General features: G+C 41.2%; 3 protein-coding genes and 1 non-coding gene across 6 annotated transcripts; 1 reads left to right on the top strand and 3 right to left on the bottom strand.

The window, feature by feature from the left end:
- Positions 1–13,150: 13,150 nt before the first annotated feature.
- ELMOD2 (ELMO domain containing 2) lies at positions 13,151–44,725 on the top strand. Of its 2 annotated transcripts, none has more exons than XM_043568330.1 (9): positions 13,151–13,271; positions 14,429–14,576; positions 16,494–16,522; positions 26,317–26,414; positions 26,661–26,790; positions 29,327–29,460; positions 32,689–32,757; positions 34,256–34,389; positions 41,139–44,725. In XM_043568330.1, exons 2-9 carry the CDS (start codon positions 14,435–14,437, stop codon positions 41,282–41,284), a joined length of 882 nt encoding a protein of 293 aa, XP_043424265.1. In that variant the 5' UTR covers positions 13,151–13,271; positions 14,429–14,434; the 3' UTR covers positions 41,285–44,725. The 2 variants fall into 2 exon arrangements, with proteins under 2 accessions (XP_043424265.1, XP_043424274.1); XM_043568339.1 differs by lacking the exon at positions 13,151–13,271 and adding an exon at positions 20,606–20,686 and having other exon boundaries at positions 14,490–14,576.
- Positions 44,726–49,083: 4,358 nt separating this feature from the next.
- Positions 49,084–56,432, bottom strand: UCP1 (uncoupling protein 1). Its single transcript, XM_043568319.1, has 6 exons — positions 55,953–56,432; positions 55,112–55,310; positions 53,420–53,620; positions 53,219–53,320; positions 52,084–52,264; positions 49,084–49,279 (listed from the first exon to the last, which is right to left on the bottom strand). The coding sequence occupies exons 1-6, from the start codon at positions 56,076–56,078 to the stop codon at positions 49,165–49,167; spliced, it is 924 nt and encodes a 307-aa protein (XP_043424254.1). The 5' UTR covers positions 56,079–56,432; the 3' UTR covers positions 49,084–49,164.
- Positions 56,433–88,651: 32,219 nt separating this feature from the next.
- Positions 88,652–203,888, bottom strand: TBC1D9 (TBC1 domain family member 9). Of its 2 annotated transcripts, none has more exons than XM_043568297.1 (21): positions 202,744–203,888; positions 154,314–154,424; positions 141,181–141,299; positions 134,849–135,077; positions 134,156–134,417; positions 132,168–132,375; positions 126,057–126,263; positions 125,029–125,202; positions 124,291–124,441; positions 121,201–121,415; positions 118,714–118,831; positions 116,653–116,938; positions 116,206–116,335; positions 106,779–106,877; positions 106,563–106,631; positions 101,966–102,206; positions 96,865–96,930; positions 96,056–96,142; positions 92,326–92,400; positions 92,129–92,232; positions 88,652–90,776 (listed from the first exon to the last, which is right to left on the bottom strand). In XM_043568297.1, exons 1-21 carry the CDS (start codon positions 202,871–202,873, stop codon positions 90,054–90,056), a joined length of 3,804 nt encoding a protein of 1,267 aa, XP_043424232.1. In that variant the 5' UTR covers positions 202,874–203,888; the 3' UTR covers positions 88,652–90,053. The 2 variants fall into 2 exon arrangements, with proteins under 2 accessions (XP_043424232.1, XP_043424241.1); XM_043568306.1 differs by having other exon boundaries at positions 125,029–125,199; positions 202,744–203,887.
- On the bottom strand, positions 120,337–120,438 carry LOC122479226. The gene has a single exon (XR_006296292.1). It is a non-coding gene; the product is annotated as a U6 spliceosomal RNA (small nuclear RNA).
- Positions 203,889–213,075: the final 9,187 nt, after the last annotated feature.

Genomic DNA, 213,075 nt, shown 5'->3' with positions numbered 1-213,075 from the left:
CATCCCAATTTTTTTAAGGTAATAAAGATAATAGTATCTAATATGCTATTGGTATCTTTTACCTTGAAAGAAAGGAGCCGTTGTGAATTTAAGCTACAGGATACACAGCTGGAAGTAGTTCTGCTACAAACCTTGTACATAGATAAGAAGTTTATAAATAAAAGTTCCTAAATAAAATATGTACCTTTAGCTTTAAATGAAAGCCATCAAATGCCCAAATAACTTAGGGGGCTTAGATTTTTGTGTGGGAAATGGCCAACACCAGACTTTCAGCTTTATCCCTTTATCTTTTATATTTTGGTAACCGCCCCCCCCCCAAAAAAGGATGAAGGAGTCAACTATTGTAAAAAAAAAAAAAAAAGTTATATATACAATGAGCACTGCAAGGGAGGTTTGCTAACCTTTGCCAAGTTCAAGATATCAGTTTCTCAGCCCTTTACAAACCAAGGCTGGGAAACACTAGGAGAAAATCAGTAGGGTGAGACTCTTTGGGCTCCATGAACCGTGGTTTGCTATTGGGTTCTCCACACTGAGCAATCTTCTTATTGTCAGTGTCTGGTTATAAGCGTTTTACTTCAAACCAGCACTATACCACTGGATGGGCTAGTTTCTGGCTCCTTGAAAGAAGAAACGTTTGAACACATATCAGCGTAACGATGCCATTGTAAGCTGTGTTTTCTCATGTGATGATGGCCAGGAGTTGTGACCTTCAGTTGAGCAGTGACCCAGCCAGGTCCCAGGAATGGCAGCTGGAAGAGACACCTCAACTTCATTCTCCTTCATCCCTTTGGTCCCTTGCCAGTTCCTCCCATTAGCTAACCTCTACTGGAAGCCAGAAGGCAAGGAAGTTCTGTGCATTGTATTAGATCTAAAGAACTGCCTCCTGTAGAGTAGACTGACATGTGGGAAGAAGCTATCCAGCGCAAGATATCTCCAAATTCAATAGCTCATAGTCCTCTTACTTGGTCTCCAGTTTCACACCTCTCAGCTTTTTGTTGGAAAGCAAACGATGTCACAATCCACTAGCAGTATCCAGGGAAAGTTTTTAATCCTCTCTGAGCTAGTGTTCCCCGACAGAAAGATGGGATGAATAGTATCTGTCCAAGGTTGCTAAATTAAATAACATTCAAAACCAGTTAGTGGGGCGCCTGGGTGGCGCAGTCGGTTAAGCGTCCGACTTCAGCCAGGTCACGATCTCGCGGTCCGTGAGTTCGAGCCCCGCGTCAGGCTCTGGGCTGATGGCTCAGAGCCTGGAGCCTGTTTCTGATTCTGTGTCTCCCTCTCTCTCTGCCCCTCCCCCGTTCATGCTCTGTCTCTCTCTGTCCCAAAAATGAATAAACGTTGAAAAAAAATTAAAAAAAAAAACCAGTTAGCATATTTCTTGTCATTATGTAATGCTCAATACATTTTGGTTTTCTGTTGTTGCTCATCAGAGCAATATTCATTTTCTCACTAATTCTATTATTTTTTCTGTGGCAGTCTCCCTGCTCAAAAATCCTTCAGCAACTCTGTGTTAAAAATGAAAAGTCCTGCGATCCAGGACCTTACAGAATCTGGTTCCATCTACCTTGCAGCTATTGTATCTATCCCAGCTGTTGATATGCCTCCAGTTTAGTACTCAAAAGTTCTGCTGCACTCAAACTCACCAAATACCATGTTCTCCAGATTCAAAAAAGCATTTTGCTCTCACATCTTAATGCTTTTGAAATCAGCATGTGCCTTCTGATTTTTATATTTTAGCTATTTCTTTTTGTCTTGTTTTCCAAAGAAAGGAAAATCCAAAACCCTGATAATCAGGCAATGGTTTGTCTATGAATCAGAACACGTGATAGTTATTGAACATCTACACTGTGCCAGTCACTGAACTAGGTACTGGAGCTACAAGTAATCAATCGCTGGCTCTTGACTCCACCTTCTTCATGCACAAACACGGACTACACCACACACACACACACATACGCCTACCTTTCAAAAGTATTCAAGACTCAGCTGAAATGTCACTTCATGAAGCTTCATTGATCACCCACGTATAAAGAAGTTTCTATGCTCTTTGAAAGCTTGTAGCCCTTGGGTTCTCTCTCAGGACACTCAGTCTGCATCACTTATCTGTTACGTACGTATTTTACTCCCTTTACCATGTTAGAAGTCCCTGAAAGAAAAAGATGATGCCTTACATATCTCCATATCATATTCCCCACTGTGTGCCCCAGGGTGTTTTACAGATGAAAGGTGTTGATTGAAACACAAGCCTATAGTACAACTGGGCTATGTTCACAACTAACCACTATAGTCACTACCTGCTACCATTCAAGCCAACAATAAGTATCACTCCAGGAAATCCAGTAAAGAATGCACTAGCATTTTCAAAGACCTTCACACCTCCCTTTTGTGATTTGTTTTCTAAAAGTATTGGCACAGGGGCACCTGGATGGCTCAGCCGGTTAAGCGTCGGACTTCAGCTCAGGTCATGATCTCACTCTCATGGGTTCGAGCCCCGCATCAGGCTCTGTGCTGACAGCTCAGAGCCTGGAGCCTGCTTCAGATTCTGTGTCTCCCTCTCTCTCTGCCCCTCCCCTGCTCATGCTCTGTCTCTGTCTCAAAAATAAATAAAAAACATTTAAAAACTTTAAGAATAAATAAATAAAAGTAGTGGCACATTCAGACCACGGGGAAGTAGAGAATTGCCAGGCTAAATAATTGCTAAATACTTATAGGAATAATAACAGGGATGAGAAGAGTATCCTATGGGGGTATTACCAGCATTATAGCCCTCAGGGCTTCTAGAGTTAACTTCAGTCTAAATGGTGGTCTCGCGACTGTTATTAGTACAGCAGAATAAACTTATTAGTGGAGACAGATTTTTCTAGTCTTGTATAAATATAGGATCCTGAAGGTGAAAACAGTCTGAAAGATAATAACTTGATAAAATGCCAGTTGTCTTGGTCCTATTTTCTGTTTCAAGTGATTTAGAAATAAGTCATCTGTGCCCAGGGCGAGTGCCATCTGTTCAGCACAATTCGGGTAAATGACAGTACTGAAAGGAACTTTTATGGATCATCTAGGACAGCCGTTCTTCTTAAACAAGAATCACCTAGACACCTTGTTAGGCAGATTTCTGGGCCCATGCTCAGTTTCTGATTCAGCAGGGTAAGGTTGGGACTCCAAAATTTGCATTTCTCACAAGTCCCAGGTGATACTGATGCCTCTGGTCCAAGGGATGACACTTTGAGAACCACTTCATAATAATAACACTGCATGGAATCAAAGGTTGGACTTAGAAAAAGGTATAGATTGCCTAATTTATTCTCTTTGCTCAAACCATCCCAAAATACCCATTTATTTTTTTAAATTATTTTTTTAATGTTTATTTACTTTTGAGAGAGAGAGAAAGACAGACAGACAATGTGTGAGTGGGCGAGGGACAGACACAAAATCTGAAGCAGGCTCCAGGCTCCAAGCCATCAGCACAGAGCCCAAGATGGGGCTAGAACCCACGAACCACGAGATCATGACCTGAGCTGAAGTCAGATGCTTCACCGACTGAACCACCCAGGCACCCCCAAAATACCCATTTAAAAGACACCACATTCTCTGCCACCAGCGAGGGGGATTCCATTATGTGCCCTGGTAATTATATTCTAGAAGTTAACAGTATTTATAAAAATTTATTTCCTACCCCCGAATGTACCAAGATGGGCCTGGTTAGGTAAACAAAAACAAAAACAAAACAAAGAAATAAAAATAAAAATAAAATAAAACCAAAAAAAAAAAAAGCTTTCAGTTTCTAGGATTGCCTCCTGAATTGAAAGGCTGTAATCCCACCAAAGGGGCCTGTCTAGGTGAGGGCTGAAATCAGCCCTTGTACCACCTGCATTCTGCTGCCGGGTTGGTTCTGTTGAGAGCAAGGAGTGCATCTTGTACTAACGTACACAAAAGCATCAGGTAGGCGGCGGAAGCCTCACCGTCCCTGGAAGGAGTGAACAAGGACAAGACATTGTCTTGTCACTAACACTAGGAAGCTGTGTAGGTACCACATAGGGTACTAGAAAAGCAGTAGAAAAACAAGCATGGCTCATAAATCACAAGCCGAATGATAGTGCCACTCTGTTACTGTTGGGGCAGGGGTTCAGTGGTCCTGTGTCACAGTTTTTCTCCAGATTACCCTGGCAGAGTTTTCAAGCCAGACATCGAAATCGGCTTCAATCTAATTTTCAGGGGAGAACAGCTCTTAGGGCTTCTCCCGTCATCAGCCATGATGTAGCTTTACATCTGAGAGAAACCACTGTAGTAAGTATCATTCTCTTACTCTCAGACATTCTCGAGGACTAAGAATGACAGTCTCTTTTCTCAGCATCGCCAGTTACTTGTTCTCCTTCTTGTAAAATGTCGTCTCTTTTCCATTTTTCACCTGTCAGAATACAAACCTGGTCTCCCCTTTGGTTCAGCCATACTCTCAACCCACAAAAAGAGCAGCTGTCGGAAACTTGCTGGGGCCTCCCCTTTGTCCATTCCCGGGGGAAGTGGGAGGCTTGCCTCAGTCAAGTACGATGTAGCTATCTTCCCACCCTATGGGGTGACTGGGAGTGAGACCTATAGCCAATCCTTGTTTGGCCACAAGATGTGAAGTTGAGTAGGGAATGGGTTAACATTAGGCAGGGAGAGATAAGGGAGTGTCAGGGAGGCAGGCAGGAGCTGTAATCTGGAGGCTGAAGAAGTGGGGATTTCGGGTCGGGGGTGTGGGTGGATAAATGTATTCCAGATCTGCCTAGGCTAGATGTCATGAGTGGAATCTTACAAACTTTCTGATAAAGTGCCAATAAAAATTCAGGGACAGAAATCCTCTGTGGCTACCCAGTCAGGACCCCTCTCACTCTTGAGAGAGCTTTATACTTTCCCCTCAATTAACTCCATTGCTTTGCTCACTCTCTGTGGTCTTCGAGATTCATTCTTCGAATCCTTGAGACAAGGACCAGTGTCTCTCCCACCCTTCTGTGACAAAGTCACTATCCAACACAGGGGATTCCTTAAAAAGATGCACATTTAGGGCGCCTGGGTGGCTCAGTCGGTGAAGTGTCCAATTTGAACTCTGGTCATGATTTTATGCTTCATGGGTTCAAACCCCACATCAGGCTCTCTGCTGTCAGCACTGAGCCTGCTTCAGATCCTCTGTCTCCCTCTCTCTCTGGCCCTCCCCAGCTCACACTCTCTCTCTCCTCTCAAATAAATAAACATTAAAAAAAATATGCACATTTATGTCAAAAGGAATGGAAATTGTGTCTTGGGCAGCAAGTCTTCCTTCCACTGGGTCTTCCAAGGGTAGTGCTGGTCCCTTACCCATGGGATCCACTAAAATAAATTTGTAAAGTGGGAGAGAGAGAGTCAGAGCACCATCCTCCACCTCTTCACTCCCGTTGCAATATTGTGATTTATAATAAGAAATATATATTGTGTCTTTAGCTGGTCGTGGCACAGAGCTCCTAAAACCCGTGGAATTTCCTAAGATGAAGAGTGATAAGAGTGGTTTTTGTTATGTTAATGAAGTCACTTTCAGAAAGCACCTAAGTAAGGTGGGATGTGGGGGGTGTTAGAACATTCAGTTCCCATCTCCCTGACCTCTGAGGATAGGAAAGGGGCAGGAGATTGAGTAAAAATCACCAAGGGGGCCAAAGTAATAAAGGCTCCATAAAAAAACCAAAAGATGGGGGGAGGGGAGCCTAGGTGGCTCAGTTGGTTAAGCTTCCAACTTGCGGTTTCGGCTCAGGTCAAGATCTCACAGTCTGTGAGTTTGAGCCCGGAATGGGGCTCTGCACTGACAGCACAGTGCCTGCGTGGCATTCTCTCTGTCCCTCTCTCTCTGCCCGTCCCCTGCTTGCATACTCTGTTTCTCAAAATAAATAAACTTAAGAAATGAAACAAAACAAAAGGACGGGATTTGGAGAGCTTCTGGATTGGGGAACACATGGAGATTAGGGGGAAGTGGAGCTCTCACAGAGCGTGGAAGCTTCATGCCTCTTTCTCCATATACTGCCCTATGTTCCATATGACTGTTCCTGAGTTATATTACCTTATAATAAACCAGTAAGTAAAATGTTTCTCTGAGTGCTGTGAGCTGCTCAAGCAAATTAACCCAACCTATGGAGGGGGTCTTTGGAACCTCTGATCTATGAGAGTAAGTCAGAAGCACAGGTGACAAGTTTCAAGCGGTATCTGCAGTAGTGGGTGGACGAGAAGTATTGTAGGACTGAGCCCTGTAGGATCTGACACTATCTCCAGGTAGATAGTGTCCGAATTGAACGGAACTATGGGTTACCCAGCTGGTGTCCGAGCATTACTCAGAGGTGTGGGGGGGGAAAAAAAAAAGAAAAACCTATACACTGGAACTGACGGCCAGAATTGTACCCATCTCCAGCACTCAAAAAAGCCATTCCTCCGTTACTACCCCTCTATTTGGACAAAACACATTTCACCTAACTGATCCAGCCAGCCCTCCATATCTTTACATCGTATTTTCAATAATGTTTCAATGACCAGTTCTAGCATCGATTTAACAATTACTTTACAGGTAGCAAAGAATTTGATGTGCCCGTATCATGTTGGGATTTGGGGGGGGCCTACTTCTGCACACCGGAATGTAGAATGCATTCTTTGGTCCAGAGTTTAGAGCAAGGCAAAAGGGCCCACAGCAACCACACAGCTGGATGCAAATAGGCTCATTAAGCGACCCACCTCGAAATAGCCAAAGGCCCTAACTGTCCACTTACAACCAGGCACCCTTCTTATGATTAGCCAAAAAGGGACAATTCCATATGTCCCCATACTCTCTCACTCTGCCCTAGAACTGTGGGCCCTCACCACCACCTGGTCACAAACAGTCTCTCCTTTGCTGTCCTGCCCACTGCTCCCTGGCAGTGTATTCAATAAACTTTTATCTCTTTTATTCGGCCTTAGGTGAATTGTTTCACCACCCGTGCCACCAGCCTTCACCGGATCAGAGCGCCCCACATTTGGTGCTCCCTGCGTCATCCTATTGACACAGCCCACACAGAGAGAGGTATTATAGGGAACCAAATAGCACTTGACAGTGTTTGTTTGGGCTTTAGTCCAAGATAGAATAAATGTCAAACTCATTTGGATCCTGTAGGGACTGCAAATAGTAATCTTATATAGTTCACTGGCTTTTATGCTTGGATCCTTTTGCCCAGGAGATTTTTCTGAATGCCATCTTTAAATAGCTAATTTTGTTGCTGTTGTTATTAGCATTCAATAGTCTCTTACCACATTAGTGGCACAGGTAAAACACAAGTGGAATACATCATTATTCCACGCACTATTGCATGGCTTTGGCTCACTGTACCCACTTAAATTACGTGGCTACTTCTAGAAAATGGCAGGGCATCAGCTTGACATTTCATCCTCCTCCTGAACAACTCCATTCTCTTTTTTTTTCTTTTTATGTTTATTTATTTTTGAGTCAGAGAAAGCACGAGCAGGGGGACAGGTAGCGAGAGAGGGAGACAGAGGATCCAAAGCCAGCTCTGTGCTGAGAGCAGCAAGCCCGATGTGGGGCTTGAACTCACAAACCGAGATCATAATCTGAGCCAAAGTTGGACGCTCAACTGACTGAGCCACCCAGGCACCCTTCACTAACTCCATTCTTATGATCCACTATAATTGAGGCCCCATAGGGTCTTCCACAATTGCATCACCTACAATAGGAGTATTCTTCATGTTCATGCACCAAGATTCTCATTTGGTTACTGGCTTATGACCATTTAAATGTGCACACATTGCCCTGAGGTTAAAAACCTAAGTTCTTCCTGCACTGCCATATATACTGCCCTCAACTTGGCCCCTTGCATGAACTTACCTTGGCATTATTTCACTGGGTTTTTACGCCATAGAGCAAATAGTAGCTGACTTTTATATGGCAGTTTCCATGCCACAGGACTTCTCATGGATAAACCAAGAAACTTATCTTTGTTTTTGTTTGTTTGTTCATTTTTAAGAAACTTGTTTTATTTTATTGAAAGGGAAGTCATGAGATTCAGACGCTTCAGCAAGAGAAGTGAACTGTGAATTAGTCCTAATGCCAGATGCTACTGGGTCATGGGTGTGTTGTAACTTCTCAGAGGTCCCTCTGAGGACACAAAGTCCATTTTATTTGAGAACTTTGTTGTGCAGCCTCGTATTTATCACAACCTCCTTTTTTTCCCTGTTATTACCCATGCAATATCATAGGTAGTTCAGATCTTCATTTGCTCAAGTTGTGGGGTTTGTTTTCATTAGAGCCCAACATTATGCTGGCAAAATGGCTCTCTAGCGCCATCATTAGGAACTTTTTGAGTAAAAATATCCCAGTGGTCGCCACAAGGGGGCAGTATTATCTACATCTTATTCAAAGCTTCCAATATGCTTGTATTCTGGCATCAGAAACTTCTAAAATTACCCGTGAATGTATTAGAATCGTAGGGTCTCAAAGAATACTTAGGCCACTGCCCATTATATATTTTTCATAGCTTGCCAAAAAGTTCATAAAGGTATTGTGCCAGGAGGGCACTCCTGGAGGGAGAGTTATTTATTTACTGTTCATGGAATACCTCTGGTAACCAAAAGTTATGTTGATAAATTTAACTGATTGTGGTAAGTGCTGAATTTTACCTGAGTTAATGAACCATTTGGGTAGTCATATCTGCCTCTACTTATCTCAAATCTTCTGAGTTCCTTCCTCCAAAGGGGGAATGATCATAATATCATCACTGCAATAAATTAACTTCATTTTGATGGTGATCGTGTCTACATCCAATCTCATCAATTGTGGCAGTGAATTGGAGAGGTCAGATGTCTTGGGGAAGGACTCTCAACAGATACTACATTCCTTTTCATGGACAAGCAAACTGTGCTTGATTTCTGAGAGTGGGATCAAGAAGACAGAACCAGCTGAAATGATCACAAAAACTCTCAGTCCCAGTTAGCCTGTTGAACCTCTTACAGTTTTTACAATGTCTGGCACAACAGACGTTTGTTTTTGTTATTTATTTATTTATTTATTTATTTATTTATTTATTTATTTATTTAGAGAGGGAGGGCAGAAAGAGGAGAGATTATACTCTGTGCAGTCAGCATCGAGCTCAACATGGGTCTCAATCCCACAACCATAAATAAGATCCTGACTGGAGCCAAAATCAAGAATCAGATGCTTAACCAACTGAGCCACCCAGGCACCCCCAGACACTTGTTTAAATCATGGAGACTACCTTGTTGAAATCGTAATAGTTAACATGTTGTTTTCCAGAGCCTTCTTTTTTGGTCCTGGGTCGCAGAAGATTAATACAAAGCATTAGTGGAGATTAGCTCTTCTGCTCTCCTTTAGTTACTGAAAGGTGAGATTTTCTGTGTCGTTCAGAATCTGACACTGCCCAATATTTACTACAAAGGAAGGTTTGGGCAATTCTCAGGGCTTTCATTTTGCGTGTCCAATTAAAATTACATGGAGGCAGACTTCTCTGGCTCTTAAAACCTTTTGGCTTTAAGCTGGTAGTGACAAGGACCATCATCACGTCGATTCTAATTATATATTCAGGTAAAGTCAAGAACTAGATAGTTCTTCCTTTCTTATTTCTTCATCTTTGGCTTCATGGTGATTCTGGTGTTACCTACCCCAACATTTTCATATGCTCCACTTGTCTTTCCAATGCCCTGTAGGCAATGTGCTACATATCACACCATCATTCAATAATCCCCCAAAAGTATTCCACTATCCTCTGCCACTCGACATTAACAATATCAAGCAATCTCAGACCTGCTACCAGATGAAGATTTCTTGACCCTCAAGCTAATTGTCATTTTTCTCCCACAACCTTAATAGATGAATTAAAATCACCATCCTGTGTTAAACACACCTCTCTTCCCTATTTCTCTTTAGCATCATTGGCTTTAAACTCTTCCAGGCTGGGATCATTGGAGCTGATCTGATAGGTTAACTTAGGTGAGGTGGATGCAGCGCTGGAGTAGATTTCCCTCATCTCAACTATTACTACCAAACGTGCTAATGAACCCCTTGTACATCGTTTCCTGCTTCTCTATTCCAATTTCCTGCTTCTCTATTCCCTCTCACCCTCTCTTCTTGTTAAAAACAATCATACAAATCATTTGACCTGATTAAATGTTTATTTCCTTTGTTCTGGTTACCATTTTCACTCCAGTGCATTAGCTTACTTGTGAATAGTTTAAACTTTCTTTTCATTGGTAAAGCTCATTACCGGTAGCTAGGGGAAACAATCTGCTTTGGCATTCTGTGTATTTCCTTGTTCTCCCACTAAAAGAATCCGATGGTAAACCATATACATGTGAGGTGTTTCCCCTCATTACAGTGTCTAAAATAGCATTTAAAATAGTTTTAGAAAAAAATAGTTTTAGGGAAGTACAACACAAATCATAAAACCTTAACATTTTTAACACTTCCACAGAGATAATCCATCTCACTGTTAGTGAAAGGAATAAATAATTTTCCTTCTCACTATAAATTTGCTGTATTACAGACCTCACATACTCCAAAAGGGGGTATTTAATTTGATATTAAATACCAAAAGGGGATATTTAATTTGAGTCCTTTATGAATCAAACACTGAACACTGCAACAAGTTGTTGATTAACAGTCATGCCAAACAACATGTCCATTAAGCAATTTGTAAAATTTTTTTATGTTTATTTACTTTTGAGAGAGAGAGAGAGACACCGAGATGGAGCATGAGCTGGGGAGGGGTAAAGAGATGGAGACACAGAATCCGAAGCAGTCTCCAGGCTCTGAGCTGCCAGCACAGAGCCCTACGTGGTGCTGGAACTCATGAGCCGTGAGTTCATGACCTGAGCTGAAGTCAGCCACTCAACTGACTGAGCCACCCAGGTGCCCCACGCAATTTCTAAAATTAATAGTGCTTGATTGTTTAGTCTGAGAATCCAAGAAACCAGGGATTCCTCAGTACTACTCAAAAATATAAGCAAACATCATTACACTGAGGCCTTTGTTTTCCATGTAGGTGATTTAATAGGGCCAGGTAGAGTACACAGGTTAGTTCAGAGACCTAGGTAGGTTCCACCTTCTCCTTAAAGCCAGAATTCTAATCTCAGGACTTAAATACCATTTAGCCAGAAAACCAAAGAGAATGAGAGAGAGAAGGCCAATCTTCCCTGAGAGACAAGAAGGGCTTCATATATCTGCCAGTTATATGCAAATGAATTAGTGGAAAAGAGGAGAGGCAATCATATGCACATGACATTTTAACGTACAAGGACCTTGCTTCCAATAAATGCAGTTCGATCAACTTTTCAGGTTCTAACCAAACAGGTTACCATTACTTTCTCTTAGAGAAAAACATGGACAGAAGTGGGCCATGGGCAGCGTGGAGACAAGGCGAGAGTTCCTCTGTACTCCCGACTCTCAGCATAGCAAATTTAAAAAGTAAAAAGATTATATATAATTGCACCACAGGATTATTTCACTTTAAATCATATAAAGGTCTTGTGTAATAATTGGAAGACCCTTGAAGTAGAAATTTGTTTCTATTTCTTAACTTGCCAAATTGGCTATGTACTTTGCCTTTCTGAATCTTTTTTACCTATAATAAGAAGTGTTCACTGAGATGATCTCTAAGTTCCCTTCCAGACCAAAGATTCTAGGGGCGCCTGGGTGGCTCAGTTGGTTAAGCCACCGACTTCGGCTCAGGTCATGATCTCGAGGTTCGTGAGTTCAAGCCCCGTGTCAGGCTCTGTGCTGATAGCTCAGAGCCTGGAGCCTGTTTCAGATTCTGTGTCTTCCTCTCTCTCTGCCCCTCCCCCTTTCATGCTCTGTCTCTCTCTGTCTCAAAAATAAATAAACGTTAAAAAAAAAAAAACTCGTTTAAAAAAAAGATCAAAGATTCTATGATTTTATTATTATAGTAGATGGTCAAATTTCATTACCAAATTGATTGTTGGTTGCTTTTACAGAGCAGGGATGATGGCTCAACCTTCACGTCTAATTTTCTACAATTTAGTACTTTTTAAAAAATATGTTGATTTAAGTGCGGAAAAGTGTGTATTGCTGCTTCAATTTGTGTTAACAAGGGGATGCAGGGACTATACAAATATCACTTGCGTAAAACATTCCTGGAGGTATAAACAAAAAACTGGCTGCTTTTTTTTTTTAATTTTTTTTTCCAACTTTTTAAAATTTATTTTTGGGACAGAGAGAGACAGAGCATGAACAGAGGGGCAGAGAGAGGGGGAGACATAGAATCGGAAACAGGCTCCAGGCTCCGAGCCATCAGCCCAGAGCCTGACGCGGGGCTCGAACTACCGGACCGCGAGATCGTGACCTGGCTGAAGTCGGACGCTTAACCGACTGCGCCACCCAGGTGCCCCAAAACTGGCTGCTTTTGAGAAAAGGGGTTGAGGGATTAGGAGTTGTGGGTAGGTCGGGGTAAGTCATTTCTTAATGGAAGTTGTCCGTTGAACTTATATTCTACTCTCCCCTTGTCCTTTCTCCTCCGGCCACACTGGCCTTCTTGCTATTCCTCAAATGTATGAAGTATGCTCCTGGCTCAGGGCCTTTGCACTTGCATTTCTAGTGCCTGGAATACTCCTCCTACAGAAACTCAGGTTTAGGACAAAGTTCAAATTCCTTTTCTCAACATACAGAGCTCTCCTTTTTTGCCATGCATTAGCCATGGGCAAGTCATTAAACGTAAATCCTGTTTCCTCTTCTATAAAGTAGGACTATTAATAATCTCTTCTCAAGATTAAGATTACACGTAGGTGAAAGCGCTTTTGTAACCGTGGTGCTCTGAAAGTTACCAAAAGTACGCTGTTTCCTCCGTGCTTGGAGTCTAGGGGTAGTACAGTTTCAATCAACGGAAATAACCTAGGTTTAAGGCGAGAAAAACCTCCAGAGCTGCACTTTGAGACCAACCTTTGGCGCCGGGTTAGCCTCCAGGTAGCCGTTGCCAGGGAAACCGTTGGGAGTCCGTAAAACAAGAGCACGCGCGCCGGCTACTCAGCGCTACCTCCTTTTAGCGTTAGCAATTGGTGGAGCTCGGGCCAATCGTAGTGGCCGGAGGGGCGGGGGCGGGCAGGGTCCCGGGAAAGGCGTTCTCGCGGCCTCGCTCCCCCACTTCCGGGTCGCGGTGCTTGCAGGGAGCGCTCCGCGGGTAGCGTCGTTTCCGTTGCCGGCTGTTTGCAGTTGGGGAAACCGAGGCAGCTCCAGCTTTCCCCCTAGTTCTTCCGCTCCTGTGAGGTGGCTGCTGTTTCTTTTCCTCTCGCCCCGCGCTGCTTCGGTGCGGCTGCGCTGAGGGCGCGCGGGCTAGTTGAGACCCTCGGTGTCCTAACGAAAACCGTGGGGCGTCCAGGCCGGCGGGGCTTTGTGCGAGCCGTACCTTCCCACTCGCGGCCAGCGCGCGACCTGGGCTCGGCCAGGCTCCGGAAGGGGGGGCTCCGCGCAGCCACTCCCCGAGGTCTGGGGAGCTCAGGCGCCTCGAAGCTTGTGTTCCCTGCGCTTGGCAGTTCTTGTTTCTTTTGTCCTATTGAGCGCGGACTAGATAGAGTCATTTTAGAGTAACAGTTCAGCCGATCTCTGATGATGGGCGCTGCTTCTGCACTGGCCTGCGGGGATTTCAAATTTGACAGCCCCCTCAGACCGTAGTCTAGAGATGATGTATCTAGGGAATGTTGAAGACAGGAAGGAGATAAGCGTTTTTATTTTAAAGTAACTCCTCACTTGTGTTCCCCCCACCCCCGCTTCATTTAGAAGCTCAAGATTTTTCTAATGGCATAAAGATTCATTTCTGTTGAGGGTGTAGTTTGTTACTTTTCTTAGTGTTTCTGCCCTTCTCCTGTTGAATGGAAAATCAACAATTATTAGCCAGGGTGCGATCTACTTTGTGTTCAACTTATATACTTCAATTTGTAAGCCATATGTAGTGGGGTTTTTTTTTTGCTGGAATCTCCTTGACTGTGGGACAGATGTAACTGGAATTATACATAGGGGTTAAAAGAACTCTTCCTTTTACAAACGATTCTGATATAAGGCATATTTGATATAATTGTTGCTAAGCTGGGCCCCTTTTGTTCTTGAACTGTTGAGCCCCATTTTCAAAGATGAGAACATAGGGAACTGAGAACTTGAATCTAAGTAAGTAGTTTGATTTTTACAGTTAATTCCTAAAAAGTGATAAATTGGCCATTTGACCATCCGTCATTTAATTGATCTAAATGGTATTTATTACTTCTGTCTTTGTTTTCGTACATGCCTAAATAACTGCTACAAAGTAGACCCAGTGGAAAAGCATGATAGGTATAACTTGGGATTTGATGAGTTGGATAAACTGTAATTTTTTTTCCATTTTAAAATCTAATTCAAGGTCATTAAATCTGTCATATATTTCCTTCTCCAGGAAAAAAAATGTTTATTTCTTTGTGGGAGTTCTTCTATGGGCACTTTTTTCGATTTTGGATGAAATGGCTCTTACGGCAGATGACCGGAAAGTGTGAATTGCAGCGAATTTTTGATACCTATGTAGGTGCACAAAGGACACACAGGATAGGTAATGTTATTTGGAAAAGGGTGATTAACTCTGAGTGAATATTTTTTCTCAGTATTCATAGTGGCAGTTGCACTCATTGTGTATTCTGATCAAGAAACTTAGTTTTTAATCTTTGAAATCTAGCTTTGAATGATTTCTGCTCTAAAACTATATTATGATTTTATAGGAAAAGAAACATTATTATTTAATTCCACATCTGTGCAAAGAATGATCTTGGCTCGTGAAATTCATCAGTTATACCTTAGATTATAGTTGCAACCTATTTTCCAGAGAAAAATTTCTGTATTTCTATGCCCTTTGAAATTTTTACTTAACTGGTGGGGAAGACTGGGTGTCTGAATCTGGATCCACTTTTATATTCATCATCTTTCATCAGTCTTTTAGTGTCGTATGTAATTCATGAAAGAACAGTAACATGTATCTAGTGATCCCTGGTAGAGATTATTGCACTCAAAGTCTGCACTGTCCAGTGTTGTAGCCAGCAGCCACGTGTGGTTATTGAGCACTTAAAATGTGATTAGTCTGAATTAAGATGTGCAGAAATATATAATATACACTGGGTTTCAAAGACTTTACATGAAAAAGGAATGTAGAAAAACCTCATTAATATATGTTGAAATGATAATGTTTTGGATATATTGGGTTAAAATATATAAAATTGTGTGTGTTTTATTCTAATGTGGCTACTAGAAAATTTTTAAAGTACACATGTGGCTCACATTTTGCCTTGCATTATATTTCTGTTGAACAGTGGTGCTCTGTTAGCTTCTAAAATTCACCAGCTTTCAGTGCTTAATTGAAATTATTGCTTTAAATTAGAACACAGAGGAGTGAGAAATTTGGTTGAGGTCATCACTCTTTGACCAGAGTAAGGGAGATCAGGAATTGGTTACAGTTCATGTTCACTGTGTTAAAGGGAAAATCATGACTTAACCAAATCCTCCTTTGTGTTGAACAGTGAGCTTCAAGGAAGAAATTCACCCCTGTGAGATCTGGGGGGTGGGTGTTGGTATCCAAGGCAACTTGGGAAGAATGAGAGATGTAAGGAGGGAGTGAGTAAGCCTCAGGGCAGCTGGATGATTGAAGTTTAATTACTTCCCTAGTTTTTTCACAATTTTGTGGCTGACTTCAATTACTGCCTGCTCTTTTGATTTGCCCTTTTGGCTGCTCTAAGAAGAACAAAGTACTTCTTGATGAGAAATCTTAACAGTAGTGGTTTATGTTCTGTAGTATGGGGGAAGAACATGTTAAGGCATTAATTTGTAGCAAAACTATTTGTCTTGAATTTTTCAAATTGCTGAGAATAAAGAGACTGTTAGTACATGTACCAGAAAAAAAATGTTAAATAGTCTAGTAAAAATGTTCTGGTCATTCTTAAAATGAAAGACAAGAATGGAAAAGCTATTTTTTTATTTGTCTGTTAGAAGATAGTTAGCCAAATAATTTCTTATTTTTGCCCCTTCGTTGTTGTATGGTTCACTTGCTAGTTCCTCAAATCTAAATGCCTACTCCATAAGGCTAACAAATGAAAAAAAAAAAATGTAGTAGAGAGCACTTTCCTTATATAGTATTTAGATGAGTTCCTGGGACCCAAGCTATTGTGAGGCAGCCATGAATGAATTGCAGTGGTTAGTAGACACTTGGCAGTTTGCATGGAAACAGATGACCCTGGGGAAATTAGGACAGTCCCACCTCTTTGGCTCTGGTGTGTTGTGTTGGGTTGAGAGTCTTGGAATCATATCTACTTATCTATAAGGATAATTTTTTAAAATTTTTCCTGTGTTATTCATGTGGAAATTACATCTTCTAAACTATTAACTTATTGCTGGCTTGATATTTATACTATTTTTTATACAGTAATTCACAAACAGCATTTAAGTGGTAACATTCTTTTTTTTTTTTTTTTCTTTATTTCAGAAAATTCCTTGACCTACTCCAAGAATAAGGTAGGATTATCTCAAGCTGGTAATTTTAGAAAACTTTTTCTTTAAAATAATACCTCAGTTTTTGAATTAATTATTTTTTTATGTTCTACAAGTCTTTGCTGTAAAGAGTATTGCATGAAATTTCCCACTTTTTTAAAAGTAATGTCTCACAGTTGTGAGATGGAGCCCCCTGTGGGGCTCCTCGTTGACCTGGACCCTACTTAAGATTCTCTCTCTCCCTCTCCCTCTGCCCCTCCCTTGCTCTCCTACTCTCTCTTTCTTTCAAAAAGAGAGGTAATATTTTATTTTTGAAACATTTTCTTTATGTTAGTGTGCTACTTGTGCACAAAGAAGGTATTTGAATAATTTGTCTTTATCTGAGGTTTTGCTTGTTTATTTTGCCTCAAAACTTGATAGCCTTTGAAAAAGCAAGTTCTCAAGAGAAAAACCTCATAAACTGTGTTTTGGGGATAGATTCTTACGTGAGAGATAAAGCAAACGATTTTGGATAGTTATAAAAAACTGTATCATGTGTCTTTTGATCTAAAATAAGTCATACCTCATACTATTCATTAGTTAGCTTCTGCTGTGTAACAAACTTATAAAATCTCAGGGGCATATATAATAATACATTGTTTATTTCTTGCTCATGGTCTGTGGGCCAACTGGAGAGGCTCTTCAAATTGGTCCCAAGTTCAGATCTGTTACAATTGTGTCATTATGAAACCCAGGTTGAAAATGCAGTAGATACCTGGAGAATGTTCTTCTTGCAGTAGGTCACTATTTGTCCAACCACACAGACATGTCTGTCATGTCTATTAACATCTCATTTGCTAAAGTAAGTTACATAGCCAAACCCAAATCAAGGAGCAGAGAAATACACTATGCTCGGTATAAAGCCATGGTAAGCATGTGAGTATATAATTTAATTATAGGGGAGTGAAAAATTGGGACCAGTAATTCAATCTACTGCATGCTGTTCTCTTCTATAGTAGTTCACAGTTTTTTCTATATATATATATATATATATACATATACGTATATATGTATGTATATGTATTACTCGGTGTGACAAAGGTAGAGTATGGGTCATTTAGATCATTGTTTGAAATCCCGTAGGAGGTCACAGCCAGCATTAACAACAAAAGGAATAGAATAGAATAGAATTAGAAAACATTGGTCATAATAAGGTTAAATACTGTTTTATGAAATTTTAATATTCATTATCTGTGTGTGCGCATCTGTTTATATTTTAGATATCCATGGGTATGTTTGTACTGGGTCATGATGTACAATGTGGATAAAAAAAGAGTCAAAAACTGTCAACTTACTGTTGTCTAGTGATATTGATATGAGTTACTAATTCATGCCAGAGAGTAAATGGACATTGTTGAATATTGCAAGCATATCAGTTATGTTCGGGAAAGTGACCTATAAAATAAGTGTTTTACTGATTAGTTACCATCTTTTTCTATTAATGGTCAAGATAAGAAAAGCTCATGTACATGAATATATATTGGGGAACAAGAGTCTGGAGTCCTACTCTTTTATTCCAAATCCTAGAGAGATTAATATTCTTCATCTTTTTTAATGAGAATGTAAGGATCTAAAAAGTTAATAAGTTGTTGGTTCTAAAAATTTATTTTTACCTTATACACCCATATGGTTCCTTCCATTAGTTGAAACTTAGGATACAATTTCACAAAGTAACTATCAAAAATTGTGGAAGAACCTCAAGAGGAATTCTGAAACTAGCTGCTCAGTGTCACCGTGTGTAACTATTGTTACTATAACTGTAACAACAGTTTTGGTCACAGATTTTACTAATGGGATTTTATGTGTAGTAAAATTATGCCAAATTTATATGGGACCATACATAAGATTTTACTTTTTAAGAACTCTAGTGCCTTGGCCGAATCTTTGACCAAAGATTTGAGCAGTACCATATATTCAACATTCCACCAGGGTCTTTGCAATATACAAAAGAAATAAAAACCAGTGTTGAATATACTTATGAATAGGCAGTTTGTGAAAGTATAGATAAATAGAGGCTGAAGTGTTTGGGAACTTTAAGGTAGGGGTAATGAGTTAAAGAGCAGTACAATGTTTATTATTTTTTTATCTGATATACTGACTCTGAAAAGTCCTTTTGAAAAATAAACATTTGTATTGTTACAGTTTTATTATTAAAAAGTATAGATTGCTAATAGTGTTATGTAGGGCATACTAAAAAAAAGGATGGGTGGTGAACAAATGTAGTCACTGAATTATATATCACAGAAGCTTTGTTTTCTTGAAGTTTGAAATCTAAAATAAACTTGTCAATAAACAAATGGAGGAAGCCTCATCAATTTAAACATACCATTTCTGGTATGTATTGCATCTCACATATTTCCAATTACTTTGTAGAGTAAAATCAAATTGTGATTTTGTGATATTTCTACTAACCTGATCTACTTTTTTATGTACATGAGAAAAGTCTGGGTTCAAATCCTGATTTTATCACTTGCTAGTTGTTTGACTTTTGTGTAAGTTACTTATTTTCTCATTGTAAAAGGAGGTGTGAATGCCCAAGTGATTGTTTTAGGTTAGGAGATATTAATATGAAAGCAGTCTAAGAGAATGCCTAGTACACGATAAGTATCCAACAAATAGTAATTATTGGTAATATTAATGGGATTAAACCAATGTACACTACAAGATTTTGAGAACTTTAAAATATTCATGAAAGCTTCTTAGGTATTTAAATTCTCAACATTACTGATGATTGCTGTGGATAAAAGTGATTTTAATCTAAGGCCAGTTTCCTAAAGCAGTGATAGAATGGTCCTGTTGGGTTGTGAACTATTTCATAGTGGAAATTCTTTTCTTGACTGTTAAAAATTGAGTCTCATTTGCTGGTATTTTAGGCTAAGGACTACTTATTAATTATATATTAAGATTTATTAAACTTTGGGATTTATAAATGAAAATGGAAACTTTATTAGAATTTGAGGAGTCTAATTCACTATTCTGCTAAGAAGCATGGCTGCTGTGGAATGTATGATAATGTTACAAAACTTCACTGTACTAATGCATTTACAAGTATTTGAAATATTTGAAATTTAGGAAAAGAACACTTTGTCAATCTAATAGTGTTTTTAACTGGCTGCGTTTGTTTCAATTGCAGCTGCTGTCTTAGCTTTTAAATAATAATAATAACATTCTAGCTGTGGAATAATAAATTAGTTTTATGGCATCAGGTTAGTCGCCTGTGGGTCATTGTTATAGTGATGTGTATTTGCATATTTTTTGGTCTCTAATTTTGCAAAAGCTAGACTTTAAGTACCCAACCTTTAAGTATATAACTACATAGGCATGGTGTTTCAAAAACGAAATGTTCACACACTGTGTATAGAAACACAAATGTATGTATAATCTCCCCAAATTTGCTTGCATAGTGAAACTTACTGTTGATATTTGCTGCCTATGAATATGTGTTAATCATGTAATTTGTAATCTATCAAGGCAGGTATAATAAAAAAAGACTATATTACTTTAATGTTCATTTAATGTTTTATAATAAAATCATATGTATAAGCATATATATCTTTTCTTACAAAATACATAAGTGATTCATATTTGTTGTTCTTATACTGTCACCTGCTTTTTCTTTAGTAAAAAGTAAATGATATTGGGAAAATAGTCTTTGGGTGCTTACATGGTTTGAGGTTAAAAAAGAAAATTTTAGAATTGCTGACCTCAGAGGGGCGCCTGGGTGGCGCAGTCGGTTAAGCGTCCGACTTCAGCCAGGTCACGATCTCGCAGTCTGCGAGTTCGAGCCCCGCGTCAGGCTCTGGGCTGATGGCTCAGAGCCTGGAGCCTGTTTCCGATTCTGTGTCTCCCTCTCTCTCTGCCCCTCCCCCGTTCATGCTCTGTCTCTCTCTGTCCCAAAAATAAATAAACTTTGAAAAAAAAAAATTTAAAAAAAAAAAAAAAAAAAGAATTGCTGACCTCAGAAATTCTCTGAGTACTATATATTCCAGTATGGAATATACCTTCAAAATAGTGGGGTACATAAGAACTAGAAAACATTGTAATGTTTTATATTTATCCTCCATCCAGGCTGCTATTTTGTTTTTGATGGGGAAGCAGACCTACCAAAAAGGTAGAGAATAAGCCAGGGATTGACAGATGGATAAAAAAGTAAGACCCAATTAACTGAATATTGTTTCAAGAAATATACTCTAAACATAAAGACACAAATAGAAAACAAAAGGATACACCATGCAAACAATAAGCATAAAAAAGCTGTTGTGTCTTTGTTTCAGAAAATATAAACTTGGAATATTACCAGTGACTAAATACTTTTTTATTGATAAAACGGTTAATTTATCAAGAAATACAACATATTAAGTGTATGCACTTATTAAAAAAGCTGCCAAATACTTGAAGAAAAATTGACTCAAAGGGAGAAGTAGATGAATCAACAATTGTGGCTGGAAATACCTCTCAATACTTGATGGTACAAAAAGACAAAAAAAAATCAGAAGGGATATTTACCATTTGAACAATACTTTTAACCATCTTGATCTAAATGACATTTATAGTCAACAAATGCAAATGCAAAATGCACATTCTCAAGTACACATGGAATATTTATATAGACACATCAATATGTGAGTCTTTAAGTCTCAATAAGTTTCAAAGGTTTGAACTTATACAGAGTATGTTTTCTGTCTCCCATAGTACTAACTTAGAAGTAAGAAAAGTATGACATCTAGAAAATTCCCAAGTATCTGGAAGATAACCTATGAATTAGAAAATAACTCACAAGGGAAATTAAAAAAAAAAGAAACAAAACTGAACTCAGTGATAATGAAAACACAACATATCAAAATGTAGAGTGCACCTAAACAGCTTTTAAAGGCCTTAAATCAATGATCTATGCTTATGCCTTAAACCAGAAGAGAGCAAATTAAACCCAAAGTAAGGAAAAGAAAGGATATAATTAAAAGATAAAAAATTAATAAAATGGTAAACAGACAAAAGTAGGAAATAACAAACTCAAAAACTGATTCTTTGAAAAGATTTGATTCTTAGTAATATTAATAATCCTTTAGGAACATTGATCAAGAAAGAGAGGAAACCCAAATTACCAATATCAGGAATGATAGAGGAGACATCAAACTACAGTCATTAAAAGTATAAGGGGATGCTATGAATTTATCCCAATAAATTCTGTAGCTTAGATGAAAGGGACAAAGTCCTTGAAAAACACAATTTATCAAAACTAACACAAAAAGAAATTTAAAAATATAAATAGCCATATACTTAACAAATGGAATTTATAATCTAAAAGTATTGCACTAAAAACTCTCCTTCACTAGTGAACTCTTATTAAACATTTAAGAAGAAATAATACCACTATTACATAAACTCCTAGAAAATCAAGTAGGAAGAAACATATTTTGTGAAGCCAGTATGACCCTGATACTAAAACCAGACAAGGACAGTATACTAAATAAAAATTACAAATCAATATCCTTCATGAATACAGATGTAGAAATTCTTCATTAGCAAATTCATCCTGGTAATGCATAAAAAGGATATTACATCATGATTGAGTTTTCAAAATCCATGAATATAATTCACCACATTAACAAAATAAATGAGAAAAATAAGATCATTTCAATAGATACTAAACTATTTTGACAGAACTCAATACCCATTTTTGATTAGAAAGCTAAACTAACTAGGAATAGGAGATTCTTCATCCTAATAAAGGCCATCTGTGAAAAACATGCAACTAACATGATACATAGTACTGGAATATTGAATGCTCCCACATCAAATGGGGAAAAAGCCCAGGATAGTTACTCTCTGATTTTATTCAGTATTGTGGAGGAGGTCCTAGGTAGTCCAGTAAGGAAAAGAAATCTAAAACATGATTAAAGAGAAAGAAAGAAAACTGTCATTATTAACAGGTGGAAGAGTTTGTGAGTGCAGAGAACCCTAAGAAATCTACAAAAACTAGCTTTATTAATAAATGAATTTAGCAATGTCTCAGGACACTGTGTTTCTATAAGTTAGCAGCAAACTTTTGGAAAACAAAACAATACCACTTACAATAGCAATTAGAAACAAAGTACTCAATGATAAATTTAATGAAAACTATGCAAGACTGCACTAAAACTTGTTTTCCTAAGAAACGTTAAAAGCACAAAGACTACTCTAATCATCAATTGGAAAACTCAATATTGTTAAGATGTTAATTCCCAAATTGACCTGTGGATTCAGTGCAATTCCAGTCAAAATCCCAACAGGCTATTTTTGAAGAAAGTGACAACTCATTCTAAAGTTTATACAGCAATGTAAAGTTCCTAGTACACCCCAAGTAATCTAAAAAAACAAAGTTACAGGACTTAAGCTACCTGAATGGAAAACTTTCTAGGCAAATAGATCAATATAACAGATGAGAAACCAGAAATAGACCACATGTAATTTTTTCTTAGAGGGAAAGAGCATGTGTATGTGCACATGCATAGGAGCAGGGTGAGGACAGAGGGAGAGGGAGAGGCAGAGAGAATCCCAAGCAGGCTCCATGCCCAGTGTGGAACCTGTCACCAGGCTCTGTCTCCCAATGGTGAGATCATGACCTCAGCCCAAATCAAGAGTTGGATGCTTAACCAGCAAACACCCAAGTGCCCCATAGACCACATGTCATTTTTAACAAGGATTCCAGAGCAATTCAGTGAGAACAGGAAAGTGCAACAAATAGTGCTAGAACAATTGGATATCCAAATTGAGGAAAGTCGGGACTCAACTCCTATTTCCCCTACATGTGAAAATTAATTTGATACGTGCTTTACACCTGTGTTTAAAATTTTAAAGCTTCTCAAAATATTGGAGAATATCTACCACCATGGGTTAAGCAAAGATTTCTGTTAGAGAAGATAGAGTGCTACCATTTAAGAAAAAGTTGAAAAATTAGGCTTTATCAAAATAAAAACTGCTTATCAAAGATGTCTTTTAAAAGTGAATTGGCAAAAAAAGAAATGGGTAGGCAAGCAGCATACTGAGAAGATATTTGGTTAGCACATATATTTGGTTAGAGACTTGTATCTAGTAAAGTACTTTGAGATCTCTAATAAAAAGACAACACAGTTTTAAAAAGGGGAAAAGCCTTGAATAGTCACTTCACAAAGGAAAGAGATGCATATGTGTGTATACACACATATACATGTATATAAATATATATATATACACATACGTACATATACGTGACATGGAACATATATTCATATATATGTACGTATAAAAGTATATATAAATAAAAATGGCCAAAAATCACTTCTAAAAGTTCTCTACATTATTAGCAGGGAAATGCAAATTAAAAGCACAATAAGGGGACGCTACATGCACACTAGGATAGGATGATGAAATTTCCTAAATGAAATGGGCTGACAGCACCAAATGTTGGTGAGCACCTATGGGAGTATAAAATGCTACCATTACTATGGAAAATGGTTTTGGCAGTTTCTTCAAAGTTAAACATATCCTGTGTCTTAGCAATTCCACTCTTAGGTGTGTAAGAGAAATGAAAACCTGTATTTACAAAAAGATAATAGGATCTTTATGGCGACTTTATTGATAATCATCTAAAACTGGAAACCATGCAAATACCCATCACAAGAATGAATAAGCAAGTTAAGATCTATTCATAAAATAGAATATTACTTGACAGTTAAAAGAAACAAATTACTGTTAAAAGCAAGAATGTGAATGAATCCTAGGAACATTGAAAGAAGCCAGACACAAAAGAGTACCTACTTTCTGATTTGATTTATGTGTACACTACAAAGTTATGATGATAGAAATCAGGATAGTGGTTGCTTCTTAAAAGAACAGTTGATTGAGAAAGGGGCACGAGGGAACTTTCTGGGGTTATGGAAATGTTCTACATCTTGATAGGGATGTGTAATACTTGGTTATGTGCATTTGTCAAAATCAAATTGAGTAACATCTGTTCCTTTCACTGGATCTGTAATATACCTCAATTTTTTTTTAAAAAGTCAGTCTGCAGGAAAAAGTATTTGCTAAGAGACTAGACATTGTTTCTAATATGAACTCTAAGTTTATGTAGGGCTTTAGCAAGTTCAGTCACTCATTCATTCATAATGTAAGAGTAAATAAGAGAGACAAAGCCCGTTGGCAAATATATAAAATAAAAGTAAACAAATATGGTGTAGTCAGTGCTCTGTCACTGAGGTATGAGCATAAAGGAAGTAGCTAACTCCAGGGCCAAGGAAGGCTTCACAAAAGGTGGTGATATTTGATTAGGTTTGTCATGTTTTAGGAGGCAAAAGGCTTCTATCCATGGTAAAGGTAGCCCTTTCATTAGTCCTGAGTTTTAAGCTTAAGTTTTAAGTTTTAAGATATTTCCTGTTGGCATATTACCTCAGCATTTGACCAACTAGACCTTGTTGACCATATGTGTATCTTTACTGTCAGTCTTTGATCATTTTCCTTCTCATTTTTTAATTTACTTTGGGGAGTCTTTCTTCCCTTTTCTTGCTTTTAAATAATAGTATGCATTGCTGTACTTATCTTTTACTGAAACAGTTGCCTTCCCACAGGTTTTTATCTGTTAAATATCTCCATTTACCAATTACTTGTCACTTATCTTTTACATGCAGGATATGAAAAAATGAACTAGATACAATCTCTGTCCTCAAAGAATTTTCTACTTAATATATAAAAATAACTATAATATAGGAAGTAGAATATATCATAGAAAGGTTATAGATAAATTATTATGGGGATTCAAAGAGAGGAGAGGTTAATTCCACTTGAATAGAATCAGTGAAGGCTTCTTTGACCTGGTATGTGAGCTAACTTAAAAATGGGAAGTATTGATATGTCATTGATTGGGAAAGAGCATTCCAGAAGAAAGGCCCAAGATATGCAGAGGTGTAACTCCAGGTATGATGAGAATATTTTGCCTGGAGTTATAAGGGATACCAGAGAGGATTTTGATGGTAGCTTACAGAGGGATAAGAGTTAAAGAAACTTTTTAAGGGTAAGAAAGACCTGAACTTGTTTGATTGTTGAAAGAAGGATCCAGTAGACATTTATACGACATATTATGTAAGAAATCTGCTTTATATGCATAGAAAAAAGACTAAGGATATCTGTTACCATGGGCTATGTCTGAGGGGTCAGTAATTGCAAGAATATTTGAGTTCTTTCTGCTCTTCTGTATTCAAGTTTTCTAACTTTTTTTTTTAAATATTTATTTATTTTTGAGAGAGAGATAGAGGACGAGTAGGGGAGGAGCAGAGAGAGGGAGACAGAATCCGAAGCAGGCTCCAGACTCTTAGCTGTCAGCACAGAGCCCACTGTGGGGCTCGAACTCACAAGCTGTGAGATCATGACCTGAGCCGAAGTCAGAAGCTTAACCGACTGATCCACCCAGATGCCCCAAGTTTTTTTTAACTTCTGCATTAAAATTTTTGTACACATGTTTTTGTTATGTAATTTAAAAAACTTATATATCTGCTTCATGCACCCACTGTGGTGGTAGCTCATTTGCTAAGAACTTACCAGTTGAGAACCTATTGATTCCAGTTGAAGAACCTTTATCTGATACATCATGCTGCTTCTCTTTTGTATTTGTTTGTATGTGTGTATGTATGATTTTAGCTGTAGTGAAGCAAGTTTGGTTTATTTCGCATTTTAATATATGCATTGTAAAGACTAAATGCCCCCAAAACTTACTGTTGTGTTTCAACTGTAAGGGATTTTCCTCATTCAGCTTTCTTTCACATAAACAGGTTTTGCAGAAAGCAACACTTGTTGTTCAGAGTGAAGTAGACAAATGTGTAGAAGATATAATGAAGGAAAAGAATATTAACCCTGAGAAGGATGCCAGGTATGCTGTCTTTACAGTATTCTCTTTTATTATACACTTGTATGATGAGGTGTGGAGATCACATGCACAGTTATAAAATATTGGAGCTGAAGGATTTGTAGAGATCATCCATTTCAACCATTTCACTTCACTAGATGAGGAATTGAGGAGATGCTTTCTAAATAGACATACGAACCACAAGCTATGGAAGACATTATTGTGATAAGAAGATGTGATTTTTAAAAATAATAATTTTATCGTTTTCAGTTTTAAAATCTGCATGAAGGCATGCTTACTGCAGATATCCGGTTATAAACAGCTCTATTTGGATGTAGAGAGTGTGAGGAAAAGGCCATATGATTCTGATAACCTCCAACATGAAAAGCTGCTTCTCAAGGTAAAATTTTGTTTTCAGTATTTGGAGTTATTGGACACTGGAAAAATAAATTGGGCTTGAGCTAGTAAGGTCTGTGTGCAAATTCTAGAGGCTTACACAGTCATCCAATTTCTTTGCCCCTTTTGTTGGCAAAAGATTTTGAGTTAACTATTTTTATAATATTCTGATAAGCCTCTTTAAAATATATTCACATAAACTTTAATGTTTTTAATTCTGAAATAAAAGATAAACTTATTAAGAGAGATATCTTTTTAACTGATAAGTATGAGTCCATAAGCTTCAGATGTTCCCTCTACTTTTTGTATAAATTGCTCATTTAAGTTAGGCATTTTTTTTTAGCTTACTTTCAAATTGTGAACATGGATGTCCCATTTCATATTATTATGTCAAATATTTTAGGATTTATGGAATGTGAATTGCCAAATAATGCCACCACAGATTTAAAAATTAATAAAGTAATAAAATTTACTTTGAATTTTCCTATTTCTTATTTCTAAAGTATAAATACGTGAGGCTGGTGAGAGGCCAAAATTAGAGATTAGTATACCCGGAATAGGCTTTCCAGATCATCTGGTCTAGCATCTTCATTTTAGGTTTAGGGATGAGGATTCTAAGGCCCAAAGAAGATAAAGTAATTTGCTTTAGGGCCAATTTTATTTTTAATGGTTAAAGTCAAAGAAAATAGCACATTGTACTTGGAGTTAGGAGTTTGTTATACATAAAAATGCTGTAGAAAGAGGCATTAGTAGTATCTAAGTGACAGTAAGAGACAAGTTAAAAAAAAAAACAACCCTGTTTTTCAAAAAGAGTATAAATACATACTTCACTTAATTTTAAAATTAAAAATAAAACTTGATTTTGTCAAATGAGAATGATGAAAATACGTATCTCAAAGGGCTGTTAGTGTAGACTGAATTTGTATATTTAAAGTTATAGAAAAAAAATCAAAAAAACACAAAGTTTTAGAATTGTGCTGGGCACTTACTGTGACTTGCCCTCTGTTTATATCCTCATTGTTAATCATTATTCCCTTAACTTCTGACCCTTTTTACATAATACCTTCCCTTTAGAAGGGGTAAGATGTAAATCCAAGCATTTTAGTCAAGGGAATTTTTATCTTAGTGATTCATCATGAAACCCAGTTTTAAAGGTAAAAAGCCAGTTGCTGGCAGTGAACCACCCAGCCATTGCACAGACTCAGCAGTCTCTGTGGGTAAAGTAGGTATGTGTTTCTGTAAGTGTAGTTTAAGGCCCACCTTCACTAGAGTTAACCAGTGTCTTAATATTTAGAATTGAAGGTTCTACTTTTGCCCTATGAAATCAGAATCACCAGAGATGGAACCCAGCAGTTTGATATTTGTGCATTTTATTTTGCTTTATTTTATTTTTAATTTTTTTAAGTTTATTCATTTTGAGAGGGACAGAGAGAGTAAGTGGGGGAGGGGCAGAGAGAGAGGGAGAGAGAGAATCCTAAGCAGGCTCTGCACTGTCAGCACAGAGCCTGATGTGGGGCTCAAACTCAAGAAATGGGAGACCATGACCTGAGCTGAAACCAAGAGTTGGACACTTAACCCACTGAGCCACCCATCATCAAACCCCTTGCCAAACTCATGGAGAGATGCCAATATGTTAGTAAAAAGAGAAGAGACCAGGTAAAATCTAATGTAATGCCTGGATTCACTTCGGGGCCAGAGTCTTGACCCTGTCTTAAAGTCACAAGTCTTCACATTTTATTTTAGGTGACAGGATACTCCTTTCATTAGGAGTCCTTTACTCAACAATGCCTGAAATGGTAGTGAAATGGAAAAAAATGCAGGTATTTCTGTTCTGCAAATATTCACAAACTTTTTAATAATTTTTATAAGTCTGTTTTCTTTGATGACTTTTGTGGTATTGAATTTAGAAAAGGATTAAATTTTTTCAACTTTATTTTGCTTTGGTTAGTTTGTTGCTAATATTTGATTTCTGTTCTTAAATCCTCAGTCTTAAGGAACATATTTACTTGAAACCAAGCCATATTATGTTTTTCTTTTAAAATTATGAAAATTTATAAAATAATGATCATATGGATTGAAATACTAGCAGTCTTACTTCTTCATGATTCCCTCCCTGTCTCCCTTCTGATTAGGGACTAATCACTCACCATTAGAGTGGAGCCTACTTAAGTGTTTAGTGTTTGAGGCAAGGACCAAGTACCTAACTGTTTTTCTTAAGGAGGCAGTTTACCAATGCTGGCATATATGTATTACTTAGTAAATAAAGATACTTCACTGTTTTAGATATCTGTATACTTGACACTTTTTCAAAGTCTACTGTTCTTTATATCAGTCTTTTAAGTTAGGGTAAGTACGCTGCATTTTTTAGGATAATTGTAATGTTCTCTTAAGTATAGTTTTTGTTGAACCTATAATTTGTCTACAAAAGCTATTTAACATTGAAAACATTTGACTTAACTCATATTAGCTATGAGAAGAAAAATGTCTTGGTAAATTAAGAACATCACTATTATTTGTAACATGGGAGCATGTTTGTACAGCTTTGGAATCTTCTAATGCCCACGAAAAAGTTGAAGGCTAGAATCTCCAAGCAGTGGGCTGACATTGGTTTCCAGGGTGATGATCCCAAAACAGACTTCAGAGGCATGGGCATACTTGGATTAATCAATCTCGTGTAAGTGAAAATAAACTTTTTTTTCTTCTCTAAGTGAAATTACATGGAACCTCCAATATTATTTAACTCTAATAATTGATCTAGTTGTTTCACACTTTCTCTGAATTTGAATAGCTACACTGCTAGAAGTATTTACTGATGTGCTGGCAACAATATGAAAACATGGGAAAGATTTTCTGTGTGTAGGATTTCTTTGCTTACTAATATCTTTCTTCTTCCCTTCTCTCCCTGGCCTCCTTTCTGATACCTCTTAAGTAATTATATACACTCTTTTCTTACTCTTTTTATCTTCTTGCCTCTTCTCTCTTGATTCTCTAATTCCATTTTGGGAAATACAACTCGATAAGATACAAATAAAGTGTCTTCACACTTATTCTTCACCATCTGTAACAAGTGATCCAAAGCCCTGACTTTTCAGAGCCTATATGAACTCTCTCTTTTTGTTTTTTTCTCCTTTAATACTTACACTTGGGCACATACATGAAATTCCAAAATATGTGATTAAAGTCAGAATTGATGGCAAAACTGTTCTAGAAAATAAACTGAAAGATTAATATGGATGTGGATATGCAAATTAAAAGATTCTAGTGTTTGGGTCTCTCCTCGAATTGTGATTTATAGACTATCAAGTGCCTAGAATGGGAAATGTAACCAGTAGCAAAGTTTGGATGGTTGTCACTGTGAAAAAATTATTCCTAAAACTGTGCTCGATTGTTAATATTGAGAAAAAATGACTAGATTTGTATGGATAAATCTATTTTTGGGGAAAACAGACACACGAGGGTTTTGATATCTCCAGTTTTTTTTCCAGTTACAAAAGTATTTAATTTTCTGTAATATCTAAATTTTATAAGTATAAAGATTCCCTGTAAGTACAACTGCCAAAGATGTAACATAATAAAAAAATAATAATTACAAAAAGTGAGATTGCCAGTTTTCTACTTCAATAAACAAACTTCCAGTTGGAATTGAAGTAGAATAAATGCAGTTTGTTTCCACTTGGAAGAATTATAAAATATTTTAAAATTCATTGTTTTTCAGAACACATGGATTCTTTGTTCTTAACCTTTAAAAACCATCTTTTTTCTTGGTACTTGTAAATTACACAGATACTTGAACCTCAGTTAGCTGAACACTATTCTGATGTTTCTTTTCTTTTTATGAGTAACATTGCTTCTTGCTCTTTTCCTAAGAAATCAAGATTTTTCAGCATTTGCCAGGGGGGCACTTAATTTAACTTAACATTGAAATAAGTTGGTAGGATTTGACTCAAGACTGTAGTAAGGGATTCCAATAGACCTTTAAATGATTTACAGACACTTTTATGTGGAGCTAATATTACTAATTTGAAAAATGACCAAGACGCACATATGTTAATAGTTATTTGATTGCCAATGATGTACTAGAGATGGCTGAAAACAGAAAAAATCAGAGCTGATTCCTCTACAGTTATGTTTGTTGTTCTGTGTATGGAGCTATGAGTCTTCGGGGTCAAAGTAGCAATACAGTCAACAAGCAGGCGAGCTGTTCAAATGTCCACATGTAATTTATTTTTTATCTTTCTCTGCCTTCGTTATCTAATTTCTTGAGATATTTTGTTGCTTTGAAATATAGCTGGTAGTTTGATAATAATGACTTAGGTGAATGAATGTTGAGGCAGGTGTAGAAGAATAAAGGATACTGTACAGAAAATGAGTTCAAGAGAGACTGAAGAATTCAAGAAGAAATCTGAATAGAGGAGCAAATAGAAGCAGGTGACTAGAAGAACATACAAATTAAAGCCAAAACTGTATGTAGGAACGGAGAAAAGTTAGGAAGGAAGGAGAAGGATGGAAGGCGGGCAGGCAAGCAGGTGAGAGGGAAGGAGGATAGGAAGGAGGGAGGGAATTCAGTGCAGATTATTGTAAGGAATAGTTTTCCTTATTGCACAGATGTTCCTTTTTCTTAGATGCTGTTAAGATAGGGGTTGACTATAAGTTCATCAAGGAAATTAAATACTGTTCTGTGTTACAGATTGAGTATTTTAAGAGTAACTTGATTATTGAAATAATAATGTAATACTGAATTATATTAGTATCATGTGTGAAAATGAAATATAAATAGTTTAGTAAAGGCATCCTTAGAGCCAACCTAGGGATAAAGAAGAAAAATGAGAGTATGTAAGGAAAGCATTGCACTAAAACCGAACTTTTCCTTTTTGGGGAATTATAGATCCCTTTGAGAATCTGATGAAAGTTTTGTATATTCTCTCCCCAGAAAATGTATACTCAGAAAAATCATGCATAATTTAAGGTGGTTCATGGATACGCCTTCATTCATGAATGATCCTTCATTCACAGACTTCCGAGTTAACAACTCTTGTTTTTTAATGGGTTGAATGTTAGAGCCAGTAAAGAAAAATGGAAATCTATATTATTAATCTATAGAAGGAAAATGGGAAAATTTGGTTAGAAATTTCTGTACTTTATGAAAATCTCAATGATTATGCCCTCTAAAATTTAAATGAGCCATGGAAATCCACGTTTTATTCTACTTCTTATCCTCATATAAGTATATATGTATATGTGTATGAGTACCAGTGAGTCATGAGGTGATCCAGAAGGTTGAACAGAAGACTAGTCCCTAGCTTTAAGAAGTTTCATTACTATAAGCCAACAGGATGTATGAGCCTACAAACAGATAGCTTTATATATTTCTCTGTGGTACCTGCTAATACTTCTGTTTTATGGCCAGCATTTTAGTTATACCACTGACCAAGGAGGATATTTTTAGTGCAGAAGAAAGGCTATTGACCTTCTTCTGTTTGCACGGAAAACACCATTACACAATACTGACCTAAGCTGCAATAGAAGAAATAAGCCAAGGTGAAAGGATGATGTCCCAACAGGCACACATGGACTATTTTATAGAAAATTTAAAGTCACAACAAACAAACAAGAAGAACTCTAGATCTGTTTTAAAGATAGATAGAACGCCTCTTGTTAAATCGTTTGTTTGCTTAAGTACTTTAAAGCCTTGCCAAGGGCCCATGCCCTGTACTAACAGGATAGGCCTGATAGCTCAGAATTAAATTTTGACTCAGAAGCATTTCCGAGTCCCTGAAATGATTTGAGATGGAGATTGGGATGATTGTGGCAGTATTATCGTCTTAACAGTAGTTTTTTAAATTTCTCCTGGATATCTTCAATTGAATGATGTATTTTATTATTTTTCCTAAACTTCTTAAAGGTATTTCAGTGAAAACTATACCAGTGAAGCTCACCAGATTCTTTCCCGTTCAAATCATCCAAAATTAGGGTAAGCTGGATAGATCAAGCAACTATAAATTCTTGAATGTTAAAGTGTTGATGAGATTATCTGGATCTGAAAGTATTTCATGGTATTTTTAAAAATGAGATTATTTTTAATAAGAACTTTATAAAGGATATTGCATGATACATTATTTTAAAAGTTAAGTGGATCATAAATCAGTTTTGTATTCAGTATATTTTTGTCACAAGATATAGTTTGTCTATAAAATGGAGGTAAGGAACTTTAAGAAAGTTTCTTGAGGAATAGATTTGAAAATAGGAATAGGAAATAGCTTTGAAATAGAAATAGGAAAATGAAAAATAGCTTTGAAAATTGTGAAGTGAAATGCAAATGAGGCCCTATTATTAGCTTTGTCATTATTATTTTATTTTTATATTCCAATGAGACCTATCTTTGAAAAAATGTTATTAAAATATTACATTATAAAAATAAATACTCTGATAATGGAGAAAATGTCAGGTTACCCAGTGTGTGTTAGAAGTCAATGAGAGTGTATGTACTACTCTTTTTAATTTTTTTAAGGATTTTGGTTTTTGGTATTTGTGTGACCAAAGCTTCATATTTATTTATTTATTCATTTATAGCTTTACATATATGTGTGTGTATATACATACATGCACACATATGCGTGTATATACACACAAACATATATATTGGATTTTTTTTTTCAGATTTTTATTTAAATTCTAGTTAGTTAACATAGTGTAATATTGGTTTCAGGAGTAGAATTTAGTAACTCATCACTTACATACAGCATCCTGTGCTCATCACAAGTGCCCTTCTTAATACCCATCACTCACCTAGCCCATTCCCTACTCACCTCCCTACATCAGCCCTCAGTTCTCTATAGTTAAGACTCTCTTATGGTTTTCTTCTCTCTCTTTTTCCTTACCCTATGTTCATCTGTTTCGTTTCTTAAATTCCACATGAGTGTAGTCATATGGTATTTTTCTTTTCCTGACTGACTTGTTTTATTTAGCATAATATACTCTAGCTCTGTCCACATTGTTGCAAATGGCAAGATTTCATTCTTTTTGATGGCTAAGTAGTATTCCATAGTGTGTGTGTGTATGTGTGTATGTGTGTGTGCATGCATGTGCGTGTGTGTGTACATACATACACACCACATCTTCTTTATCCATTCATCAGTCAGTGGACACTTGGGCTCTTTCCATAATTTAGCTTTTGTTGATAAAACTGCTATAAACGTCAGGGTGCATGTGCCCCTTTGAGTCAGTATTTTTGTATCCAAAGCTTCATTTTTACTTTCTTAGATTATATCCAGAAAGTCAACAGAACTCTAAAAGAACAGAAATCTTTTATCTATTCTGGTTTATTTTTCTTAATAGGTAGAGATTATTATAGAATCAATACTGTATTAGAAATGGATCAAAGTAACTTTTCACTGATTTCTTGCATAATTTTAAAGTTATTTTATGAGCTGTTTGGCTAGCTGGTATAACTGGTAATGTTTCTGACATAGGTATTCTTATGCAATAGTTGGAATCAACCTTACTGAGATGGCTTATAGCTTGCTAAAGAGTGAAGCTTTGAAGTTTCATCTCTACAACTTTGTTCCTGGTATACCGACAATGGAACACTTTCATCAGTTTTATTGTGAGTATTAAAATGACTTAAAAGTAGATATTTCTAAGAGAATCTTTAAATCATTAGGAAGATATATAATTTAATATCTCTATTAAGTATATAACTTATGCTTTTATTTAGGGTCTTTGAAAAACAGGGAAATAATGGTAGATGGGTCCCCAAGAGTATTTTACCATCAGTTTCTATATTTGCTGAATAAAAAAATTCAGCAAGGCAGTTTTTTCACATATATGCAAATTTAGGATTTATGCAGTTTTTCTGTAGACATCCATTTTTGTAGTCAACTATAAAATGAATTTTCTCTCTTGAATACTGGTTAGTGAATGCTGCTGAGTCAAGGACAGGCCATTCACAGATTATTTTGTTAGTCTTGTAAGAAAATTTAAAGGAACGTTCCCCACCTCCTGTCCCCAACCCACCCCCTTTTCAAGGCCAGGTTTTCTTGTATTAGGTTGGTGGTACTTAATAACTGTTCCTAATGCTGTCATTATTACCACTGTTCCATTAACTTTTATTGTGATGGTATTTGCACACTGAAGGTTTAATCAAATGAACTTATCTCGTGAAGCTATTGCTCAGAGGCAAAGAATTTAAACCTAGCATAGTTTCCCATTCTACTTTTCTTGATCTTTTTGTAACACCTTTTGCATGCTGGCAGGATATAGGAAACTAGTTAGGTAATAAATTGTGGAATCATAACTTCTTCATCATCATTGTTGAAGGTGTCATCCAAGTCTCTCCTTCACATAGCCTCCCCGGCCTTCACTTGATCTCTTACTCCCGGCGTGTCGCTTCCTAAATTTCTCTTGCCTTTATCTACTTTTTCCCATCCCCCTTGTAACTGCATGACATCAGGCTTTTGTTACTAGATTACTGTTTTAGCTTTTTCACTAGTCTTTCTCTGATGACCTTCTTCCAGTTCTTCTACACATTGAAGATAGGACTATTTAAAATGAAAATCTAGGGGCGCCTGGGTGGCTCAGTCAGTTAAGCGTCCGACTTCGGCTCAGGTCATGATCTCATGGTCCGTGAGTTTGAGCCCCGCGTCGGGCTCTGTGCTGACAGCTTGGAGCCTGGAGCCTGCTTCCGATTCTGTGTCTCCCTCTCTCTCTGACCTTCCCCTGTTCATGCTCTGTCTCTCTCTGTCTCAAAAATAAATAAACATTAAAAAAATAAAATGAAATGAAATGAAAATCTAATCGTTTTGCTCCACTGCCTACAATTCTTTAAAAGGTTCCATTAGAAGGCCTTTCATAATCCATACCTTGGTAACTTCTCCAGGTTCATCTTCTGCCAAACACCAACTCCCCACAGTCTGAAATTTAGGCACCCTGGTCTTCTTTTAGTTGAGCAAATGTGTCGTGCTCTCTCTTGACTCTGGACCTTTCACTCTGCCTGGAGCACTGTTCTGGTCGCTCCTTTCTTTCTAGGTGATGCTACTCATCTTTCAAATCTCAGTTTAGACATGACGTTCTCAAGTCTTATCAGAGACTTTGTTCCTTCGGCTACCCATTTCTTTATTATTCTTCTCTTCTCTTTTGGAATATTTTTATCAGAACTAGTGACCTGCTTTGGTATCTCCCATTCATTCATTCATTCACTTGCTGTGTGTCAGATGCTGTTCTGGGCACTGGGGATATGGCAGAAATGAGGCAAAATCTCTGCGTTTATGGAGTCTTCATTTTCCAAACCAAAACGAAACATTCCCTTAGTGCGGCATCTACCTTCAGTTACCACTCCCATTTATCTGCTCCCCTTCGTTGTTGAACTTTTAAAATAAATGCTGTTTTCACTTCCTAACTGCTCATCTTTTTTCTAACTCCAGTTTGGTTTCTCTCCCTACTACACTGCTAAAACGGATTTTTTCAAATACATGAACAACTTTTTTGTTGCCAGATCCACTTGCCACCTTTTTTTTCTTTGTGTTATTTGATACTTTTAGCAGCACCAGGCTTAAATGACCATGCCTTTCTTCTTGCAACCTTATCTAGGCTTTTCTGATGGCACATTCTTTTGTCTTTTCTCTGGCCCCAACTGACTCATCCATAGACTTTTTATGCTGAGCCTTCATCTACTCCCTTACTAAATGTAGGAGCACCTCAGAGCCCAGCCCTAGACCCCCTTCTGTCTTCAGCCCTTCATTCTATCTCCAAGTGGTTTTATCTAGTCCCCTGTTTGACATACCATATATGTACTAGTGATGCCAAAATGTACATCTTAAGGCCAACCTCTCTCTTTAGCCTCCAGCATTTGGATGTCTAGATTTTTTTTTTTAATGGAAAAGGTTAAAGGATCTCATGGGATGGGCACACAAAGTAGGAGTTGATACAATGTGTTTTCAGATGGAGGGTCAGGTTTTTCAGGTCCCTAGGACCCCTGTCGATGATCTGCCTAGGGGCACTGGTTTCCTTTACCATAGCAGAGTTATCATTGTAGTTTTATTTATACACCCTCCTGGCCCTTCCTGACTGTACTGGAGATGTCTCCATGCCTTGGCTGCTCCCAGATACAAATCGTGAAACCGGGTCAGTATAGCCCCAGCATACCTATCCATTAGTACAGACTCTAAGTCTGTGTGTTCATCCTATGAGCTGGGAAGAGACCCTTCCTTGCCTTGGGTCAAGCTCAGCCAGTTTCCTTTTTTAGGGGTTGGGCGTTTTGAACAGATTTTTATCCAAATCTGCATCATCTTTTCCCTGTTCTCCAGGTCTTATCTTTCATCTTGTTGCCAGGGAACTATTTATCCCCATTAATCTTGTTTGATTTACTCCCTTAAACCTCTCATTGACTTTTAGCATAGTGTCTAGACTCCTGGGACTTCACTGATGGCCTCTGATAATTTGTTTTCTCTATGAAATATATGCTTGTTTAAAGATGCCAATTGAACATAAAACAAATATAAAAAGAAACAATCAAAAAATTCTCCCCTCTCCCAAATTAAACATTTTACCATATTCAAGTAAATGCAAAGTGTGGTAGGTAAGAACTCAGTGCAAAATGACTTCTGCCCAGTATTTTTGCCCCTATTTATGGGTAACACGAGCATCTTTGGATATTGTTGATCTCAGTGCCCTCAGCATCAACATCTTGTTTGGCTCCTGTCTAGGAAGAGCATCAAGGTAATATCTGAGATGCAAAAGTCATTATAGGACCTTCTCAGTTGCCTTGTTTTTATCAGTTCTAGATTCATAAGAGCTGTGCATCATCCTAGAAACAATTAAGCTTATGTTTCAAATTTCTTGGAACATTTAAAGCAAACACACACACACACACACACACACACACACACACACCTCTCTTAATCTTATACACTGGAGTTTCCTCCCCCAAATTGATTTTTATACCCTTTACTGTAAAGTTTTATGTCTTTTTTAAAAAAATCTTTGTTTATTTATTATTATTATTAATGTTTATTTATTTTTGAGAGAGAGCACACATTGAGCGGGGGAGAGAGAGGGGGACAGAGGATCCAAAGCGGGTTCTGTGCTGACCACAGAGAGCCTGACGCGGGGCTCAAACTCACGAACTGCAAGATCATGACCTGAGCCGAGGTTGGATGCTCAATCTATTGATCCACCCAGGTGCCCCTAAATGCTTATTTTTTGAGAGAGAATGAGCAGGGGATTGGCAGAGACGGGGGGAACAGAAGATCCAAAGTGGCCTCTGTGCTGACAGCAGAGACCCGATGTGGGGCTCTTACTCAAGCTCTGTGAGATCATGACCTGAGCCGACACAGTTTAACTGAGTCACCCAGGTGCCCCTGAAGTTTTTTGTCTTAATTAAGGTTTTATTCTTATATTCTTTATTTTTAGATATTCTTTTTAGATACTCTTTTAGATATTCTTTTTTAGGTATTTAAATATTCTTTATTTTTAAGAGCATATTCTAACTAGAAAATAATTTCAAACCTTATTTGTTGGGGGACTGGGCCCAGTTCATTTGCACAAATCAATTCCAAGGTCAAAGTTTTTGTGTAGAATAAAGAACTATAAGAAGATTAGCTTTCACATATATTATTTCCCTGTGATATATCTCCATCTCCCATTCCCCTTGTTATCCCTACTGCTTTTTTGTTGTTGTTACTGTTCTCTATAGACAAGGCTGGAAACAAGTGAGTGCCAATTCAGTTTCTTAGCTCCATTGTCACCCTTGTGTTGTATGTCAAAAATGCAAGCAGATATCCAGTGTCACCTGAGTGGTTTGGTGATTCAAAAAAAAATAACTCAAGTTTGTATAACAGAAAAGTTATGGCTCAATAACAACTTTATTGAGGTATAATTTATATACCATAACATTCACCCATCTCAAGTGAAAAATTCAGTGAGTTTTGGTAAATTTGCTGAGTTATACAACTAACACCATAGTCCACTTTTAGAACATTTTTATCATCCCAATAAATCCCTCATGCCAGTTTACAGTTAATCCCTGTTCCTATGGTTACCTTCTTTTAACCCCTTTTGGAAAACCTTAAGTGCCCCTGTGGCTTTGGTCAGGGACAGTAAAAGCATACGGGGAATTTTGAGGTTAGAAATTTTGTATGGTGTTTCTGTTGAGTCTAGTGTTTGAAACCTCCTAGAGGCAAAACAGCAATAGATGTGCTTTGTGGATACAACTCTTTTCCATCCGTTTCTGCAAGGCTTTCAGAGTCTTGCAAGGCCCTGTCAGCCCTCTGTAATTTTGTTCTCATCTCCTGCAGTTTCCTGATGTCTCATTAAATCAATTAAGCCATTATAGTCTCAGGCTGGTCTTTCTCTGAGACCAGTTTACATTATAAACCAACAACTCAGTTCTGAAGCAAGAAATTGCTAGTACCTTATACTGGAGCAGTTTGTTCGAAACCTAAATACTCATTTGCTTAGGCAGTAATGAAAAGCAATTTAGAGGACTTACAAGAATGGTAAATAGATGAGATATAATTGCCAAATATAATTAAAACAAAAATATCAAGTTTGCATAGATGTCTTAGTTTTCATACTACCCAACATACTAATCTCCAAATTTTTTATTGTATATCCCTATCAATATATTGGGAGTAGGCATGGGGGGGAGCACAGGTTCAATTTATATATGAATATATAATTTCTATAGATGTACTATTCTAATGTATGCACAAAGTAAATTTTGAATGAAATGAAAATTAAAAACAATACCACTTAAAAATAAGTACAAGATTACCATTCTCAGTTTGGCTTTTGGGAATGAAAAGCCCTCTGCTCAAAGAGGCCTTATTCTTTGCTGTTCTCATATATCCTAGTTAACAAAAATCTGTTTTATCATATCAAGAGATTACTCTGAAATCTTTCTTAAATTGGCCTTCTTATGAAGTGATATTTCAATGTTGAAATGTCATGGTTCTTAACTGTTAGTATTTGCTTTATGACTAATTTCTAAAATGGAATTCACTTTTTTTCATACTAAGTGATTATGATAATCTAGCCACACTTTTATGTAGTAACTGTCTTTCCCTCCCCTCCTCCATTTATCTGAAATAAGTCACCTCTATGCCTTATTAAAAATCCTCTCAGAAGAGGAAATGAGATTCTGGTGGATACAAAGTCTAATTTATAACATAATGGAGACCACTTGCAGACTATATGATTTGGGCAAGTTACTTAAGCTCTCAGGGCACCTGGCTGTGTCAGTCACTAGAGCATGCGATTCTTGATCTCAGCATCATGAGTTCTAGTCCCATGTTGGGCATAGAGATTACTAAAAAAAAAAAAAAAAAAAAGTAAAAACTCTCTGTGCCCCCCATTTCTTCATCGGTAAAACGGGAATAACAATACCACACCATAGGCTTGCTGGGAGAGTAAATACACACATGAGCAAGTGGTGAGCATGACTATAGTAGCATTTGTTAAATACATATATTTGGTTGAATCCAAATATGGTTTAAGAGTGATTTTAAATTCACATTTTTTGCTTGTAAATGTATCTATTTATGTTTTTATTTTTATTATGTACTGTTAATACTTTGAGGGTTAACTTGGCTACTGTCATGAAGATATTGAAAAACAAAAACATTAAGCCTACTATTTAGAGTTTGTGTATACTTTTTTTTTAGTGTATATGCTGCTGAAGCAAGCACTGCGTATTCTTTTTAAAAAGAGAAGATGTTGATAGTTCATTGAAGAAAGTAGAAATAATTATTAGATTTATAAATCAATAGAAAACGGCTTTTGTGTACTTTATCCTTGTCTAATGTCTTCTTGTTATTTCAGATTTTTTGTTTACTTGAGGGGGGGTGGGGAGAGAGAGAGAAAAAGAGAGGGGGGTGGGTGGGGAATCCCAAGCAGGCTCTGCACTGTCAATGCAGAGCCCAACGAAGGGTTCAAACTCACGATCCTTGAGATCATGACCTGAGCTGAAATCAGGAGTTGGACGCTTAATCAACTGAGCCACCCAGGTGCCACATTTTCTCATTACTTTCATATTTGTGTTTCAGGGGTCTCTGGGAATAACTTTTTTTCCTATTCCCAAGGCATCTTTTGACAGTACTGTATCTCTTACATTTGAGGGATTTTATTGATACTTGAGACAAACAGTAAATATACTAAATATTTTATTGAAATTCCTGCTTATTTTGAACAAAAATATTTCTTACAAGGTTTTTCAGGTTTCTAGTAGTTTAATATGATTCCTGATTATTGTATTTTAATATATAACTTAAAGGATGGTCCTGTACTTTAAAATGAGGTGGTTTGGTTGTGATTTCCCTACTGAGACTATATTTATGTTTTGTTTTTCTTTAACCGCAGGTTACCTTGTCTATGAATTTGACAAGTTTTGGTTTGAAGAAAAGCCAGAAAGCATTATGTATTTCAACATGTATAGAGAGAAGTTTCATGAAAAGATTAAAGGACTCTTACTGGATTGTAATGTATCACTTACTTTAAAAATATGAATCATCCGTAGTATCTTCTATTTCTACCACATTTTGCACACACAACAGAATTTATATGTTGTAATAGAAAGTATCTGATCAATTACACTCCTTATATATAATTTCCTACAAAAAGATTTCAGAAATTCTATTTAAGAAAGCTAGTGGACAATCAGTGTATGTTTACAGTTGTTTATACACTGTTTTCCAAAGGTACCTTATCCTTCCAAAGATCCCTTCTGTAGAGTCCTGTGAACTACAGTTTGGAACTTGGGACTTAGCCCGTGTAGTGTAAAAGTACAAATCAGGTATTTGTATTTAATTGGTTGATTAAAATGTGTGAGAATCAGTTTTCATTTTTATGTGTTGTACTATCAAGTCAGTATCGTAACCTTTCAAAGCTCTTTTAAGATTTTTTTGTGTTTTAGTTTGGAGATGATTGTTCTTTTTCTGTGTCATGTTTTCTTCCTAGGTTAATTAACAGGAAGAGTAGTTCTTCATGGTTTTCTTTGTTTGCATCTCAATCACATGCCCTAATGTTGCTTCATTAGTAGCAAAAAGCATTGATATGTCAGACAGGATAAAGAATCATGGCCTCTTTTTTTTTTGGTTTCCCTGATTATTTAGCATAATGGATAATGAGAGAATGACAGTATTGGTGACTAGCTTTTTTGTTTCTAAATACCACACTTTGAAATATCACAGTGGTATTTTAAAGCTTAAAAGCATTTTCTCATCTTCAGTTATTTGCTTTTCAGTCAGTTGTAGAAAAGAATAATAATGCTTGGTGCGAAGGCCTTTTATGAGGCTTCTCTGCCTGTGAGTGTTTATGAAAAGAGATGTATTGGCTAAGAAAATCTAGACTGTATTCGAAAGACAGTGGCTATTTCAATAAAACTGTCTTTGAACTTATACAAAAGGAAAACTTAAAGCTTTTCAAAAATACTGGTGAAACATCATTGGTTTATTTTATGTACGATTAACTGTTGCTTCTTTTTGCTTTGCCTCCATGGTGTTTCTGGATAATGGTATATGGACTTTATGGGTATTCTTTGAGTTAGTGGTCTGTGGGATTCAAAAGTAGCCTAAGGATGATGACTGTGCATTTCGTATAGCTTTATTCTCCTAAAATCTCAGGAGGGCATCAAGTGCTGTCAAGGATTATATAGTGATGAGCTTCTCATGGGAATGATTTCTTCCTTGTGTGTTTTAGACATTTGTACTCCTAGCAAAACTAAAAGAGTTTAAAGATAGGTTTGTCTGATCACTAAGTTCTTAAATCCTACAGAAACCGGCCTATTAAAGACATATTTTAAATATGATGAGAGTTAGCCCGTCTTTAAATGTGTATATCAGGTGCTTAAGGACTGACTCATGTGGTAGCAAGACCCGAGACTTTCATTGTTCGTTCATGTCTCTTGACAGACCTCTTTCTGCAAACTTGTCAGAGAGGTAAAAAACACCTGAGTGGAAAGTAACAGATGCAGTGTCATATAGCACACACATTGAAAGTGCAGCATCAAAACTATTACTTTCTCAACAGGATAAAACACGTAAAACTTGGGTTCACTTTATTATTGATTGTGGTGGTTTAGTGTCTCCATATCACAGGCATTTAAAGTTGGTTTCTTGTAGGAGACTTCTAAACCCTGGGATTATCTCAATTTTTTCTTTATGTTTTCAGTGCATTAGTTTCTAGCTCTGCAGCTCTAGGAGATGTAGCAAAATCCTGGTAAGGATCAGGTGCTAACCATTAAAGCTCATTTTATAGTGTTTACTATTACATGGAAAGCAATTCTGTTAGTCTTTTAATGTTTATGCTGAAAATTCTTACCTTTATATTTTAATCTTTCAACAGCTGAGGTCTTGAACTGATTTAAACCTTTGTCAGTATGCTTAATAAAGAATGACACAAGTATGTATGGAAGGGAAAACTTTTTAAAGTAATCAAGTTTTTCGCTTTCTATGGAGGAAAAACACTTTGTAATAATGTTTTGAGAATGTCATTTGAAAGTTTGGTCAGTAATATGTTCTTTAAATCCATCACTGTTTGTACAATATAGATATTGTCCTGCTTTTGCTTCAGATACTCAATAACCATTTCAGAAGCTCTGTAGTGAATTGGTCTAAAAGATACCAATAAATTCTAAAGTTTGATAGTCTGGAAGCCAAGCTAAGCGTCCCCACTTGTAAATTAGAATGTAACATAGTGACATACATGAAAAAATATAATTGTGTCTCCTGTCCTATTTTTCCTTGCTTTCAGCATATGTGTGTTAGAATTTTATGTAGTCTTAAAATCCATGTTTAGAATCTTCCCTGTTTCTGTAATAATGAATAAAATACCAAAGTAGTGATAGAATTGAAGTAGCAGGAAAATTATGTTTGTTTTAGCATCAGAAAAGTGAATCGATGTTAAAATCAATTTTTGTATATGCCAGATCAAAGAGAGCGTGCCAGTGACAAGAATGGTGTAAAAATAGAATTATACTGGTCGTAGTTCAAGTATGTTCTGAAAGACAATCTTTAGGGAAATGGGAGAATCAGGGGATATCAGTATGTCAGTGAACCTAGATCAGCCTCTCTTTGTATATAAATATGGTGATATAGTTAGATATAAAAATCAGTGTCTTACTGGCACCAGTTTAGAAAACAGGATCTTTTTCTTAAAAAATGCCCATCCTGATTTTTTTTCTACTTTAACAGCTACTTGGATTTGTATGTATTTTTCTATGTGAAAAATATATGTACTCTTCATTTTTATTCCAGTATTAATAATTGTTTAAATACTGTTTCTCCCCTTTGCATTCAGCGAAATAGAACTTGGTCAAAGATTTGCTCAAAGGAGCAGCATTACATGAGTGGAAAGTGGAATGCTCGTTTCCAGAGCAGAAAAGATTACACACTATCATGGCACAGAAGAGAAGTTTGGCTTGGAGGGCAATAATGTTTAGAATTAATGATCAGGGGCCAGCAGCTATTTTCTCAGGATAAAGGGTCCACCTAACTTCTCTCTGAACAAGTCTGGGGAGGCTTCCTTTCCATTTTCACATCTATGAACCTCTCCACACAAGCAGATTTTTAACAAAGACGAAGGGACTTATTAAACATCTGAGAGAAATCATGAGTGAGCTGGTTCTTTTTTTCTGGCTTCACCTTTTGACAAGAAAAAGTTTAAATGTAGTTCAGGTAAGACCTAACTATTATAGGGCAGTCCTTTTTTTTTTTTCTTTCTTTCTTTTTTTAATTATAGGGCAATTCTGTGGTTCTGTTAATGTATTAAAAAAATAAGCAGTGGCTTTCCCTGGGGGAAAAAGTGCTGGTTGTCAACTTAAAGAAATCGATTTTTGTCTACTTTGGGTAAAACAATTAACTTCATATGTAAAAGCAATAGTTTAAATGTGATGTCATTTTGTTCAGAATGTTGTGAACAAATAAAAAAGTGTGTCAAAATTGTTACAAGCCGCTCTGCTAATCCTTCTGTCTCTTCCTATCCTCCCCATCCCTTACTTAAGCCATTTATGTTCATGAAACAGTGACTTCCTTATTTAACCCTTTAATCATGTTCCTATAGGGTAAATCAGAATACACAGAAAATTTTTTGTTTTTGTGACTAACTCATCCACTAATTACCTATTTAAGATGTTATTGGGTAACAACAATTGGTTATGAGACCAGAAAAGAGCTGGAAAAAAAAGAAAAGAAGCTACCACTCCCACCCCCCCCCCCCATTCTTACAAAGGATAGGAATAATTCATACTGCACTGCAGTGTGCTTTTCTTAACTTTACAGTGTATCTTAGATACATTTTTATATTAATACATGGCTTCCTTATTCTATTTATTTACAGCTGCAGAGCATTCCTCTGTGTGTGTATCATTCTGAACTAAACAAAAATACTACATATGGAACTGGTTGGATTCAGCAAATGAACTTTATTAAAGCTAATACTAATTATAGCTTTAAAATGTATGTATTAGAAAAAAGTGGCTGAAAATTAAAGACAAAGCAGTCATCTCAAGGAGTTTGGCGAAGATCAAAATAAATGTAAAGAAAATAAAGAAGGAGATATTAAAGGTCAGAGCTTAGATGCATGGAATAGAAATGCATACAATAGAATCAACAAAAGTAAAAATCTGTTGCCTGGAAAGACTAGTAATACTGATTAACCTTGGTGAGATAAATAAAGAATAAGGGGGGCGCCTGGCTGGCTCAGGTCAGTTAAGCATCCAACTCATAAATTCAGCTCAGGTTGTGATCCCAGGGTCGTGGGATGGAGCCCGATGTCGGGCTCTGTGCTGAGTATGTAGCCTGCTTGGGATTCTCTCTCTTTCTCTCTCTCCCTGCCACCTGTTCATACTTCCTCTCTCTCTGAAGTAAAAATTTTTAAAAATTTTAAAGAATAAGGAAGAAAATAATGATATCAAGAATTGAGTGTGAAACATCACTACAGATCCTGCAAATACTGGAAAGAAAATGTATTGAGGATAACCTCAAAAATTTGAAAATTGAGATGGGATATAAACATTTCTAGAAAAATATAACTTACCAAAACAAAACTGTACAAAAAGAAATAGGGAATCAAAAAGTCCTAGCACTATTAAATGGATTCAGTAATTAAAAACCTTTCCATTAAAAAACCTACAGTTCCGTGTAGCTTGCACTGGTGAGTTAGCACATTTAACGATAAAATGGTAACAATTTTCATAATCTTTTCTAAATAATGAAGGGTGGACACCGTATAATTCATGAGACTATCATAATCTTGATGACTCAACCCAACCAGGACAGAACAAAAAAGAATAATTATATGCTAATGTCACTTTGGATGCAGTAATCCTAAATAAAATAGAAGCACACTGAAATCCAGAAATATATTGAATTTCATATATTACATAATAAATAATGAACTGCATATAGATCTGCTGTTTTAATGTGTGATCAATTATAGCTCAGTTGGGTTAATTCCCAGAATAAAATTAATGAAATTTACCACGTTAATATTTGAAAATCACATGATGATCTTAAAAGTCGCAGGAAAAGCATTTGATAAAAACTCGACATCCATTCATGTTAAAAACATAGCAAATGAGAAATAGGGGTTACCTTAATTTTACAAAATGTGTCTTTATAAAATAAACCCTAGCAAATATATTTAACGGTAAAATGTCTGGATCAGAAATAAGAAAGGGTGTCACCACTTGTATCAGTCAGCTTTTGCCACAGGAACAATCATACATACAAAAATATACAACCAATCATACAAAAATCTTAGGGGCATACAAAAAAGCATTTCCTCCTCACACATGGGTAGGCCAACCAGGCAGCTTTGCTAATCCCAGCTGGATTCAGCTGGCCTTAAATATAGGTCGTGGGTTTGCTTCTTGTCAGCTCCATGTGACTTGTGCGTCTGGGACCAGTGGGCTACCTGATTTATGCTCTTTATACGGTGCAGCAGAAGCACAGAAACAACAAGCCCAGTGGCTCAAAGGTATTTCAGGCCTTTGCTAACATCATGTCCACCAAGGTTCGCTTGGTCATCTAGCAGGTCACATGGACAAGTCCAACATCAATGAAACAGCGAAATATACTCTATTAGGAAGGGGTAAGGAGTGAACATTTGAGTAATCCAAATCGTCACAGCACATCTGTTCAAAGTTGTGCTAGAAGTCCCACCTGGTGCAGTAAGACAAGTGGATGGAAAGAAAGAAAAGTGACTATTCATAAGTGATATATGTACATAGAAAATCCAAGAGAATTGATCAGATATCAATGGTAGAGGAGGAATCAAGGGTGATCATTTATCAAGGGTGATCATTTATCAAGGGTGAGGGATTCTGGCTAAACCTATTCAGCCTGATTTTTTGCTAAAACTGAGCTCTTGAAGACATGCCTAACAATGACACTTCTTGGGAAAACACGGCTCAGAGGAGCCTGATTACAGTTTGGTCAAAGGGGAGCATCTTGTTACTACTGCCTATTGCCTGAGCAAGATTTCAGCAAAGAAACAAAGTTTTATGTTTTCTTCCTAATCCTTGACAGAAATATGCAGCTGTAAGGTGGTGATCTTTCATCATTTGGATTCCCCCAGAATCAGACCTAGAGATAAAGAAGTGTCATTCATTTGGGAGGTGATCCCAGGAAGTGCTGGTAAGGGAGTGGGGAACCGAGGGAGGGAACTGAAGTCCTCCCATTAAGGGTATTTTGTATTAAGTAAAATAACACTGTGTGTAACTGGATTCTGAGCCCTTGGATGAGGGTGAGGGGTGACTCCATCTGAGGATAAGGGGACTGAAGTATTTATACACCAACTCTCATCAGTTATTGGGCAAGGGCCCTCCCAGGGGTGTGTTATTTTCCCTGCACTTCTAGCATGCCATGCACAGGTGTGCAAAGATGGCTCTGATGGCCAGAAGACCCTGTAGAGGTGCTGACATGACAATAGGAAGTCAGGCCCATGTGTGCTAAAGTGGTGAGAGCAGGGTGACGGATGAGGGATATTGAAGACATTTGCTACAAGACACTTTTGCAGGTAACAACAGGGGAAATAAGCACCAGGGAAAAACCTCATAAAGTCAAGGGGAAAAAGACAACAGTAGATATAACATGGAGCCGATAAAAACAAATAGAATGCTGCCTGACAGCCTGTGGGCTTCCTGGACCTTGTGTCATTCCTTGTTTGGGGTTGAAAACAAGCTTGGACCATGTCTTATACTTTGTAAATCTCTTGTTTATTCTTTCCCTGTCTCTTCGGCACTCAGTTTGTAGGCATGAAAAAATGGTTACTGCAGGTGTTAAAAATGGATTTAGCTTTGCTGGAAAGATGCCATGAAGATTCATTTTTATCCCAGTAGAAATCTAAGACTGTTCCTGTATCTAACCAAAGGTACCTTCTGGCTCAAAAATGCTGTAACTCTGGGATAGATACCACGATTCTAAAATTTTTTTTAATATTTATTTATTTTTGAGAGAGAGAGAGAGAGAGAGAGAAGGGGAGGGTGGAGCAGAAAGAAAGGGAGACACAGAATCTGAAGCAGGCTCCAGGCTCTGAGCTGTCAGCACAGAGCCTGACATGGGGCTTGAACTCACAAACCATGAGGTCATGACTTGAGCCAAAGTCAGACGCTCAACTGACTGAGCCACCCAGGTGCCCCGACACCACGATTCTAATAACAATAGGCCCAAATGATTATACTGACTTAGATTAGAAGTTGTTAAAAGTGCCATAAAATATAGACTCTAAAAATTAAAAAAAAAAACTAATAATTACATTTAAAGTAAGTTTCTGCCTATTGGTTCTAAAGACCTTCACTTGTTATTGGACCACTTTGTAGTCTAGGTGAACTGCAAGTCTTAGATTCAGATATAGGTCCAAAACGGCAAACCTTTAAAGGTATTAACGGTCCTTTATTGAATATATTAACTTACAACTGGGTTAATAAGTTAAAAGGAAACATTAAATATTTATAAACCTAAGACGCACCGCTCCATTTGCCTCTTCTGGCGACCTGAATTATAATTAAAACATATTAAAGTTCTTCATATCCAATCGTAAGACCCCAGCCCTCCCCAAACAGGCAGATTCAGTCATTTATCTGGACACTGCATTTGCCAGGGTGCATACTGAGTGTTTTGTTTTCTCCCTCTTAAAACACTGAGAATAAAAGTCACAAGAAATAAATACAATTTTTTCTTTAAAACACTCCCTCTTAAAACACTGAGAATAAAAGTCACAAGAAATAAATACAATTTTTTCTTTAAAAAGTCCAAAATTCAATTAGTATTCCTCTATCTTTTTAGGGTGAAATAAAATGAGTAGGTTCTGTTTGTTTTGGATTTTAATTATCTGGTCAGTCAGCACAGATTCCCACCATTGTGTTACATCCTTTTCCTGAAGACGATTATGTGGCACAGTCCATGGTCTGCCTTGACTTCATCAGTTCCCGCTTCAGCTGTTCAAAGCACACAAACATAATGACGTTCCAGGATCCGAGTCGCAAGAAGGAAGGTACAAATCTAGGAAAGTGCACATCACCATTCTCTGAGTTTGTTAGAATTCTTAAAGTTATTGCGGCACAGACAGCTTATGCTTCTCACTGTGCCACTCTTCTCAAATAAAGGCACTTAAAGGTAGCTATTTTTCACCCTTCCCTACTGTGCACCTAAAATAATATTGTCTAAAACTTCTTCAAAACAACAAAACCGAGGTGCTCACATCTAGACACATACATACACAGCCTTCACTCCCACCAAAGCATGTCTCATTCCTGAAGGGGCATTTTCCAATAACTCCCTTTTTTGAGGGGTGGGGAAAGTTCTGATTTGTTTTGCTCTGCTTTCTGGATGGGAGATAGAAACTGTTGAAAGAGGAAAAGGAGAAAGCAAAGAAAAAGTGATGAGTAAGTGGACCGACCATTTTCCAGAGTGAAGAAATTTGTGCTGTCCAGATCTTGGCAATTCTTGTCCTTAAACTGTCAAAAGACTAAGTGCATTTTTTGGTTTTGCTTTTTGTGGGTTGTGTGTGTGTGTGTGTATGTGTTATGTTTAAGAATTATGTCAAACTGTGCAGACCAAATGATTGACTTCAAATGCCTGTTTGCAGCAATGAGATATTCCAGAAAAAGATGTCATTAGTTAAATCTGCCTTGGATAGATTTTTTAAAGAGATCCGGCCTATAAAAATCAGACCCCCAAGGTTTTTGTGTGTGGTTTTGTTTTTTGTTTTGTTGTGTTTTGTTTCGGTCTCAATACATTTCTTCTGACTCCTGGATGGATGTGTGTGTGTGTGTGTGTGTGTGTGTGTGCATATTTTAATTACATATTTTAAATGTTCATAAGTCTACCATTTTACCATTTTAAGTGTGTAGTTCAGTAGCATTAAGTACATTGTGAGCAACCACTGCCCATCTCCAGAACCTTTTGGTCATCCCTAACTGAAACTATACATATTAAACAAGAATTCCCTATGCTCCTACCTCCCCCAGCCTCTGCTAACCACATTCCACTTCTGTCTCTATGAATCTGACTACTCTAGATGCCTCATATATGTGAAATTACACAACATTTGTCCTTCTGGGGCTGGCTCAATTTATTTAGCATAATGTTTTCAGGCTTCATCCTTGTTGTCACATGTATCCCCAAAAGGTTTTAAATTTGAAAAAAAAAATTGTTAAATGGTTAATGGTTGATAACTGATATATCCATTCTAAATTAATTTTGTAATGTATTTCATTTGTATTAACATATAAGTGCTGATTATGGTGAATTGGAACCTTGTGGATAATGTGATTGGTGCATCTATGCTTTTGATAAGGTTTGAGGCATTGCCTTACAATTTTAAAGGGTTATAGAATGTTGTTATATTATCACTAGTTTAGTCCTTATGAAGTTATCCATAAATTAGTTCATACTGTATTTTCTTAGGAAGGTAGTTTCCAATATAATATTGCTTAATGGGAAATGGGATCTACACGATACTAGTTTCTAGGTGAGTATAATAATTATCTAAGCCACACCATTTTCTGCATCACTTTTCCAGGTCAGTGGCAATGATTTTTCTCTACTTTTACTTTAATACAATCTAAAAACCTGAGTCCATCAAGTCACAATAGTGAAAATTCCAGCTATCGCACTACTGGATATTTACCCAAATATAAGAAAGCTAATTCAAAGGGATACATGCATCCTTGTGTTTATAGCAGCATTATTTACAATTGCCAAGATATGGAAGCAGCCAAAGTGTTCATGGATAGATGAATGGATAAATATGTGGTACACACACACACACACACACACACACACACACACAATGGAATATTACTCAGCCATGAAAAGAATGAAATCTTGCCATTTGCAATGACATGGATGGAGCTAGAGAGTATAATGCTAAGGGAAACAAGTCAGTCAGAGAAAGATAAATACCATATGGTTTCACTCATAAGTGGAATTTAAGAAACAAAAAAGCAAAGGGAAAAAAATAAGACAAAGACAAACCAAGAAACAGACCCTTAACTATAGAGAACAAACTGATGGTTACCAGAAGGCGTGTGGAGGATGGGTTAAAAATGTGATAGGGGAGAAGGAGGGCACTTGTGATGAGCGTGGGGTGATGTATGGAAGTGTTTAGGGGCGCCTGGGTGGCTCAGTCGGTTAAGCGGCCGACTTCGGCTCAGGTCATGATCTCGCGGTCTGTGAGTTCGAGCCCCGCGTCGGGCTTTGTGCTGACGGCTCGGAGCCTGGAGCCTGTTTCGGATTCTGTGTCTCCCTCTCTCTGACCCTCCCCCATTCATGCTCTGTCTCTCTCTGTCTCAAAAATAAACATTAAAAAAAAATTAAAAAAAAAAAAGTAAAAGGAAGTGTTGAATCACTATATTTACACCTGAGACTAATAGAACACTGTACATTAACTGGAATTAAAATAAAAACTTGAAATTAAAAACTATTTTTAAAAAATTTAAATAGTAAAAATCACATCCTATTTTCTCTTACTCCTCTATTACACTTTCTCTCCACTTTATAGTTCTCTAGCCCCGATCAGGCAAAATCCCATCTACGTTTCCAATAGACTGGGACCAAGTGAGAGGTCACTGATTTTAAGTGAGCTTCTGATCAAGGCTGAGAAAATTTTAATATCACAGTTTTTAATGTTCTGGCCCAGTGTTGGAGGATTGGAGATACTTACGGCATGGAAAAATAGATACTAAGTATACTGCATAGACAAAGGCTGGTCAGCTATATGTCAACTATTTGGACAAGACAGCACCCCAAAACACATAGATACTGTGAACACAGCATTACAGATAGAGAAGACCATATCCTACCCTTTGAAAAAAGCCAGTGGTCCTTCTTTAGTGAGCATTGTAATTGCACAGCTGGGCACACTTGTGTACTGTCCTGGTGGAGAATTAACAAATCTGGTTTTTACCACATCCACTGGAGAGGACAAAACAGTTGTGCAAAATCCGGCGATGAGAGCTGACACAAAGTGGCAGGGTAGGTCATCTAAAACGGACCAATGAGACAAGTCAGCATCAGACTTTTGAAAGAGGCTTCTAGTTTTCAGTTCTCTATCAGATCCTTATAGAACCTGTTACAATATTTTAGGAACCTATCCAATGGTACTACATTTTAGATAAAAACACTGATGAGCTCCTTATTTAACCAGCTCATTTGGATATAGTGTGGGATGGACTCACCTTCTGAATTACGCTATATAAAGAATAAGATGCCAACAAAGTCCCATATATTAGTATTAAATGAGAATAATGCTGATTAAGAATATAGTTGCATTTTGTTTTTGTTGTAGCAAAACATCTAATATTTAGAGTTTGGGTTTTTTTAATTTATTTTATTTTATTTTATATTTGAGAGAGAGAGAGAGACAGAGCATGAGCAGGGGAGGTACAGAGAGAGAGGGAGACACAGAATCTGAAGCAGGCTCCAGGGTCCAAGCTATCAGCACAGATCCGGACACGGGGCTCAAACTCATGAGCAGTGAGATCATGACCTGAGCCGAAGTCGGACGTTCAACCGACTGAGCCACCCAGGTGCTCCCCCCCCCCACTTTTTTCCTTAAAAACTCTATCTAATGGGGGCACCTGGGTGGCTCAGTCGGTGAAGCATCTGACTTCAGCTCAGGTCATGATCTCAAGGTTCCTGAGTTCAAGCCCTGCATTGGGCCCTCTGCTGACAGCTCGGAGCCTGGAGCCTGCTTCAGATTCTATGTCTCCCTCTCTCTCTGCCCCTCCCTGCTCTTACTCTGTCTCTCTTTCTCTCTCTCTCTCTCTCAAAAATAAATAATCATTTAAAAAAAGTTATATCTAATGTTCAAAATTACTTAATTTTTTAAAAGAGAGAACTGTTACGATTAGGGGGTTTAGTACAATGTGGCTGGAGAAGCTCCAGGATGAAATTGTAAATGCGCAGACCTGGTTGTTATCTACAATAGGAAGTTACCTGCTAGTAGTTTGTTTTTCACGAGGGCCTCCTTCATTAGATCATATGTAACTATCTCTGTACAATTGATGATGACATTTCTCGTCAGATTGGGAGTAGTCCCTGAAAAGAAGAAAATGTTTAATAGCTCCAGTATACGATAAAGTGGTAATTGAATACATGTGTTTTAATAATTATAAAATTCACCTTAAAGTCACTTACCTTTCCAAAGACCTGTCAGGCCTTCCGTTGTTGCTATAATTCTGTAAGCGTTGTAAGTCCCGGTGTATCGGGGTTTGAGACCATGCAGATGGCTCTGTGCTTGAAGTCTGACCTTCACGACCTCTGTGGGTTGCCCTATGAATACTGCTACTCCTCCAGTCGTTAGACCAGCTGAGATCTTGCTTCCTAAACCAGCTGTTGCTATTCAGAGAGAAAAAATATTTATCAAGCAAAAATTAAAAAAAAACAAAAACAAAACAAAAAACCAAGACCCAGAATGCAACTCTGTCTTTTTAATTTTAGTAGTTAGTATTATTCTATCTTTATATCTTTTCTATTTCCCCAATGCTCGTGATGATCATGCACTAAGTATGTGCTAAATCACTATAGGCTAGAAACCTCAAAGTTGACTAGAATTTTTTAAAAAATAAAGACTTTGAAGCACCAAGAAACACAATACTTAGTTCTTTCCTATATTTGGGTCTCTTTTTCTGTATATCCCAACTGGGAGGAGGCACCAGTCACCAGGGAGGCGTAACCTTCCTCTCATCAATGGTGATGTTAATTATTGGACTTCGAGGTCTTAGGAAAATCCCAAGTGGGCAAACGGCCCCCGTATGGGATGTCAAGTGGTATCAGGCTATGAAAGGTTACAAAGGGAACAACAACAACAAAAAGAAGTGAAAAAAAGTGATTTTTGATATAAAATTTTGAAATCTTTTAGCCTAAGTTACTCAAGACAGATATTATTTAATCAACTATAAATAGTCTTGGAGCCCTCCTCTCCCACCCCCACCCCCATGCTCATTCCCGTAATTAAAGTATGGATCAAAAACATTTACTCATCAAGGGCTTTCTCAGTCATTCTGTTTCCTAATCTGTAAAATAGAGACAATAACATCTACCTCATAGAGTCACTGTGTCAGTTAAAATAATATCAATTCAGCACTTAACATACTAACCTGCATATAGGAAGTACAGCAATCCTTTTCCTAACTGTATGATTGTACTCTTTTCTCATCATGCTTGTCTAGGAGCTGAACATACAATAGATAACCATCTTTTAAATTGGCAAGCTTAAGTCCACTGTAGTCCTTCCTCACCGCTGCACCTGACTCGGTTCTCTGGTCTTCTCTAACACTGGAGACCTGACAAGGAAACTCTTAAAGGAAACGAGTTTTTTCCTGTCCTCTCAACTCTCCTCATGAGGTCTGATTTTCTTCCCTTCGGACCAAAGGGTTTCAAGCTTGTTGCATGCCAAAATTTCCAAGAAACTTGTGAGAACATAGATTCCCTGGTCCCAACCTGAGCAATTCAGATTCGGAGGACAAGGCAGTCCTCAGCACTTGGGAGTTTTAACAAGCTCCACTGGTGTTCCTGAGAGACTTTACTGTTTGGAGGACTTTGACTTAAATGTTATTTTGCAGCCCATCCATCTTCTCCAGATGGATATCCAAATGAGGCCCCAAATATCTAGGATCCACCGGGTGATTTTTACAAGTATAAATCTGCATCTGAAAACTGGATTTTGCACACTTTTCTTTCCATGAACGGTGAGTACCAAGCTAATATTGGATGCTTCCTTGACAATTTGTTATGAGGACCACTACCCTGCATGTAACATTGCTTGACCAGAGCTGGGCTCAGGGCATGTCTTTCTATCTGTCCTTCCCAGGAATGTTCCCTGCTTACTTTCTTTCCCTGCGCTGAAGAACTCCTGGACGGTGTCATAGAGGCCGATCCTAAGAGAGGCAAAGCTTATTTGTCTCTGGAGGCCAGCAGGCAGCCCACTATAGAGTTTCATCGGCCCTTCTGTTTTTGCCAGAGTGGTGATTGTTCCCAGGACACCTCTGTACTTAATGGTGCTGGAGGTCTGGCATTCGCCTTGGATCTGGAAATGAGAAAGGACAGGTCAGAGCGAAGTTAAAATTGAGTAAGGGGATCCTAACTGGTGAGGAAAGAACGAAGACTGGCCATAGGTGGTCCTCGGTGGAGGAGAAACTTTAAGCCAAGATTTTTCCGGCTGTGTTCCTATTTTCAGTTCCTTTTTCCTTTTCAGCAACGTCTCCCTATATATCTCTGTATCTCTCTAGCTATGTATATATGCAGAGAGATCAGCTATAATGCACATTTTGAACATTCCCACCCTCCCTGTATAAATTCTCCAGGAGGCCTAAGCGGCAGATGCGAATGTGACCCCTCCAAATTAAGGAAGGCAAAGAGCCTGGCTTGTAAACTGGGAGAGGCTGGTATTGTTAGCCGTTAGAACACTTAATACACCCTAACTTTGGGGGCTTTGGCAGCAGACATGGTCAACCTGCCTTCCGTGGCTTCTTGTGGTTCTTCCGTTACTCTCAAAGCATTCCAGTTTCCCACCCTAATGCATCCAGTGCTGTGACAATGCCGCACCATTTGTTAAGGGGCGGACGGCTGTGCCTTGAGAAGGGGTGGTTAAACCAAAGCGCTTGTCAAAGGGACGCACAGAATAGATGTCCTCCCTCTCCTTGAGACACGTCTCCATCTCGCTCGCTACCTGTAGCCGGACTTTGGCCGTGTCCAGCGGGAAGGTGATCACATCCGCCACACAGGCCGCCACGCCAGCAGAGAAGATCTTGACCGCCATGGTCGGGGGCACGTCCGAGGCTGTCAGGCCCACCATCTTCGCTCAAATTGCGGAGCGACGAGCGGGCGCAAGGACGAAGGACTCGGGCCCCCGCAAGGTGGAATTTCTCCCTGCCTCTCCTCCCCTGTCCCGCTGGGACAGCAAACCGGCTTCCTGACTTCAGAGAGGCGGGGGACGCTCGCAGCTTGGGCGGCGCGCGGTCAGTGGCTGCAGGTGGAACCGGGCGCACCTCTCGTCTTCCCGCCCTCGCGCCGGGAAGGACCAAGGCTCGCTGGCTGGAAGCTCCCGTGCGCCCTGCCAGCGCCGGGTGACTTATATAGGCAGCCGCTCGGGGGCTGCGGCTCGCCAGGTCTCCGCAGACCGGGGGTGGACCTGGCTGGGGCGTGCCCTGGGGCGCCAAGTCCCTCCCACCCGCATCCTCGCCGCGCGCCTGGAGAGCCGGCTTCCACCCCGAAAGCAGTCGCCGCGCACCTAGCATTCTGCGCCCTGCGCCCTGCGTCCGGCACTTTCGAGGGAGGGCGCACCGCAGCAGGCACCAGCCCCGGTCCCAGCTGGGGCCGGGAGCAGGTGCGGGCTTCCTAAACAAGCGCGATCTCGGGGACTCTGGTAAAAGGTCCTGCCGAGCTGGGAATTCACCCAAGCAAGAGTGGAGCGCCCCTTGTACCTTCGGGCACCCTGGGAACCTTGCAGGCATCCCCTCGGCGTCCTTTCCTCTCTTTTTAACTTTTCATCCTCCTTTCTTCTTTCCAACCACCAAATCCAGACCCGGGAAAATCCAAGGCAGGAACCAAGAACACCTTGAATTTTAAAAAGAAATAAAGTGTTTCGTTTGAACGCTTTTTGCAGAGGATGTCAAATGAGATCACTGACATTCTAGAAAGCAAATAGTAAATTGCTAATGCACTCTATGAAGCGAGATATAACTTGCTCCTTTTACTTTCCTTTCTTAGGACAGGGCGGTGGAGATGACACCGGCAGATCCCTTGGCTCCACGGGGCAGTTCTTCTGATCTGGCTTGGTCATCTGGACTCCCACTTTTGCTTCCTTCTAGTAAAATATGGTTCCAGAGACATCCCAGGTGGGAAATCTGTTGCTAGCTTACCTACAGTGATAAATTAAATGTTGCAATGTGTCTTTGTTCCTGCTCCTACCCTGTGCAAAGCTGTATTGTGAGCATTCATTTATTCTTTTGGTTCAGGAGTAGGGAAAATAGGATACAGAGCCCCTAGAGAATGATTTCCAAATACTCTGTATGAACAGGTTGTGTGCCCTGTGAAAAGCCTTTCTAGAGGACTTCCAAGAGAGGACATGGCTAAGAGATATTGAGGAAGTCAATGGTAAAGGTAGGGTGGGTTCTGAATAAACAGGAGAAGAAGACAGTGGTTTTCCTCCTCTGCAAACACCTGCTGAAATAAAGAGCAGTTGAGGCAAGTAGGTGGCATATACAAAGGCAAAGACTTGGGGAAAGCAGGGTGAATGTATGGGGATGTGTTCTGTTGACCTGCCTGAGAAAAATGGGTGATGGGAAGAAGGAGAGAGGCAGGGTATGACTTTGGTAAAAGATGAAAATGTGGAAGCCAGACATGGCCAGCTGAGGGCTGATCCTGAGAGTCTATTCCAAATGTGTGTTCATGTTATCACTTCATGCCTGTGTAGTTCTTTACAGATTGTACATGTTGTATTTGATATGGTAGACAATACAGCTTTGTGAATGGTTTGATATAGAGTCAAAGATTTTTCAGAGATGACTCTAAGTTTAAGAATATGGATAGTAGTAGGGCACCTGGGTAGCTCAGTCGGTTAAGCATCCGACTTCAAGTCAGGTCATGATTTCACCCCCGACTTCAAGTCAGGTCATGATTTCATCCCCGCAGACCGGGGGGTGGACCTGGCCGGGGCGTCCCCCCGGGCCGTGCTTGTGGGTTCGAGCCCCACTTCAGGCTCTATGCTGACAACTCAGAACCTGTAGCCTGCTTCAGATTCTGTGTCTCTGTCTCCCTCTGCCTCTCCCCTGTTTGCACTCTGTCTCTTTCTCTCTCAAAAATAATATGATAAACATTAAAAAAATAAAAGAGCACGGGTAGTAGGCTCAGTGATGGTGCCAGCTGATTGTCATGAGACAGTTGGTAAGGAGAGGTGATTTTAGGGACAAGAAGATGAGATTAATTTTTTTTTAATTTTTTTTTCAACGTTTATTCATTTTTGGGACAGAGAGAGACAGAGCATGAATGGGGGAGGGGCAGAGAGAGGGAGACACAGAATCGGAAACAGGCTCCAGGCTCTGAGCCATCAGCCCAGAGCCTGACGCGGGGCTCGAACTCACGGACCGCGAGATCGTGACCTGGCTGAAGTCGGACGCTTAACCGACTGCGCCACCCAGGCGCCCCTGAGATTAATTTTTAAAGTCTTGGAATTATTTGAAGAGAAGAGTGTTTATCATAGGTAAAAAGCTACCATAGGAAACTACATATAACATACTAAAAGAGCAAGAAATCAGAGCTGGGAGGTATTTCGGAGACAGCAATATGGATGCAATGAGAAAGGGTACGCTTTAAATGGGAGTGAGTACAACAGGATTGGGCCAAGTGGTAGGGGTACCCAGAGTTATGGTCTGGGAAGAATGGTCTTGTCAAAGGTAAAATTCGTAGGGTGTCCAGTCATGGAGCCATGATATTAGAGAATATAATTTAAGGAAGGGTGGGGTCTCGACTAGCGTGAAATTTAGAAGATGTGTCAAAAGAGGACAAAAGTGAAGAAAAGCCTATTGAATTTGGCTCTAACACTATCGGTCATCTTAGGGAGTGTGCTGTGGTGGAGTCATTAGGTTGAGGCTGATGGCTAAGCAGAGATCGAGAATGTTCAGTATAGTGTGACTAAGTGTCTAAGAGGGGGACACTTTTCCTTGGTGACTCTAGTGAACATCTGCTATCAACTGGTTAGTCCCCAGCTCACAACTCACCCCTTCTAAGAGGCCCTTGGAAGGAAGTAGGAGAAAGTTTGCCTCAGGTCGGAGAGAACAGTAGGGTAGAGGGTGGCGTCCCCAAGGTCAGACTTCTCTTCTGGCACAAAGAAGAAGAGGTGAAGAATAGGTCAGTGTGACCAAGGGTAACAGCCCTTTTATGACGTGGTTAAGGAATGGCAGCGAGTTCTTAATGTACTAAATTCCTATTTCCTTTGTGAAAATTTAGAGCAACATTTACAACTGTACTTGCTCAAGCTGTGGCCAATCAGGAATCACTGAACAAATGTCTCTATATTACATAAAAAAAGATAATGCTGTGCATTTGAATACTGTTCTACACTTTCCCATAATTCTGTCACTAACCACCAATAGGAAACACTGTGTTGTAGCTCTATAGATAACTGTGCAAATGACAGAAGAGACGATTCATAAAAAAAAGAAATACAAATTTTAAAAATAGAGGTGATATATTTAATGTCATTGATAAAGAAATGTACCTTTTTCACCTAATAAATTAATACCCTGTCTCTACCAAAATTATAATTATTACCACATTGACATGTATATTTTCATATTATAAATTTGATCTTATAAATATACATAAATAATGAGTTAATTACAAACTGTGAATGGTAAAAGCATGATAATTATAATATCAGTACTGTATTAATGACAGCATTATAAATTTGCATAGTTCTTTTAGAAAACAGTTTGGCAGTATGCAATGAGCAAAGACAACATCCATGTCCTTTGATCTAATGATTCTTCTTCTGGATACCTTCCCTAAAATAATTAGCCAAAATGTGAAAAAGCCATATATAGGATGATGCTTACTGCAGTCTAATATTTGTAAGAGCAAAGTAGTGGGGGTACCTACATCAGTTTGTCTCACCTGGGTTTGTCAGAAGAATCATGCATATTAGTGACCCATAGGTGTCCACCTGTGTGCAGCGATACGTAAATGGAAGGAGAGACTGCCCTTGGGAATTGGGAAAGTAGGGAGAGGGCAGGAAGGGGTTCTCTTAGTCCAGCCCAGCCCAAAGAGAGAGACTATCAAACTGTGTGTTAAAGGAGAAAATATTCTGTTTTCATAGCACAGTCATTTAAGAGAAACAAGCCCATGTGCAAATTCTAGCTAAGATACTTCCTGGCTGAGTGAGCGTGGACAAATGACTTCTCTGAACTCATATTCTTCACTTTTACAATGACTGTTCTTATGTCATTAGTTTATTCTCTTTTTTTTTTAATGTTTATTTTTGAGATAGACAGAGCGTGAGCTGGGGAGGGGCAGAGAGAGAGGGAGACACAGAATCCAAAGCAGGCTCCAGGCTCCGAGCTAGCAGCAAAGAGCCCAATGTGGGGCTTGAACTCCCAAACCGTGAAATCATGACCTGAGCCCAATTCGGACACTTAACTGACTGAGCCACCCAGGTGCCCACATTAGGTTATTCTTATTAATGGATCACTCTTTGTGCTTAGCACCGGCTGCACATAACTGTCCTAAGCCTATCAAAAATTTATCCACTTCATGCACATAACAAATATTTACATAGCCTATAACAAGTACTGGACACTGTTCTAAACACTTTTTGAAGTTTAACACACTTACTCCTCATCTCAGCCCTTTGAAAAATGTACTACTGTTGTTCCACGTCATGGATGAGGAAACTCAGAGGCTTAGAGTGGTTTAGAACGTTCTCCTAGGTCATGTAACCACTGAATGGTACACTTAGGGTCTGTCTGAGCCCCAAACCCTCTGTCACTATATGCTACCCAAACTGCCTTCCCAATATATTTATGACATGATATTTTCCTATGCTTTGAAAATGTAGAATGGCGAGGTATACTTATATATTTTCTTAATAAATTATATAAAAAGTTTCAAAGAAGTCATGTGAAATATATATCCTTTACTTGGTTTGTATACATGATGAAAGGATTTACAAAGAATAAACATTGCAACACTTCTACTTTTAAAAATACTTTAATTCAAGGGCGCCTGGATGGCTCAGTTGGTTGAGCACCTGACTTTGGCTCGGGTCATGATCTTGCCATTCCCAAGTTCGAGCCTCATGTAAGGTCTGTGCTGACATCTCAGAGCCTGGAGCCTGTTTCAGACTCTGTGTCTCCCTCTCTCTCCGCCCCTCCCCTGCTAGCACTCTGTCTCGCTCTCTCTCTCTCTCTCTCTCTCAAAAATAAATAAACATTAAAAAAATAAATAAAATAAAACCACTTTATTTCATTTCATCTTCAGGAAGAGCTGGTGGAAGAGGTGGAGAAGGTGATATATGAGATTTAGAAAAATTTGATTTACAGGGATTGAGGCCCAGCGGAGGGACCAGAGAATGAAGAGGAAGAGGTGACTTGGAGAATAGGACATTCCTGTCCTCAGATACTTGGAGGCATATGCGGTGGACAGGTGAGATTTGTTCTGTACACAATTAGGGAAGAGCATTAGTGCCGAGGTAAGGAGAGTACTGATAAGCGTATTTTAGGTAAGCATAAAAAATACTCTACTAGTCAATGTGATGAGAGATAGAATGTGTTGCTATTTTGGGTAAGGAGTTTGCGTCACTACAGATATTTGGTTCTAGGTAGTTCTCCTATGCTTTAAAGATGTAGAATGCCTAGGTATACTCATATATTTTCTTAATAAATCATATAAAAAGTTTCAAAAAAGTCATATGGAATATATACCCTTTACTTGGTTTGTATACATGATGAGGGGATTTATAAAGAAAAGAATAAACATTGCAACACTTCTACTTTTAAAATCACTTTATTTCATTTCATGAAACATTTATTTGTTTAATCTCTTTTTTTTTTCAATTTTTTTTTTCAACGTTTATTTAATTTTGGGACAGAGAAAGACACAGCATGAACGGGGGAGGGGCAGAGAGAGAGGGAGACACAGAATCGTAAACAGGCTCCAGGCTCTGAGCCATCAGCCCAGAGCCCGACGCGGGGCTCGAACTCACGGACCGCGAGATCGTGACCTGGCTGAAGTCGGACGCTTAACCGACTGCGCCACCCAGGCGCCCCTATTTGTTTAATCTCTTTACACCTGTTTTCCTGTGTGTAAAATAGGGATGGCAGTCATAAGTGCAGTTATAGCGGGGCGCCTGGGTGGCTCAGTCGGTTAAGCGTCCAACTTCGGCTCAGGTCATGATCTCGTGGTTTGTGAGTTCGAGCCCCGTGTCTGGTTCTGTGCTGACAGCTCGGGGCCTGGAGCCTACTTCAGATTCTGTGTCTCCCTCTCTCTCTGCCTTTCACCCACTCACACTCTGCCTCTGTCTCTCTCAAAAATAAATAAACATTAAAAAAATTTTTTTAAAAATTGCAGCTATCGTGATATTGTGAGGATGTAATTAAATAATACTAGTAAGATTTTAGCACAATAACTATAGAGGGGCACCTAGAAAAGGCATAATAAATGATCATTACAATTATATTTTATTAATGCAGTTTGGATGACCATTTTTCAGGGTGTTGTAAGGAACCAAAGCATTCAACTAACAGTTTTTTGTTTTTTTTTTTAATTTTTTTTAATGTTTATTTATTTTTGAGGCAGAGAGAGACAGAGCATGAACGGGGGAGGGTCAGAGAGAGAGGGAGACACAGAATCTGAAGCAGGCTCCAGGCTCTGAGCTGTCAACACAGAGCCCAACGTGGGTCTTGAACTCATGGACCGCGAGATCATGACCTGAGCCAAAGTCAGATGCTCAACCGACTGAGCCACCCAGGCACCCCATTCAACTAACAGTTTTACTGAAAGGTGTAAAAGTCCCTTCACACTCAGAACTTGAGTTCCGGATTCTGTGACCCATCCTGGGATGCAGTTATTACGTAGGGGAAGCAGGACTGGGACCCAGATCTCTTGGTGGAGGGCAGCCAGGAGTGGCATGAAGGTGAAATGGGGCCATTCCAGCTGAGAGCCAGCCTTGAGGCTCCCAGGGTGTAGGGGCTGCTGGGCTCTGTTGTGATGAGGACATGGTTGCCAGGTTAGAGGTCATGGCCCAGTTCCAGGATCCTCTCCCTCCCCTAATCTCCCAGACCAATGGAAATGTCAGAGCGATGCATCCTGCCTGGCGGAGAGGACTTGGCTAAAGGTCAAGGATTGCAGCCCTAGTGTGAATGTGAAATGGACACGGGGGGAAGGAGCAAAGACTAACTGAGGTTACCTTGGAAGCCTTCTTGGTGATGTCTGTGGTTGTTGCTTCAGTTTGCCTGTTTCCAACACTGCTCCCAAGTCAGAGATGTCCAGGAGGCCTTCTTGGCCAGACTGTGAAATGTCCCACTGAAGCCCCTGTGTGGCAAGCTGTCTGGGAAAGATGCAGCCTGACACTAAAAATTAAAGGATGGATTTATCTCATCTACAGCATGATGGAGCCAGGCAAAGTAAAGAAATGACTACCTTGAACTATTTTCACATTGTTGTTTGAATGTGCTGGGTAAGATGCCAAAGGGGCAGGCAGTGGAGAATCTCCCCACGGAATGCAGTCTCCCACACCTGACGTGCCCAAGGTGCTGGGTCTGGAGGAAAGAAGATGGGGGAAACATCTGACTATATGCACTCTTTGTCATGTGCAAATGTATTGGTGTGCTTAAAATTCCATACAAGTTCTCTCTTTTACATTTTACTTGTGTAGTCAGAATGACTGTTTGGAAAGACATAAGCGACTGATTTATAAATGTCTAAATTTCTGGGGTGCCTGAGTGGCTCAGTTGGTTAAGTGTCAACTTTAGCTCAGGTCGTGATCTCACAGTTTGTGAGTTATCTCTGCTACCAGCACAGAGCCCGCTTTGGATCCTCTATCCCCTTCTCTCCCTGCCCCTATCCTGCTCTCTCTCTCTCTCTCTCTCTCTCTCAAATAAATAAACATTAAAAAAAATTCTTATGGGACACTTGGGTGGCCAGTTAAGCAGCCGACTTTGACTCAAGTCATGATCTCGCAGTTCATGAGTTCAAGGCCCAAGTCAGGCTCTGTGCTGACAACTCAGAGCCTGGAGCCTGCTTCAGATTCTGTGTCTCCCTCTCTCTCTGCCCCTCTTCTGCTCACGCTCTCCCTTTCCCTCTCTCTCTCTCTTAAAAATAAATACATGCTAAAAATTTTTTTTAATCTTAAAAAAAAATAAAATAAGATGTCCAAATTTCACAGATAAGAAAACAAAGTCTTTTTTGCATTATTTTCCTGTGATCCGTAGAATGACCTTTTGATCACTTTCCTGGAGGGTTTCTTTGCCCAGCTAAATTTCATAATGAAGTCACTCTCTTAGAGTTTAGTCTACTTAGAAGTAGACTCTTAGCATTGTGCTCTATTTCATGTTTCTAGCCCTTTCCCTTTGCAGGTGCTCCCTCTTTGTTTAGACCCTGTGCTAAACTCTTTTTTAGTATTTCTTTTTTTTTTTTTTAATGTTTATTTATTTTTGAGAGACAAAGAGGCAGAGCCTGAACGGGGAAGAGGTAGAGAGAGAGAGGGACTCCAACGCAGGCTCCAGGCTCTGAGCTGTCAGCACAGAGCCCCACTTGGGACTCTAACTCACGAACTGTGAGCCAAAGCTCACGTGTTCCATGACCTGAGCCAAAGCCTGACGCTTAACTGAGCAACCCAGGCGTCCCTCAGTATTTCCTGATAGGGTATGAAGAGGATTGGCATTTGGGGGTATCTATTCATTGGGTGGAGCTCTTCTCCCATTCTAGCTGTTCTATCATTCTACTTGTTTATGCAGCGAATGTGATTCCACATGCATTTATTGTGCACTTGCTGCATGCACTGTGCTGAAGTCTGGGGAGATGGACTCACTAATAATGATCGTGATATAATATGCTAGGTGTAGCGTTAGAGATGTACTCAGGTGATCAGAGAGCAGAAGAGAAGGGTATCTGACGCAGACTGTGGGCATGTGGGGGGCTTCCGGAAGATGATGCAGATGGATCCAAGTCTTAGAGAGTGAGTAGGAATTACCCAGGCAAGAGGTGTGGAGAGCAAGGTCATGCTGGTCACATGGGACCACACAGCCAAGACATGGAACCAAGGAACAGCATAGTAAGTTTGGATAAATAAAAGCTTATTGGTATTTTGGGATCATAAAAGGCAAGGCGGGGGGAGGCAAGAGACCAGACTTGAGCCTAAGGAGGCAGCGCAACTCTGGGAGGCTCTGATCTTATCGTCTTCTAAGTAATGAGGAGGTTTTAAACACGGGAGGGACAAAGTTAGTTTTGTGTTTTAGATACATTTATGTGGCTTTGGGGCAGATGTCTTGAGGACCGCGAGGAAGAATCTGTTCCATGCCTCTTGCCTACCTTCTGCTGGTTTGCTGCCAGTCTCTGGAAGGGGGAAGCATCATCCTGACCTCTGCCTTCACCTTTACATGGTGTTCTCCTTGTGTGTGTATGTCTTTTTATAAGGACACCAGTCCTATGGATTAGGGGGCCCACCCTAATGACCTTATCTTTTTTTTCATCTATAACAATTGTATATATTTAAGGTGTATGACATGATAATCGATAAACAGGCATAATTCAGAGATGTTTTGGGTTGGGTCTCAGACACTACAATGAAGAGAATGTCACGATAAAGCTAGTCAAAGTAATTTCTTGGTTTTCCAGTGCATATAAAAAGTATGTTTATACTGTAGTCTACTGTAGTCTACTATTTTTTATGTCTAAAAAATTAATGTGCATAACTTAATTTTAAAATATTTTATTGCTAAAAGATGTTAAACATCGTCTGAGCTTTTAGCAAGTTGTAATCAGCAATCACAGATCATCATTACACATATAATAATCAAAAGTTTGTAATATTGCAAGAATTACCAAAATGTGACACAGAAACACAAAGTGAGCAAATGTCATTGGAAAAATGGGGACACAGAGTTGCCACAAACCTTCAGTTTGTAAAAAATGCAGTGTCTGTGAAGCATAATAAAGCAAAGTGCAATAAAATGAGGTGTGCATGTACATATACATAGTGAAATGATTACTAAGTTAAGCTAATAACATATGCATCTCCTCACATCGTTACCATTTTTTTCTTTTGTTGTGGAGACAGCACCTGACATCCACTATTAGCAAATTTCCAGTATTCGATACAGTATGATTAACTACATCATGCTGTCCATTAGATGTCTAGACTTATTCCTCCTACAGAACTATAACTTTGTACCCTTTTTTTTTTTTAAAAAAAAAGTTTACTTATTTTGAGAGAGGGAGGGAGAGGCAGTGAGAGAGGGAGAGAGAATCCCAAGCAGGCTCCACACTCTCAGCTCAGAGCCCCATCCAGGACTCCATCTCATGAATCATGAGATCATGACCTGAGCCAAAATCAAGAGTTGGATGTTTAACCAACTGAGCAGCCCAGGTACTCCTCAGTTTTTTTCCTTTCTGTGTCTGACTTATTTCATTTAGCAGAATTGTCTTCTGGCTTCATCCATGTTGCCTAATGCCCTCGTCATTAATTAATTAATTAATTTAACTAATTACATCTGCAGCAACCCTATTCCCAAATAAAGTCACATTCTGAGGTACTTGGGGTTACATCTTTTAACATATGAATTTGGTGGGGAGAGGGACATAATACAACCCATAACAGGTGCCAGTGATAAGCTGCAGAGGACTTTTTTTTTAAGCTTGTTTATTTATTTTGAGAGACAGAGAGAGCGCGTGCGTGCATGCAGGTTGGGGAGGGACAGAGAGAGAGGGAAAGAATCCCAAGCAGGCTCCGAGCTGTCAGCACAGAGCACCTCACAGGGCTCGATTTCACTAACTGTGAGATCATGACCTGCGCCAAAACTGGGTGCTTAAGCCGACTGAGCCTCCCAGCCGCCCCTGCAGAGGGCTCTTTTGGCAAACCTTGAGCTTAGATGTCACTGTTGGGTTAAAAAGGAATAAATAGAAAAACAAAGAGGAAGCATGGTGGCAAAGAGAACTTCCCTCTTCAGGAGCTGGAAGAAAATGTAAGACAAATTTCATGGCCTATTAAAAAGGATGAAGGGGGGGCGCTTGGGTGGCTCCGTCAGTTAAGCGCGGGATCTCACAGTTTGTGAGTTCAAGCCTTGCTTCGGGCTCTGTGCTGACAGCTTGGAGACTGGACCCTGCTTTGGATTCTGTGTCTCCCTCTCTCTCTGCCCCTCCCCCATTTGCACTCTATCTTTCTCTCTCTCTCTCTCTCAAAAAAAAAAACATAAATAAACATAAAAAGTTTTAAAGATGTAAAGAAGATATGAATTTTGAAAAAAGAAGCAGAAAGTCCCATGAGAAATCATGCCAAGGGAAATATTAAAAGAGGATGAGAGGCAGGCGCATCAGGAAGAAAAGGGACCCGCGAGAGCTAAGAAAGGCAGAGAAATCGAAATTTCAATAGCCAAATGGAAATCTGATCTGGTGGAAACAATACACAGAATTTGCATAGGGCTACTTAATGTTTCAAAATATTATTTTATGGTTTTTTTTCCCCTTCCTGTATTTTCCCTTTTAACTTTATCTCATTCAAGTAGGTAGCTGGCTTTACACTTACTGCTTTAGAGGTAGATACAAATTAGTGGAATGGACACATTGCCCTGAAAAGACTTTCTTCCCAGCTTTTGTGTCCGAGAACTCAAGTCCCAGAAAGGAAGAGGGTGTTTGGTTAGAGGCAGGATGGCTTCCAAGAACAATGGGACCCAGTGGACTGCCCCCTCCTCCTGCCCCCCACCAATCCCCAGGAAAGAAAAGCAGCTTCAGAGAGTTTTACCTGCCCCAGGTGTGGGCGTGAAAAGTGTGGAGACAAGCAAGGAAAAAACTCTTCTCCCACTCTTGACACTGTAAGATCCACAGCACGACCCCAGGATGCAGCCCCGAATAACGAAGAATAAATTTTCTGACAGACGTGGAGAAAGGAACAGGAATCAGAAATGTAGTTGCATCAGAAGTGAATTTGCCAACATCCGCAAGGCACTCACTAATAGAATTTAACAGTGATCTGAGAACAAACCAGAAAACTTCCCGAATGCAGAGAACATCGGACAGGAAAATAAAGCTGATTAGAGAGATAATAAACATGACAAGAAGAGACTAGTGATCCAATCATAAGGTATGGAAAGCTCAGAAACATCCAGATACTCAGGTAAAAATTACTTGAACAAGTAGGCCAGCTCATGGAGGGATGGATCAAAATTAAGAGCCCAAGAAAGAAGCTGGAAGAGGCTGCCTGTGGCCTTGGCTTACCTGAACTGCTCGCAGAACAAGGAATGGACCCTGGTCAGAGGAGGGCTTCCTGGCCCCATGCCTAGTCTGGCATCCTGTCCCCCAATGCTGCAGGACCAGGTAGCAGGCGCTCGCTCCCTGCCTCCATCACCTGCGTGCAGGTGGGCGAGCGATCCCCTCTGCCACAGCTCCTGCCCTGCAGACAGACAGACAGCCACGTTGGGAATCCCCAGGCCATCTTTGCTCAGGGAGGAGCCCACAGGTTTGGTGCCTTAACTGTCCACAGCTTTCCAGTGTGGCAACATCAAGCTGTACAGAGACAAGTAAGAGAATAAGTAGTGGAAGAACAGAAATCAAGTCACTATTAACCAAGAAATGCCACTGGGGGTTAGAAATCCCTGCTGGAGAAGTCAGGACATAGAAAATAAAGCATAACAGTACCACATGCATAGGTATTTCAGCAGGACTTCTGAAGTTTAACAAAAGGCGTGTGAGTGTTTCCTGGGCACCAGAATGTTAAGCACCAGTCGTCCAACCATCCCCAGATGATAGCTGCCTGGTGTTTTTGAAATTACATTTGGGAAAATATTATGAAAATCTTCTGATAGGAATGTAAGAAAACACCCGTGTGTTATGGAACATTGTGCATTTCAGTAGCATTCATCAATCTTTCACTTTTGGTGACTTATCCATCATATCCTGTTTCAAGATTTTGTATTTCCATGCACTGAGTTATTAAAGAGCTGTCTGTTTGGATTACTACCTTTACTTGTGGCTTTTTTTTTAATTAGTAAATTGTTTGGTTTATTACTTAGATTTATCTAAAAACCACCAAGCATCCATATATTCATTATACAGACTTCATTTTCTTACAGCAACTTTAATTTGTTTTGCAATTGCCTGTATTTCTTTTGGAAGATCCAGCTACCTGTCTATCAAAGCCTGAATTCACACAACTCTGCTTTTGTCCATATCTTTTCTATTATGTGATGACTTTCATCTATATGACTTTTGTAATCTGCTGGGCAGAAGTTGTTACTCTGGGACAGAGGACTAAGATAGTTTTCAATATGGATGAGCCTGTCCATAGTTTCATTTTGGATGTGATTCTACACTGTAATCCTCCCTCGTTTATTACCTATTTCTTGTAAACTGGGCACTTTATTTATTATTCAAACAATAATATTTTTTTCTAGTAGTATGGACTCCAGCCTGTATTGAGATGAACATCCCTTGTGTGTATATTATCAGTAGTTGTATTATTTTTACAGTTTACTAGTTTAGCTTTCATAAAGTAAATTAAACAGACATTGAAGGTCTGTCTAACTAGCTCTAAATGCAGCTTATCTCATTTAAAGTCCATGATCTTGAACAAATGGAAAACCAGATCATTAATAGATTGCCATGTTAAAACAAATCAAAGAGTTCAGGGGGCCCCGGGGTGGCTCCATCAGTTAAGCATCTGACTCTTGGTTTCAGCTTAGGTCGTGATCTCACATTTGTGAGATCGAGCCCCGTGTTGGGCTCTGTGCTGACAGTGCAGAGCCTCCTTGGGATTCTGTCTCTTCCTCTCTCTCTCTCCCCCTCCCCAGCTCTTGCGTGTGTGCTCTCTCTCTCTCTCAAAATAAATAAACATTAAAACAAAACAAAAAGCCCAAAAGTTTGTTATGTTTAAATAGATGGAGGGCAAGATTAAATGTTTTGCATTCAAAAGACAGGAAAAACTATAGAATATCCAGAAAAGGATAATTCAAACCATATAAAAATGCTTACTTAGATGAATGAATTGGCATTCATGCTATAGTGGTAATTGGGGTTTTCATACTCAAAGTTTATTGAAGTGAAGTTCCTCATGAAGTTTCCATCTATTCAAAAAGTGTCATTCGGGACACTTTGTTCGTTCCAAAAAAGTATTACCTTATCCAAGAAAGTTATCCACAAATTTGTTTTTAAGACAAACACAGAATAAAATTGCATACACTTGACCGTATTAAGGTTTACGTTGATTGAAATTTTATTGAATGTTAATATTTTTTATGTTAATAACTAGATACTTTTTATACTTATTTATGTTAACCTGAGATTTCCTGATGACTTTGATATCATGATATCAAGATTTTGATTTTTTTTTAATTAAAAAAATTTTTTTAATTTATTTTTTGAGAGAGAGAGACAGAGAGAGAGACAGGGCACGAGTGGGGGAGGGGCAGAGAGAGAGGGAGACAGAATCTGAAGCAGGCTCTGGGGGGGTTTCCGAGCTGTCAGCGCAAATGATTTTGATATTTTTGCCAATTAAAAAAAATGGAGAAGTTGGAACATGGAAGGACTGGCAGGGGCGGTACAGCCAGTTAAATGTAGATTTACATGTTGTAAACATGGTTATAAACCTGAACATGAAAATGATTTAAAAAATGTTTTAATGTTTATTTATTTTTTAGAGAGAGAGAGAGAGAGAGCACAAGTGGGGGAGGGGTAGAGAGAGGGGGGGTCACAGAATCTGAAACAGGCTCTGGGCTCTGAGGTGTCAGCACAGAGCCTGATGTGGGGCTCGAACCTGCAAACCATGAGATCATGACCTGAGCCGAAGTTGGCTGCTTAACTGACTGAACCACCCAGGCGCCCCATCACAAAAATGATTTTTACAAGAGTAGACATAAAATGTACAAAGGATAGTATTTAATCAATAAGTTTAGTCTCTAGAGCCATATTAGATTATCAGAGACTACAAACACAGAGGGCCAGGAAAGTCGATTGGTGAATGGACAAACTGTGTTGTACCCGTATAGTGAAACACCACATAGCAGTAAAAACAACATGTATGAATCTTAAATGAATTAGTGTAAGTGAAAGAAACCCATCTCAAAGGCTACACATTGTCCATCCGACTCTCTTGATATAACATTCTAGAAAAGGCAGTACTCTAGAAAAGGAGAAGAGATCAGTGGTTTCCAGGGCTGGGGGGAAGGGTTTGCCTATAAACACGTTAAATGAGAGAGTTTTGGGCGAGTGGTAGAGCTCCACTGAACCATAATTATAGTGATGATGGTTGTACAACTCCATGAATTTGTCACAACTCCTAGAACTGTATACCAGAAAGATGGCAGTTTACGGTATGTAAATAAAAAATACACTCAAAATGATTTTATTTTTTAACATTTATTTATTATTGAGAGACAGAGAGTGAGCAGGGGAGGGGTAGAGAGTGGGAGGCACAGAATCTGAAGTAAGCTCCATGCTCTGAGCTGTCAGCACAGAGCCTGATGCAGGGCTCGAACTCACAAATCACGAGATCATGACCTGAGCCAAAGTCGGTTGCCCAACCAACTGAGCCACCTAGGCACTCCACTCAAAATGATTTTAAAAAACCAACCCTTGAATGGATTACCTTTAATAATTGGCAGTGAGTGAGTATTTTAGAGGTTCTTGACTCTGATCTTCTTCAGATTGGGTTCTCTTGGTTTCTAAGTTGTTTTGGAATCCAGATCTGTTGCTTATAGACTTTGTCACATATGCTCTTAATTTTAATCAACTAAAAGATTTAGTCCTTTAAATTTCAACCACTCCTTGGGGCACCTGGGTGGCTCAGTCGGTTGAGCGTCTGACTTCGGCTCTGGTCATAATCTCACGGTTTATGGGTTCAAACCCATGCCGGGCTCTGTGCTGACAGCTCAGAGCCTGGAGCCTGCTTTGGATTCTGTGTCTCCTTCTCTCTCTGCCCCTTCCCTGCTCACACTCTGTCTCTCTCTCTCAAAAATAAATAAACATTAAAAAAAAAATTCAACCACTCCTTTAAGTACCAACCAAAACTTTTACTAAGGTAAATCATAATTTTTCATAATGTGGGAGCTACTGACCTGGAAATGAGTGATTAGACTTGCTATTATAAGCAATTCATGAACTATAGAGTTTTCTGTTAACATGGCTATAACGAAAAGAAAAAGATAACCATAGACTCAGAAAGGTAGGAAAAATCATTCCTTTTTAGTACATTCAAATGTCTAGGTTCCACGTTTCCTCAGAGGAATCCTCTGCCCTGTAAATTATATGTCTGAATTTTACAAGAGTTATACACTGTGATTTTTGAGAATTTAAGCTTGCCTCCTCTAGTGAAAATTCAACTCATTAAAAAAACAAACAAATCATGCAATGCATTTCCCACCTGTAGCATTGTCACCGGTCGGGAGTATAGTGGTCCAGGGGGAGCTGAAAAAGTGTGGGAAAAGTAACTTGTGATATTTCATCTCTTCTGGGCTTGCAGGGATCTCCACACTCCACCACGCTCCTGGGTGGGGATTTAGGATAACGCCTCCCCCAGCCTGCCCTGCCCTCACCTGGCTGCAACCCTGGTAATGTAGGTCATCCTCTGGGGCTGGACCCAAAAATTACATAAATGAATATGATGCCTTGGGAGTCACTTACTGTTTTCACTCCCTTGTATGATTTAAAAATGTATCTAACCCATTCATCTTTTTAGACATTATGATTAGAGTATAAATCCATTTAGCACAGGATTTTGTCGTATCTGTTTGTTTACTTCGTATTTCCTTCATCTTTTTTTTTCAACGTTTTTTTATTTATTTTTGGGACAGAGGGAGACAGAGCATGAACGGGGGAGGGGCAGAGAGAGAGGGAAACACAGAATCAGAAACAGTCTCCAGGCTCTGAGCCATCAGCCCAGAGCCTGACGCGGGGCGCGAACTCACGGACCGCAAGATCGTGACCTGGCTGAAGTCGGACGCTTAACCGACTGCGCCACCCAGGCGCCCCTCCTTCATCCTTTAAGCATAGTGCTTTGTATGTATACGGGCTCGATATGTATATTTCGCTTAGTTAACAAATACTTTTCAATATGTTTACGATTCAAGAGCTATTCTAAGCCCAGAGGATAAAGCAGTATACTTGCTTCCTTGGAATTATGTTGGGTAGGGGAAAGAATAGAGATAAGAAGCAAATAAAGACATTGATAATATCAGGTGATAATAGGTGCTACGAAGAAAACTAAAGCAGAATAAGAGGACACAGGATGATTGGGGACTGTTGTTTTTGACATAGTACTCAAGAAAGACATTATTAATAAGGTAGGATTTGAACAGAGATCAGAAGGAAAACAAGCCATGCTGATAACTGACAGAAATGTGCTCTAGGTAGAGGGCAAAACAAGTGCAAAGGCCCCGTGGCAAGAATTTGATCACATATTTAAGCAATAGCAAAGAGATCAACGTGTCTGAAGCAGAGGGAACAAGGTGGATGTGTTAGAGCATAAGTATTGGGTTAGAGCAGCTGCCAAGACTGGATCATTTACGCCATGATGAATCCCTGGAATTATTAGCATGGTGGGAGGTTCCTGAACATTTGAGAATAGAAGTGATGTAGCTTACATTTCAAAAAGAATGCCTATGGGAGAACAATGATTATAGTAAAAAGACCAGTTAGGAGACTTTTACAGAATGCAAGTAAGTTTGGTAGTGGTCTAGACTAGGGTAGCAGCAGTGGAAATGGTTAGATCACACCTGATAGGATTCTGTGACATATTTGATATAGCATGTGGCTGAAAGAGAGAAGTCAAGAATAATTCCAAGATAATCTGGCCTGAGCCATTGGAGGAATGGAGCTAATGTGGGAGGAGCAGATTTGAGGGAGTGGGTGAAATACTGAATTCAGCTTTGGACTTGTTGAGTTTAATCTATGAGATATCCAAGTCATTTCAGGGGCACCTGGGTGGCTCAGTCTGTTGAGCGTCCGACTCTTGACGTCATCTCATGGTTTGTGGGATCGAGCCCCACAGCAGGCTCTGTGCTGACAGAGCAGACCCTGCTTAGGATTCTCTCTCCCTCTCTCTCCACCCCTTCCCCCTGCCCCCGCATCTCTCTCTCTCTAAATAAATAAATAAATAAATAAATAAATAAACTTAAAAAAAAGACACCCAAGTCATTTCAATCAAGCAATCGAGTTTATGATTCTGGGGTCAGGGGAGGCTCATCAATATCCAGATGATATTTAAAACACAGGACTTAATGAGACCACTTAGAGTGAGTGCAGATGGAGAAGAGAAGAGGACCCAAATCCAAGTCCTGGGACACATCAACATGTGGACATCAAGATGATGGGGAACCAGCAAAGGAGACTGAGCAGGAGTGACCGGCGATGTAGAAGGTGGAAGGAGCGAGAACAGTGGCTCTGTTGCTGAGTGCGGAAAATATTTCAAGGGGTTTGCTTCCAATGACTGTTCATCAAGTTTTGAGTAGGTACCTGTAATTTGGGAGTGATCACAAGTGTAGACCCGATCCTAAGAAACTGGTTAGGAGAAGGAAATAACAGGTACCCCGTGCCTGTCACTGAGCACCCCAGACCCTCTTCCTTCCCAGTGCTGCAGCTAGCCTGCTTGTGAGGGCCCCTTCTCCTGTGGGGAAGGGTTGCCCGGGCTGAGCTGAGAAGTGTAGAGTGAAGGGTCCTGCACCGGGCGAGCACCGCCTTCACCCCCAGGCCAGGCAAATCCCTAGGATTCTAAGGCGTGAGGCTGGGCTCTCAGCAGTGACCTGAGGATGACAGGAGAGGCATTGTGCTGGAGTTGGAGGGTTGGGGGCTTTGGAGTCAGAAAGGCTCGATTTTGAATCTTGGCTTTACTATTCACTTACTATACAGGACTGAGCAAGTTCCTTAGTTTACCCTTCCGTCAAGTGGGAATAATCAAGACTTGCCTTGAGAGATGAGTATAAGAATTAGAAATAATATACTGCACGTAGGGGCTATGGGCAACACAGCATCGACACAGTAAACGGAAGCTGTTATTATGGCTACAGGCAAAAGCGAAGAGCTATTAACAAATACAAATCCTTCTGCCAAAACGACGGGGGGAAAGAACGGCAAAGCAGCAGATGAGGCCAAGCCAGATATGAATGACCAGTGGACACGTTAGTAGTGGCGCACCAGGGCAAACGAAAGCCCAGGAAGACTCAAGTGCTGAGGGGATTTAGGGAGCTAGTGGCCCCTCACTCTTCCTGGAAACCTGCAGAAGGCCCGGGTTTCCTCACAGGCTTCCCAGCAGTTATGTGAGTGCCTCGTGACCTTGCTGGACCGGGGCACTGCCAAGGGAACCAGGGGGCCTTTATGAGCGCTGGCTGGACGAGTGTGTCCCCCTGAGGCAGATGGCTACCCCCTGGTTCTGAACCTCATTAGGGAGGACGGCAGGTGGGAGGCCATGATACTCAGGCTCCAAATGGTGTGGCAACTCTGGCTGAGTTTTAAAAATCTTTCTGGGATTTCCACTTGAACTCCCTGGCTTTTATCTCCCTGTTCAACCAGGATGCCTGAAATTCTGCTCAGCTTCTTGATACGCTGCTTAGCAATGAGCAGAAGCCTTGAAGGGAGAGGAGTGTTCCATGTAGAGTTTACTTCTCTTTGCTAACATTCTCTCCAGAATTTGGGCCCCCCATGTCCTTGCTGCCTTGTCATTCCTGCATTCCTGTTTTTGTCTCTCCAGCCTCAAGACCCTACTAAAGGCTTTATTCAGCACCTTTCCTCTTTGCCATCACGTTTTGCCCTCCACTGATAAGGAATTGACTGATTCCTTATGGGGGAAAGCTGAGCAGAATGTTGGGATTGGCTCCGTGCATATTTCTTCTTTCTAGGACTTTGGTCCCTGAAGTGCTAGCTGCTTTCAGACAGCTTTGTTTTTATGTCTTTTTTTTTTTTTTTTTTTTTTTTTTTTTGGTTTTTGGTTTTTGGTGTTTAACCCAGCTGTGCTAGTTGTTCAGGCACAGTTGGCCCTGAGGACTACCTAGAAGCAGAAGTCCTCAGTAACATTCTTTAAGAAGAGTAAAGAAGGGTGGGCCTCTGCTTTATCTTTAAGGTATTAGAAAGTCATTATTAAGCTACATTATTATTATTCAAGCATTATTATGCTTGAATGTTTTGTTTGCATATATGAAGCATTTAAAAAAAAATTTTTTTAATGTTTATTTATTTTTGAGAGAGAGATGGAGTGTGAGTGGAGAAGGAGCAGAGAGAGAGGGAGACACAGAATCCGAAGCAGGTTCCATGCTCTGACCTGCCAGCACAGAGCCCGATGTGGGGCTTGAACTCACAAGCTGTGAGATCATGACCTGAGCCGAAGTGGGAAGCTTAACCAACTGAGCCACCCAGGTGCCCTACATATGTGAAACATTCTAAATAAAAATCTATATGTAAACAACTGGACTGGACTGTATTCTGCAGCCATAAACTTACATTTTAATGTCATTTGTACAAATTGAGTAATTTTGACTGCCAGCTAAAAACAAAGGGGATTCTTTTTACTGTAAATAGTAAGAAGCAGCAGAGAGGTTTACATTTCCATTAGAAAATGAATTCTAATGTTTCTTGGGGATAAGGTGGCCTGTAGTCCCGGAGAGAGGATAACTGACACTCACCCCCATCGGTCTAGTGTGTGCTAAGGAAAATCACTCAGGATATAAATATCCCAAGGAGAGGCTGCCTGGGGGATCTCCCATCAGGGAGAAAAGCACTGTGTGGGGTGCCTGCGTGGCTCAGTCGGTTGAGCATCCGTCTTCGGCTCAGGTCATGATCTCACACACGGTTCATGGGTTTGAGCCCCATGTCAGGCTCTGTGTTGACAGTTTAGAGCCTGGAGCCTGCTTCTGATTCTGTGTCTCCCTCTCTCTCTGCCCCTCCCTCACTCACCCTCTGTCTCTCTCTTTCTAAATAAATAAATAAATAAACAAACAAATAAATAAAAATTAGAAAAGCGCTGTGAAATACTGGCAGTTCTCAAAGGGAAAACCTGACTATTAATATTTGTACCTAACGTGTGTTTTGACAAATTGCAAAATGTCTGAAGCTCTTAGAGTTTCTTTAGCTGTCTGGAAATAAAACAAGTTTGAAACTGAAGACTGTCAGATTCACTTTTATTCTTTGACCCTGTTTATGCATCGTGTTATGGTCTAATGGTTCCTTTATAAATTGATTTCATAGTAATGAGTAAGTCATTATGGTTCCATTTTGAAGAAAGATTGTTAACCCAAGCTGGCTCACTGTAAGCATTTTTGGGTGAGGCAAGAATATGCATGAATGCCTTAAGGCCACCCTCTTGTCTTATCACCCGCTCCATATCTCACCCCGAGTGGCCTTATGCACATGGCGTGACATCCCAACTTTTACACTGAGGCTCCATAAACATTCCTCCCAACAGGCTTCTCACCGGCACCCTTCTGCTCTAGGATCCCAGATCTAGGATATATGGATCCGCTCTCAGGGAGGTGGGAGGAAGGCCCGGCAGGCCCCGGCAGGGGCTCAGGACTCTTTGGGGAGGGAATAATGGGGCCTGGTTCTGGAATGTGGTGTACAGGGTGAGGGCAATGAAGCTTCGCTGAGTAGTCTCTGTGGTTCTTCTGAAGTGGTATTTCAGGAGCCATACAGCCTGATTGGGTGGACAAAGCCAGAACCACTAAAGCGTGGGGCTCAAGACAAGGCACCAAATGCCCATGTCTGAGGGCAGTACTCGACCACAGTGGCTCTCTGATTCATGGTATTTCAGACTGTATTACAGTAAATAATATATATTTTTAAATATAGACACAGGAAGGACGAATGCCAGGGGTAGAGTCAGCCCACAGGTTTAGCTTCTCTGAGTGGTTTTACTGAATCTCTTCCTTTCTGCCTCTTAGGAACCAAAGGGGTCACTAAAATCTCCAGGTTAGTTTTTTGCTCGCAAGAGTTTAGTGGGAAGGGAGGGAAAGGAGAGAGAGAAGGGGGTAGATTTGGAAAGGGCAGAGGTGTGTGTGTGGGGAGGATGTTTATTCCCAGAAGAGGTGACTCCACTGATCTGTCCTCTGCTAGCCAACTCCCTGGCCTTTTATTCTCCCCAACCCCCGCCCCCCCCACACCCCTCAAACTCTCAGGTTCTAGACTTTACACTGGGAAATAGTATCCCTTCTTATTTCCAAAGTCTCAATCCGTGCACGGGGACTGGAGCGCGGTAGAAAACATGGGGGAGCGTTAGCATGCGGTTGCCCCACCTGCTGCCTCCTGGCTCTCCACGCTGCCACGTCCCTGCTGCTCACAGCTAGGTAGGGATGCCAATCAGAAATAGAACTGGACATTTCTACGGGGGTTAGCCACCTTGATCCTTGATGGTTTGGAACTTGGCATGGCTATTTTACTCAGTGAGCTCATATATCCTCTCACATATGCACATACGTATGTATGTGTGCATGCTCTCTCTGTCTTCCTGTCTCCTTCTCGCCAAATTTGGGAAAGAACGTTACCCGGCTTGTCTGCTGGTGCTGCTGCTGTCTGTGAGCTCTCATGCTGAAGGCCGACCCTGCATCGATCCCTCTGAAAAGGTTGAGGCTCTATTATTTTTAAAGGAGCACCTTTGAATCCTGAAATGGCTGTCTCATTTAACTGAGACCATCCTGGCCTTTAAGTTTCTTCAGACGTTTCATGCATTTAAAGGAGCTTTTAGAAGAGCACCTGAGGTTGCCTCCTTTGCAGAGAAAATAAAAAGTGTGCAACAGAGCGAAGGGACCTTGGGGGGTGGAAGATCTTCCAAAGGTTGAAGAGTCATCCAAACTAGCTCGTGCTTTGGTACACGACTTTAGTACCGGCTTTTGTACAGAAAACTGGCTTCTGCCCACTGTGTCTGTCAGGGGAGGCCACCAGGGGGTCACCTGGGTCCCAGGGCAGCTCCTGAAGAGAGGTGCCAGAACACACTGGCTGTGGAGGACGAACTCTGTGCCCCTTGAGACAGGCTGGCACTGGCAGGGCTGTAAAGGGAGATTTTGCCAGCTTAAGGCCATGAACCCAAGAGGAAATTACATTTCGAGCAAAAATAAAATGCTGTGGAAATACGCAATGTCAGGTAATGTTCGCATCATGAAGGCATCATCTACCTTCTATTCAATCTTGTCTCCCTTTGATCCTTTGGCTTCCTGTGTTCATAACAGAATACGGTGCATTGTCTGGGGAGTGCTGCCTGAAGCCGATGCTTCTGTCAAACTCTTCTTGATAATATCCTTTCAGTTACACTTGCATTCAAACTCCCTGGTCTTTTTCTGCCCCAATTGTCTTGAGCAGTAAGGGGAAATGTTATCCTTTCAGTTTTGACTGGAAAAGTAAAACTTTTACCAGAATGTATTAAATGTGAGTCTCAACTTTAGTCACAGGAAACATACATCTTTAGCCCAACATTACCCCCTAGTGGGATGTAACAGAACAGATATTAACTAGGGTATGTGAGATGCAACTGAACAGGTGTAACTAGAGGCCTTGCATCAAGTCTGCTCTGTGGCAGATGTAGTGGCTCTTAAGAATACTATTGAAACGTCTCACATTTGGTAAGTCACAAGCTTTCAGAGAAGGTGGATCAATTCACTATACTTAATAACCTGCTCTTTTTCTTTCATTTTACTCTCCTGTTGTTGCCATAGTGAATGGCATGTAAGAACTAGAGAAACAAAAACGGAAGCCATATTTAAAAGCGGACCTGATGTCATGAAAATTACCCACTATTGTAGAACACAAGACACCAAAAGTTAGAAGACAAATGCAAAAGAAATCTAAAGGACCAGTAAACATTTCAAAAAATATTCAACATCCTTATTATGAGAAAAATTCAACTTAAGATGAAATAACACCTTGGGGCACCTGGGTGGTTCAGTCAAGCGTCCGACTTTGGTTCAGGTCATGATCTCGCAGTTGGTGAGTTCAAGCAAGGCCGGCGTCAGTCTCTGTGCTGACAGCTCAGAGCCTGGAACCTGCTTCAGATTCTGTCTCCCTCTCTTTCTGCCCCTCTCTTTTCTCTCTCTTTTTCTCTCAAAAATAAACATAAAAAAAAATCAAATATCCTCTTTCATTGATCGGAATAATACAAATTAAAAGGTTGTTAACTTCACAGTCAGTGAAGGCTGTGAGAGGAGAGCATTGGCTGTTGATGGAAGTGTGAGCAAGTAGATTATTTTGAAAGGTGATTTGGCAGTATTTGTTACAATTTTAAATGGACATTTTACTCCGTCAATTCTATCCCAAAGAAATATTCTTATATATGCCCCAAATGTCTTTATAATGATTTTTGCTACTATAATGTTTATAAGAAGACTCTACCATAGTAAAAGCCCATCACCTGGGAGTGGGAAGGTGGGTATGGCATGGGATATTCCGTTTCTATGGAATATTGTGCTGCCATTAAAATAAATGAAGTAGGGGTGCTGGGTGGCTCAGTCAGTTAAGCATCCAACTCTTGGTTTCAGCTCAGGTTGTGATCTCACAGCTCTGCACTGGCAGCAAAGAGCCTACTTGGGATTCTCTTTCTCTCTTTCTCTCTCTCTCTCCCTTTCTCTCTGCCCCTCCCCCACTCTCTCTCTGTCTCAAAAATAAATAAACCTCAAAAAATTTAAAAATATAAAATAAATGAGGTAGTATCTGTATATTCCAACATGAAAATATCTCCCAGACACTTAGGTGATAAAAAATGGAATCACAGAATGACTTTAATCTGATCTCATTTTTTTTTTTTAATTTTTTTTTTTAACGTTTATTTATTTTTGAGACAGAGAGAGACAGAGCATGAACGGGGGAGGGGCAGAGAGAGAGGGAGACGCAGAATCAGAAGCAGGCTCCAGGCCCTGAGCCATCAGCCCAGAGCCCGACGCGGGGCTCGAACTCACGGACCGCGAGATCGTGACCCGAGCCAAAGTCGGACGCTTAACCAACTGAGCCACCCAGGCGCCCCTCATTTTTGTTTTTTAAAAAAACGCCTGTACACAGATGTGTATATAAATTTATAGAACCAATGAGCTTCAATCTACCAAGAATGCTTACCTCCATGTAGGAAGTAAGAGTTGAGGGGCTAATAAAGGAAGACTTCCTTTCCACATAATTTCTATTGTTCAGTATGTGTATTCATTTTTGATTGTTACATCTGTATATTCCTTGTTTGTAAAAATCAAACAAAATATTTAAGTATTATTATGTGATGTCCATGCAGATGCACTAATGTTTATTGGAGACTTTTTTACTGTAGCATGTAGAGAGTTTAAATTTAACAAAGTTGAAGGCTAAGCGCAGTGGAAGTCTTTCTGCCAAGTGTCATTTTTCAAGAAATCTCAGCACACTGTAAACATTTTGCTGGAGAAATGTGTGAATCTGTTATCTTCCAGATAGTCTGAATCTTTTCCCGGCCTTGTCACTGTCGAGGTCAGCATTGCTTACTCAGGATTCCAGACTGAGCCATGGTGGACGAGGTGGTGATGGTGTTGCAGCCTGGGGACTTCCAGTCATTATTTTCTTAACAGCAACACCCCCCTGCCCCTGCCCCCCCCCCCCCCCCCCCCCCCCCCCCCCGGAACCTGGTTAAGCCACTGGAGACAACTTGCTCTACGAAAATCCTCCCTTTGGCTCCTCCCTATTCAGAAAGGAGGAGGATTTTCAAAGGAGATTCTGAAATCTCCATGCCAACCTAGGTATATTATTAAAGCTATTTTATATAATACTTCACTTTCAAAGGAGTTTAAATTTTATATGTTGCTTCAGTCTTTTAGAAAGTCAACTTACATACTCCTGCTAACTCCTCCGCAGCGGGCATTTGCAAATTCCCTTATTGCGTGTTGCATCTTCTTTATGAGACCAGTTGCTGAGGAAATCACCCCCCACCCCGTGCCCCATCCTGAGACATTTTATACTTTTATTTTTTTCACGAATTCTTTCAAGTATCTTCTCAGCTTCACTGAGGATTTCTTTGGCTTATTTCAAGAAGGACCCAGTGAATTCAGGTATTATTTCTCAATTTCCCCCCTCGTTATGATGTATAGTGCTTCACTTCTCATGGTGAGAAGAGATAACCATGGTCTATCACACTGGGGATACCTGGATTTTCAATACAAATTATACAAGACTGATGTCCAAATATCTGATGCTAAGACTCCATTTTTGGCTTCTGATGAAATGTTATATTAACCACATACTATTTTATACCAAGATCCCTTTCACTTCCAACACTTCAAAAGTCAACACTCTCCTTTACCTCTCACTCTAGACCTAAAGATGTGGCAGCAGTTGAGGGAGGGTTTGAAATAGCACAAGTTGTTCACAGATTTTGACAAAGGATGCTGTAAATAATGTACCAAAACCAGCCGGTGGGGAAAATGAACAAACCGTAATAACTGCTGTATTTTAGGTCCCTCACCTCTCAGAATACCAATGAATGCTGACAACTTGGTCTACAGGTGTACAGGCAGTGACAGATCATGAACATTCCTATATGCTTGTTTATTTTCCTGTAGGAAGTTGGGATGAGAGGGGAATATGATCACACTGAAGTTTTAGAAAGATCATGTAACAGCAGCGTAAAAGAGTAACTGGAGGTATGAAGGGAGACTAGAGGCAGAAAAATAAAGTGGCCACAATCCAGCCAACTTTGTTCTTTCAGACGCTTGTCACAAACATCATGAATTTACAGACTTGATCACTTTTTTCTTGCTTGCCAAGGATTGGAAGAGTAATTATGTCATACTCAGTCTGACCAATAGCCAAAGGGCTGTTTTGAATAACTGCCTTCCAGTTATTAAGAAAAAACAGACCCAATTAAGGAAAGCTGCATTGGTGTTGCCATGGTCAGGGACGATACATCCATACTTATCCTTTCATCAGAGCATCAGTGACCTCTGAGTTCCCTTTTTGGGTCACACTTTTTGGCATAAAGCTTGACCATTAGATATTGTGCAAAGGCGCCAAGAAAAGACAAGGTGCCAAGAGCCTGCTCGATCCACCAAAGACTGGGCATGCTCTGTTCTTTTAACTACAAAGCAATAGAGTTTCCCGTGTCATGTGACAGGTAGTTGGTTTGCTACTTTTGTTTACACACAACCTATTTTTTAAAAAAGTATCGTTCAGAGGGATGAGGGTACATCAAATATTAATATGAGCCTTATAAAACCCTCTTAAACCTATCAACAAATACAAGGCTAGACTGATTGTATAACTGGGAACAGACAGAGGAACACAGATTAAGAGATGTTTAGAAAAAAATGGATAGGTCTCTGGTAACTGGATGTGGGTCATATGCTATCAGAAGGAATCGAAGACGACTCCCATTTTTGGCTTCAGGTACTGGACAGGTATTAATGTCATTAAGCTAAGGGATAGCAAAGGAGAATATGTATAGAAAGAAAATAGCAAGTCTACTTTCAAGGTGCTTCTGGTACATTCAGGAAATGAGAGAATGGACAAAACTTGGAATACCCAAGCCATTGAATACATACTTGTTGAACGAAAGTTCAGGAGAGAAGCTTGAGCTGAACTAACCTTCGGGAGTCAGCAGCAGACAGACAGGAGTCTAAACAACTGAGGTCGGGGAGCTCCTTCAGGGCACACAGTGGAGACAACCTTAGCCAGATCCTTGTGGTACCCATGATGGGACAGCAAAGGAAGGCAGGCTTGGATACTTGATGGAGACTTTGTGTGAGAGGGAAAAGGGAATCTGGAAAACACTGGTTTCACAGTGCAAGGGAGGAGGGAATTTTAATGTGGGAATGTCACCAGATCAAAATGTCATAGAAAGAGGCAGTAAGTACCAGAAATCATCTATTGGATTCAGGAGTCTAGGCAATCACTGGTGCCCTCGGCAGAAGCAGCTTCAGTGGTGAGTCACCACGTCCTACTAAAGTGAAGGGAAGTTAGGTTGGGAATGAAGATATGGAGGTGGAAGATCACACTGCTCTTTCGTGATGTTTGACGGTAACGCAGTTGATAAGTCAGTAATCAGAGTAGGTAACAGAGATGAGGAATGGAGTAAACATTCTCACAACCTAAGGCCAAGAAATCCATTGTGAAGATGTTGACAAAAGAGATGAAAAGATGCCAAATAGTCTCCAAGATGGAGGACAGAGCAAAGTAGATCATGGGTACACATTCATTTGTACTTGAGGGGCTAAAAGTGGAGAGTTGCAGCTGATAGCACTGGTTGTCTCTGTGAATCAAATTTTTTACCTAAGAGGGGGTAGGAGTGGGGTTAGGGGACTTTAAGAAAGGAGTCAAGAATTCAATTAGCTTATGTTGGGATAAGGAGGATTGGATCAGGGATGTGGAAAGGGATTGTTGACTTGTCATTCCAGACTCACCTGAAGACAAACATAAAATTGTAGCAGCACAAATCTATGTATCGTGCCCCCCCTGCCCTGGAAGCCCCTGCTACTCAGCCGCCAAGATGCGACTGAAGAAGGCAGATGCTTGTAATGATTCAAGATTTGTGGATTACAGAGAGGCCACCACAAGTGGGAGCCACAGAAGGTGAGGACAAGCGGAAGTGAGAGAGCTGGGAAGACAGCGGTTGAAGAGACGACCAGGGGATGGGATCTGATGAGGAAACTCAGAGAGAGACATGGCAAATTGAGGGTTAGAAGACTGAGAGTGCCATGGGCAGGTGCGGTGGGTGCAACACAGCTGGAGAGTTGGGAGGTTCATTCATATCTCTGAGGCGTAACGGGGGATGAAAAGCCACAGAAATCGAGGTTGGAGTGTTTGCTGGGTTCTCTCTATAGATGCTGAGGTTCCCCGAGTGGTGGTAAAAATGGGGGCAGACAGGAAATCTGTCATGTGGATGCTGTTTGGTAAAGCTGGAGAAGACTCAGGAAAACCCAGGCTGGTAGATGTGACAGAGCAAAAGGGGGCACAGTTCTTTGACACGCCTCTCACCCACAGATAGGGTCTGGCTTCCCTCCATTTGAGTCTGACTTGGCCTGGGACTTCTTGGACCACAAGAGCGTAGTGGATGTGCCCCTATTCTAGTTCGGGCCTAGAGTGAGGATGGAGCGAGGGTGGAGGAAACAGTCCTGACCAACTCTTACCCCAGTTAGGACCCTGATCTCTTAACTGGTCTGCCCCTTTCTGTTGCTGTGTTTCTACCACTATTCTCAACAGCAGGCTCAGAATTATTCCTTTTCTTTTGTTTGTTTATTTATTTATTGGGGGGGGGGCAGAGAGAGAGGGAGAGGAGAGATTCCCAAGCATTCTAATTCGCACTGTCCGTGTGGAGCCCAACGTGGGGCTCAAGACTCATAAACCTTGAGATCATGACTTGAGCCCAAATCAAGAGTCGGATACTTAACTGACTGAGCCACCCAGGTGCCCCCAGAATTACTCTTAAAATCTAAGAACGTGCCTCCCTAGCTCCTCTTTAGGCCACTCCATCTCACTCGGCATTAAGAGCCGAAGCCTTTTCGTTGACCTCCTAGATCCTGTGAGATCTGCTTCCCCATTATCTCTGCCTCATTGTTAGCGTCTTCCCTCTGTTCATCCACAGCTGCCCGGCTCTGCTTCAAACTTGCCAGGCAGCCTCTCACTTTAGGGGCTTTTGTACTTGGGGTTCCTTTAGTGTGAAAAGCTCTCCCCTCAGATAACTGCACGGCTCGCTCCTTCCGCTTTTACTCACAAGTCACCTCCGTGAGGTCTTCCCTGAGCACCCCAGCCTTTCAAGCCCTGCTCCTTTGCTTCATTTTGATTGCCTGCGTCACTAACATATAGCATCGATGGCATTTATCTTGCTTATTGTCGGTCTCCCTTATCAGAGCATAAGTTTCTCTTAGGGACAGGAATTTTTGATCCGTGTCATTTGCTGCTGTACCCCAAGAGCCTGAAACAGTATCTGGCAGCCAGTAGGTAGGCCATATCCATGAAATAAGTGAATTTGCTAGACCTATTCTAGGGCTCAAGATTGCCTCCAGCCCAGTCCTAGGATGTGGCATCAGTCTAGCTGATACTTGCCCTTGAAGTATTCTATGAAGAGTTACAGGATTTGGGTTTGCAGAGTTCTAGGCCTCTCTGTGAAGGGTGAGGAGAGGAAGCAGTTGTGAATCCAGGAAGCCCTCACAATCTATAGTTTGGCCTTGAGTCATCTGCTTCTGGTGGCTGAGCTGACCCGCCTCCTGGCAGCCTGGCATTTTAACAGAGCCCACAGGCAGAGAACCCTGATCCAAGTCTGTACTCACACTGTGCCTAGCTCTCAATTCCTTTTGACCTTTCCTTTTAAAGAATTAGACTGTCAAGAAAATGCTCAACAGAAGGCATGGGGCCCTAAACATTATGTAAAGAGTCATCTTCAAGCAGAAAATAGTGTGAAATACTTTGCACTCACCACATCAACTGCTACTCTGTTCAGGTTAGAAGTCAATGCCATAACAAAAGAGCCTTCTTATGGGATAGTGAAGAATTCACATTCAGAGCAGCCAGAGGGATTGGAAATGTGGCAGCTGTCAATGCACTCCCCAGGAGTTTCACTCTGTTAGATTCAAGAGCTAAAGTAGCTCTGTTTATTATTTTTAATTTTTTTAATGTTTTATTTATTTTTGAGAGAGCACAAGCAGGAGCAGGGGAGGGATGGAGACACAGGGGGACAGAAGATCCGAAGCAGGCTCTGTGCTGTCAGCACAGAGCCTGACGAGGGGCTCCAACCCACAGACTGTGAGATCATGACCTGAGCCGAAGTCAGACGCTCAACTGACTGGGCAACCCAGGCGCCCCAGGTAGCTCTAAGCTTAGACCCCCTAGACAAAGCTTCAGTCAGAGACCAGCCCAAGACTGGGGGGCTGCTATCCAAACTCTGGGGACAGGAAAGTGAGGAGATGTCTAGCTACCTTTCCTACTTGCTGTGACAAGGACTTACAGACCGCGGCCCTCTGCCTGGCAGCCATGGTTCCCAGATTGCATGCCTCAGTGGGAGACGAGGACACTGTTGACACAGGAGCCTTCCCATTGCCTGTGGCTCCCTCTGTGGCACTTCCACAGAGTTTGTCCCCCCTCCATTCCAGAATCAGACTTGAAGTAATGCTGGATGGAACGACACCAGGGCTGGATCTGTGGTTTCTCTGGCACACCCACTTCCCTAGCATCCAGGCTCCAAAAGGTTTCTTCCTTTCCCCTGGCAGTAGCTTTTTCTTTTGAGCTTTCATATGTAAAAACACCAATGGTGGCCAAGACCCGGAGCTCTGTAGCTAAAAGCTCACAGGGATGCCAGTTCGAGTCTATTAGGATATACACGAGAGCCACCATCTGGATGGTGTAACGATTATTAGCCTGGGAAGCTAATCATCACAGAGCTAGATCAAAAGGGACCATACAGAGATAGTAAATTACAATAAATTGAAATCAAGAGAATCCATGGAGATACTAAAAAGACATAACACACCCATTAAAAAGAAGACAGGAACTTTAATCTTTTCTCAGAAAATGCTCTTTGAAATGCACTGACCGCCTTCTGGAGGCTAAGAGGATGAGGTGACAGGCCCATTTGTCTCACAGACTAAGCTGGAAATAATCAACTCACAGGCTCAGGACTCCTCCGAGTGCAGCCTATGGAAGCAGACTTAAGAATGGCCTTTACGTAGTAAGTATAGTTCCGCTGTGATGAGAGCACTATGATGTGTTTGAACAGAGGGGGGCAAGATGACAACACAGCCTCAGAGACATGCTTTCAGGGTAATACGCTGCTGAGTCACAGTCCCTTTCTCAGTAACAATGGAACATTCTGACTCCTCCTGTTTACCTGGGGCTATGCATTTAAACGCATGCCTGTTCCCCTCCCAGATCCATCATTGATATTGGCAAGGTAGAGGTGGTTAAGAGAATAGGATTTTACAGTTAAACCCATGATGGAATAATGCGGAACAACCTTAAAGTCAAATCAAATTGGGGAGCCTGGGTGGCTCGGTCCGGTCCGTTAAGCTTCGGACTTCAGCTCAGGTCATGACCTCATGGTCCGTGAGTGTGAGCTCCGCGTTGGGCTCTGTGCTGACAGCTCAGAGCCTGGAGCTTGCTTAGGATTCCGCTCTCTCTGTCTCCTGCTCTCTCTATCCCTCCCCCACTCGCACTCTCTCTCTCTTTCAAAAATAAAATAAAAATATTAAAAAAAAAAGTCAAATCAAATCAATGACTAGCTACCCAACTAGATACATACCAAATGGTATTACAGTGTACTAATGATTTTCACTTTTTTATCACTTCCGCAGCATAAGTTAAATAATTAGGTAACTGATACACATTCACTTCCTTATTTTATTTTATTTTATTTTTTTTTTCAACGTTTATTTATTTTTGGGACAGAGAGAGACAGAGCATGAACGGGGGAGGGGCAGAGAGAGAGGGAGACACAGAATCGGAAACAGGCTCCAGGCTCTGAGCCATCAGCCCAGAGCCCGACGCCGGGCTCGAACTCACGAACCGCGAGATCGTGACCTGGCTGAAGTCGGACGCTTAACCGACTGCGCCACCCAGGCGCCCCTCACTTCCTTATTTTAAATACACCCATTCACATGCACACCACGACACACGGTCTTTTTTATCTGAAAATATTTGCCTCTAAGTGTTGGTTTACTTAGTCAAAATGGTTGCCTAAATAGAGTTTCCCCTGCAAAGTTGTCAAAAGAATAACGTTATTGCCTTGGGCAGGAACTCAAGCACTGAAATAAAAGCCGGATCTGAATATCTGATGTATTTTATTTGTTCACATTTGTCCTACTTGAGGTTAACACTACTTCATTTGACAGTTTAAAAATCATTCTGTAAACAAAGTAAGAAACAGCAGCAACAGCTCAAAAAAAACCACAATGCATAATAAAGGAATGTGTCGAAAGGGACACTGAATCAGCAAAGAAAATGTGACCGCGATGATGAAGTCAACAATAAGGAGAAAAAACCTTCAACATCTGTAAAAGGCAAAACTGTGAGAGTAATAAAAAAAAAAAAAAAAAAAAAGCAAGAATCCAAAGTGCAGGTGTGCTAGTTTTCATTTCCACATCCATTCAGGAAATAGATAGAGCATACTATTCTTTTAATAAAGTGACAAGTTCTGCTTTAAAACATTCAGGTACGTTATCTTGCAGATTTTGTTTTTTACTTTACATGATCTCTACTTGACATCGATTTAACGGGAAAGATGGTCATAGAAGATACGTAGTTTAATTTCTTGAACCTATGCACAGTATAGCAATGGTAAAGTTTATCGGTTTTAGTTTTTGCTTTATTTGCAATGAGTAACAAGAAGCTGAAGATCCAGTATCAGAAGCATCAGTACTTTTACTCTTTAAAAAAAAAAATCCTGAGCCCTCGGTTATCTTTGTTGTCATTTTCAGATTCTCTGTAACAAAAGACTGTTCATTTTCCCTGAATTCTGGCCCGCTGACTTAAATAATCACAACAGTTTTTTTTAATGCAAAGTTGGTCCAGTATTGGTCCAAATTGATCAACTAGAAGTGTTATTCTGGCATCATGTGAAAATTCATAATTGTTTAGAGCCTCAAATATTTTCCCCTTGAAAGGAAACATCTGTTGAATATGATTTCTGAATAGAGGACTTTTATGAAATATATTTCAAATCTTAAAAAATATTTCTAATGCACCCTCCACCTAAAATGGTATAGGATTTACCCTCGCCAACAATGCCTTTTCCTTTGAGGAACATTTTTGTGTTTGTGGCATTTCATTTTCCTGACGGCTCTAGTTTTATCTAAAAAGCCCAAAGACACAAACGGCTGCTGCCTTATTTAGCGTTAAACAGCACTATTTTTTAACCATGTACACAGCTCAACAGCAAGATTAAGAAGTTAAAATACACACATATCACGGACAGATTAATCTTTTTTGGAATTCACTGAATTAACTGTATTCTGTTCAATCCCCTCCCCCAAGACAGTGTACTGTACCTACGTCGAGGTGTTTAAATAGTTCTCCAACAGTTTTCATTGTATTATATTATGAAAACACTAGGCTTCAAGCCGGGTACTAATAAATATTTAATTTAAAAGGAAGAAAGAAAGCCCAACATGGAACATTAAAAAAAAAACCCTCCCTCCCCTCCCGGTCCCCAGAGAAGGCGCAGGGGTCAGCCTGACATGGCGGAGATCTCATAGTCACTGGCCGAAGTGAGGGGCTTGCCCATCATCCGGATGTTTTTTGCACTGGTGATCCTGGCCATCATGCACACGGGCTTGTCAAAGTACTTCACCAGGGCCGGCTCAGTCAGGAGGGAGGCCAGGAACTGCTCGAAGGTGATGGCCCAGTCCCGGTCCAGGCTGGTGCTCCGGGGCAGGGCCGCCGTGCCCTGGCCGCTGCGCACCAGGACGGTGTCCTCCCCGATGTCCTCACAGTGCAACTTGTCCTCCTCGTGGGAGCCGGCACTCAGCACCGAGTACGAGGACATGGAGCTGTCGTCCTTGGTGTCGTCATCGGAAATCAGCATGGAGGAGCAGGCCCCGTGGTCCCGGGGAGAGGAGTCCTCCAGCTTGATGTCCTCCAACTGCCCTCCCAAGGAGTGTTCCTCACCCTCCACCGCCAAGCCGGCCGGGAGGGGCTCAACGGCCTCCACCACGTAAGGCTGGCCGGGCCCTTTCTTGGGGAAGAGCGCGCCCGGGATGGCCGCGTTGCAGGCGGGCCCGTTGCCCCCGCTCCCACCCTCCTTGGCAGGCTGGGTGACAAAGAGCTTGCCGACTTCCCCGATCTCCAGGAGGAGGCTGGTCACCGCAGCTGTGGCGTGGTACAGCTCCTGCTCGTTGGGGTCTTCGCTGAACATGTTATACATGGTCTTGCACAGCTCAATAAACTGCCCCTGAAAAGTGATCAGGAAAAACACAGAGGATGGGACCATCTCGTTGGAAGCACAGAGGCAGGACTGAAGCGGACTGTGAAGCCATTTAATAACAGGGCTCCTGAAAGACTCTGAAAAGTCCTCTATGTAGAACCAACTGGCTACTGTTTAAAGTCTCTTCACTTGGGGTGCCTGGGTGGCTTAGTCGGTTAAGTGCCAACTCTTGATTTTGGCTCAGGTCATCAACTCACTGTTCCTGAGTTCGAGCCCCGCATCGGGCTCTGCACTGACTGTGTGGAGCCTGCTTGGGATTCTCTCTTCTCTCTCTGCCCATCCCCCCCATCTCAAACTAAATAAATGAACCTGAAAAAATAAAGTCTCTTCACTCATGTTTCCATTCTTTTTAATTTGAAGAATTTCCAACATCCGTGAAAGTAGAAAGGATGAAATAATGAACCTTCACGTAGCTGGCACCCAGAGTCTAGCATGACTGTCCTACGGTTAGCTGCTTCACCAACTCTTTTATCCTCTGTTCAAGTATTGTTAGGTAAATCCCAGACCTCATCCCATTTCATGTCTACACTCTCCAGCGTGCAGCCCCAGGTTAGCTCAAATCCCCTCTCTCACATTTGCTGGTGTCGTGGGCAGGAGTGATGCCTTCTACTCCCCACCCACGTGATTCATCTGCTCTCCTGTTAGGAGACAACATTTTCATCCTGGGTTGTATTATTTATATTGTTTCCTCTGCCTCACTACAATTCAGCTTTTTAAGGAAAAAATGTGTCAGACATCTTTATAGCTGAGCACGGTGATTTGAAAACAGCACGAGCTTGTCTTCTGAGTATCTGAGAGTATTTTTAATAACTGAAATGAGAATGTGTATACTCTAAGAACTGAGTATTTTGTGATTTGCATTTTCTCGGGGGGGGGTCACCTCCTCACGACTGAACATATTTTTGATGCATGAAAACATGCACAGACTAGATCCAAACAGATCTTAATTGAATACCCCAAGTTACCATTATCTTTTAATTAATTAATTAATTTTATTTTTTAGTTAGAGAGAGAGAGGGCATGCACAAGTGGGGGAGAGGGGCAGAGGGAGAGAGAGAGAGAAACAGAATCCCAAGTAGGCTCCACATTCGGCATGGAGCCTGACGTGGGGCTCGATCCCATGATCTCGGGATCATGACCTGAGCCGTGAGGCTCAACTGACTGAGCCACCCAGGCAAGGCATCCCCTTTTATTAATTCATTTTTTATTTTTTTATTGAGTTACCATTATCTTTCAGGGGTACGTAGTCTACATTTTTCTATGACTTGGAAAACATCTTCAAGGTTCAAAATGAAGAAACTGAAATGTTAGACACTTACCTGATTCAATTTGGGTAAATCCTTTGCATTCTTTGATTTGGATTTATTTTCCGGAGTCCAGAGTCTTAGATAATTGCGATTTTCTTGAGAATTTGCCCTCTTCCCTAAAACCCAAATGTCAGGAAGTAAGTGTTCAAAGGGCCAGAAACAAGTGTTCACCCAGCATGAGGCAAACATGCGGAAGAGGAGATGTATACCTCTGTCTGGCTGCAGACTCACTGTCACAAAGCCATCCTCCGCACCGTGTTTCCTCCTGCTATCCAGCCCCACCACTGCCAAGAAATGTGCGGAAGAAAGAAAAGTACAAGGTTACATAATACACCCACAGACTCAGCATTTGCAGTAGAAAACAGGAAAACCTTTAGGTATGGCTGCCCGATTTAGCAAAACAAAGAAAACCAAAGCCAAAACCCAGTAAACTGAGTTAAATCTGAATTTGAGATAGGTAAATAATATTTTGGTGTAAGTGAGTCCTAAATATCACATGGAACATACTTGTGCTAAACAAATGATGTTTCGCTAGTCTCGAATTCAGATTTTTTTTTTTTAATTTTTTTTTCAACATTTATTTATTTTTTTTGGGACAGAGAGAGACAGAGCATGAACGGGGGAGGGGCAGAGAGAGAGGGAGACACAGAATCGGAAACAGGCTCCAGGCTCTGAGCCATCAGCCCAGAGCCCGACGCGGGGCTCGAACTCACGGACCGCGAGATCGTGACCTGGCTGAAGTCGGACGCTTAACCGACTGCGCCACCCAGGCGCCCCTCGAATTCAGATTTTACTGGTGTTCCTTATCTTATCTGACAACACTATTTCTCAGTAGTGGATTCCCCCAGAATTATTTTTCACAAACAGGGTTCAGTGTAGAACTAGGAATTTAAGAAACGATGTCGTGTAGTCTTCCCTTCTTAAAAAATGGTGGTGTTGGTCCAATGAATGATTTCCCTACCCTCTCTGTTATATCGTCATCTTAACTTTGCATTCATGAGACTGGTTTTCTGCCAGGCTCTGCAAAAGATAAAGAACTCACTTTTTAAAAAAGAAAACCAAAAAATGTGATATGCTACAAAATTCCTTTACATTCATAATATGGTATTTTCAAAACTATGACTTGTTGAGGCTCCTGGGTGGCTCAGTCAGTTAAGCTTCCGACTCTTGATTTCGGCTCAGATCATGATCTCATGGTTCGTGGGGGTCGAGCCCTGCAATGTATTCTGCACTGACAGAGCAGAGCCTGTTTCAGATTCTCTCTCTCTCCCTCTCTCTTGCCTCTCCCCCACTCATTCTCCCTCTCTCTCTTCTTCAAAGTTAATAAATTTAAAAAAATATATGACTTTCAAGGAAACCACTTTTAACTGTGTTCCTTTTTCTTCTAAAAACAGGACATTACAGGGCACATAAAGACTTCAAAAGGGAGAGGTATAAAACTCCCCCTCCCACTCCCCATTCAGTTTGTCAGCTGTCCAAATGCATTCCAGCACATCTTCAATCATCCAAAAGGTGGCTGGCTTGCCAGATATGTGACCTTCACTGAATTCAGCGTCAGGTTAATCTCAGCAGCTTTTAAGACAGAGTGAGAACAATGTACTATATGTCATTGAGAAATTCTTCTCCTCTTAATGTTGAAAATGACTTAGGAGACAAGTAGATATTCAAAAATATTTTAAAGTACGGTTAAGTTCATGCAACAGATATTGTACAGCCATTTAAAAACCAGGCTTTCAGGGGGGCGCCCGGTTTCAGGGGGGCCCCTTCTACTGCAAGCAGAGCCTGGCGCCTGCTTCGGATTCTGTGTCCCCCTCTCTCTGCCCCCCACCCCCCTGAAAAATAAACATTAAAAAAAATTAAAAACAAATAAATAAAAACCAGGTTTTCACAGGATGTTTAATGACATGGTAGCATGCTCACGGGATTTTAAACAAAAAAAGTAGGATACAAAATTGTATAGGCAATTTGATCCCCGTTTTATATATATGCATATATTATCATAATTACATACGTTATACGAATGAAAATGACAAAAGTATCCCAGGATACTGTTATCTTTGTATTACAAAATTTTAAGCTTTATCTTTAGCATATTTTATATATATATATTATAACTATATTTTTAAAATTTCAACACAAAGCAATAGTGATTTGGGAGTTAGAAAAACATTTTTTTTTAAAGCAACTTTTAATGATTATTAAATCCTATTAGCATGTGACCATTCCTGAAGCATTCTGAAATAAGTGAATCCTTTTCTGAAATGGGTGTTTACTAACAAAGATATGGCTAACATTTTGCATCCAAAAAACTATTGCAAACAAAGTTAGGAATATTGTAAGATACGCTAAGGCACTATGCTAAAAAAGCCTGACTATGTCAGCGCATTAAATCCATACTATACCCAATATGCCAGCTATCATCTCCATTTTCCACAAAAGGAAACTGAGGCTCAGAGATGCCAGAACCTACCTGAGCTCACCTAGGTAACAATATACAGAGTGGCATTCCGTCCAAAGACCCTACCCTCAACTTGTATTGCCAATAGTAATAAGACTGGGTCTGGCTCCCCCCTTTCTACTCAATCACACTAATGTTATTTGGTGACATATGGTGACCACACATATCGTGATGAGCCCTGAGTAATGTATAGAATTGTTGAGTCATGTCGCACAGCTGAAACTAATACAACACTGTAAGTTAAAAATTCCAATTAAAAAAAAAAAAAGCTGGTCTAAACTGTGCTTATTTTGGAATGATAAGATTTAAGAGGCAAAAGGACCCAGAAGCAGCCCATGTTTACTTTTGAACTTGGGTGAAGTCATGAAGCTGCAGTAATGATGAATGAGAAGGTAGAGAAGTCACTGCGATAGCTACTGAGAGATGTTGCCTAGATTCACACAAGACAGACACCGTCTGTGTATCTCATTGTATACAGTGAGTTGAACCATGTCTATGTAGACCTAATACCCACACCTACATAAAGCAGAAGTCAGCACGTTTTTTTTTTTCATAAAAGACTGGACAGTAAATATTTCACAGGTTTTGCAGCCCACACTGCCTCTGTCTCAACTACTCAGTTCTACCACCCATAGCACGAAAGTTGCCAGAGGCAATACATAAATGAATAGCTTGGCAGTGTTCCAATAAAACTATCTATAGGCACTCAAGTTTAAATTTCATATAATTTTCCTAGATCATGAAATATCATTCTACTTTTGATTTCTTAAAATCCATTTAAAAATGTAAAACCCTTTTTTTTTTAAACTTTTTTTATTTAGTTTTGAGACAGAGAGAGACAGAGCATGAATGGGGGAGGGGCAGAGAGAGAGGGAGACACAGAATTGGAAGCAGGCTCCAGGCTCTGAGCCATCAGCCCAGAGCCCGACGTGGGGTTCGAACTCACGGACCGCGAGATCGTGACCTGAGTTGAAGTGGGACGCTTAACCGACTGAGCCACCCAGGCGCCCCTGTAAACCCTTTCTTAGTTCGCAGGCTGTACAAACAGACCCCGGGCCACATTTGGCCCCTGGGCTGAAGTTTACTGCCACTTATTACAGAGCCTGTGTATCTCTTACATACAGATATAAGAGAACTCTTTCTGACATAAATGTCCTGATTCTGGATAGCAGAATAATAACAGGATGATGTTCTTAATGGGCCTGACTACAGTAGGGAAAGGGGAACAAAATATATCGCTCTAGGGGTCATGTTTTCTCTAAGCCAGTGGGACACAGTGTGCATGCTCCCTTCAGTGGGCAAAGTACCCACTCCCTAGTTGTTGGCTGCTTGACTTCACAAATCTGAAAAGAAACTAATGTATTAGGCAACTGAATTCATATACTTCTTTGACTGACTAGCTCTGAGGCAACTTTTTCTAGTAACAACAGAGGGCTCTGTAGAAAAGAAATACTGTACCTATGGGGAGGAAAGTCACTTACCATGTGTGCATTCTGGGGTGATGTCTTCAAAGAAGTATTGAGTTGCTTCAAAAGCAGAATCTGGCTCATCTTGATCAGAGGATGGCTCTAGAGAGGGGAGGAGAGGTCATTCTCGTATTGGCGGGGCGGTGACTCAAGGAAAGTGTGCTTTAATTGTTAAAGAAGTGACATGGGGGAGGACGAGGAGCTGGAGGTACCAAGGTGGAGAGGGGGCACATCACTGGGGGCCCTGAATGCCGACGGCCTCTATAGCCTCATGGGGGGAGTGGGGGGCTCACTCCATTTTTTCACTCCACCTTCCTTTTTAACAACCTCACACTGAAGTGGAAACTGTATACAATTAAAGACAATTCTCAAATCTACAATTTTACCCTATCTCTATCCTTAATGTCAATCCTTTTTTTTTTTTTAGTGTTTGCTAGATATATCCAAGCTATAGGCCAACCTTTTAAAACCTGAACTCAAAACCTCTCCATCTTGCCCACTTGTTTCTGTCAGTGTTAAAATGACTCCTTCTAAACTCAGAATCTCAGGTCCTACGTTCTCCTCTTTTGCGACCTTTGTATCTCGTGAGTTACCAAATGCTATTTGTTCTTTCTCTTGCAGATGTCTGCTCTTTTCTATTACAACTCATACCTCAGACAGGTAAATGACCATGGAATCAAGCACACACTGATGCAGGAACCTATGCAGTAATTACTATTCAGTTCATGCTTAGTGACCAGTGAGTGATTTTGTATATCAAAAAAAGAACTTTCAAACCAGGTCATGGTCACAAATACATGGGCTCCTCTGTGTGGCTCACTTACCAGGCAAGACATGCATTTTGTACAGGAGTTTGAGTTTCTCTGTGAGGTCCCCATGGCATGCAGCACCTAGAATCATATAAATACAATATGAAATGTATCATGTGTGGTAGTGATGCCTCTCAGCTTAGCATTCCCTTAAAAAGTCTACTTTTTGCAAACTGAAATCAAGACATTAGGTGACAAAAGGTCTGGTCAGGACATATTTGGGTTAAGAGCTCTGGAACCCAGATGCCTGGGTTCAATTCCTTTGTACTTACTATTTGCCCTTGGGAGAGTTAATCTCTCTGTACCTCAGTTTCCCCTGTATAAGGTCAGATAATAAACACAAGATTCTACCAGTGGTCTTGACATCAGGATCAAAGGAATGTGAGAATTAAATGTATTAACATGTATAAAACACTTAGAATAGTGCCTGGAATATAATAAATGTGTTATTCATAAGAAAACCCATTTAACTGGGTTTCAACACTCGAACAGAATTCAGAAATAATCTCGAAACATGTCTGAGATCGCTTCCAATTATTCATTGTAGAAATCCCTGTTAGTTGTTTTGGGGTTCTCCTAAATATTTCTTCAGTTTGATTCATCCTCATCTGTCTGCCATCATATCACCATCCCTTCAATCAAAAGAACCCTGTTACTTTTCTTTTAAAGTCTATACGTATTGGAATCAGAAAATCCTTCACAAATATCTAGTCTTAGAGCAGCCAGTTGAAGATTAGTCAGCTTTGGAGAAAGAGGAATCGCAGAATCTGGGCTGCCAGAAACAGCAGGGGTGTCCACTAAATGCAGGCATCTCCCTTCACGCACTGACGAAAGACAGGGATCTAGCACCTGCTTGAACACTTTCAGAGACGGAGAGGTCATCACCACCAGATGCATTCCATTCTGCAGATGTATTCTCTAACTACTGAAAGTCCTTCTGCAATTTTTGTTTTAGTCTCAGGATCCTTAACCTGCAATCTCAACTTCAGAAAGTCCACAAAGCCCATGAAATAGAAAATTTGTCTCTATGTGCACATGTCATTCTGAGGGGAAGAAAATGTCCAAAGTCCCTATTAGATCTCAAAGAGTCCATGACTCAAAAAAAGGTTTGGAACTGCTCTTCTTTCCCTTATTCTGCTCGTTAAAGCCAAACAGAATAGGTCTGTTGCCTCAATACAACAACCTTCAGATTTTGAGGACAACTCACCTGTCTCCTTCCAGCTTATCTTTTCAAGGCAAGTTTATCGTGCCCTCTCCAAATTTTTCCACTTTCTCATAACATGATTTGTATAGCCTTCCCCATTTTTACTCACATCCACTTTATGTGTCGACTCATCAATCAATATCTCTCTGGAGAGAGAGTCCCAGAAGACTCTTATCTACTTCAGAGAATAGTGGAGCTGTTTTTGACTTTTCCACTAATATGGCCTGAGTTTACATTCAATTTTTTATACTCTTTCACTCTGGAGTTTCATACTGACCGCGTGGTTAACTAAACTCCAAGCTGTCTGCACACCAACTAATACTAATCATGAAAGTAATGACAGACAATTCTATCTCGTAAAATTATTGTGAGAAGAAAAGTGACACACACGTGGAAAGCAGTCAGCACGAGATTTAACACAAAGCAAATAATTAATACATGTCTGACATTAAACCCTTTTTAAGTCAGGCACTGTTCCAAGAATTCTATTCAAAGTCATTTTATCCTGACAGTTACTCATTTGCAAACAAAGGAAAAACCAGAGATCAAATATCAAACCCAAAGTACCAGAGAATCCTCAGTTGAAACTGACTCATAACCATCATATTTTGGGTGCAGTGTTCAGCCAGTTACCTAATCACCAACTTCTATATACTCCTTCCTAACTTTTCCATTTATAACAAGTTATCTGGCAAATGACCAGCTGCATCAGGACACGTATGACATATTTAGAGCCTGCCTTTCAGCAACACGATTGGAAAAGGAGATACAGTTCATTGTGGCTTCTGATAGTAATCCCTTATTTCTAATTCCACATAGACCATCTGTTCATGAACTTCTAGAGGGAACTTCCTGGGGATTGATATCATCTTTTCCAGAATCCGTTTTTTAGTTTTTAAAAATTTTTTTCTTTAACGTTTATTTATTTTTGAGACAGAGACAGAGCATGAACGGGGGAGGGTCAGAGAGAGAGAGGGAGACACAGAATCGGAAACAGGCTCCAGGCTCCGAGCTGTCAGCACAGAGCCCGACGCGGGGCTCGAACTCAAGGACCGCGAGCGAGATCATGACCTGAGCCGAAGTCGGACGCCCAACCGACTGAGCCACCCAGGCGCCCCTGTTTTTTAGTTTTTAAAACCTGAACAGAATTTCTCTTTTCTGGTCTGCTTGTCTAGCTCCATAATAATTGTCCCACAGAGTGACAACAGCTCTGAGCATTCTCCCAGTATCTGGAGCAAGGCATACTTTGCTCAAGAACTCAACTGCCTTTTGAAAACCCTAAATACTCTTTTTCAGTGTTTTCACTATCCTGGACTACAAACTTCTCTTTCCTTTCTTGAAGATTTTGAAGAATATTTTCCTTACTGGAGTCACTTGAACTTAAGTCAATTAAATACTTCTATTAAATTCTATCACTTTTCTTTTTTTTTTTTTTTTTTTTTTTCAACGTTTATTTATTTTTGGGACAGAGAGAGACAGAGCATGAATGGGGGAGGGGCAGAGAGAGAGGGAGACACAGAATCGGAAACAGGCTCCAGGCTCTGAGCCATCAGCCCAGAGCCTGACGCGGGGCTCGAACTCCCGGACCGCGAGATCGTGACCTGGCTGAAGTCGGACGCTTAACCGACTGCGCCACCCAGGCGCCCCTCTATCACTTTTCTAATGCAGCACTGGTTTCTTTTTCCTCCTCCTTAATCCTGTCCAAAGATAATTTTTATAAATCCCCTTTGGATTTGATGAAAGCCACCCATCTGGCAATAAGTAGTTACCTTGGGGCAGAAAAGATTAGGAGAGGGATAAAGGGGTCTTTAGCCTTGCCTGGATTGTTTTTCACTGTTTAAAAAAGCGGGGGATGTACTTATATGTTACTTGTGTAATTAAAAATTGATACCTCCTCCTTCCTAAGAAATATCCTGCTTGCTGTCCTCAGCATGGAGTAGCAAGAAAAGGATGAATCGTTGAGACAGACAGCCCTTCTCTGAATCCTGGGCCCAGCATGTACTAACTGTGTAGTTCAGTCCAATAACAGGTAAGTATTGACTCGCTAGAAACTAGTGTCCCAGCAAGTTATTTAACTTTTCTGAGCTTTCATGTCTTTAGCCAAAAAAGGGGCTAATAAGAGTAAGCACGTGGGTAATAAAGCATAATAGTTAGAGCACAAAGTGGGCCCCTGAAGTGCCTGGGTTCAAACTTCAATTTCGTAGTTGTGTGTCTTAGGCAAATTGAATGCATGTAAACATGAGCGCAGTGCCCGCAGCAGAGTAAATGCTGTATAAATGTCAGCTGTCATTAGTATCTCCTCAAAAGGCTGTTTGGATTTAGCGATAAAATACAAATTCTAAAGCATCTGAGTAGTGTCTGCACTGAAAAAAGGCTAGTTCTTCCATGTCCCCCTTCCCTTTTAAGCATATATGTGAGTGCTTTATACAAATAATTTTTTCCTTCCTAAGTGCACTTCATCTACACCCTTTTGTCTTTTTATATTTACTTATTTATTGTGAGAAAGAGAGAGAGTGTGAGCAGGAGAGGGGCAGAGAGAGAGGGAGAGAATCCTGAGCAGGACTTTTATTTTTTATTTATTTTTTATTTTTACTTATTTATTGTGAGAAAGAGAGAGAGTGCGAGCAGGAGAGGGGCAGAGAGAGAGGGAGAGAATCCTGAGCAGACTCTGTGCTGGTAGCACAGAGCCTGATGCTGGAACTCAGGAACTGTGAGATCATGACCAGAGCCAAAAGTTGGACGCTTAACTGACTGAGTCACCTAGGCGCCCCTCCCCTTTGCCTTTTTAAAAACCATCAGCTTCCTTCGGCCTTTAAGCCCTAGTCATTATTCTTAAAGATTTAGAGCACTTTTTGGAGTCATCATTGGCTCTGTGCCTGACCCCTTCATCTTTCCTAGGGCATGTCGTTTTAAAGTACATGACCTGGGGACGGATGCCTAGGTGGCTCAGTCAGGTGAAGCCTCCAACTCTTGATTTGGGCTCAGGTCATGATCTCATGGTTCTTAAGATCAAGCCCTGCATCAGGCTCTGTGCTGACAGCACAGAGCCTGCTTGGGATTCTCTCTCTCTCTTTGTCTCTCCCCTGCTCTCTCTCAAAATAAATCAATAAATAATTTTTTATACATCAAAAAATGAATACATAAAGTACCTGGCCCATGGTCACAGAGTGGCACAATTAGAATGAGCTTTTTTTTTCCTTCTCCTTGTCTCATTCTGACCCACCGGCATAACACCTCCTACATCCACAACCTCAATGTCTGGTGGGCCAAGCTCTACTACCCTGTAGCCTTTCTGTTCTATCATGAAGGGAGCAAGAGTTCTAAAGGACATAGGGCAGTCCTGCTAACACAGAATAACAGTCAGGCAGTGAGGCTGATGGGCAGAAACCACGTGCTGCTTGTGAGGTGTGGGTGTGCTTTCTCAGGACAGCCGGTCCTTCCTCCAGGCCAGATGGAGAGAAAAGACCTCCACTGAGACTGCAGAACTGCTGCGGTTTCTTCAGCCCTTTATTAAAAACATCACGAAAGGTTTTTATAACATTTTGCGATACGTAATATAAATATACTTTGTGTCAAAGAAGAACAATCCACTCAAATATTCTTGTAAAGGTATCACGGCCTGTGGTTTCAGTGTGTAAGTTGGCATTTTATTGTCTTGCACCTTCTCCGATAATGTATTTTAACTTGTGCTGAGGACTAACTAGTGTCGAATGCTTTAATCATGTAGTATAACCGTTCATTTAAACGAATTTTACCATCAGTTTGCAAACCTTAAAATGAGACGCTCTACCCTCTAAACCTTGGAGGCAGTGCGGGGCTGTGGCCCGGAGGGCAGCACTGAGGACCACCAGGAATGGGGTGGCTGTTGCTGCCCCGTCATCCCTTCCCAATTCATGAACATCCCATGCTTACTCAGGCCGGAGACAAACTCTCGGAAGTTAATCAGAGAATCTCCATTTTCGTCCAACAACTGGAAGAGGCGGGAGGCCAATACTTCAGAGTGAGTTCCGCAGGCCCAGGGAAAGAGAAGAGCAAACATCCCCTTGAACTGCTCAAAGTCAATGCGATACTGTTCCAGGTAAGGCAGGCTGGGGTCGTGCCGGTCCAGAGCATTGCTGCTCCCACCCCAGTAGCAGCTGGTTAGATGCTCTGCCTGAAAAGTTAAAGAAAAAAAGAGGATTACTGGGGATGCGATCTCACGGCAAGTGCCGGGAAGGAAAAGTCCCGCCTCACGTTTGCAAAAAGCCTTTTCGATCCACCTGTGCGTGTCTCCTGGGGCAGGAGCTCTGATCTTAGGGCTCCCTGTCTTCTCATTCTACACCCATCTCCACTGGACCACCCCCACCAACTCCATGGCAACCACCTCTGCAGGTTACATCCGGCATGAAAGGTCCAGCTCAGTTACCTGAGGTAGGTGAATAAAGGGTCCCCCCCACATCCCCTGCCTCTACCCCTACTCGGTTCCCCTTTACACACTGACACACGTTTAAGAAAAAAAAAACCCATAAAAGTAAACAAAAATATTTATTAAAAAAATTAAATGAAAGGATCTGTAATTTAGGCAATCTGACCAGCTTGTTTTCTAGGTGAGGATGAGAAAGCCCAGAGGCTGAGGGGCTCTCACGAGGTCATCAACTGCGTACTCAGGGCAGAAGCATCATGACATTTGGGGTTTCTGAATTCCTAGTTTAGTGTCCCAAAGACCCCTTTCCTCTTGGTTACTGAAATTACATAAATATCATAGTCACAGTATTCAAGCTACAAATGTGTGGTTTTCTTATTTCACGCATCTGAAAATAGCTCTAGGAAAATTCTGAGTAGGAACCACTATGGTGAGGAGAATAGAGATCTGGAAACAACAAAAAGCTTCCTGTTTCTGTCCTTGGAAACAAGGCAGCCTCTTATTCATGAAGTCATATTGATCCTGGTAGATATGTGCACGCATTCTAGGAAGACCACAAAGATAAAACTTGTAATAGAAAGGCCCAGAAGGACACCCTTCCCCCAGACATTTACAGCTGGCTCTGGATGGTAATGGGGGAGATGGGAGGGGCGTGAAAAGGAGGACTTTATTTTTACTTTATTCCCCATTGTACTGTCTGAGTATCTCACTACAGTAATGTATAAATATTGCAGTAGAAAAAGAGCACTTTCGAAACAGATCTTTCCCCTAGCTTAGGAGCTGTGTAAGGGGGGAGTCAGTAGTGGGTATAGTAGTAGTTTTGCTCTTAGAAAGGAACAAAGCCCAAATGTCTTGATCACAATTGTTTACTGGGAATCGCAGCGAACAAACTAAAAGAGAGGAGTGGGGGTAGGCAAGAGAGGGGGAGGAAGAGGTGGAGTGCAGAACCAAAGGCAGGTTTTTGCAATGCAGCCTTGGGAGAATAAAGGAAGTGGGTCAGAGTTCACGGGGGTTTGGGAATGCATTCCCGGGCTGTAGTCGTAAGGTCAGAGTGGGGCGATGTTCAAGGCAGGCAGGCGGGGCTGAGGTCAGAGAGCCTGCAAGGATCAAGCCCTAAAGTGATGCCAGCAGCCCTCAGTGGGTGGGATGGCCTTGGTAATACATCTCTGGGAGGGGTCCTCTTCGCCTGAGCTACTTCCTGGATAAAGGTTGCCTCAGGCATTTCCTCCTAACTAAAGCCTGCAAAGTACTCTGGAACCAGGCTGGAATGTGAGTCCAGGCACTTTGACAGTGCTCACAAATATCAGGAAAAGACAAGCCAGTTCCTTGATAGCCCCCACACTCCATCATGGGGGGACTAGGGGCCCAGACATCCAAAAAGGACCAAAGGAATAATTTAGAGAGTTCAAGAGAAATTAGCGCAATGGGGCCCTGAACTACATTTGTCATCAAATGTGCCTCAAGGTGGGCAGCCTTTCACCCTTTTCCTCCAAGTTTTTGTTTTGTTTTAATTTGAGTATCGTTGACACACAATGTTACGTTAGTTTCAGGTATAGGACTTAGTAGTTTGCCAAGTTTATAAGCTCCTCCAGAGGGGATGCATCTTTCCTTTGTATATGCAGGAACCCCTCCCCACCCCCTGCTCCCCAAAATTGGCTTTTTAAAGGACTAAGAAGTCTGGCAAGGTGTCTGACACATAGCAATGCCTCAATGTTCATTCAAATGATTTAAAGCCAATGAAAGGGTTCAGAAGACTCAAAAAAAGAGAGTCCATAATGAAGTTTTTATCTTGGGTTCCACGGTATCTCCTGAGGCTCCTTGTGACCCCTGACACCGAGTCTCAGGTTCTTTCTCGGGGTGCATGGTAGATTGGGGGAGTTCCTGTTTGTCAACACAGCCTCAGGGCAGGGCTTTGGAGTAAAGGAAGAGTTTGCTTTGTTCAGGTGCGAATGACACAACCGGTGCAGACATGCCCAGGCTTCGGCAGTTTCTGGGTCCGGGACTTCCTCACAACCAGCTCTGGCCCTCCTTTCCCTGGTGTCCCCCCAAAGCAGCCTCCTCTTCCTAACGTCAGTGCCCTTCCTGCTATCTGTTCATGGTCTTGCTGCCTCTGGCTGCTACTCCCACTTCTGCTCGGTTACCCCAAATCTTACCCGCCACCCTGTAAAGCGGATTTCTTCTGGTCTTCAGCATCTCTTCAAAATCTGATCTTAATTGGATCATTGTATCTTTGGTTTTGATCCAAGTTGGATCACCGTATTTTTCCTTTATGAAACCAAGAGGGGCCCTTTTCGTATGAATAACCAACTTACACTGAGCAGTTAGTTATGGCGTATGAATAAAATATGAATGGGCTAGCATACTATAAAGACCTCACCATCAAGTGCAGAATAGAGGCTGGTGGGGGGGGGTGATGTCCACTCTGCTGGTCATACTGCTGGGATACACGAAGGGCATCATTAACCAGCTATGGACCACTCACCACTAACTTACCCATGTATTCATTACACATGTTTAGAGCACCTGCCAGGGACAGACACTATAGTAGGCACCAGTAAAACAAACAAACAGAAAATAATGGTGGTGCTCTTTAGTAGCTAACAAGCAAGTGGGGATATTAGTGAAAACATTCCCAGCTATCACATCCTCTGATTCTAAGATCTGTTAGTGTTCAACCCAGACCTTTGTCCCTTAATGCTTCCTGCTGTACTATGTTTGCAGGTCTCCAAATAGTCATGTTATTTCTGGCAATAAAAGGGGAACATACAAGAAGCTACCCAATTAGAGATCAGGATAAAGTTGGCATCAGCATAAAAGACATCTTTTCAAAGTTTCTCCAAAATGGCCACATTTTTACCTATGAGGTTGATAACGATGGTTAAAAGTATTTTTTCTAGAAGAAAAAAATTCTACATTGCTTTATTTACTAATAAAATGTCTTCTTATTCAGGATCAAGATTGGTATGGGCTGAATTATGGAATGAAAATCACAGAACTTTAACCAATTAGGCTTTTCCTTACGCATATGAACAGCTTTATTCTTATTCTGGCTACATATCTCTTTTTCAGTGTGTTTTAACATAGCTTAATACAGGAAAGCTCTGAGGGTGCTTTAATACAGCTTCTTGTAAGACATTATAACGTACAATAATTTCAGGGAGACTTTAAATTCAACTGCCATCATTCCAATGAGTGTTATAAAGTAATACCGTATTTTGTTAGGACCAAGGAAATAGCTAAAATATATATGGAGTGGAACAGCGCTAAAACATCAGCTTAAGTCAGTTAAGAGAAAATGCTTATTTTTCATATGAAGCACTCCATTTTTTAAAAAAGTGTTTATTTTTGAGAGAGAGAGAGGAGAGAGCATGCATGCCCAGGAGGGGGGCAGAGAGAGAGAGGGTGACAGAGGATCCAAAGTGGGCTCCGCGCTGACAGCAGCGAGCCTGACACGGGGCTTGAAAACACAAACTGTGAGATCATGACCTGAGCTGAAGTCGGATGCTCAACCGACTGAGCCACCCAGGTGCCCCGAAGCACTCCATTTTTATACTCTCAGCTCTATCTTCATATTTATGCATGTCGACACTCATGCTGTCCCTTAACAATTTAACAGAAATGGGGCGCCTGGGTAGATCAGTCAGTTAAGTGCCCAGCTATGGCTCAGGTCATAATCTCACAGTTCGTGGGTTCAAGCCCCGCATCAGGCTCTCTTGCTGTCAGCACAGAGCCTGCTTCAGATCCTCTGTCCCCCTCTCTCTCTGCCCCTCCTCTGCTCGTGCTCTCTCTCTCAAAATAAATAAATATTAAAAAAAAATCTAGAACTAATTGAATCATTACAGTGAACTCTTTTATTCCCCTGGATGTACATGCATTTAACTTTAAAACTCACCTTGAGGGGCATGTGGGTGGCTCAGTCAGTTAAATATCCGACTTCGGCTCAGGTCATGATCTCACGGTTCATGGTTCTGAGCTGTCAGCAAAGCCTGGAGCCTGCTTTGGATTCTGTGTCTCCATCTCTCTCTCTGCCCTTCCCCCCCTCTCCTGCTTCTCTCTCTCTCTTTCTCTCTCTCAAAAGTAAATAGACATTAATAAAAAAGAACTCACCTTGAAAAGAGCATAAAGTTCTTCTAGCTCATCAATGGTAAAGGAAGTTTCTGTCACAATTGTTCGGACCTTTAAGAAGGTAGACACAATTAATTTCACAATCTCAAAGATGTTATATTGGGAAAGTCCCTGATTTTCTTCTTTTAAATCATCTCAGTCTGTGAAGCAGGAATTTATGGAGAAAGAAGGCCATCCACTATTTTTCAAAGGACTTACCACATTCCGTTTCGTAGTATCCTCCAGTGTCTGGATCACCTTTAGTCTCTGTTTGAATCTCATCTGCTCAATCAAGTCTGCCCGGATGGTTCCAAATTTCTGGAAAGGAGCAATATTGGTGTTTCTGAGAAATCTGCTAAAGCACACAGTCTGCAAGATTTATGGAGACACAATCCTGATACATAGAAGAAACTGAATTTACCATTTTACCTTATGTTTGGGTTTTACTTATTATACCTATTGCCTACCCCCCCCCCCCCCCACTTACTATGAGAGCAGAGACTGTGTCCACTGGAGTGGAGGACAGTGCTGATTTACTAAATGCTCAACAAATACTTGCTGAATACATCGAATTCTCATGATAATACCAGGAAGGAAGTGCTCTTCTCCCCATTTCAGACACAAGGAAACAGAAGTTTAACAAAAACACTAACTTGCCCAAGCCCACAGTGAATGCTGGTAAAGCATTCATTGCAAAGTACAGGCTACAGACAGAGAACTGGATTGGGGCGCCTGGGTGGCTCAGTCGGTTGAGCGTCCGACTTCGGCTCAGGTCATTATCTCACAGTTTGTGAGTTCGAGCCCGGCATCGGGCTCTGTGCTGACAGCTCAGAGCCTGGAGCCTGTTTCAGATTCTGTGTCTCTTCTCTCTGCCCCTTCCCAACTTGTGCTCAGTCTCTCTCTCCTTCAAAAATAAATAAAAACACTAAAAAAAAAAACATTAAAAAAAGAAAGACAGAGAACTGGATTTACTTCAAATTGAGCCAAAATATATATGCCTTTGATTCACAACAATGAGAAAACATTAGTTGTAAGACAGAATAAAACTAAATTTTATTGAACCTACAATTGTGTCATTGGCTCCTTATCATGACTTTGTGAGTTGGCACCATTACTTCCATTTTACAGATGGGAAAACCAAGGTTCAGAGAGGTTAAATAAGTGACTCAGAGTTCCACAGGTGCAAGTCTGAGGCCCAGACACCAGCTCCGTAACTCCACCACCCACCATTCTATCCAACAAGAAGTTCTCTCCCGTCTCTGGGTAGATCAGAGCATAGATTTTGGAGGTAGACAAAATTTTATTCAAATTCATGTTCTTTGCCGTTGCGACTCTATGCAATTCAGTTGAGTCTTCTGAACCTCACTTTATTTCTCTGTAAATGAGACACCAAAACTGTCCTTGTAGAACTGTGGTTAGATCAAGATAGATGTATTAACATAAAGAACTGACAGTAGTCACTAATATTAAACATTGGCTTGATAATCTTTGCAGATTGCTAAAGAAAGAGTTATTTCCCAGCCTGACCTTCAAGAAGCCTTGTATGTCTATACTGAATTAACATCTGTTCCTCAACTAGAAATGGATCCTGCTGTTTGCTAGGCAGGACCCTCCCTCGGCCAGACCTCTGGGACTGGTAACAGACAGAACACAATGGAAACACAATGACCCTTCCATCTGAAGCAAACAGTCGCAACCTAAAAGGAAACCATGGACTCTGAGTTCCTGCCTGGAGGATGTCTAAATGAAAATGAGCAATGAGAATGACTGAGTCCCTCTCTCTCTCCCCTAATCCCCCTTTCTCCCACCTTTTGCAGGGGCTCTGACAGAATGAAATACTAAATCTAGGGCAAACTAAAAAGGTGGCCCGGTACATTCCGGAGCCAACATTTTCCATTACCCAAAACAAGGGCAAAGCCTGGGTGTAACACTTCTTCCCAGGCATTGCACATTTCAGTTCCATGAAAAGAACTAATTCACTAACGTAACGACAATACTTTTTCTAACAAATAGAATTTAGTGATGCGAGTGAGGGAGCCTAAGATTATCTCAATTTTCTAAAACCTACCCTTCCTTAAACAATAAACAAAATTATCCATCTCATTTCCATCTCTTCTCCAACTCAATTTTTATCTGAATGTTTCTGTGAGCTGTTTCTAATTTTCCAACCTAATCTCTGATGTCTTTAGGAGCTGGGAAGCATTTTCAATGCAGGCACAGCATCCTTTTTTTGCTTCTTTGCCCCACTCCCCTGGCCTTGCTGATACCAGCTAAGAACTAGGTATTCGGCCCTTCATTTCATACCACTTCACCCCTCCTGCGTTCCAGTTCTCACCACACAGACTTGAGACAAGGAGAACAGCTCGGGAAAAGGAATGATGTGGGGACCAGTTTGTCTCAAGTTCCCAGTGCGTGTTCTCTGGCCTCTCCCACCCCCACCATCATTCCTGAGTGGACAAGAGCTCCCTTCCCCATGCTGGGCAGCCTCCTGTGATTCGTTCATCCCCTGTGTTGCTGGGAAGACAGGGACGATGGAGAACAAATACAGATTTTACAGAGAGACCACAAGGGCCAGGCTCCATCAAGTTCAGAAGGCTCCTCCTTTCTAAATCCTCCAGAGAGAACTAGAAATATTTAAATGCTGAGGCTTAAAAAAAAGGGGGGGGGGTGGGCAATATAAAACAGTTTAGGCCTTAAGTCCTAAGTAAGGGATGGGATGATCTGAACGAATCTGCCTACCACAAGGAAATTTATTGAAACAAAAAGAAGGCATCGTTTCTAAAATCCAAACTCTACAGCGTCTGTTTTTCAGTAAGGGTATCCCATTGACATTATGCTCAAAAGTGCCCTTTAAATGTTTCTTATTTTCTGGGGTACTCATTTTCCTGGGATACAGAATGGGGCTCACTCCTGTTAGCCAGAGGACTGAGCACTATTCACACCTGAGGGTCCTTTCTGTGGTCAGAAATCTCCCCAAATCTCCAAACGCCTAAGGTGGTGCCTTGGAAGAGTGGGTTGGGGGAGAAAAGAGAAACTGATGGGATGTGAATGAGTCTCTGGACTTTGAAAAAGTAGCAGAAAGTTGTGGGGGGCTGAGACCAAGGGCTGGGTGAGAGATTTCTCAAACTGCTGAAAGAATACTTCCCCCAGATTCTGCCCTGCTCTCTGCCATGACCGCATCTGTCTGTCCTGGGTGCTCGTGTGTTGGGTGGGGCGGAGGTGTTTCCGTGGAGGAAAGAGGAGGGTGAGGAGGAAGAAGAGAAGAAGGAACCAGGACATGAAGTCAGTGTGAATTGTTTGCTTGTTGGTGTCCTATGTTTGCTGAATGAGTGTCTCTCCAGGGGTCCTCTGATCACTAAAGAAGTCTCTATTCACGACAAGATTAATATCCAGGCAACACCTTCCTAACTCTTGTCAGAAAGCAGGCCCACGTTTTATAACCAAATTTGTGTTCCTCACAAAGTTTTAAAGTTTTGCCTAGCATAAAGGTCTAGAAAAGCCATTGTCACATGAGGAAAATGTTTACAAAATAACATTTCAGTCAGCTTCAGTGTAAAATATCCCATGTGAACTAATTATTAGCTGTAGTTTGAACATGTTAATTAAAACATAAGAAATGGTGAGTAGCAGTAGAGATAAACAGATATGAGATCTGAATCTCAGCTCCAACATACTGGGAAACCTTGGACAGGTTACTTAACCTCTCTGAGTTCTATGATTTGTAAAAGGGGCATAAAAATACAACCTGATTCTCAGGCTGGTGATCACTAATTCTCATAGGGCATGGAAAAGTCAAAGCACAATGCCTTGTATCGTTATATATTTACCTAGAATTTATTTTAAAAGTTGCAGAAATTATAAAGAGGCAGCCATTGGGTTGGGAGGCTCATGGCATGTATTGTTTGGCCTAAAGTGTATTTTGAAAATTAGGACAATTCAAATAAAATCAAGACCTCCAAGTTCTCTTGAACAATCAAAAGGTCTGGCAACAATGGTTCCTCATCTCCAGTGGCAAAGAGGCTGGCTCGCCACCAAGAGGGACCTTACCATCTAGTGCCCCGAGGCCACGTTTCCCCACTCCTTCACCCCCTCCCACTCGGTGTCTGTCTCACATGCAGTCATGTGTGCTTGTCACCCACTCTAGAGCATCTTCTTTAAAAATACACCGTTGGGGCACCTGGGTGGCTCACTCAGCCAAGCACCCGACTTTGGCTCCGGTCATGATCTCCTGATTTGTGAGTTTGAGCCCAGCATCGGGGCTCTACACTGACAGTGCGGAGCTTGCCTGGGATTCTCTCTCTCTCTCTGCCCCTCCCCCACTCACTCTTGTGCTCTCACTCCCTCACTCCAAATAAATAAATACATTAAAAAAATAAAAATACACCATTATTCTACAGTTTGGCCTCTATACAGGAGACATGCTTTGGACAGCTTGATATTACAGAAAGCATACAGTTTCATAGTCAGATATGGATGCCAGTCTCATATTCCACAGAGATTTCATGAAACCTGATGTCCCTCAGCTTCCTTATCAGCAAAATAAGGGAAAATAATTCCTGCCTCTTTGGGTTGTAGTACGGTAGCTGTTATTACCAATAGTAATGTTGGCAAAAGGAGGAAAAGAGCACATGTCGAAAAATCAGGCAAAATGTCCTAACGTTATATGTAACTAAGGTACCACTAACAACTGGTGATCACTAATTGAGAGGTCTGCATTACTTTTTGGAGGAACAAACAACTTTTTAAAAATTAAACTTGGAATTAAAAGCTGTAGATTAGCAAAAAATGTCAAGCCCCAACTGCCTTCCTATTAGAGATACATAATCAAGGGTTTACAAGTGAGATAATATGCTGTCTAGAGTTGGCCTGAAAATACTCCAGGAAAAAAAAAAAGTGACTTAGATGAAAGAGATCAGAAAAATGTTGATAATTGTTGGGACTCGGTGATGAGTTAATGGAAATGCATCAGGTTATCCTCTGAGTTTCTACTGTGCTTGAAAATATTTATACATTAAAGATCAAGAAAAGAAAAACATTCACACCAGTTGTTGATAATGTATCGCCAAGGCCGAGCATGATGCCTGGCAAAAGACAGGCACTTATAACATTATTTTTTAATGTTTATTTATTTTTGAGAGAGAGAGGTCGAGAGAGAGAGAGAGGTCGAGAGAGAGAGACCATGAATGGGGTAAGGGCAGAGAAAGAGGGAGACACAGTATCCGAAGCAGGCTCCAGGCTCCATGCTGTCAGCACAGAGCCCGACGTGGGGCTTGAACTCACCGACCGCGAGATCATGACCTGAGCTGAAGTTGGACTCTTAACTGATTGAGCCACTCAGGCACCCATAACATCTTTAAACATTTTTTCAATAAATGGAGGGGCGCCTGGGTGGCTCAGTCGGTTAAGCGGTCGACTTGGGCTCAGGTCATGATCTCGCGATCCATGAGTTCTAGCCCCGCGTCGGGCTCTGTGCTGACAGCTCAGAGCCTGGAGCCTACTTCGGATTCTGTGTCTCCCTCTCTCTGACCCTCCCCCGTTCATGCTCTGTCTCTCCCTGTCTCAAAAATAAATAAACGTTTAATAAATAAATAAATAAATGGATCAATGGGGTTTCTTGTATCTCCTGGGTCTTCCCTCACTGACACAGCTGTAGTATCTTCTTTGCTAGTCTATTCCTTCAGCTCTCCCCAGTCCAATTTATTGCATAGGGAGCAGAAATAATGTACTTAAAGAAAAACTCCCCTCAGCTTCCAAGGTGCTGTTGAGTGCCTTGCAAATCAATCAGTGGTTTCAAGACTCCCCGCGAACCAGTCTCTACTGGACCACTGACCTCATGTTCATCAGTATATTTACAATTCCATCTCCATTCTATCCAGACTAACCCCACTGGCCCAGGCTTTAATGCTAGGGAGTCACTTTCTAGCTGTGTGGCTTGGAAAACCTAGCTCAACCTCTCTCAACTTACAATTTTACCTTAAAATGGGTTAACTGGTACCTGGTGGGTTTGTCTATGAAGTATTCGGCACCCTGCCTCACACAGGGCAGGCTCTCAGTGAACGGTAGCTTTTGTGGTCATCAGTAATAAGCCCAGCACATAACTGCCTGTCCCGCGCAAACTTCTCCCTGTGTTTTAGTAGCCACTTCCTTTTCTTTCCTTCTTTCCTTCTTTTCTTTCTTTCTTTCTTTTCTTTCTTTCTTTCTTTCTTTCTTTCTTTCTTTCCTTCTTTCTTTCCTTCTTTCTTTCTTTCTTTTTCCTTCCTTCTCTCTCTCTCTCTCTTTCTATATTTATTTATTTATTTTGGAGACAGCACAAGCAGGGGAGGGGCAGAGAGAGGGAGACAGAGGATGGGAACTAGGCTCTGCGCTGACAGGGTGACAGCACAGAGCCCGATGTGGCGCTCAAACTCACAAACCTCGAGATCATGACCTAAGCCGAAGTCGGATGCTCAACCAACTGAGCCACCCAGGTGCCCCTAGCCACATCCTTTTCTATTAGCTAGCTTCTCTCAGATTAAACCCACTGGGTTGGGTCACGTTGAACATGAAGAAGCTCTGTGGTGGTCGTGGGCCTGCCGTAAGGTCCTGTATTCGTGTGCCCCTGTGCTTTCGAGGAGGGACATTTTGGTCTACAAATAAAACCTGAAGGCTAGGGCTTTGTCTTTTACTTCTGTGTAACCCTGAAAAACTGCAGAGCCTCACACACAGGGCCCACCCAGAAGAAAACTGTCTACACAGTTCCTTCAGAGAGGGTCTTGGGAGAACTTTATAATGAACAAGAATTGCTCCATGAGGTATTTATGAATAAAGTTATCATCTCCACTCATCAGGAGAAATTTCAACAATATCAAACCAACCTCCAGCAACCTGGATTAGGCCTTGATGGAATCTCAAAGCTGAAGGTACTTTCAGTATTCCTCCTACCTTTCCATTTTACTAGCTAATTATCCTGAAGCACAGAGATAAATGTGTTGCATGCCTTAGAAAACTGGTGTCCTGCCTGAGTTCAAACAAGGTTATAACCAGCTTCTGAGACTAGTGGCCCCATTCTGCATCTAGGGCAGTGATGCTCAGCCCTCCCCAGGCACTGGAACCCTCTGGGCGACTTTCAAAAAATACTTAGTTTGTAGGCCTCATGACAGACATACAGATTTAACTGGTCTGGGTTGGAGCCTGGGAATTTACGTTTTTAAAAGCTTGACATGGAAAAAAGTTGTAAGTGGTTTTAACACACAGGTAAGATTGAGAACCACCAATCTAATGGTTAGGAGGGGAAAAGGGAGATGGGCAAGAGTTTGTGGTGGTCTCTTTAGGCTGATTTGTAAGGCACTGGGGAGCCATTGGAAACTTATGAGCGGTGCGGTGACATGAAAAACGAAAAACAAAAAACCAGTCATTATGCATCAAAAGACCAGGTAATACAGGCATTGGCATAAATAAAAGGGGCTGTCTATCCAGGCAGAGGAAGGAAACTGCTGCTGTCTCCTGCGACAGGATGTTTGGCAGCCAAAGGGCCACCATTAGCGATCAGCCAGACAGGATGTAAATGGAAACCAGCCCTTGGTCTTGTCTCCATTCTCTTTTCTTTCCCATTAAAAATGGGTCAAATGCTGACCTCAGCATGATGTTAGCTTATCTGCTGTGAAGAATAAAGCTAAGTTTCCACATACTAAGCTTTATTACTCTGGTCCAGAATTTTCTTAACAATAAAGGTTTCAGGGGATGCCTTTTAGAAAAACAACTCACAGCTATAATAATAACTATTGCCTTTAATTACATGGGCTCTTTTTCTAGAAAAATAATCATCCAAAATTTCCAACAGAGTATTATCCCAAAGTCCCGAGGCAGTGATGTTTTTTTATTTCGTTATGATAATAACCAGTTTTGGAGAGACTGAGGTGAAATACTCATCCTTAATCTCTACTAGCAGAAATATAAATCAGGTCAATCTTCATGGAAATTGGACGGTGTATGCTATGAGCTTGGAAATAATTCATAATTTTTGATCTATTGCTATAGACCTATTCCTCAGAAAGGACTCTAAGAAAATAATCAGAGATGTGATATTTGCATACAAGTTTATCACACAATATAGGATATATCATATGTGTGAATATATATAAATAAAGAGTGCTGTCTTTATTGGTCACACTGTCTAAATACCTGGACAAAGAAAGGAATCAGAAGTCACCGGAAGCTAATTTGGAGTTCTCCTGTTACAGTTCTCTGTTTTCTGCAAACTCTTCATATATGTATGTAATAGCATAGAAGTTTGCCATAAAATATTGAAAATTTGGAAGCAACCAAAGTAAATGTACAATGAAAGTGACCAGTTAAATAAATTTTGGTACCTCATTAAACAAAATATTAAGACTCTATTAAAATTATGACTTTAAATAATAATATATTAGAGAGTGCTCATGGTATATTTTAAGTGAAAAATGGGATGTTACAAAGCACTTTTTAGTAGAGACTTATTTTTTTAAGTGCGTATTACAAATATAAAAATCTACTTGAGGGAAATATAGTAAATACAGCTGATAGAATATAGTTTATTTTTCCATAGTTTCTACATTTTTAAAAATAAACGTGCATTATTTTTATGATTCTAAAAGACACAAAAAATGTTTTGTTCTCAATACATACTGAGTGTCAATGAAGTTTTTTAAAAATAACAAATTACCAGTCTTGTCCCCTTTATGAGTGAAAGGGCATATGTTTCTGAAAAGGTTTCTGGATCTATACCAATTATGTTTTAAAGCACCAAATTTTTTATTCTCTTTAAGAGAGGCTTTCTGACCTCAGCTTGTCCCTTGCTATTTGTCCCTTAATCCAGGCTGTTACTAGTTGTAATGCTGAGAATCATAGTCATACATTCCCAAGATATCTGTGAGTACTGTGCTCAGCAGAATATTCATGCTTTCTTAATGATCATCTCTATAAAAGTTTGCACAGCCAAAGATCAGGAAATGAAGAAAAGGTATTATGGGCACTGAGTCACTGGGGCTCCACAAACCACCAAACACTACAAAGCACATAACACTGGTTCCTTCACTCCTAGAAACTCATTAGTTCTATTCTGAGATTCAGGGCCAGATCCAGGGTCCTCACGAACCAGAAAGCATCCTCCCCAGCCAGGTCAAGCTATTTGAGAGAAATACCAGGACTCTGGTTCATCTCTAGGATGGTACAGGCTATTCCACGTGTCTTGAACTGAAGAGAATTGGCTCGTTCTCGTTAGAGAAGACCTGAGAGTCTTGCCATGAGAATAGAGAATTCATCAATGTGTGCAGGTTGACTTTAGCATGCTTGCTCTCGAAGCCCCTCCTCAATACACCCAGAGCTGAATCTGAGCTGCTACTTTGATCAGGCTTCAGGGTGGGCATGGCAAAGAACCAGGGGGCAAGAGCTTGTCATGCCATCTGCTCTATGGCATTAGAGTCAGCAGGGGTCATGGCCCTGTTCAGTCCCTATCTCTGAAGGTCAAAGCCGTCAGCTGGAAGGCAGCTGCTTGCTTTGGCAATTAGTTCTCAGAAGGTGAAAGGAAGCATGTATATCTGTGGTTAGCAATGGAAGTGGGTGCCACACATCAGTGTCCCCCTCTGCACTCTCAGAGCACTGTACCACTCAGGTAGAGAACGAGACCCACCTCATAGGAAGTTCTGATGAGTCTGAAGATGTCCACTTCAGGGTAGGGTTCCACGTCATCACTGAGCAGGGAGTGGAGGTGAGGGATGGGAGGCAGAGTGCTGTCTTTATTGGTCACACTGTCTAAATACCTGGACAAAGAAAGGAATCAGAAGTCACCGGAGGCTAATTTGGAGTTCTCCTATTACAGTTCTCTGTTTTCTGCAAACTCTTCATTTTAAAGCATACTTTAAAATTTATACTTCATCTTAAGTATTTCCTTAAGAACAGAATAAAGTCTTCCTAACTTCTAAAGATGCAGCCTATGAAAATGAATCCTCAGCCACAGACAGAAGTGGGCATTATGCTGCACTGAGCCAAGTAAGACTCACGAAACCAAGGGGAAAGAGAGAAGGCAAGTTCAGAGAAGGAACCGGAGGGGTTTTCAAAGTGAGGCTTGGTCTGTTACCTTCCCAAAACGGTCATGGCCTCCCCGTCGTCCTTGCAGCTCAACAGTTTGTCCACATTTGCATCCAGCACGGCCAGGGCCAACTGGAATATCACCTTGATTCCTTCATAGAAGAAACAGTCCACAACCACAACCGCACTCTCAAAGGGCATCACGCTGAGAAAGAGCGTGAGGAACCAAGACAGGGAGATGGTAGAAATCACACCCAGGTCCTGCATGCAGTCGTAGAGCTGCGGGACATAGTCTCGCGCCAGTTCCTCGAAGACACCCTGGTCGACCAGCGCGCCTGTAGCAGAGGTGGGCACAAAGGGTTCGCAGGTGAACCCACCGCACCTTCTCACCCAGGAACCCAATCAAATGACTTGACTAAAATAATCCAGCTCACAATTGCTGCGGAGACGGAACTCAGCTCCCTTCTCTAACTGTTCTGCTGCTACCATGTTACCAGGTACTAAGTTACTAGACCAAGGTGTCAATCAACATAGCTCAGTCAGCAGATTAGTTCTGGGTGTTTCTTCTCTTTCCAGAGTCTTCCTGTCCTGCTTCCCTACCACAGAAGGGCAGTAACACAATGGTAAGGGTTGTTGGATAAGTCAGTTTAGAAAGTTTTCATGATATATAATTGTTCGGTTAGGCATGAAATGTATATCTAAGTAGCTCCGTTTCCTGGCAAACTCATTTAAAAAACAAGTTGCTTTGGGGCGCCTGGGTGGCTCAGTCGGTTGAGCGTCCATCCGACTTCGGCTCAGGTCATGATCTTGCCATTCCTGAGTTCGAGCCTCGTGTAAGGCTCTGTGTTAACAGCTAGGAGCCTGGAGCCTGTTTCATATTCTGTGTCTCCCTCTCTCTCTGCCCCTCCCTCACTCACACTCTGTCTCTCTCCATCTCTGAAAAATGAATAAACCTTAAAAAAATTTTTTTTAAATAAAAAAATTAAAAAAATAAAAAAACAAAATGCTTTTCTGGATGCACAGTCCCCACAAATGAGTTGTTGATTTTAGTGAGAGGTTATTTTTTTATTTTTTTAGGTTTATTTGAGAGAGGCGGCGGGGGAGGGGGGTGCGGAGCACAGTGGGGAGGGCCAGAGAGAGGGGGAAACAGAGAATCCCTAGAAGGCTCCTCACTGTCAGCACAGAGCCCAACATAGGGCTCTGTCCCATGAACCATGAGATCATGACCTGGGCTGAAATCCAGAGTCAGTAGCTTAACCCACTGAGCCACCCAGGTGCCCCTTAAATGAGTGTTTTTTAAGCTCAGTAGCATTCTAGGAGCACCTGGCTGGCTTATTGGTAAAGCATGTTGATCTTGGAGCTGTAAGTTCGATCCTAACACTGGGTGTACAGATTACTTAAAAAAAAAAAAAATCTAAAAAAAAGCATTCCAGTTGTACACACTCATGATCAACTTACTGGCGTTTCTGGAGAATTTTTCCAATGAATCAAAATCAATGAATCAGTATGAAAAGGTTTAGAAATGAAGAGCACATAAGGCATACAATTTACTACACTAGCAACAAAAAGCTTGTCCTGCTAAAGGGAATGTCTAACACGTGAGAGGATTATAAGGAGTAACAGTAATAATTTGTTTAAATGCTTACAGTCATTGTTTGCTTTGCCATGAAACCAGTTCTGAAAAAAACTGCAGCAACTTAGTTTTGCATACATTTTTATATGATCTTTTTTCTTTTTTTTGCATATTTCTGTTCTCCACAGATTGCATCCTTTTCATGAAAACATTTTTTGCCAAATCTTTTCAGGTTGATTGACAGCTGACATGTTTGGTGCAGTTCACACATGCCACAGAGTGACACCCACATCAAATGTTTTCTAAAATAATTCCTGTAACAGTGATACATGCATATTCTCTTACGCTCCGCGGGGCTCCTTTGTGTACAATCTTATATTAATTCAAGCCCTCTCACTCCCATTTTGGGAAACTGGAGTTGTCTAAAATTCTTTTGGCTAATGGTGACTGGAAATGGTGTTCTAGCCGGTATCGTGGCTCTAGAAACATCTTCGCTGGGAGCCGTGGGTCAAAATATTAACTACATCCCGCACATACCAACAACTCTGGTGTTGTAGTAATCGGGAAGCATGCGTTCACACAAAGCCACTAGCAGCCAGAAAGCTTCCTCCTCTTTGGCATAAAGCAGCAGCACTGATGTGACAATATTCATGGCCTAAAGGCATGAAAAAGGCTGTTGTCAAATGTATTTTAAATACATCATACACGTTAGCATAAGAAATCTTGCTGACCTAAAGAAAATTACTGAGTTTGTCTCACAGGGCCAGCAAACTTTTTCAGCAAAAGGCCAGATAATAAACATTTAAAGGCTCTGCAAGCTAGACACACATATTATCCCAAAGTTTTGTTTTGCTTATATTATTTAGAACCCTTAAAAAATGTACAAACCTTTAGTCCTTGATCTGGTAACCGTTAAGGGTCTTTATGAACACTAATATTCACCAAGGACTGAGCCCCTGCACACAGGCAAGCCCTTATGCAAAAACTTTGCCCAAAGGCTGTTTGACAAAGCTTGTTAACCTGTGAAAACTCAGTGTTTTTAATCCTTAATTCATGAGGTAAATGTTTCCTTTTTAATGTTCCATAATGGTTTCTATAACCAAGTACACATGGCCTGAGGCTCTCCTCTGAGAACAATAAAACCTTTCAAATTTGGCGTTCTCACCCACTATTTCCATCTGGATAAGGATGGCAGTGATATGTAACAGTGATTTAGACTCCAAAGGAACCTACTTTATTAAAAGATACTATCACATAGCTCATAACCACTCAAGGCTCAACTATTTCAATAGTCCTCTTAATTAAAAAGAGGAAGATCAAAAGATAAATATGAATTCTGTAATTGTAGAAGCCAACTAAGTCCGGTACATCTTTTGATCTACAAACCAGTAATCGTTCATCAGACTTCTACAACACGCATACCAAAAAAGGAATTTGGGTCTAATAGGCTTTTTCTTGTAAGTCTTAATATTTTCCCAAGTGAAATCATTATTAAAATTTCACTTGAGAATTAACCTGACGATTCTAGTACATCACGGTTGGTTCCTTAGGCACTTATTTAGTCAAGGTAAGTCTGAGGGTCTGCTTTATAACAGGCTCTGGACTAAGTATTGGGGGATGGGTAGGAGGGGAGGACACAGCGGTGACAAGTTTCACAGGGCTTAAATGTTGATGTCAGAGAGACAGAATAAAGATGTAAACATTAATTAACCAATTTGGGAGTATATTTAAATGAAGTGCTATCAAAACGGTAAAGTAATGCGGTACAGGAAGACCTGTACTGTGTGTGTGTGTGTGTGTGTGTGTGTGTGTGTGTGTAGAGGAATTAAGCCTACTTTAGCATTTATCTATTTATGTATTTTTGTGTTAAGCAGTCATTTAGTAAAAAATACATTATACCATCTTTCTGGATTTGGGGCAAGTCTGAAGTATTTGTCAACATATTAAATGTTGTATTTGGTTGTGATTTCTTTTCACATCTTTTTGGAGTACCGTTGACACAGGTTTATACATTATGTTATGTTCACAAGTGTAGTTGCCATCTGTCCCTACAGATACATTGATACATTGCTATTACAATATTACTGACTACATTCCTTACGCTGTGTCTTTTATTCCTGTGGCTTATTCATTCCATAACTGGAAGCCTCTATCTCCCACAAAAATACGGAACGCTTCATAAATTTGTGTGTCATCCATGCGATAGGCCATGCAAATCTTCTCTGTATCACTCCAATTTTAGTATATGTGCTGTCAAAGCAAGCCCAGATTTGCTTTAGCTTTTAGCTGGATGGTCAGGGAAGGCCTCTCTGAATATATGGCCTTTAAGTCTAAAGTCATATAATCTTGGAGCTTTCCAAATTGTGGTATATGTCCTAGTACAAGAGATAATTTTAGTTGGTATGGGGGCAACATTTTTTAAATAGAGGATTAGACATTTATTTTAGTGTGTATTAAAATATAATCATAGCATAAAAGAGTTCTATTCTCAAGGACGTTATTACCTAGGATGCAAAGTAGGAGCACTGTGAAACCGAGAATCCAGAATCACAGGCCTGGTGCTCAGGCATGCTCTCTTTTACCTCAGGGAGGGATGAGGGGTGGCTCAGAGAGTAATCAGAAGCGACTTTCCAAGGTCACCCAGCTACATGGTGTTGGATCCAGAAAGGGCATCCTTATCTCCTGGCTCCTCTGCTCAGTGGAGTGGCCTCAACTCACGGAGATTTTGCTCCTCAGGGGGTATTGAGCAATGCCTAAAGACATTTTGGTTGTCCCAGCTAGGCGGTTCTACTAGCATTTAGTGGGTGGATGTGATTAAATGTGTTATTAAACGGGAATGTTATTAAACATCCTACAAAGCACAAACAAAGAATTATCCAGTCCACAATGTCTATAGTGCTGAGGCCAAGAAACTTAGGTGCGGGGATGGTTCTAGAAGTTAACCATTCTTCTTTCTTCTTCTCACTTACTTAGTGGTTAATAAACAATTAAAAAAAAAAAAACTAAACCATCTGTGTCATTTACCTGGCAATATCCTATATTAGGATTTCGAAAAGCGTAAGCTGTTAAGACTCTCCTTAGAGCAGCAATGCCCATCTCGTTCTGGAAAGCTGGATGTTCTGGAAGGGAGCGGTGTAAATCCCTCTCGATCTCCTCCGTGGCGAGATTATACTTGCCCATGGACTTCTCCACTAGATCTTCATAGTACCCAGGGTGTGTGGCCTTCTCATTGATTGCACCTAGGAAATACCCAACAGATACAACGTCCAAAAGTGCAAGCCCTGCCCTCGGTCTGCAGACATGGCTTCCCAACTGAACCCCTTCACGTTCCTCACCGCTCCAAGGACACTTGCGAAATAACAATGACGTCCCACAGACGTGGGCTCAAAGAGCTCCCGAGGCAGGGGCTTGCAAGCGAAAAATCTGTGTTCCACAGAACTTCCAAGAACAATCCTGGGGAGCCACTTAGGGGAAGAGTAAGCCGAAGCCTCCCCGTCTCAGCCCTCCCTCAACCAGAGCAGCTTTGCTGGTACTTTATTGGGGTTTTCCTTAAGATTTCACTTGAAAAGGGAAGTTTTGTCTCTCAAAACGAGTCCACACGCTGCTTGCTGAAGCATAAGCGTTGAAGAGTCCAAACAGCCATACTGAAGAGTAGGAGGAGGTGCTACAGCACGTGGAGGGGTTTGGAGAAGTGCAGGGGGGTGGGTGGGGTGGGCATTCCTGGCAGTGAGCCACCCTCATGGGTGGGAGTTTCCCAGGTGGTTGGGATGAGGATGGAGAAATGAGTTGAGGATCACTGGTTTGAGATCCTTGCATTTTAAGATTCTTAAAGACAGAAAGCCCTATATGAGAATATCTAAATAAAAATCTACTTAAATACAACTTAGGTAATTATAAATTCCCTCTCTCTCTCTCTCTCTCTCTCTCTCTATACACACACACACACACACACACACACACACACACACATATATGCACATGTTAAACACACATACACACACACTACAACACAGGACAGACTGATCTGTATTTCACTGATTAGAAATTAGAGCCCTTGGGGTGGCCTGGGCCTTGTCAATGACAGTCACCCGGGGAGACAGGCTTCCCACTCACACTTACCCTGGATAAGGCAGTCTGGTTGACAGCAACTTAACACTGGTTTTTGCTTTGTTCTCAAGGGAGATTTGCAAAGATATCTTACCCTCTGGCCTGCAATTCACTTCACTGGGTACACTGAGCCAGGTCCTGGTACAATGGCCCTGAGAGTCACAAGGAGCAGGGCGGTACCCAGGCAAGGCTCCCCTACCAGAAGCTGGGCTCTCCCCATGGGTGGGCTGGCTTCACATGCACCCCACCTCCAGGGAGCTGGATGGAAACAGGGGCTGCTGTCTACCCAACAGAGGCAGCAGGGAGCCCGCTCCACCCTCAGGCCTCCATCACCGTTAAAGAAAACACTGGATCTAACTCTAGATGCATCTCTGCAACTGTGCTTGTGTACCACTGTGTACTGTTTCTTGGTGCTGACTTTGAGCTTTGTTTTCATCCAAAATGTGGCTGTAAGTAACTTCTGATTTGAACGAGGATGAAAAAGAAATTTTGTATTTACAATATCAACGATCTGAATCAAGTTGTCGAGGTGACTAGTTCACCAGACACAAGGAAGACAGAAAACCGGACAGGAAGGCTCTTCTTGGGCTGGATTTGTGTAATCAGAGATCATTTGACTCAAATTTGGATTTCTTTTTTTTTCTTTTAATTTTTTTAACATTTATTTATTATTGAGAGACAGAGAGACACAGAGCATGAGCAGGGGAGGGGCCAAGAGATGGAGAGACACATAATCTGAAGCAGGCTTCAGTCTCCGAGCTGTCAGCACAGAGCCCGACGTGGGGCTCGAACCCACAAACCGCGAGATCATGACCTGAGCCAAAGTCGGATGCTTAACCGCTGAGCTACCCAGGCGCCCCTCAAATTTGGATTTCTAAATGAGGAGCTAAGGCTGGTCTACTGAAGGACAACGAAAAAGCCATATGAACGAGGACAGAACAAACTAGTTTTACATGAAACACATACAGCCAATTATTTTTCAGGATTCTATCCCCCAACTGCTGAGATGTTAATACATCTCATTCCGGGCGATTACCATTTGTATTTACTTTTAGAAAGAGCTACAACCTGTTTGTTTGTTTAAGGCTGTCCTGTAAGTCTGGTAACTTTTCTTCTAATTTTAATGTTATTTTTAAAATAAAAGGTTTTGATAATGGCACTTGTGTCAGACCATCTTAGTTTCATATACAAATATTCAAATAAGCTTATTTAAAACAATTACATTTCAGGTCTCTAACCAGGTAAAGCACCTGATTTACAAAGACTGGTGACAACAAAAAAAACGCCCTGGATGTTCATGACAGAACAGACCCCTAGATGCTTTCGGCTTGGAGGAAGGTATGACGGGCCTAGCTGAAGAACCTCTGGTCTCCAGCAGGGCTCAAAGGTCTGACCCCACAGGGCTGTGTTTGGGCAGGAGCCTGGAGGGGGACCCAAAGGTCCATGACAACCCCCTTCTGTCCTTCCTGGCATCTCCAGTTTGGAGTGTAAGTGTGACCTGGGTGGGCCTTCAGTTCTAGTGCACGTTCTGGCCTCCCCTTCACATCTCCATGTGATAACCAGCAAATGCAGGAGGTGGCAGAAACCAAGCACGAGGCTTTCTCATTCCTCCCTCTCCCCACCTTAATGAGGGCTCTGAGCATGTGCCACACTGACCCATTTTCAACGAAGTGGACACAGCTGGGAAAGGAACAAGGACTTCAAAAATCACAAAGAATCGTACTCTTACCCTTCAGGATCTCTCTTCTTCTAAATAGCATTAGTGAAGTGATGGAAGAGGTTATGCGGATTTGGGGGATGGGGGCTTCAATATCTGGACAGGTGTATATGCGTCCTGTGTTTTTATCGAGGGACTTCAACACTTCGGGAAGGAAAGGGGATGTAGTGCTGAACTGGAGGACTGCATATTTGAAAAGAGCCCAGGTGCATGAGGGAAGGCAGAAGGGGCGCGCTGAGGTCCTGCACACCCTGGGGCCAGTACGCCCCGCCCCCCACGCCTGTCCATACCTGACAGTAGCAGCCAGAGGTCCCCCCGCATGCTCTCCGGGATGCCCTTCAACACCAGCTCCCGGGTCTTTTCTGTGCGGTACATGCAGATCCCTTGCCCATACTCGGCAAAGTGAATCTTCCAAGCTTGCTCCTTCAAAAACTCTTTGGCCTGAAAGGGATAATGAAACATGACTACGTGCCACAGCATGTCGGGGACAGACAGGAGAAGTTGGATGGAAGGTCAGAACATTTCCCCTGGTGAATGGAGTGGTTCTGTTCTGGACAGAACTCAGGAGAACAAAGAACTCAGATTCTCTGCAGTCCTTCCCTAATTGGACCCCTGAACCACAGCCTCTGGTCCTGCCTCGAAGCTTTCTAGACCAGAATCAGAATTCCACTTACGTGAAACAGGTCAGCAGAATGTGAATTGTCTTTATGGCTTTATGTGTACACCTCTGAGTGAAAGTGAGCTGACGTTTTTTTAAACATGGGCTGAGAGATTACGTAGTTTTTTATTGGCTGACTTAAACACTCAAGACGAGATAAAAAACAAATGTCACCTATAACTCTACAACTCATCTCCTTCTTTGAAGAAGCTGTTCTACAATCGAATGAGAGATTTAGATAAAAATCTGCTGTGCTTCTAGGAAAATGTTTCTTTACGGAAATATTTATCAGTTTACTTAGATTACAAATATTTTTAAATGTTATTGCTCTAATATAGAAAAGTTTCAGGCAAGGGCAGGAGGCACCCACCAACTTCGGGTTGAATTCCTCGGGGGACCGCCGCCGATACATGGTCATCAGGGTCTGCGTGGCTGTGGGAACGCTGTTGCCGTTCAGGTTGAACTGGCGCTCTCCATCGGCCTCGGAGCTCGTGCTTCTCTGAGGGCTGGAGGAGACAAGGCTGCTGGGCCGAGAATACACCTGCTGATGCAGAGAGGGACAGACAATGAAAGGGACAGACGTAGAAGCTACTTCTTCAGTGTCCTCTGTACAGACACCAACAGCTACATCATGGTTCCCAAAATGGTTCTTGCTGTGTGAAGACGCAGGAGGAAGGCAGCAAGCCAGCATTTTGGCGGGGATTATCAGGTTTGTGGGTCACAGAACACAGAGCTTCAGTGCCGAAAACACGTTTAATCTAATTTCCGATGCATTTTTGCAACAAACTGGTTGACCGCTAGCCTCTGATTAGCATGCAGGCAAAGCATGACGGGGCTAAATCAACTGCTTATTGACAGAGGGACCGCCTCCTCGTGCCCACACGAGCTCAGACCGGGTAGACTGGGGCAGGGATATTCCTTGTGAGGTCACCATCTTTACAATTATGTTTTAGCTGCCAATTTCCCTGGATGTTGGCCCAGGGCCTAATTCAAAAGGGACACAATAGGTATTTTTTATCAGAATAAAATCATCATCATGATGTTGCATTTCAGATTTGAGACTTTATTTAGTGACCTCTATGCATTCCCGACAATGTCACTATATGGACCAGAGCCACTTGCTGTGTAAACAAGACACATCACTCAATGATTTCTTCAAGTATAAAATAGGCAGGTTAGACCAGATGATCTACAAGGCTCTGTCCAGCTCTGGGATCCCAAATACAGACTCCATGGGATTCAAATGAGTTATTGCTCAGATACTGCCCTGGGCATCAGGGGAGGAGCCTTATCTGAGCACAGCTGCAGAGCTTGCAGATCAAACAGAACAGATGAGGAAGGGAACATTCTGGGGAAGAGTAGGACGAAGGCAAATACCCTCAGGCGTCTCCCACAGACCTCGTCATCTGAACTGTTGTAGCTGCCTGCAAACTCTTTGTCCGAGTAGATTTTGGAGGTCGTCTGTTGCAGGAAATCAGAGATCCTCTGCACTAGAAAGTCTCTATCTTTCAAATTGGCAAATAGGAAGGTCATCCTGTTCCTGGTGCTGATGGATAAAGGGCTGGGGAGTACGCTGGAGCTGTCTGCCTTTTCCACAATTGTCACCTGAAAAGAAACATGAAACACGAAACAAAGCATTACTTTCCAGGGATCACCCAGCAGTAGCCTCCGAGCAGCACGAAACAAGGAACACAACACTTCATATTCTGGAGGAACCACCTGTATTTTACTGAGGCAGAATGAGAGTCTTTAACTCTGTTCCAGTAAAATAAAATAGCTCATAACAAATCAAACTGGAGCTCTTATCAGAAGCTGGAATTGTCTTGCTGGTCTTTCCAAATCAGCAGTTCTACACTGGGAGTGATTTTGTTATCTGGGAGACATTTGGCAACATCTAGAGGCATTTCCGGTTGCCACAGTGGAGGGTACCAGTGGCATCTAACAGGTAGAAGTCAGGGATGCCGCTAAACACCCTGCAGTGCACAGGGCAGCTGGCCCCCAACAGAGCTTGGCCCTTTCGACGCCGTGGGCCAGGCGTCGATAGGGCCAAGCTTTAGAAGACGTGTTGCAAAGAAACTCCTTGATTTTCATTAAAATTTAACGAAGCCATAAAGGAGCCGACTTCTGGCTGCTGCATCATCCATAAGAGACAGAAACAACCCGTGATACTTGTGCTTTTTTGCCAAGATTAATGTTGGGATGGCTTTCAAAATGCTGCCAACCTTTCAAACATCTCATTGGAATTCCAGAGCTTTGCATCCCTCCCCTCTTTCCACTTGAAACTTTTAAAGGCTCCATTCTGAACAGACACGATGTAAACAGCTTAACTGCAACCCTATCTGCCTGCACTGGCTGACTCTGTGTGTGTGTGCGCATGTGTGTGGTGAAATGAATCTACCACATCAGGAGACAAGTAGGAAAGAAGGACATCTGTTTTAGCTCTGAACTGAAGACACGCATTTGGTGCTTTATAATAGGATTTCCCTCACCTGGAAAGTAAGATAAATGCATTAAAATATTTTTCTTTAGGGGCACCTGGGCGGCTCAGTCAGTTTAGCGTCTGACTTTGGCTCAGGTCATGATCTCACAGTTCATGCGTTTGAGCCCTGCGTCAGGCTCTCTGCTGTCAACACAGAGCCTGCTTCGGATCCTTTGTCCTCCTCCACTCAAAACTAAACATTAAAAATTTTTTTTCTGGGGCACCTGGGTGGCTCAGTCAGTTAAGTATCCGACTTCGGCTCACATCATGATCTCATGGCTCGAGGGTTTGAGCCCTGCATCAGGCTCTGTGCAGACAGCTCAGAGACTGGAGCCTGCTTCGGATTCTGTGTCTCCCCCTCTCTCTCTGTCCCACCCCCACTCGGGCTCTCTCTCTCAAAAATAAACGTTAATTTTTTTTTAAAACTATTTTTCTTTAGCACGTTAGGGAAAAAGATCTCAAAGCGAGCCCTAGATAAATGGTTTATTTACAGCAGCTCTGACTATAATACTTAAAGTTCAATTTCGCTTCCCCTCTTCACTTCCACCTGTGAGCAGTCTAGACAGGTTCAACTGGAACTTCTGTATCAACATTTTCATGTTAAATACATTCTCCCCAAAGCAGAACTTTAAAATCTTTTCCCCCGTCAAGGCTAAGAAACCTGCTGCAGTTGCCTGAAAAGCTGCACCGCCCCAAGTGCAAAATGGGTACCACTCCAGGGAGGGAAAACTGCAGAACCTGACTTCTCCTCTCAGATTTTATAAATACATATAGTTGGATATATACTTATATATTTTAAAGGAATCCCAAATACATGGAGTTGCACAGAAAAGTGGTTTTTTTTTCCTAATGCAAAAAACCTGCAGAAATGGGAAAAACAATTTCTTTACCATGCGAAGGATTTTCCCATGGCACTTAAAACATGTTAAACAATACCTATTTTTAAAAGACCTATAAAAACTCCTTTTCTCATAAATTTTTTTCTGATTCTTTGGGTCACCGGATGTCTCAGACTAAATGACACATGCCAAGGGAAATAAAGGTTCAAGTTCCATACCTAAAACCTAGATAGCCATGTGAATCTTGATGAGGTCAAAGTGGAAAGACCTTTAGCTAGATGAACACAGAAACAACCAGGAAGCTTCCACTTAAAACATATGAATACTCACATGCACTACAAAATATTTTTTGCTGACAAATGATTTCTGGTAGAATCCTATCCCATAAGCTTTGTGACAAAGGAAAGGGTAACAGCTACATTTTAGTATTCTAGTTTAATGAGACACGTTTGTCTTACCAATTGGGTTATAAAATAGACTGGAATTTAATCAAAGCTTCATGTTTAATATACACTATTTGCAAGGTAATTTATAATTAAAAAAAGGGAGACTTCATCTGGAATCTCCATCTAATGAGGAACCTAATTGGTTCACTCTACCTTCCTGCTTTGCTGCCTCAGTCATTTCTTCAAAATCTGTAGTAACATGATTCCATGATTCTGTGTCGATTTGGTCTACCTTAAGTCTATATGTCAAATATGTGTTAACAATATTCAGTCAATATTTTGGCTTATTTTAAAAAAATCAAATGGAACAATAATTCCTAGTTTATACAATCCTAAAAGTTTCCATTTCAAGCAGGATGTAATGTTCCCATGGAGACTGCTGCTCATAGATCAGCTTAACTCAGTTCTGTCTGCTCAGACAGACCCCATGTATGTGGTAGAGGGTGGAGGGTAGGGGGCCCACGCCATCATTTTTCTGTCATTAAGGTTACCTAAAGGTAGTAAAAATTACATTAAGTCCTTTGCTTCTCCCACTAGTCGGGATTGGGGTCTATCATTATTCTATCTTGGAGATTCATCAGGTTAAGGGGAAGGTCACTGCTGTTTCATTGAGCTAGTTCTTTAAAGTTGCATCCACCAACCACAACGTGCTTTATTCCTCAATGCTACGCCCACTGTCGCTCCTCCTCCGATTTACCCTGAAATATAACTGAAGTATCTCTGCTCCACCACCTGTTAGGGAAAACAAGCAAGCAGAAGATGGGCTGAGAATATCAATCCCCATTCTCTCAGGTGCCCTGAACTCTCACTATTGTATTGTATATTGCACTGAAGGGTAAACAGAGCCAGCTGGAGGTGGTGAACAGGAGAGCGGACATATCGACAGCAGCTTATGACCTCCTCCACTGCACCCTCCTCTGGATAAACAGAGCGATGACTCCCTCAGATTCACAACTACACATCCTTAATCCTGGAATGGGTTTCTTTCTTGAAGAAAGAACCTGCTGGTGCAGGTAACTTGCTTGTAGGTAGTACTTGAGGAAGAAAATTAAGTTTAATGACAGTCTATGGCAAAGAAGGTACATTTACTGGGAAATGTTATGAAATCCATTCCAGGGCCAAGCGTCAGTACTTGTTGAATTATCTGTCTCAGAATTGCCCCCACAACATATCCTGGCCTCAAAAAGTGTTATAATACCAGTTAGCTCATACTATGAGGAGAACTAGATTTGACAACTGCCTAACATTTTGCATTCTTTTTGATCCACCAATTCAGCTTTTAGGAATTTATAATTCATACTTTAAGGAAAATTATACACATGATTGGGAGACAATGAAAACAATACAAGGGTCCAACCACAGGGAACTGAGCAAATAAGCTTTATACATACATTTAATGGAATAATATGCAGTTGTTAAAAATTACACTGTAAAAGAATATTTAATAATATGGGAAAAAGTTTAATATATACTCAGTATTAAGGGAAATAGGTAAAAAATAAAAATTCCCTATGTTTTATGTCTTAATAATATAAATGACATATACACAGCAAAGTACAGAAAAAGCCTGGGAAGCCGTACAGCAGATTAACAGTGGCTATCTTTGACGGATGGAACTAAGGGTGAATTTTGTTTTCTTTTTGTATATACTTTCACAAATTTTCTGTGATAATAGTGAATTATGCTTTTTTAAAATGTTTTTTGGTTGTTTTTTTGTTACTGTTTTTATTTGTTTTTGAGAGAGAGAGAGAGAGAGCGCGCAAGCACGGGAGGGGCAGAGAGAGAGGGAGACACAGAATCCGAAGCAGGCTCCGGGCTCTGAGCTGTCAGCACAGAGCTCGATGTGGGGCTCGAACTCACAGACCGGGAGATCATGACTTGAGCCGAAGTCAAACACTTAACTGACTGAGCCACCCAGGCATCCCATGAATTATTCTTAAAACAAGAAGAAAAAAAAAAACCCAGAAAATAAATCTGCTTACATAATTTTTTTTTTTTTTTTTTAAGAAAAGAAGGCAGAGGGAAACTTGAATCCTTTACTCCAGGGAATCTCAACAAAGGGTGAATCTTAATTATATAATCAAAGCTTCTAACCACCTTAACTTCTAGAAGAGCAACAGGGAGTGTTGAAGTTGTTACCAGGACAACTGTAAGCGTCCGACTTCGGCTCAGGTCATGATCTCACCGTCCGTGAGTTGGAGCCCCGCATCGGGCTCTGTGCTGACCACTCAGAACCTGGAGCCTGTTTCAGATTTTGTGTCTCCCTCTGTCTCTGCCCCTCCCCTGTTCATGCTCTGTCTCTCTCTGTCTCAAAAATAAATAAACGTTAAAAAAAAAAAAAAAGACTGTAAGACTTCCAGCCTCCAACAGCCTAACATGGAGTTCCTTCTTAACTCCAAACCTCCTGGCAAGATTTCCATACAAGTACCAGAACAATCTACCTCCGTGAAGACATGATAGGATCCACCTCCTCCCCAGATACAGTAAGAATGTGTAGAGAGTAAGAATGCACAATGCCTTCATTGTGCATGAAGACCAGCCTGGGACTTTATTAAAATACAGATTCCTAAACCTGCAGAGATTCAGATGTAGGGCGGGTTCAGGAATCTGCCTCTGTGGCCAGCAACTGCGGAGATTCTACTGCGGGCAATTGACAGATCAGAAGTGAACACTTGGCTTTCTGATTCACAATCTAGACAATCTAGACTGTTTCCTTGTGACCAAGCTGCTCTCAGGCTGTGAGCAGGTTGTAGTAACTACATTTCATTCCTATATCTGATGCTTTGACATCCTGGGCCTTGCTAGCCCTGGGAGGACCATCTTCCCAGAGTTAGCAAGCTCCAAGGGATAATAAAAGACTCACCTGTAAGCAGGTCATTCCTGTGCAAACCAACCATCCAGAGCCCACACTTCCCACCCACCTCCTTTACTTAATTCAGCTCTCACACTCAAGGTCACTATCCCTGTCCTCATCACTGGGGGGCCAGACACCAGATAACTAGGGACAACCCCTATGCCCCACAGCCTGCTGAGATTATTCCGACTAGACTAGTAAACCGGTTTACTCTGCCTTGCCTGTCTCTTCCCACGGAAATAACAGCAAAGGCTTTTTTTTTTTTTTAAAGTTTATTTATTTTGACAGAGAGAGAGAGAAAGAGAGAGAGAAAGAGTGAGAGCAGGGGAGGGGTAGAGAGAAAGTGAGAATGGAGGCAAGGCAGAGAGAGAGAGGGAAAGAGAGAATCCCAAGCAGGCTCCACACTGTCAGTGCATACCCCAATGCAGGGCTCTAATTCATGAATCTTGAGATCATGACCTGAAGCCAAAGTTGGACACTTCACTGATAGGGCCACCCAGGCACCCTACAAGAAAGGCTCTTGCCCACATTTTCACGGCTCCCTCTGCCTGCGGACCAAGTGTGTGCTTCCCAATGTGCCCCCATGGCCTCTCCTAGAGGGACTGTGAGTCAACAAGCCATCTGATGTGTCTGGCCTCATCACACCTGAATAATAATAGTGCAATCTCCATCTTAAAACTCTAGGCTGACTTTTCTAGGAAGAAAAGCTCTTACAGGTCACTGAGAGCAATGACAACACACAAAAGGGTGTGGCAAGTGCCACCAAAGACTTATGAGCATTCACCTATGGTTAAAAGCCAACGAAATGCTGGTAAAAACAACATTCCTGGTTCACACGGAAGAGTATTACAAATGCAGCCCCTAAGAGCTCCATTTCCCGCTGACACCTACCTCACGGAGTGGGATGATGAGGCTACACAGGTTCTCCTCCTTGCTGGTAAAGCAGATGTAATTTGTGGACACAAACATCTGCCCCAAAATGTGCATTTTGTTGAACGGAGTCCAGAGGGTGCAGTCTGTGTGGCCGTCTAGTTTTTCATCTTTCGGCAGTCGGAAAAGTGCACGGTATCTCTCACTCTTTGCCCTGGCATCAAGATCGCTGGAAGGCAGGAACAGTGTCACCTCACCCAAGAGCAAGGTTTCCGTTCCTTCTCAAGGACGTGTCAGTGGACGTTCCCCAGCCCATCTCTCCGCCCCTCGATCTCGCCAGACGTATCCCCACCTTCTTGGCTTTCTACTGGAGCTAACTCCAACCTATGACTCAAAAGTGTAATATAACTACTTTGATATATTTAGGTCCCTTGTGTAGTCGTTTTACAATCAATATCTATAAATGTTCAAGAATCTTAGGAAAACTAGGCTTGGATAGGAAATCCATTCTTTTTCCAAAGGAATACAATAATGTCTAACATGATGATTCCATTTGTATTTATCCAGAGCCACTTTCTGGGCTTTACCTTTTAAGAAAGACCTAATGAGAATGCAAACCAGCCTCATGAATCTGCTGGCTATCACTGTCTGACCTAAAAAGACAACAAAATTGCCTGAGACACAGGAACAACCCATCTCTCCGACAACCAGAGTTTCCAACCTCAGCTCGGTCCTCTTTGACTACAATCTTTTTTCCTTTTTCCTGCTCATCATGTCGGTCGGTGGTTCAAACCTCTCCTGTCAAACTTCTATGCCGCCTCAACCTCTGGGTGGTGGAGTTTCTGGCTTCACACAGCAAAGAGGAGCTCCCCTCCTCCCATGCCCTCCTCCCTTCTACTTGCAAATTACCTCCATCCTCACCTATTCTTACTTCCTTTCCATTTCAGAGGGAGAGGCATCTGCACACACAAGCATCTTTTTCCAGGCCCTTTCAGATGTCACTATTAAAATAACTGGTTTTCTTACAGCTGTAGCTCTGTGCTCCCTCCTTCCCTGCAGCTACCCTCACCACAAACTCATCCCAGGCTATCCTATATTCAAATCTTTTACGTTCTATCAGAGCAACCCCCTCCTTTCCCATTGCATTTCTTGAAAAAGCAAGTCTATACTTGCTTAATTCCCGCTCCTTGCCTTCCATCTGCTATTCAATCCACCACAGTAACACCATTCACCCACAACCACTCCACTGAAACACTTTTCAAATCACCAGGCATCTTAATTGCAGTGATCTCTTGTCAGGTCCCAATTGCCAGCTATATGCCAGCAATTTCCAATTCCATATGTGTTACTGGACCAATCTCCAATGTGGTGCTCTGCAGGCAACTCAACATGATCAAAACCGAGCTCTCCCATCCCTTAGACATGCTCTCCCTCTCTCATTCCCCATCTCGGTCCAGGACAATTCCATGCATACACTCACACTTGAGAGCACCGACTTTTTCCTTGCCTTCTCTCTAGCCCCACTCCCCCATCCAGACTTCCCGGCTTCTCTGCAGCCTCTCTTCATCCCATGACCTGCCACTTTCCAGATATTAATGGACTCACTTCCCTCTATGCTCTTCCCTTGTGATTCCTGCATCAGGTTATTCCCTCTGCCTGAAATATCCATCCTACTAAATCTACATAGGCAACTTCTACTACCTCCTGAGAGTCCACTCCAAGCAGCCTCCATTGACGGCCTTTTCCACCACCCTGCCCCATCTCCCGGTGCGTGTGCCCATGGCGCACCGCCCACAGGACCGGAAGAGTTCCTGTCACTTTGTGCCAAAGCTGGCTGTCTGCCTCACTCACTGAACTGTGACTGCTTCAGACAGTCTCTTTCAGTTCTGTATCGATACCCAGGAAAGTCTTGAGAACCCTTGAAGTGGTTAAGAAAAGGTTAAATTTCATAAAAGAATGTAAAGGTTTCTTTTTTCTACAGCGTGTAAGACTCTGTCTCTGTCACCTACCGTTTTAGAGCCGACACTTTTTTAGGAGACTTCTTTTTCAGTTTGGGCAGGGATCTATCTTGTTCAAATCCCTCGTTGTCTAAAAGTTGCCTCATGGCTATGTTGGCGAGCTGCTCCATTAACTTGAAAGTCTCATTGATGTTGAGAAATACAGAGAAGAAATGTTCGCTGGACCTCGTGCTCACTTTGATCACATCAGGGAGAAGCAGCGTGGCATTCTTCTCAAGCTGTGTGATGTCCACCCACCGGATTACCAGCTTGGCTGAGCACAGGGAACAAGGCTGGTCAACACCTGGCTCCTTCAAAGCCCCAGGGGATCCTTCAGCCTCACAACCCAACCCCCAATCTCGGTGCACTCCTTTTCTTTGAGCTTGCATGCCCGTATTTAATACTATTTTGTTTGCTGAAGAGACAAACTCAAACCACATAAATTCTGAGTTCATAATCATTATGGATTTAAGTTCACGTCAACTGCATTAACGATAACTTTGGTGAATCTTTATTACTTAATAACCATTTTTGTTTACAAGTATTAGACAAAAATAATTGACTTCACTTGTTAAATAGTTAAAACACAGTGTTGACCCAGTCATAACTACAGACCTATTTTTGGCACTTTGATGTGGTTTATGAGTTCAGGGTGAACCTCAGCAGACTCTCCCAAGCTTCCCCCTGAAACTCTAGACAACTCACCTTCCCTTCCCATAAGGAAAGAGTAAAAGCAAAGGTGGTTAATACTGAGGTACATCCAACCCTGACGGGGGACCTTCCCCTTCCAGTAGCTACAAGAATAATAGTTGACGAGCTTCTCTTCCTCGGGCATCCCAAACAGCCTGTGGAATTTCACGATGGCTTCTTTAAACTTCTCCGTGTCATCATCTTCCTTCACATCGTTGATCTTGTTATACTCTGCAATGATGCCCTAAGCGAGGATAAAACAAAGCATGCAGCCAGTATTAATACGACTGGGGCTGCTTTTTTCTGTATGCTATAGATATTGGAGAGGAAAGAAGAGAACAATTTCTAATGCTAGAATTTTCTTTAAAATTGATCAATTATTTTCGAAGGCAACCCCCAAATTCTAAGCCAGTTACCAAGGAGCATCTGCGTACTAAAAGATTTTGAAATGACAATATAGATCTGCGTATCTGTTTGTTGGTGCTAATCATGTTATTAAGTTCACTTAGGATGAAGCCCATAGTTTTATTTTCCAAATGTGAAGATGTAAAGATTTTGCAAGTTCTACTGCTTTTCCTAGCTCACCATGATAGAGCCATCCCAAAGGTCAAGCTCTACTTTTCTCAAAGCTACTTCTACATGGAAAGAATAGAGATGGTTGGCTTTGATGGAGACCAGGGAAGATCCATTTTGAACTAAAGCTATTTTGGGGGTGAGCGGGCTTTGGTAGCGTGCTCTATTAGGGAACTTGAGACAACCATGAGGCGGCATGAGGGCACTGAACCTCTGGGTGAGAAGAAGTAGCCAGTTCAGAAGAAGGATGGAAAAACCTTTCCCAATTGGCAAATACACCTACAGCCTGTGTGACATTTCAAGTTATCAGTGCCTTTAGAGGGGGATCGAAAATTTTTATATAAGAAGAAATAAACGAATAAATAAATAAAAGTGACTGAATGGGAACCCACTAATAACTAGTAGCAGTCAGGTTCCTAGGCAATCCTGATGGCCAATAGACTGAGAGTAAGCTTGGAGACCCTCAAGTAGGCTAATACTTGCTCTTTCCTGGACCACTTAGCAGGGCTTGGACCTAAAGTCAGAATAAGGAGACTATTAGAAGGAAGTGATGTATGACAAACCAAATGATACCCTTTTTTTGAGTGGAAAAATATTCAAACTACATTATCCAAGATCTACTAAATACCACACTTTTACTTTTATTTATTTATTTATTTATTTATTTATTTATTTATTTATTTTTAACGTTTATTTTTGAGACAGAAGGAGACAGAGCATGAACGGGGGAGGGGCAGAGAGAGAGGGAGACACAGAATCGGAAACAGGCTCCAGGCTCTGAGCCATCAGCCCAGAGCTGGACGCGGGGCTCGAACTCACGGACCGTGAGATCGTGACCTGAGCTGAAGTCGGACGCTTAACCGACTGCACCACCCAGGCGCCCCTAAATACCACACTTTTAGAATGCTTATCTAAATTTATGAGATAATTTATGAGGCTACTGAATTGAGAAACAATACTCTGGAACACTCCAGGGCCTAATACACTAATGTCAACAGACCAGGCCTTGCCAAGTAATTTCAAGAGTAAAGGTAATAGTCCCTATTAAGGTTCAACTCCCAACTTCCCCACCTTTAAGAAAAGAGAGGATCCAGAATGAAGAACCTCTCCTTAGTTTGCTATAATTTTTTAGCCAGGTGGACTGAATGATGGAACAAAGGGATGGAATATCTCCTTCCTTTATTTTTTTAATTTATTAAAAAAAATTTTTTTAACGTTTATTTATTTTTGAGAAAGACAGAGACAGAATGCGAGTGGGTTAGGGGCAGAGAGAGAGGGAGATACCGAATCCGAAGCAGGCTCCAGGCTCTGAGCTGTCAGCACAGAGCCTGACGCAGGGCTTGAACTCACGAGCTGTGAGATCATGACCTGAGCCAAAGTCGGATGCTCAACCGACTGAGCCACCCAGGCGCCCCTCTCCTTCTTTTATGTTCTACAGGCTCTACATAACATACAATTGGTTGCCTTGATTCCAGGCAACAGCTCCACATATAATCCAAATACTTGGGAGGTCCAATATAAATTTAAATATGCAAAGGACACTGACAGAGAATTCACAAAAAGGAAAATTAACTTAGCAAACATAAAAAAAAGTCCAACCTCATAATCAATCAAAGACAGAAAATTAAAACAAGACCTATTAACTTTGCAAAACCATTTAAACAACCAGATTGTTGAAAAGTAAGCAAATTACACAGGGATTCCAATACACTGATAATCTCTAGTAAGGTCCATTAAAAATGCGTACACTAACTCAGTAACCAACATTTTGTAATCTATCCCAAAGGAAAGAAAAACTATAAGAAACCTTATATGAACACAAGTGTTCACTGCATTATATTACTGTTTGTGTCTGTTCCCCTTGGCCTAGAAGCTAGGGAGACTTCTAGAAAGAGAGGAATTGTAAGGTCAATAGTGGGCTGATATGCCATTATTAAAACAACAACTAAAAATTATATAACAATACCAGTCAAGGAAACAAAGACATGATACAAAACTGTATAGTACGGTAAGACTACTATTATGATAAAATGCACTCCAGAAATCTAGAAAGAAATACACTCTATGGGTTTGGATTATGGCTGCCTCTGTAGTTAATTATTATATTTATAATTTATAAAAGTTAATTAAATCTCAAAATAAATAAATTTGTTGGTTCCCTTCATTACTGGACAACTGGGAATGCTTAAACCATTCATTTGCACATGAATGACATTCTTTCACACATAATTGCATTAATAGCAATTCCTTCTTCATAATTGGTTTCAGGGGAATTAAATGTGACATTTTGGGTGTAATAAAAACAGTGAGAAGAACAGCTATTTGACATAATTGGTTCTTGTTTTATTTTTTGTTTTTCACGTTTGTTTTTGTTTTCCTCCTGGCTATTGTCACTTCTAAGTTTCAGTTTCCTCCTCTAGCTCTTTATTTGTATCTATCATCCAAAGACACGCCATCTGAGGGAGGACTAGGAAATTGTAACGGAGAACCTCAGTAGTGGCTCCTGGATGGGAAAGAGGCCTCACGCCCTTTCTGGCACCAGTCGCTGCCCCCTATGACGCGGTCAAATGAGGAAACTCACACTCTCTCCATTTACATTACTTCCCAGAAGGTCAGTACGTGACTCAGACATGAAATGAAGAAGTTATAAAATCAGATGGGTTTTATCAGTAACACAACTCTCCATTACTCAGGAACCCCTTTTTTGTTTGGAAGCTCTCACCTCCTCCCAGGAGGTGAACTGAACCTTTCCAATGTCCTCCTTGCTCTCATTTTTACCCTCTTCATTACGTGTCTAGTCTCTTTAATTACAACAGAGTAGAAATGAACTGAAATCAGCCGTCTTGAAGCAGTGATAAATATCCATCTTGAGGGGCAAAGGGAGGGAGAAAGGGAGAGGGTGATGAGTTGTATGTGTTTTTGTGCTACTTAGCCCTCTCTAATTTTATGTGGTCCACGTAAAATTCAGTTCTCTCCTTCCACAACATTAGACCCTAAACAGCAATGAAATTCCACTTCTTTTTCAGATTATGAAATTACTACTTGCTCATGTAAAAGTTCAGTGAAGGAGAAGAAATCAAACAGAAATTGACCATCCTGTGGAATTTTAATGAGAAGCAAACTATCAGATCACTTCCTAGAATTCTTCCTTAATCTGGGTATAAAGAAAGGCTTTCTAACTACGACTAAAAATCTGGAAAGAATTTCTAATCTCGACTAAATAAAACATTTAAGCGTCCCATGGCAAAAACTATCATGAGCAAAGTCAAAAGACAAATGACAAATTCAGAGAAAATATCACCGACAAAAGACTAATGGCTTTTATAAAAAAGAACTTTTAAAAATTAAAGAAAAATAAGACCAAAGTCCCATAGAAAAATAGGCAAAGACACCAGCAGACAATCTATAGCTATATAAAAATGGCCATTAAATACCTGAGATGTTCAACTTCACTTATAAGTGAGGTAAATACAAATTAAAACAACACTAAAATATTTTTCTCCCATCAGATTGACAAAAACTCAAAAGCTTGATAATCTACCTGTGGGTGGATTATCCTGTGGGGAAACAGGCATTCCCCTACAAGCCAATGGGAATGTAAAAGGTGACAATTTCTGTAGCGGGGGGGAGGGGGCATTTGGTAATATTCAGCATTTTCTACATGCATTTTCTATTCTACCAGTTTATCTTAAAGATACATCCCTACAATACAAAAATACACATGCATATATACATACATGTTTATTACTATATGCATGAAGTATAATTCATGCATATACTGTATATTTGTGTGTATGTGTGTATATGTAGACAGATAAGTATAATTATAAAATATCGTAAACCACTTAAATGTTCAAGCATAAGAGAGTGCTGAGTTCTCTACGGTACGCACACACATAATATGCACCCATTAAAAAGAATTAGGCACTAAATGCAACATGGGAACCTGGATTGGATCATGGAATAAAAAAGGACATGAAATGACAAAACTGGTAAAATCCAAATTAAGCCTTTAGTTAGCAATATTGCATTAATGTTCATTTCTTAGTTTTGATAAATATACTATGGTTATAGAAGATATTAATATTAATGGAAGCTGAGTGGTAGGGTCTATGGGAATTCTCTGTCCTATCTTTACAGTTCTTCTGTAAATCTAAAAATTAATAATATTTCAACATAAAAACCAAACTATCAAAATGTTTTTTAAATAACAAATAATCACACACAACATGTGGATACTCTCTATGAACTGATATGAGGTGTTACCCAAGAGTTACTGACTGAAAAGGGTAAATGCAGAGGAGCATATATACATGAAGGCTTATGTGTAAGAATTAAAGAGAAATTAAAAAACAAAACAAAACATATACCAGCCTCTTTTCACAAAAAGAAACACAGGAAGCATAGGCCCGATAACAATGAGGTTGGTTAATTGCAAGGGGTTGGGGAGAACAGGATAGCAAGAATGCAGAAGGGAGTAACATTTTGAGGAATTTAAACTTTCGGAAGTATGTTAAAATTTTCTGCATGCAAAAAATAATATTAAACTATGTGGGAAATGAGATAGGGCCTGAAACTGAAAGCAAACGGAAACAAATGGCTGATTCCAGGACTGGGACGGAGAAAGTGCAGAGGAGTCTAGGACATCCTGCTATAGCAGAAGTAAAGAAGTGCTCAAAAAAGCAACAGGGACATGTCACAAGGACAAAGGAGGCAATCTGTAGGTGTTTCCTCTAGCTAAACCTGGGATAGTGTGGGTACCAAAATAATTAAGCCCAGTAATGAAACATTAACAACCGAAAAACAGGAATCCATGAGTCGATACCAAAACAAATAGAAAAATAAATGACGAGAGAGCCCTTGCTTATAGTAGAATAGCATTCTTATAGAGAATGCTGGAGTTGGAAAATTATCAGTTTGTAAAAACATCACAGCAAAGATTGGTTCAGACAAAAAAAAATCGTCAAGGGATGATTCCTCACTAAATCACGGGGAAATTTTGATAAGGAATAGGATATTTGTGTAGCCTTAAAATGTTTTCCTACAGAAAAGTCCAAATTGTTTATTATTTGAAGAGGCAAAATTAGTAACTCCACAGTGGAGAAACTGGGTAGGTAACACCTGGCTGGGGTTATATCGCCCAACGAGGGGAGATGGGTATCATGTGTCCCCAGAACTGATACTCTTAAAAGCACATAAGATCACTTATGAAGTGTTCCACCTGGGAATACATAATCAGAATCAAATCATAGGAAATATTAGACAAAACCCAAAATGAAAAAATCCCATTAAAAAAACCAGAACTTATACTTAAAATCATGAATGTCATAAAAGACAGAGAAAGGCTATAGAAATGTTCAGATTGAAGAAGACAACAGACGAAAACCAACTCAACAGCTTCCTAAACTAGATCTTGTGCTGGACTGAAAAGAAAAAAATGTTGTACATTGGGTCAATTAACAAAATTGGAATATGTGCCAAATATTAAGGTATGATGTGAATGTTAAATTTATTGTGGGTGATAACTGCAGTGTTATTATTCAGTAGAACATTCTTAGAAATACACAGTGAGGCACTTGGAGGAAATTCCTCTCAAATAGAAAGTAAATGAGCACTCACACGATACTGTAGCTGGGTAAAATGTTAACAACAGGAGAATATGCAGATGGTCTACAGGTATGGCTTTACACAATTCTTATTTTTACAACTTTTCCGTAAGTTTGAAATTATTTCCAATTAAAAGTTAAAACTAAACAAAACAGACAACCCACTACCTGTATTTTTCCTCTCACAAAAGTGGTGATATCATTCTCGTTTTCAAAGATGGAGAGTGTCTGCAGCAGATTCTGCTCAAGCCATTCCCAGTGTTCGGTGATTTCTTTTCTGGAACCACCTGTACGAATGTAAAGATGATAACAGAATTTTCGGAATTTAAAAGATATGTAAACGGGCTCAATTCATCAATATGCAATGTCACTAAAGGAGACAGCTGCATTTAACTGCTTTCTCCTCTTCAGAGGAGACGCAGAGGACAAATAGCGATGTGAAAACCCAAGAGCAAGTACTGTGTTATAGTCAAGTCTGACCAGGTGAGTTCAGACACTTTTCGCACACTGTTTCCACGTAGAAGGTAGCAGCATCTCTCCCGTTCACTTTTATGGATTGGGACTTGAGCACTATCTTCCATTTTTCTCCCTCCTAGAACCTGCACGTCACAGAGTAACGTAGATCTTGCTAGGAGACTAGGTTACTTTTGTTAAGCTGCAATAATGAGAGCTTTGGTATGCCACTGGAGGTCTGATGTAACCACCTCCTATAATGGGCAAAAATTATCCCCACTCACTTCAATTATGAATGAGATGTGAAAATGGACTATCGCTAGGGAACAGCTGCCTGGCTCTCACGGGCACAGCTGCCTTGAAATGTAATGGGATGAGGTCATCCTCACAGCCTCCGACCAAGTCTCTACACTCGGGTAGGGAATAAGAAGCGTAAGTCACCTCGCCTGGCAACCTCCACATTTAAACAATCCTAGCCTGTAGCCTATGTAACGGGCACTTCTCTGCTCACAACTGCAGGGCATAACACAGAGGCCGTCAGGATGTGGCTGTAAAGACACTGGACTAAATCCCCTCCCCTTTTATTCTTGCCCTGGGATTGTTAACGATCTTGCAGAAAAACAATGTTTTATAAATCATTCATATGCCATATATGTAAATCGTATGCACTGCTCATTCCAGAACTAAGGAATGATTTTGTGACTCCACTGATCCAACCTCCTGGCATCTCTTTCAATTTCCAAGCTTCCTTTTATGTGATTTCTTAATAGTGTCTTCCCTCTTTATTCTCTGTCACCAGTAACTCAAGGTATCTCAGAATCTCATTCTGACTCCTGACAAGGAAGGGAGACACGGATGCGCCTACAATGATACCAGAACTGTAGGAGGAAAACTAAAATCTCTTTGAGAATGAGGTAGGCTTGAGAGGTTTCAGACCCACTATTTAAGGAGAGGCAAAACAAAACAAAACCCAAGTTCATTTTCTTTTACTTTAAACACCAAAACTGCCTTCACAGAATGCTGACGTAGAGGGTGAAAAGCAGATTTCTTAGTGGAGAGGCAGTCCTGTGAAAACATGAGAGAACAGATTATAGCTCCCTGTGGGTATTTTCCCTGGCTCACTCGTTTGGGGTCATAGTCAACCACATGCGAGGGCAATTGATGATTCTGTACTATGTCGTTATGGCGAGAGCTAGAACTCAGAACACCTGGGCCCCCCTCCCTCTGCCACTGGCTGGTTGGATCACTTTAGACAGTCTGTTTAATCTGTGAAATGGAGATGGATGAACAACAGCAACAAAAAACACAACAAACGCTTACGGATTTCAGGGCAATGCTGTAAAAATCCCAAAGAATAATGTCCACAGACATACTTTGGAAAGGAGGAAATATTTTTTCAGATGCAAAGAAGAATGCCCATTTGGAATATTTAGGTAATGGGTTATTCTATAGTTTACCAGAGAGCTTTAAAACATTTTTGATTTCAGGGGAGCCTGGATGGCTCAGTCAAGTGTCCAACTTCAGCTCAGGTCATGATCTCACGGTTCACGAGTTCGAGCCCTGCATCCAGCTCTCTGCTGACAGCTTGGAGCCTGGAGCCTGCTTTGGATTCTGTGTCTTCCTCTCTCCCTGCCCCTCCCCTGCTTGTGCACTCTCTCTCTCTCTCTCTCTCTCTCTCTCTCTCTCTCTCTCTCAAAAATACATCTCAAAGAAGAACATTTGAGACTTTAAAATTCTAAATAGTCATTAGATAATTTTCTAAAATATACTGTGTCCTTCCTTGTCTGTAAACAGGTTACTAGCATCACCAGCTATAACTGGCTGTGAAATACAGAGAGAGCCCAGTAAAGGCCTGCCATGAGCCCTCCACCCTGGCCATCTGTGCTGGTTTGCACTGTCAGATGTATGCACCTTAGGACGGCGTCAGTCCTGGAGGCCCACGAGTCTGCCGAGGTCCTGCAGACCCATTGGGCACAGTTCCCAGCGTCTGTCTGATCTTGCTTCTCTTCTGCCCCTGCCTCTGTCGACTGCAGATATGCCTTCCACAGGCAGGTTTCCATGTAGTCTGACTGTTGACTCGTATCTCACCGTGCTCTGCCTTTGACCAAGTAGTCACATCAGATACTTGACTTTAGACGCCCTGTTAGACTGGCTGTGGAACCCAACCTCAGTTCAACCCCACCAATCCTCAGTTATCCTGGATAGAGAAGTCCATCAGCTATAAGACCTAGGACAGAACAGGTATGCCTTCAGCTTCATACATGCTGCCTTCAAAGTGTTCTTTGTGTACCTATTCCTGTAAGTACACCCATACACCCACCCCATTCCCAACACACACACGGCAAAGATGGCATATGCACGCATGCACTCATTCAACACACATTCACTCATGCTTCCAACTCTCATGGATATAATACGAAAACATTATGGCCGATTCCCATCTACCAATAACCATCTGACCGCTCCTGTATTCGTGTTCAGATTCACAATCTACGGCCATACCACCCTGAATGGCGCCTGCTCTCATGTGAAGTTCAGATTTACTGTACACATTGTTTCCCCACCTATTGCCTTCTCTGCTGTCCCAAGACCTCCTGTTCTCCACCCCGTTGTCCCGCCCAACATGTCCATAACTTATACCTTCTACCACCTAACGCCATTTGCACCACTGGCTCTTCTCTATACTTCTTGCTGCTCAGGATGTGAATCCCCACATTTCTATCTTCAGTTACCATCACTGCCCTCCCCACTGCTGCTGCTTGTGCTATTTCTGTCCCTCTCTCCATCTCCTGTTGTTTCTCCCACACTTCTCAGTGACACATGAAAAGGCTGGCCTTCTAGAATGAGCCGCTCACTGAGGAGCTGACGCCGCACATCTCAATATCTTTAGGTCTTGCAGCTCTTTCAGCTTACTCAGTGCCGTGGGCCTGCTTCTGTACTACCAAACAGGTTCTGGAGGTTTCTTCTGGCTACATCTACATCTAAGACTCCAAAGTTCCAGAAGACTGAGCTCTAGATAAGAAAGAACCTTGTGTACCATTATATGAAACCATCATCACCATATACTAGTGGAGAAAAGAAAGTCTCATGTATTAGTGGAGAAAAGAAAGCCATCAGCCCATGGTAGTTTCAGGAATTAACTATGGATACTTATCTGTACCCAACGGATACTTTCCAGGGTGAGTAATGAAATACACCTTTTACATTTACTGCTTACTAGACAAAAGCACCATATTCTCTGAACGCTTTGCTAAATTCACAAAGGGTAAATGAAGACAGGGGTTCAGGGCTCCATGTTCTACAGTCTAAAAGTATGACAACACCTATAAAGCAGAGCCTGATTTCCTCACCCAGCAGACAAAACAGATTCTGAAGATGCCAGTCTCATAAAAAGTATTTCTGAAATCAGGTGTCCATTTCTGTCCACCTCTCACTCCAGAACAAAGAGTCCACGTTACATCTCAGAGATCACAGAGCAAATGCCCTGCCAACAGTTTGGGAACAACTGTCACTTTGGCGGACCACTCTTTAGGAAGGAGCGAAACTCCAACAACACCATGTTGCAATCCTAAATGTTCCTTAGAAATAGCTCTTTGGTGGGGCGCCTGGGTGGCGCAGTCGGTTAAGCATCCGACTTCAGCCAGGTCACGATCTCGCGGTCCGGGAGTTCGAGCCCCGCGTCAGGCTCTGGGCTGATGGCTCAGAGCCTGGAGCCTATTTCCGATTCTGTGTCTCCCTCTCTCTCTGCCCCTCCCCCGTTCATGCTCTGTCTCTCTCTGTCCCAAAAATAAATAAAAAAACGTTGAAAAAAAAAATTAAAAAAAAAGAAATAGCTCTTTCGTTTCTCAAGAAACTAAATACAAGGGCTGCAATATTTAAGATGTTGGGGCTTTTCTTTTGTTATTTTTTAAAGTGAGATGACACGAAGCTCTTGTGCCATGACTGTGAATAGGGACAGGTCTATTTAGCCAGCAGTTTGAGCAGAATGTGCTGGACGCTCAGAATAAGAAAGGAAGGGCTTGGCTGTCGATTTTCTGGAAAAGGCTTCATTTACAGAGATACAGCAAGAAAAACAAGCTGACCTGACTGTGCATTCAGCTGGAACAACAAAGAAAGCCGGTGTCGAGAGTGAGAACCCTTCAGGAAATCCAAGTTAACCCAAGTTAAATCATTCTGCAGTAATAAAAACTACATTGACACTTGATGGGCTTAAGGTTACCGAGAAATTAATTTTGGAAAAGTGGGAATCTTTATCATTCAGAGTAGAGTTTTGTTTATGTTTTGTTTTGTTTTGTTTTTAAGAATACTAGTCACAGGCCCTGTGCATATACCCGGGCAAAATGTAAACATTATTTAAGATGATTAAAAATACAAAATCATCCTAGCCTAGACTTTCATCTAGCTTTAAATGTATCTTAAAGCACATAAAGACTACTGGAAATAAAAAGGAAAAAGCATTAAGAGGGACCCACAAATGGATTCTATCAGATCTGGCCTCTGAGGATTAAGAACAAAGGCTAAGGCCCTACGGATAGATATCCAGCAGACATATCCTTGTGATGCAAAACCTATGTTTAAGTGCAGTAAGTACGACTGAGGTTGGATTATCTGGAATAATAAGAAGCCTGGTTATTGGGGAGCCAAAACCATATCACGGAGCAGAACACAGACTTTGATGTCAAAAAGGTACACCTGGTTTCAAAAGTACACATACTGACTTTGGGATCATAGGTAAATTAGCTCATTTCTCTGTGCTTCAAACACCTCATCTGTAATACACAGGTAACAACACCTGCCACATTGGTGTGTGCTAGAATCAAAGAAGATACTACGGGCATGTGAAGTCCTTAGCACAGGTCAAGAAAATACAAAGCACTAAATAAACAGTCGCCTTTGCCACTCTAAGTAGCAGAACATAAAGATCTCATCTTGACTTGTGATGGAGAAGATATTTTGAAAGTCTGATGTCAGGGCACTAAGACATCAGCTGTTTAACCCTTGCCTGACTAACATGCACTCAGCAGAAATCTCTCTGGCCATGGCATCATTCTGTTTGGATTGCAAAGTGTACACATTATTGAAGTAAGGCATGCATAGAACTCCTTGTGGAACTATTGTAAGCTTTTTTTTTTCACATTTATTCATTTTTGAGAGAGAGACAGACAGAGTGTGTGCGGGGGGAAGGGCAGAGAGAGAGAGGGGGACACAGAATCTGAAGCAGGCTCCAGGGTCTGAGCTGTCCGCACAGAACTCATAGGCTGCAAGATCATGACCTGGGCCAAAGTCAGACGCTTAACTGACTGAGCCACCCAGGCGCCCCACTTCTTATTTTTTTTAACATATTTTTTAAATGTTTATTTATTTTTGAGAGAGAGGTACAGAGTGTGAGCAGGGGAGGGGCAGAGAGAGAAGGAGACATAGAACTGGAAGCAGGCTCCAGGCTCTGAGGTGTCAGCACAGAGCCCGACGTGGGGCTTGAACTCATGAAACACAAGATCATGACCTGAGCCGAAGTCAGATATTTAACTGACTGAACTGCCCAGCAGCCCCTGTAAGCTTCTCATATAACTCTGTTTATAATCTCTTACCGGTCATAACAATATGCTCATAGCTTCGTAACACTTTGACAAAAGAGAAACCCAGGTAACTCATCCAGCCCTGACTATAAGAATCAGTGGTTTATTTTACTTTTTCACTTAAGTGCCAAGGTCCTCTCCCACTCTGATGGAAAGAATGTAAACGGCTATCTTTCTGGAAGGCAATCAAGCTAGAAATACTAAAAGCCTTACAGATATGTGTGTGTTTTTGGCTCAGCATAACTATTTCTATAAATTTATCCTCAAGTGATAATTAAAGGAATGTGAAAAGATTTTTTTCAGAGGATACTGATTAAGGCTGTTCAACATGCAATTAACATTGGGGGGGGGAGACCCACATTTCCAATAATACTGTGTCAGTTAGATAAATTATGTTACATGCACAATAAAATATTATCTACCTATTAAAACTGACATTAGAGAAATAGGTTTTATCAATGTGGAAAGTCTATACATAGATGTATGTATGCACAAATATACCTATGTAAGTGTATGTATAGACACACACACACACACAAAGTCTGAAAGGTGATTTGGAGGGTGGTACTGTTTTCAAATTTTTATTCTTTTTTCTTATTCTATATTTTCTAATTTCCTGCAATGAACATGTATTGCTTAAAGAAAAAAAGGAAGTTCTTTTTTTTTTTAAGCTGCTATGTTCCCAAGGATACGAGAGTAGTTCTTGAGGTACACAGACCAAGAAAGGATTATAAAATAGCAACTTCCACACTACGTGTACCTCATGTGGATGGCAACTAAATTACCCCCACATTTTCTCTATCAATTGTAGAGAAATGGCAGAAACAGAATTAGCAATCTTTAATTAAACTCTGGGTCTTACCAGTTGCTGACTAAAAGAAGGTTTAATCATAAAAGCCAGGATGGTGTTGCTAGGCTGGGAAGGGGGAGAGCTGAGAACTTGGTCTCAGCTCTGCACTAACCAGCTACAGCTAGCATTGTGAACCTGGGCGATTCCCCTTGCCTCTATCCTATTAAAATAAAGATGTTGGACAAGATGGCAGCTAAAATATCTTTCAGTTCTGAAAAAGCTTCTCTTACAGCAAAGACTTAGTTCTGAATGAACATCTAGACCCAGATGAAATTCTGGGATGGTAAAGAAAAGAGAAATTAAATCAATAGGCAGCCAAATCAAGGCAGCATGCAGGGCTGTGTCATCTGTGAAATGCCCATCAAACACACATCCTCCACCCTGTTTCCTTTATCAGTCCTGCTGGAAGGTCAGATATATCTAGAGGGAACTGTCAACAGCTCCTTCTTTCTTTCTGTTTGTTGCTCTTCTTGGCGGTCCCAGACTTCCTCTGTAGACAACGTCCTTGGAAATACCACCATTTTTATGTGTCTGTATTTTCACTGAGGTTGTATAACCCTTCTTACTGTTAGAACCTTCTCTAGTTCTTCTAATGGGGAAAGCCAAATGGGTTGCCTTCTACTTAAATCCACTTAAGGCCAAGGAGGACAGAGAGAACTAGGCTCTCTCCTGCCTCTGGGGCACCAAGTCCAAAACACTAGCTGCTGGGGGAAGACCTATAGCTGTTTAGCGCCCTAGTGAGAGTCTCAGGTGCAAAACAGTTAGTCACCTGACTGGTGGGGAGTGGGGGCGACTGTGAGAATATAACGAGCTCAACAAAGCTGGCTGTCCAAATCCCTAGGATACTGCTTTCTTTATGATCTTAGAGATCGCAAAAGGTATAATTCACTGCATAAACCACTGAGCAAAACGCACTTTAGCAAGCTACAATTGATGGTGTGATAGAATATCAACCAAAGAGAATGGTGGCTTCATTTTGGGCAGTAGTGAAAAGACACGGCCATTATTAGGAAGGTTTTTGGCTCTCCTTCCCAATTAAAGGTCTCAAGGAAATGTAAAGCATCAATTTCTTCAAACCAATCTGGATACAACCGTTAAAAGATTAGAAGAAGCATATGAAAATAGTGTTTTACCAAATAACTCCTGTTTTTCCCATTCTTCTTTATGGATCATATTATCGCCAAGGGCCAGGTGATTATTATATTGGGAGCAAGTGAGACTAGGCCCATAAGACTCCTTCTGCCTGGCTCTTTGTGGCTCAAGTGAAAGGCAAGTCAAACGAATAGGATTTACCACTGCTCTTCTATAGAAAGTAGTCTACGTCAAGACTCTGACAGTAGATGCTTCCTTCAATTCAATTGACATGTTGACGGTTCACAAGGTGCATGGCACACAAGGTTTTGTAATGCTATGGGTTCTACAGGGCAGTGAGTTAGACTCACCCAGTTTTCTGCTGAAGCTTCTCCCTACAGCAAAGACTCAAGAAATTGAAGCAAATTAAAAAGCTCTTGACATACTGTCTCACCAATACCAACTCTGTAGTTTACAAAAAATAACACTAAAATTACAAACCAGAAGGTCAGCCTATCAGAGAAATCTGAAAGCTGGCAGCTTCCGCTCTCAAAATCCTCTCCTGAAAGGGAGCCAGCAATTTGGGTTTTAAATGGAAATCGATAAGAAGGGCTAATGGGTGAATGGGACTTTCACGGTGGTTGTCACTTCCGTGGAGTCTTCCACAAGGAAATTCTGGAGCTCTCTCTATGGGTAATCAATACATACAAAAGCTAAAACTGTTCTGGGTTTATGATAATGAGATCATACAGTTGTGACAGGCATTACTTACTGGGAAAATGAAAGTACATCTCTTTGTGGTATAAATTATGCCATCAGCACTTACTGCCTAGTGTTCCTTAGCCTTGTTTTGGCAAATAATTCAGGAACAATTCAGCTTTGTAACTCTGGGCTCTTTCCCACATGAGCTTTCACAGAAGCATGTGCTTCGTAGAATGGCAAAGTCCCAGAAACAAACTGAAGAGTAGTAATGTCAGGTAACAGGCAAAACAAAACAAAACAAAACAAAACAAAACAAAAGGGTTAAGGCTGAGAGGGCAGGAAAAGAAGAGTCATGAGGCACAAACCAGCAGCTCATAGAAGTGTAAAAGCACACTGACCTGGGAAGGGCAGGCACCTAGAGCACTAGAAAGGCAGATAGGAGAGCTCTAAGGAGCTCCAGGCTCCAAAGGATCTCAAAAGCCTCTGGGCACAAGTGCTAGGCTGGAAGGTGAAAGAGAATGTGTGAAAGTGTCCTTTGCACACACATGTTAAGTCAAGTAGTTTAGTGGTTCTGTCTGATTTCTAATTCCCTTTCTTTTTATTTCTTCACTTGCTGGCTACAATGTCTATTTTAACAGGATTCTAGAATATTTGCCAACTAAATGTGACACTTTCCTCACCAACCACCCCAGGGCATTCCCCACTCTACAGTAGCTATTGGGTTCTTCCCTTTTGTATTGAATAAATGGCACAGATGGCTGGAATGTTAACTTATAGGAGCCTGGGTTACACTGGTAAGTCTGTCTTCTTCAGGGTCCCAGCTTCCCTCTTCCTTTAGCCTTTATCTCCTTCCTCTCACTCCAATCCCCACCCTTCACCCCTAGGTGGTTTTCTCCATGCCCTGCACCCTGATGCCATTCCTTCATTCACCAGAATGCATAAATGACTGATTAATTCCATCATGTCTCATGGGGCTGTTTGCATCTTAACCAGAGTAACTTGAAAGGGATACAACACTACAATGTTAGAATTTCAGGTACCATTAAATCCTTGAGGGAGCATGAATAGAGCACTGGAGCCTTCCGGCAGCTGGGACTCACACCCAGATCATTTCCCCTACCTATGTAAAAGGCCAGCTGAGATTCCTGACTTTAGTTGGGCACCCTGCAATCAACTGGCAGCGTGTGGTACTGGTTCATACTGGGCTATAACTGAATATTTACTTATGTTCTCAAGAGCAGAGACCGGATCTAATTATTTCTGTATCTTTAGATCCGAGCACAGCACTTCCTGCTGAGTAGAGATCAGTTCAAAGACTGAACAAAGTCAATTGAAAAAGCTCCCAATGGCCAAAGCTAGAATGATTTGAGCAACAAAATAAAGTGGTACTGGACTGCCCCAATAAATATATATGATTCCACACTGATAAAAATAATTGAATAAATTAAAATTCCCCACTCCTTAAGGGTGGGCTGTGCATAGTGACTTCTTCCCTGAGAGTATACAGCATGGAGAGGAGGAAAAAATAGTAACTTAACAGTGGAGAAACCCAAAAAACACTACTTCCGCTGGGTGATCAAAGAAAACATCATCAGTCATACATTGACAATATGTACCCTTGCTTGACATAATGTGATAAAAATAGCACTTTATCTCTGTGATGTTCCTCAGTAAAAATCCATCACCTCAGCTTAATCATGAGGAAAACATCAAATTCCAATAGAGGGACCTTCTATAATATACCTGACTAGTATCCTTTAAAAGTGGCAAGGTCATCAAAAACAAGGGAAGCCTGAGAAACTTCCACAGCCAAGAAGAACCTAAAGAGACATGACAACAAAATATAGTATCCTGGATAGGATCTTGGAACAGAAAAAGGACATTAAGTAAAAACTAAGGGAATCAAGGGGTGCCTGGGTGGCTCAGTCGGTTAAATGTCTGACTCGACTTCAGCTCAGGTCATGATCTCATGGTTCATGAGTCTGAGCCTTGCAATCAGCTCTGTGCTGACAGCATGGAGCCTGTTTGGGTTTCTGTCTCCTGCTCTCTCTCTCTGCCCCTCCCTCACTTGCTATGTCTCTCTCAAAAAAATAAAAAATAAACTTAAAAAATTTAAAAAAAAAAACTAAGGAAATCTAAATAAGCTCTGGATTTTGTTTAGTAATAGTGTATCAATATGAGCTCATTAGCTAAAACAAATGTACCATAGTAAGATGTTAATAATAAAGGAAACAATGTGTGTGAAGGGCAGATAGGTGCTCTCTGAACTATCTACTCAATTTTTCTATAAATCTAAAACTGTTCTAAAAAATAAAGTCTAATTTGAATTGAACCAGAAAAGACCCCAAATACCCAAAGCAACCTTGAAAAAGAAAACCAAAGGAGGCATCACAATCCTGGACTTCAAGCTATACTACAAAGCTGCAATCATCAAGACAGTATGGTATTGGCAAAAGAACAAACACTCAGATCAATGGAACAGAATAGAGAACCCAGAAATGGACCCACAAACGTGTGGCTAACTCATCTTTGACAAAGCAGGAAAGACTATCCAATGGAATAAAGACAGTCTCTTCAGCAAGTGGTGCTGGGAAAACTGGACAGCGACATGAAGAAAAATGAACCTGGACCACTTTCATATACCATACACAAAAATAAACTCAAAGTAGATGAAAGACCTAAACATAAGACAGGAAGCCATCAAAATCCTAGTGGAGAAAGCAGGCAAAAACCTCTTTGATCTTGGCCGCAGCAACTTCTTACTCAACACGTCTCTGGAGGCAAGGGAAACAAAAGCAAAAATGAACTACTGGGACCTCATCAAAATAAAAAGCTTCTGCACAGCAAAGGAAACAATCAGCAAAACTAAAAGGCAACCTACAGAATGGGAGAGGATATTTGCAAATGACATAGCAGATAAAGAGCTAGTATCCAAAATCTATAAAGAACTTATCAAACTCAACATCCAAAAAACAAATAACCCAGTGAAGAAATGGGCAAAAGACATGAACAGACACTTCTCCAAAGAAGACATCCAGATGGCCAACTGACACATGAAAAAATGCTCAACTTCACTCATCATCAGGGAAACACAAATCAAAACCACAATGAGATATCACCTTACACGTGTCAAAATGGCTCACATTGACAACTCAGGCAACAACAGATGTTGGCGAGGATGTGGAGAAAGAGGATCTCTCTTGCATTGTTGTTGGGAATGCAAGCTGGTGCAGCCACTCTGGAAGACAGTATGGAGGTTCCTCAAAAGATTAAAAATAGAACTACCCTAAAACCCAGCAGTTGCACCACTAGGTATTTATACAAGGGATACAGGTGTGCTGTTTCGAAGGGACACATGCACCCCCATGTTTAGGGCAGCACTATCCACAATAGCCAAGGTATGGAAAGAGCCCAAATGTCCATTGATGGATGAATGGATAAAGAAGATGTGGTATATATATATATATATATAGATATATATATATATATAGATATATATAGATAGATATATATATAGATATATATATATATATATATACACACAATGGAGTATTACTCAGCAATCAAAAAGAATGAAATCTTGCCATTTGCAACTATGTGGATGGAACTGGAGGGTATTATGCTAAGTGAAATTAGTCAGAGAAAGACAAGTATCATATGACTTCACTCATATGAAGACTTTAAGAGACAAAACAGATGAACATAAGGGAAGGGAAACAAAAATAATATAAAAACAGGGAGGGGGACAAAACAGAAGAGACTCATAAACATGGAGAACAAACAGAGGGTTACTGGAGGGGGTGTGGGAGGGGGGGTGGGCTAAATGGGTAAGGGGCACTAAGGAATCTACTCCTGAAATCATTGTTGCACTATATGCTAACTAATTTGGATGTAAATTAAAAAATAATAATAATAAAATAATAAAAATAAAATAAAATATAAAGTTTATTATTAATAATAATAAAAACCAAGTGGCAGTAAAAAATGAAAAGAAAAGTGTTCTGTGTCCTTGCTTTTCCTATGGTTATTTGTAAAGGCACAGGCAAATGAATAACTATAAAACCTTGGCCACTTTGGATGAAACATTCTTATGAGAGATCCAACAATGGCAGAGCTGTTGATCACCATTTTAAACACAGGACATTATTTCAGACTATCATCAGGCAAAAGAATTGATCCCTACCCAAGGAGGAAGCACTGTGCTAGGATATGTGTGTATCACTTAGTACACTCAAGTGTTTCACGTGTTTCTCTTCGTTTCCCAGCTGCCCATGGAGTTAGGTTGGAGTCGTGTGACTGGTTCAAGCCAACAGAGTGTGAGTGGAGGTGGCGTGTGACACGTCTGGGCCAAGGAAGTTAAATGCAGGTGTGCTTCTACCTCCCTCTTTCCCCTTCTAAGTTGTCCTCCTATGGAGGCTTTGTGTCACTGCGAATGGAGGAGGCCACAGGATCCACACAAGACTTCACCAGAGTGAGAAAGAAACCGCTCCTGCATTAAGCCATTGAGATTTGGGGTTCATCTGCCAAAATGGCTATGGTTATTACCCTAAAATACCAAGAGACTGCATTCCCAAATAAAGGCTCCTTCCTCTCTGGCCGAAAGTTAGGAATCATAAGGTTTCTCGGTATTTCTGAATATCACTACTTACCACAGGCAATGGTCCAATAGACCAAAGAGTCAGGAGTCTGGTACAGGATTCGGTAAGGAGCCACCCGGGCACTGGAGTCCAGCACGACGTCAAGGGTACCCACGAGAAGGCCTGAGGGTGGAGAAGGCAGAAAAATGCTTAAGGGTTTCCCCAGGGCTTCCCCAAATTCCCAGAGGCAGTGTCAACACACCCCTTCGGCTGGACCTCCCAATGGTCTTCCTCTACAACCCCTCTCGACAACCCCTCTCCTGTCGCACCCGGCCGTGACAAAATTTTCATCTTAAACATTCTGATGTTGGCTCTACGTGACTTGTTCCAACAACCACCAAGAGAAACAGCACAGGCTGGAAGGCAGTCTGCTGGTTTCAAAAGCAAGCAAAGGCTAGCAAAGCTGGTAGCTCAGTCTGCATAAGCTGGTATTCATAAATGCCCATTTAAAATAAAAATGAGTAAGGTATTAAGCATTTACATGTTGGTGTCTCTGCTCTACCTACATGAGACCCAATGTGTGTTATTTTCTCCCTCCCTCCACCTAAGAAACCCAGTCTTAATTTGAGTAACTTGCCAAGGCCAGGAACTAGTCATGTCTATCTGAGTTACTGTGTCAGGCTGGCCTACATATTATTTTAATCTGCCCCACTTTTCTTCATATTGGAAAAGTATAGTTCAGCTCAGCAACCATCAAATCAGTACCTACTACGTTCAAAGCAAACTCTGTGGGCACAAAACATAATAAGATAGAGAGTCCTTAAGGTATTTATAATCTAGGAGGAAAGAAGGCCAGAGTCTTAACACTTGTTTAGCACTGAACAAGGGCTGTGAAACAAGCATTTTCTCATCTCAGTTCCCATCGCAGTGGTAGAGTCCTTTGCCATTTGTCACATCAAACATTAAAATGATTGGAAAGGCAAACAATGCCAGGAAGGCATCCTGGTAACATACAGTAGAATTCTGTGGGTCAGGAACCTCACTGATCTGTCCGGGCCCTGGGGGAAACTTGCCCACATCATCCAAGTCTGTCCAGGAAGCCTGAATAGCCAACACATGATTTTACCTTTTTATTTGTGAGAAATGCAAATACTCAATATGCTGCTGCTCACTTAAGAAGAGGCAGCGCCTTGGGGAACCTGTGTGGCTCAGTCAGTTAAGCCTCCAACTCTTTTTTAAGTTTATTTATTTTTGAGAGCAAGAGAGAGAGCATGTGAGAGCAGGGGAGGGGCAGAGAGAGAGGGGGACAGAGGATCTGAAGCAGGCTCTGTGCTGACAACAGAGAGCCTCATTTGAGGCTTGAACTCACAAACCATGAGATTATGACCTGAGTCGAAGTCAGAAGCTCAACTGACTGAGCCACCAAGTGCCCCAAGCACCAGACTCTTGGATTGCAGCGCATGCGTGCATGTGCGTGCGTGTGTGTGCATGTGCGTGCGTGTGTGTGCGTGCATTCTCTCTCGCTAGAAGTGCAAGTCTATCTTAAAACCACCATTCCTCCAAGTCTCCCCTCCAGGAAAGTGTGCCTCTTTTATCTATCCTAAACTGGGATTAGGCACTAAACGTTTTCTCCACTATTCTAAAATAACATGGACACACACACAAACTCCACAAAGTCAAATAAACTAGATCCCTTACTTGGCAAGATGACTCCAAAATATCCCTATAAAGTAAATGCCCGGAATTATTCCAAGGTCAGATGGAAATCAGCACACAGTAGGACTTGGACTCAGAAGAATCAACTAGAAACTCTGACTAGTTTTCATCTTAAGGCAAGGCATTTTATTTTCAATGGCTTGATTTTCTCAATGATACAATGGAGACAATATCACAACTACAAGATTGCTCTGGTAATAAGACAAAATATAATAGGATTTAGGGGCAAGAGGCAGAATAGAATAAGGGCCTAAGAAACCTGGTCTAGAACTTGCCAAGACATTCCTTTGTTTAATTCGACTTATCCTTAGATGGCATGTTTACTGAAAATGGTTTGGAGTAGCACTGATGGTGGTCAAGGCTTAGAGGGGGAGGCTAAAGGTCCAGGCTCCCTTGCTCTGCTACTGTTGAAAATAAGTAGCCTCCCAGAAGCATGAACCTGACCCATAGCAGGCTTTGCATAAACTTCTGCAGAATCTGAACCAGAAGTTCTTCTGAAACCGTCACCGCCAGTATGTCTTGATGTGTTGTCTTCTATTAATGTCTTGAGGTTCAGTTCCTACCATATCGAATACTTTGATGTGCACCATACCACTGAAATTCACTTCCTTCTGCTCTGGCAGCCTGGGGTCATGGACAGAGCCACTGTGCAGTGACCCAGTGTTCAGAAGAGCTTAGCTCTGACCCTGACTCTGTTATAGCCAGTTCCGTGGTGTGAACATGCCCTAACTTCTCGTTGTTTTGACTGCCTCAGTTGTAAAGCACTTGCCTTCCTGCCCCAGGGTTATTAGTCAAGAGGTCTATGGGAGATTAACCGTAGGCAAGTCCTATAGTTGTCCTTGGTCTTTGTCCAAGGACAGGAACCTGTTTAGGCTCACTCCAAACCACAGTGACCATAGCCACCTAAACACACCAGTAAAAACAATCCTTCACTAGAGTGGAAATTAATTCATTTGTTTGATCTGGACTGTATAACATACATTAAAAATAAATCCCGACAGCCTGTAGTTTTCCACGGGGTAAGTTTCCACATAATGCCACACATGTGTTGCATTTTTGTTTTCTTTAATATGACATGGATTTACTGCGAAGAGCTCTAATTACTTTTCAATTATCTGCAGATGGAAGGGTATATTAATAGGAAAAGCAGAAAAGAACGCCAGCTAAACTGGATTCCCTTCCATGTGAACTAGAAATACAAATACATCGCTCATAACTGAGTGTTTGTAATACTTTACTTTTCTTGAATCTAAAAGAAATGAAACTCCCCCAATACTGGAAATGTCACCTACGTTGGTTCTAAAGAACACACACTTCAGTCTGGGGTTAGGGAATTCAGTCAAGGATTAGCCTTGGTTTAATGAGCCCCTAAAAGAGTGTCATCACAGATAAAGATTCTTCCAAGGGCAAGCATACCTCACTGAGCAGAGCAGCCAACAGAGACAGTCCTGGTTCTGGAATTCTTCAGTCTTGGCCCTGCCATCACCCAACTCTCACACTCAGCCTCCCCGAGCCTCAGTTTCCCCATCCTTAATGTCTCACTAGACTTTTACATTCTGTAACACACAGGAAGGAAGGTCTCTGTAAAGGTTCAACCTGATCCACTCATCTTCACCACCACAAATATCCCCGATTAAAATTCATCTGCAATATCCATTACTCTAATTAACAAAACCTCTAGTGTCACTCAGAGATAAAGAAAACTGAGTTGTTTAAAGAAGATTCTCCAGGGTGAGGGCTTCTGATTAGATGCCAGCTCACCAACACTGAGTGTGCACTCACAACTGGCACCAACCAGTTGTGACAAACTCCCACCAGGGGCACTTGGGTGGCTCAGTTGGTCGAGCATCCAACTTCGGCTCAGGTCATGATCTCGCAGCCTGTGAGTTCAAGCCCCACGTCAGGCTCTGTGCTGACAGCTCAGAGCCTGGAGCCTGCTTCCGATTCTGTGTCTCCCTCTCTCTCTGCCCCTCCTCTGCTCATGCTCTCTCTCAAAAATGAGTAAATGTTAAAAAAAATTAAAAAAAAACAACTGGCACCACCAGCTTCCACTAAGACTTAGATGAAAACTAATACCTACCATATGGTTCATGCTGAAATATTTTATTTTTTAAAGTTTTATTTATTTAAGTAATCTCTACACCCCCTGTGGGGCTCGAACTCATGACCCCAAGATCAAGAGTCATATGCTCTTCTGACTGAGCTAGCCAGGGGCCCCATGCTGAAATATTTTAAAAGTTAACTGCAGACAGTATAATATGGTAATACTCACATTAGGCACATATACAATCAGAAAACTGCCGTGAAAATTCTGTGAAAATTTAAGGTACCGGATATCCAGACAGAAAGCAATACTGTGAATTGAGGCATGCAGTTGAATCAATAAATACACTCTTCCACATTAAGAGTTGAATCAATAAATACACTCTTCCACTCTGTCACTTTGTAACACTGACTAGAATTTGCCGTCTATTTGGAATGTTGTGCTTGTCTGTCAATCCTTACCTCCCACGACCTCAAATGACAAACTCCCAATTATTTAACGCCACCTCTTTCTACCCCTCATCCCCCTCCAAGTTCTGTTTCTGTAGTACCTATTGAATTTATTTAAAATTACTTGCACATTTTGCCTTGTTCTACTTTTCCTCCTCTTTCCAGACGGAGCCCCTTACGGCGGAATCTAACAGACTCTTTCTGACTCCTAGGTCCTGAACTTTGCTTGGAGCACAGTAAGCCCTGAATACACATTTGATGAATGGATGAGTTAGGTATTTTTAAAAAACCTGAACAGTAATTTATTGCTGTGCTGCCTAAACCCTACTGATATAGAGTCAAGACTCTGGGAGAGGGAAAACATTCCTCCTATACCCACTATCCATGCAGAATACTAGGAGATGGGAAATCTTATGTAGAGAATCCAACCCCCCCCCACACACACACTCAAAATCCCCCCAAACCAACCCAGCAATCAGGATTTTCTTAGAAGTCGTATTATTCATACCTCCGAAATGGCTGTCAAAATACTGAACCTTTTATCATTTCCCACACAAAGCATTGTTTTAGCAGCTGTTCTAGTCAACTATTTCTGGTGTTAAACAATCATTGATCGCCTGAGATAACGAAATCAAATTATGGCCCTCAAAATAACTCTTCCCCACATCTACCTATTTATATTAGTTCAGGGGCATCTCATAACATAAAAATGCTGGTTTCAAGGGGATTCAGAAAACACAACAAAATTGGTATATTTAGGTTTCCCATCTGGCTGTGGGCACTGGAGGGTGTGTGACACACACAGTCATCGCTTGCCCTGGTTCTGTGCCCGGAGAGTGCCGCACATGTAGGAATGTGGCCATGACAACAATCAATCATCTACTGATGATCTTGGAATAACAATGTTAAAATGGACAGGATCTTAAAGCTTATTCAGTCTCCCTCTACCCCCTTAGCCATATGGACAGTCAGAAGTCTACAAAGATCATGGCAGCAGAAAACTCAGGGGCATGGGCTCCTGGTGCAGAAACAATAATAGTACCTTCTCAGAGAGTGCCCCATATGCCCTAAGCACTATTTGTTAATGAAATATTTCAAAACCACAGAAGAGTACAGGAAATTACAAATGCACGCACCACTACTCTGACTTTAACATTTGTCCTTATCTTTTTTTTTTTTAATGTTTGTTTATTTTTGAGAGAGAGAGAGACACAGAGCATGAACAGGGGAGGGGCAGAGAGAGAGGGAGACACAATCTGAAGCAAGCTCCAGGCTCTGAGCTGTCAGCACAGAGCCCGATGCAGGGCTCAAACCCACGAACCATGAGATCATGACCTGAGCTGAAGTCGGACGCTTAACCGACTGAGCCACCCAGGCACCCTTCTTCTCTCATTTTTTTAAACAGAGAAAATGTAACACAGACAGCAAAGGTCTCTTTTGTGCCTCCTTGATCTTACTTCCCTCTCTCCTTCACCACTGTCAGGTTGTTTTGTATTCTTCCCATCCAGGTCCTTACACTTTTATTGTCCCAAGTGTATGTACATGAATGTGCATTTAACACTGATATGCGTTTTACTTTTTATATTAATGATAAAGAGTAGATACTGTTTGGCAACCTATCGTTTTCACTCAATAATATGATTATAAAATTTACCCAGGTTATACTTGTAAATCCAATTCATCCATTTTAAATGTTGTGTAATATTCACTGTATAAATAAACTGTAAGTTACTCTTTCTCCTAATAAAGGACATTTGGGTTTATTTCCAATTTTTTCCCCTATAACAGACATTGCAACAATTTTTTTTTGTATATGATGCTTTAAGCATGTGAAAACATTTTAGAATGGAATTCTTGGGTCATAGGGTAAGTGTACCTTTAAACCTTACTAAATATTGCAAAATTGCTGTCCAAACTGATTGCCAATTTACTCTGACAAGGAAAGCAAGAGAATGTGTTTCTCCATAATGGCCCCAACACTTGGTATTATCAGTTGTTTTTTTAAAATTTTCATCAGTCTCAAGGCTGAGAAACAGTACCCATTTGTTGTTTAAAACATTTTTTTTAATGTTTATTTATTGAGGTGAGGGGGGGAGTGAGGGCTCTTGAGTGGGAGAGCAGCATTGAGATAGAATCCCAAGCAGGCTCAGTGCTGTCATCATGGAGCCCGATGCAGGGCTCAATCTCACAAACCAGAAGATCATGACCTGAACCAAAATCAAGAGTTGGAGGATTAACTGACTGAGCCACTCAGGCACCCCCATTTGTTGTTTAAGTTTGCATTTTTCTGATTACCCATCAGTTTGAGTATCTTTGCCTCTTTATTGACCATTCTGGTGTCCTGTTCTGTAAGCTATTTGCTTTTCCCACTGAGCTGAACTTTGCTGGAGACCCAGTTCAGAAATTAACAGTTTACCATTTTGAGGCTTCCACTAATATATACGCTGATCAATTCATTTCACCAAATATACACTGATCTCCCTAAAGCCTCAGAGGCAGTACACTTGGACTTACTTCTTCATATATATATTCTATATAAATGGAGAAAGTGAGATCACATTTGCAAACCTCTTTGCATCACTCCCATGGAAAGTTTCCGTAGGTCACAGGTTCCCACCTCTTCCTATCAGCTGCTCCCAAGGCATTATTGGTATATCCCCTGTAAGTCTCAGTACTTATAGATGGTACATGATATCAGGCAGAAAGTAATTAGACAGTAACACCCAGAAGCAGCTGCTGACAGTTATAAACTCCAGCCACACCATAGTTTTTTACATGTCTCCTAATGAATCTTGCTTGTAGTTTCCTCCCACTGTGAGCTCCTTGAGGGCAGGCACAGCCTTGTTGATCTTGAATTCCCGAAGCCTACAGTAAGCCCTGATATAACAAGTTCTGGCCAATTGGCCTTAAATAATTAAAACTGCCCAAGAATGATTCACCGAAAGGAGACCAACACTTGAGAAAAGGTTGGAAAATCTCACCTCAGAGAGTGTGAGGCAATACCAATCAAGCTCCCAGTCAAGCTTTGTATCATGGGAGATCAACTTCTCTAATTTCTGAAGTAATTTGTCACTTTTTAATGAATATTGAGATTTATCTGGCACTACGATGGACCAAAAGCAGAGATATTTAGGGAAAGCACACGTCTTCCTACTCTCTTCCTTTGCAAAGGAAACTGATCCAGAGACTGGCAGTTGTCGCCAAAAAACCAAGGAATTCCTCCGAAGTTTAACCAGTGTAAACTCTTGCATCCACCCACAGACTGGTAAACAATTTGTTTGCACCCCACCCTGGCCAGGGGACCAGGCAAGAGATTAGGAACACTGGTGTGCACACAGCCGTGCAGGGGGGATGCTGGCATTGGCAGGTGAGGGGTCAGCTCCGTGGTTATAAATACACCCGAGTTCATAGTGTCACCATGAACAACGAGAAGGTACACACGGGCTCCTGCAGACCAGCTACAGTATCTCTGAGAGACATGCAAGCCATGTCTGTGTTCTGTAAGGAGCTGAGGGACGCAGGTTTGTTGGGAGAGATGGTTGGGGCTGGATATGGAGGCAAGGGGTTTTCTCAGTTTTATAACCTCAACGAGTATAAAAGGCGTTCTCAAGTATGGATCCTACTGGCTAAAAGGGAGAGACCATTCTCCATGCTGGGATTCTACCTTTGGTGCAGAACAGTCTGGGCATGTTTTTATTTTCTAGTATTGCATATTTTCTAACCTTTTAGGTAAAAATGATTTCTCAACACAGTTCAAACCACTGTTGTTGGTTTGAAAAGGCCACCCACAACTCTCTCAACTTCAGCAGCCATTTCTCATGACACCATCCCAGCCACACATGCATCATGGCTGTCTTACGACAATGCCTCTCTCTTGAGGGGAGAGAGAGCCCATCTTACACACACACCACACTCACACACACACTCACATGGGGGCTTGTCAACATTTGTGGAAAGACGGAAATAATGAGAAGTCTGGTGGTCCAGGAAATATACTGCCGGCTCTGTCAATTAGGAGAGTACTTCTCAAACTATTTGTGGTCAAGAATCGGTTTGTTTTTAGTCTCCAATCTGTTATGGACTGATATTTTTGTAAGATACGGTGCGTGTGAAATACTAAAACATAGCTACAGAATATGAAAGAAGACACAAACAAGCCTCCGATTTTTTAATAATTTAATTCAACAACTTGCTCTGGGTTTCTTTTTTTTTTTAAATTTTTTTTCAACGTTTATTTATTTTTGGGACAGAGAGAGACAGAGCATGAATGGGGGAGGGGCAGAGAGAGAGGGAGACACAGAATTGGAAACAGGCTCCAGGCTCTGAGTCATCAGCCTAGAGCCCGACGCGGGGCTCGAACTCACGGACCGCGAGATCGTGACCTGGCTGAAGTCGGACGCTTAACTGACTGCGCCACCCAGGTGCCCCTTCTTGCTCTGGGTTTCTAAATGCTTAATTTCAATTTCTGTTCTGTAGCTCAAGGCAGTGGTAACAAACAGGTTGCAAACCAGTACCTAAAATGGTGCTACATTCAGGAAGATAAGGCTTGAGGGCAGTAATTTTCTCAGGACTATGTTTATTAGAATCATGCGTATACTTTTAAAGAGCACATTCGATTCTACGGTATACATTTTCATTTGGGAAATTAAAATAATTGTTTACCCACTGCAAACTAAAATGAAACTCAACAAAAATCCTTTCTCAACTGAAGGCAAGAATACATGAATGGGGGGAGGCATGAGGTTTTCATCGTGTATTCATCCCAAGGGCACCGGTTTGAAGTATGGAAAATCTGCACTCCTGCATTAGAGGAATCGTAGGAGACCCTGACACAACTCTTACCAAGGAGGAGGAGGCTTAGGGGGCAGAAAGACAAAGCTCAGAGAGGCAGAGCACTCCCTCTGTAGTACAGCAAAGGAATTTGGGATTGCAAGGTCTTTGACATTCATGTCCATGTAAGTACAGTAGTCCCCCTTATCCTGTGGTTTCATTCGCCTTGGTCTCAGTTACCCCCAGTCAACTGCCTTGGGAAGCAGATGACCTCCTTCTGACCATAGGTCATCAGTAGCCTAATGCTACGTCACAATGCCTGGGTCTTCCACGTCATTTCACCTGGTCACACAGGCATCGCATCATCACACATCATCCCAGGGTGAAGGTGAGTGCAGCACCATAACGTATCTTAAGTGAGAGAGAAACCACATTCACACCGCTTCTATTACAGGATATGGTTATAATTGTTCTATTTTACTGGTAGTAATTGTTGCTGATTTCTTACTGTGCCTAATTTATAAATTAAACTTTATCACAGGTATGTATGTGTAGGAAAAAACAGTATACATGGGGTTCAGTACCATCCGCAGCATGAGGCATCCACTGAGGGTCTTAGAACGTGTATGCCCCAGACAAGGGGAAAACTACTGCACACAGAAAGTTAGGGCTCCAAAGGAGAGAAAGAAGCCATGACTTTCACATTTTCCATCACGGAAGATAAAGCACAAGCTGCCTTACGCCTGAAGTAACTGCAGAAAACTGAAGTCTGAAGAGCATTTCCTCAGCAGAGACTTGGTCATATAGCCAGGTAGTACGTGCCCTTCAAATCTACCAAGCGCCCTTGAAGGCCACGTCTTCCAGGACCTGCTCCATTTCACCCTGTAGGCCTGTCTCTTAAAGTCACATGCACCTCCTCCTACAAAAAGGGCAGTTGGGATTGATTTTCCCTTCTCTTTGGGGCCATGTCTGAGAAGGAATCATTAAACTATTTTAATACATTACCTAGCACACCAGTTAGGACCAGCTACATAATTTGCAGGGCTCTCTGGCGGAAGGGGGCGGGAATGCCAAGTCCACTTGCTCAAAAGGTCTTAAGGGGTGCCTGGGTGGCTCAGTCAGTTGAGCATCTAACCCTCAATTTTGGCTCAGGTCATGATTGCTGGGTCGTGGGAGAGAGCCCCAAAGCAGGCTCAATGCTGACTGTGCAGAGCCTGCTGGGGATTCTCTCTCCCTCTCTCTCTCTGCCCCTCCCCGTCTCTGTCTCCCTCTCAAAATAAATAAATTAACCTAAAAAAATCTTAAGAATTTCAAGACAACTAGTAGAAAATTAATCCAAGCCTGGAGCCCTTATAAGATGTAGGTTCCTGTGCAACAGCACAGGCCATACACCCAGGAGGCTGGCCCTGACCCCCGCAATGTGTGGTGATCTCATCCCTACGGACAAGCCTGTTATTCTCAGACTTTTATCAGGGACTCAGGTTTGCTCTGATACAGACATATGAGGACAATGAACTGAATTTATTCAGAAAATACTCTAGGCACCTGTGTGCTCGGATTCCTCAAACGAGCCCTCAACCCAGGAAGAGGAAGGTAGATGCATTTTTGTTACATTTACAGCTGCTTCCATACATGCCAGAGGAAGTTGTCTTCGTTCTAATCTGGTCTGTAGAGGCAGGTATGAAAACCTGAACCTGATGGCTCAGGGCTGGCCAATGTCAGCCTGCAGAGTGAAGACAGAGGGGCCTTTTTGGTGCTGGTGGGAGCAGTTCATCACTGTGAAGCCCACAGTCCCTAAGAGATAAGCCACATCAATGACCTTGGGGAAACCTGGGGGTGATGCCCCTCAGACATCTTCTACTGGATGGGCCACATACTGCCCCAAGACCACTGCCAACCCTTCTTCTAGTTCATGAGACCCCCTTCTCCACAATGAAGGAAATCATGAAATAGGGGCAATTATGAATTTTAAATTACATTTAGGTAATGACCTAGTATGTCTAAAGAAATCATAGTACATCTACGCAGTGATAGACATTTTTTTTTATTATTATTATTTGAGAGAGAGAGAGACTGCGTGAGCGAGGGAGAGAGGCAGAGGGAGAGAAAGAGAATCTTAAGCAGATTCCATGCTCAGGATGGAGCCCGACTGAGGGCTCAATCCCATGACACTGGGATCATGACCTGAGCTTAAATCAAGAATTAGACGTTCAACTGACTGAGTCACCCAGGTGCCCCATAGACATTTAAAATCATGCCCTCAAGTGATTATTTAATGACCTGGTGAAACCTATTGAGTAAGTTATGTGAAGAGCACAAAACTATAATTTTTGTCCCATATGATTCCCAGCAAAATATAACATTACCATATTATAAAACATAACATGCATTATTTTTAAAGACTAAAATTAACATATTGGTGAGTAAAATAATTTTCCTTGTTTCTGTATTCTTCTGTGTTTCCAAAAGTTTCTCAAATGTACATTCAATACTTTTATGATGTAAAAAATGTTTTATCTCAATTACTTCCAACCTTCTACTCTGGGCATTTTTACTCAGAGGTAATAGCGTTAAGTAAATACGTGGTTACTGTGTTTATAACAAAGCTGCTACTTCATTTCATAAAGCCACAGGTTAGTAATTTTGTTGCCAGAACGCAATAGGACAGGTAGGGGCAATATCTAAATGAGTGGCATCCTCAAAAACACACTTTGATCGAGAGGGGCCTGGCCTTTATCTTTTAGAAAATTTTTTAAAGTTCCTTTTTCCCCTCTAGTATATGAAGTGCATCAATACTGTAAATTGACACATATTCAACCACACAGCACCATTTTGCTTAACTCAATTGTAGGGACTGCGTGTTTAACAACTAGCTTATGTCAGGAGTTTATATTCCCCAAATAAAAACTACAGACATTAAATGAATGAAATTAGTTTCGCTACTTTCATTACGGAGTCTTCCTTATGACTGTAAATACCCACAGTTGGGTTGTATGTAAGCCTTTGGTTATATATAAGCAAGGCAAAGAAAGAGGCTATCTCTACATCGGAAATGTCTGGAATAGGATGTACATTAAACTGTTAATAATGGTTACTTCTGGGAAACGACATTGATATGGCGAGACACCCCACAGGGAAGCAATCAGACTCTTTTGACTCTTAACTGTGTCTTTAGAAGTAATTATTACGCTCTTGGAACTCTATAAACCTGTACTCTTGTTCATGGATTCTAATAAGGAAATGATACAAGAACTAATAAAGTTACAACAAAATATCACAATGAATATCCTGCTCTAAGATATTATACAAGATGAAACTATGTAACCAATCCGCTCCTGCTACTTTCTGCAATGGACTCTTGGCTACCCTAAGAATTAGTCACTCTTGGCATGCCAGGCATGGGGGTGGAGAACAAGACTGCCACAAGACAAGGCTGTCTTTCACCAGGGACTCTGGTTGATGCTAACACACAGGACTCAAAGGTAGCCTAGAGTGAAAAATGAGGCAGGCAATCACAACCTCTTCAAGGGAGCGTGAGCTGAGAAACGCCAAGAGAAAAGCCAAGTAGCGACAGAAGTGGAAGATGAAAGGATTTCATGAAAAGAGTATGTAGCACACAAGCCAGATGACAGGAAAGCGGAAAGACCGAGGTAAAGAAAAGACGTAAAGCAGAGGTCAAGAGAGCCAGCCGTGGGCAAGAAGAGAGAAGAGGAGAAGGCAGAGGAGCAGCACGGGATCCCTGGTAGCGGGGAGGGGAGGAGCCGAGCCACTTCCCCCACTGCCCTTGGCTTTCTGTCGGCTCTCCAAGCCTGGTTCCGGTTCCTGTGTGTCCTGGCTACGAACACCAGGTACTAGAGGTAACCTGAGTTCCTTGCAACCCAAATAGCCCAACGAAAACCCTAGCTAACCTTGCTCATCTAAGATGAACTGAGTAAACATTCCCTTCTCCTACAGCAAGACAAGTGCTATGTAACAAAGTATTAGGGCAGCAACTGCCAAGTAATAACATGCTTTCCAGCCCTGCATCCCCAAATTCCAAAACAGATAAAAATAGCAGCTACGCAACAGTAATTAAAACAATCATGCTGCCTACAGCCGGGAGACCCAGGAGCAGCCCAGCTTCGTGAGTGGGAATTTGGTCTGACTGTATCACCTTGAAGGCACGCACCTCCACTTGCCTTCCCTCCTCAGAAGAATTACAGTCCTAGCTCAGCCTTAACGCACCTGAATAAGACTGAGGGATATTTCACAGAGCAAAGCTAATCTGTGACACATCCAGTGAGAGCGACTTTCACCTAAGGCCCAGATAAAGCTTTAAAGAGAAAACTGAGCTGGAAGGACCTGAAAATAACAGAGACTATCGTGGCACCAACAACTGGAGAAAGTAAACAAGGCAGAAATGACCAAATATGGCGTGGCTTTGCAAAGCCAGGTGTAGAGCAGCAAGTAACACCCTTATTTTGTCAAGTTGCCCGTTATAACACCATGTCCTTTCCTTTTATTTTTATTTTTGATTTTTGAGAGAGTATCAAGTGGGGGGAGGAGCAGACAGAGAGGGGGACAGATGGGCCCTGCACTGACAGCAGCAAGCCGATGTGGGGCTCGAACCCACAAACTGCAAGGTCATGACTGAGCCAGTCAGATGCTCAACCGACTGCGCCACCCAGGCGCCCCTGTGTTTTTCAGTATATATGAAAGACCTGCATATACAGATGAGTCCCTTATGGAATACATTAGGTCCAAGTGAGATTTCCTAAGAAATAATAGCTCAGGTATGGCCTAGAAATAGCCTATAAGTTCTTTGGGAAAATACTGATAATGGATGGAAAAGGGGATCACTGGCAATAGCAAAGGCAGTATACTGAGGTAGGGGGAGCATTCCTTTGCAAAGTGATTTCAAAGTCACTTCCAAGAAACGGTTCTTTTTTCATGTTATTAACAATGTCATCACACAAGAGACACAGAGCAGCAGGACTACCAACAGCATGACACCAGCAGTGCCACTACCTCATCTATCCTCAATTAGAGAGTGATGAACAAAGATGAAAGGTGGGGAAATTATTTTTTGTATTATTTTTTTACTTAATTTTATTTATTTATATTTATCTATTACTCTTTACATTATCGTTTTACTAATAAATGGGGAAATTAAAATAATAAAGGTCTTGTTATGTTTCTGTCACCCTGAATTATATCTTTTACACGTACCTCCATCTGTAAGCAGGAATGACATACACACACATACATATATTGCACACACACATACTATATTATGCTCGCTGAAATAAGACTCATTTAAAGTGAGTTTAGAGTAGTCGGGTTCTGAAATGACCTCTGAAAGTTTGGTTTCTATCTTTGGATTTAATGAAACACAATGATGCAATGAAAGAATAAGACTACATCAAAATAAATATTTTAAAACTTAAAAAATTTTTAATGCTTATTTATTTTTTGAGAGACAGAGCATGAGTGGGGGAGGAACAGACAGAGCGGGAGACAGAATCAGAAGCAGGCTCCAGGCTCTGAGCTGTCAGCACAGAGCCCGACGCGGGGCTCAAACCCACAGACCGTGAGATCATGACCTGAGCCGAAGTCAGAAGCTTAACTGAGCCAGCCAGGCGCTCCAATATTTTAAAACTTTTAAAAAAGATAATCACATGCAAGAATTCCTTTTATGCCAATGTTTCTCAGGCAGTATACTCTTTGAATAAACACAGAAATTTTACTCTCTCTTTAAGGTGGTTATGCTAAACATGATTCTGTACAGAATCACCTTATGTTCCCTGATCCAGAAGATACAAGCAGAAGATTTTTGTCCCAACTTTCCTTTCTGTCATTTGTTTGAGAGAGAGAGAGAGAGAGAGAGAAATAGAAAGAGAGGGATAGAGAAAAAGCCTAAGTTTTTTTTGTTTGTTTTTTGTTTTTTTAAATTATCAGTTATAGGGGCACTTGGTGGTTCTGTCGGTTAAGGGTCCGACTCTTGGTTTTGGCTCAGGTCATGATCTCATGGTCTGTGGGTTCGAGCCCCATGTCCAGCTCCGTGCTGACAGCTCAGAGCCTGCTTGGGATTCTCTCTCTCTCTCTCTCTCTCTCTCTCTCTCTCTCCCTCTCTCTCTGCCCCTCCCCTCTCATGTTGTCTCTGTCTCTCTCAAAATAAATAAATGAATAAATAAATAAATAAATAAATAAATAAATAAATTTTTAATAAAAATAAATTATCAGTTATAAAATAACAATATTTAAGATGCTTCTTCAAATTTCAGCAGTCTTCTTTTTTTGTAGCTACCACACAAACAATTCAAGAATGCCAGTGGTTGTTCCCTGATGGCTAATTCACCATCCCTTATCTTTTTAGATATGACTTCCCTATGCCCATTGTGACAATGGATGACTCTCAAATTCATCTCCCAACAGCGTGTCAGCTGTAATCGCTAGTGCAGGGACAGTCCTGGGCACAATAAGCTGAAGCAAATGCTCTGCTGGGTAGCTCAGGCACAGTGAGGCATCACATCTCAGCCCTTCCTGGCTGCAGAACTGTTCCGCCACTGGTCGAGGGCCAAGGCCTCTGAAATCTAGAACACAGACTAGGAAAACAGATGCTTTCCACAGCTCAGTCACATCATGAAGATTACACACTTGGGAGAGGCGTGTTTCGTGCACTCACGGTTTCCACTGGGTGCAACACAGTGCCATCTAGGAGAGACAGAAAGCAGGGTTCTGGGTTCCCAGGTCCCCACTCCTTAATTCTCTGTCTCCTAGGCCAGGAGATGGTGACAAATGTTTGCTGTTGCTGTTGTTTGTGGGGTTTTTTGCTTTTTTGCATTTTCAGAGTTTTACTGAATATACAGAAAGGCCATTCTCTTGAGGTTTTTTTTGGAAGACACATCATACCACTGGAGTTTGGTGTTGAAATACACTTTCAGCACTGGAGAGGCATATGGATTCCTCAGCCCTTAGTGGAGCTGAGTGGGGTCTTCCCGTGTGTAACCTGCAAATACCACCATTTTCAAAGTGTGCTATGATATGAAAATAGGTGAAAAGCTCTGTATTAGATGAAACAAAGTACACAAGGCTTACACTACAAAGTTCCTATACATTTAATCTCAGTGCATACTGACATCATTCAATTGAGCTAATAGTATGCAGTTTTTCCCACAGTTTGCCTGTAAAGTTGTACCAAACATGCTTTAGTTTACTTAAATGCGATATACGTATTTTTCTTTTTATAAGAAAAATACACCGAAATTTGTACATTGGGAGGTGACTCATGTGACTTTTGCCTGATCTTTCTCTTTTTTTTTAATTTTTTAAATTTTAACGTTTATTCATTTTGAGAGACAGAAAGACCGTGAGCAGGGGAGGGTCAGAAAGAGAGGGAGACACAGAATCCGAAGCAGGCTCCAGGCTCTGAGCTGTCAGCACATAGCATGAAGCAGGGCTTGAACCCGTGAGCCGTGAGATTGTGACCTGAGCTAAAGTCGGATGCTTAACCGACTGAGCCACCCAGGTGCCCTGACCTTTGCTTCTCTTTATGCTAGTTCTTGGGAAATTTTTATTAGGACCAAAAAAAACCAACCTTTTTGTAAAAGTGTTGGTATCTCCGATCCTTTTCTTACTCTTCTGAATGGACCCTCAGGAAAAGTGAGCCGGGGTCACCCCATATAACTGGTGCCCAGGTCTCAGGCCTCCTGTCCCCCTAGCCAGAGAGTCCAATGAATAAATAACCAGTTTGACGGAATACTTTCACATGAGCAAGCCAGACGATTAGGAAATTACCAACATGCCTCTTTCAAATAATTTTCAAAAAGATCATCAGGAAAACCCCTTAGAAAAACTCAGTTCTTTTAACTTAAATCTTGGAGAGTACCCAGGAATCCAAGGGAGAGATTTAGATATTTGTACTGGCCTACTTCCTTGATGGAACAGGAATGTTTCTGACATGGTAAGGCCCACCCTGTGTTGTGCAAAGTAATCACACGCAGTGGATTTAAGTTCCCACCTCCCCACTCAGGAGCTGTGTGGCTTGAGAAGGGTCACTTAGCCTCTCCGAGCCATAGTTTCCTGCTACTATGTCAGAGATAATTTGTCTCCCAGGGTTGTTGGGAAAAATCAGATGACATACTGTGTATGGAAGTGCTTCATAAATTGCAGAGTATCTTGCATTTTGTTATCTAGATTTTTTTTGAAATAATATTTAATTTTAGAGCAAGAGAGAAGCTTTTAGTCATACATTTCCATCTTCTTGTATTACAGAGAGACTGAGCACTAGACGAAAAAGTGCTTGCCAAGGTTATGTTTTGAATGTTAATAAGTAGTCACCATGGTTATTACTGTCTAGTAAAGGTAAAGAACCTGTCAGAATGGCTAAAATTAACAACACAAGAAACAACAGATGTTGGCGAGGAGGCAGAGAAAGGGGAACCTTCTTACACTGCTGGTGGGAACGCAAACTGGTGCAGCCACTCTGGAAAACAGTATGGAGGTTCCTCAGAAAGTTGAAAATAGAAGTATTCTATGATCCAGCAATTGCACTACCAGGTATTTACCCAAAAGGTACAAAAATACTGATTCTAAGGGGCACATGTTTACAGCAGCACTATCAACAATAGCCAAATTATGGAAAGATGCCAAATGTCCATCAATGAATGAATAAAGATGTGGTACCCAATGGAATATTACCCAACCATCAAAAAGAATGAAATCTTGCCATCTACAACAACATCGACGTAATTGGAGTGTATTATGTTAAGTGAAATAAGTCAGTCAAGAAGGACAAATATCACATGATTTCACTCATATGTCAAATTTAAGAAACAAAACAGATGAACATAGGGGAAGGGAAAAACAGGGAGGGAGACAAACCATGAGTCTCTTAACAATAGAGAACAAACTGAGGGTTGATGGAGGGAGGTGGGGGAGATGGGCTAGATGGGTGATGGGCATTAAGAAGGACACTTGTGTTGAGCACTGGGTGCTGTACCTAAGTGGTGAATCACTAAATTCTACTCCTGAAACCAATATTACACTACATGTTAATGAACTCAAATTTAAATACAAACTTAAAATTAGTTAATTAATTAAATTTAATATAAATTAGAAAACAGAAAAGGTGAAGGAATAAATATGGTCTCAGTGCTGGAGATGTGGGTTTTCATCCTTATCCTCATGAAACAGACACTGAGCAACTGTGGGAAGGACACTTTTCTGGGCATTGGAAATATAATCTCCGCTGTCTTAGAGGAAAATAGGATCTGGCTGCCAAGACAGGAGCAGCCCATGCAAACAATAACTATTAAAATGACAATTTGCTCAGTTAGTTCAAGGATACGTATAATAGATGCCATAGGGGCGATTGCCCAGCGCTGGGGTGCTCATGCAAGAGACAGTATTGAACAGTGTTCTGGAGTTGGGCTTTGGTAGAAGGTAGGACTTAAGAGCAGTGAGATAAAAATTGTTAAGAAAAGTAGACCTTGAAAGTTCACATCATAAGAAAAGAATTTTTCATGGGGTGCCTGGGTGGCTCAGTGGGTTGAGCATCCAACTTCAGCTCAGGTCATCATCTCATGGTTTTTGAGTTTGAGCCCCATGTTGGACACACTGCCGTCAGCGCAAAGCCCACTTCAATCCTCTGTTCCCATCTCTCTCTGCCCTCCCCTGCTTGTGCTCGCTTGCTCAAAAATAAACATTAAAAATTTTTTTTTTAATTTCTTGTAATTGTGTGGAAGATGTTGACTTATTGCGGTGATCAGACCGCAACATATACAAATATCGAATCGTTATGTTGTATATTCGAAACTAATATAATGTTCTATGTCAATTATATCTTAAATAAATAAATACATAAATAAGCGGCCAGCTGGCCAGCATGGAGAATCTGCATGGAATCCTAGTTTGACTAAATCCTAGGGTCAGGATGGATGCAAGGCATATAATTTGTAAAAATCACAATTTATTTACCCAGACGGTGAACATAGTAGTGTCTTTCTCACAGGGCTGCGGTAAGGATTAAAGGACATAATGCGTAAGAAACACACAGCAGCTGGCACTTTGTTAAGTGTTCAATAACAGGACCTACTGCAGTTGCTGAAGTGTGTGCTAAGGTAGCCCAGCCAACAGGGAAGGCATGTGGCATGCTTGGGGAGAGGCCATAAGGTTTGGAATAGAGAGCCCAGATTGTGGTTGGGCAGCCCTGTGCTGCACCATTTGGACTTTATTTTACCCAGGACGGTTTCCGAGCTGGAGTTACAACTGTTGCTTAGAAGTCCCTCTGAGGGCAGTGTGCAGCAGTTGGGAAAGGGGGAACAGAAGCCAGAAGACAAATTAGGAAACTTTTTATGAGGGGATTTATCAAGCCCCCTTCTTTTATATCAATAACTTTCCTTATATACAGAATCACCTCTTTAATCCTTTTGAACCCCTAGCAAGTCTTACCCCATTTCACAGAAGAGGAAATGGAGGCTCAGAGAGATCAAGAGACAGAGCCAAGATCTGTTAACTGTTCAAATGAGTCCATTGTGCTGCTTCCCCTGCACAGGTTAACAAGGGCCATGGACTGCCCTGTGCAGCAAGGGAAAGCCAATAGCACTGCATTACTTGGACGATAATACTGGCCACCGCGGGGAAGGTGGTAAGTTCTCGGCTGTTTTTATTTCCATCAGGGGCAACACTCCTTAACCCACTCTCTCCCAGGGGGGCTAGCCTTTGAAGAGCTGGTTTCCAAGGTGACCCATAGGTTTCCAACGCTAGTGGCAAGTTTGGCCCTCACAAGTTTAGTATTTTCTGTTTTCTCTCCAGAAGGGAAGATGGACCCTTGTAGCGGGGCCCTACACCAGCTCCTCGTGTGTGCAACCAGAGGGGAGCCACCGTGGTCCCATCAGCAAACACAGCTCCTTTTCTGGTTCCTAGAAGGTGCTTTCTGTCTGGAATTCATGTCCTTACTATAGCTCAGCCAGCCTTCAAAGGAAGTTTCCAGAATTTCCCTGGCACCTAACTAGCAACAAATACCTAGACCCAATGGGTGGGGAAGACTCTAGAGATCCTAAGGGTCTGGGGAACAGAGTCCACATAAACAGAAGCCTATTGATACTCTCGTTGGGGAAATAAAATGAAAATTGCTATCTATGCCAGGCATATGTGTATTATTCCAATGAACCCCTGAAACAACCAAATATCACCAGTAATGGCTAACGGTGGTGACCATATGCCAGCTGCTGTCCTAATTACTTTATGCATTTTCTAGTTTAATTACCTCAGAACATCCTATGCCATGTATGTATGTATATCTTTTAAAAAAATTTTTTTTTGCATTTATTTATTATTGAGAGAGCGAGACAGAGCATGAGCATGGGAGGGGCAGAGAGAGGAGGAGACACAGAATTTGAAGCAGGCTTCAGGCTCTGAGCTGTCAGCACAGAGCCCGACACGGGGCTCGAACCCACCAACTGCAGGATCATGGCCCGAGCTGAAGTTGGACGCCCAACCGACTGAGCCACCCAGGTGCCCCTTACGTATGTATATCTTTATGTGTCATCTCTTTCTGATGGATGAAAACAGTGCGGTTCACAAAAACTGAAGCAACTTGCCCAGTGGGCATACAGCTTAGGTGACAGCTCCAGTCACTGGTCCTCGGGCAGGAGGACTCCAAAGCCTGTGGTAGTTATACTGCATCAGCTTCCAGAATTTCTTTAAGGGAGTTGAGGATGCTCAGAAGGAAATAGTACAAATAAAAAGGGTAATAATAATAACTTTCTCTAGCTTCTAGAAAACTCAACCTTGTCTCAGTCCTTACGTACTTTAGGTCCTATAGCATCCGTACCATTTCCATTATTTTCTTAACTGACCATCTATAAAAACTGTGGTATTCTCCTTAACCCCCACTTGTGTAACTGTCAGAAATTTTCATATATAAAGATGATTCACAGTCAAGATGAAATACAACAGGCATTGTCTTGGAAACTGTGAGCCAGCTTAGAGAACTGGCTAGCCTGTTACTGGCCCTGATTTAGCTTCCAAGCCTGTGAGCCTGCAGTGCTCCTTCCTCTCTCTCCATCTTCCTAAATCCCAGAGTGGAGGAACATGGAACACTGGTACTTGGTTGCAGTCTCTGTGTTGTGACAAGGAGTACCTGAGGAACCCTCATCTTCCTGCTGGTTCTATTAATACCCAGATCATTTTGACGCAGTGCTTAGAATTATTCTCCAGTGGCTGAATGCCTATCTTGGTGTCTTGCCCAATATCTCCATTCCCTTACTACACAGCCTTCCTACTTGCTAACACCTGCTCATCTCTGCCTAGGTCTTAACCAACCGCCTTTTGCTGAGACTTTCTCAGAAACATGCCTTGCCTCAGTGGTCCCAAATGTCTAGCTCCATTTTCTCAGGGCTGGCCTGTTCCGTCACCAACCCAGGATTTATCCCTCCCTGCCTGGATTCCCACAGGGCCTGTTTTTCAATCAATGGAAGTAATAACTGATGCTCAATCCACAGAAGCAGGGGACCTCTGGGGGATGAGAAAAAGTTTACTCAGGCCAAGTTCAGCAATCAGAACAGCTCCAAATGACATGAAATCAAGGAAAGTATTACAATATTACATGGGCATATGAACCAATTACTGTTTGCCGAAGTGATCACAAATGCCGTGACTAAAACACGTATTTGGTCATTTGAGAAATTCCATTGATCACTGATCATTTTTCAACTCTACTCATTTCCTATAAAGTACACAAATCCTCAGAAATATAGGAGCAGTGGAAATGTAAACTGCATCGAGTGTGTTTACTGAAATCCTTTCCATTAACCTTTCCACCTGGTTCTACGAACAGATAAATCACTATCATAATAAAGCCAAAGCGATAAATATTTTTACTCAGTCTGAACTTAGGTCAGACTAAGCATGCCACAAACAGATCATTCATTTATCAATTCAATCATTCATTCACCCAGCAAACGTTTACACAGTGACTTACCAGATGTCTGGTATGGGGCTATCACGGCAAGGCTACACTGCTCTTAACTAAGCCCTTGGTTAGTGGGGACTAACTAATGTGGTAAATAACAACACTATGATTCTGGTCTAGTGATAATTCTTATAAGTGATGCCACTGTAAACCTTTCAGTCTTCAGCTATTATTAAAACAATTAAATGACTATTCTCTGCTCCATGCTGCTGTTATTTATTTGGTGGTTTTCTTTCTTTTTTTTCTTTACTATTACTTTGAAAAGACTCTCATCACCATTTTGTCTGAAATGTCATTCTCATCCTCTCCAAGGTGTGCCTCTGAATCCCAATTTTTCCTTCTCTCCTTCTTTCCTTCTCACGGCATTGGACTTCGCCAGCAATTCTCCTCCCTGTTCATTGAATTATGGCTAATTACTCTTTGGGCTCTCTCTTATCATCTGTCATGCCTCCCCTCATCCCTGCTTTCCTCTCTCCTCTTTATTTCTTTCAACTTCCTTTGGGAGGGGGTGAGCTTTCCTTTTTTTCTTAGACCATCAAATTAGATTGCATGATGGAAAGCACAGTACCTACTCATTAGAGTTCTTTCCAGTGAGAAAGGCCTTGCTGTGTCTGAGTGATTATGGTATCTTGAATTACGAAGTCTAATATGTCCTAGTAATTACCCCTTATATGCTCTGTACTCTCAGCTCTTCTTCTCAAGACCCTGGGTGACTGACATAAATAAAAGGATGTCCATGTACCACAACTTAATCATCATGGCCTTCCTGCAAAGACTTACTGTGAAGAAGGCATCACCAACAGACCCAGCCTCAAACTAACTGATTTATATCATTACATCCTAGTCTTTGACAGCTTCCTTCCAATCTGGGCAGGCTTTCAGAATTATTGAAATGAGAATATTTTAACATACAGGCTCCACAGAAATGTCAAATTATAGATCAAAATGCTGTCTTTCACCTGTATAGGCAACATTACTTTCTGAAAAAAATTTAAGATAATAAAAGTCACCAAAATAGCAAGTGATGTTATATCTGTGAAATACGACCAAACAGGCCTGATTAATGCAAGGTCACTGTGCAGTTTCCAGGGTCAGCTGGCCATTTCTCTTCTACCCTTCTCTCTTACCACTCTCTCAAAAAGTGCTAAGAAAAAGAAACAGGATACAGGCTAAGGAGGGAGTGGGTCTATCACTGGTTCAATAGGCAACTGAAATATCCTTGTCCAGCTTCAGCTCCCTGAAGCTCTGCAATAGACAGGAATGACATAAGAAGTGCCACAGGAAGTGCCATCGTCACCTGGCTCTGATGTAGCCCAGAAAGGTGACCGAATCAGCCCTGGTGAGCACATATTTTTGAAGGTCTTTTCAAAACTCCCTTTGAGTTTGGGAGTAGGAAGCCTTTCTAACTATGATTCACAATCCAGAGACCATTTTTTTAAAAAACCCCAAATTTCTACATGGCAAAAATACCCTAAGTTAAGTCAAAAGACAGACAGAAAAAAAAAAAAAAGATGCAACTCAGATCACAAAGAGCCCACGTCCTTACTATATAAATAGTTCCTAAATGTCGGTAAGAAAAAGAGCAGCCGCCCAATAGAAAGCGAGCGAAGAACAATAACAGACAGTTTATAGAAGAGGAACTAGAAATAGGTTATAAATATATGAAAAATGTTCAACATCACTTATAGGAGAAATGCAAATCAAAAACATACTGAGATACTATTTTCATTTATCAGAATGGCAAGAATCCAAAGTTTGGTAACACATTCTCTTTGGGAAAACAGGCACTCTTCATACACTGCTTAGGAGAGTGTGACTCAGTAAAACCCGAAGGGAGTGTGATTTGGCAACACGTATCACAATTCCAAATGCATGTACCCAATGGCCCTGAATTTCACCTCTTGGTCTCTACTCCACAGGTAAGTTTCACTCGGCTAAATAACATTTACAAGGTTATTTATTGGAGCATTAGTTTTATAGTAAATGTCTGAAAACAACATAAAGGTCTGTTCATAGGGGAATGGTTAAATAAATGATGGGTTTGCCATATAATGGAATAATAGGCAGCCATAAAAAAGAATGGTGACATTCTGTGCCCCGATATAGGAAGATACACTGTTCACTGAAAAGAGTAAGGTGCAGAAAAACCTTTCTGTACAAGGAGCTGAAGGAAGGGTGGGCTAAAGCTATATACCAGTGTTTGCTTGTATATGCAAAAAAGGATCTGGGGAAGATACACAAAACATGAATACAGTGGTCACCAAGAGGGAGTAACAGGGCTGAGAAATACTGCACTGTATACCTTTTAATATCTTTGGATCTTCAAATCAAAGAAATGTATTATTATTCAAAATGTATTTACATTTTATTAAAAAAAATTTTTTTTAACATTTATTGAGAGAAAAGAGAGAGACAGAGCACAAGTAGGGGAGGGGCAGAGAGAGAGGGAGACACAAATCTGAAGCAAGGTCCAGGCTCTGAGCTGTCAGCACAGAGTCTGATGTGGGGCTTGTACTCACAAACCGTGAGATCATGACCTAGGCCGAAGTCAGACGCTTAACCAACTGAGGCACCCAGGCGCCCCCAAACAGTTGAAGATGTTCTTTACCGAGAACATTAATAAATAACCTCAAGAATTAGGGGATGTCTGAGGGAAAGCCACTAAAAGTCATCATTTGCGGTCTCTTCCTGTCTTATATGGTTTCCCAAACATGGACCTTAAAAGTGAAAAGATGGGACGCCTGGGTGGCGCAGTCGGTTGGGCGTCCGACTTCAGCCAGGTCACGATCTCGCGGTCCATGAGTTCGAGCCCCGCGTCAGGCTCTGGGCTGATGGCTCAGAGCCTGGAACCTGTTTCCGATTCTGTGTGTCCCTCTCTCTCTGCCCCTCCCCCGTTCATGCTCTGTCTCTCTCTGTCCCAAAAATAAATAAACGTTGAAAAAAAAAATTTTTTAATAAAAAAAAAAATAAAATAAAATAAAAGTGAAAAGATTCTCACACACATTCGTCTCCAATAGGACCTTTTCTTACAATGGCATTACTCACAGACATACAAGCACAGAACCAAGTATAAACTTTTTACCCTGAAAGCTCATTTACGGTTCTAAAACCAAAAGGTATTTCCAAATTAAATACAGGAAAGTTATAGAACAAATAAAAATCTAAAATAACTACATTATAATGGAAAGCTGAGGTTTATCTGTTTGAGTTAAACTGCCATTTGGATCAGGAATAGCATACAGGTCCTCGGGGAATTCACCATACTGCATTCATTAGCTTTTGTTACGCAATGTGGTGATACTACCACCATTTTTCTCTCCTCGAATTCAGGAAACATTTGTGCAGTGGGTTGTGAAATCATCTGACCTTCTTCCGGTTAAATGTATCTTTTATGCATTCAACTCCTCTGCCACTTTTCTCAATGGCTTAAAACACTGGTATGGAATTATCCCAGACATAAATCCAAGTGCTGCTTGAGCATTAAAATGGGTGTCAGTCAGAAGGTGGTCACTCCAGTAACGCAGAATAAACTTACTAAGATTATTTTATTCGTACTACTAATTTTTAACATCACAATAAAGATGAAAATATCAAATTTAAAAATTATGGAGAGAACTCAGGCTGAGAGCGAGCATCACAACTGTATTCAGATCCTGTGTCTGAGAGATGGTGCCTCTATTCGTCGCTCCAGTTGAAGACTCCGCCCTGATTTTCAAGCCTCTGAGGGGTCAGGCTCTGGCCCCCGAGTCTGCCTTCACCTTCGATGCCCTCTTTGTGTCACTGTCCACAGCTGTGGAACAGCCTGGCCACATTCTGGCGCCCACTTCCGGGTTTCCAAATTCCAGCCTGGGGCAAAGTCTCAAACCACCTATGGGCTAGGATGAGAGTGTGGATGATCCCTGACATAATCCCCCTTTAGTACAAATAACGAATCTCCATAGAGGGCACATACATTTCAATCTGCATTTCCAAGTCTCCCTCATTAAGTCTGAACCGAAACCAAGAAACTGATTTCAGCATTCAACATCTGTGCAGTTTTCTGCTGAATCCAGTCCCTCAAGGGTAGGGATGACGTCATATAGTTTTCCATCTTCAGTGCCTATCATGTGGTAAGCACCTAATACCTATTTGATGGATGAATGAGTGAGTGAATGGATGAATAAATGAATGAATGAGTGATGAATTAGCAGAGAGTAAAAACAGGGAAAAGGCAAAAAAAGAGCTCATCCAAGTATCACGTGCTGGTAGACTCCACCTGAGACATCAGCTGGCCTCTCCTTTATATCTCTAGTATATATTTATTCCCTTTTTCTAATTAGAATCTTACTCCACACATAATGTTCTTTATTATAGTTTTCTGATACGCTACCATTTTTAGAGCCTTCGTGTGCATTTATTTGTAAAGCATTTGCAGGTACATTACAGGGAGGTCAGTCTGACATTTAGCCGGTCACCAAGACTAAAGCTAAAACAAGTAGAATTTACTGGACTTAAGTTAATAAAGAATGTAAGGTGGTAAACACTTTGCCATTAAATAGTACAGTGCTTATAAAGGTCACTGGCTATATACTTCAGGCACATTCTTTTCATACCAAGTTCAACATCAGTCCGGAATGTTGGCCACCATCCAATCTAAGGGGGAAAGGAAACAAGTTTCTCTCGAGTTCAGGCAGTTTCTGAGCTACATGAAGGTTTGTATTTATTTATTTTACTTTAAATGGGGAGAAAGTTAACATTCTGCCAAAGTTCTGCCAAATTAAATTCGATTAATTTAAGTTACCATTTTAGAAAAGGTGGGGGGCGCCTGGGTGGCGCAGTCGTTTGAGCGTCCGACTTCAGCCAGGTCACGATCTTGCGGTCCGGGAGTTCGAGCCCCGCGTCAGGCTCTGGGCCGATGGCTCGGAGCCTGGAGCCTATTTCCGATTCTGTGTCTCCCTCTCTCTCTGCCCCTCCCCCGTTCATGCTCTGTCTCTCTCTGTCCCCCCAAAAATAAATAAACGTTGAAAAAAAAAGTTTAAGAAAAGGTGGGAATCTGTTTCCTCTAATGAAAATTTAGGCATATGTAATGCAAATAAATGGGAGTGTTTACTGCCATTCTGGGTTCCATACCAGATTCTGCTGGCACTGCTTTGTTCCCCTTTGTACCTTCCTCCTTCTTGCATTTTCTCTATGTCACAGTCCTCATTCACCACAGCTATGGAAGTGCCATTAACTGGCAGCCTCCTGGCTCTCTCTGTTGACAACAGAGACCACACAGTGAAACCACCTCAGGGGATTTCAGAAAGTAAAGCCCTCATAAAAGCAACAAGGGTGAGAGCTAATTTGCTCTCCCCCTAAGATGTTAGGGATATGCATGATTTGAACAAATTCCCGGTTTTAATGAGATTTAACTACTGCCAGAAGATTCAGATGATTTGGAAATATGCATGTGGAATATGCATTCAACCATATTCCCTATTTCATCTTGTCCATCACAACAGCCAAGGACCCACGGAAGGCACCAGGGAAGGTGATGACTTCTATCCTATGGAAAAAGCTGTACTTTTCCTTCCTCCTGGTTTTCAAAGTAGAATAAAAAAAAAAAAAAAGAATGATGCAATAGGATTTTCTCCTTTACCATGTTCCTTTGGAAAAGTCTCCCTTTTGAGCAATGATTTCATTTGGGATTTGAGCAAACACTCTGTTGTGGAGGGATAACATCACTGACTTGCCCAGACACTTTGTTGTGACATCTATGGGGCCAAAAATCTGTGTTCATGAGCGGCAGAGATTATGTCTTCCTCCAGATAGACTCCTGGGTACTTTTGACAGAAAAAAACATTCACCCACTTGGTGTCTTCCCATAACTTCACAGAGCTTCACCCTTTAATCCCACTCTTAGTGGAGGCACTAAAAGGCTTTGTCTGAGTGTTCTTTTTTAAATATTTATTTTAAATTTTTTAAATGTTTATTTATTTTTGAGGGGGGGGAGGGGCAGAGAGAGAGGGAGACACAGAATCTGAAGCAAGCTCCAGGCTCTAAAACTGTCAGCATAGAGCCTGAGGCAGGGCTCGAACCCACAAACTGTATATCATGACCTGAGCTGAAGTCGGATGTTTAACCGACTGAGCCACCCAGGAGCCCCTGAGTGTTCAATTCTTGACTTGATTAGCAAGGCTCCTTAGGTCTCTCATGAGTGGCTCTCCCTCATCAGACCACTCTGACAATTAACGCCTCTCCTGCAGCCTGGTGTGTGCGAGCTGGCCACTGTGAGAACAAGGGCAGCTGGTCAGGAAGAAGGCCTCCACTCTGAGCTGTTGGAATCAGGCAAAATCAAATAATGGATCTGATGGCACTGTCTACCTGAGACATCAACAAGAAATAGGACATGCATCTTGCTTGCACACCAAAGAAAGCCAGCAACACACAACGGTAAGGAGCTGAGCACCTCAGGTGGCAAATGCGAGTGATGGGTACTCTCCACCCCACAACGGAGAACACTGCAGACAGGCAGTGAAACAATCACTGTCCACCCTGAATAGGCTTTGAACTGCTTTTCTAAACTATCAATCAAGCAGTACTTGCCTGTCCTCAATGAACTCCAGCTAAATGACAGCTATCCTTGATCCAAAAAGGGCCAGCCACATTCTTACCCAGACCATGGGGCCACTTAAACTTGCTTTTGAGGTTCCAGAAATGCAAAGGGAAAAGGAGGTGGGCTGCAGGGTGTTCCAGCAGGTGGACTCAAGGCCTGGGTTCACATACCCCCAGCTCAAGCACTGACTGGCTGAGTGACCTTAGGCTCAATCCCCTCCACCAAAAAGTAGGGATAATGGTAAGTGATACTCTGGGGGCTGTTGTGATGGTCAAAAAAAGAGTGCCAGACTCTCAGTAAGTATTCAACTGGTATGACGCATTGTCATTATTATTATTAGGATCATGAATTATTATGAGGAGTCTCACTGCCCAAATCTAGACATTTCTTTCTGACTAACCCATTTAAAAAAAAAAAAAAAAACGAAAACAAAAACCAAGCCTTTGAAATCACCAGAGTGATTGATTTATAAGAGGATAAATGGTTTGCAAGCTGCCGCCTGTTTCGTGGAAGACGACCCGGTCTAAAACCCAGTGCAACCAACCTCACAGCAAAACAAAACCAAGCTAGACATCTGCCAAGTACCTCAGTGCATCCAGATTCACAATTCGTCTGATCTTAGTGAAAATCCCGAAGAGCGGTTCTCTTTCTCACCTCATACCTGTATGAAAAAGTTGAAATTGGCAGCATCGGGCCACAAAGCCAAGTTTACTTCTTATTCCAAAACCTCTCTTTGCACTACACCATGAAGCGAAAATGTTTCTTAACTGGTGCTCTGGAGCTCAAGGCTGAATCCAGCAAGAAACATGGCTACTTTGAGCTCCCATTTCTTCCTGGTAATGGAAACCATCTACTAATGAATGGAGTTGAGTGCCATGGGGTGAAGCCCCCCATCCTCATTCCCCATCCTGTAACTCCTCTTAATCACAGCCATGACTTGCTGTGCTCTTGCTAGGTTCCGAGTGCCGTCCTCAATGCTTTCCATTCATAAATGTAAACAACCCCACTACAAGTACTACTTTTACCCTTATTTTCAAGATGAGAAGACTGAGGCAGGGAAATGCAATTTTTCCCAAATCACACCAGCTTGGAAGTGAGAAGTGGATTTCAAACTCAAGTGCAGGGCAGTTCTGTGTCTCTGAGCAATGTATGCATTGCAAACAGGGATCCGGATAAGAGGAATGGGTGGTGAAGTCTAGCCCCAGTCAGCCCTGGGGGGGGGGGGGGGGGGAGGGGCGAGGGGAGGGGGCTGCTGTGCCTTCCCAGCAACACAGCTCCGAAGGGACACCTTTTGCTAAGTGCACAAGGCCCGGCCTAGGAAGCAGCTTCAAAGCCATCCTCTTAAACACAAGCCCATACTCTTAAACACTACACCATTGTCCCTAAGGGGAGTACCAGTTGAAAATATAAACTCAAAAGAGCACTGACGAATGTATGAATAATGTATAATAAGTAATGGGCTCTAAGTTATTAAAGGGGAATGGGACTTAGGGGTATGGGGTAGATTATACCTTAATCTTTTCCAGCTGACTTCCAGGACAGCAAGTCTCCATGGTCAATGGCTTATCCTTGTTAGACACTTCTCATAGGTCTTGTTTGGAAAGAAAACCAAACACTAACAGGTATCTTTGTACAGCTACAAATTTATTCAGTTATGCAAATATGTTGTGCCTAGACACTAATATAAGATGTCTCAAATACAAGAAGGTTTTTGGGAAATCTGAACACCTTTCCCAATTAGGACATTGTTATTGTTTATTCACTCATGACCCCCAAGTTCTTTTTTATTTATTTATTTATTTTTTAAATTTTTTTTTCAACGTTTTTATTTATTTTTGGGACAGAGAGAGACAGAGCATGAACGGGGGAGGGGCAGAGAGAGAGGGAGACACAGAATCAGAAACAGGCTCCAGGCTCTGAGCCATCAGCCCAGAGCCCGACGCGGGGCTCGAACTCACAGACGGCGAGATCGTGACCTGGCTGAAGTTGGGCGCTCAACCGACTGCGCCACCCAGGCGCCCCCATGACCCCCAAGTTCTAAACAAAACATTGCTCAGTTCCCATCTCAACTCACTAAGTGTTTATTTCATTAGCTGAAATAAAATCGCATCTTGGTCAGGTAACACCATCACCAGTTAAAACTGGTTTCAATACAGAATTCAAGTCTTTCCAGAGCTGTTCATATCACAGGACATAACCCTCCCCCAAGCCCCAGAATTCCCTCACTGTTACCAGGAAACCAGATTTTCTATGGAAAGTGTGATTATTTGAATCAGCAACACTTTGGAGTAAATTTCAAAGCTGCTGAATAAATAGCAGGGAACGAACATTCTTACTGGCACATTCCAACCAACAGCATCTATTTGTAAATTATAATAATAGGCATCATGGTGAAATTGTACACTACAACTGCCAGTGTAAATAACAGCCTGTGGCTAGCTATCTGGACAGGGTACAGACTCGCCAATCTGCCCCAGTCCCATCACTCACTGTCTCCCTGACACTGGGGATGAGGCCAGTTTCCACTTACCACCTTGCACTCAGAAAAAACTACAATCGTTATTCACAGTAATGAAATGTATCTCGATAATCATAAACTACATCTCTATTAAAGCTGGAAAAACAAAAAAACAGGCTGAGAGGGCTATATGTTTCAAAATGTTGGGGACAAGGTATTTCTTTGTGCAACAGAGAATATTCTGAAGTGTTTAACATTTTAAAAACTGACCTTTACTGTATAGGCAGTATCCTTTCCCTCCTTTCTCACTCCCCTTCAAGAATCATTATTGGAGTTTAAAATGCCAGGAGTTAGGGGTGCCTGGGTGGCTCAGTTGGTTAAGCCTCTGAGTCTTGATTTCAGCTCAGGTCCTGATCTCACAGTACATGAGATCAAGCCCCATGTTGAACTCTGTGTTGACAGTGTGGAGCCTGCTTGGGATTCTCTCTCTCTCTCTCTCTCTCTCTCTCTCTCTCTCTCAACCTCTCTCTGGCCCTCCTCCTACTCCTAGGGGCATGCTCATTCTCTCTCTCAAAATAAATGAATAAACTTTAAAAAATAATTAAAATGCCAGGAGTTATTAAACATCCAGGTACTAATCCCTCCTTTATTTAGCTGGTGTCAAGATCAGACTTGCCTGGGAAAACAAAAAGTCTTCCCAGAGAAATTTCTCTTTCTGAGAGATGTTTCCTAGATCCTTCTGGGGTTTTTCAGAGATTCAAAGTTTGATATCTCTTAATGCCTGGATCTTCATTTTCGCTGTCAAATTTCAGCAAACAACTCAACAACTTTAAACTAAATAATACTAAATTCTTCCTACGTGCATTTACACATTCATTTCCATAAACCCAGATTCTCCCTGATTGTACCTAGGCAACCTGAACAAAGGACCACCTAAGAACGCATAGGCAGGCTTCCTCTCCATTTCCCACTTTGACTGTCCCGGAATGAAATCATAACCAGGTACATGGAAATGTATCACGGAGTGTGTGATGTGAAAATAATGCACTATCTACTCTCAAGGAAATAAGGAATAGCCGGCCAGTTTCACTTAGATTTAAAAAGTAAATGGCCTGGGACGCCTGGGTGACTCAGTCCGTTAAGTGCCAGACTTCAGCTCAGGTCATAATCTCACAGTTCCTGGGTTCAAGCCCCACATCAGGCTCTGTGCTGACAGCTCAGAGCCTGGAGCCAGTTTTGGATCCTGTGTCTCCCTCTCTCTCTGCCCCTCCCCCCGCCACCCTGTCTCTCTCAAAAATAAATGAACGTTAAAAAAAAAAAATTGAAAAAGTAAAGGGACTGACAATTTGCCATCCCAGTTACTGAAAGCAGACATTTTCTTTTCTTTTCTTTTTCCTTTCTCTTCTCTTCTTTCCTCCCTCCCTTTCCTTCCTTCTTTCAAATGAACGTGTGCTCCTGTGGGCAAGCCTGTCTTATTGTGCACTGTTTTTAATTGGTGCATGCTGTCGCTATGCTAGCTGATGGCTTGCCAGGAGATATGCGATATCACCGCTGCAGTTTCCCTGATTTGGCTGAGATGATGAAGGATACTCCGGTAAGAGAGGACTTCCTTGGAAATACAAAATCCCGATAGCCTATTAAAATTGACCAGTGCTTTTGGCTTCCAAGGCACTTTCAGTTTCTCATTTGGCCCTCACAATGAACGTGTGAGGTGGTTAGGGGGGGATCATCCCCATTTTCAGATGGAAAACAGTCCCAAAGAAGTTAAGAATCATGGCCACACATTTAAGAGACAGCACTTCTGGGTCTCCTTCCATTCCAGAAATCCCTTTCAGATAGCAACCACCAAAAATGTTGAAACTCTTACGCTACAGATATAATTCACAACAAATGATAGATACAGAATTTCTTTTTATCAAATTCTTTCTTTGTGCCATAAACAATCTCAATCGGGAGAGATATTCTCTGTGACATTTACATTCTATTTGAAAGACATTTCCAAGGCCCTTTCAGATATGATTATCCTCATTTCCTAAGCTTTTTGAAAATACTCTCTCCCATTCTTCTCCCATTCCACATTAGGGATCCTTTTTTTTTTAATTTTTTTTTTAATGTTTATTTATTTTTGAGACAGAGAAAGACAGAGCATGAACGGGGGAGGGTCAGAGAGAGGGAGACACAGAATCTGAAACAGGCTCCAGGCTCTGAGCTGTCAGCACAGAGCCTGACTCGGGGCTTGAACTCAAGGACCGCGAGATCATGACCTGAGCCGAAGTCGGCCGCTTAACCGACTGAGCCACCCAGGCGCCCCTAGGGATCCTTTAAGACAAGGATCTAGTTAGTGAATAAGAACAAGGAAAAGAAAGTATTCGTCTAAAGACTTTAACAATCCTGTGCTCTTCCTCTAAACTTTGAAAATGTGGGTTATAAACACATCAGAAATTGAAACCTGCAAGAGGCTTCTAAAAGCACACATGCTAAAGTTCAGCAAAGCTGTAACATTCAACTGTATACAGTCCCAGTGACAAACTGAAATGTCCACAAAACACGAAAACAGTAAAGAGGTGCCCTCTAACACCCAAAGTTTCTACTGGCGCTAAGAAAGGGGAGACAGACCACGGCACATTACAGATACTCCTATCAAGGGTACAGCCTAAGTTATTTTAGTTGTGGAAAAATCATAGGGTGTTTGTTTGGTCAAACACATCCTGAGGTTAGCATCATATAGACAAAATTAGCAGGGCTTCAAAAAGAAACTTGCATTTTATAATGTGTGAATCTTTTCAAAAACAAAATGACATGAGGCCTTTATGAAGCTCCATGGAATGTGCCACGAAGATGGGGTTGCCAGAAGAGGGGAAAGAGGCTTTTATCCCGGATAGAGTGAGGAAGAAGGCGACAGGGGGCTCAGATAAACAGATGAGAGCAGATAAATGGTTAAAGTCAGAGGGCGGATGGCACCCTCTTCCTAAAGATCACAGGTTACAGTCAGGCAATAATCTCAGGACGTGACTGAGAGACAAGAGGTGGTCCAGCTGCAAAACAGCTTCCTATCTTGCAGGAAATAGGAAGAAAGAGGGGTTTGCAGTTCTTATTCTGAGGATCAGCCTTCTGGCAGTTAAGTGAACTGGAGTGCAAGGTCTGTAATGATTAGCCATGCCATCTGCTCAGATCTGCACAACGACAGGCTGATAGCTGAGTTTTAGAGAGCGAAAGGGAAATGTCAACTCACTGTTCTGTATTTAGACTCCATTCCTCTCTCCACTCACCTGTAGAGAAGGAGAACTCGTAAGGGAAAAACAGGGGAGTTGTCTGTGAGACCTGTGTGCCCCACATTACGGAGCATCCCAGACAGGGCTGCCTGACAGGAGCATCTACAGGGAAGGAACGGCCAGCACCCTCCCTCTCTGCCCCCTCCCCCACGCCACACACCCACCCCTCGGGTCTTCCCCACCAGGAGACACTGAGAGCTATAGTTGAAGGGTCCCACACCGGGGTATCGGGATCCCAGTAAAAGGAACACCAGCATTTTAAACACTGTATTCAAAGACAGTGATGTATTACTATTCCTTAAACAATATATAGCAACAGAATTACCTGGAAATGGCATAAGGCTTCTTACACTTTATAGTATTGCTGGTATAAGCAACAACAATATGTTTCTGAAAATCGCTTTGGTGCAAAATTCACCGTTGAGAAAGGCAAGACTCTAGGGTATTAGCTCTTCATTTATTTGATTCACAATCACTTTGAGTAGCTAATGGAACTGGTGGAGTCTCAGCCCTAGAAAAATACACATTCCTAATGAATTCCATAAGTTTAGTATATGATTTCCGGCCATTCAAGGACCTCCTGAAATCCCCACCAGCTTAAGTATCTCTAAAAGACAAGAAAAAGGCTGAGGAGTATTATCCGATAAAAAAAACTCCGTAATATTTTGATATCCACAAAGAGAAAAGTAGATACCAAATAAAGAAAATCTTTATGACATTTGACACAAATTACATTAACAAAAAGCCAATGCTGTATGTCAAGTTCACATTTCTCCTCCTCGGTGGCCATAATTTGTTTTGAGATTGACCTCATTCACAGTCAACATGGATACTGGTCTTCGCGGAATATTCATTCATATAAACAGGCTCTGCCCTTGTCTGGTCCTCCACCCAAAGGTTCAATGCTTCTTGACTGTACAACCTGGAATGGACGGCTCCATATTGTTGTCCCAAAGACAGCTGACTAGGAAAATGGAAATGAGAAAAGTTTGGAAACCTTTTTCCAAAGGAAAATCCAGAGCTGGTGTTTGGCTTTCCACCCGGATGTACACAGTCACTTAAGCATAACCCTTGAGAGCCGCTAGGCAATGATGTCACAACCCAGGAGTGCAGCCTTGCTCCACCTATTCCCTTCATTTCCACACTCAACACTGCATATCTAAGACCGGGGCTGGCTCACTTTGCCCCGGTTCCTCTAGCTTTCCAAAGGATGCATTCCATTTTCAGCATCCTCTCTCCTTTTTTATTATCTCCCTTCTCCCTTTCCAAATTCAACCAAACTCAAGTACAAATCCAAGCTCTGTCAGTAGCAGGGTTCCTCAAGTAAGATACTTAACTTCTCAAAGCATTCAGTTTCCTCATCTATCATAGAGGGAATATCTAACCTACGGGGTTGCTACGAAAATCAAATTTGTGACATACGGTGAAGTTCTCAGCAGAATGCCTAAACCACAGAAGGATTTCAGTGAATATTAGCTTCTCTGCCTTTAAATTTTATGACATTTGTAAAATTAATAAAAAATATATATGAATCAAGTGTTAATTAAAAAGCATGACCACAATAACAATGCTTTGAAATTTAGCTTTAGGCCACAAAGCTCTGAAATCTTATGAAGATGTTTTTAGAAATAGTGTATTTTAGGGGCGCCTGGGTGGCACAGTTGGTTAAGCATCCGACTTCAGCCAGGTCACGATCTCGCGGTCCGTGAGTTCAAGCCCCGCGTCAGGCTCTGGGCTGATGGCTCAGAGCCTGGAGCCTGTTTCCGATTCTGTGTCTCCCTCTCTCTCTGCCCCTCCCCCGTTCATGCTCTGTCTCTCTCTGTCCCAAAAATAAATAAACGTTGAAAAAAAAAATTAAAAATAAAAAAAAGAAATAGTGTATTTTATATTATTTACTACAGGAATAGATAAGTAAATGTTATAAAATGCCAGTGGAATGAAAGACAGTAAATGAATTCATGATTTTTTCTTTTTATGCTTTAATTAAAGAGTCCAAATATAAGTCTGTTAAATCCTGCTTATTTTTATTAAAGACTACCTTGTTTCCTAGGTTAACACAAAGCTTTAAAAAAGTCATTGGTACTCTTGCGATGTAAATAGTTTTCCTTATTAAGAAGTATTACACGCAGGTAATCTAGAAGAAAACTAAATGAGACCAACAGAGTTCACTTTTTGTTGTTCAGAGTGTAAACGGAGATCTGGTCCATAAAGTTGGAATTGACCTTCCCTCCAGCAAGTACTTACTTGCCCAGCGAGGCTGTGAACAATGCAGCTGAGAGGGAGAGTGCATTTCACAGACCTCAACTCTTGGACTAGACAGTCACCCACCTAGCTTTGTGCTTCTAGGATCCACACAGAGTGAAACAGTTGATTCATCTAAATGACAGCTTCTAATGCAGATCTCCAGAGGAGAGTCAGAAGAACCTTAATGGAACCGTTCCTTGAATGGATCTCACACTAGGAAACCTAGCTCTCTTGAAAGGACAGGTAAATAACCTAACAGCAGAAGTGTGAAAGGAGATTTGAAGCAAGCTAGAAGCCAGTGGCAATTTCAGAACACCTTTAAAAATGACTGGCCTATCCTCTGAGCTCTCTAGAATGTATATACATCTGACAGGAAGGGAAAACAATGAGGAAAGTAGATTAAGGACTTCTTCACCATTCTCTCTGGTTTAACCATTAGAACCCACGTTTCCAAATTACAAATTCCTGGTTAACTAATCAACTATATATACATATAAAGAGAAAAGATGGCTCCTCTCTGCCTCCCACCCCAGTCTTGTCCCTAGACTGTCAGAGAGAATCATTTGTGCAAGGAGAGAGGAGGGAAGAAGGACCGAGGAGAGAGAGAAGGGTGGGAGACAGTACTACGCTTCCTGGCAGAGCTCTTAAAATGTGCCTGTCCACGAAGGGAAGGGGGAGAGAGAGGGAGGAAAAAAGGCCGGCATGTAGAAACAATTTAAAGTTGCCGATCACAAATTACCTTTTCAAAAAAAAATTACCATCTTCCAAAAACCCTGACTATGCCTTAACCTTTTTAAGTGGCCTAAATATTAGACAGTTATCCATTTGCTTTAACAGCACCCTTTGAAAAATGTAATGTCTCTGTAAACTGCAGACTCTTCAGCAGCTCACACACTGGTGTGAATTAGTTCCCAGTCAGCAGCCTTCTAACACCTACTGGAGATCATCGCAGGGGTAGAACAATGATGGGCCATCATCTAGGAATGGCTCTTTATGCTTCCTGTACTTTACATAACTTAACTCGTAGAATCTTCTTAACAGACGCTAAAGGATTATTAAGCCATCTTATATAAGGAAATCAAGCTCAGAAAGGAAGAGAAACTTCCCAAATCATATCTCTTGATAATAGATGGGGCTGGGATTTGAATCCTGTGGTCTGCTTCCCCAGGGAAGGACTGGAAAAGACCAACGCCCAGTCAGGCAGGTAGTGAACACAAAGAAGTTGTGCAAAGAGCAATCCTGGTGGTTTTCTAACTTGCCTGTGGCATCCCTTAGGCTCCACTGCGCCTTGAAGCCTGCCTGGCCTTTAGTCTCCAAGACCCAGAACTCAAGGTGCTACCTACCACAGCCGTTGGTGTAAGCTGCCTAGTTCCAAAAGACAAAACAGGCTTTTGTGGGCCAGCATAGGAACCATCCCACAATGTAGAACCTCATCTCTTCAAAGAGGAATGCTTTTGCACTGCTGATGTCAAGGCAAACTAGTGCAGCCACTCTGGAAAACAGTATGGAGGTGCCTCAAAACTTAAAAACAGAACCACCCTATGACCCAGCAATTGCACTACTAGGTATTTACCCAAAGGATACAAAAATACAGATTTGAAGGGGTACTTGCACCCCAAAGTTTATAGTAGTGCTATCGACAATAGTCAAAGTATGGAAAGAGCCCAAATGTCCATCAACTGATGAATGGATAAAGAAGATATGGTGTATATATAATGGAATATCCATGATCAAAAAGAATGAAATCTTGCCATTTGCAACAACAGAGATGGACCTAGAGGGTATTATGCTAAGCGAAATGAGTCAGAGAAAGACAAATATCATATGATTTCACTCAAATGTGGAAGTTAAGAAACAAAACATATGAACACAGGGGAAGGGAAGGAAAAATAAGACAAAAACGTAGAGGGAGACAAACCATAAGAGACTCTGACATAGAACAAACTGAGGGTTGCTGGTGGGGTGCTGGGTGGGGGTAAGAGCCAACTGGGCAATGGGCATTAAGGAGGGCACTTGTTGGGATGAGCACTGGGTGTTATATGTAAGTGATGAATCACTAAATTCTATTTCTGAAATCATTATTACACTGTATGTTAACTAACTTGGATTTAAATTAAAATCAACAACAACCACAAAAAATTACATTAAAAAAAAAAAAGAACCTGATCTCTTCATAAAGTGGGAATCCTGTACAAGACAGCAAAGAGGAAAGTATATTCAGTGTCCCTAGAACAGGAGGTCAGTCACATCCCTGTAAATTTATGAAAGGAATCTTGGGAATAAATATTCCCCTCTCTACCTTTTTTTTTTTAAAGTTTATTCATTTATCTGTCTATTTAAGTAATCTCTGCCCCTAATGTGAGCCTCACACTCATGACCCAGAGATCAGGAATCACCCGTTCTTCTCACTGAGCCAGCCAGGTGCCACCCCCAGTACCCTTTCAGACCAGTTTACAAAAACCCAGAAGACCACCTCAAAAGCCACCTCAAATCCTACGTAAATTACATGCATTCACTCTTCAACTTCTTTGCAGAATAGGGTAAAGTCTCAGGACAAACTGGAATGGGTGATTAAATCATTCTGTGGATGAAATGCTCTTAAAGTTCGTAATAACAAGTAGATGGGAAAGAATTCATGGAACAAGCAAGAAATATCTGCTTTTGTCTAATCAAGCTCCTTGCTAGTAGCACTTGTTATGTATTATGAGCCAACCCCATACATCACTATAGAGGACTGCCCATCCCAACACAGAATCACCAGTTACGACATTAAACTTCGTTAGGAACTAAAACAAGTTTTACTTGCTTATGTATAATTAATCCACAAAGAAAAACGTCTACTGCTGCATGGAACCAGTAACTTTGTCGACACAGTACTTACAAATTAGCAAGGTGAAAGCATTTACCCTAAAAGCAGGCACCTGTTAGGTGAGGGCTTAAAGAGCATTCTCTCACCACTGGGAGTTCTTTGTTCATGTAGGGGAGGAAAATTTTTCCTTGACTCTCTTAGGATCACTGGCTGGATCTGAAAACCAAACTGATGACGATAACAGGAGAAAAACACCAATTTTACTGAATTTGTGCATGTACAAGGAGGCCTTCCTAAGAGAATAAAAAGGGGTGCCTGGGTGGCTCAGTCGGTTAAGCCTCTGACTCTTGGTTTTAGCTCAGGTCATGATCTATTGGTTTTTGGGTTCAAGTGCTGCATGGGGCTCCGCAATGATGGTGCAGAGCAGCCTGCTTGGGATTCTCTCTCTTCCCCTCCCCTGATCACAAGCTTGCGCCCTCTCCCTCTCTCCCTCAAAAATAAATAAACTTAAAAAACAAAAAACAAAAAAACCCTAAGAAAATAAAGAAATAAAGAAGTGGCCAGAGCAGGAAGCTTTGATACCCTTTAGTCAAAGAAACAATACTTTGTGAAACACTGACAAGAAAAAGGGGTTTTGGCTAGGAGTAATGCAATTAGAGCTAGATAGTCCTCATTTTCCTTAACTAGATAGAAAGATAAGGGTTAGTTTAACAAGGTTTGTTGACAGATTCCTCTGGTGCCTCTCTGGGCTGATAAGAGTAGGTCTCCAGTAAAAGGAGAATTTATTTCCCACCTTTAGGCAGAAAAGGGAGAGCTTTTTCCATGTTTACTGCTTCTTAATTGCTTCCAGCTCAAAATAATTTCTAAGTCAAAGAGGCATATTTCTGGGTAACAATCTGGTTTCCTTTATCGGTTAGCAAATGGAGCATTTCCCTAGTTGTGAAGGTCTTCATGTGATGCAAAGAGTCCAATTCCTGGACAGTCTAGTGCTGAATCGCCAATGGAAACAATCTGAGAGCCCTGGTCTGCACTAATATCATCTCCATGCCTCTGTTCTTAGCTCTCCCAAATTTATTCATACAGGTTTGATCACTAGGTTAGTAATGAAGGGCTCAGCAAGAGAATCCTGCCTTTTCCTTCTTGTGTATCTTTATAAAGTTCAGCCCTCCAAACAGCTGGTACTCAAACACATTTCTGACAGAATAGCTTATGGTGTATATTACACTTCTGATTGCGTGTGATGAGAAATTGCGTTGATCTCTTGGTGACATCCTCCAACCGGAAGCATGTATGTTCTTAATTTGCCGGGGATCCACGGAATTCCCGAAATTGTGTGAAAATTTTGGGGGTGTTTTCATTTTTCTGGAGATAGAGTCAATAGCTTTTAATAGACTCTCAAGGAGGATAGTAAGGAAAATAAGGATAGTCCACACCATTATAATTAGTCTTGTAAAGAAAAATAAATAGATACAAAATCTAATAGGCCCTTAACTTATTAGCTGTGAGACCTATGGCAAGTCATGCGATCTCTCTAACATCTTACTTTCTTTTTTCTATAAAATGGGGATAATAATAGCAGCCATCTTAAATGGTATGTAAGGTAATTTGCTACTGAGGCCTATACAAAAGGGATAAAATACACTTTAAAATATCAAAAAATTAAAAAAATAGAAATGACTTCACTTAGAAAAGAGAACAGCTCAGAGAGAAGAGCTCTATTTTGGCAGCTCTTATTTTGGGAGGCATTTGCCTCTTCGAGAAAGGGCTACGGAGTGGCTGAAAGTCAGGATGTGCTTTTAACAGAATCAGAGAATATGAAGACAAGGACAGGAATCAGTGTCAAACAGGTAGGGAAGCGATGATGCTCCAGTCTCTTTGCTTTGGGACCTTCAAGACCTACAACCTAATCGTAAGTGTGAATCTAAGTAGGCAAAACCACTCAGGGTAAAGCTCAGTTTTGAAGCATATCAATACCTAAAACTAAAGTGAGTTGGGTTTGCAATTGGCAGGAAAAAAAAAAAATTCTCTCCTATATCATCTTCTATTTCAGATTACTTCTGCAAAGTAGAAGTACAATGTCCAGTACGTAATCAAAAGTAGCCAGGTACACAGGATGACATAACAGCATGAGCAAAAACCGGGAGAAACAAGAAACAACAAAACAAACCCACTTGGGCTCAAGATATTGGAGTGAACAGAGACTATAAAATAACTATGCTAGCCATGCTTAAGACAGATTTTTAAAAATGTTGAGTTTTGATATATAACTGGAATTTATAAAAATTAGTGAAATGGAAATTTTAGAATTGAAAAAGTTATTCAGAATGGGCAGGCTTAACAGACTAAATGTAGTTAAAGAGATCGAACATTAAAACACAGACCAAAAGAAAATAACCAAAGTGAAGCAAGTAAAAATCAGAAGGTAACAGACATAGAAGATACAATGAGAAGATCTGATATACATGTAATGGGTGTGCCAGAAAAGAAGACGAAGTGAATGAGGGAAAAGCAATATTTACAGCAACAGTGGATGCAAAGTTTACAAAACCATTGAAACAAGTCCTTTACACCAAGCAGGATTTTTAAAAATTCACAAATAGCTGGATCATAGTAAAACCTCAGAAAACCAAAATCAAAGAGAAAACCTTAAAGGCAGCTGGAGAAAAAGACATGTTACTATTACCCACAAAGGAATAACAATTCAGAGTGACAGTTTACTCCTAAATAAATAAATAAATACATAGTCAACCAGAAGTAAGTAAATAAAATGGTAAATCCGAACACTATCTTAAACATGTAGAAAGTCAGAAGCAAATTAACATAGTAAATGGTAAATCAGACAATACCTAAACCTTGCTTACGAAAATATTACTGCCAACCATTCAAAACACAAACATCCTTCAGGAATGAAAGTAGGATGAAGACATTTTCAGACATAAAAAACAGAAAATTTCTCAGGAGCAGGGTCTCACTAAGAGAAACAGAAAAGGACTTTTTTCAGACAGTAGAAAAATGATTCCAGAAACGAACACAAAAATGGAAGAAGAAAGTACAAAACAACTGTAAACGTATGTGGAAATGTAACTGAATACAGACTTTTAAAAATAGTAGTAATTGGGGCACCTGGGTGGCTCAGTGGGTTAAGCATCAGACTCTTGATTTCCGCTCAGGTCATGACCTCAGGTTCATGAGTTCGAGCCCCACATAGGGCTCTGCACTGACAGCTTGCTTGCAGTTCTCTGTCTCCCTCACTCTCTGCCCATCCCATGCTCATGCTCTTTCTCTCTCCCTCAAAAGTAAATAAACATTAAAAAATAATAATAAAAATAGTAGTAGTAGTAATAAAAATAGTAGTAATTATATGTTCTAGTGTTAAAATATATAAGGAATTAAAATATATTAAAACAATAGCATATAAGTTGGGGGTCAGGGGATAAATGGAGTTAAAGTACCCTTTTGTTACTGTGTTATCTGGGAAAAGATTAAAAGTACCAATTTAAAAAAATAAAATAAAATGAAAGTACCAATGAACAGTATACTTTGATAAATCAAGAATGCATTAAAATCTCCAGAGTAATCACTATAAGAATAGTGAAATGAATATAAAGCTTCTTCTAGCTAACAGAGGCTTAAAAATGTAATCATTAAAAAAAAAAAAAAATCCCATATCCTACCGAAAGGCAAGGAAGAAAAAATAGAGTAGAGAAAAAAAAAAAAAAAAGAAAAAAGAAAAAAAAGAAAGCACTTAATAAGATAGTAGAGTTAAACCCAAGTCACATGTACATTGACTAAATAATCCAATTAGGAGGCAAAAATTTTCAAGCAGAATTAGGGACAAAAAATCAACTCTGTTATTTATAAAATGCACATCTAAAATATATACCACTGTATATCCTACAGACACTAAAATTATGGGAATATTATTCACAAATTTATGCCAACATATTTGAAAATCCTGATGAAAAAGATAAGTCCTAGAAATAGATTATAAAACTGACAATAAAAGAAAATTTTAAATTATTTGAATAGTTGTCATACCATTCAACAAACCCATGAATAAAAGTTCAAGGCTGGATTGCCTCACCAGAGAATGTTGCCAAACATGTCAGGATGAAATAATACTGCTATCACACAAACATCTGTAGAAAATTGAACAAAGTGAGCTCTCTCCAACTTATTTTTTAAAAGTAGTATAATGGTGATACCAAATTTGACAAGAATGTTATGAAAAAGAAAAATTACAGGCCAATACTACCAATTCATAAGGATGCAAAATTCCTAAATAAAAGGTGAGCAAGTGACACTAATAAACACATAAAAAAGATAATATAGCACAGCCAAGCTGGATTATTTTCATATATGCAAATTTGGTTAAGCACTTGGAAGTCAATTAATGTAAGTCACTACACTAACAGAATAAAAGAGAAAAATCATATGGTTGCCTCAACAGATGTAGGAAAGCATTTGAAAAAATTCATCATCCATATTTAGTTAAAAATTTTTGGCAAAAGAGAAATAAGAACTCCCTTAAAATGAAAAAAAATTATCTACAAAACCACCATATGTTGAGTCTTTCTTTTGAGACCTGGAAAAAGAAGGGGACATGTACAATCAACACATTATTCAACACTATATAATTTGCCTGTACAAAAAAGGCTTAGAAAAAAATTGTAAAAGCATAAAAATTAGAAAAAAATAAAACTGTCAATATTCTTAGAGGATATGACTGTGTATGTGGAAAATGCAAAAGAATCTATAGATACATTACTATAATTCATTTCATAAGTTAGCTAAGTTCTGGATACAAGGTCAATATAAAACCACAACAACTATATTTCTAGAGGTCAACAAAAAGAATTAGAAAATGAAATTTAAAATTTGTTTTTAATGCTTATTATTTATTTTTGAGAGAGAGAGAGAGAGACAGAGAGAGACAGAGCACAAGTGGGGGATGGGCAGAGAGAGAGGGAGGCACAGAATTCTAAGCAGACTCCAGGCTCCAAGTAAGTGGTCAGCACAGAGCCTGACGCAGGGCTCGAGCTCACAAACCATGAGATCCTGACCTGAGCCGAAGTTGGACACTTAACTGACTGAGTCACCCAGGCTCCCTTGAAAATGAAATTTTAAAAAGATACAATATACAATAGGTGAAAAAATATGAAATATCTACTAATAAATCTAATAAAATATGTGTAATCCCTCTACACAGAAAACTATGAAACATCATTGAGAGAAATTTTAAAGGATCTAAATAAATAGAAGAACATACTATGTTCATGGACCAGAAGACTTGATATTATAAAGATATTAATTTTGCCCAAAGTTATTGATAGACACAATGCAACTGCAATTGAAATCCCAACAGTTTAAATCTTTGTTGCTGTTGTTGTTTTGTTTTGGTGGAACTTTAATAAGTTGATTCTAAGATGTTGTGTAAATGCAAAAGACAAAGATAGCCAAGAAACTCTTAAAAAATAAAAGGAACAAGATAAGAGTACTTGATCAAATGAATATAAACTCTTATTATAAAACTAAAGTGTGGTACTGGTGCAAGAATATTCTAGTAGACAAAAAGAATAGACTAGAGTGCCCAAGCAAATCAATTGTCACATGTGTGAGCATTGAGTCATGATCAATGTAGCTTTACAGAGCAGTGGAAACAGAATAGACTTACCAATAAATCATGCTGGGGCAACTGGATGTCCATACACATTTAAAAAAAATAAACCTTGACCACTATCTCACACAATATGCAAAAATTAATTCCCAGTGAATCGTAAATATAAATGTAGGGGTTAGGGGCACCTGGGTGACTCACTCGGTTAAGCGCCCAACTTTGGCTCAAGTCATGACCTCATGGTTCACAAGTTTGAGCCCTAAGACCAGCTCTGTGCTGACAACTGGGTGGCTCAGTTGGTTAAGCATCCGACTTCAGCTCAGGTCATGATCTCGCGGTCCAGGAGTTCGAGACCCGCATCAGGCTCTGTGCTGACAGCTCAGAGCCTGGAGCCTGTTTCAGATTCTGTGTCTCCCTCTCTCTCTGACCCTCCCCCATTCATGCTGTCTCTCCCTGTCTCAAAAATAAATAAACGTTAAAACGTTAAAAAACGTTAAAAAAAAATTAAAAAAAAAAAAAAACTTCTTTGCCTGAGAACCTATGTATATTGCCTGGAATTGGGAAGAAAATAGCTTAATTAAAAAAAAAAAAAAAAGCAGAGCGCTGGATGACTCAGTTAAGTGTCTGACTCTTGATTTCAGCTCAGGTCATGATCTCACCGTCATGAGATCAAGCCCAGCAGCTGACAGCATGGAGCCTGCTTGGGATTCTTCTTTCCCCGCTCTCTGCCCCTCCCCCACTGGTTCTCTCTCCCTCTCTCTCTCAAAATAAATAAGTAAACTTAAAAAAAAAAAAAAAAGCAAGTGTCTTCACTATGACCCATTATTTTTATAGCTTTTGCACTACTATCTTACCAAGGACTATGGACCACTGAGTACTCCTGGCCACTTCCTACTGAGCAAGTTTCCCCCTCATCATCCTATGACCATCATCCATTTAAGGACTGGACAATGGTGCACTGGCCCAGATAATGCACACTATATAATGGTCCTGAGATCCTCCAGAAAATTTCCGATAATTGACGCCCAACACTTGGTCTTCCCTCCCTCCTCACAGGCTAATTTTTTTCTTTCTTCAGTTCTCAGCTCAGGTGTCACTTCTTCAGGGAAACTTGCCTTGCTCCCATTTCCATCCTCTTTTTCTGAGTGGAGTGACCAACATCATGCTCCTTTCCTTTCGATGTTAGTACTGGTCATTCTCAGTCTGCCCCCACCTCCCAGATCCATCCCTGGGAGGCTGATCCCTTGGGACTAGATCACCAGGACATCCTATCCACCTGGCTTCTCTTGGGTTCTACTGATGAAAGGCAATGGCAGGAGCTGGCAGGGTAAGAGGAGAGAAATCAGGCATGTCCTTTCCACTTCCTTTTTGCTGTGCTCTGTGTTTCTGGGGAGGCTGCGTCTCCAGAGGCCCAAAGCTCCTCCTGCCTGGCTCCAGCTCATAAGGCTTCCAGGAACCTCATTCCTGCCTCCTAGGATGGTAACACCCCCCCACCACTGTGTCTTTCACTGGTTCTGGTAACCCTGCCCCCACCTTTCTAAGTTGTCTTTTCAAGAAACTCTTCATCTGAACTAGGTTTGATTCTGTTTTCTGCTGGGACCCTGTGGATTGGCAATTTTATATTAATTTTTATGATTATTTAATAAACACTTGTCTACTCCACAAGGCTGTGAGCTTCTTGACTGGCACTTCAGGCACTACCAACAAATGTTTGTTAAATGATTTAGTACGTTAATGAATGCATGAAGGAACTCACATTAGGATCCAAATATACTATACATAGTACAAGGATTTCTAAAATGTCCCTGCTACCTTTAACGTGGTACCAATCTATCAGAGCAGACATTTTTCCTATGTTAGTTGAAAAGAGCTTTAGTTGGCAGTAATATTTTTACTCATGATGATAATCTCAATTATTCTTGCAGTAAGTGCAATAATGACAATTTTCCAATTAAAAAGATGTAACTTTCTTTCTGAAGTGAGTTATCAATAATGAGATTCCAAGCAGGCTATGGTTACTTACATCTCTAAGAGTCAGTAGGAACATAATAAAAATATTAACTAGGAAAAGAAGGTTCTGCGTCTCCGAATCTTTCATAATCTATTGCAAATGACTCTAGAAAATAAATACTACATAGTAGTTACACGGGATAGGACAGTTAGCCTCAGATAGGAAATGTTCTTTGTTAATATAATAAACCATCTACTTTATATTGTTGTTTTAGGTTTAAAAAAGGACAATCTGAGCTGATCCCAGTTTTAGATACGCAAGCTACATATTAGCGTATATAGTTAGACAACTTCTACAAAATGAACTGGAAAATTCTGACTCTAGGCCACTAATCAGAATTTCCAGAACAGGGTCTGGAGCTCTGCATATTGCCTTCTCTTTCATGGCAGAAAATGTATAGAAAAATCAGGTTAGCCATAGGCCATACCATATACTAGCAAGATCCTTCAAACCAATATATGCCATAAAATGTGCCACTTGAATTTTAATCTTGAGAAAACCAGCCTGTAAACTACAATCTCAACTAAATACGTACCACATCGGGAATTTTTAGTTCATAGCACGGCATTTTGAAAGCCACAATTTAGCCAGCATGCAAACTCCCAGAGGGTGATAGATTTTGGACTCTGAAGAGGTCAAGGTTCATCTCTTTTCTGCAATCTCTTTCCTGGTTAAACCTCTCCCTTCTATTTCTCCAACTAACTTCTTCACTGTAAAAAGTATCCCAGTTCTCTTCGTTCTAATCACCATGGGGAGGGGAAGGTCCAATTTCTCCAGTATGGTATGAGTTCAAGATTATTGGTCACCTCCCAGCAAGCAAACTCGTGAGTTAATGACGAAGACCTTTCTAATAGGGCACTACTTGGGATATTGGTCTGATTTTATAATCCCGAAATGATAAGGCATGGTTTCAGTAATAGTTACAGTATTAATAACACCTTGTGAGGGGGTTCGGGTAAGTGACTGAGTTAAACTAGTTAAAATGCAGTTACAGCGCTAATTCGTTTCACAATCAGGTAACTTGCTTTCTTAGGTCTTATTAGGTGCAACAACAACAACAACAATATCCTTTTTCCTTATTCATTCTCTTCAGTCATAACTAATCTAGGAAATGACCACACCAGTCTCTTACTGATTGCTTCCCTGAAAACAAAAGAGCATTTTATACCTGATCCTGCCATGATGAGTAAAGTGAATGAAGTCAAAATGAACCATCTTTTGCCTCTCTTGCCCATATATAAAACGATAATTTTTAAGGAGGGTGGGGAGGTAGGAAGAAGTGCTGCATTTAATTCATAAGGGCTGCTCCCCCCCCACCCTCCCCCACCTCCAATCTCATCAACATCACCCACCTAGGGGGCACCCGGTACTTGAAGGGCCCCATAGCCTGACAGGGTCAGAGAAGAATCATCTCTTTCACAGACTGAAAAATCAGGACTCCTAAGGTCTTCCGCTCACCAAAGTGGGGCGGGTCGCCCGGCCCCGGGGGACCGGGCGGCGTCCCGGGCGCCCGCAGCCTAGGGCCTCGGGCGGCGCCGCAGCGCTCCCGGCCCCTCCCGCAGGGACTGGCCGCCGGTCCTTACCCGCTAGTCCGCCGCCGCCGCCTCCATCGCCCGCGTGCCCCTTCCTCCGCTGCAGGATGAAGTAGGGGTTGGCCCTCTCCGTGATCCACAGCGCGTTGGCCAGCAGCACCTCTTCGGGGTTCACCCACATGTTCCCGGGCGCCGCGGGCGGACGCACAATGGGCCCGCGGGTCAGGTCCTGCACACACCGGCGCGCACAGGCGCGCACTCCCGGGCACACGCGCGCCCTCCCGCCCGCTAGGTGCGGCGGCGAAGAGCGACTTCACCAGGCGGCGGTCCGCGGAGGCCGGGCCACAACAAAGCCCCCGCGGGCGGCCGGGGAGGACGGCGAGGACGCGGGTGCGGCGAGCAGCATCCTCCCCGCGGCGGCGCCGCCCCCCGCGAGCCCGCGGCCGCAGACGCCCAGGCCCGCCGCCCCGCAGCCCGGCTCCGGCCCACGGCGGCGCGAGGAGCGGGAGGAGGAGGAGGAGGAGGAGGAAGAGGAGCGGGAGGAGGAGGAAGTGGTGGCGCTCAGTCCCGGGATCCGGATCGGCGGCGGCGAGCAGGGCTGCGGGAGCCTGCAGCCGACACGGCCCCGCGGCGAGCGCCGAGCTGGGCTGGGGCGCGGCTGCTACAGCAGCACCTAGCCGAGCTCCAGATCTCCTCAGTCTCTAGCCGCTCCGCGCCCTCGAGGTCACCGCGCGGTAACGCTCCGCGTCGGGGCCACTCGCACCTGCGGCGAAGCCCCGCTTGCAGCTGGAAGGACGCTCCGGACACTGCGAATGAATGACGCCAGCGCGGCTCACTTAGAGCGGGCCCGAGTGACACCAGTTTCCGCGGACGCGGGTCCTCCGCGGGCTCCGAGCGCTGAGCCCGGCTGCTGTGGCGGGCTTTGGGGGAACCTTCTGGGGACCGTGGGCCAAGCGCTCGGCCCCACGCCCATCTCAGCGGGGAGGACGCTGCCAGCCTCCGTGTGTGTGTGTGTGTGTGTGTGTGTGTGTGTGTGTGTGCGCGTGTGTGTGCGCGCGCGCTGTATGTTTATGGTTGACGCTCTGTGGGCTAGCGCCACCCCTCTTCCCAGGAAATAAGTGTTTCAAGGTTCCAGACTTGGAGCTAGATACCGGGTCGGAAGTGGACGCAGCCAATGGTTGTCCGTGTTTTTGTTTCCTGCATCCCAGGGCAAGTCATGCGCTAAACTTGTCACCGCCTGTAACCCCTCCCCCTCCCCATTGCATTGTAATTAAAGTGGCCCAGCTAAGTGCATTACATCACTTCTTTCCTTGACCTGTGGGGCATGAGCAGTAGCGAAGTTGGAAGCAGCCCAAGAGCTTAGGCCAACTAATTCACACTACAGCCGTTCCTATTTCAGGCATTTGGAGCTCCGAGGACCAGGAATGCCAGAATTCACGGATATATTCACATTTAATAGATGGAATAAAAAAAAATTTTTTTTAATCATTGAATTCAGAGACACAACAAAGACCAGCTTAACCGACTGAGCCACCCAGACCCCCCCCAACCCCAACAAAGACACGCTTTATCGCTAGATGGTTTTTGCATTCCCCCAATACTTCAAGACCTGTGATCACAGCCCATCTACCTATATATCTGGTGACCTTTTTTCACTCTTTTTTACACCTAGGAGATCTGCAGATAGCTAGTTTAGCAAAAAGAGGCTCTACTTCCTAGATGATGGGAATTTACCAAAGCTCTGCTTTGTTGTGGAAGTTGGATAGTCCTAGACTTATCTTTTCCAAGTGAGCAAAGCATTCAGATAAGACTTTCTTGTGTGGACTTGAGCTTTTTTGCTTATGTAGCTCTCATCTGTACTGCTGAATTCCTTCAAATGGCAAAGTGAATGTATCCCAGCCATTTTAACACAGGCCGCCTCTGTGCTGTTGGTTTCCTCCCCAGTGAACTCTGATGGAATGGAAGTGTCTCTTTACCTTATCACATCGCCTGATCTTCTGCCTCTTCAGGAAACATACCAGACCTCTAGGTATTTGTGGAAACTTCACATATTTAACAGAGACTCGAAAATCTCACTTGGTATCTTTGGCCATAGCACATCACCTTTACTAGTAGAATCAATTGCAAGTCAAACACAATAAACATTAAGACTGCAAATCATACATATGCAAAAGTTTAATAATATATTTATATAACTTCTAATGTTTTGAAGTGCTTCCATAAAAATTCCTTCATTTTGTGTAATTAGCATTTTTTAAAAGTCTAAGTGCCTTCATATTGTCTTTTAGAATGTCGTCATCATACTGCTCAAAGTTGTGACTTGATAGCTCTACCCTAACCCTAACCCTAGCGTAGCATTCTGTATTGATAGGTACCAAAGTGCTATTTACTTATGATTCATGGGTTCATTCACTCACTCATTCATTCGACATGTAGTTATTGAATGCCTACTATACTGTAGGCCCTGGGGATAAGAAGTGAACAAACCATATAAAAATCCTTGCCTTCATGAAGATTAAATGTAAAATTAACAATAAAAACCAAAACAAATTTACAAAAACTTGTTTTGAGAGCAAGATTCGACACCAAAAGGAGAAAAAAATTTAAGTCCTTAACTATTTTCTAGTTTCTTGTAAGAGAGCACATTCTTGGGGCGCCTGGGTGGCTCAGTCCATTAAGCATCCGACTTCGACTCAGGTCATGATCTCAGGGCTCATGAGTTTGAGCCCTACCTACATCGGGCTCTGTGCTGACAGCTCCAAGCCTGGAGCCTGCTTCAGATTCTGTTTCCATCTCTCTCTGCTCCTCCCCCACTCATTCTCTCTCTCTCTCTCTTTCTCAAATATAAATAAACATTTAAAAAATTGAAAAAAAAGGAGAGCACATTCTTTCCAGGAAATCGGGGTTTCTATTATTATAATGAATTGTGATAACCTGTAGTGGCAGGCATTGCAAAGAATCAGGGAAGCTACAAAGAGTTTATGGCAGTTCACTCATCTCATACTGCCAACTGCTCACTTGCTAAAGTGTAGCTTTGTTTAAAAAAAAAAAAAAAAGACAATCAAATATACCAGAACTAAAAATAACACAAAGAGAATCTAATTAATCCAATCACTTCCTCAGTGAAGTGGGTATTTTTAACATTCAATTCATTCTCATTGGTTTTAAGTCCAAGGATTGTCTCAAACCACTTAAGGAAGAAAAGCATTCAACAGATGCCTAGGTAAGGTAGGGGTAAATGATACCGCAGTCTTTGTGTCTCACTGAGATCTCCTACTCTCCCCTTCCCCACTTGGAAAAGTCAACCCAGATAAGGTTCTTATGCCCCCCACCCCTTGGAGCAATCAATGAGTTTACTGCTTAGTGGGTAGATCTGATTGAAACAAAATTGTGAGGGTAGTAAATTTGTCTTTGGAACTTCTTACCCCCTCATTCCTACAGTTTCCACATTTTCTGCTTTTCATCTTCACAGTGGTGTATTTTCCCCCCTGTCCTCGCCCCTCCAAATAAATGCTTCATTTTGCCTTCTAGGGATTTGCACCACCCTTGGAAATACTGTAGAGTCTTGGGCACTGTATTTCTGCCCACACCCTCTCACCTCCCAATTCTAGCAGCCCCAAGAGTGGGCAAGTCAGTAATAAATTTGGTTCTAGTTTCTGCAGAGAGAATTCACCCAGGGGAGTAAGAAAGTGCCAACTACTCCCCTAGTCTCCTAGCTAAAAGTAACATGTTAACAGGAACCATTTTTTAAGTGCCCGTACTTTCCTTATCCAACCTGGAAGGGCAGGAGCTGCAGTAGGGTATTTGGAATGTCTAGTGTCCAGGGAGGTAGAAAGAAGGTTTACTGGTTGGGTTAAAGAAGGGTAATCATTGCTTCAAAGATCCAAGACTTTACAGTAGCTTTGATATCTGAAGAGACCTTCACACTGGATCTGAGCTGCTAATCCAGCTGGAAAAACTAGATCAACCAGTCACCTGAATGTCTAGTCTGCAAGTAATAGAGCTAATTGATGATACAGAAGCCACGGTTGGGTTCTTTCAACTTTAAGTGGCTGAACATAGCCAAGACCATCCTTATATATGCTGCACATTGAGGAGAAAGATCCTTCAAAATGCCTCGAATCTGTAATAGAACTACCCTGCCTCCATTTAGTGGATCGGTCCACCTTTTGAATTCTGAGACGCTCTGTAAATCAATTATGAATAAAACATCATTTCTTTCCATGTGGCCCGATGACCTCTGTCAAATGTATCAGTGTTCCTGGAATGAAGAAAGGGAAGAAGACAGGAAGTCTCCAGGGGAGAAAAAAATGAAGCAAGGTGTCACAGAGATTCGTTTTCTGATTAACTGTCATTAAAGAGGACAAGTTTTAATGGTTGGGAATGATAAGGTCAAAAGCTTAGACCGCAGGGAAGGGAAGGGAGATTTTTGGCCTACTTCAAAATCATCCATTGCAAGTTCCCTGAGGGCCAAGACTGTGAAAAGATCATTGTCATAAACCAAGGCGTAGCACCTGCACTTCTGAAAATGCCCAAAGTGGAGGTGCGGACTTGACTGCTGAATTTCTAAATTTAAGAAAGGCTTAGAGATTTAGAAAGGAAAAGAGACCCTGATTGCAGTTGCATTGAGCTCCTCATAACATGAACAAGGAAACTGAAGCTCAGAGAAGGGAAGGGCTTGACTCAGGTCACTTAGGTAATTAATAGCAGAGTTTGGAAGTTGGTCTTTTATTTAGGTCTCTTTATTTTTTGCTATTATATAAGCCCCCAAATCTTAACTGCACCTTTTCCTTCTTTCTCCACACATTATTTGTCACATTTTTCTTTAGGATTAAAGTGATTCAAAATTATATAATGCTGTCATGGCTATTATCTATCTATGACTGTGGTCTGTCAGGATCCACTGATTGGCTAGAACTGAGTCTCATGCCCATCCTGGACAGGTGGTGGCAGAGGTGACAGGTCAGTGGGTGTGGGATAGTCTCCAAAGGAAAATCAAAGATCTATTACCAAAATAAGGTGAGAGGGCTGTGGGCAAGCCTGGACAACAGAGTTCCACTAGGTAACCTGCTACAGACAATTTGTTTTCTAAAGACTATTTCCTCTTGTTTGTAATGTTATATTGCATGAATGTAATATACTTTGTTTTGTTTTGTTTTCTTCTAAAGCCTACTAGTGGTTTGACCCTTTTGATAATTTAATTTACCAGAGAAAAGAAGTTGGGGGTGGGGGGAGAGAGGAAGGAAGGAGGAGGGAAGGAGGGAAGGAGGGAAGGAAGGAAGAGGGAAGGAGGGAAGGAGGGAAGGAAGGAAGAGGGAAGGAGGGAGGGAGGGAAGGAAGGAGGGAAGGAAGGAAGGAAGGAAGGAAGGAAGGAAGGAAGGAAGGAAGGAAGATGTTATTGCAAGGGTTCACACAGACTAAACTAGTACAAGAAAACTTCGAGAAGCTCTGGGACCAACCCCTCTCTTGCTTGCTCGACCACTCGCCTTCTCTCTGTCTCTGAATCTCTGCTTTTCTTTAGGCATTTATTTTAGTATATTCTTTTCACTGACCAGTGTCCTCTCCTCACCCATGGTTTCTGTTTCTTATAACTTAAGCATGTATGTGGCTCATGAAAGTTTCTCTGGTTCCATCTTTTGTCATTGCTTTCAAGCCATAGCTCCCACCATTAACTAAAATCTTTAGGTATTTCAGTGCTCTAATTCATGAGAGGGAAATGGATTGGCTCACCTTATCTCTTTATCCAAGGACTAGGTTGCTGCCCAGCCTATGACTGGCTGCCATTTGGTGAGATTACCAAGATAGGGTAGCTATGTATGTGGGCATATCTTATGCAACTGATACTTCACAAAGTCTCACTGTAGGTTCATTTTTATTGTAAAATCAGTCACTGAGCATTGACCCATTACTTGGCCTTCGATTACTCCATTAGCTGGGAAATGTCTGACATCTCCCCTGTTTTGTGTAAGCCAAGCAGCCATATCAAAAAGGCAAACATTCTTTAACCTGGTATATAGCTGTGTGTTCTGAAGATTGTGAAATAGCCTCCTCTTTCCTTTTAAGGATGATGGTTTTTTCCCCACAGTCACGCTGGTCTTTTGACAATGACTAATTTGTCCATTTTTTTGCTTGTTAAAAACACGCAAAAAAAACCCCACCATCAACAGGATTTTTTAAATCAACACAAATATTAGTATCAAACACATGAATATAAGTAAAAAGCAGATTGAAACATTGATATCGGCAATAATAGTGTTTTTTCTGAATTACACATGTGCCTATAAACCTAATAAGCAAGTTTTCTTTTAAAAAAATTTGTTGATTATGTTTCTTTATTTTTGAGAGGCAGAGAGAGACAGAGCATGAGTGGGGGAGGGGCAGAGGAAGAGAGGGAGTCACAGAATCCGAAGCAGGCTCCAGGCTCTGAGCTGACAGCCCACAGCCTGACACGGGGCTCAAACCTACACACCCTGAGATCATGACCTGAGCCGAAGTTGGACACTCAACCGACTGAGCCACCCAGGCACCCCATGGCTTTTCTTTTTTTAAGTAGAGGAATACAACTATTTTCCTCTGAGGATAAGAACTAATATTTTTAATGATCTTTTTGAAATAAAATACTTTGATTCACACACATGAATGTTATGAAAAAAAAAAAAAAGATGGTCAATTTTACACAGATTCTCTAATTCAAAAATTCAAGGAACAAATGCACTTTTCTTTTCCTTTTTAATGTTTATTTATTTTTGAGACAGAGAGACAGAGCATGAGCTCGGGAGGGGCAGAGAGAGAGGAAGACACAGAATCCAAAGCAGGCTCCAGGCCCTCAGCTGTCAGCACAGAGCCTGACATGGGACTTGAACTCATGAACTGTGAGATCATGACCTGAGCTGAAGTTGGACACTTAACTGACTAAGCTACCCAGGCACCCCTGCAGTTTCCTTTTCAAATAAGAGAACTGTCTTTTTATCATACTGACAGCATTTTTACAAGAGAAATACTATATTCTATCTTGAATCTCAAATCTTTAAATCATTTTCTTATATTTGACTAAATGATTTAAAAGAAAGAGGGATATCTAGGCATCATTACTAACACCAAACAACGTATCACTCAAACTCCCAAATTATCAACTATATTTAAACCCTTTACCTCTTAATTTTCAGACTCTCAGAGCTTCAGACCACAGATTATAAAACAGAAAATAATCTGAACACTGCAAATCTTTGAAAACCTGTAGGTATAAAACATTAACTGGGAAAGCAAACTTATTCTCTGGACCAAGGGAGAAATAATTCAGATCACTTAATTCTTAAAAAATAAGCACGAGAGCTGGCTGTTGAGCTATCTTTATCAGAATTGGGGAAAAGTCAAAAAAATAACTCACTCTTTATTTGTCCCCAAGGCTCTTAATACTCTCGTCAGGCGTTTATCACTGAGGTTTCTTTTACAGAATGTATTGCCCTTCAATGACGTCTTTGATTTCTTGTATAAAATATAGACCTAAATAGGCATTTTCATGATAAAATTGTGCTGGTGAGAATTTTGCTTTTTTTTTTTTTTTGTCACTTGTGATCTTCTTATAGGCTGTGAAATGCAATCTTCCATAAAAAGGGATGTGTTAAATCACACTGATTTCTATTCCAATGAAAATTACAGTTTGCTTTTAATGGGAATGACTCAGTCAATCAAATTGGAAGCTTAGACATTCTGTCCCTGAATGAAACTTTTTAAAACCTAATTTCTTCTTTCTTCCTTTATACAGAACCAGCCCTCACTCACCTAAGAATACCGAAATGGGAGGCACATATTTAAAATACTAAAATATGTACCTTTTGAATGCAACCTTCCCTACAAACTGTGACCCTTGGATTTTAACATGAAGTCTCAATTAAGAAAACTTTTGAAAGAAATGAGAAAATCTATCTCAGATGTGCCAATAGAAAATCACAGAATTGTAGATAAAGACAGCTGGTTGGTGGTTAAATGAAACAGTACTATATTAGAGATTACATTTGATTAAACCAACTCTAAAAATATTTTTATGGCTATCCTTGAAGCTGGTACCAGATCATGTATAGGCTTTATTAAAACCTGGAGTGAGTAACCATCAGTATAATAAAATGTGTGTGTGTGTGTGTGTGTGTGTGTGTGTGTGTGTAAAGGAGATCACATAAACTATTTTATAAATTTGAACATTTTGGATTAATATTCCTCTTGCTATTTAACTTCTAATCACATAAGTAAATCATGTTGATTGTAGAAAAATTAGACAAAACAGATAAGCTGAAAGAAAAGAATGTAAGTATACAGGTTATGTAGTGTGTTTTTCTTTTTAAACAGAAATGGGTTCACACTACAGGCAAATTTTTATGTCTTGCTTTTGTTCATAACAATATTGTGAACACGTCCCCAGATATTTAAAAAATGTACATTTATATCATTACTTTCATTAACTGCATATTATTTAATTATATGATGTACCTTCATTTATTTAACTCAGCTGCCATAATTATTTGCATCTTTAAAATATTATAAACAGGGGCACCTGGGTGGTTCAGTTGGTTAAGCATCTGACTTCTGCTCAGGTCTTGATCTCAAGGTTCATGAGTTCAAGCCCCACATTGGGATCTGTGCTTATAGCTCAGATCCTGGAGCCTGCTTCAGATTCTGTGTTTCTCCTCTTTCTGGCCCTCCCACTGCTCCTGCTCTGTCTCTCTCTGTCTTTCAAAAATAAATAAATGGTAAAGAAATTAAAAAATAAAATATAAGCAGATCTGTGATGAACATGTTTAATTATATGTCTTTGCATATTTGTTTATTTATTTTTTGTTCATTCATTTATTTTGAGAGAGAAAGAGAAAGAGAAAGAGAGAGAGAGAGAGAGAGAGAGAGAGAGAAAATCCCAAGCAGACTCCCTGCTGTCAGTGCAGAGCCCAATATGGGGCTTGAATTCATGAACTGTGAGATCATGACCTTGCTGAAATCAAAAGTCGGACGCTTAATCAACTGAGCCATCCCTGAGGCTCCCCTTAATTATTTTCTTAATATAGATTCCTAGGTAGAATTTCTGGACCTTCTAGAATGCACCTTTTTAATGCTCTTGACACACATTGGCAAATTATTCCCCAGGAAGATTGTACCCACTTCTTCCCCCCAGCAGCATGGACAGTGCATACTTCTTCACAACCTCATCTATTATGTTTGCATGAAAGTGCCTTTCACTATGTTTTTAGGGTGCAACATAGTAATGTGACTCTGCATTTTTATTACATTTTAGGCTTTCAACACACACAATAATGTTTTTCCCCAAGATTAAAATAGCTTCATTTTTCAGATTATAAAAATGATAAATGTTTTTTTCTAAAAACTGAGCACGATAGAGAAGTATAAAAGAGAAAGGAGAATTTCCCCAAATATCACCACTTAGAGATAACAATTGGCTTTTGGGGGGAACATCTTTTCAAATATCAATCTGTGCATATAAGCATATGCGGACAAAGAGACATCATTATTTCCACAGCCAGGTGCTATATTGAGACAGTATGGCTGTGCACCTGTATTTGGAAGATTTCTTTGTTGCTTATTCCCGATGCAGAGTTAAAGTGAAGGTGACTAGGGCCTCTTTCCCCTACGGTGTGCAAGGACAGGGCTGGGTGGAGGAAAGAGATCTCTTCATGCTCCACTTTCTTATATATGTATGTGCAGACCAGGCCCTGGAAAGATCGTGATAGTGTATGAAACGTTCGCTGATTACCCCAGCATCTTGCTCCAACTTGGAAGGGAAGCAGCCGATGCGAGTGATTCTAAATTTTCCCCTTTAAAAGGGATACAGGATTCCTATGTGAAATTTGTGGTAACCTCTCCTCTGCTGCTGCCAACGCAGGCACAGTGTCTCCTAAACAGAAGGGTCACCTACTGGCACAGCTGCTTCACACATTGATGAATCTGACATATTTTGAAAACAGATGTCTTCTAGAACCTTTTTTTACAGCTAAAAAATATGGGCATTTAATGCCATCTGAATAGTTTTTTTTCCCTAGCCTGTTTGTTATGATAGATTTGTTAAATGTGGTTTTGCCAACATTGTACTGTTATGGAGTTGATCCCCCTCTTTGCTGAGGGGCCGCTATACAAAGAGACTCAGGGAGGGGCCCCTGGGTGGCTCAGTTGGTTAAGCATCTGACTTCGGCTCAGGTCATGATCTTGTGGTTCCTGGGTTCAAGTTCAGCAACGGGTTCTGTGCTGACAGCTCAGAGTCTGGAGCCTGCTTCGGATTCTGTCTCCATGTCTATCTGCCCCTCCCCTGTTTGCACTCTGTCTCTCTTTCTGTCTCTCTCAAAAATAAACATTTTAAAAAGCTCAAAGAGAGTCAGAGTGAAC

This window comes from Prionailurus bengalensis, chromosome B1, assembly GCF_016509475.1.
Source record: "Prionailurus bengalensis isolate Pbe53 chromosome B1, Fcat_Pben_1.1_paternal_pri, whole genome shotgun sequence".
Taxonomy (NCBI): Eukaryota; Metazoa; Chordata; class Mammalia; order Carnivora; family Felidae; genus Prionailurus; species Prionailurus bengalensis.
The sequence above is the reverse complement of the archived record's forward strand: the minus strand, read 5'-3'. Positions and strand labels throughout refer to the sequence as shown.

Bases quoted from the DNA above. Each gene is read 5' to 3' on its own strand.
- ELMOD2 (XM_043568330.1), top strand. From the start codon at position 14,435: ATGTTTATTTCTTTGTGGGAGTTCTTCTATGGGCACTTTTTTCGATTT. The intron at 29,461-32,688 runs GTAAGTGAAAAT...AACTTCTTAAAG, and splicing joins CTTGGATTAATCAATCTCGT to GTATTTCAGTGAAAACTATA. The intron at 32,758-34,255 runs GTAAGCTGGATA...TTTCTGACATAG, and splicing joins TCAAATCATCCAAAATTAGG to GTATTCTTATGCAATAGTTG.
- UCP1 (XM_043568319.1), bottom strand. From the start codon at position 56,078: ATGGTGGGCCTGACAGCCTCGGACGTGCCCCCGACCATGGCGGTCAAG. The intron at 55,311-55,952 runs GTAGCGAGCGAG...TCTCATTTCCAG, and splicing joins CGGCCAAAGTCCGGCTACAG to ATCCAAGGCGAATGCCAGAC. The intron at 52,265-53,218 runs GTAACTTCCTAT...GGTCCGTTTTAG, and splicing joins GAAAAACAAACTACTAGCAG to ATGACCTACCCTGCCACTTT.
- TBC1D9 (XM_043568297.1), bottom strand. From the start codon at position 202,873: ATGTGGGTGAACCCCGAAGAGGTGCTGCTGGCCAACGCGCTGTGGATC. The intron at 92,233-92,325 runs GTATACATCTCC...TTTGGGTTTTAG, and splicing joins GAGTCTGCAGCCAGACAGAG to GGAAGAGGGCAAATTCTCAA. The intron at 90,777-92,128 runs GTAAGTGTCTAA...ATCACTTTTCAG, and splicing joins ATTTACCCAAATTGAATCAG to GGGCAGTTTATTGAGCTGTG.